Source organism: Falco punctatus (assembly GCF_963210335.1).
Source record: "Falco punctatus genome assembly, chromosome: Z".
Lineage (NCBI taxonomy): Eukaryota > Metazoa > Chordata > Aves > Falconiformes > Falconidae > Falco > Falco punctatus.
Genome location: NC_137586.1, coordinates 71,391,572 through 71,679,929, shown reverse-complemented (window position 1 = coordinate 71,679,929; position 288,358 = coordinate 71,391,572). Strand labels below are relative to the sequence as shown.

At 39.7% G+C, this 288,358-nt stretch overlaps 5 protein-coding genes and 1 long non-coding RNA gene across 9 annotated transcripts; 2 read left to right on the top strand and 4 right to left on the bottom strand.

Annotated features, from left to right (window-relative positions):
• Positions 1-109,231: 109,231 nt before the first annotated feature.
• On the bottom strand, positions 109,232-136,971 carry CAAP1 (caspase activity and apoptosis inhibitor 1). Its single transcript, XM_080372711.1, has 6 exons — positions 136,707-136,971; positions 135,471-135,671; positions 133,837-133,921; positions 132,798-132,873; positions 122,635-122,705; positions 109,232-116,586 (listed from the first exon to the last, which is right to left on the bottom strand). The coding sequence occupies exons 1-6, from the start codon at positions 136,836-136,838 to the stop codon at positions 116,243-116,245; spliced, it is 909 nt and encodes a 302-aa protein (XP_080228837.1). The 5' UTR covers positions 136,839-136,971; the 3' UTR covers positions 109,232-116,242.
• Positions 136,972-142,149: 5,178 nt separating this feature from the next.
• PLAA (phospholipase A2 activating protein) lies at positions 142,150-160,590 on the bottom strand (the record flags this gene model as incomplete). Its single annotated transcript, XM_080372686.1, has 14 exons — positions 142,150-142,869; positions 144,392-144,556; positions 147,390-147,491; positions 148,336-148,398; positions 149,959-150,027; positions 151,024-151,243; positions 152,165-152,322; positions 153,784-153,953; positions 154,312-154,447; positions 155,506-155,673; positions 156,002-156,122; positions 156,203-156,303; positions 157,994-158,187; positions 159,989-160,590. 14 exons carry the CDS (start codon positions 160,588-160,590, stop codon positions 142,304-142,306), a joined length of 2,835 nt encoding a protein of 944 aa, XP_080228812.1. The 3' UTR covers positions 142,150-142,303.
• On the top strand, positions 160,305-198,654 carry IFT74 (intraflagellar transport 74). 4 transcript variants are annotated; one of them, XM_080372690.1, is made up of 20 exons: positions 160,305-160,430; positions 161,110-161,250; positions 161,710-161,842; positions 162,364-162,412; positions 164,118-164,216; positions 164,381-164,441; positions 164,914-164,973; positions 166,027-166,088; positions 175,696-175,834; positions 176,792-176,854; positions 177,467-177,610; positions 178,263-178,303; positions 179,520-179,599; positions 182,701-182,754; positions 187,543-187,640; positions 188,618-188,744; positions 192,722-192,885; positions 193,531-193,656; positions 196,030-196,090; positions 197,832-198,654. In XM_080372690.1, the coding sequence occupies exons 2-20, from the start codon at positions 161,134-161,136 to the stop codon at positions 197,945-197,947; spliced, it is 1,794 nt and encodes a 597-aa protein (XP_080228816.1). In that variant the 5' UTR covers positions 160,305-160,430; positions 161,110-161,133; the 3' UTR covers positions 197,948-198,654. The 4 variants fall into 4 exon arrangements, with proteins under 4 accessions (XP_080228816.1, XP_080228819.1, XP_080228818.1 ...); XM_080372693.1 differs by having other exon boundaries at positions 197,745-197,866; XM_080372692.1 differs by lacking the exon at positions 160,305-160,430 and adding an exon at positions 160,661-160,765.
• On the bottom strand, positions 166,096-170,924 carry LRRC19 (leucine rich repeat containing 19). Its single transcript, XM_080372715.1, has 4 exons — positions 170,838-170,924; positions 169,396-169,906; positions 168,982-169,191; positions 166,096-167,756 (listed from the first exon to the last, which is right to left on the bottom strand). Exons 1-4 carry the CDS (start codon positions 170,919-170,921, stop codon positions 167,419-167,421), a joined length of 1,143 nt encoding a protein of 380 aa, XP_080228841.1. The 5' UTR covers positions 170,922-170,924; the 3' UTR covers positions 166,096-167,418.
• Positions 198,655-201,687: 3,033 nt separating the features above from the next.
• LOC308056849 lies at positions 201,688-205,731 on the bottom strand. The gene is made up of 2 exons (XR_013924999.1): positions 203,359-205,731; positions 201,688-202,631 (listed from the first exon to the last, which is right to left on the bottom strand). It is a non-coding gene; the product is annotated as an uncharacterized lncRNA (long non-coding RNA).
• Positions 205,732-209,351: 3,620 nt separating this feature from the next.
• Positions 209,352-253,209, top strand: TEK (TEK receptor tyrosine kinase). The gene is made up of 23 exons (XM_080372684.1): positions 209,352-209,809; positions 221,752-222,063; positions 227,299-227,409; positions 231,013-231,165; positions 233,344-233,475; positions 234,645-234,785; positions 235,512-235,640; positions 236,699-236,853; positions 237,141-237,282; positions 237,665-237,826; positions 238,665-238,799; positions 239,576-239,869; positions 241,177-241,476; positions 241,976-242,133; positions 243,366-243,576; positions 244,536-244,646; positions 244,971-245,161; positions 245,538-245,651; positions 246,506-246,576; positions 250,606-250,646; positions 251,767-251,863; positions 252,346-252,445; positions 252,564-253,209. The coding sequence occupies exons 1-23, from the start codon at positions 209,758-209,760 to the stop codon at positions 252,636-252,638; spliced, it is 3,387 nt and encodes a 1,128-aa protein (XP_080228810.1). The 5' UTR covers positions 209,352-209,757; the 3' UTR covers positions 252,639-253,209.
• Positions 253,210-288,358: the final 35,149 nt, after the last annotated feature.

The following is a 288,358-nucleotide window of genomic DNA, read 5'->3' as shown; positions in this document are numbered from 1 at the left end:
TTGAAGCATGAATGCAACTTTACTCACCCACTGATTTTTCTAAAGAGGGAAAGAACAAGAATGTAAGAATTCCTCTTCAATGAAGAATTTTGAAGGGGGAATTCCTGAAAGCCTCACAGACACATTCAAATGAGTTGTGTAGTGTCACACTACTACAACTTCTTTGTGGGTACACCTCCAGAATTACCACTAGCCTTCCTAATCTTCATAATTTTAAATAACCCATCTCTCAGCTTCCCACCCCAAATCTGATCATTAGCTGGATTCAGTCACCAGCCAGAAACTTCTGCTATTCTATAACTAGATTAGCATGCTATGAACTTTTTAATGTCAGACTAAAACATCAACATTGTTTTATTGTTGTGGGTTGAATGTCATTAGAGAGAAGTGGAAAGCTTGCTATATATATTGGTATGAAATCAAATGCTGTGCCAGCTCTGGAATACAAATTAGAACACATACTGAGTCAAATTCACTCCAACTAAAATCCCATTGGCATCAATATACTTCTGCCCAAGTAAAACAGCAAGAAGGGCAGGGCCTAGATATTCTTATTTTTCCAATTTACCTATTAAAAAAAAAAAAAAAAAAAGAAAAAGAAAATAAACTGTAGTAGGTCTGGAGCGACAATCTATGTACTGGATCATATGGGTCCAGTATGAGTAAGTGTTCAAGGTCATCTGTGGCTAATGAAAGTGCAAGACTCAACACAGCATAATTGCCTGTCATGTTACTCACTCACCTGCAAGGAAATCAGTCTGACAAAAGAAGAAGCAGCTGTCTCACTTAACTGCTGAAGTCACACCACAGTAAGAGATGCAGTTTGTCTCCAGGGGCTCTATTTCACACTCAAATCAGAGAAAAGGAAACATCAAATTAATGTACAAACTATATAAACAGTCCTGCACTTTCTGTTAGTAGCACATTCAGGTAGCACGCTTTCATTCATGCATGAGGTTTCCAGGGTTAAGGATGCAGTGGGAGTGTTGTGGTTTAACCTTGCTGGCCACTAATCCCCACACAGCTGCTCACTCACTCCCCAGTAGGATGGAGGAGAATATCAGCAGGGTAAAAGTGAGAAAATTCGTGGGCTGAGATAGTGACAGTTTAATAGGCAAAGCAAAAGCCGCACACGCAAGCAAAGCAGAATGAGGAATCCATTCACCACTCCCCATGGGCAGGCGGGTGCTCAGCCATCCCCAGGGAAGCCGGGCTGCATCATGTGTAATGGTTACTCGGGAAGACAAAAGTCATTACTCCAAACATCCCCTACTTCCTTCTTTTTCCTCCAGATGTTTATAGCTCAGCCTCATATGGTCTGGAATATCCCTCTGGTCAGTCGGGGTCAGCTGTCCCGGCTGTGTCTCCTCCCAGCTCCTTGTGCTCCCCGCAGCCTCCACACTGGTGGGGTGGGGTGAGAAGCAGGAAAGCCCTTGGCTCTGTGTAAGCACTGCTTAGCAGCAACTAAACCACCAGTGCGTTATCAACACTATTTTTAGCATGAATCCAAAACATAGCCCCATACTACCTAATATGAAGAAATTTAACTCTATCCCAGCCAAAACCAGTGCATTCTCCATGACTGATTCAATACCATTTACATCATGTTCAGGTCCCACCCTGTCACAATACATCCTCATTAACTACCCCTTCTGCTACAAAATGTTTGTGAAATATCCATAAACATCCATAAAATGTTCATTGAGTTCATTTGGTCTATGAGTTTGGGCTTCATCTATTATGGTATTCACTCAATACAGGAAAGGTGGTGTGTTGCACGGAATTATGGGGCGCCAAATCAGCTAAAGTTGGATCACTGCTGCACCTGCTTCTTCTTGTGAGGTTCATCCTTTATTGGTTCAGGTGGTTTCTGTTGTAGTACATCCTAGAACATGCAACTCACATCATGGTTTACAACACAACAATTTAAAGGTTTACCCCTTACATTCGCCACCCCTGGCCCCTTTGGACTAGGCCATAAAGTTCAACATTGCAATGAATTCCTCCTCTTGCCTCTATCTTGGCTAGCAATGAGAGGTCCCTGCTACAATACCTTAGATATATGGTGGCCACAACAGTAGTGACATACAGCATCATGTAACACTGTCATCATACAACTGAAATTATGGATTATTTTCACTCAGGATTAAATCACCTTGAGGTACATTAGCCTCCCTCATCCTTCCAGAAAGTGCACCCAAGTACTTGAATAAAAACAATCTCATAAATAGATGTGTCCTAACAAAATAATAATTTCATACTCAGATTTTATTAATAATCTAAAAGAAAGAGCAGAGCATATGCCCTTTCTTGTGGTGATGATTTCCCAGGCAAGCTGTCTATATTCGAGCCTAACTGAAGTTAAATCTTCTGTGACATTCTAGAAAATTCAGAAAGCAGGACCTGAATGGTTTCCAGATCAGTTTTGCTATGTAAGACAAGCAGGTGATGTAAGTTGTCTAGGTATTCATGTTGAATGCAACGTGATCAAACCTGAATAGGTTTCTAAATGCTTCAGTGCAAAAGACTAGAAAAAGGGGGTTGTTGCTGTTGAATTCCAGACTCTGCTGCCTACTTAATCTGAGCATAACAGTTGCTGCATATGCATCAGTTTCTCCATCTGTTAAAAGAAGAAGGGATAGCACTCATTTATTCTAAATGGGCGCGCTGGTCATGACTAAGATCTACGTGTTTTGAGCTCCTCTGCCTTGACTGAGAGCCAAGTCTATGTCCTGAGCTGAAACTTCTTGCTTGATGTACATAAGTTGCATAGTTCAGCCTAATGCATACTACCCATCTTTTTCTAGCACTGCAGGTATGGGGTAAATTGAACGAGTGTAGTTTCTTTTCTTCAGGAGCACAAGAATAAAGCAGGGTGGCACCAGATGAAGGTTCCAAAATCTTTGTGCCTTGCATGAGGTTACAGTTCAGGAAGAAATAAAAATAAACTCTGTTGTTCTGCCTTCAACAGCCATACATGACAGGGATGTACAAATCGGTCCATTAGTGAAAATAAATCCATAGTTTTTTTAGTAAAAGACGGGTTTATGAGCTCAGTCATGAGTGTTCCTACACCAATTATTTCTACACAAACAGAACTGTGTATTCTCATTACCTCTGCACATAGGTAGTCTTTATGGAAAAACCCCAAGTCTTCTGTCCCATAAGTTAGCAATCAACTGCATGAAAACATTTCCTTTTGTGTTTTAAAATTCTGTGCTTTCAATGAATTTCAATGAATTTTTTTTCAGAAATGATGAAGTAAAATAAATCAGAAACAAAGATATCATCCCTGGAGTACTGAATACCACCTCATGGGATATTCTTATTTCCATTCTTTGCTTAACTTCAAGCAATGCACAGGTCAACATCACACTTTTTTATAACTCTAGTCTGTATCATCTCATTTTCTTCTTGTCATTTTCTGCTCCTCAAAAACATCATTCTAACAGCCTTTTTTTCATGTTTTATGAGCTACACAGACCATTTAACAGTCAAAGTTACATAGGGCCACATCTTTTCCTCTTCTTTACAGTGTAGGGCAGAGAAAATGTCTTGCCCTTGGGGAGTAGTCAGCCATGAAGAAGGGATGAAAAACATCAAGAATAAGCATTAAAATAATCTTAAAACCAGACAGTGCTGTGTATGTTGCTGTCCTATTAAGGTCTGACTTTAGAAGGTCATAATCATTTTCAATGGCGGACCTCCAGCCCCCAAAACAGCCATAGTATCTCTTTCATACAAGCTGTGTTCTGTATGAAAGAGTATCAGAAAGCAGTGAGAGGTCACTGAGAGAAGAATTATGGTGGAAATCAGTAAGGAACTTGAAGGTGTTTGGTTTTATAACAAGTTATCTACAACAGTAAAAATTAATAAAACTGCACAACACCCTCAGAGAATAAAATTGCTTAAGAAGCGGCTTGTGCTACAATCTGCCTTTTGCACAGGTAAAAATATGTGCTGATTTTGGCTGGGGTAGAGTTAAATTTCTTCATAGTAGTTAATATAAGCTATGTTTTGGATTTATGTTGAAAATATTGCTGATAATACATTGATGGTTTAATTACTGTTAAGCAGTGCTTACGCAGAGCCAAGGGCTTTTCTGCTTCTCCCCCCACCCCACCAGCGAGGAGGCTGGGGGGGCACAAGGAGCTGGGAGGGGACACAGCCGGGACAGCTGACCCCAGCTGACCCAGGGGATATTCCAGACCATATGACATCATGCTTAGCAATAAAATCTGGAGGAAGAAGGGCAGCGGGCAGACATGTTCGGAGTAATGGTGTTTGTCTTCCCAAGCAATCATTACACTTGACGGAGCCCTGCTTCCCTGGAGATGGCTGAACACCCACCTGCCAACAGGAAGCAGTGAATGAACCCCTTGTTTTCCTTGTCGCTTTGCTTGCATGTGTGGCTTTTCCTTTGCCTATTAAACTGTCATTATGTCAGCCCACAAGTTTTCTCACTTTTACCCTTCTGATCCTCTCCCCTAACCCACCAGGGGGAAGAAAGCGAGTTGCTGTGTGAGGCTCAGTTGCTGGCCAGGGTTAAACCACAGTAAACTGTGACAAGCAAATCTGTATATTCTGTTGGAAAGACTTTTTTTTACACAGGTTAAAGAACTCATTCACCGTGTAAAACATATTTTTATATTTAAAACAAACCACAACTGGTATTTGAGCAACCTGGTCTAATGGAAGGTATCTGTGCCCATGGCAGGGGGGTTGGAACTAGATGATCTTTAAGGTCCCTTCCAACCCAAACCATTCTATGAGTCTATGATTCTATAATTCCATATTCACCTTAGGGAATGGTTGCAATAAACCAAATACTCTTTTGGAATAGATTATAATTCATTTAAAAACTGAGAGTCAAGTGAGACTCAGAAATCAAAATGAGTTGTGAAAAAGAAGGAAACAGTTAAACATTTATGACATCCATAAAACTAACCCTTGTATCCTAGCTAGGTACTTTATTGTTTTCCAATTTACTTTTTAATTGAATTTTTAAATGTATGTTAAAGGAAGGCTGGATGCTTTTCAAGAAAGAAGTCTTAACAGTGCAGGATCAGGCCATCCCCATGTACTGAATTACAACCCAGCAGGGAAGAAGACCAGCCTGACTGAACAGAGAGCTTTGGTTGGAACTCAGGGGAAAAAGGAGAGGGTTTTTTTGGAAGAAGGGGCAGGCAACACTGGAGGACTATAAGGAAGTTGTGAGGTTATGCAGGCAACGATTAGAGAGGCAAAAGCCCAGCTAGAGCTCAAAAAGACAACAAAAGATGTTGCAAATACATGAGAAATAGAAGAAGGGCCAAGGAAAATCTACGTCCTTTGTTAGATGCAGGGGTGGGACACTGCCACAAAGCACAACAAAAAGGCTGAGGTACTTGATGCTTTCTTTGTCTCAGTCTCTAATAGCAAGACCAGCTTCCCTCTGGGCACTCAGCCCCTTGAGCTGGAAGACAGGGATGAGGAGGAGCAGCATGAAGTCCCCACAGCCCAGGAGGAAACAGTCAATGACCTGCTGCTCCACTTAGACACACACAGGTCTATGGCGCTGGGTGGGATCCACCAGAGGGCACTGAGGGAGGCGGAGGAGGAGCTCACCAAACCACTCACCATCATTTATCAGCAGCCCTGGCTAACTGGGAGGTCCCAGAGGGATGGAGGTTAGCCAGTGTGACACCCATCTACAAGAAGGCCTGTCAGCCTGACCTCAGTGCTAGGGAAGGTTATGGAGCAGATCATCCTGAGTGCCATCACACAACACATGCAGGACAACTGGGGGATCCGGACAAGCAGCATGGGGTTATGAAAGGCAGGTCCTGCTTGACAAACCTGATCTCCTTCTATGACAATATGACCTACCTAGTGGTTAAAGGAAATGCTGTGGATGTTGTCTACCTGGACCTTGGTAAAGCATTTGACATCTCCCATGGAATTCTCCTGGCGACATTGGTTGCTCAGGGCTTGGACAGCTGTGGTCTGTGCTCGGTTAGAAGCTGATGGGTGGCTGAACCCAAAGGGTGGTGATGAATGGAGTTACATATCACTGGTTGATGGTCACAGGTGGTGTTCCCAGGACTCAGTACTGGGTCCAGTTCTGTTTAGTATCTTTATTGATAATCTGGATGAGGGGATCGAGTGCACCCTCAGTCAGTTTGCAGATGACACCAAGCTGGGGGGAGTGCTGACCTGCCTGAGGGCAGGAGGCTCTGCAGAGGGACCTGGGCAGGCTGGAGCGATGGGCCCAGGCCAGTGGTGTGAGGGTCAGCAGGGCTCAGTGCCGGGTCCTGCCCTTGGGTCACACCAGCCCCACGCAGCGCTACAGGCTGGGGCAGAGCGGCTGGAAAGGGCCTGGTGGGAAAGGGCCTGGGGGTGCTGGGTGACGGCCGGCTGGGCAGGAGCCAGCAGTGTGCCCAGGGGGCCCAGGCGGCCAGCAGCACCCTGGCTGGTGTCCCCAGCAGGGTGGCCAGCAGGACCAGGGCAGTGACCGTCCCCCTGCACTGGGCACTGCTGAGGCCGCCCCTCGAACCCTGTGTTCAGGTCTGGGCCCCTCACTGCAAGAGGGACGCTGAGGTGCTGGATCGTGTCCAGAGATGGGCAACAAAGCTGGTAAAGGGTTTAGGGAACAAATCTTGTGAGGAGCAGCTGAGGGAGCTTGTATTTAGTCTGGAGAAAAGGAGGCTGAGAGGAGACCTTATTGCTCTCTACAACTACTTGAAGGGTGGTTGTTGCAAAGTGGGTGTCGGTTTCTTCTCCCAAAAGAAGCAATAGGACAAGAGGAAATGGCCTTATATAGTGCCAGGGGAGGTGTATATTGAATATTAGGAAAAATTTCTTCACGGAAATGGCTATCAAGTATTGGAACAGGCTGCCCAGGGAGGTGGTTGGATCACCATCCATGGAGGTATTTAAAAGACGTGTAGATGTTGCACTGTGAGAGACCATATCTTAAACTGACTGTATCAAAGCTTGTTTAGATTTCTGATGAGCTCTGCAAGACTTAACAGTTGTGAACAGATAAGGAGCCAACAGCTGCCCAACATCAGTTTTCAGCTAGGGTCAAGGAACAGCCACACCGCTTTGAGGGATGAGCCTAGACATGGATGGTTACCCCTACCTGCCGAGGCATGCGCAGGAATCGCATGTACTCCATGGAGGAATGTGGTATGTGCTGTTGTCCGGAAAGGACCCCCTGAACACCCTACAAAAGACTGTGCAATCAAACAATAAGTGATGATCTGGAGATCCCCCCTCCAATGTGAACAGAGACTACAGATCAACGGGATTCTGCTGGATCCATGGTGGTGACTATCTCTTGTAACCCTCTCTGAACTGCTTGCTAGATTTCCTTTTATCCTATCTTTCCCTCTTTTTCCTATTCCTATTTTCTTACTGCAACATGTGAATGTTGTTTATGTAAGTGCTTAATAAATTTCCTTAATTAGCATCATTTGACCTCATTTATGTCTTAATCTCACTCTGGGTATAGCAAAGAATCTCCCCGGCTCAGGTTTTCCTGGACCAGAACAGGCATTTATGGACATGGTTTACTGGTGGACTTGTCATTATTAGGTTTATGGTGTGACTCGATGATTTTAAGGGTCTTTTCCAACCTAAATGATTCTATGGTTCTATGATTCTTTGATGCCAGAATGGGCCTCTGGAATCATATAGGGTAAAGATAAAAGAAATCAACCATGTCTCCTTTCTGAATTGTCCTCGTAGAGCAAAGTAAACTGACCAGCCTGAAATACGAGCCTCTTGAACCTACTAAGTCCTCATACCTGTCTTCTAAAGAGAGCATTTTAATCAAGTATTGTGGCTTGTCCACTAAATTAAGAAAAGTTTGTCAGCATATACCACAAATGAAACATTCATACCCTGGTAATTTTCTGGATGCTTTTTTAAACTAAAAAGAACAAAAAAATCCTCCATAATGAGCATGATTTGCCTAGACAGATTTGTCATTCTGCCCTTTAAATCCTCAGTAAGAAGCCATCTGGCCCTAAAATCCATATTGTTTTGACTTTAAACTTCCTTAATTTCTAAATAAATCTGTCTTGCTCCTGCTGAACTTATCTATAGTGACAGATCAAGTCACACCTTTTGTCTTCTGTCCAGAATAGACTTAAAAGTGTAAATCTGATGATGATAAGGCTTCAAAGTAGGATACAAATCCCATTATATATCCAACACTAACATATTTTCTCATGATTGCAGGGAGCTCCAAAGTCCATCCGTTCAGATGAATATATGATTTTCCCATTATACCCATTCCCTCAACCTCCTTCCTCAAAATCATGAGAACTTCAAATGAAAAGCAAACAATTAGAAAGTAATGCTGCTGGGTTTTTCTTAGTTTTGTGAAGAGAAGAAAAGGTGACTGTTTCAGTTAGGTCCTCTTTGAAAAGTAATCTAACTATTCATTAGGAATTTCATTTTCTTCCTGCCCTGATATTCAGTCCCATAATAAAATGAAAAAATTACCATATCTGATCAGGACAATTATTTAGTTAAGGTAACATCACATGTCAATTTGTCACCAAAATCTCTTAAACATTTAATGAGAAAGTCAAAAATATTAGAGTTATGCCATTACTCAAAGTAAATGAAAACACTCAGTTGTTTTCTTTAAACTTACTCCTTCTCCCAATTCTATAATTGGACAATGAATAAAAAATGTAGAAAGCAATCCATTTATCAATCAGATAACGTAACAGTTTGGGCCACCTTGTCACAAACTTATTAGATTTATGAATAGCTTGTCATGATGAAACATATGTCAGTAAAATCCAGCCAAATTCAGCAATAATATCAAAGCTGTAATTCCACATATCAAGTTATTAAACATATGTGCCAACAGTAAGAATTGTTTCCTGAAGCTTAATGGTTCTATTGCCATAAGCTCCTTTCCAGATATTTTTTTTACCTAACTAGCTATGCTTTTTAGAGCTACAGATCATATTATTTTTTTTCAGAATTTCTCATGCTTCTTTTCTAGGTATGGTAAAATAACAGGCAAAAGGTGACTTCTAAGAAGGAATTTGTTTTTAAAAAACATCTGAAACATAAGACTGTATACTGATTTCTTTGCAGCTTTTTGATGACAATGTAAGTTCCTAATCTAAATTTTAAAAATAAATAAACAGTGAGTAAAGTAAATAAGCATGCACAACTCTTTTTTTCCTAGCTGTCTAGACACATTTTACAAGGAAGTAAATAAACCAATGTTACTGAAATAAAGTGGTAGTTGTATTTATAGTGAACTGCACCCTGCAAAAAAGGAGAGAAAAAAAAATGAAAAAAAGTAAACTATTATTAATTATTTTTTAATATCTGGTGGCCAGGTTTTCAAGGTATCCAGACACTTAAAAACATGCAAAATGGCACATGCAGGATTTTAATTGTATTGGAGAGGAGACACACAGATTCTTTTGGAAACGTGGGCTTAAATACCACTCCAAATTGGTGCTGCATTACTATTATGACAGCTGAAAGACAGCTCTAAGTTTGAAATTAGTGAGAATTTTCTTTAGCAGGAATAATTTCAATAATAAAATTCAAAAATTTTCAATAATTATCACTCAGATGATCATTAACATTCTCCTCTTTGTGTTTTAACACCCGAAGCTAATTTGCAGCAGTTTCCCAGTCATCCCCTGCTCTGTTGCAATTTCTGGGGTCACTGTCCCTCCACAAAACTGGGAGGCACTGGACCTCCCTGACACGCAGCCTCCAGGAAATAGAAGACAAAACATGGGCAGAAACAACAAGCACAAACTGACAACTTTGCTATTGCTGTTGAAGAGAAAGCACTGCAGGTGATTTGGTGCCATTTCTCCAAGGGTGTAACATTTAGCTAAGATTCCTGAGACCTCCCCCTGACCATGCATTTATGAGGGGGAACAACTGCTAGGGGAGAACACTAACATCAGAGTAAAGCCTGCGGTGGAGGGAGGGTCACTATAAGCATCTCCACTGGGTCTGTTCAGGAGCTGTTGGATAGGCAGACACAAAAGGAAGAGTGATTTGGAGGGCTGAGAAAGCTCTGAAATAGGAGTTCATGTAAATTATGAGTTAGAGGTATGGAACAAACTAGAGGAAATAAAATTGCACTACCACAGAAAAATTAGTGGCAGCCAATAGGAAAAGAGGCACAGCATAAAAGAACTACTTCTTTGACCCAGAACACAGGCCAGTGACAGCAGACAGGGTTGACATACAAAGCAGCACAGTACAAGGACAATGGAGATGCTGGAGAATGAACCAGAAGATTCAGACCCACCTTTACTGCCACAGGAGGCATAATCAAGGCTGCAGCCACTAACAGGGCACATGAGAGGCAGCAAGGAAGAGGAAATGCAGTTCAAAGCTGGTGCCTTGCAGCACTGCACTGGAGAAGGGTGAGAGAGAAAACAGCATTAATTTTATTAGTCATGAAAAACAAGCAGTGAGAGTGTAAAACCTGGAGACAGCAGCAAGGGAAACCACAGCTACTTGCTGTAGGCACTCCACAATCAGAGTGATTGATCACATCAGGACTAACACCAAATCAGATGAATTGCAAGTTTCAAGCAGGCAAGCGAAGTGCTGGAGATACTCCTTTCTTACTCTGGGGTCACAAGAAGATTTGGCTGATTGATAGGGTCGGTTCCAGCACTGAATTCTTGCAAGAACAGCAGTGGAGTGGCATGATGAGCAGTGCTTTAGACAGCTTTAGTTCCATTGTTTCCATTGGTAGTTTTAATAAACTAGTCTGAATTCCAATTAATGGGTCAGATCAACTGTTCTGTGAATGGAGCAATTGTATCCTAGAATCAAGAAAGAGAATAGTTTGGGTTGGAAGGGACCTTAAAGATCATCCAGTTCCAACCCCCTGCCATGTTCAGGTTCACCTTCCACTAGACCAGGTTGCTCAAAGCCCCATCCAGCCTGGCCTTGAACACTGCCAGGGATGGGGCATCCACAGCTTCTTTGGGCTCCAGTGTTTCACCACCCTCACAGTAAAGAACGTAAATCAGCCTCTTTGAGCTTAAAGACATTACCTGTTCTATCACTACATGTCCATGCAAAAAGTCCCTCTCTGGCTTTCCTGTAGGCCCCCTTTAGGCATTGAAAGCCTGCTATAAGGTCTCCCTGGAGCCTTCTCCAGGCCGAACAACCCCAACTCTTTCAGCCTGTCTTCATAGCAGAGGTGCTCCAGCCCTCTGATTGTCTTTGTGGTCCTCCTCTGGACTCATTCCAACAGGTCTTATACTGGGGGTCCCAGAGCTGAACACAGTACTCCGGGTGAGGTTTCATGAGAGCCAAGTAGAGGGGGAGAATCACCTCCCTTGAGCTGCTGGCCATTCTTCTTTTGAAGCAGCCCCAGATACAGTTGGCTTTCTGGGCTGCAATCACACATTGTCAGGCCTTGTTGAGCTTACTGTCCACCAGCACCTCCAGGTCCTTCTCCTGAAGTCTGCTCTCAATCCATTCTCCACACAGCCTATATTGATTCTGGGATTGCCTTGACCCATGTGCAGGACCTCGCACTTGGCCTTCATGAGGTTCACCTCTCAAGCCTGTAATCCAAGGATGGTATCCCTTCCCTCCAGTGTGTTGACTGCACCACTCAGTGTTATCAGCAAACCTGCTGAGGGTGTACTCGATCTCACTGTTCATGTCACCAGCAAAGACATTGAACAGCTCTGGTCCCAGTACAGACACCTGAGGAACGTCACTCATCACCAGACATCAAGATGCTGACCACAACTTTTTGACTGCAATCATCCAGCCAATTCCTTATCCAGCCAGAGCTCCACCCATCAAATCCATCTCTCTCCAGTTTAGACACAAGGATGTTGCACAGGACAGCATCAGAAGCTTTGCATAAGTCCAGGTAGATTACATCAGTTGCTCTTCCCTCATCTGTGAATGCTGTAACCTGTCACAGAAGGCCACCAAATCTGTCAGGCACAATCTTCCCTTAGTGAAGCCACGTTTGCTGTCACCAATCACCTCCTTATTTTCCATGTGCCTTACCATAGCTTCCAGGAGGGTCTGCTTCATGATCTTGCTGGGCTCAAAGGTGGGACTGACCAGCCTGTAGTTTCCGAAGTCTTCCTTATTTCTCTTTTTAAAAATGGGGGTTACATTTCCCCTTTTCCAGTCCATGAGAACTTCACTGTACTGCCATGACTTCTCAAATATGATGGATAGGGCCTTAGCCAATTCATCCACTAATTCCCGAGGACCTGCAGATGTATCTCATCAGGTCCTATGGACTTATGTACCTTCAGGTTCCTTAGATGGTCTAGGACCTGATCTTCTCCTATGGTGGGCAGTTCTTCATTCTTGCAGTCCCTGCATTTGCTTCTACAGCTTGGGCAGTGTGGCTGGAGCACTTGCTGGTGAAGACCGAGGCAAAAAAGTCATTGAGTACCTCAGGCTTCTCCATGTCCTCGGTAACTGGGTCTCCCATTCCCTTCCAGAAAAGACCTACTTTTTCCCTAGTCTTACTTTTGTCACTGATGTACCTATAGAAACTTTTCTTGTTGCCCTTGATGTCTCTGCCCAGATTTAATTCTATCAGGGCTTTAGCTTTCCTAACCTGATCCCTGGCTGCTCAGACAGTTTCTCTTTATTCTTCTCAGGCTACTTGTCCTTGTTCCTAGCCCCTGCAGCCTTCCTTTTTGTGTTTTATTTTGTCCAAGAGCTCCTTGTTCATCCCTGCAGGCCTCCCAGAGTTTTTGCCCAACTTCATCTTTGTTGGGACGCATCGCTGCTGAGCTTGGAGGCAGTGATACCTGAATATCAACCAGCTTTCTTGGGTTCCTTTTGACTCCAGGGCTCTATCCCATAGGTACTCTACTAGGAAGATCCTTGAAAATGCTAAAGTCATCTCTCCTGAAGCCCAGGGTAGCAAGCTTACTGTACACCCTCCTCACTGCCCTAAGGATCTTGAATGCCACCATTTCATGGTCACTGCAGCCAAGGCTGCCCTTGAGCTTCACATTCCCCACCAGCCCCTCCTTGTCGGTGAGAACAAGGTCCAGCACGGCACCTCTCTTCTATCACTTGGAGTAGGATGTTATCATCAATGCATTTCAAGAGCCTCCTGGACTGCTTATGCCCTGCTGTATTGTCCTCCAACAGATACTGGGGTGGTTGAATTCCCCCATGAAGAGCTTGTGAACATGAGGTGGCTTGTATCTGCCTGTAGAGGTCTTCATCCGCTTGGTCTTCCTGGTTGGGCGGCCCAGAGCAGAACGCCACTAATAATGTCACCTGTACCTGCCCCTGCCCTCCCTTTAATCCTGACCCATAAGCTCTCACTTGGCTCCTCATCTATCCCCAGATGACGCACTATGCACTCCAGCTGTTTTGCTGACATAGAGGACAACATCCTCTCCTCTTCTCCCCTGCTTGTCCTTCCTAAAGAGTTTGTATTTTTCCATTCCAACAGTCCAGTCATAAAGAACACCTCACCATGTCTCTGTGATGCAAATAAGACCATAGCCCCACAGGCATGCACACATGTCTCTAACTCCTCTTGTTTACTCCCCATACTATGTGCGCTTGCATAGAGACTTGTAAATTGGTCCCCAAATGAATCTGAGTTACTGGCTGGAGCAGCTGGAATTTCCTTGTGCTGCTCTTCAGGTGCTTTCCTGATGACCTGCTTTCTAAGCTCTGGGCATCTCTTTCTGGCATTGGTGCTAAACTGGTAGGAGTGCAACCGATTAAGGTTTCCTTCCCCTGGCAACTTCATTTGCAACTTGTATTGCTTTATACAATATAGAGGTTGTGTTGGTCAGGATAATTACTGTTCCTGATGAAACTGACCAAGTTAATGGACTTCTGGCTACTTTTAGTTGTTTGACAGCCCCATTAACTTTTGTCAATACTGGTCTTCTGCCTAAATTTCAACAGAAGTAACAAGGGCCTGTTTTCCCAATTCAATTTCTCCTGTTAATAATGGATTCCCCCTCCCAACCTGCCATGCAGCATTGGTTAGAGTCTTACAGCAGGTTTCACACTTAACCCCAGCCTGGACAACTTCTTTCCCTCTTGATCCTTCATAACAGCCTTACAGGGTCAGTGCTTGCCCAGCTGTCCGCTTGAGCCAAGAATAGTCACTGAGCAGCATGGCAGCATGATGGCTTGGTGCCCCTGCCTAGTAAGGAAACGTGTTCTGCAAAGTACTGAGATCTTAGGGTGACCAGCAGATTTTGGGCCACAGAAGTATGGGATGGTGGCAGGTCCTGCAGCCTCTTTTCCCCCATTTGACTTGCCGTGCACCTGACTTGACACCAGCATGCAGGAAATACCTGTTGCTCTGTCACTGTGACAAAGGTGGCTTCCATCTGTGTATCTTCCTTGGCTTTAGAGATTCCCAGTGTGTTCCAGGAACATTGATCTTATGAAAGACTAAACATGCAGCTGTACCACCTAAATCTCCAAATCCCAGTTCAGTAACTTCTCTTTCCATAAATTGTCCCACTGATCTTAGTAACCAGTCAACACAGAGTGAGGTGCAGTGCTTGAAATTTACAGTGTCCCAGTCAAAGAAAAAATAATAACTCTCATAAAATATATGCAGTAAATATGTGATTATATTTGAATAGAGATATATATTTTGCATTTGCTAATGTTACTGTTTGCCTAAGAATCATGTGGAAATCAGTATGGTTTCAAAAATTCCATTTAAAAACTTGCCTAAATTTTCACACACCAGAATTGCTTGCTTCATCAATCTGTAGTAGAAATTTCATGAAGCATAGTTTAAAAATTAAAAATTAGATTAGAATTTTAATATGATATTGAGACAAGTTGATCCAGATATATCATTCAAAATAATTCATCTACCCTTCATTTCTATCAACAGACAACCCAGGTGCTCCCTTTTTAACATAAATTTACAAAGACATTGATATAACTCGAAAAATATCACCATATACAGCAAGACTCACCACTGTGCCTTTGCAATCCACCACAGCAGATACCTGAATGCTGGAAAGTGTAAGGTGTTCTGCCACTGCTCAGTTCTGTCCACATGGGCAGTCAGGCAGTCAGACAGTCAGACCAGAGTTGACTTTCTTAACCTTTAAAATAATTCCTGCTAACAGTGAAGAAAAAGACAAGTAAATTCTTATTTTATTACATTACTATGTTCTTAGGAGCCAGCAAATAGTCAAATGGACTTGTGAGGAAGCTCACTGTATTAATGACCTTAAGATGATTGGGATTGTGGTCATGCAAGGTACAGCTACAGCTTTATAAAAAGAGGGGAGAAGGAAGAGATCAGCTTTAACTCCTGAAAAGGTTTTATATACTTTGAAGGGTTTCTACAAAGTTGCACAGAGAAATTTACATAAGCTGAGGGTCTGTTCCAATTTTCTACTGAAACTACCATGCTAGTTTTACATCAGAAAGGATCGACTTACAGCAGACCACTGACAAATAAGCCAAACAAGCATGTTCATATCATATGTACAGTGAATCTTGTGGGGGGAAAAAACAGCCATCTACAATACACACGCAAGCTACCACTGACTCAGATCCTACATATTCCTTACTATCTACTGCCTTCTTTGCTCAAGCAAGCTTTCTCAAATGTTTGCAGGAAAATTTAAAACCTTGGGCAATACATGGACACTGAACACATCAGGAAAGCAAAGAAATTCCTATCTTCAGGTTTCAATGATGGGTAAGCAAAAGACTCTTTTCCAGGATCTTTTGTCCCATACTTACTGTACCAAAGAAGTACTGTCCCTATTAAGAAAGCCTGATAGAAATTCAATATGCAGAAATTCAACACGAGCTTATCAGAATTTCATTTTCATTCTTTGGTCTTCCAGGGAGAAATAACCTAAATTTTTTGTTCAAATTACAATAGCTGGACATGGACTGCTCCTGTTAATTATATAAATCTTGGAATAGTCTTTCTACCAAAATGCTAAGTGTTGCCATTCTTACAGCATACTGTAATGAGAAAGACTAATCTAAATATCTTGCAAAATTTTGGGCCAGACAGAAGGACAATTTTCAGGTAGTTTAGGTGTTGGGTATGGCACAATTGCAATTTTGTAAGCATCTAGAAACTTCTAGAAAGGCTATAACAATGGGATAAAATAAACTTATGCATAATTTATGTGTGTGTTACCTATTAACACCAAGTTCTGACCCCAAAAACAACACAAAATTCCCCTGAGAGATTTCTTCTGGGAAACGATATTTTGCATTTATTTCCAAAGGCATTTTGGCTTACATTTTACATTATTTTGTGGCATTTCTTTCTGACTCTGAGAAATGTTTCCTTCCTTATTGAAAATTATTCAAATTAACAAAGAATCCAAAGTATGGAGCTTATACAAATGCATGTATTTATGTAAAGTTGGGTTTAATCATTTAGTGATTCATCCAGGTTCCTCTAAACTGCCTTCCAAAGCAGCTTTAATACCAAAAAGGAAAGAAATAGCAATGCTATGGTCCTAATGGCAAAGTCATTTGCAGTGATCAACTACCATTCATAGGGATTTGATGAAAAATGACTTGTAAATGGTGATTTAATCAAGAAGATAAAGTACTCATAGTTACATTTTGACATGCAGAAAAAATTGCAATATGATTATGGTTTCCATAATGCTTACCCAAGTTTCTGAAGCAGACTTCTAGATTCCTGTTCTGCACAATTTCCTCCACATACTAGATACATTTTGCACATTTAGAAATACATTATCTGTATATTCTTTGCTATCAAACAAAACAAGTGTGTCAAGCCAAACACTGAAACTACATGTAATGTAGCTTATCCTTCTTTACTAGCAAAAAGCTAAATAAATAATAATAAAAAAAATATCACCAAAGTCATGGGCAGTCACATGCATTTAAATGTTGAGGGAAGAGGTAAATTGGGCTGACTGGTACATGAGAGACTAAGTTCTTAGCAATTCAACTATCAAAGTTACGCTAGAAGTGAGCCTGCTTTGTGATTTCCTGAAACACCAAGTAGTTAAAGGATTAACCATCCTTGATGCTGTGTATTCTACAGTCAGGAAGAGATGTATGAATGCAGCACACTACAGTATCAGATCCTTAGCTTCTCAGTCAGCCTATAGAAAAAGGCTGTGGGTGTGAAGGAAAGGAAAATAATCAAAAAATAATCTTGAAATGAATGTTTTTCAAACATAAAAAACGACTATTGCTTGCAGTATATCTGAAATCAGAAACAGAATATAACTTTTTCCCCATCTAATAAACTCCCTGAAAAAGATCTGGTTACTTGTTAAACCCTGTTAGTTATCACCTTACTGTATGATAAATATATATGATCCTGTAAGCTGTGATGAAGGTAAACAAAAGGGACAAAGGAAAAGGAGAGAGGTACCAAAGAGATCAATGATGTGATGGTTCTGTGCAGCATACTAGATTTTTTGAAAAATTTTATTACTGCAGGCAAAGTCAGTTCAAACACTTCAAATATTTTGCACATAAGGAAAGGTCAGTCTGCACCCAAACAAAAAAAAAAATATTAAGACATTATCTTCACTCATCAACTGCTCCGAAGAAAGTAAGCATATCAACAGAAACTTGACATTTCATGGATTTTACAGTGGGTTTAAGACGTTGTCAAGGAATGGCAGCTGGATGAAACTAACTCAGTGCAACTTTGTTTTTCTTCATTTCTATCCATAGTGACTTAGAAGAGAATGATTTTTCTTCAAGAATACACCACAGGGAAATTTGACATCAAGTCCCAGTTTCGTGACAGGCTTTCTGAGTGAACTTTAAACAATTAAATCTCTTCACAGTTTATTCCTTAATTAGTAGGATCATTAGTACTTCCATTGTCTACATTATTTAAACACCATCAAGAGAATTGAATCTGAAATGGCTATCATTTTGTTTGGTGTAACCACGGCATAAACAAGCCACCTCTGTCAAGTAGCCTGCATGTGGGCTAAGTCCTTTGAAGAAGGTCTAGGATGAGCACACAAAAATGGGCTTTATTTGTTCTTACACATGCATGCCTACTTTTTTGCTAACTTCGAAGCAGAGAGAAAGCACTTTTCAGTCATAGTGATTGATTGGCGTTGCCCTTCAGCTAGGCTCTGAACAGGACATTTTTTGTGGGTGTGTGAGTGGCATCACTAGCCTGATCAGACTTGCATTAAAAAGAGTGAGAAACAGTGAGAGGAAAAGGAGAGAGAAAGTAGAAAAGAGTAAAATATTTGTTGACTGCATTATGAAATTGATCTATCAGGTAGTAAGTTTTCGTTCACAAAAAAAAAAAAAAAAAAAAAAGGAAAAAAAAAAACACAAAAAACTTTGCCAGTGTAGTACCTGGCCCTCAGAACATAGGAAATCTGCTGCTGCCTGACTTCAAAAGCAACAGATAATTCACAAATGTGCCAGTGTTGACAGTAATTTAGTGGACACCATCTGGCATAGGCGTCACAGCTCAGTCTTGCAGAAACTGGGTTGTAAATCTTAAAGCTGTGAGGTACCATAGGGAGCCATCGCTGTTCTGTCATGTAAGAAAGAAAACAAAAACCATGGTCAGATGAAACTACCACAGATGCTGTTTTGTCTTCTCCAAGTCTGGGGAAAGAAATGTTCTTTCTTTCTCCGAGGGATTTTTGCTTATAAAAATGGTCTTTTTAACAGCACTCTAATACAATTGTGGGAGCTGTATGCTCCCTTCTTCATAACTAGCAGCAGAAGGGAGGAACAGCAAGTTTTTGGTGTGAACTAGACTTACTGAGTTCATGCACAGATGTGCTCAGTGCGTTGATGTACATGAAGGCACAACACCTTCATGATATCCTGCAATAGATATAATTTCCATGGATCTGAAGCAATTAAACCTAGTGCATTTAGAAAAGGGAGCACTAGTACATAGATTTAGCTTTTCTACTCCTCTTCAGGGCACATAATTATTTATTATGAAGTTACTAATATGTGGTACAATTTATGCAAATTCACACATAGTAACAATACTTAGACTACTATGCCAAAGATGCATGACAACACAGCCTTGCACTGCTACAGAACTGCCCTTTTGACCCATGGTCTAGCACCATAAACTCTAAAGACACAGCTAGAAATTAACCTTTGGTTCTTTGTAGTACTCCAATCCCACCTTCCTACAGGATTTAAAAGGCAACTGTCTTTCCATATGCATCTTCTGAAATTCGTCACTTTCTCATAGTGGGGCATCGGAAGCCAAAACTGCATAAAGACATATCCTAATATGGTAGCCAGAAGTCCACTTCAGAGAAGCTGGATTTTAAAGAAATTTTATCTTCACAATCTTCAGCTGAAGTTGCAGATTTAATTATTAACACTTTGAAAAAAGCCCCAGACTGTAATATAATTGCACAAGGAAATTACAACCAACAGTAGGTCTCAGTGTATCTACTGCAACTGTTGCTATTTAAGCACAGAATGAAGTTTCAGGCATATCACAAGCTCTCATTACCTATTGGTTAACATTCAAGATGAGGAAAGATGATAATATTTCAGATTATTTGAAGAATATATTCATGAATTGAACACCTGCACAAAAACTGAGGAAACACATCCATGCTCCTGATGGGATGGACCCTCAGCCACTTTAAGCAGAAAGGGAACCCACACTAGAAGAAAAGATTTCATGCTTAAGCCAGTTTTCCAGCTTCCTGAAGACTTGCTTGGAAAAATTATCATCTTGCTCTGAGCATCTTTGCTGCACCTGTCAAATGCATAAATCTTCCTTGCTGCCACTACTTGTCTGCTGTCTGCCTTCAGATTGTAAGCTTTTCAGGGCACAGCCTAGCACCTTCTGTGTATTTATAGCCCGAGGAGACTCCAGCCATTGCGTTCTGCCTCTCTGTCACACTACTGTTGGAACAAGTGCTGTTCTTTTGATAAATAATACATCAGGACTTTCTGCAGGTCTTCATCACAGCAGGGGAAGGTACCTGGTGGACACTTCAAGGACATAGCAAAGCAGTTCCTGAGCAGTGGCTGGTCTAGAAAACAATAAACACAGGTTAGATGTAAGAATCCCAGTGTGGTAGAGGAGAGCATTGCAGGTTATTACAAGAGTTATTAAACCCCCCCAATGGTATACTACAAGCTAAAGTCCGTTGTGAACTAAAAATCCATCCAAATTATACAGACCAAAATCAGAATTTAAATGAAAACAAATAGCTCGTCCTCATTGTATTAAGAGCCAGCAAAAACGATGCTCTGCTCAGAGCACTGTATCTCCATGCTTTACCTTAATCCACACTCATTAGGCTACCCACTTGTCAGTGGCTTGTTACCTGGATACTGTAGGAAAATAGGGTCTTCGTAACCATAGGTTTTGTGGGCTTTTGTGGAGTGACTAAAGTACATTGTATAAACAAATAAAGTAGCATTCTATTGTCTACTTATGGATAAACAGTGTTTGTTTACAGCACACAGACTTTAATTCAGACAGTCACACAGATGGCATACTTTGGCCACTCATATTTGTTTCTTTCTACTTTTTACCCCCGCTCCATGTTACAAAATTGACACCACTTCTGTGAAAGCAAAAAATCCCTAAACCTATCATCTATATTACAAGAGGTGGGGCCTGAGGGCTGGCTTGTTTTACTAGAGCAGTACTAGAGAAGCTAGAAGGAATATAAGAAAGGCCAGTGCTAGCAAGTTTGGTACTGACCATAGTCCACAATAAATGTCACTAGCCATATTCAACCTTTGAGCAACATGCAACAGTACACAAGCACTTTTGATCCTTTACTTTTTTTTAAATATTCTGGCTTCATGCTAACAGTCTAACCCTGTTAACTTCTGGGTTTTCTTAATGGTCTTACTTATGTGGAAATTACTAAGCACCTCCTGGAGCTATATCTTCAGGCTAATGAATTCTCCAGGGCTGCTGAGGTTTTTCTCTCTACAAAGAATTCAGAAAAAAAAGGTTGTTTAAACTGCAAAGTACTACTGCCACTTTGGTTTATGTCAGCTGGCTTCATATTCACATTAGGCTCATACAAACCAGAGGACAGCACTAGGACTCAGGCATGATTGCGCTTGCAGGACACGGACATTTACCCACAGTTTACCCAATGTTCAACAACCTGAGACCTTCTTCCTGGATGGCTCCTAGTCAATAAGGTAACAAAGATAACCACCATAAATCAGCAATGATTTCCAATGCCAACACAACTATTATGCAGAGATATACAAAAGAATAACCCATATTAAAACTGAAGAACAGACCATTGTTTGCAAGCTAGAATAAATCCTTCCTGCTACAAACCATCTGTTCCACACATGAATATTTTTAGAAGCTTCTTAAAGTATTCCTGCTGTACTGATAGTGACAAATTTTACAGCTGCTTCATGGGACTAAGGTAGAGTTTTTCCTTCTCTCTGCTTTGAAAAGAGAGTAATGCCTGTACACTGATGTGGATGAGAACTGAAGCCTGAGGTGATAAATGGGGAAACCTGCTTTAGCACAAAGCTATGGGATGCAGAGCTGCTTCCTCAAGAGCAGGGGTCCTCAAACTTTTTAGCCAGGGGGCTGTCACGCAGATGCAGTGGCAGGCAGTCATCTGCGGCTGCTTGGTTTCCCCCCCAGCCCCGAGCGGGGGGGGCGGGGTGGTCTGTAAATACCGGGGGCCAGATTGAGGACCCTCGGGGGTCATATCTGGCCCACGGGCCATAGTCTGAGGACCCCTGCTCAAGAGGATTCCTCCTCCAGCAACTTGACAACTTCTACACCAACATGATCAATGCAAAGACATGGGAAATTTACCATGAAATAGATAGAAAAAATGACATCTTTCGGAAATGTACCAAGTACAGAAATCACACAATAAGGGAGGACTTGAAACAGGAAACAGCCAGTAAATGCAAACATATTTCAGCTGTAGAAGGAGGACACATATTCATCACCTGATTCAATGTCACACATAGGGAAGTAGTGCTGCCTTTAGTAGTGGCAATTTATTCAGGGATCTGGGAGCTCATTCCACCATGAAAGCTCATTTTGGACATTTCTCCTACAGCAGGTGGCCATATCTCAAGCTTTGCTATGCAGGAAAGGTCATCTTTACATAGGGAAGGTGGGATATGCTATCATGACTTCTGCTGTTTCAGTGCTAAACATCAGTAGCAACAATATTAGAAGGCAAAGCAGCTCTTCCACAGCACAGACATAACAGCCACAGGACCAAGTGGCATGAGACCCGAGATGCTTTTTATCAAAGATACAGGTTGGGGAAGAAACTAAATGAGTATCAAAGAACTAACTACTTTAGCACTGATACCTGCAAATGACCAAACTCTACAAAGACAATGGGACCACCAGCAAATGGAGTTCTTTCAGGCCTTAAAACGGCCTGAAACTGGAAGTGATATTATGTCTTTTATTAGGGAAAGAACCATGTGCCTCCCATGAGAGAAGCCACAAACTGCAGGAAGAAATTTAGTCCTTGTCCACAGCAATAACAAAGACTTTTGAGTAATGGAAATTAATTTTCCTTGACTGCACAAAAATCATTGAAAGGAAGACAGCAGACATACATACATGTGAAATCCTATGCAAAAAAGCCCTTTTAGTAAAACAATGTCTTTATAGATCCAGGTCTGCCAAGTACAAAGAGCTTAATTTCTCTAAGTTGATAAAAACATGAACCTATAATTAGAAGAAGCTCTTTTCTTTCTCTTCACCAAACTTCATAAGTTAGGCCATGAATCATAAAGGACTCATTCACACAAACAAATATAACGTGTCCAAGCTGCTTGCCAGCAGCTGCTTACCACCAACTCCAAACAATGCTTGAGAGGACCCCCTGCATGGTGGTAGAAGATGCAGGGAGAATCTTACTCAGGAAGGGGGGAAAGAGAAGCAGATCTGGATATGTTAGGAAACAAACCATTGTGTGAATGTGAAGTCTTATGACAAAGCCCTTATCCATATCTACCCCTGTGACTGAGGGTGCACATGTAGCAGACTGACTTAGGAAAGAAGACCACAAAATAGCAGTTATGGAAAGTCATGTTCAACCTACAGGTGTGGACACTCCAAAGGACAAATTATGATACAATAGACTCAGCTACTAACCACTTTTCAAAACCCATCTCAGTGCTGGCAGAAAACCCAGTAAGATTTGAAATTGTAATGCTGCTGACGGCTTGTCTGGACTATCAACTGCTTTTAAAGTCTGAATGTGCAACTGAATATGCAACTAATGTATAATTAATTGTGGAATACTTAAGCTTAGTTTTAGTTAAGAGAAGATAAAGCACTAGGCACCACATAGGGGCTTGTATATCAGACTGGGAGCCCAGGACCCACAAATTCTAATCCTTCATCACTCTTAGTAAATCACTCAACTTGCCTGGTTCTTTCTCCTGAGCTATTCTGGACACAGTTATTTACCTCTCTCCTTCAATTTCATTCTTATTAGTAACTTAAAATCTTATTACTAAGTTGTACTTACATATTGCACACCTAATCACATCTGAGATCACTAGTAAACTCATACTTCAGAAAAATGTGGGTTCTTTAGTCAAGCATATAAGACTGAAACTGCACATAGCACATAGCACTCTCTGTGGACTATAAAAACACTGCAACATGGCCAGAAATATTGCTTTTGATGTAAAAGTTCAACATAGGCAGATATTTCTTTCTCTGAAGGCCTGAGATAGATTTATATGTTAGAGGCAGTACGTTCTTAGCATTTAATGGTAAACTATGTTGTAGCTGCAAAACTGTTTATACTAGGTTGTAGTAAATTAAAGCCACTCATAAGATGGAAAAATAATATTCCAGACTTCCTTCTGAAATTGGCCACAAGGAACACAAAAGACAATGCAAGAATTAAAGTACACTACACTGTGTTGATAAAACCTAATTGGATGAACAATCCAGAGTGAAAATAAACATTACTAAAAATTACAAGTACAATGTGTACCTGAAGTTTTTGAAGGATGGAAGGTCTGTTGACATTTTTAACAAATATTGTGTAATCCCGGAATGAAAGATGTGCTACAATGAACAAGTATAGAAGGGAACAATCAAGGCTGTAGAATCAGCCTTCTACATTTCTGAACTTCTGAATGCAGAACCAGGAAACCTTGGCAATTCCTTAATACACTTTTTCATCAGAGATGCACAATATATGAACTAAAATAGGGTGACAACAGGGGTTTCTGCTGCCAAGCATTAGCATACAGTATGCTTTCCAGTTCAAATTTCTCTCTTAATAGTCCTATCTAGCCATGATTGGTATATTTTCCAATGTAAACTCTTTTTGCTGTATGAATATTTCACTGGCAACTTGCCATACTATTTTGATGAGGAGAAGAAAGGCTTTATTATATAAGAAAGTTGGGTTACCTGAAAAAATAATTTTCTTCAGACTGGAAAAGGCAAAGTCCTGGTGACATCCAAAATGCCCATATGTTTTTTCCATAAGATATAGTATGGATTAGACATCACAACCTGTTTAGATGGTGCAAAACAGAAACTATACTTTTATGATTCCTGAGAGGTACTGAACAGATCTGTTTTCCCTTGTTTGGGTGTTGAGGGATTGTTTCCTTGTTTCTCTGACAAACTGATTCCAAGTTGCACAGAGCCATCACGTATAAACTATTATTTAGCACATATAAATAGAGTATTACCCAAATGAGATACAGGTGTTTGGTAAACCTCTTTCTATTTGGAATTTGTAAAAATCATCCCTTATGACTATCAAAGGATAAAAACACATCTACTCCAAATTTACAGTCTGTTTTAACCAATATGATACTGGAGCACACGGAACCTTCACTCACCAGGTATACACAACTGCTTCAAAGAGTGAATTACAGCATCACTGTAGTATGCTGTGGGATTCAGGGGAAAAAATGTTTCATAAGTAATTCCAAATATCAATTTTCATTAGGTTAAATGTAAGGATTCACCAAAAGCACACCTGTAATTTCATATCTAAGCTGGAATCCACCATACATGATAACTGAGGAATAAGAAATAATGATAATATTGTTAAGAATTATTTCATAATACCTAAATTTCTTTTCTTCATATCAAGCTGTTAAGATGCCCCTAGATCATATTTTCATACTTTTCTTGTTCACAGCCATTGTGACTAGACACTTGTTTTAAAAGCTACAGCTGAGTTCTCCATGAAATTGCATGAGTTTAGAAGCTATGGGCTTCAGCAAAACTCCAAACACAGCAAGAGCTACTTTTAAGTATGCTTGTTTCATAATTTCCTTTTTGCAGCTCAGCCAGATTGCTTTGTTGACCAACACTGTCAACATACGCTAAATTCCTGGAGAGTTAACTGTTGATTTACTGGTTAGAGAAAAGTTAATTTAATCAGAAGATGAATGACAATAACCACAGAAAGTGTAGTCTAGTCAAAGGGATCAGTTTTAAGAAAACAGTAGAACATAGTATAACCAAGTTATAACTCCCATTAGGCACTGTAGAACCTTAGACAGTTGCAGCTTCTTAATAAGTTGGTTGGAAATTACAAGTTAAACATAATAATGTTTTGTCCTGATTGCTCAAAAAATGTCAAGTCTTGATGACATCAAACTTTTCTTCCTAAACCACATTTTACATTGGAAAAAGCAAGAATCTATGGGAAATTCCCGGCCAATATTAACAGCAAATTGGGTTAGTATTAATGATTTGGTTTTACTTTCCTTTTTTTTTTTTTTTTAGAAAAATAGAATATGATTACATTGCTTCTGATACAACATGATTATCTAATTTTTCAGTCAACTACAGTGTTCACTTCCACCTCATACTCTACAAGTCCCTTTATCTCACTTCCCTGTATCCCCTGAAACCACAACCACCTTCCTCTGCAGGACTGAAGTATCAGCACTGCTAAAGAAATTAATTCAGTTTCTGAAATTGTTTTAAAGATGCTCTAGTATGGCATTTAGCCAAGTTACATTGCTTGATTAGGTTATTATCAGAATTTCCATCAAATCCTTTTGCACCAGGATTTCCTGACAATATCAGTTTTCAAGACCAATCTAAATGAAATGAAATAAAATAACATAACAAAATAAAATAAATTAAAAAAATAGAATAAAATAAGTGGAATATGAAAGAGGAGGATAAGGTATATACAATAGAACAAAGTGATTAACAGAACTAGAGTTTCAGGTTACTATGTGGTTTTACTGTGTTAAAGGAAAACATAATTACATTAGCAGGAAATTAAAAATATTCGAGAATCTTTCAGGACTGCAATATTCAAGTGCTAAGAATAGGTAACACTGTTTAGCTTAAAGCACTTCTCAATACAGGGTGAGAAGAAAGATCCAGAGGCTACAAAAGGTGTCAGGTATCCTTCGTCAGAACAAGCTGATACCTCTACACAGTAACCAAGACTGCCATGGGACAACAAGCAGTCACAAAAACACAGGACCCCCCCCAAAACCACAGCTCTGTCGGACTGTGCTGTGAAGTTATGCACTGTTAAGAAGCAATTATGATTTCCAAAGAGTAACACCCCTATTGTTACCCTTATTTCAGCACCCTTCCATGCCTCCTCAAGCACTGTGCTTTAAGAACTGCTATCATGCCTGCTAGCTTCATGCTTGTACCAAACTGCTTACAGGCATATGAACTTAGAAATCCTGACGTTACCTGCCACCAGGGTTACTAGGAATAGGCACAATTAAACCAAAAATATATAGTTATTAATGCTCAAAAGCAGAAAGAAAAAGTAATTAAAAAATATAAGATACTACTGTGGAACAGGTAAGGTTCATCCTGCAGATGATTTTATCTCTCTAAGCCTCAGGTGTCATCCATTGCTAGAGACAGTACAGCAAGCTCACAGGAAAATGAAGAGATCCAGTTTGTCAGGAGTGATGTTCCCTTTCAGGTCTACCCCTGGGTATTGGTGACATTATCAAATTACTTGGTCTGTGTGCCTGATCTCATGACACTAAAACATCCCAACTGAATTACATCTTTACAATGTACAGCTGGATGAACAGAATTCTAAATATAACAGATACATTCTTACTACTTAATTGTTAAGCCTTTCAGAAACTGATGCTTAATTAACATTCAAGTAACCGGCTAACTTAATAAAAATTTAAATTTTATTTCAAAAGTTTTAAACCTTTTCCTTGATTCTTCTCTATTTTTGATTCAATGGCAATAGTTTATTTTCATATTGATTTTATTCCCCATTAATCCCCCACCTTCTTCTCCTACCTGGCATAGCGAATCTGTAACAATAGCAAATTTTGTCTCTTCAGCTAATCCATTGTTTATTACCTTGTTTTCCAATAAAAGAGAAAACATCTGGAGTGTTAGAAGCCAATGACAATGAAAAGCCATTTAAAAGGTGTCACTCCTTTATCTACCCACACTAACCTCTGCAATGTTACTAGCCTGCACCCTGACATAGCAGAAGTGATGTCAGCCCTCATTTCCCTTGCAAGGACAGCACACACCTGAACCCAAGGCCGTCAAAAGCTTTGCACCTTTCCTTTTTTCAGACGGTAAAAGCTCATCCTGAGGGTGAACACACCTCTTAACAGGTCTATGTTCCCTCAGAGCAGAGCTACCAGGCTGAAACATAGTTCTTCTGCAGAGCTTAAAGACATCTCTAGATCATGGGGCAACGAGGTGCATCCAGCCAAGCTTTCAGTAACGATACACCAGGATGACTGCCTAGGCCACAGCCTCCACCTGGCTTCTTGTACAGACAGTCATCCAACACACCCCTAAATCATGATAATGGAATCTCCCATGCACACCTTCTTTGAGGGGTTTGTGACAGGAGCCTTGCCACACAGGGGCTCAGAGGTAGCTTTAAAAAAGGCCAAAAGGTTTTATTACTCAAAGAAGCTATGTATTATTCTACTGAAAACTAGGGAAATTTACTTTTCAAAAAGCAAAACTCTGAGCAACTTAATCAGGGCAGAAACAAAGTACTGGTGTACAGGCAACTCTACCAACCATGCCAGGCGGATTCTTGCTCCAAGCATTGCTCCCAGGCAGCCCAGTGGCACGTAACCCAGCAAGCGCTGCACCTTTGCTGATTAGTCCTGGGACATTCTCCTTGCTTTACCCTTCAAGCTTGACTGCTGCTTCCTCCCTGCAGTGTCTCTGCAGAAGCAACAGGCTTCTACCTCCTCGCTGTAAATTCCCCTGCTCTGCCTCTCAATGCAATGATCTTCCAGCTGATCACGATAGCTCTCCTGCTGAGTTTGCTCAACAGAAAGTTCCCCTTCCTCTGAAGGGGCTTGACCCAGCCACTCTCTTTGTAAAGGCACACAACATGTCGCAGAGGATAAGCAAATAAAACAGAAAATGAGCTATCCCAGAGATACCCAGGTACCACAGAGGCAGCCACCTCATTTACCTGAGGTGGTAATGAGCCTGGCAGCTCCCTGTAGAGTAACCTGGCCAATGTAAGTGCTTCACACCCTCAGCAAGTTTGCAGATGACACCAAGCTAAGTGGTGTGGTTGTAATGCCTGAGGGACAGGATGCCATCCAAAGGGATCTGGACAAGCTCGAGAAGCGGACCCATGTGAACATCATGAGATTCAACAAAGCCAAGTGCAAGGTCCTGTACCTGGGTTAGGGCAAGGCCAGGTACTAATACAGGCTGTGGAAGAAGGGACTGAGAACACTCTGAGGAGGATGAAAAGCTGGACATGAGCTGGCATTGTGCACTCGCAGCCCATAAATCAGATGATATCCTGGGCTGCATCAAAACAAGCATAGACAGCACATCTAGAGAGTTGATCCTGCCCCTCTACTCAGGTCTGGTGAGACTCCACCTGGAGTATTATGCCCAGCTCTGGAGTCTTCAGCACAGGAAAGACAGGGACCTGCTGGAGTGGTTCTAGATGAGGGTCACAAAAACGATCAGAGGAATGGAACACCTGTCCTTTGGGGAAAGGCTGAGAGGGCTGGAGTTGTTTAGCCTGGACAAGGCTCTGAGGAGACCTTGTTGTAACTTTCAGTACTTGAAGAAGGCTTTTGAGAAAGATGGGGACACACTCTTTAGTAGGGCCCATAGCAATTACACAAGGACTAATGGTGTTAAACTGAAGGAGGGTAGGTTTAGGTTAGATATTAGGAAGAAATTCTTTACTGTGAGGGTGATGAGACACTGGAACAGGTTACCCAGAGAGGTGGCAGATGCCCCATCCCCAGAAACATTCAAGGTCATGTTGAACAGGGCTCTGAGCAACCTGGTCTAGTTGAAGATGTCCCTACCTGACCTTTAAAGGTCCCTTCCAACCCAAACCATTCTATAATTCTGTGAAATTAGGCTCCGAATCATCCACTAGAGGGGATAATTTTTTTCAATGTCTGTCAGAAATCTGAAGGAGCTCACCCTGTAACTGTGATGTGGAGGCATATTTTAACTGTGGAAGAGAGCAGCAGCACATGCTAGCCTGTTGTTTGTGGCATTTGAGTTGAATGTGTAGAGTTCAAACCTGAATTCTGTATCACAATGCCATATTCCCTTTGGAATACAGACTTAAAATTTGCATAGACAAAATCATAGTAGGCAAAGTTACAGCTCCCATCAATGGCAACACTTGCATGTGAACCCTTCATGCCTTTCAAGGCCTTCCTTTGCAGTTATGTAGAAATAGGCTCTGTTCTCCTATTGAGGTACATTTTCTGTTAAAAAAACTTAGACGTTACACAAAACCTCTCAAAATTATCATTAAAATACAGAACATTTCAAATGTGTTGGAAGGTTAAACAGAGGTTCATTAATAGTTTGGGTAAAATAGAAATATTTTAATAGTGGCAGATAAATTCACTGATTTTAAAATGAGTTTATAAGGACATGATTTTTGTGACTAAGCAAAGGAAACAATTTTTGTGCTTGATAGTGAAGACTTCTGCAGAACAAAGTTGTAGATGAAGCCCATGTGGTTCCTTGCTACAAATACTTTGATAAATCCCAGCAATCTGGAACCACTGCAAGGCTCAGCATTTCTGTGCTGTCATTTCAGTGTCGTCTTGTGAAACACTGTTCTGTCAGTGAAGAAGAGGATAACAAATGGAAAGGATCTTTTTTAAAAAGAGGCCCGGCCAAAGTTCTTTAATCAGGAAAAACTGGAGCTTTATGCAGCTATATTTTCAAGGAAAAAAAAAAAAACAAGAAACAAGCTTTGTACCACTTCTCATGGTCCATATGCCCACTAGCTTCAGCAGGGTTCATATGTTTCTTCCACGACCTTATTGTTGTCCAGCCTTTCAACCTTCTCTTTCTGCTTTACGGCCCTCTAGCTCATCTAGTGTGCAGTTTCACAAGTCCAATCTTTGTTTTCTCATTCCTGTTCATCCAGATGAAGCAACACGGTGCTGTGTTACCTTTCCCCTGGGGGTTCAGCTGCCTGCATCTTGGAGACCAACAGCTGAATGCAGACATGGCCATGCTGTGCAGAGGAGAGGTAACAGTGCAGAGGAAAGCCAATTTAGTCCTTGCATATGCAGCACCCTTTTATTTTCTCTCCACTGCCTTTGCTGCTTTTGACTGAAACAAAAGGGAGCAGCTGTGCAGCTCAGACACATAAAAGACAATGACCATTTTGGTCTTGCTTTCCAAGGTAATAAAATAAGCAGTAGTCCTAATGAAAAATTCCTTCCCTAAAGCTTATCAGAGTCAAGAATAATCTTTTCTGCTGACCTGGACAGATTTTGAGACAAAGCTGTAGTGCCCAGTGCAGAATGTAAGGGACCTACAAAGCAATTTGATTATAGGCATGCAGCTACTTAGAGCAATTGCACGATCTAGAGCAAAGGAATGATCCAATTTTTCAGATACAGCAGTATCTAGAGTGAAAGGAGGGGAGAAAACAAAATTACAGTTAGATAGAGCTTTTTTGTTTCTGAATTAATTTTATTGACTTTTTCAAATTTTATACTCTCCCCTTTGCAACTTTTTTGTCCTCTATGTCCTTTACCATTAAATGGTTCCTTTTGATATTATGGCATTGATTTACAGTTGATAATTATCTTGGTTTAATGGTTTTAAGGTATTTCTTGTTTTAGTGTTTTTCATCAACAGGGTCTGTCTGTACAACATGCCTTCGGCTGAAAAGGAGTTTATTACCCCATAAAAATGTCCTCGGCTAAATAATAAATGAATTCACCCCACCCCACCCCACCCCATTCTTTTATGTTTCTGGTTTTATAAATTTGGGGTGAATATTTATGTTCCAGAAGGAAGAGGGGCTGCTGTCATAAAACCTATAGGTCTCCCTGTGGATACAATATAGTCATTTATAAAATGCATTTGGCCACAGTGACCCACTAGCGACCTAGTACTACTAATGGTTAAAGCCAAGATTACTAACTGAGTTTGTCTTCTGAGAAGAAAATAAGGTGCATTTTGTACATTCTTGTCAAGGTTATCTAAAATAACAGAATAAACCTAACATTCATACCCAAAGAGAAGATGGATATATACTAATGCGTGTATGTATGTGTGTGTGGGTGTGTTCGGGCCTCCATATGGGTGTGTGTGGGAAGGAAAACGTTTACACATTACAAAAAGCTCTGTTTGGGATTTTTTTTCTTATACAAAATCACTAATAAAGCAAATCTAAATTTATATTGGAAGATGGCACAGCCTGGCCTAAAATGAATGTTAATAAAAGAAATAATTTGAGCCAGATACTCAGCTCAGTCTAGACTCCATCCTACCTATACATTCAGGACATTGTACTGACTTGGGTGAGCTGCAGATATGGTCAAATTGGCTACTGCAGGACTGAAAGCCAACTTCTGCAAGAATCTGCAAGAAGACAGTTCTCACAGGCATGCCATAAAAGCAAGACTTATGCTCTTCTCTATCTAATTTTCATGATTTTTGGCTTTTTTAACTCACAAAATTGTGCTGTACTTCTGGTACATATACCAGGAGCACCCAGGATCATGCCAGTCATTGTGGGCCTGGACCATCAGGTCAAATTAAGTATAGCAAGTCAGTTAGTATATCACTACACATAGGGTTATGGCTTATGTGCTCTGATTAATGCAGCTGCTGTAGCACATAAGCTACTTAATGCATCAGTTTTTCCCTCTCTTTATTCCAGGTATTTTTGTCCACAGAGGTCTGAACACCTGGGGAAATTTCTATGTCAGAATTGAGAGATGTCTACATCAAACCAAAACTTGTCCAGCTGCTAACTCCTCCACTGAAAGGTTACTCCAGTTTTTCTCCTTTATGCTTAAATATTATGATTACTTCCTCAAGCCCAATGTCAATGATGTCATCATTTTGAAATGCTTGTCTTCTAAAGTTAGGATTTTCCCTCTATGTACAAAAATAAACGTAAAAGCACAGCTAAACTCCTGTATTAACAGTAACATTGCCTAATGTATCACTGTACCTTATACATGCAGAGCCAGGCCAAATATGACTTGCCTTATCCCAGAAAAAAAGACACATGACCTTGTGTAAGAGTCGATCCAATGAGAATGATATTGTCTCAACATTGCCAGCAGAGACCTGGAGATGGAATGTGGTCCTCATGGACACAAGACACCAAGACCCTGGGAAGGAGAACTGCATGGTACGAGGAGTACTACGCCGCTCCCTGCTACCTGGGACTGAAAGGAACAATACGATAAGGCCGCATAACCGCTGTCCAGAAGATGGATCACAACCACTGTCATAGCAACGAACCAGAAAACTTGAACTTCAGGTGAACTTTCTTCACTCTAATATCATTATAATACAAAACCACACCCACTGGTCTGAAGCCACCCGCCTCTAAGGCAAACCACACCTCAGGCACTCACTCCTCTTTGGACATGCTGGTAACCTGGCTCGAGAAGGCGGAGACTGGCAACAATCCATGGGCCAGAGGAGGAGCGAGGTGTGTTGCTTGGCATAAGAGACGGCTCCTTAGCGACTGAACTTTGGAGATCTTCCCCACCAAGGATCACAACGATCGGAAGTACCAGTGGGATGCTGCCTGGACCTGGGACCATAGGGATGCCTTGGACCCGTGGTGGTAGCTATAATCCTCTTTCCTTTTTTACTTTACTTTTTCTTCCCTTCCTGTCACTCTATCTATTGCACGTCGCTTCATGGGCAAACAGTAAAGTGCTGTTTGATCAAAGCATAACCCCTTGGTGTGGTCGCCTTGATTTTTTGCGCTTTGAGATCATAGTAAACGAACCATCACAAGTCCACTGAGTTGACCATGCAACCTTGACAGCAATAAACTGACAGTCATATTTTTAATCAAAGTTTTGTAACATTTTTCTGTTGCCCTTATGCAATTTTCCTCGCAGAAAAGTGTACTGGCTGGATCATTTGCTGAAATGTTACATTTCAAATAAAGATTGCTGAGGGAAAGTTAAAATCAGCTACTTATGAAGAAAATATCTTCTGTGATATCCATCCCCTACAAAACACACAGAAAAAAAAGTCTAGAACTGACTCCCTAGATCGGGACTGTACTGAGTGAATCAAATGTGTTTCAGTCAAGAAAAGTCTTCGTCTCCACAGGTATCTAGGAAAAATAATTTGTAAGGCAGTCTCTGGAGTATTTACACAAAAATCAGCATAAATATGGACTACCAGATATTTCCTCTGGGCTTATCAGAAAAAAAAGCTACAGTAGATGAAGTATTTGCAGGAATTCTTTTGTAAGTAATAAGTACATTAAATAAAATAAGGGCTTATCTGTGGAAAATTCACAAACAGGAAAATGTAATAGAATTAATTTTCTTTTCCCCAGGATCTATTTGCTTAACAGTTGTTCTAGTTCACTACAGGAAATGCAGGACACAGTACTGCATTAAAAAAATCTAGTTTCAATCATCCCAGCCTGTGTAACACAAGAGAGATAAAGCTTAGTCAAAATACTATCCAGCTTGCATAGTTTAGTTCCCACCTTCTGATAGTTTTACAGAATTCTCTTACAGACTGTAACTGGTACTGGCACAAACTTCCTCATTTGGACAGCTAGACCAAAATACTTGCCCCCTTCATTTAAAAGTCACTCAACTTCCATGTTATTTAAAAGCAAAAGTATTTTTACAGATAGAGAGAGCAAAACCAGTCAAATTATCTCTTTCTAATTCAGAAAATATTAAATATTCTTGAGTTCATACAGCAAAAACATTTCAGCAACGTATGTGCTCAGCTGGGCTTGTGCTTGGTTTGGGGAGTATTTCCATCATAACTTGGATCAAAGTTTCTGTTAAATAAATTGCCCCTATAAAAGTATGTTTCCTTCAAAATTCCATCTTATAACATGCAATGGGAGAAAGTTTGGCAGAACACGAAGTTCTTGTTCATTGAAAACTTCCCTACAGGCCAGACTGGGAAAATTAAGGATGGATAGAAAGAATATTGATAAACCAATCAAGCATAGTTTATGCCAGCTCCTAATATAAGGTAGAGATGTTGTATGATTAACTGTTTCAACACAAACAACAGTATGTGAGGAAATGAAACCAAATATGAGTTGCCTACATAGAGAAGAAGGAACAGCAGCGTTTCACAGCATGCAGTACACCTTCCACTGCAAAGAAGTTTCTCAGATACTGCATTGCCCAGTAGAGGGGGCATAAAGGGGCACATCTTGAACAGCCTGGTCACAGCACCCTTTTCAGTTCCACAGTATGTCAAGGCAAACAAATCTTTTCTTGCTATGAGGAAGTAAATTCTTACTCAAAGCTCTACAATTAGGCATCAAGTACTCAAGGGAGCCATATAGCACTTCTTACCACTATTCAAAGGGCTTTCTTCAATACGGAGCCCTAGGACAACAGAGATTTTGTTGTAATTTCTATTTTTAGCAATATAGTGATCATGTAGAAGTCACTAATGCCTTTGATTTACTTAAATAAGTGTGTGCATCATTTTGTGCTACAGTCTAGTTCATGTGCATGTTTTGATCTTGCATCCCCTAAAGCCAGTAAATTCCCATATGCAGCCTTTTCTCCTTTGTTTCCCAACAATTCTACCAGTCTTAAACTTTATATGAACAGACAGAGGTAGGAGGTGGATCTAAAATATAGCAAAGATTATTTTGTAAAGTTGTTGAAATGTCTGTATATAAAAATGCATTTCACCAAAGGCTGTCCAAGCTCACTATGGAATTCCAGTTGTACCTTGGGACAGCTTTGATCAGATGTGATATCTACTTTATACTGATACGCTGATATCTGCTTGCTTTCTTCTCAGACATTTCCCATCTGAAATATGACCATCTTCCCACCTGCCATCCACTTGTATTTCAACAAACTTTATTCCCAGATTCAGTTATAAAGCATGTTTACACTGGATAAAACTCCATTTTCTGTCAAAACACCTAATCTAAGCACTCTGTTAGCTTTCATTCTCATGCCCTTCCATTAACAGTTTTGAAAAGTTTCCTTATAATAACTGAGTAATAATTATATTAGCAGAACACATTGTTCAAGGCTTTTTTTTCTAGGATATGCAGACTAGATATACTAGCTGAATCTTCTTAGGAGAATGTACTGACATTTCAGATTATATTATATGACTGTAGAGACAAAGCCTTGTAAGAGGCTTTGCAATAGCTACAAGATTTGGAGGTAAGCTGTTTTGTTTGTTTTATTTGGCCTGTATTAATACTCTGTACTCATATGTACACTTTATGCACATAAGCACTCACACTTTTTTGCAAAATTTACCTGTGCTGTATTCCTTTTCCAATTGTTCTTATTTCCCATAATGAAATCATTCTCTTACTGCATTCATTTCATCAGAGAAGAAGGACGACTAAGCATTGCACTGGAACTCAGAAAACACATTTTCAGCCGGGTGTTTCAGCAGTTGCTTTACACCTTTGGATAAGTTACAGTCTTCACATATCACTCACGTACATGTATAAAATGACAGAATTCTACCTCTTACCCCCTCTTGTGATTTTATGATTTTTGGTCCAGTTTTGACTCTTGTTATTTGAACTAGACTTACAGGGCAAGGTTTTAGTAATGGCAGGGGGACTGCAGGGATGGCCTATGTCAGAAACTGTCACATTAGAAACTGTCCCCATGTCAGATGGAGCCAATACCAGTCAGCTACAAGATGGATCCAGTGCTGGCCAAACCTGAGCCCATCAGCAACATTGGTAGCACCTCTGTGATAATATCTTTAGGAAAGGGGAGAAACTGCTGTGCGACAGTAGCTGGGAAAGAAGAGTGAGAAGATGTGAGAGAAACAGCCCTGCAGACACCAGGTTTGGTGAAGAAGGAGGAGGAGGAAGTGCTCCAGGCACTGGAGCGGAGATTCAGTCCCTGAAGAAGACCACAGTGATGAACCCTGTTCTCCTGCAGCCTGTGAAGCACCATGGTGGAGCGTTGCAGCCCATGGAAGACTCCACACTGCATTAGGCAGACATACCCTTGGACACTGCAGCCTCTGGAGAGAAAACTACACTGGAGCAGGCTCCTGGCAGGACCTGTGGCCCAGTGGAGAAGAACTCATGCAGGAGCAGGTTTGCTGACAAGGACCTGTGGCCCCACAGAGGACCCATGCTGAACTGGTCTATTCCCAAAATATAGCAACCTGTGGAAGGGCCTCACACTGGAGCAGTTACTGAAGAACTGCAGCCTGTCAGAAGGACCCATGTTAGAGAAGTTCCTGAAGGACTGTCTCCCAGTGACAGGAAGTCCATGCTGGAGCAGTAGAGGTGTACAAGGAGGAAGAAAAGGCAGAGACAACACGTGATGAACTGTCTGCAACCCCCATTCCCTGTCCCCCTGCACCACTTGGGGACAGGAGGTGGATAAATTGGGAGTGAAGTTGAGCCCTGGAAGAAGGGAAGAAGGAAAGTGGGTTTTGTTTTCATTTCTCATTATTCTACTCCATTTAGTTGGCAATAAATTAAATTACTTTCCCCAAGCTGAGTCTGTTTTTCCCATGACAGTAACCAGTGAGTGGTCTCCCTGTACTTATTTCAGTCCATGAGGATTTTTTGTTTTGTTTTGTTCCCCTGTCCTGTTGAGGAGCAGGAGTGAGAGAACAGCTGGGTGGGCACCTGGCAGCCAGCAAAGGTTAATCCACTGCATCATTATCCAATGCTTAGAAGCTCCCAGAGCAATTGTAATATTAGAAAATATCTGCAATAGTAAGAGTATTTTAAAGCTATAACCTTACAAACAGCATCTCTTTATTTCCTTGCAAGCCAATTTATAAATAAGGCTTCAGCACTATCTCCAAATGTTCATGTTCAGATGTCCTCAGCAGCCTCAGATTAGTATCTTCACAAAGAAATTGCTTACTGGAAAAATGGTACTTAGCTATGTAAGCAGAAATTTTCTGTGCTTGGCAATTGACACCCTGAATTCCCAAAATATATCCAGTTGACTAAATTTAAGTGTCTGCTTAAGTGTTATATTGAATTGGGGACAGTATACAGTTTTGAAAGAAGTCTTTGTTTCCCATTTCAGTTGCTGGTGAATGGATGGAGATCCTGGGATCACCACTTTCAAAAGACTGAGGAAGAGAAAAGGGGAGAGAAATGGTCACTGACAAATGTGTGCTCACCAGATAAAAGGGAAGAGGATGGAAGTGTCAGAGCTAAGATGACAAGTTAGGAGAGGAGGACTGGTTATTGAATAAATTCTTACTGTTAGAAGATAGCAACTTTGACCTGCACCTGAACTCCTCAACATGTAAAATAGACTGAAAAATTATTTTCTAACCTTTATGAATGTTGTAAAGTTATGTGATTGTGAAGTACATGACTCACATTACTCTGGTAGAGCACAATCCTATTGCCATTCATATGTGTACTCACCAGTTTTAATTCAAAGAGTTACATTGTAGTTTAATGATGTTCAAAGTATACCAGAAAGTGTCAGAAAACTAAGCAAGCATGGTCCAGATGATATTTTGATTTTAAAAGAGTCAGAAAAAAAATGAAAAATTCATTTAAAAGTCAGCTTATTAATTTTTATTTTGCAGCCTATTATGGTTTTGCAATAGTACAGGTACATGTCACAGAAGGCACAGGGACTAAGAAGCCTATTATTGCCACGCAATGACCCCATGTTTAAAGAAGATGACAAACTTAACAACTGTTCACATTAAAACGTTATCAAAATGCTCCGTATCCTACAACTTGCCCTAGATCAATAAAGCCTTGGCCTGCATGCACCAGCTTTCAAGAAAGAGAACCTGAGATTTGTATGTTTTCCTGAATCACAGCCAAGGGAAATCACTACCTCCCTTCCCTTCTGCTTGTTATTAGAGAAACACAATTGCAGTAATCCACAACAGTATGCTCTACTTGCTTTGTGGTACCGTGGCAAATTGGCTGTTTTGGATTTGTTTGAAGATCCTTTTACAGATTCCTTCACCCTAACCTGCCCAAATTCTTTCAAAGCTAAATGGCTTTTAAATCTGCAACACATGAAGATGCACAGTATTTATACTCACCTGACAGAACTGTGCTTGGCTGCATTATATAAACTCTAGAGAAAAAAAAATACCAAAGTAAGGAATATTGCTATAGTGATGACAGAAAAAAACACTAATGGAGTTGAAAGCCAATGCAGAGCTGTCTAAATTGTTTATACATGGGTTAATTTGCCTAAACTCCTTGCTCAGCTTAAAATAAAATAATTTTTTAAAAATTAAAAAATTAAAAAGGCAACCTTCATCTGAAACAAATATTAACCATGATTCATTGGCATGGCAAACACAAAATCGTGATCTTCTCCATCTCCATGAACAAAGTTACTGGGTGAATTTTCTTTTTCATTCATTGTGTCTGGTCCACGATGATGGCAAAGAGTGAAGAGGCTGCCTTATTCCTGCAAAGACCCAAAATTCAAACATCTGGAGAATAGAAGGGCAATTACCCTCCGTATATTTAACCCTCAAAAGAACAAACTTCATGAATTACTACTCAAATGAATAATTTCTTCCAAAATTATTTGAAAGACAGAAAACAGTGGAATAATCCTTTATAATGTTTTGGGGAGTTCTTTTCTCAGTACTGCTTTGCCTAGTGTGTTATCCTGTGCAGCTCAGCACCTGTATGCCCATCAGTGCTTCTAGACTGTATATAGAATAATAGAATCATAGAATCATTTAGGCTGAAAAACACCTTTGTGATCAAGTCCAGGTGTTAACCCAGGACTGCCAAGTCCACCACTAAACCATGTCCCTAAGCACTGCATCTACACTTTTCTTAAAACTGCCAGGGGTGGTGATTACACCACCTCCCTGGGCAGCCTGTTCCAATGCTTGATAACTCTTTCAGTAAGAAAGTTTTCCTAATATCCAATCTAAACCTCCTCTGGCACAACACAAGGCCATTTCCTCTTGTCCTGTCACTTGTTATCTGGGAGAAGAGACAAGACGCCCACCTGCCTACAGCCTCCTTTTGAGTAGTTGTAGAGAGCAATAAACTCTTCCCTGAGTCTCCTCCTCTCCAAAATAAATGACCCCAGTCCCCTCAGCTGCTCCTCACAAGACCTGTGCCCCAGCCCCTTCCCCAGCCCCGCTGCCCGTCTCTGGACACGCTGCAGCCCCTCTACGTCCCTCTTGCAGTGAGGGGCCCAGACCTGAACACAGGGTTCGAGGGGCGGCCTCAGCAGTGCCCAGTGCAGGGGGACGGTCACTGCCCTGGTCCTGCTGGCCACCCTGCTGGGGACACCAGCCAGGGTGCTGCTGGCCGCCTGGGCCCCCTGGGCACACTGCTGGCTCCTGCCCAGCCGGCCGTCACCCAGCACCCCCAGGCCCTTTCCCACCAGGCCCTTTCCAGCCGCTCTGCCCCAGCCTGTAGCGCTGCGTGGGGCTGGTGTGACCCAAGGGCAGGACCCGGCACTGAGCCCTGCTGACCCTCACACCACTGGCCTGGGCCCATCGCTCCAGCCTGCCCAGGTCCCTCTGCAGAGCCTCCTGCCCTCAGGCAGATCAACACTGCCCCCGCAACTTGGTGTTGTCTCCAAACTTACAGAGGGTGCACTCAATCCCCCAGCCCAGATCATTGGTAAAGTTATTAAACAGGACTGGCCCCGGGGAACACCACTTGTGACTGAACACCATCCAGATGTAACTCTATTTACTACCCAAAGACAGCCCACTCCCTTTGGGCTCAGCCGTCCATCCATCCAGCTTTTAACCCAGTGTATTGTACACCCATTGAATGCCCAAGCAGCCAGTTTCTCCACCACAATGCTGTCAAGCATGGTGTGAAAGGCTTTACTGAGGTCCAGGTAGTCAACATCCACAGGTTTTCCCTTAACCACTAGGTGGGTCATCTTGTTGTAGAAGATCAGATTTGTCAAGCAGGACCTGCCTTACATAACCCCATGCTGGCTCAGCCAGATCCCCCAGCTGTCCTGTACATGCTACATGATGGCGCTTAGGATGATGGTGCTCCATAGTCTTCCCCAGCACCGAGGTCAGGCTGACAGGCCTGTAGTTCCCTGGATCCTCCTTCCCTCCTGTCTTGTAGATGGGTGTCACACTGGGTAACCTCCAGCATGCTGGGATCTCCCCAGTTAGCCAGGACTGCTGATAAATGATGGAGAGAGTCTTGGCGAGCTCCATCAACAGCTCCCTCAGTACCCTCAGGTGGATCCCACCCAGCCCCACAGACCTGTGTGTGTCTAAGTGGAGCAGCAGGTCACTGACTGTTTCCTCCTGCTGCTTCTCATCCCTATCCTCCAGCTCAGGTCAGGGGGCTGAATGCCTAGAGAGGAGCTCGTCTTGCTATTAAAGACTGAGGCAAAGAAAGCATTAAAGTACCTCAGCCTTTTCCTCATTCTTTGTGGCAATGTTGCCTCCTCCCCACATCCAATAAAGGATGAAGATTTTCCTCAGCCCTCCTTTTGTTTCTAATTCAACTGTAACAATGTTTTTGGTTATCTTTTACAACAGTGGCCAGCCTGAGCTCTAGCTGGGCTTTTGTCTCTCTAATCTTTGCCCTGCACAATCTCATGACAACATTATAGTCCTCCAGAGCTACCTGCCCCTTCTTCCAAAAGTATTAAATTCTCCTTTTTTCTTGAGTTCCAGCCAAAGCTCAATATTCAGCCAGGCCGGTCTTCTTCCCCATCGGCTCATTTTTTGGCACATGGGGACAGCCTGCTCCTACTGCTTTAAGACCTCCTTCCTGAAGAATGTCCAGCCTTTCTGGGCCCCTTGGCCCTTCACAGCTATCTCCCAAGGGACTCTGTCTGTTAACAGCCAGTTAACCAGGCTGTTAAATGGGCAAAAGTCAGCCCTCTGAACATCCAAGGCAGTGATTCTACTTACCCCTTCCCTCACTTCTCTGATAATGAAAAACTCTGTCATCTCATGATCACTGTGCCCAAGACATCCTTCAATCACCACGTCACCCACCAGTCCTTCCCTGTGTGTAAACAGCAGGTCCAGCGGGGTATCTCCCTGGCTGGCTCCCTGACCAGCTGTGCCAGTAAGTTGTCTTCCACACACTCCAGGAACATATGATATATGCCAGCATTTTTCAACAGGTCATTTAAAAAATAAAAAGTCACATAATATATCTATTATATTATTATATAGTCTAGGGAAATTATGTTCAAAAGATGTAGGTTTTGATTTGGGAAGGAGGCATTTTGACTTTCCAAAAATTGGATTGTCACTGTTGAATACAGCCAGAAAAAAAGCAAACAGTGTTGCCAGTTTATTTGCAGTCCTATCAAAATCATGGAGATTCTGTTTAAAAAGAAAAAAGAAAAAGAAAAAGGACAAACATTTTTTCTTTGCTGACAGTCTCCCACCAAATCACTGTGGTCACAGCAACAGTAAAGCAATGTGAGATAAGAACTTCACAGAAGAAATATAAATTGTAATGTGAGGTCCACTCTGCTGAGTCTTTTCATTAGAGCACTAAACTGGACGGCAGGAGACCCTGATTTCACTTCAAGTTCTGCTATGAGTGCAGAGCAACCCTGATTATATCTGGTTTTACATTTACATCAAGGAGGAAGCAATATAATTATATAGAATTATAAAAATTGTTCTTTAAAAACTATGCAAATAAGTAATAACTTTTAGTATTTTATACAACAACAATATGATTCCTTTGGGTACCACAGACATATCAAAATGCTTTCTCATTATATATTCATGGCATAGAAATATGCCTTTCAAATATTTACTTAGCGAAACCTCTCATTTTAATCACCAAGCTATAGCTATTTGTGGTGGAGTTTGGTTTCACTACATTTTGATTACTGTTTCCAATACAAGACAGTAAATAGGATGCTTTTAACCTCTTTCTCCTAGACTTTTAAACGCAACATTGTGGTCAAGGATTAACAAGATTCTTTGCATTGACTTCTTTTGGATCATTTCTCTGGGCTTGAAACAGAAGTTGGAAATTCTGCCATTAACTTAACTTAGTAAGCCCATTGTTATGTAAGAGCAAAGAAATCTGTATTTAGAAAGTCATACCTTTTGGCAAGATATCCCAATTTAGCATCGTGAGCATATATCACTTTTACATTTTCAGAACTATGATCACAGATCATGTCACCCCAAATTAGATCTCACCATGAGCTCTGACAGCTTACCCCACAACAGTGCTCCTGAGTGAACATTTTGTCTCAGTCTCTCACACTGTGCACTATACCCATTGCATATGCTAGGGTGACTTCGATGCCATGAAGTGTTGTGTTTTTCAGTGACACGTCGGTGGAAACACTGACAGACTTAAATATAGCAGATGCCACTATCATGCAATCTCATTCATTATGTTGTCTCCCTATCTCATACTGCATCCACCGTGATGGGTTCTAAGCATCTAATGTGACCAAAAGAATATAACAGATACACTTGAGACATGTTCCTGAAAGGCCTGGAAGGACTTCCAGAGAACACGGGCAGTTTCTGGATGAGCCAGGAGAACATTTCTAATGAGGTAAACTTTTTGTCCTTGCTTGATATACACATCTTCTGCATAAAATACTTTTCCTTAGACTGAGGAAACTCTGTACTTCAGGTAATGAAGTGCAGTTCTAAAGGGGCAAGAGGATACCTATTACAGGATTCTGCTCAGCTGGAAAGTCTATATATATTAAAGGTAAGATTATACCTCAAAGCCATACGCTGAATGTAACTGTACTAAATAAATGGTTTCCCATAAAAAAATGATATTTTGTTTTAGTTTATTCTTAGATTCTAAATACAGATTTGTTGAGTGTTTATGTGATGGCAGAAGATTCATATTTTCTGCATAAATCATTCAAAATATAGTTATTTGTGTGATAACAAACTATTTACCCCTTTTGTTTGAGTTTATCCAAGCCATAAGACATAATCCATCCTTCAGTTAAGTGAGGTAAATCATGATTCAGAGAATATGATTCTCTTACAGATGTCCAGACCTCTTTCGTAACTATTCATATTTACAATAACATAATATGAATCATCAGCTGAGTTACATATCGGCGAAAATGAAATTGGCAGATACCACAAGTTGAAAATAGTAAGGAAGTATTTATGTAAGGGAATCATTTTTATGTTTTAATAATCCTGTACAACTAAATATAAAAATATGCCCAGGTTTCTAGTTCTTTTTTAATGGAATCTTTGACTGTTACAAACAACAAGCTGTAGTTAGTCTTTCATTTTTAATTCCTGTTCTCTTGACCTGCTATACTGCTGGAAGGATGGCTAGTGCAAGACTGGTTTCTAAAGTAAAGCAGATGACCTGTATCAAATTTTTTTGTTCAATAAACCTGAACTCTTTTTTCCATGGTGGAGATCTCTACAAATGGCTGATGCTTCCCCCCACCTCAACCCCATACACACATGCCTTGCAATTGTTGTGTCAAGTTAAGTTGTGAAAAATTCCTGCAACTAATTTTTGGAATGTGACTCACTGAAACCAAGGAATCAGTGACTGCACTTCTGTGTTGAGTATTTCATACCCAAACAGGTCATGGAAAGACTCCCACCTCCCCCTGTGAAGTCCCTCTAATAAGGAATTCTCTTGTACAGCCTTTCTAATTGCCTTAGAGGCTTGAGGCAGGGACTTCTACATAAAATAATTTTTTCTCACTCGTTTCATTTTTAGTAGTATTCTCTTTTCCATTCAGTGGGTTGTTCCTGTGTTGATCATTCTGGGAATTTAGACCCTTTTATAAAAAGCACCGTTTAAAGCACCACACACAGCATGCCAGACAATTTTGTAAGGGGATTATTTTACAAATTACTAACTGCAAGTTCATCCACAGAAATTGTAATAACAACAGAAAATGCCTGAATGCAGATATTCAGGACTCCCTGAAAAGTAAGCCTGTTCTGGGTGTGTCCGTCTAGGTATTCAAAGATTTACAAGACTTTCAATTTTTCTCTTACGTATGAAAATTGAGAGAAATTCATCCTGCCCATTATCTATTCTGCCAAACCATAGAGTAGAATGACCCACGTGGTGTCTGAAGAAGCTAACATAGCAAGAATCAAGCAGTATTTTACCATGGTCAGAGGATCTTACTCCATTGATTTCCTTTTGCATATTAAGCAATTTTTTCTTGCACATCTGTCCATCAGCAGGAGCTAGATACATTTTCAGATAGCTCTCAAATTTCTAAGTAATAGGGGACTTTCTCCTTCAGCCACTACTACATGGGGGTCAAAGAAGAAGTTCAGCCATCTCATCTCTTTCTTCAGAAGCAAGAGCTGAGGAGTAAACCACATCATCATAATCAGCAGATTCAAAGAATGAACAGCTTGAATGGGACACAGTTATTTTACTTTATCTTTTGTACCTTGTCATTTCTTCAGCTTATCTTTTTACAGACCTATTTGGTCCTTGGGCGTTTGGTTCTGCAGCTACCAACAATTAAAGATTTCACTTTTCAACAAGCACAAAACAAGATTTCTCTTATCACCTCTTAGTAAAGGAAACAAAAGCTTAAGTATGTTTTATCAGACAGCTATTCGTTATCGAAACAAGGCAAGGTTGAGAGGGAAATGCAGGATCTTTGTAATCACATGTTGCTAATGGCTCTGCTGAGATCTGGTTCTGGTAGAATAACTGTGAATTAACTTTTCTCCCCTACTTCCATTTTACTTCTACTGATCTTTCGCACATCTTTTCTGTTACTCTGTTCTGACTGTGTATTCTCCCCATAATGTCATCCACTTATTCCTTCATTTATATCTCCCTTTTCCCTGTTTATTCTCCAGACCTGATGTGTATGAGTCGCTTGTTAAAGAAACTTGACTGGAACAATGTTCTGTGCACTGGAAGACTGGACAATGACTTTGAGATCAAATGTAGATTCTTACCAAATGTTACAAAGCTCTAAACTGTGCATAATAATTTGTAAAACCATATCCACAGAAACAAGAATACCTGAGCAAAAGTTTTCCATGGATTTAGTACTTTAAAGTCTTGGATACTCAGTGCTTTCCACTACTGCATTTTTTCTAAATACAGTGGGGGGGGGGGGGTCCCAACTGGACCATAACACTAAGCTATCATCTCCAGCTTTTCACTATCTTTTCTTCTGATGTCTGTATCACCTACACACCAGACACACTTCATGGTGTCTGTATTACTCAGTTCCCCAAGTAACTTGATCTCATTCTATCATTCTCATTGGCTTTTAGCAATGTTGTTTCTAAATTCTGCTTATATTGCAGATTTTTGTGCATCTTACAGTCTAACACAGAAATCTGTCAGTTGTTTTAAGAAGGCATATGGCCTTGACACAAGAACTGAGAAAAATAAAGAAGGCAGAGCATTCCCCTTTATTGCCTTTCCTAAAAAGACAACAGTCCATTTCACCTTCAGCAAAAACGTGTCTTTGTCAAATACAACATATTTTGTGTTCTTATCAACACTTACACACTTATCAACACAACAACATTGAATAAAATGATGAAAATATATTTTTGGTCCTAACTTCAGAACCCAGTTCTCTTTTGGCCTCCGAGTGTCTCCCAGCATTAATACTTTGGTCATTCATTAATATGCCCTTCCAAAAGCTTGGTATAGCATATCTGCACATGCTGCCTCAAGGCAAATTTGCTTCACCTTCCCTGGAATTTGCTAGAAAGGTGCAAAGTTCTACTCTAGACCATTTGCCCAAGTGAGACTTTGAGGTGAAAACTGAAATGCCTGAGACATTTAAACACATCCCACTTCTGCATTTTTCTGCAAAACTTCACAAAGTCAGAGTGTCTGACAACCAGTACCCAAGGCTTTAAGTCCATTCTGTACCATATATCCAGAAGATCAAATAAAGCAAGAACATTTGCCCAACTAATATTTCAAGTCTGCATAAAATGCACTTTGTCATCAAGTGAGGAAATCTGATAACTCGTTGTCAGTTGCAACTTTCACATGTGTCAGACTTCATGGCAGTATACATTAAAAGATACAGTCCTGAGGAGAAAATCAGCTTTCATGTGAGAGTCTGTAATTGCTTCATTGCATTCATCTTTGTTGTTCTCTTGACTGGCCAGTATGATAAATATATACTTTGAATGGTCAGCCTGCGTATTAAGGGGAAAAAAAATCACCCTGGGATTTTGAGCAATGTCATAGCTTAAATTGGAAGGAACTCTGGAGCTTCATAATATTTCAAAAAACTTAAGGGCTTAACCAAGACTCTAAGAAGTCATTAGATGTGTATGTGGGCAGCTGAGTGTCCTTAGGGCTGTGCTCAAAGGATCACAGAATAATTTAGAAAGGACCTCTGAGAGCAGATGCTCAGAGACTTGTCTAGCTGAGCCCTGTGAAAGTCCAGTCTCCCTGTGAATCTCCAATAACCCAAACTATTCAGTATTCATTAATACAAATGGAAAAGAGAAAAATCTGAATAGCTGCTGAATGGGTTTGGACTTCAAAAAAAGGCAGAAATTTCACAGGTACAGTGTCTGACTGACAAGAGTCAGAAGAAATAAAATAATAAACCATGAACATTGCGAAGCTTCTGCTAGCTTTCTAATGCAGCTACACGTAGTGACAGAGCATTTTAAGTAAAAACCGAGATATGATCATGCTTGGAATTTTTCTGTTCATTTCCATTCATGTATTTTTGGGGGCTTCACAAAATCTAAGTTTGACAACCCATTTAAAATTTCAAAATTGTGTTTTCTTTCTGCTTACTCTGGCTTGGCGAAAGACCATTTTCAGAGTAACACTCTGAATCCTAAATAATTCTATTCCTTTGACATGGCAAAATTAAAAATCTCTTAACAGATTATCTTGAAAGGATTAACCCTTCTGTGTCTACCCCACAGGTTATATCATATGAATTTGGAGTTAAAGCTGTATGTTAAACTGGTTTTAGTTAATGTAGAAAAGCTGTGTTAATGTGTATCCTAAAGAATTGCAAGACAATTCTCTGCAGGAGAATGAAAAAAAAAGTTCTCCTGTGACCATCCATTAGTGTTCTGAAATCTAGTAAATTTGTGGCAAACACACCAAGCCCTAACAGTTCTGAAAGAATCTGCTTCAACAGGGTTGGCAAGATAATCATCTTGAGGAATGCATACTCCCCGTAAGGCAAAGGGTATAACTGGTGATGTTAAAATTACAGTTATTATTGCAACAGCTATTAGGAATAAATTGTAAATATTATTAAGCCATATAATTGGCTGCCCTAACATCTTACTAACTAATATGGATTTTCCTTAGCTATATATAAGCTACATATTGCATTCCTATTTTGTCTTGAACTTAATCAACTTTTTATCTTAATATCTTGTCTGAAGACACAGCTAACTCAGAAAAACCAAAGACTTTCCATTCTTACAAGAACAGTGATGACTGTACTGGTACAACAGAAAATGCATTGCCAACATAACAATAGTTCCAAACTCTTCCAGTGATTCAAAAGTAATACTTTTTTCTATCATTGAAGTCTTATGGGCTCCTTGAAACCTGTGGACACAAAGACTTAAAAGAAAGTAACCCCTCCTATTGGCTTATGCCAGCTGGAAAAGCTTTCTTGTGTTGACCAAGGCAATGAAAAGCATTTCTAAACTTGGATTGTAACACATGGGCATCAGGATGTAAGACAATGAATGTGAGATTGAAGGTTAAGTTACTCCATACTTTAAATCTCCTTTGGCTGTACATAACATATTTCACTTATGCAGATCAAGGATATTGACGGAATATCTAAGGGTTCTCATCACGCTGTTTTTGCTCAATTCCAAGGTCTCCCAAGTACTACAAGTACATAAACCTCTTTCCATTCTGAGTATGGTGCCAAACAATTTAATAAAACTTATTTCACAAGGTTACCTAACCTTGGAATTTCAAAGAAACTGCTACAAAGAATCAAAAAAGTTTGGAGCAACTTACAAGCAGGAAACTAATTTGCTTTATCAATTCTTTCCCACTGTTCCTGGTCTTCAGGATAATTTAGGAGTCATTGTAGCAGCCTCACATGTATTGTCTTTCTTTATCATATGAATGGGAGGTATATTTCATGCTGTCAAATTTAATGAAAGAAAGTAAAAAAAAAACAAAGAAACTTATTTACTTACAAAGACACTACAGAAAAAGCATTTTCTTTCTTAGGCAGGGAATAATTAGGATATTTCAGTGTTGCTTGTCTGCATTTTAACTGGCTGTGTCTCTTCATCTGTCTAACAGATCTGACTGAAATGTTTGTCATAAAAATTAATGAGTCAAAAACCAATAGGAATTGATATTGTATCATTAACAATCTAAACCAAAACATAAAGATTTCCAGTATGAAATAATAGAAATACCCAAGCACTATAATCATATTTGGTAAACAGAAAAGAAAATATATGTAGAACTTTAAAGCTACAGAGGAAAAAAAAGCAGCATAGAGGGATGATGTCAAGGAAGTTGCAAAACACAGATGATCTGACTGAAGTTTGAGGGATACCAGGGGAGAAGACAATGTTTAATTTTAATGTCCCCAAAGGCTGGCTTTGCCAGTAACATTTATGAAATATTGAAAGAGAAGAAAGAAGGTGATACATATATGAATTCTGTGGCTGGTTTTAGTTGCCCCTGAAAGCAGCTGCCATAGATCTTGAGTGATGCCAAATAAGGCTGATGATTTTGATCTTCAATTCATTCTTCCGTATCCTTCAAAATGTGAATGATCCTGTTAGAGCTAAGCAGAACGGCTTTCTTCTGTGTTCTGCATATTCAATGATCTGCACATTTACATCAGCAAAGTTAAGTCAGTTCTCCCCTCCTGTTTTGGAGAGCCCGTCTGTGTGCACACATGTATGCATGTGCCCTTGCGTGTGTTCACTCTTATGCTTGAACAGCCACTTAAACAATAAACAAAACTGACACTTACTCATAAGATTCTTCAAAGATCTCCAACATAGCTTTCAAATTCTAATTAGAACAAGTACCTGGGACTGGAAATTAAAATTACTGCTTCTCAGTGAAAATTTTCCCATCCAGTAGGGTTTCAGTATAAGCATATTGTTAAGCACTGTCCCTTTTCAGAAAATCAGCATTGGTATCACAAGAGTCATATGTAAGATGTTATACTTTAACACCGAGGGACTATCATAAACAAAATATTGTGGTTATATAACTTCATCTCCACTTCACAAGGCAAATCTTGTTGTATGACAGTATACATTTCCATTCATCAGGTATCAGGTATTCATTAACTTACCAACATAAATAAAACCAGTGCTTGTGAGCCACCTGGTCTGGTAAGAAGCAAACCCAGAGCTTTTCCACATGTGAAAATGAAAAACCTGGATGATTTTGGCTCCTAAATTATGAGTTTCACAACACTCTTAACTGACAAAAAATATTCTCCAAATCATACTTACATTAGTATAACCTGTGGCAGAGAAATATAAGTATCTGGAAGGGAGCAACAAAAAAAGAGAAAAGCAAAAAGAGAGTCCTGGGAATGGATGGCACAATCATGCCTGGTATTTGCAAAGAATTACTTCAGAAACTTTCCAGGTGACACATCTCAGGAAAGGAATACTGGGGCTTCTTCTGAAACCTTGCAAGGAAAGAAAAAAACATGGACAGCAAACTGCAGCCAGATGAAAAGCAGAGGAGTGCAGTCTGAACAATTTTCTTTTTCACGATAACAGCCTTGCAGAGGTTCTTAGTCCACTAAATAGGCAAATTGAGGAAACTCTTTTGGGGTGGTTCTTGATTATTTCTTGATGGATGCTGTTGTATCACAAAATTAATCAAACTACACACAACTATCCTGAAAATGCTTGGACCTGAAAAAAGCCTGACTAACGAAAAACAGGTAGCAGATACTGCTGTGGAACTGCATGTAATGCTGAGCAACTGTGAACAAGATGACAAAACACTAAATCTGTTAGCCGATTTACCTACTTTGTAAGGAAAAGAGGTTAAAATCATTGGAGAATTTTCAAAGCAACACTTTGCCAACAGAAAACAGTATACTATAAATTTGTTATTTTGTCATTGAAAAACTTTGATTGCATCAAGATCAAAGAAAAATGTTTTAATTAATTCAAGACAAAGCATATTGCAGCTAATTTCTTTTGAAGTTTCATTGCAATGTGCTACCTTAATATATCTCATTAAACATCATTAATGTTTCATATTAAAGTGACAATATATAGAAAACAAAAATACATAAAATTAGATATTTTATTGAAATCACAGCTATTCCACTCTTTCTGTAATTTCTGTTTTGTTCCCTCTTTCTTCTTAGCTTTTAGATCCAGTTGACAATGATACTAATTTTTTAAATGCTCAAATTTAATGTAGGCGTGAAAGTCCATTTGAATACCAGGTTTAGTAAGGAAATATTTTTGAAAATGGATTCACTCAATACCTCTATAATTGTTCTCTAATAATTTATATTGTCGACAAATGTCTCTAAATACTCAGAATTCAAAAACCATGCTGAGTTTGTTTTCATTGACTTGAGATATTACATAGCAGACTTTTCGCTCCCTGAATGTAATGGGTATATATCTTACAGTTACGTCTACAGATTCAAAATTGCACCCTTATAAATACTTCTTAATTTTTTTCATTATTTTCATTGTAAATGCTACCATTGATTTCTAAAATCAATATCCATGACAAAATTAGTATTCTTCTAACAAAAACATTGAGAAATTAATTTTGAGAACTATTACATAATTTTTCACAGGTTTTCCTCAAATTCCTGTCAACGCTGTGCTTATTATAATTACTTTTATAGAGTTATCTTTAAAAATTATTAATTAGAACATAAAAATTTAAAAGGTATTCTGCCTCATGAGAAGCAACATTTTTAAACTAACTATAAAAGTTTCCTATATATTTTTTTCTGGTTTACTCCAAAACAATTTTTAAATAATCTTCCTGAGGGATGGGGACAGTGACTCTTATGTGGCCTCTACACCACCTAGGAATGGAAGCCACCTGTGTCAGCAAACCTAGCCCATCTGAAGTCAGTGCAGCCACAGCAGTTTATTCCAATCAGTAATCTGCTTTGTGAGTTGAATATAAATCACATCCATCTGGACTAGGTCATATGACCCAAGATAGTCTGACAAAGAAAATAAAGTCCTGCACTCTGAACCCTTGCCTTCCTGACAAGGCTAAATCTTAGCACCATGCCCTTAGGGAATATAACCTTGAGAACCTAAATATTTGCCCTGGCCAGTTTGAAATATGTCACCCTGTAGTAAATATGGCAGTAATACTTGCTATACTTCGAGCATTAATGTGCAGCCACACAGTGATTCAAACTTTCTGAAGCTGCAAAAAACTGATTCCTCTGGCACATAATATGTCAGTGACTTACTGTTCAGTTCTCCCAGCAAACATCAGAAATACTTTCAGTAAAATTTCCATTAAAAAAGACACTAATTTGCAAGCCAGTGTCTTTACAGGATTTGCAGCTTTTATTTAAAGCCATCAGCTCCCCAGGTCATCCCTTTTCTCCCATTCCCATGATCTGCAATAAAAGAAGAAAACTCAACCAGAGCAAAACACTGCTGAAACCAAGAGTACACAACATCTCTGTATCTTCCTGTCACTGGCAGGACAGGATTACCAACCAGTTTCACCAAAACAGACTACAAATCCCAAAGTTCAAAATTCCTGTAATTGCCTCCTCCTCAGAAGAGCAGCATTACCCCAGCTGGTTTGTTCTACAGCAGCTCCTGCAAAAAAGAGACCAGCATGCCCTGAGGAAGCAGGCTCCAATCATCATGGACTGTTTCTGTGTTTCTCTACTTCACGGCCACAGTAATAAAGGCCAGAAGATTAGCATTTAAAAGCCCCTACAGCATATACATATTGTTCCTTCTGTTTGTTCCCTATAGAAATCTATTGTATGAGAAGACACATTTGAAATCATGCCAATAGATGCAATGTATAGCCCTATGCCCAGACATAGCTCTACATCCAGTAAATATAAGAACTTTCTGTCTTGTGTCTCTTCCTTGAATCTGTTTTCCAGAAATCATTATGTTCAAGTCTTCGTAACCTTCAGTGACAAGTGATTGATTTGATTCAAGGTGCTTTATTTCAGGCTAGAATAAGTCATCTGTCTCCCCCTATCCTACTCCTTATATTTTTTTATTTTTTAAGCCTTGCTGGGAAGAAAAAGAAAATGCTTTAATTCTCCTGTGATCTTTAAATGAAATGTTCAGAGATCTCTGGCAAACCATAAGTCATAAAGCAGGCACAGTAATTCAAACAGTAATCTATGGGCATATATATCATCCTACAATGGTACATTAATCATTACCCTTAAAGACAGCACAAGAGTGATGAAGTTTTTCCGATTGTGTCTATTGCAACTCAGCTACATTCAAGTGGTTTTAATCTGTGCCATTACATCAAAAGGTAAGAACTGTACTTTAATCTAGAAACCTTTTGTATCCCCCTCTCAAGTATGATTGCAAAAGAATCATAAGCAAAGGAGTAGTGACTTTTGAATTCAGCATGCATGTGAATGCACAGGTACTGGCATACACACAGAAAAGTTATCTACAGAATGTAAAATTAACGTTACTTCTAAAGGAGAAAATCATTCAGGTCACTGAAGATAAAACCTCTTATAAAAAAGAAAGTGGGCAGGAGGTAAGGATATGGTTTTAGGCCAGCTGCAATCCTGAAATTTATTGCATCTTGTGTCACCAGACTGCAACTGCTTCAATATACTTCAGCAAGAAAAGGTCAGAGAAAGAAGCGAGAATTTAACTGTTTGGTAAGGAGAGATATTAAAAAACAAACAAGATAATAGCTGGGCTGACAAAGCACCTTTCATATTCAGCCGCACTCAAAATAGTTTCAAAGATTAAACTATTGTATTAATGCAAACAAATGTAAAACATATCAGCTTTTCCATATTCATGACAACTTCTATATTGCTTTGAAAGCGGGATTCATATTAACCAAAAAATATCAGCCCTAACAAAACAGGTTTTCCCAAAATTCCTTCAAGAATTTTACAGTTGAAAACAGAATCTGTATTAAGGTTTCGCTGGACACCATGTCTAACTGGAGTTACATCGGAACATTTGATATTATTTTTGTAGTGTCTCATTAGTTGTGGTCATGAGCCAGCCCAAGTCTACAAGACACATAGTTATATAATTTTATAGTCCAAAGAAAGAAAAAAATATAATCACTAAAGCACGTGATGAAGGAACCAGAGATGTTCTTTGAAGTCTGTTTTTTTTTTCAATGCAACTCTTCTAATTCAGACACACAACTGGCTCTCAGTTACTCTACACAGCACAATATGGACAACTTCTGCTGAGGTTTGCTGCCTAAACCAGATGAGAATCTAATAAGATGTCCTGCAAGGAAATCTCCAAGCCAAATTTGGCCCTGATAAAAAGCAAGCTTCTGGAGCCAGATGTAGTCTGAGCAATTGGAACTGAATAGCTGCTGGAGGACATGCATTCAATTCAAGACAGTCCTAATTTGGGGCAGAAAAGCAGCAACAAGGTCACAGGACTCATAAATTTCTAATTAAAACCATACCTGAGTGACAAGTACACAAGTCTCATGATGTGTGAGTAAAAGGGTGTTATGTTTAGCTGGGTCTTCATATATTTTGGGGCTGAGAATTGAGTGTTATAGTGCCCAGTGGAGAAAGGTTGCTGAACTACAGCCAGAAAGCAGCATGCACTACTGAACATTCATATTTCCACAAGGATTAGACTGTGTTCCTTCTCAAATTACTCTTTTCTTGGAAATTGGCTTTTTATTTTCTACCTAACAAACATCATGTTCATGGAAATTATACCTCTACACCAAATTTCCTTCTATTCTAAGAACTTGAGACCTTATAACTCTCTACAACTACCTGAAAGAAGGTTGTAGCAAGGTCAGTGTCAGTCTCTTCTCCCAAGTAACAAGTGATAGGACAAGAGGAAATGGCCTCAAGTTGTGCCAGGGGAGATTAATATTGGATATTAGGAAAATTTCTTAATGGAAAGGGTTGTCAAGCATTGGAACAGGCTGCCCAAGGAAGTGGTTGACTCACCACCCCTGAAGGCATTTAAAAGACATGTAGATTGGACATGGTTTAGTGATGGACTTGGTAGTGTTCGATTTACGAGTACACTCAATGATCTGAAAGGTCTTTTCCAATCTAAACGATTCTGTGATTCTGTTCTATTTTGTGACCAAGACCAACATTATTTGATAGCCAAATAGACCCTTCTTTAGAAGCATTTATACTCAGAAATTTTTAAAAAAGATCAAATACGTGTCCCATGCAATCTGGTCTTACAGCAACCCTTAGGTCCTCACATTATTTCTTTTATAAAAGCCTCTAAATGTCACAACTGTGTTATACCAATGTTTGATCTTTTTCCTCATTTTTATTTACCTGCTCTTTTTTGGTTAATGAAATTATTGATGTTTTTACTAAAAATTAAAATTTATTCTGTTGTTTTGATTGCAATGTGGTGAAGAGAACTGTCTATGTAGAGTAAAATTTGAAATACAGCTTACTAAAACACACCATGCAATTATATGCAGTGCTCATTATAAAGGCAAGAACCCTTGATCTTTAAACATATCCTTTCAGGCATACAGCTAGCGACAGGGATGGGAGTTAAAGTTTATTACGTGCATATCAGCTCAAACCAACAAGCTGAAAAGAGGGTAAGTATAGCTTCTTCTCAAGCAATGTGAGCAATCGTATTTTGTGGGTCAAGAAGTCCTTTCTGAAATCAAGCTTGTTAAATCAATTTTACCTTCAGTGCTCTGACAATGACAATGACAATAAACTAACAGCATGGGTCATTCTGAAAATAAACACTTCAATATGTAAAATTACTTAGAGAGAAAGATAATCAAGGTATGGCATAGAATGAAGAAACAAAAGGAAAGAAAGATGATTAGAAGGGGAAAGTGGACTTCAGGTAGGGGAAGTCAGTCTCTATTTTGCTTTGTCCTTTGCTTCATCAGAGAACTCTTGAAGATATATAGGCCATTTCTTTACCTATTTGTGCATCCTAAAGTCAAGTCGGCCAGTGCATTTGCACAGTGGCTAAACTATGACATCCACCTCATCAGTTTCTCAAGACTGAAATCCCTGTCATTCAAAACAGTTAAAACAGAAGATAGAAAATTAATTCTTTCTGTTCAGTCAGCACAACCTTGCACCAGTTCCCTTCCAAGCTCTCCCCAGCTAGAGATACCCTGGCCCTTCCCAAAGGCTAAGCTGGAGCTGCAGCCTGAACTGGTGAGAACAAGATGGTGGTGGCTTTAACACAGGACTGATGCTCCAGGAAACAAAATATCTGATAGGTGATTGCATCCCTAAGGCCTTCTGAACCTTCACACTCCTCCTTCCCAACTCCATGAACAGGCAGATGCCCATGCTGATGGCAACCATGGCCAAACACCATGGGGAAAAAGCATTCTTTGAAGTAGGGATGACCCAGACCTTTAGTAGAGCACAGCTTTATGGTGCTCGGTGAAAGCAGTCCTGTTTAAGGATCATGGGTCCAGCTTGTAGCTGCCTGACATTGGCTTTGTTGGACATGGAGGCAGCTTCTAGCAGATTCTTACAGAAGCCACCCCATAGCCCTCCTACTACCAAAACCTTGCCACACAAGCCCAATACAAAGGTGCAGCTCCATGTAGAGCTGCCTGCTGTTGGTGGACCTGAAGACTGTCAGGTCTTCACATGAACTGATTTGTTTGGATGGTTCACTTGCTATCCAATAGCTACAATACATGGAACCATCTCACGTTGAACCTGTAGCTTATTTCCAGCTTCTTAAATTATGTCATTTGCTATTTCACACTCTTTCTATCAACTTTTTCTAGCCCTCAGCAATACTCAGGCATTGCTGAAGCCACTGGAGAGTGCTGCCTTGTCAAGTCAGAAAACAAATCCTTTTTATAACCTGTCTTCAGAGCAAAGGCTCTTACAACCTTATAAGCATATCTATAAGCTTTCTTCACACTCTTTTCAACCTAAAGCCATCTTCCCTCCTATGAGACAGCCTGTGCTCCATATGGCACTAGATTAGGTCTAGTTATTCTGGTGGTACAGGGACAGAATACTAAAAGCCTGAAAGTGCTCTCAGCCTGGAGGCATTTAAAGGTATTTGTAGCAAACCCAGTACCTACAAAAACCTTACAGGGCTTTGGATTTTGTCACAAACACTGAGGTCCTACAAAGTCGTGATCCTTCAAAAGGTAAAAACATCTTCTGAGCTACCTCTGGCTTTGTCTTCATAGAGAAATTCACAACTTTCTGTTGAAACTGGCAGAAATTCATTTACATAGGGGAAGCATTGGGTTTCACTGCTTTGATGTTTGGAGTACAAAGCCGATGTTCTAAGGATAATTCAGGTATATTCAGCTACAGAGGACACTCACAACACCTACTTAGAAGCAAAGCACTCAACCTGGCATCATCCCAGTGGAAACGTTTCAGAGCCATACGGGTGCTGGAGCTGGACAAAATACATTAGAGGCTGGGTTTTTCTTTTACTGGCATGGAATTGCTTTTTGTGAACCTGAAGTCTGTTCTCAAAAAGTTCAATTTAAGAAAACCATTTTAAGGTTTCTCTTCCTTTTTAACAAAATAAAAAACCAAACCAACAAAAGCACAAAACACACAATGAAAACTAGCCAGATCAGAAATGTTTCCTTTTGAAGAACTCACATTATTTGAGTCTTCAAAAATAGATGAAAGGAAAGTGGAATGGGAAAAAAAGGAAAAAAAAAAAAAAAAGAAAAAAAAAAAGAAAAAGAAAAGAAAGAAAACATCTCAGGATTATTTGGTTGGGGTTTTATTTTTGGTTTTTTTTGTTTGGGGTTTGGCTGGGGTTTTTTGCCACTGCAAGTAGGAAATAATTTGCAAAAACATTTCATGTTCTCAGTTTCTTAATATTTCTTCTTAGAAAGCCTTCATAATTTACCAGAGAATTTTGGTTGGTAATTTCTGGGTCATTTTCTATGTTCAAATCATGTAAAGTTTTATTGACTATGATCTTCTCATTTGAATAATGATTCAAATAATCACTCCTGCTAGCACAAGGCAAATGTAAAAATGCACCCAAACCAAGATATCAGAGTAGAAACCTGAAACTATACTACTGTATATTGCTATATTTGGCAGTGTAAGAGATGGAAAAAGCAGAAAAGTGGAAAAGACCCAAATTGGGGTCGTGTAATTTATCTTCCCATTTGACTTCTGCATTTGTTTTTTTATAAAGGAAAGAGAGTTACGTAGAGCTTTATTATGATATTCCACCTGGAGTCATTCAATTGACAGTGTCCACAAACTTTCCCTGCCCCTGCTCTTCTGCTTCATAATTTACACTACTGCATTAAAAGCCCAGATGGAAGAATGGCATTGTAATAAATCAGCTCCCACAATTACATCTTTAATCTTTTTCCTGTACTGTGATTATTTTTTATCTCCTCTAAATCATTGGCTGAGTCTCTATTATACTTCGTGAGTTTTAGATAAAATACCTAATGCCCCTTTCAGGGCAGTGTTCTACTTCATGTCATCCACACAAACACAGGTAGATGACAGAAAAGGTGAGCTTGTATTCTTTAAATATTTACTCACTAGTGTTCTCTTAGCAGTATGAGTTGTAGGGCTAAATGCAGTTCCTTCCTCCCATGGCCTGCAGGCAAGCTGGACACTTGTGGGGAGGAATTCAGAGACACCTGGCATCCGCCTGCCAGGATGTGCCTGGTGAAAGCAAAGGGAAGTCTGGATCCTGTATGAACCATGCATGAGTCTCATCTGTCAAGAGCCAAAAGAAGACAGACAGTGGGTTTCCTTTTGTTACTTTTGTCAGTAGTCATTTACTGAATAAACTGAATATTCATGGTCTCTCTGACACTTTAGTCAAATTAGTCCTTTTGGCCTATCCAGCAGAAAAGGAGAGCAAAGACAGTCTGGGGTTAAAGCCAAAGTCAGACTATTATTAAACAAAAATACCTTTTTTCCCCCTGAAATGAGTAAAATTCATATAGTTGTGAAAGTGTCCCTACTTACCACAGTAAGGTGAAAAGCCCATTTTAATTCTTATAATGAAATTAAGGAGTCAGTTAAGCAAGCTACCCAAAGGTTTACTTATCTAAATTTATTACCTGTAAAGAAAGCTAAGGATGTGGTTCTAGTAAGCTCAAAACTATGCCTAACTACAAGAAAACTATTTTGTTTTAAACTTAGTGCTAAGGAATGTCAAAATGTGACAATTTTATCCTGTTTGGACAGGAAAATGACTGCTGTATTCCCATAAAAACATGGCTTGTCCACAAGCTGACTACAATTAAAGCTGCTGTCAGAACCAAAATTTATTTCAGCTTTTTTGTTTTGTTTTTCGAACATAACTACTTCACTATGAAGTCATTGAGCAGAAATTCAACATTAAAATAGGATACATTTTTTCTGGTGAAATATTTCTCAAGTGGAGAAAAAGCCCCCAACGATTATTTAACAACTACTAATCAATGTAGACAATATGTAGCTTTGAAAAACTCAGAAATAAGGTTTTTTATATGGCTAAGTTGAAAAATCTTAGTTCATTTTTTTAAGCTACTTTTCATGTTTATTTCATGTACAGGATATGATATAAAAACAAAGTATGCTTTTGTTCCAAAAGGAACCTTCTGGTTTTTTGAAATAAATAAAAATACCACTACCAAATAAATGCTCAGCAACTTCAGTGTTGTGAAATTTTTATATGTGATTGCTCTGTTCTGATCCAGAACATTGTTTTCAAAAGTTTGGGTTAACATTATTACATACCACATCATGCCAACAATCAATTTGGATTAGTAATTTTGCTGTGACTTTGGCCAGCAGCTGAAGACAAGGTAAGAAATTTGTACTGGGGCAAGCACAACACTGTTGGCAGACTGGTATACTCTACCAGCACCGTTGATCTATGACTAAGGAGAGGAATAGAAGAGGAACAGAACTCTTCAAGGTAAGGTTTTCCTGAGTACATTCATTTTCTACAGCCCGATGCAAGAAAAGAGATTTCCTTAACAAGAGTCAGGTACATGGATAAACCCATGTGTTTTGAATCACCGAGCTTCATGTCACCTCCAAAGCAACACAAAAAAGTCAAAAAATACTGGTTGTGCTTATTTTAGTAATGGTCCCTGAGGTCATGCACCAGTTTTCACAGCTAACTTGCAGCACAGCCACTGAATACTTAGCAAATTTCACCAGTTTTACCCATAGAAAGGAATATTTGTTAATTTTTTGTAAAGCTTACTAAATAGTAATCCAGAATTCAGATGATAAACTGCCAGACCCAGCCCAGTACAGATTTTAGAGAAGGAACTAAGGTCAGAAAGGAACATGATTTATTATGTTTCATTATCCACAGCAACTATCAAAAGCACTTCTAAACATAGTATAGGAAAAGGAGATGGGCTTCAGCCCTTACAGCCTGCAGCAGTATGGAAAGAATAGGTTTGGGAGGGACTTTTTGAGCAGTGGACAAATTCCCTGCTCACACTGAAGGGGATGGCTGGTGCTTGGGTTGCATTGACAGGTCCCTTTAGCTGCACCTCATTAGGAATATGCCTCTTCTTACAAAGCAGGATTTTCTGTGGACCAGACTACACCTGGGGGTTTTCCCTGGTTGCTTGTAAATTTGAGGGACCCACTGCAGGACATAATGTTATAGTTATACCTACTGTGGGAATTTTGGTCCAGGCCATCCAGACTCCACCTTATCTATAGCAAACCCTGCCTTGTCACATAGTTTAATGTAATTTGAGCAAATTTTAAACCACAATAATTACAGGTGAGGTCCAGAACAGAGCATGTAAAAGTTGCTTAAAGACAGCTTTACACCTCCCTTGTCTCTTTTTAATCAAAACTAGAGCAAAAAATCTGTATTGCTTGGTGTAATAACGGCTGTGGGGGGCCATGCTCCTAATCTTGAAAGTATCACTAATAGGGTGGCAAAGAAAGATGCTTGTTAAATTCACAGAGTACAAGGGAACCAGGGAGATGAGGAAGTGTTTAGAATGACAAGCACATCCAGCATTTCCTAGAGGCATGGTGCTGGCATCAAAGACTGATTAGCTTCTGTTCATAATGTATTCAATCAGGACTTAAGGGAAAGTGTGTTTTCCAAAATAATACAGCAGAGGAATAATACTATGGTAGTCTGCCACTACAGACAATTCAAAATACACTGAGGTACTCTACCACTTCAAAAAAAAAGTCTGAGCAAAAGGCTGTAACACACAAAACATTTCTTTCTGGAGGGATGCATGGCTGTTTTGACTGGAAGAAGTAAACCCTCCCCTGCAAATATGATTGTTGATTTCCTGCTTTTGAACAAGTCAGTTCTACAAAAACCACAGACTCTTCCTCATCTAAGGTCACCAAGAGATCAAAGAGCCCACAAGCCATGTCCAGTATTCAGTAGCTGGAGCTACAGATCATGTCATACAATCACAGCAGGTGAGGTTGCCACAGGCCAAGACACTCTTTTCCCCAAAGCACAATCTGACTGACCTATTAATGCAGCAGCTGGGTGCCACTGTTTGTCATTGACAGGCTTATTGTTCTTCAATTCTAAGAAGGGAAGACGAAACTGTAAAAAAACTTCCATACCTCCACACTTTTAATTCTTATGCTGAAACTGCCAAAGTAATAGTGACTTCCAAAATATGGACATAAGAGATCGCTAGGGAGCAAACTAGGAACCCTTCCCTTCAGCTAAGCAATCACGTAGCAAACACAGTATTTGTTCTGTGCAACAGCAGCACGCCAGGGACAAAAACATACTTGTGATCCAAATAATGCAACCCCAGTCTCACAACAGTCAGCAGGGTTTTGACGTTGTGTACAAGATTTTACTCAGGGGACACAGGACCCTCTATCACAGTTCTCTCCTGCCAAGTCTGTCGTACTCCCTGTGCACACCAACAACTTTTATTTCTGTTATCAATCCAGTACAAAGTTATTCTTTTAATATAATCAGCATCAGGGAAATAAGAAAAGACCCTGTGCCACACAGCCAGTGCTGAAAGGATACACCTGTTCCATTTGGTGGGAAATTATATGATCTCACATTTCAGTTTTTAGCAAGAACAGAGCTTTGTCAGCGCAAGAGCAGCAACGCACAAAGTACTGAGAGGAAAATAAGGAAGAAAGCTCAGAGATTAATAGAATGGAGATGAGAACAGCCTCACAGTTAAACAGTTTACTTTTCAAAGGCAACACAAGGACAAATTGCTTTGTGCAAAGAGAAAATTAGTTTCCAAGGTGTGTGCTTTCTACAAAGAGTCAAGTTAATTATTCAAAGCAGAAGACCATGAATTCTCACAATTTAGTCATTCTGTTCTGACACATTCAGGCCCAGTGAGCTGCTTCTTATCACCAAGACCTTGATAATTAGCTTAGACATATCAAATAAACTTTCTGGAGAATTCAGTAGTAAGCAGGTATGACATCCTAATAGGGGTTTTATTAGGCATTTCTCTGTGTGGCAACGTATTAGCAATCACTGTGACATTTTCTGCTCTGAGGGGTTTTGGCCTTGCTCATTTTTTACACTTGCCGGGAAATAAATTTATTCATGGCAGAGATTTAATGCAATACATGACTCTGTTTACCCTGGTTTCTAAAGTAGCAGGTCCCTCAGAATTAATGAGAAGTGACATATACATCATAGAAGAAAATGCAGTGGCTTCAGCCTGGCATGACTGAATAGCAATGATGTCTTCTGAGCCTGCAGACAGTGGGAATTCAGTCCTAATAGCCCTGGCCTTCGCATCACAGCTGACAACAGCATGAGAGTGAAAAGATTTCAGCTACCTCCTTCCTGGCCAAGCCAGAGCTATGAAATACAGAACAACCAACTAATAACTCTTTTAAATATAACTTCCAAACTTCAGAAGAGCACTCAATACATCCCCAGCAAATAAAGACTCAACAGTAAGAACAAAATGTGAATTTCAGTGCTTTTCTTGCTTTTCAGGATGTAAACTACCACATGGTTAATCCTGTACTGGTTACAGGGAAACTTGTGCTGAAGAACCTAAAGTGTTTTTTAGGTGATCCACAACCTAGCAGTGGCCTGATGCAGTTTTATTTCAACATTTCGAAAAACCTCTCTCACAACCGCACGTAAGACTGAACACATCCCACAGTTTTTGTAATGACAGTTTTCTCTCTGGGATAGGATTTTTCAATGGAGACACAAGAGCAATACCTCATTATCTTCTCATACACAAAGGAGAGATTGTCATCAAAAACCCTAGTTGACTTAACACAATAATGCCCTACAGGGTTTTAGACTTGCAGGTTACCAATGGGCAGTCAGGAAGGTATCAGGCATTGTTGTCCTGTGTTGTTCACACATTGTAGTTCATGTGAAGTGAAACAAACTCACGGTTGTAGACCTGCCAGACAGGTAATCTACTGCTTTATCAGTTTCAGAAATATTTTATTGGCAGCAGGACATCCAGCAATGGCTGTAACTACACAGTATGCAGCTGAACATATTTCTAGTGTGCGTGTAAAGTGCAATCATCTGCACATGTTCTGTAGGTCTCAGACAAGATCTTTTCAACTATTGCTTTATGGTGCTCTTAAACTTGGACTTACACTTCTGGGACTTCCTATGCTTATGTTAAGATTCTACTGTGTTTTTTACTGCACCAAGTTTGTCTATGTTTGAAAAAATCTTTGCCATTATTCCTCTAGTAAATGAGGAAAACCAAGCTGATAGCTCACTTCCATAAAAGATTGCCAGGTCAGGGCTAAGGCAGAAAGTAGGAGAGTTTGTATTGTGTTTCCACAGGTTAATCTGATATCTCAAGCAAGTCATTGAAACTTAAGACAGGACCAAAAGAACAAAACACACAGTCATAAATATTGTGAAAATCCTCCCCACAAGCTAAACAAACACTTCAATGTCCCTTATACATAAAGCTGAATATGCCTACAGAGAATTGCACAGACTGAAACTTTTTGTCTAACCAGACCTAGATGGAGTTCACCTTTTGTGTTGCATTCAGAGAGGGAAAGCAATTCACACCACCAGTAAGGATAACAGTAATACAGCGCTGTAATAGGGTCAAAGTGGCTTTAGCACTGCCTTTAATAGCATTTTGCCATTCAGATAACAGTGCTCCTACTGAAGATTTTCAGATGTACTTTGCTGCATTTTTGACTGAGATTCTGTAATAAAATTGTACCATGGTGACTCTATCAAAGACATTATAAAGTTTTTAGCATATTGCAATGATATGCTTTCCTAGATTTGCAACAGCGACAGTATCTCTGAAGCCACTTTCAAACTAACTTTACAAAAACTCTCCAACCCGGATGCCCTATGTATTCATGGGCCTGTTCTCATCAATAATAGCGATTAAGTTAATTGTATTCACCACTCATGATAATCGCTCTTGTGAACAGACCCATTCTAGGGCACTTTGCATCACTGTACTGGCAAAACCTACCATCCCATGTGTGAATCCATTGATTTCCATTTCAGCTATTTGTTATGTCTTCCCCAGCTTCTTTCCTGGTTGCTCCATTTATTTGGTAGCTTTCTCTTACAGCTGAAGGGTAAGCAATGAATGCTACCCAGAATCAGCTGGACCAGAATTAGCAATCAGGAGATATTTGTAAATCTCACTGTGGAGAGATTGTCAGAGAAAATGCTTTTTCTCCAGTGCCTTGCAGAATGGAAACACTCAGATACAGGTTCTCATCCTGGAGTCTTTGTATTCAGTAACACCCTGAAAAACCTTGGAATTTTTTTCCTCCAGCATTTTGATCCATACCAAATACAAACAATATTTAGAATATAATTCATTATCCACCAGTTACTATTGTCAACACATTGTATTGTAGACTAAATAAGCTCTTAATCCACCCACGTCTCTGGAGGCTCAGTAATTGTTCCAAACAGATATTCTGGAACGTCAGACTCTTGGACATTGTAGGACTTGTATTCATTTCTTTCTGATTCAAGCCTGATCCACACACAAAGGAATCACTCGCTAGTGCTGGCTTTGAACCTGTGCAAAAATGTACTTTGAAAGTTATCATGTACGGGGAACTAGATCACACTTGATGTTTTTGAAACAATTAACACAAGCAGAGTGCCCACTTCTAATGTATTTGATTTACAGACAAGCTAATATCTTGGCATGGATTTGAAGGCTGGGATCTAGGGACCTACTTTAATGCAATGTACGTAGACAAGCAGTAATTATTCAGTAATACTTTCTGACTTTGTATGTAAGGCAAATATGGGCCTGGTAATCAAAAAAACCTGCTACATTGTAACATATTGAGATCACTTCATTTGCTTTACTGATACTGTACAAAGGCCATTTTCCCAACTTTTAAGACAGGAAATAGCAGATTTCTCATATGTTCAAGAAATGGGGATGGTTAACTCAATAGAACTATAGCTGACAAAAATCAGGCTGAAAGTGTCAACCATCTACTATGCTAACTGATACAGCATTGCTCTTTTGGAAACTAGTAGTTAGGGAATACATCTTTCTTGCTTCTGGCTTTCTATCTAGTCTGAAAGTTCCCTAGGACAAGGGCCATCCTTTTGGTGTGAGTATACACATCAGTCTGGGCGCAATGGTGTCCTGCTTACAGCTGGGAGTTAATTTCTTCCTAGTACTTGGTACAGTGCTGTGTTTTGGATTTAGGATGAGAATAATGTTGGTAACGCAGTAATGGTTTTAGCTGTTGCTAGGTAATTTTTATACTAAGTCAAGGACTTTTCGGCTTCTTGGGCCCTGCCAGTGAGAGGGATGGAGGGACACAAGAAGTTCAAGGGGACACAACCAGGATGGCTGACCCAAACTGGCCAAAGGGATATTCCATACCATATGATGTCATGCTTAGTATGTAAATGGTGGAGTGGGCCAAGGAGGCCGATTACTGCTGGGGGACTGTCTGGGCTTCAGTCAGGTGGTGAGCACTTACCTTGTGCATCACGGTGTTTGGAGGGGTTTTTTCCCTCTCTCTCTTTTTCTCTCTCTTTTTCACTACAGTTGTTGTTATTATTTTATTTTATTTCAATTATTAAATTGTTCTTATCTCAGCCCACGAGTTTTACCATTTTCCTAATGCTCCTCCCCATCCTGCTGCAGGGGAGAGGGAAGCAAGCACGTGGCTGCATGGTACTTAGTTGCTGGCTGGGGTTAAACCATGACAAATGGACGCATAACTACAAAAGTAATAGCAAACATAAATAACAGCAGTGCACAATCAGTCAATCAAGTGCACAGTGCATTATTTCCCTTTGGCAAAAGCAGAAAATATTTAATTCTATATACATTCTTTGGTCATATGAGGCTATGAAATCTTTTTATAATCTCATCTATAGGCTCCCCTGCTCAGTACAGCTAGGTTGCTAAGCACAAGTTTTTCAAACTTCCAGTCCAAGCAGTTAAGGATCACTTCAGGGCACATTGTGCTTACCACTGATACAGAATCATGCTGTGATTAGGCTTTTCTTCATTTTATATAGGACTACCTGGAACCTCCATCATATTATCTGAATATTAGGCACTGAACTCACCTGGGTTCTTAGAAGAGAACTAGCTTCTAGTGTTAAGTGAGCAGTCACATACCATGCAGGTTAAAAAGAGGAAAGCTGAAGCTATAACTGTATTTGAGAAGTGAGTGGTAGAAAGTCTAAAATGCTCATTTACTTGGCAATTTCTGCTGCTGCTTAGAGAAATGGCTTTTTAAATAGCTTTGTAAATAGTGATGCTTTCCAGCTGAAAATCAGCTCTCACATGGGTTGCGTTGTGTGGGAACAGTGAGGTTTATACAAAAACTAAAATTCCTACTGATTACCACCAAATACTATTTATTAGATAACTTCATGCCTGAATTTGAAAATGGTAGTAGCAGTGCATTTTGGCACAGTGTGAAGTTAATATCTGCAATTAAGCAGAGCTGAATAAGCCTTTGTAAAGTACTTAGTCTGACCATTCTCTACAAAAGTCAATGCATTGACTTGATTATTTGTTTCTATACATTTATTTATTTACTTATTGCCCCACTTTAAAGGTTATAGAGTGCCCTTCCCTCTCTTTAACTTGTATGGAGCTTGAGAAATTTTACACGTTGTTTACATGAAGCAGCAGCAGAAGTAGGTAAATAAAATCCCCCTGTCTGTCCTTGCTTCTTCGTATGGTTGTGAGGGATTGAATTAATGAATAATGGCTCAATTCCTTTCTGTCCTGAAATCTGCAGAAGTTTCAGCACTTCCTGGATGCTGCTTCCAGCTGGGATCCCAGGTCATTTTTAATGCAGAGCATTATTTCACTGTGTGGAGGGTTTGCCAGGTGTTTGCTATGAAAAGCCCTGACACTGATACATGTTAGCACATCTATTTTTAGATAAATACCATCAAAAGTTTATAAAGGATGAAAGAAGCATGCTTCTCACAAGAAGTGAGGCAAGGCATATTTGTGACAACTATGGTATGTCAAGGGAGTAATTGTATTGTCAAAAGGGAGTATTGTCAAAAACTGCAATAGAGCTGCAGGGACATTCTAGGGGCAGGAATGGGCCTCAGATAAATCTTTGCAGCCAGAATATTACTAGCTGTTTAATAATTCCTTCACTCTCAGCCTGTAGCAAATGCGTAGAGCCAAAATGTGTGCTTCAGTCCCTGCCCTGCTTTGGGTACTGTGCAAGCTGGGGAGATTTTCCAGCTAGCCAAATGCCTTAAAAGGCATTCACCATCAAAAGTTTATAAAGGATGAAAGAAGCATGCTTCTCACAAGAAGTGAGGCAAGGCATATTTGTGACAACTATGGTATGTCAAGGGAGTAATTCCCTAGTCCTTATCTGTCCTCATTAGAAATACATAAGAAAATCTGTGTCCTCACTTCAGATGCTCTGAGTCTCACCTAAGCCTGTTAGAGACCATATGTTCATATGCTGTGTGATGTGGGACACCCACCAGCATTTGGATCCTGTCATGGAGCTGGAAGTGCCCTTGAAAAAAACAGAGTCCACAGGCAGATCAACCCAGCCTAGGAGGGGTGATAAAAACATCTGTCGTTTCATCCTGCCTGGCCTCATGCCTTTTCTGAAAAGGGTGGTCATTTCCTTAGCTCCTTGCTGCTATGTCCAGCAACAGTGTGTGTTAAAGTACAATATCTGTGAATACCTGCCAGTCTCCATTTCTAAAGAAAAAAGGGTCATTTGGGAGAATGTACAGTGTTTGTAGGCGTACAACAGTGGAGTCCAAGAAGCAAAGAAGTGAAGGATCAGATCTCCATAAATCTTACCCTATGCTACTATCCCAAGGTAACACAGGAAGTTTGTAGCAGAGGAAGAACTGAATTTTGATTTCCCAAGTCCTGAATTATCACCTAGCCACTGAATTGTAATGATTATTAAATGATCCTTAGACAGACTAGATTCAAACTACTGACCTAAAAGCAAAAATTTCTTCATCCATTACCACAGGGTTATCTCATTACTGGTCTCCTGAGCCATCCAGTATCTACAAACCTATTCAGGAAAAATAAACTATCTGTGGATGTTGTATAACAAAAGCTCTCTCATCTGCACCTACAAAACTACATAGTAAAATCTGTGTACTGTAACCCCATAAGGGGAAGTTTCTCTTGACCAATATATTTCCTGCTTCAGATGACACAAGAAAGCTTTCTCATTGGAATGTTTCTTCCTCACTGCAGCAACATTTATCTATGGAAATGCGACAATCTGCTAAACACATTCTGGTTTAGCAGAATCCAAGCAAAGGCAGAAGCTTCCCTGAAACTGTATAAAAATAAGTTCAAAGAAAGAGCAGGATATGAGAGAATAAACAAAACAATAACAACAACAAAACTAAGAAAGTTCTTATTTGAGCATTTACAGTTCAAAGTAAATTACTCTGACTTATTCATAGCACAGCCAGATTGCAATATTATAAAACACTTGACTGTAATCAAAGGCCAACAGGATTAGCAGTTGTTTGTAATAATTTTATTTTACACTATAATAGTTATGACAAGTCTAGAATGTTTTTTATTCCAAGCATAAAATGAGATCTTATTACATTCTGCTGCATCCTGCAAACACAGAAGAAGAATACATTATGGATCTTAAAAAGTACTAGTAAAAATATTCTTTATATTACACAGTCTGGTAAAAAGAAAAAAGATAGTCTAATCCTGTACAATTAATGTGTGCAAAACCTCTGTTAAAATTGATTGGAGTTCAGCCCAAGAAAGTTTTCATAGTATCATAGAATCATAGACTACCAGGTTGGAAGAGACCCCAAGGATCATCTGGCCCAACCTTTCCTGGGAAAAGCATGGTCTAGACAAGGGTGGCCCAGCACCCTGTCCAGCTGAATCTTAAAAGTGTCCAATGCTGGGGAATTTGCCACTTCTCTGGGGAGGTTATTCCAATGGCTGATTTCTTCATTGTGAAAAATTTTCCTTGTGTGTCCAATTACAATCTTCCCAGGAGTAACTTGTACCCATTACCCCTCATCTTTTCCATACGACTCCTTGTAAAAATGGAGTCTTCATCTTCTTTGTAGCCACTCTTTAAATACTGGAACATGGTGATGAGTCTCCTGTAAGCCGTCTTTTCTCAAGGCTGAACAAATCTTGTTCTCTCAGCTTTCCTTATGTGGCAGATTTCCCAGTCCTCTGATCATCTTTGTGACCCTTCTCTGGGCCCTCTCCAGACTGTCCACATTTTTTTTCTATAGCAGGGACCAAAACTGAACACAACATTCCAGCTGTGGCCTGACAAGCACAGAGCAGAGTGGGATAATGGCTTCTTTATTTGTACTGATGATGTGCTTGTTGAGTGCAGCACTCTGATCACTCATATTGAGCTTGTTGTCCGCCAGGACCCCCAGGTCCTTTTCCACAGAGCTGCTCTCCAGCCGGGTAGATCTGAGCCTGTGCTGTGCTCCTGGATTGTGTTTCCCAGGTGCAAGACCTTACATTCTCTTCTGTCGAGCTTCGTAAGTTAGCCCACTCTTCCCAGCCTACCCAGGTCTTCCTGCAGGGTGGCTCTCCCTTCCCCACTCAGTTTGTTACCATCAGCAAACTTCATCAGGGTGCACTTACTCTCATCATCCAGATCACTTACGAAGCTATTAAACAGCCTTGGACCCAGTATCAATCCCTGGAGGACCCCAGTTGTGACAGGTTGCCAGTTTGAAAAGGAGCTACTTACCACCAGCCTCTGGGTGTGGCCTGCGAGCCAGTTCCCCACCCACTGCATGGACCACTTGCCTAGACCATAACGCATCCCTTTCTCCAGGAGAAGGCTGTGGGAAACCATATTGAAAGGCTTGGAGAGACCCAGGTAGACAGTGTCCACTGCTCGCCCCACATCAACCGAGCAGCACTGAAGGAGCAACAGTCACAGTTTGGACATTTCAAGCATCTGAGAAGTTCTATGGTTGCAGAAAATATTCACCTTTCACCTGGAAGAGACTAAGAGGTAATTTATTCTCATGTGACTACCAAATATCTACCAAATACCTTATGTGCACCTTTTCTGTCAACAGGTAAACTGGGAAAATACCTGGAATTTTCAAACACCTTCATGAGTATTTACTTGTCACTACATTTTTAGGAAATATGTAATCTCTCCTTAAGCTCAAATTCAGTTCAAGGAACTGTTCAAGAAAGCTCAGAAGCAGTCATGATGAATCACCTTGGAAAAATAGCAGAAGCCAGATATTTTGCACTATCCTTGCACAGATTCAAGCAGAAAGACCTGTCTCCATCTTGGGGATCCATACCTTCAGTGAGGTTCTGCAATAAGCAATTTGTCTTATTAACAGGCTCAGCTTACAAGACTTGGTAGAAATCACACAAATAATGGTGCAGCTTCTACTGGCCTCCTCTGCTCTGAGTGACCACTGAGCAGCATATGCAGGCATAAGGCAAATTTAAAAGAGTACAACCAAAGAAGCTAAAAGTCTTCTGGAGCTGAAACATCTGGGGAATGCAGAGGACAAAGTAGGTAAGATAAGCAGGACTTGCCCAAGTTAATGAACCAAGCACCATTCAGGCAAAGTGGAAAGTAATCAGTGCAACAGAACTGAAGTGTCTGAAGCTCTTGATGCTCTTGCTATTCGTGAGTAAATTTGGGAAGACACTACCTTTGAAACTTTTGTAATACAGAAGGGTGTGGTGTACAGCATTCCACCTAAAAGCACAGCAAGCACAGGGATGTATTTAAAGACAGCACACACAACATGTTGGCAAGTGATCTACAGCAGAAAAGCCAGTCTTGCTCTCCAGTGGAGCTGAATGTATGAAAGCAAGCTGGCCTTAAATTGTGCTTTGCAACAAAAATCACTCAGAGATGCAGGCTCCTGGAAGGTACAGAACAGCAGCTAACAAAGAGATCCAAAATTGTAAGGCAAAGGGAGATTCCTGGTCCAGAAACATCTTACAAGTTTCACTAAGCAGAGCCTAAGTATATTGTGAACCAGAGTCAAAGACCTATGCACTTTTGAAGTATAGCAGAATAATAACATTTGGAGTAAATACTTTCTTGTCAGTAGTGTAAATATCGTAAATACAGAAAAAAAGTGTGCAGTGCATGGTGTTACTCATATGCATAATACATGCCTAACCATTGCAATCATTTGTGCATGAAAAAAGCTGCAAAATCTTCATGGGGTTTTTCTTGCAGGAATACGTGCTATACTTGCATATTTAATTTCACACTCCAAAGAAGACACGATATTTATGGAAAATCAGTAATAAATGTGCAGTACATTTGTGGATTATGTTTTGGTGTCCATAAATACTTGTCTTTTCTCCTTCCAGCATTCTTTAGTTCAACTCTTTTAACTTTACAGGGTTATGGAGATATGAAAAAGACTGACTGTGTTGCAGGAAAACATGTTGAATGAGTGTATTACCAAAATGAATCCCAACAGCAAAGAAGTAGTATTTTTACAGGCTTTTTGTAGCTGCTGTAGTTAAAGCAGTGGGAGCAGGCAAACAGTTATAATTCAGCAGGTAAAATCCATAAAAGGACACTTTTATTGGTCTAAAGGTTGTAATAGTGGACAAAAGCTGCAAGGATTATAGCCCATCTGATGGATGAAAGTTTTGACAGTATCACAGGACGTCTGGGAGGGAGAACAATTTAGACAACAGGGAACATTTCCCACTAAAATAAACAGTTCTGTTTAGTTAGAAACAACTAAAATTACAATGTGCAGCAAGTATGTTGTAGTACACTATGTCACCAACATTTTTCAGTGTTCAGATAAGGGATAAAGGTTACATTCCTTATATTTTGAGTTGCATTTTTGTTGCCAAATGTAAAGTATTTAACCATTAAGGCCATCATTATTTTCCTGCAGGTCTGGTCTGATTAATTCTTTATAATATTAAACAGCAATTCATTTTATCCCTCCATATCACAAGTCCAGCTGAAGGAGGTAAGTGACTGATAAAAGACGCCTGAGAACTGTTATAAATTATTCACTTTAAAAGAATAATAAAACAGCTATGCAGGGCTGAGTAAATCTTCCATACACTACACATAACTTACTTAGAAACCTTTAGCAAATTACATTCAATAATCTTCACTGTCAACCTGCTGTTCCCAAAACTTTTGCACAGAAACTTACCTCTGAAATGCAACTGTTTAATTAGTTCTTAATGGTGAGGTATATTTTTATTAATCTGGTTATCTGTCTCGATTACTTTCTCCAATTTTTCTAGTTAACAAGTAATTGTCATTTCAAGAGCTTTCTGTCGCCTTCCTTCTGTTTTTTATTTGCTTCTTTAAAAATGCAAATTTCAGTAAAAATGGTCAGTACACACCACCTGAATAGGGGCCCACTGTACAGACCCACCTTTGGTCATTTCCTCTTGGGACAGATATTCCAAGTTTGAGAGCTCATGTATGAGGGAGGAAGCCAGTACTAACCTGGTCTGTGGGGTTTAAATATATGGATGAGTGAAAAGAAATGTATCTTGTTTTATTTTGATGTAAATAACTGATGGCAGGGAATAGGAACCATTGGCATAGTACGAATTCAGACATTTTGTGGCTTTTAGATCTGAGTTGCGATGCACATGTTGCCATGCACAACCCAACTTTGGTAACTCTGAATAGCAATAGTGCCTGCATTTGATTCTTATGCTGTGCTGAAAATATCTTTCAAATTTAATAATAATACTACAGACACTTTTTCATACTATGCATATTTGCCTCCTTTGAGTATCCAAGGACAGTGCTACCTGTGAAAAAAGCACAAAAGTTTATTAAATAATTTGTTTCTTTTTCCCTAGGCCAGCAAATAACTCAAAAAGTTTGAAGCAATGTAATTTCTTTCTCCCATTAAATTTGGTCTAAATAGTAAAGATATTGTAGTATTACTTATTAAATTGTTTTTTAACATACCATAGTTCATCATCAGGTAGGTATAATGCCATGGCCTATGTTTCAGTAATCATACTTATAAAATTTAATTTTTGATTATGCAAACATTATGTGTGGTACACAGCACTACCTCTTATACGCCGGATCTCAGAGCAGAGCGCTACAGAGTTTTCTCTGATCTCCACATCACCTTCTTGTTACATGACTGAGCGCATTTGTTTTTAATCCACTGGCAACAGTAGCCTGGGCGGGCTAATAGGAGAGCTCTCTGCCATTAGGACTACTCACGTGCTTCTGGGGCTAGCAGGAGAGGCACGTATTTTGGAGGATTGTGATTCATTTGAAAGCCTCTGGTTCTTCTGGACATGTGCAGTCATTTTCACCTGTTGCTGCCAACTTGAAGGACCTTGCGGTCTTTATAACACATGAAACCTTGTCAGATATCATGGCAACCAGGATGAACAGGTAGACTGTAGAAGTAGAGTGTTGTTAAAGGGGAAGTGTGGGAGGTTAGCAGGCTACATCACACCAAAACTCTTGGCCCTACTATTTATGCCCTTTCTGAGTAATAAATTTGTACTGTATGAACCCTCCTTCTGAAAGAAAAACAAAAGTTCTGATGATGAAACTTAGGTGGGTGAGCATACAAGCATTAGTTTCTGAACCAAATAACAAAAGGTTGCAAGGTTCTGTCAGGTAAATTGGGCCATTTAATTTATTAATTCTAAACTACCAAATTTTCTTCCAAGCCTGACAAAGAAATGACAAAGAAACTAGATCCTCCATTTCACCACACTTCTGAATTACTTCAGTATACAGCCAGTAAGAGTCTGTGGCAATGGCGAGTAATTGGACTCCACATCTTCCACAACGACTGCAACCATCTAATAACTACCAAACATTGCACTCTGGAGCCTGGGTAAGGAAAGCACGTGTCCCTCATCGAACAGCAGTCCTGTTCGGATCAGCTGCCATGTGGGCAAATGATCACCGGAGGAGCAGGCTGTGATAGAGGAACTATTAAACATGGGAAATCAGTGCTATACATTAATGACAGTGGGACAGTTCTCATTCTGTCACCAGCTTCAATCATAGCTATGGCCACAGAGGCCAACTTACTTATGATGGCAAAGAGTTCAAAGACAGCAAATGCAAGACCAAGCATTTGACTCTCTATGATTAAGTGGTCTCATTCTTTAAGAGAACAGTATTACAGTGTCGCTCTCAGTAACAGATCTGGCTTAGTCCCTCAGCACACAATTAACATTTGCTGAAAATAGGAGAAAAACAACTGTTAAGAGGGAAACACACTGTAATTAGCAATTGCTTGCAAAGGTTGTAATTTAGATACCGAGCTGGCACCATGGAAAATCTGTAACGGAGCAATGATCTGGCACAGTATAGCACATCTTATTTTGTCTATTTTGTGCTTTAGGAAGGAAGAATTACTGCACCATTTGTTGTAAACAAGAACCAAATAGAAGATCACCTCCCTTTCACATCAAGCTTGGTCAAAAGATGTTCAACATTTAGCTATCAGCAGATAGATGTGAACCTCAGCACAATAGTCAGTTGCCATGGGGATGGGTTGTATGGGAAAGAAATTACTTGTAAAAATGAGTTGGTATCCCATCTCGTTAGAAAGATGTCCTGCATTTGACACTTACTGTCAATCTCACTGGACAAGCTGACAAGGTTTGTGTCCCTAATAGCAGCGGTATGCATGCGCTGGGCAGCAGGGCTTTATTATTCATAATTTCAAGAAGTTAAAAGCCTAACATCTGTTAAAGTCAGCAAAGTCCAACACACAAGAACCCAAGCAGATGCTGAGGAGGAGACAGTGTCATGGTTTAACCCCAGCTCACAACCCAGCACCACGCAGCTGCTCGCTCACTGCCCCTCACCCAGAGGGATGGGGAGGAGAATCAGAAAGGAATGTAAAACTCAAGGGCTGAGATAAGAACAATTTAATAGGTAAAGCAAAAGCCATGCATGCAAACAAAGCAAAGCAAGGAATCCATTCACCACTCCCCATGGGCAGGCAGGTGTTCGGCCATCCCCAGGGAAACAGGGCTCTGTCACACGTAACGGTTACTTGGGAAGACACATGCCATAATGCTGGCTGTCCCCACTTTCCATCTTCTTCCACCAGTTTATGTACTCAGTATGATGTCATACAGTATGGAATATCCCTTTGGCCAGTTCAGGTCACCTGCCCTGGCTGTGTCCCCTCCCAGTTTCCCGTGCCCCTCCAGCCCTCTCGCTGGCAGGGCCCAAGAAACCAAAAATCCTTGATTTAGTATAAACATCCCCCAGCAACAACTCAAACCATCAGTGTGCTGTCAGCATTGTTCTCACACCAAATCCAAACCACAGCACTGCACCAGCTACTAAGAAAATTAACTCTATCCCAGCTGAAACCAGGGTAGACAGTCTCCATCCTGCCCCTCTTGGTGACAAAGCATATGGACCACATCAGATCACCAGGGGTCTCTGGCTTGAGACTCACACAAGCAGAATTGTAAGATAAACTTGAAGATTTGCTCTTAAACACAAGTTAAAACATCACCCTGCTGATGACGATTTCTTGACTTCTATACTTCATTGACTGACTGGTACTCCTACACTACAGCCAATTAATTATTAACCTTGAGGACCAACCATGTAGAAGATATTTTTAATGGATAATCTTGATTGCAAAGAATGCAAGGGTGATGACGCTGGACTTGCTGCTTTAAACAGTGTTTGTTCAAATGGAAAACTTGAAGTTCAGTAAAACTGTGAGGAAACTGACTTAAAAGATGTTTTGAAACAAGTTCTTTAATGTCAGTATTTCTGAACTGGTGACACTTTTAAGGGGTCTTGCTGTCAGAGAGTTGTTTCCCACCTCCAACTTTTCCATCTTTCTCAAACTGAGCACTCCAAAAAGATTGGAAGTAAATTTAATCCAACCATCATAGTAAACGGAATGGGTCTGTTAAATAATGGTCTTACAAAAGGATGTCTGAGAAGACATTCATTGTCCTTGTGTTCTGTACAGTGTTGCGTGGATTGCAGAATAGATTTTGCTCCTTGTCCATTCCATCACTTCTCTTTTAATGCAAAAATCATCATAAACATGGAGAACATTTTATGAGAGTTCCTCATACATAACATTTAATATCCCACAAACATGTTATTATCACACAGTATTTTATGGAGTAATGCATTATGTTGTTGAAGTGCACTGATTTGCAAGTACACGTCTGCCCTATTGTGAAAAGAGCAAGGCTATCATGCATTCTTATTCTACTGGCATTTAAACTGCAGTGATTTACTGATTGAAGCTGTATTAGTCAGGGCACTGAGCCCATGCTCCTTTCCGTAGTTGAGTTGTCTCACGGGACCTTTCAAATCCTTTATATGAACATATCAATAAGGAAGGAGCAAGGACATTACACATCTGCTTTTACATTTTTTCCTCTCAGGTATTCTGTTTCCAGAGAAGGCAAAAATAAAAATTCCATACAGTAAATACTTTGCAAAGGGATAGTAAGATAAGGGAATTCAAATGTCACAAGAGGAAAAAAGTACTAGTTTTCTTATACTGCTAAATATCCCAGATGTTCTTCAGTTAACTGAGTAGCAACAATCCCCAGTGCCCTGCAGAAATGGGCTCTTCGTAAGTTTCACAGAGAAGCAATAGGACATGGAAACAAGATTAAATTTTTTCCAATGCAAATGATGAATCAAAGCATGACCCTTTACAGAGCACTACACCTCAATTTCTGCCATACTGTATGGTAATGTGAAGAATTCAAGTTTAAGTTGTGATTTTGGAGCTAATCTTTGTATGCATGAACAGAAATAAAAGAAAATGAGGTTCTTGGCAATCTCTCAGATAAAGAAAATTAAGTAACACTAGTTATGTGAATTTTGCTCCATAGAACAAGATTTGTTCTACAAAATAGCCCTACCCACCTTCCTCCATTTCCTGCAAATACTCTCCACCAGACTAATACTCCTTCCTCAATGTTAGCAGTAGGGGAAAACTTATGTGATGTTGGCTGCATGTGAAGAGACACTGAAAGAGAGGAAGAGCATAGCTGGATAGGAATCACGTAAAGAAATACAGGGAAACAAGCAAAATATCCCAGACTAGAGTTGAGGTCTCAGGGATTAGATTTCAGTTCCTAAACTCTGTTTATAGATCTAACACTAAAACTATTATCTAGACTCACTGAAGTTCAACAGTGACAGGCTATGCAAATCGTAGAGAAAAAATAACTTTTCTTCAGTGTTTAAACATAAAATTGTGGAATCATAGAATTATTAAGGTTGGAAAAGACCTTAGAGATCATCAAGTCCAACTGTTAACCCAGGACTGCCAAGTCCACCGCTAAACCACGTCCCTAAGCACCACATCTACGCAATTTCTTAAACATCTCCAGGGATGGTGATTCCACCACTTCCTTGAAAGGCCTTTTCCAATGCTTCAGCACCCTTTCAGTGAAGAAATTTTCCTAATATCCAATGTCAACCTCCCCTGATGCAACTTGAGGCAACACAAGGCCATTTCCTCTTGCCCTGTCACTTGTTATCTGGGAGAAGAGACTGACCCCCACCTGCCTACAGCCTCCTTTTGGGTAGTTGTAGAGAGCAACAAGGTCTCCTCTGAGCATCCTTTTCTCCAGACTAAACAACGCCAGTTCCCTCAGCTGTTCCTTGTAAAACTTGTTCCCTAAACCTTTTACCAACTCCATGGCTCTTCTCTGGGCATACTCCAGCTCCTCTACACCCCTCTTGAAGTGAGGTGCCCAAAACTGAACACAGGATTCAAGGTGCCAAATGCAGGGGGACCATCACTGCCTTGGTCCTGCTGGCCACACTTTTTCAGACACAAGCCAGGATGCTGTTGGCCTTCTTGGCCACCTGGGCACACTACTGGCTCATGTTCAGCTAGATGCCAATCAGCATCTCCAGGTCCTTTCCCACTGGGCAGCTTTCCAGCCACTCTGCCCCAAGCCCGTAGTGTTTTGTGGGGTGATTATGACCCAAGTGTAGGATCTGGAACTTCTCTTTGTTGAACCTCATACAATTGGCTTCGGCCCACTGGTCCAGTCTGCCCAGATCCCTCTGCAGGGCATTCCTACCTCAAGCAGATTAACAACACTCCCTCCCAACCTGGTGTCACCTGCAAATTTACTGAGGGTGCACTCAATTGCCCCATCCAGATCATTGATGAAGATACTAAACAAGACTGGCCCCAGTAGTGAGCCCTGGGGAACACCACTTGTGACTGATCACCATTGGGGTGTAACTCCATTTAGTACCACTCTTTGGGCTCAGCCATCCAGAAAAACATGAACCTAACAAGAAGAACCTTTTGGCTAGAAGAACATGAACCTAACAACAGAGCTGCAAACAGGTCCCTCAGTTGTAAGAGCAAATTCCAAGTACAAATTCCAAGGTGGAAACAACATTGTTCAGCCTCAGGGAATTTGTATATTCCCAGTTCATGACCACATTTTGTGACCTGTGTCTGTGTTCATGACTGGCCAACATGGTGAAGATATGGAATGCAAACGTGCTGAATTTGGCCTTTAATGATAATGACTTCTGCTGATAAGCACCCTGCTTCTTTTCTCTCATTATTTCCAAAGGCTATGAACAGGTTCAAAGCCTTACACTATTGAACTTTAATTAGGAGACTAGTTTGCATACATTTTAAATGTTAATCACTGTTCAGTGAGCTGGTGAACTTTGATGGGTCACAACCTGCTCACCACTGGAACAGTTTGTAGCTCTTACTGCCTGTTCTTGATGCCAGAAGCAAAACAGGGTAGGACACATTTGGACAGCATAACATCCTCTTCAGAAATGTAGGTTCATTACAGAGGTAAAGGTGTTAAGCACAGAATTTGAGCTGATTCAAAACCAACTTCTTTCTGAACTGCGCCTTCATGTCTATGCTTCTTCAGGCATTATTTACTGGCTATAATTTTAGATACTATTTTATAATGGTAAATTGCAGCAGATAAACTGCACAGAAATTATATTTAATTTGCCATGCTTACAATGAGTAGCAATGTGCTGAACAGATACTGCAACTCAAATTATGGAGTAAAAACTGAAGAAACTCATCATCAGAATAATAACAGTTCATTTGCAGCTTTGGTTGTTCTCACCTGGGTTTATATGAAACAAATAAAATACCATACTGAAGGACATGTTCCTACATTTCAGTGCAGTCAGGTTGATGAGGAAGGACAAACACTTTAAAAGTGCAGTTACACAGGGTGCTTGATGATAGAAATTATTTCCTTAAAGTGTTTAATCATGGTTTCCAAAACCACTTCCTCTGGTGACCTAGTCACATAAATCATAGTAAAAGGTTAAAGACGAAGTTCAGTTGCACAGAATTATATGTGATAGTTTCTCTGAAATGGATTACTTTCCATTAAAGAGTGAACTCATTCCACTAAATAACCATATTCTTTGCATGGCCTCTGGACTGAATGCTGATACTGTGTCACATGCTTGTAGGGATGGACTTTTTGCCTCTTTAAAACTCTGCTATATGGGAGAATAACAACCAATCCTACAGCCACTTTGTTCTAGAAAGTAATCATTTAAGTACTGCCTTACTCTATGGAATTTAAATGTTATGAATGAGTTATGATTCCTGCAGAAATTCTTTGAAACTCTCTTTTGCATGGTAACCAAAGCATAAAGCTACAATGGGAGAGCATGGGGCTGGGAGATGTCCCATTTCTGGACCTATGCACTGCACTATATTCTTCCTCCTGCACCCCAAAGAGCTGCTTCTATTGCAAACTTGTTACTTTCATGTATTTATTTTGGGTGACATCAGTGTGCTTAGTGGGTTACAGTTTGGAGAGCGAAGGTCACCATTCTCCCAAGGAACTGGTGAACTGTAGAGGACACTAAATAAGCATCAGTTCAGCTGCCTTCTCTGAAAGCCAAAAAATTGCCCTGATGGGGGGGTAATCAGAAAAGAGAAAGATGCCATTCATTTAAAGGTTGATAATGCAATAAGAAGCGAGGGGAAACACTAAGACAAAGCTAGCAAATGCATTATACTGCTTCTACATTTAATAGCAGCAACAACATAAGCCTGAAGAAGCTTTCACTGCATACATCTTAGAAGATACTGGATACTAGCCAAGGGTTCTGGCACTGCAGAGCAGATGGCAGACACAAAAAAGGTGGCAGGAACTGTGTGATGTTATAGCAGAAATATATTAAGCTAGGTGGATCTTCTAGAAAATCATCTGCAAGAATGACTTAACAATCTCAATATTCAAAATATAAAATTTAGATTTAAGGGTCAGCATTCAGTCCAGGAAAACTGGACAGGGCTTATATCTCTGATAAATGCTTTAATTTCAGGTTGTCCTCTCATGAGGTGAAGAGCATTCTATCAGTTCAGATAACGGTGTAGACTTTAAAAAAGGTATCCTTTAAATGTATGCCTTAGGGAAGTCCCCATACCTTAATGTATACTTTAAAAAACAAGACCAGTTTAAGACATAAGTGAGGCACTTGAAGTAATATACTCTTATAACAAACTTCCCTAAATTTCCACAGCATAAATTACTATGTAAAAAGATCCTAAACCAAACTTTCTGAAAAATCAATACTGGATAACTGCAATATGTAGGAAAAAAGTTACACACAACAGCAATTTTTTCAGGCCAAACGGCAGCTGAAATTTTTGTCATCCAAACAACACAGAGGAGCTCCAGTACCTATGAAAATCAAGCCAACACACTGGCAGGCAACCAGTTCTCTGCTGGAAGCCTACTAATTACAAAGTAATTTCAGTAGAATACTGTAATTCCTAACAGTTAACTAGAACTTCATAATGTAGCTTTGATAGCACTACTTGGACTTAATTTTGAAAGAGGTAACAAGCTTGTCCCCACAGTAGAGTAAATACAACATTACAAAGGAAATCATATTAAGAAATAAATCTAATTTAATTGTCATGCAAGTAGTGACATTAATACAAAGTCAACAATGGCCATACCAAATTAATAATAATTTTAAAAGGCATACATCTAGTAAGATATTTGAGATGTCCACAGCTGGAAATATGCTAGCCTTATTACAAAAAAACACCCAACAAACAGCTGAGCAGTACAAAAGAGGATTGTGTACCACCCATCAGAATTTCAGGTTTTGTGTGAATTTGCACATGTGTGTGTATATGAGTAGGTGCAGGCACAGTAGGGCTTATCAACACCCTGAGCCAGTACTGGAGACTACGCCTCTTGAACTTGCCTGAGAAAGGTGGTCACAAAATGTGCAACTCTTCCATCTTTTCAGCTCTGATTCTGGCTTTGCTGATTCTTCAGGGGAAACTAGATCCAGCTATGGGGGTTGCATTGAATTATTCAAGATGACTGTGACTACGTATTTGCTGGAAGCCTAAGCACTTCGTGGGGACATAGTTATTTGGACCAGGTTTTCCTCACACAGAGGAAGAAATCTGGCAGCATGAAAGGCAGTTGCATATTAAGGAAAGGGAAGGAAAACTGGAAAATGGCTATTTTGGTAAAATTTCCGTATGTTTGAAAGATTTTAAAATCTTAGGGTTTGACTAGCGCGGGCAAGGGGAGGGGGATTCAAATGCCTGGAACAGACTTTTCTTGTTTTTAAAAGTTGACTCTTCCCCATTCTGCTGTCAGAGCTAATGTATTTACCAGTCCTTTTATGCTAGTAAAAGTCAGGATTTATTTCACCTTTGATGCACATCAGCCATTCCAAAGAAATGCCAATATAAGCATGCTTCTAGCTAAGATCTTTCCCTTCTCTGTTCAACATCTTGCAGCATAACTACAACAGGCAGAGTTAATAAGAATTACAAGGCCCATTTTTCCTTAATACAGATTTCCCCTTTGAGTTCTTTCTGCTTCATTCTTGGCATTTTCAGGAGCATTATCATACAGTGTTTATTAAACGCATGCACATAAAAGTTCTACTGTTGTGCCTGTCTGGGGAGCTACCTTTGTATGTACTGTTGGTTGCCTACAGACAGATCCACCTTCTTTCAGACACTATAATACGTCCAGTGATCCACATCATTTTCCAAGAGGGTCTCCAGTTATAGCAAGCACATTTGCCGTTACTTCTGCATGGGCCTGTTTTGGCTATAGAGGTATTACTGTATGTGTGAAGAGGTGTATTTGAGTATAAGAAAGCATAAGGGAACTGGTGGTAGCATCACTAAAAGGTTGATTCTGGAAATTAGTTTCCTGCAGCACTATATGAACTGTACATATAAGTCATGTTTATGCTTTATAGCATGAACTGGACCCGCTTGAAAGTGGGAACATGACATTTAAATAGATGCCTGCAATTGTGGGTAGCCAAGAGATCATGAACAAGTAGATTCACCATAAGAAGTTAAAAGTACAATTTGCATGCATTAATATCTCAGCAGCTGAACATCCTGATCTTTATGGTCCCTAAAAGATGGCCATCCTGCAAGTGTTTAAGCTGGGATACATGTTCTTAAAAAACCAAAAAAAACCCAAAAAAAAAACCAAAAAAAAAAACAAAACAAAAAACAAAAAACAAAAAACAAAAAACAAAAAAAAAAAACAACAACAACAACAACAACAAAAAAAAACTTTTCTGTACTTAAGCAAAAGTTTATCCAGCTTCAGTCAGGAAAAGCAAGTGGAACACAAGCTCCTGTCCTAACATTTCCGTACATACTAACAAAATCAAATCATTGTACCTTCTCAGTTTAGTGGAGCAGGCTCCCGAGCACCTAACTAGGTTTGTGGATCAGCACACAGAGAAGTGGGCAAGGTTTATTCAGAGAACTGTGGTGGTTTTACCTTTGCTGAACACCCGTTGCCCACCAAGGCCACTCTGTCACTCCCCTCCTCAGCCATACAGGAGAGAAAATATAATAAAAAACTTAATGAAAAGAACAGGGAGGTTGCTCAGCAATTACGGTCAAGGACAAAACAGATTTGACTTGGGGGAGTTAATTTAATTTATTATCATTCAAATCTGAGTAGGATAATGAGAACTAAAACCCAAAACTTAAAAACACCTTCCCCCCACCCCTCCCTTCTTCCCTAGCTCAGCTTCACTCCTGATTTCTCTACCTCCTCCCCCCATGCGGTGCAGGGAGTCAGGGAACGGGGGCTGTGGCCAGTTCGTCACACGCTGTCCCTGCTGCTCCTTCCTCCTCACAGGCTTCCCCTGCTCCGGCGTGGGTCCCTCCCATGGCCGGCAGTCCTTCACAACCTTCTCTCACGCCAGTTCTTCCCCCCCGCGGGGCGCAGCCCCCCCGGCCCAGCCGGCTGCAGCCCGGGTCCCCGCGGGGCCACAGGCCCTGCCCGGAGCTGCCCCAGCGCGGGCTGCCCGCGGGTCACAGCCCCCTCGGGGCGTCCCCCTGCCCCGGCGTGGGGCCCTGCCCGGGCTGCGGGGGGGGGGCTGCTCCCCGTGGGCTCCAGGGGCTGGGGGCACAGCCCGTCTCACCGGGGGCTTCACCACGGGCTGGGGGGGAACCTCTGCTCCGGCGCCCGGAGCCCCCCCTGCCCTGCCCCTGCCCTGCCCTGCCCCGGGTGCCTGCAGGGCGGCTGCGCTCACGTAGTCTCGCTCCTTTCTTGTGCTGCAGTTTTGTTGTGCACATTTTGCTTTTTTCCCCCTCTTCTTAAGTACGCCAGCCCAGAGGCGCTGCCACCACCGGCTGACGGGCTCAGCCTTGGCCTGTGGCAGGCCCATCCTGGAGCCATCTGGCACTGGCTGCATCAGACACGGGGCAGCTTCTAGCAGCTTCTCACAGAATCCGCCCCTGCAGCCCCCCTGCTAACAAAACCTTGCCATGCAAACCCGCTACAAGAGAACTCTTGGTTGGCTGTTGGCATTAAATTTAAGTATAGTGTCAACGATAACTTAAGATATGAAAGAGAACATTTCCAGTTCTGCTAGCCAAGTGTCTTGGACCCAAACTAGCCAGCTGCAACCAAGCCTCTATAGCAAAGTACATCATGGTCAGGCCCACAGAATCCTGGCCATAATAAACCAGTATGATACTTTGGTCATTTCAGTGAGCACTGAACTCAGCTGAGTTCAGATGTTTTAAGGTTGTGTTTGAATCTGGAATTTCCCATATACACAGCCATTCAGGTACAGCTGAGCAGAGCAGAGATCACTTTTCAGAGAGACCTTTTCCTCCCTGTGTGATGAGACAGTTTTTCAGTGGCAGTATTACAGTGAAGAGCCTTGGACAGAAGGTCACTCTGATCAGGTTGGCAACTGGTACTTTAAAACAAGTAATAATACGAAAGCTGTAAATATTGCATTTGATCCAACTATAGCTGCCTTCGCATAAGGGTTACAGCCCTGATTTTGCCCTTCATTTCAAGTAGAAAAATTGCACAGTGAGCAGCCAGGCTTCCCAATTGACACTGTACATCTGATATACTTGCTTGGTTTTTGCAGACTAACCTACGCCCACGTTTTTTTGCAGACAAATATGCACTCATTATGCTCCAACATTGTTAGGCCCTGAAAACACCACGTTTAAAGTAATGTGGAACACCATGTCAGGCTAAGTGGCATGGATTTGTCTGCTGTTTGCTGCTATTGGCTTTGAATGAAACTACAGAGAGAGCAAGAGAGACTGCAGCTTCCAGCAAGGAAGATTGGCGGCAGCTCCCAAGCATGACTAATGGGCCCACCTTCATTTTTGAAACAGACCTTAAACAAGCCAACTGGATAGGCACTGGCTTTCCGCACTGTGCGCACTCCCATGACTACCAGTGAGAGTCTCTTCATTGCATTCAGAGCCTCCCTTCACCAGTAAAAGCTTTTGAGCTTCCAGAACATCAGAGACAACCTGAAAAGTTGGCTAAACATCTTTTCCAAAGAGCCTCAGGTTCCTCCACCCCTAATTCAAAGTGAAGCAAGCAGACAGTGACAAGTACAGTATGCACTCTGAACACTTCTCTTAAGGCAATTATAATGTCAAGAAGGGACAAAACAAATGATTGAATCTCAGAAAAGGGGATTCAGAAGAAAATTAATCATGATCAGTTAGCTACCTAACACATCTGCCATATTATGCTGCCTGTTTGTTTTGGTTTTTTTTTTTCTGCTTTCAGTGTAGTTTCTCTCTAGATGTGGCTCGGGCAGTAGTTTAAAAATGAGGGTTCTGGCCCTGCTACTAGAAGCTTTTTCACTGCAATTCCCTCTGCTACATTTACATGTGAGTAAGCTTCTCTGAATATTTGAGAAGTACTTCGCAGCCTCACAAGATCTGCAGAAAGGGCTCAAGGATTCAAAACTCACATGCACTCAGGCTGAGAGACCTGTGCACTCATATATCCAAGTCATGCAAGAGGAGAATGCAATTCCTCCACCTGTACTACTCTATTCCTATATCTTTAGATCCTTCGTTCTAATCTTCCTGTGTAAACACAACTTTCAGCCATTTCAGTGACATCATATCCATGTGGAGCAGGAAAGTCGACTCTAAATGAGTCATGTTCCCTTCAAAAAGAAAGGAAGGAGAGGTCTGTGCTTTGCTCACCTGTCTGCCAAGTCTTTTTTTTTTCAGTTTTGCCTAAAGGGGTAATTCTCTGGACCCTCCAACCTCCACAGCACAGGCAGCAAAATGTAACTTTTGACTGTTGGTTCATTGCTGTGTTGCCACTTTGCGGTGAGGGATGGACCCTACCAGGCTTCTGTATGACAGGCAGTGCCCAGAAATGGCCACTGCACACATAAGAGCTCTTCTGTACATGTGACATTCTGCCCCAGCTTACTGCTGCTCCATACACAGTATGATATACCCATAAAAGGTCCAGGATGCTCTGGGTTCATTAGACCAAACTGGATTCTTAAAAGGATTCACACATGTACACTGATACTAGTCTACCAGTCATACATGTGCACGTTCAGTAGGTCTAGTGATGGGAATGTATGAAGCCTATTGCTTTCAGGTAGCTGGGACTGGTCTTTACACTTTGTGTACAAAACTGTGATGCACTCAAAATCTAAAACCACAAAAGCCACAAAAGTAGTATAAAAAATGTGGCACAACAGGAAAAAAAGAGTTCTTGAGAGAATTGTTTGTGGGAATAACTGCTTGAGGAAGCATGTAGTATAACATTTCCAAGTTCTGCCAATGCCGGTTTTATAACCCAGTGAGCTTTTTTGTACTACATCCTTTCTGCTGCTGTCTGATCTTGTGCTTGGCTTGCAAACCTTTCACCACAGAATTTTTTTCTTTTTCTTCTGGGTCATCATAACACCTAACACAACAAGTACAGATGTTTACTAAGCTGGCAAGATACTATTTGTTGTAACACTAAGTGATGATTTGTTGTTAGGTCTAATACCCGCTGAGACTCAAAACAAAGTGCATCCCTATGTGTTGCTCCAGTTCTCCGCTGATTTATAGCAGCATAAAACTACAGTCAGCTTGAAAACACTGGACCCATTCATATCACGTCAGGAAATGAGGTCTAAGACAATACTTTGCACCTCCCCCAGTGCCGTCTGACTTGGCAGTTCAGTGTGCTGTGTAAGATTATTATTCCTATATCTCTGATCTGGTTACATTTGAAACACTTTTTTCCTCCATGTGTCTGTCAGCTCTAGTTCTAATGCTACAATGCAGCTGAGAGGGTATTCGCTATAATGCAGGAGAGCAGGAAAAAATTCTGTATATTCTTTAAATCACCACAATAGGTCTTAATAGGTCATTATTAAATCGAGCAAATACTTATCTTTAATTCTGATTGACTGTAATGGATGGTAAGGCCACTTAGCACTAATTTGAAGTACTTGATAGATGGAAGGACTATACACTACAGGCTTCATCCTACTGCAGAAGTCAAGGAGAGATAATGCCATTAAATAGAGTGGGAGCTGAACCGAACTCCAAACAACCCCTCCAAGGTCATCTTGAACTGGAAAGCACTTCTTTCACATTTCCACCTCAAACTGTAACCAACTTTAACATACAAGTTTGCAATCCAGTGAAAAGATCCCTACATAACTGAACTTAAGTCAAAGAATGGTAACAACTAAAATGTATGGGGATAAAGTGGGTCAAAAAATAACCCAAATAACACAGTTTCTACTATCCAGAGGATTTCAAGAATATGTTTGTCCTTTGGAGATATGCAGTTGCTAATATTTGAGCGGGTGTGACAAGTATGAACATCATTTTTTAAATCATTACATGCTGCTTCAGAAACTAACACTTTCTACTCAGTTGAGGGTAACAATTCTATTACAAAAGAGGTGTGTGCTTTTCTTATTCCAAAACGTTACATTCTACTACATTTTAAAAAGAAAAAAAAGGTAACAGATTACCCCATAGGTATACCGTAGTCTCCAAAGAAGAATGTCAGGCCAACTCATTCTTCCTGGTGCTATTAGGTTAGAAGATAGCTTCTGGGTGAATGACATCCACCTATAATGATCACATTAAGGCAGAACTCATTAATTAAAGATGAGGTCTGGTTCTATTCACTTCTGGTGTTAGTTGAATAACCCGTGGCATTTCTTTAACACGAAAATGGTATTTCTTGCCTTTTCTTGTACAAGAGGAAAAAAAGGTACATGTCATATTCCTATATGAGCATAAATCAGAATAGTTCTACTGGTATCCAATAGAGTATAACTATATTTAAATAAGAACAATATGCACCAAAACATAGAATATCCTTGTATGAGCAGAGAATTTCTACTTGCTGCATTGAAAAGCTAAAGTAGGGGTGGTTTTTTTCTGTGGAAAACTTGTGATGTTGATTTTCGGTGGAAAACTTGTGATGTTGATTTTCTGTGGAAAACTTGTGATGTTGATTTTCAACTTGTGATGTTGGAAAAGACTTCCCCTAGACTATTTTGTTTACAGGCAGGGACCAATGTGCCAATTTGCACAAGAATTCAGACTTTCAGTTCTATGCAAGACAGGTCTTGTAAATGTTGCCCCTAGTTTTCTTCAATAAATATTAGTAACTTAAACATATTTTCATACTCATTTTAAACTGTAACATTTTGTCCCACAGAGGTACTGACTTTAAAATCTCTATTAGTTCTATAGAGAAATAATACTCACAGACAAATTCAAATCCGATTTCATGTTTAGTTAGTTTCTCTGGAGGAAAAGTGCATTTGATAGAATTGACAGGTTAGATTCCACTTGATGTCAATTCAGAATAATGCAATGAAACCAATAGCATTTTCTAAATTTATAGCTGCATTCATGGAATTAATGTGTGGCTCAAAGGGTTTTACTGCTGCTCTTTAAGCAATACAAAGTACAAATATAAAACCAGATCAAAAATCTCATTGACTGTATCTTCTAATCCAATTAAATAATCTATGTGTCTTAATAGAGGAAAGCCCACCTCTACAATACAATCTCTGCCCCCTGAATCGCAGAGAAGTTTTGTAATTTTGGTTTGATCTCTGTGACCTTATCTGTCATTTTAAACACAGACTTCCTAACAGTCTCATTTTTCCATGGGCAATGGGTTCATTACTAAATCTGCTCACCATTTACTCTATTTTACAACAGCACACTGCTCCCTAGCTGCCTTCTCCAGTAATACTCAGCTTAAGTAAAACAGTTATAATTGATATTGCAATGAGATGCGTAAATTAAATGGAGCATTACCTTTAGCTGGCTTTGGTAAAATATGATTCAGAACCAAATGGAAGGGATTTTTATAACTGCCTTCCCAGTCTTGCAAAGAGATTACCCTGTTGTAGGTTTTTGTTTCCTAATACTTCAGTCATCATACCACTAACTGATCATCAATTAAATAAAATCAAACAAAAAACAACCTTTCAAAAATTTGCAGACCTCTGCAAAAAAATCAATAGAGGGTGCGTTAGAAATTCCACTATTTGACATACCTATATCATCTATGTTAAGTGCATTATTTTATATATATGCACATAGGTGGGAATGCAGATAGATGGGTAGGTATATAGATAGATTGACAGATAAGTAGATAAATGTGTATATTAATGCAGCACTTCTATTTTGCAGCAAATCAGCTGGGAATTGTCTGTATTTAAGAGTTTAATGCATCTTGTAGTTACTCATGTAGAGAAATTAATGTAAATGAAACTAAATTGCTTATTATACCCAGTAGAAAAAGCACCTCAGATTATATATCTCATCTAATTCACTACCCCAAGCCAAGTGCAACATCAGTGTTCAAAAATGACAGCCACTTTGGTGAGGGGATATGAGCTTTTTACTTTGGTCCTTCACAGCCAGTGTCCTCCAATTATTTTTTGAGTAGAACGTCATTACCTTAGAGGGTTTCAGAGAAAGTGTTTGAGAAACTACATGCTACATTGCAATATTCAGGATATCGTTTTCTATTAGCTTTCATTCAGGCCCATCACATCTTTCCTTTCTCTGCTGTTTTAGTTTGTTAAAAGGCTGCCACTACTGAGGGAGATGGTAACTATAGTTGTTCACTAGATGAGAAGATGGAGTTTTCTAACCTTGAAATTGGGATGCAGCTGAAATGGACCTGACTTTTACATTCTCTCTTTTTCTTTAAATCAGTGGTGCTCTCTTGTCTAAAAGGACAAGTTCAATTTCCCCTCAATTCAGCCCTGTTAGCATGGCCCTGAGCAGAAATAATTAAATCCACCTATAATTTATTAAAGTCTTTCACAGTTCTCCACTCAACCAGCTCATATGGCATGTACTTTTAAAAAATTATTCTGTCACCTGGAATGAGAGAATACAAATAACGGACAAAACAGGATCAGAGTGACTGCGTTTAATGACTAAACTCTCCAGAAGCTTCACAGCAGGCATCACAAATACCCTTTTGTTTCACAGCAGCTGAAATAAAGCAATGATGGACATGTGACTGCTGATCATTACCTTAATTAATAGCATTTTAAATCAGAAAAGCTTCGTGAAATAACAGGTCTGCATCTTGCTGAACTATAGGGCATAGCTTTTGAGAAAAATCCATGGATCAGTTTTAAAACCATACTTCTTATAGGGGCCAGGAAAGGAGAAGAAATACAAACAATATCATGTTACTACCTAAGGTTGTGTCAGAAGTCTATTCATCATCTTCGTGGCCACCTCTGGAGTCACTCCAGTATGCATGGTCTTTCTCACATTGAGGAGCACAGAACTCGACCCAGAACTCCAGAGCAAAGGGCTTCCTTGACCTGCTGATACCAGTCCTCCCAGTGCAGTCCTGGATGTTGTTGGTCACCTTTGCCTCAAGAGCACATTGCTGGCTCGTGTTAACTTGGTGTCCACCATGACCCAATAGAACCCAAGAATATTTCATAGAATCATAGGATCATGGAATAGTTTGGGTTGGAAGGCATCTTAAAGATCACCTAGTTCCAACCCCCTGCCATGGGCAGGGACACCTTCCACTAGACCAGGTTGCTCCCAGCCCCATCCAGCCTGGCCTTGAACACTGCCAGGGATGGGGCATCCACAGCTGCTCTGGGCAACCTGTGCCAGCGCCTCACCACTCTCACAGTAAAGAGTTTCTTCCTAGTAGCTAATCTAAATCTACCCTTTTTGATGTGTTTTTAATTTTACTCCCAAACTCCTCTCTGTTAAAACCATTTTCTACCCCATGCCCCTTGTACTTTGAAAAACATATCGAAAGCAAAAAAGTTAAGTGTTCTAAAAGGAATAATTTTTATGAAATAAAGGGGCTTTTATGAATGCAGACTGATGCAATTAGCCCCTTCACTGTCACTACAAACAAGAGTTTATACTTAATTTTCTTCACCTGTTACTGCAGGTCTCCAAGATTAACTAAAATACTTTCACCTTCCTAAACATTCTTGCTAAGTTTTGAGGCGAACAGTTTGGAGAAGGCAGATACACACAGGCATTATGAAAGCTAAATAAATATGCTCACTATTTCTAGAAAGTATGTGATTTTATTTTATTTTTTTTCCCATAAGCACATACTTTACTGTGACATCACAATACACATCTTGAATTAGAGATACAAAAATATTCAGGAACTTCTAAATTTTGAACATCTAAGGCTCAATTCACAATAGAAAATTCAAGAAACTTAGTTTTATAGTCCTATAACGTGGGGTTTGGAGTTGACTTAGCATTCTTTTTTAGAAGAAAACTAGGGAATTATTTTGGAATTTGATTCCAATGTCCCTAGGGTTTGGAAGAAAGAAAACAGAATGTTGAGATATAGCACTTTGACTTGGACCTGCGTCTTCTCTCTTACTGCATCTTGCTCTGTGCTACGTCATTCCCAATAAGGTTTGCAGGTTTATAAACCCAAGTACTAATTTATGTTATTCTTTGCTGCATGCTCGGCTGTGCCTATCAGCCTGTTAAGAAATTAATGGGGTCTTGGTATCTCTCTTTGCTAATTTTAAACAGGAAAAGGACATGTCAAGCCATAATAGTAATGCATTTGAAGATATGTTAATTGTCTTTCCCATTATTTAATCTACTTAGCTACTTGCCAATGCTACTTTCCTAAATACAGTGAGAGATATTTTAATGTTTTAAAAAACAGACCTGAGTTATTTTGAAATGCCAGAGTTTTCCTACTAATCGAAAAACAGGCTTCATGAGGATTTTGGTAGAGAAATCACCAATCAGTGATAGAAGTTAATGTACGTTTGGTACACACTATCGACTACTTTTCAACCTCAATTACTAATGAAATTTAGCTATCTGAACTCAGCAGAAATGCTGACTAGCTTTCAGTATCAGCAGTTCCCAACCTGCATTCAGAACAGCTGCAAAGAGTTCAGTCACACTTCTGTTGCAAAATACCTGTGGTAGCTGTAAAATGGGAAGTAAGCAAGGGAGTATATTTTTCTCCCCAGCAAGTCTGAGTGATTCCTACTAATGCTAATATAGGCATGTCTGTGCAATAATAACTCCATGTTCCCCTCAGACTGAAGATTGACAGACTTAAAGCCTATCAGCGTGTATAAGGAAGCATAATGAATATTAACTGTGATTTAATGCATCATTTTCCAGTTTCTCTATGGAAACCTGGAATACTGGAGGGTCCTACTCCATTTTGGCTTTTGGGAGGACAGTGAGTGTGTTGGTGGGGTTTTTTATGTGTATGGAGTAACAATTCTTTTGACAATTAGATGTCAAGTTCCCCATTCTGATATTTCATTCATGGACTGCAGTATCTTTTGGACTGCCTGAGATCAGCAAACAGGTTCCCTTTCAAATAATGAAGAAAACCTTTCAAGTAATAAATGAGGAAATGTCTCCCTGATAGTGAATGAAAGCAAGAGAGGGGCAGAGGGTATGTGGACAGGTGTGGCGGTGTGGATGTGTGCACATGCACACATGCAAAAGCTGATCATTTTCACTACTTGTACTCTCTAAAATTAGTGACAATCATCTTATGGGCTATAACTCCTTTGTCTCTACTCCTTGCCAAGTTTCTGTACCTCTGTCCTGATACTGGAGGACATTCTTTACCCAAGAGATGCAGATAAAGCTTAGCAGACCAAACCACATTCATTTTGCACATATTCACGTACATAATACTCCAGATCACAAGCCAAAGACAAAGAATTAAAAAACCCCCATCATCTGAGGAAGAGACAAGGGAGGAGGATATGGGTTCAGAATTTCAAGAAGGGGGGATTTTACTACTGCAAGTTGTTCTCAAAGGAAATCAGTATCTGTAACCTACAAATTGCCTGCAACTTAAGCAACTAGGCTTGGATTTTCAAAGAAACTTTTGGGTGATCTGGCACTCAAATCCTACCGAGCTGCATGTAAGATATTCAATAGGTTCTCAACAACTTTCCATGCTATGAGAGACAAGGGATATTCTGCATGTTTCTAAAAATAATCCTGGAGTTCAACATTAATTTTTAGCAGAAAACAGTCAGTAAATCCACATGCATAAATAACTACAGTCCACATAGAGGTATACATCTTCACAGCATTATATGGTACTGCTCTGAAAGAAGAAGAAATTACTAGAATGCAGGAGAAAAAAGAGGGAATCAGCCATCTTACCTGTAGTCTTAGAATACAGCAATCCCAGCAGACTGAGATGGTTCAATCTCAGGCAATGACAGAGCTAATGGATTAATTTACAGCTGCTGGACAGCAAGTGTTTGGGGCACTCCCAAGCCCAACCAGACTGTGCTGATGACTTGTATCTGCAAAGCTGTAGCATGTTTCTGCTGGTTACTACTTGTTTATGCCTTAATTTGGGAAAGAAAATGTGTTAGATGTTCTTATAAAGCTGATCTGAAATTAAGTTTAAATTGCTTCTTGGCCTCTGTTGAGAAGGACCATTCATACTCCATGTGCAGTTCAGAAGGGACTTCTGCCTGACTGTGTAGTGACAGCAAGCATCCAACACTGGGTGAAGGATAAGGTTTGTATCAGATGCTGCAAGAAGATCTCCCATGTCCCATGCCTTTGGAAAGCCTATACCCAGATTCCTGCCCCACTGAGGGACTTTCATCCATGAGTGGTCCTGCTGAACCTCTCAATCAACCCTGATTCATGACCTAAAGCTATGTCTTTACACACATGAACTGTGTGTAGAATGAAACACATACATCATTTTCTCAATTTATAAATGAGAGGCAAAAAAAGAAATTCTGCTGAAAGGGGAGAAATTCCCCATGTATGCCTCAGAAATAGAAAAAATGTTGCTGGTATGTGACTGAGTTTGACTTCCTTTCCATCCTTCAGACAAAAAAATATAGAGTGAAAATCAGGACTTCCCACTTGTTAGAGATCAAAATGTTTCTCCTTTCATTCCCCCGGTGCAGACATGACATAACTCTAGAGGCAAGGTCCCCGGGATACTCATTGGTCCACCTTTCTAAAGCTACATTACACTGACAGACATGTATTTTGCATGAAGTTTTGTCTCCAGTGAGAAAGTGAAAGATTTGTCCCTTATTTCCGTGCAGCCAGGGCTTCATACTCTTAATTTTGGTAGCCCCTGGCAAACACATTTAGTGTTCTGGGTGGTACATTACTTAGCCAATTTTTAAGTGGCAATAGCATATACTTACACCAAAGAAGCAGCTGTGGCCAGTAACAGCAGTAACTTTATCTTGGGTCCCCCAAAACTGATTCAGCAGCAGTCCAGGCCAGTTGCAATGCAATCAACAGCACTGACCTGTGAAAGACAAGTCATTATAGCAGAACACTGCAAACCAAAGGAGCCTAATAAAGATGTGAGGGTAATGAAACAGGAATCAGAAGCATTACGTGATGGAAAACAAAACATAGATCATATCTCAACTTTGTGCCACATATGTTATTAATATAAAGGAAGAACTTATGACAAATCACCCCTTATTTATTTATTAATATATTTGGTAACTGATCACCTGCAATAATGAAGCAGTACAAGAATATAGACTAGTAACAATTAATATAATGTCAGGAACACTTTGGAGTCTCCTTCTCCAAATTGAATAAACCTGTGTTACTTGACAAAGAAAAAAAAAATATCTATATTTGTGTTTCACAAAGTTTAAACATATGACAGGAAGCATGTACATTCTAATGTTTTTTCCTTGCCCTGCTCCTCACTTGCTATGACATTTTGGTCATGCCTTCCATACATTTTTTTACCCATGGAAAAAGTGAGTTTGCATACGATACACCAATTTTTGTGAGTATCAGTTTCTTGAACTGTCTGGATCGTGTGTTAGTTCTGATATTCCCTCCTCTCTAGCTGATACCACAGGCGCACCCCAGCAGCTGAGGGAGAGGATAGAACCTCATCCCTACTCACCATTTGTTCACTCTCCAGGAGGCAGCAGAGAACAAAATGCAGCCTTTCAAAGAGGTGAGGTAACCACAGGGCAGAATTTTACAGGAAGAGCTACATTGGGTCTAAGCTGTATGTGCCATTCTAAAATCTGCTTTTTCCACCCTTAACACCCAGAAAGTAGGAGAGGAAACAAAGGCAGGAAAGTAATTTTCTAGTTCCACAGTTACTGGTGAGGACCGATGTGTTCTTAGTTCACATGACCCAGTTCATGGGAGCCAAAATTATGCCCAGACAGTTCCTCATAAAAAGAAGGCTTAATGTAATAATAAAACTTGTTACTATTTATTGAGGACTGGTGAGTTAAAATGAGCACTTAACTTGTGCTGATATTAAAAGTGCTTTGTCTTTACTAGGAAAATATCTTCCACAGGTTCTTCTGCAAGTTGCACACCCCTTTTTTGACATGATTTCTTCCAAGGCTGGTGTAGCTTACTATTAACCATGTATGTGGGGATGAATGGTACAATTTAGCTTTCAAATTTTACATTTATAAAGCATGCTGATATCGTCTGATTTTAGAAACTCTCTCATAGTGAATAATGGGCCATATACGATTTATTTAAAGAACGATGTGCTCGTGTTTGTCTGAGGAGACCTTTATTGTTAACTTGAAGATGAATCCTTGAATGGGTGACATAGGGAATGCTGTGCTAATTGTCCAGGTGCGAGATACGTTAATGAGTTCCCAGAAAGTTAATGAAGAGACATGAGTGACTTGTATAAAGAGGGGGCTGAAAGGTTCCCTCGCTGTGCATGACTTTGGTGGAGCGATCCCCCATGCACCCAGCGCTGCCGAATAAAGGTAACCTCCGCTCACTTATATGTTGGTAAAGTGATTCTTTAAATCAATAGTTACATGAAAGATATCTGAGATATTTAATCTCAAGTGTTATTGAATGGGGAAAAACATGGCTATAGGATGTCCCCTTCCTCAGATGCTCTATTATTGCATGTTTTTAGCTATAATAAATTTTTGTGGTGCTATAGTAAGCACAGAATCCTGTGATGTGATGCCAAAACGGCACAGAGTAACTGCTCAGAGACCAATTTTGTCTTTAAGCAGCAAAGGTATTTATTTCGTGCAACATTGGGGAGCTAGCTGAGTCGCACCGGACAAACTAGCTCCAAAGTTTTCAGTGAAAAGTCAGGTATTTTATGCAGTTTTTCCGTGAGAGGTTACACAACATCTTTACATACATATTCATTTGACACCCAATCATTCCACTTATAATAGGTGGGATCTAGGTGGAGTAGACCTTTCAATTTTCTTTGTTCAACGATTTCCTGACTTGATGGTCTCCTTATCTCCTTCAGGTGCCCACCTTATCTTTTCCAATTATTCAGAGCACATTCCTTTCTCAACACAAAGCATCACCCAGAGCATTGTACCAAACTCATCTTGACTAATCTTCTTTTTTTTTTAGAACCTTGTCCTGTTTCAGATGTAAAAGAAGAAAAAAAACCAAACCCCAAAACAAAACCAAAAAGGCTTGCATAGCATGTAGTTCAAGTGCAAGCGTGTAGCCCCCATTACACTCGGAAAGGCAGTGTTTGAATTTGTAGCGTGTGAAGTCCAATCACGAACTCGGTAGTCAGGCTCATGATGTCCCCATGACCTAGATATGAGGTAAAGGACATGCTTTTTAGGGAGTATATTGCGTGGACACCAAATCAGAAAGAAGAAATTAGAGCAGCTCCTCCCTACCAATGCTTGCATTAAACCAAGCTGTACAAGAGAGAGCTTGCAGCTATATTTTATTGCACATAATCAGCAGTCCTGACAGGACCAGAAATGTTTGTCCAAATGAGAGAAGAATATACCACAAAAGGTCAGGGACAAGGTAAGGGAGAGGGGAAGCACTGAGGAACAAGCTTCTAACGTAATTTTGGGGTGTTACTCCAGCACCTGCATTAACAAGCAAGACTTGCTATTGACAGAGACATAGAAATAACTAGAGGATGGGCAATGTCCCACCTTCACAGAGCACCAGATCTGCTGTGGTGTTGCTTGATTCATACTGTTTGTGTTACAGTAACTGCAGGACACCCCAAAGGGAACCAGGGTCCAACTAAGTGCAGTGGGATGCACAAACCAAGTCTTCCACAGGGCATTTGTCCAGAGGTTGCCAGATACTAAAAAAAAAACAAACTCTTTCAGCTTCCAGTGATTCTCCAGTAGCCAGGACAGATCCCAAAGCCCTGGCAGCAGCTGCAGAGACAGAGGACACAGACTGATGTGCAACTGCACACACTGCAAAAGGGCTATTTTGTTCAGTTTATTACAGCTGTTGAGTGGAGCTGGGCTCCTTCTTCTACTGTGTAATTTGTTGTTGCTTTCTTACTCTGGGAGAAAAACGTAAAAGCTAGTGATTTTCCACTTAGAGAGACACAGCACAGGAAGAGTTAAAATAAGAAAGCCTGAATGTTTAATCTGCCAGAAACATATAAGAAGAGCAATCAAATCTGGGATAAGTAGCTGCGAATGAGGTATGCCTGATTGCTTTAGGCCATGCTGTTTGTCAGTCTTTTAAAATTCAAGTCATTACCAGATGCTGATCTGCTATAATATTGTGATATTTTATCTGATTACACTTATGTGATTGTGCCATATCTGCTATTTGCCTTCCCATTTTTCCATGTATATTAAATGCAGGTGGTTTTATTATTCAGAGAGCTAGAAAGTGTTGACTGCTCTGAATATAAATGGGGATATTATATCATTACCTTGCTCTGAAAGCAGAGTCGTTCAGTGTGTAAATCATATGCAAGGTACCTAGTGGAGACACAATAAACCATAATGTCTTGAGAGAGAAAGCAATGAGGAAGGGATAAGAAGATAAAAATTTAAGGCATTGTTAAAGAAGGATAATCTTCATAATCCTATTTAGTTCTTTCAAGCCACCATTTGTTGATAATATAACCTTTATATTCAAAACTTCTTTCAAGTTCATTATCAATAATGGAAGTGAACAAAAACACAAAATCAGCAACCAACCAAGCATTTTAGCTGCTTGCAAAAGGATGCAGAAGGGACTCACACATTTCTGCAAAAGCTCTGTGGACCCTTCTTCTCACCACAAGGCTTACTGTCAATATGGGGCTTCAGAATTCCCTGGAGAAATGTGCAGGAATCACTTACAGCATAGCTGAACAGCAGATAAGTGTAGCAGGGCAAAGGGACTTCATCTGAGATCAATATGTAGATATAATAAAGTTAATCTGGGAACTCCCTTTTGCTTGCAAGCATTTCCTTGGTGATTTCACTATGATAAATTGAGAGCATGATAAATACCACTGTGAGGAGGCTTAGAAATGCTACTAAATCACAGAAAGGCTGAGGCTGGGGTCAACTGTGGAGATCACTTAGCCCAGCTTCCTTGCTGAGCTACAGCAGGTTGCTCAAGACAGTGTGCAGCTGAGTTTTGGATACCTCCAGGGATGGGACTCCACAACCTTTCTGGGAAATCTGTTCCTGTGCTCAAAATACACTCAGTAAAAAAGTGTTTTCTTATGTTTAAATGGTCTTTCCTATCTTTCATTTTGTGTTTATCACCTCTTATTCTGTCCCTGGCCACCTCTGAGGAGAGGCTGGCTCCATTTTCTTTAAATCTCCTATGAGGTATTTATACACATCACTAAGTCACCCCCGAGCCTTCTCCTCTCCTGGCCGAACAGTCCCAGCTCTCTCCTCCTGCCCTCACAGGAAAGATGCTTCAGTCTTTGCATCGTCATTGTGGCTCTGCTCTGTACTCATTTGGGTATGCCCATGCCTCTTTTTTACTGGGAAGCCCAGGACTGGGCACAGTAGTCCAGATGTGGTCATGCCTACATGGCATTCCTCTCCTTTGGCTATTTTAGTGTAACCTGTTGTGATCCTGCTGAACCTCCAACAGCCCTGACTTGACAGATGCAGGTAAATGCTCAATAAACAGGTAAAAGCACAAAATAGCTAATGCCTCCCCATCCCTTCCCCTGTCGGTTTTGCTTATAACATTCAGGGGGACACAAAGGGTGTCAAGTCCCCAAAGAGGTGTCCTGGATTCAGCTGGGATAGAGTTAATTTTCTTCTTAGTAGCTGGTGCAATGCTGTGCTTTGGATTTGGTGTGACAATGCTGACAGAACAGTTTTCAGTTGTTGCTGGGTGATGATTATACTAAGCCAAGGGCTTTTCTGTTGCTCAGGCCCTGCCAGTGAGAGGGCTGGGGGGGCACGGGAAACTGGGAGGGGACACAGCCAGGGCAGCTGACCCCAACAGGCCAGAGAAATATTCCAGACCATTGAACATCGGGCTGAGTGTGTAACTTGGGGGGAGAAGAGGGAAGGGGGGGGGACATCTGGTGTTACGGCGTTTATCTTCCCAAATAACTGTTACACGTGACAGACCCCAGCTGTCCTGGGGATGGCCGAACACCTGCCTGCCCATGGGAAGCAGTGAATGGATTCCTTGCTCTGCTTTGCTTGTGTGCATGGCTTTTCCTTTGCCTGTCTTTATCTCAACCCACATGTTTTCTCACTTTTACTCTTCTGTTTCTCTCCACCATCCCACCAGTGAGAGTGAGCGAGTGGCTGCATGGGCCTTGGTTGTGAGCTGGAGTTAAGCCACAACAACAGGCTACAGCACAAGCGACCCCACTGCACCCCTGTTTACACAAATTATTTCAGACAGCAGGACTAGGAGTCCTGAGGGAGATGACATTGGTCAGGTAGACAACATTCTTCAAGTGAAGGAAGATAACTTTACGTAGACACCGGCAGGAGGTAGAGAGGAGCAGGGTATGCAGAAGGCATCTGGGGGAAACCTCTATAATTAAAGCATAGCAGACACCAACTTCTTGAAAAAGAAGAATGCAAGAAGAAAGGGAAATAAAGGAGGGTAAGGGGCAGTCAACACAAAAGCCATGGATGAATTGCTCAGAAACCCAGAAGTTCAAGAAGAAAAACAAGAAAAAAAACCACCTGAACATGGGAGAAAGCCACAATTATTGAAGGTTAGTTTAAGCTTGCAGATGAAAGCACAAGGGTAACAAAACAAAAGCAAAGATTAGTATAAGGTGACAGAATTAAGAGTAAAGGTGGCTTGAAATCTGAACTGAGGAAGAGGTACGTTATTGTCCTTGGGACTACAAGCATCCACTGTCACGAGCTCAAGTGTGTCTTTCATACAAGTGCACGGGTAGTCCAACTAATCTGGAGACAAAATTAGCAGAAATGCTCTGTTCTCTTGAAATGCACCTTCAGCAGGCAGAAACAAAGAAAACTCTGAGGAGGAAGAAGTTAGACATAAACCTCAAAGTAGTGGTAAGAGTCAAATAAACCATTGCCTTAAATGCCTCCCTCCTGAATCTTCACTGATGTTATCTGCCCAGATGAGTTTCAGCACAGCTAACAGCCTAATGACATTGACTCACAAGTCTGGGCATTAACAGAATTAACTGCCAAGCTTGCTGGAATATGTGTGATTTTATCATGATAATCACAAAATGTGTTGTCCATAATGCCTCTGCTCCCAAAGCCATATGACAGAGGGAAATTCTTGTTTTCTCTTCAAAAGTAAGCTCTTAGTCTTCCCATCTGTGGAGAAAAGACTGAAGGCATCAACTCAAGTTTAAAAGAGCAGGAAACCAATAAAAAGTATTTCATGTTTAGAAAAAGTATCTTTAAATGGTTCAAAGAGTGTCACTTTCAAGAATTTGGAAATCTTGATTCATCATGCTTCATATTGGTTTCATTCCTTTTTCAAATCTCCTGGACAGAAAAGCTAGTAAGTGCCATACTGCTTTTCCAGGATAGAAAGCCATCTTCCTAAATACTATCTCATACATGTAAATCTGATCAATGGAAAAAAAACACCTGAGAAAAAAAGCCAACCCTATGCAGGAAGTTCCATAACTTCAAGAATTAATGGTTAAAAAACAGGGTTCACAGTATAGAGACTTCCGTGTGCAAAAGACCTGTCAGTAGTGCTGAACTAGGGGATTTCTACAACTTTTTATTTCCTTGAATTAGTGGCTCATCAGAGAAGGGACACTGGTTTTGCTCTGCTTTCAGAAAGCAACGAGTTGCACTGGCACAGAGGTTCATATCTGTCTCCTTGTTTCTAGCACCAGACAGAGGATTTAAAGATCAAATGTGATTCCACATAACTGTTTTTTTTCCTGTTATTCCACTTCTACGATTAGCAAATAAAGGGAATATGGAACTAAATGAACTGTATTTGGATGCTGGTACATATTTCAGCATTTAAAAAAAAAATACATCAAAACTCCTTCAAATTTGTTTGGATAAAACCGTTTTACAGAGACTGAATGTCAGTCAGAAGTAAAGAACAGTGGTGTAAAATTTCAGAGGCACACAGATATTCAGGGAAAAGGAACTGTGTCAGGCTTTGTTTTATTTAAAGTCTCTCTTGTATAGTTTTTTAGAGGCAATAAATATTATGTTTGTGAAAGCTGCAAATTACACTAAATGTAGAGAAACTGCAAACACCAGTTAAAGCAGAATAAAGTCAAGTTTCTCCAAGAAATTGGAAAGATAGAGTGATAAAAATAAAAGAATGTCACCATTTTCCCAAGAGACCCAAAGCTCCTTATGTGCCATACTTCTGTGTATGAAGTACCCAGGGTCACAGGCTTTCCTGGGCTACAAATGCACTAACACAAAGACCTGAGAAGCCACATCAATTACTCTAGTCAAAGGTGGACTGATATCAGAGTTATTGGTAGGAAGAAGACATTTGACTTCTGTGGTTTTCAGATCCTGCTGTCAACAATTTTTTTCTCTTGGTGTACAATGAGATGGGGAGAGGAAGCTGGATGTTTCTCAAATGTTCATAATGAGCACAGAAGACTTTGTTGGTTCTTATTCACATTAATATGTAATCATTTGCTTTCCCCTAGCACCAATGTGCTTCTCAAGCATGGGGATGAATAAAAAGCCATGTGATTATACAGTCCAGCCAGAAGTCATTGGAGAAGGAAAAGAAAGAAAAAGGAAAAGAAAGAAAAAGGGAGAGAAAGAAAAAGTAAAAAAATCACCCTTGCCAGGGTACAGGGGCAGGGGGCTGCGAGCATTGAGGGGGCACCCGGGAGTGGCAGGGGAGGACTGTCCCACTGCTCCACCAGGGAGCAGGGCAGCTTGGGGGCAGCTGGGGCAGTCCCCACCCTGGGCAGATGGCACCATCCTGGAGATAGGGATGTGGGGAGCTGGGCTGGGACATAGGCCTGTGGGTAGGGGTCAGAATCAGGGATGGTGAGGGGACCCAGGGTCAGACACAGCCCCAGGGCTGGAGCTTGATATCAATTCCTTGGAGAAAATTATATCAGAATCAAAACATCTCGCACAGTTTTTGTCTTTCTCCTGCATTTGTTTATATGCTAATTCCTGTAATACTTCTGCTAAAAATACAACTTCGTTTTGATTGTTAATGCTTAAGGAGCATCACTGGAAATAAAGCTTGCAAAGCTGTTCATTGCATCCTGCAATGGTCCAATGAAGCCCCTCAGGCACAGCATCACAAGGTGCGGATGGGCTCCCAGTCAAGGTACGCACAAGTTTTCCAGCTACACACCAAGAATTGCATAAATCCTGTGTTCCACTGCCCTTGCCAGGAACGATTCAGACCTGCCCAACGTGCAGCCTGCGCTTGCAGCCACCTTGCACCGCCACCGGCCACCTGCTGCTGCCGGGGATGAAAGCTGCCCGTTCCTGCCGCAGGGCTGCATGGCCAGCAAGGTTGTAACACCTCCGTATGCAGTTCCACATCTGTGACTCCCGGCCTCCTGCCTGCTTTTCTCCTCATTTTTCTCTTCCCATTTTTACTTCCATTTCCACTGCTGCCATTTTTTGGTGCATGAGAAAGCTTGGGCAGTTCCTTCAGGAGACACGTTCTGACTGCTATGCGAATTTCACAATACTTCACCTGGTTAATGCATGACCAGGAGTATCATTTTCCAAAGACTTCAATGACCTCAGAGTTTTCAGAAAAGTGACTTTGTGGCTTTTATCACTCAGGTCACCCTAGCAAAGAATTATTTCAGGAACTTTACTCATACTTTAGCAACTTGGTATGTTACAGAAATTGTAAGTGCAAGAAATGGACTAACAATTCCTCCATTAAAAGTTGTCACCAGGCAAGACAGATGCACATGCATGCTCCATGAAGTACACATGTATTAATAGAGCTTTGCAGATGTTAAGACACAGTGTCATGGCCTTTTGTTCCAGAGGAAATGTCAGTTTAAGGAGTTTTTGCCCCAGATGTTGCGTCTTATTCTTCCCCCTGTGCTGCCCCTCAGCTACACTGACACAACTGTTCAGTAAGGCTGTACAGAAGGCAGCACCTGGGTTAAAAGCAACTCTGTCAAAAAATAAAATCTTGCACATCTCAAAACCCCCTTAGCTCACTGACCAATTTAACATGCCTGCTCCAACAGGCTGAGCCTGGCTTTTCAGCTAGGAGGTGCTTCAGAGCAGCAGAAGGCCTCAGCCGCTGCTGCGCCCAGGGAGAGGCTACCTGGAGCTCTGCTGCAGGATTATGCTAACCTAGGTTTCCACTCCAGGGGTGAAATTCATCTTCACAGAAAGGCTTCAGCACTGTTTTAGTCTTTCATTAGCTCTGAAAAAGTTAGGCATGAGTTTGTGTGACATTAAATTATTTTGTTACTGAAGAAATACATTCTGCTTTGCCCATGTTCTCCCATCAAGGATACACAAACAAACCTCGTTTCTGCTCTTACTTAGGGTTTTTTCCACTTATAAATGGAGAAATTAAAATGTCCACTAAGTGCCTTGTAATGCCTTGTCTCTTCTTCCCTCTCAACCCTCTACTACAACTATAGAGAGATTCGTATTAAGCAGCTAGGAAAACCCAAAATTTGGCATGGATTCTACAATGCCCACTGACTCCCTGACCAAAAGGCAAGGTTTCAGAAAAGAATCCTATTTCCTAAAAAGCCTTTAGTTCAGGCACACTCACTGAATGAGTCCTTCATGTACACTAGTAGTGTTCTTTCATGGAATGAAAACATTTAGTTGAGGAAAACACTGACAGCCGCTGACTTCATCAATACTTGCCATGATTTATCTCTGGGTTTTTCTTACAAAAATGTCTGTGCAGAGACTTCATCTACTCAGTCTCCCATATTGTTTTCCATTTATTCCTTTCCCAAGGATGGCCTTTGTTGCTTCCCCCTGCTGGTAAAAAAAGAAAGAGAGGCTTCTTATTTATGTACATACATACATGCGTCTTGTGCATATACGCACACACAAGAAATAGTAGCAGGGTGCTTTTACTTCTCTTTATTCACATGGAAACAGCCTGTTACACATGGTAAAACCTTCACAAGCCAACAGTTTTACTGCATTTCTGAGTCAGAAAAACTTGCAGCCCTGCAATTAACAGCAGGCCTAAAACTTGACAATAGAAATCATCCCTCAATTAAATTTTTTATTATGACTAGCAGTCTATTAGACTGTTGAGAGAGCTGCTCCTCATTCTTTGCAGATGGTGCCTGCAAATAATATCCAGATATGACAGCAGTGCATTCATTAGCAGTGTTAGCAAAATAAATATTTCCAATAACAAAAATATATCAACTGAAAAGGAAATATTGAATCAGAGCATCATACGATATAAACAGGCACAACTCTGCAGGCAATTATTTTATTTTTATTTAATAACCTATAAATGCATGTTATACATACAGGATGGAAAATGATAGGCTAGCCATTTGGAAATATTTGGTCTCATGCAATAAAAGGACATGCCACAGTGGGGTGACATAATTAACTGATGTGGAGCATGCAGTTCTTCAAAAAGAAGAGTGCTGAGCTGCTGTAAGCACTCTCCCTCACTCTTCCATTCTTTACTAGTAGCAGTGTAGACCCTTCAATAATGAAGAGATTTTTGATGTTATTCATTACCTATGCACTTCCTGACCAGGTTTTCTCTTAGCTTGGAACTTTGCACCGTCTGGGTACTGAAACATGTTTTGAACACTGTCAAGGCAGGTATCTACAGCAGAAAAATTTTCTATACTCGATTTTCAGAAAAGCTCCATTGCCCTATGAACTTATGAAAGTAATTTTTCCAAAGGTAAATGCATATTGGATTTCACCAGTTTTGTTTTAAGCACAATGTTATATCAAAACACCAAGAAACTGGATTACCGACTCAATTGGATTTAATAATTTAGGTCACAAAACCAACCAATTCTCTGTATAAAAAAACTATCCTCCCTCTTTCTTTTTGTAATATATTTAAAGCAACAGTTCAACACTTTTGTCTCCATAGACCTTTCTCAACTGGAATCCACTCTAGCTGCTGCCAGTAAAGCAGTTGTTGGCTGTGAACAACACAAATCCTTTCTGTTCTCAGTAACTGAGGGAATGGTTTGACTATTAAAACTAGGCTGTGCTTCACAAGCAGAGAAAGAAGAGAAAAAGGGTATGAAATGGACAGGGTCAGGGAAAGTGTCTGACGGGTAAGGTTGTTATTTGTACTTGTTTTCCTCCATATAAGCCTCAGGATTACCCAAAGTACTGGCTGTACTTTTAAACACAAAAGAGACATCTCTAGTTTTCTGGGAAGGCATATAGGGTGGTCCAAGAGAGCAAAACACTGCTAGCAGAAACCTTCACAGGGAGAGTGAGCCACTACCTAAAAAAAGCAAGGAGGCATGATAAATGGGTGCAGGAAAAGTAAAAAAAAGGAAAGCTAATGTGATCACAAGTGCAGAGACAACCATCCTGTGAAGGCACACAAGTTGTATCTTTATCAAAACCTCATTAGTATTCACTGTAACTGCACAACAGCTCTATCCTTGGAGGCAAGTCTGCAGGACCAAAATTAATGTGCTGAACCGGGAAGTTTTAGAGATTAACAGTATGTCCATAAGAGAGTGCCAGTTTTGTCCCATAGGTATGAAAAAAGTACCTCTACCACCACCAAAAAATAGACTGAGAGCAGAGCAAGACATCACACAAGGAGCAGTGAGGAGGATACCTGATGCCCATTTTGTTGGGAAAGTAATCAGATTGGAACCTTAAGCCTAACTCAGAGCAGCAGCTAAAAAAGGTAGTGAGTGTAACACTCACCATGACAATGCCTGAGTAGCTTTGTGGGCTGAACTTCAGACCTCTACGCCTCTGTGCCCACCTCAGTGAAGAAGAGCATATGATTACCCTGCTCCACAGGGCAGTTTGATAGCATTCTCATTCACTCTAAATGAACAGGCTGAAATTAGGTAGAGTGATTTTTCCACTATGAGCACCCACCCAAAAGTTAAGATCAAAGAGGTGCTAAAAAATTATGGGGATCCCACGTCCAGGACAGCTGCAATTCAGAATGTGAGACACTGCTGCAGGAGGAGGTACATCAGTAGTAAAATCAAGAAATTATCGAGGAGTGGAGAAAGATGTACTCTTTAGCTGGCATGAGTGTTAAATAATAATAAATAATAAAACAATCCTTCTAGTCCTGATGTCCCTCCCAGAGGGATGGGTATTGTTGTGAGGAAGGGGCTGGCAGGATCCCCATGTGCTTGGGCAGGAGCACCGTGAGCCACATCCCAGGCAGCAATGCTGGTGGGGCCAGGTGCAGCTCTGGGGAGAAGGTCCTGGCTCCTGGTGGGCAGCCAGCTGAGCAGGGCCAGAGAGTCTGGAGGTAAGGAAAAGCTTCCCTGCCTCCCCCTGCTGAGGACAGCTGACCAGTGCGGCCAGGATTCAGGGACATGGTGCCACCTCCCTCCTTGGAGGGCTTCCAGTCCCCACAGGGTAATGCCCAGAGCCCTGGTCTGACCCCGGAGTGGAGACTGCCTGAGGTCCCTGCTGGCCTGAATGATGATCCAACGTTCTCAATTCAAGGAGGACACCTGAATGCTGGAGAGGATTCCTGGAAGACCTAATTAAGGATGAATTGGGTAACTGGAAAAGCTGCAGTGCAGAGCAAGATTTTAAGGATCTCAATCTTTACCTCATTAGCAGCAGGTTAGTGCGTGCATTGATCACTGTCCCTAAGTACCACTTAGGAAGCACAGACCTGGTAACAGAGGGCTTTTCAGCCTGCCAGAAGGTATAACAGGATTCAGCGACTGAGACAAAGAAAGTCTCGGAAAGAAAAAACATGGCAATTTTAAAAATGAACATAATTAAGTATTTAATTTGTGGAAATCTTCTAGTCTCAGCACAATGTAAGTAGGCTCAATTATAGCTGGCACTTGGCCCTTCTATTCTGGGAAACCTGAGTACTGAATAACATTTCTTTTTCAAAAAAGATCAACATAGGATAGAGTTTTTTCTAACCAAACAAATGAAAGACACATATCAGCCACTGACTGAGAAGGTGTAAAGATAGAGTGTAGGAAGAGAGCCTGTGGAGGGAAAGAAACCTGAGCCCAAAGGAAACAAAGGTATGGAGTTGCACCGGTGACAACTATAAAGTGACATTACAGGGAAGACAAAAAGAAGAGAGATTTGAACTAACTCAATTCATTCTGGCTTTCTTGTGATAGCTCTACAGGGTTAACAAGAACATATTTTGTCAGCAAATCAGGCCTGAGGTCTCTGACTTTGCAGCACATTAACACAGAGGAGATTTATGTGGGGCAGGAATCACCTTTCTGTGTTGAGAAGGTGTTATGCCACTTGTATTGCCTCTGGCCAGTACCATTAGGGGAGTACGATTTATGGTTGTTGTCAGGGTGTAAGAGCAGCATACCCGACTCTGGATGCACATGCAGAGCAGTCCTTCATCGTGTCCCAGACCTTAACCAATGTTGCACAGTGTGGAACTGTGCTTCGCAGTTCCATTACAACTGGATGAAAAGGTGAATCAGAAAGTTAGATAAATGAGACAGATAACAGCATGCACATGATTAATATTTATCTCTAAGTAGTACAAACGTAACAGAAGAGAGCAATAGTTAGCTGAAAATGCACTAGTAACACTTGTAAGTGTAAAGCACAGGCGTTTGGAAGAAATGGCATAATTAACAAGGAATTTCAATACTTCCTGCAGGTCTGGTGCTGAGCTAGACTTAGAAGCAACAGTCAGCACCTGCCTAATACCGTAGCAGCATTAAAAATATATTAAAAATAGCAAGTTTTCAGTGTGGTCAGGAGTGTACTTCCAGATCAAATCAGATTCTTTTAAAAGACATAGAAAATAACTAGCAAATTTTTCTCCTTGTGTTATAGTCTGTGTTGGATGTTGCTTTAGTTACATTAGGGGGTGTTAGTAATGTGAGTGGAGAAGAGCTCTGACTAAGGAAACTGTAGAGCTGATAAAAAAAAAAATTAATTCCTAGTAGGCGTGGTTGCTGGTGTGAAAAAGTTTGAGGATGCCTTCTGGGCATTGAAAATGCCTTTCATTAACACTTAAGCAGTCAAGTGGCAAGATTCATTACAAAAAGCCTAGTACATTTAATTCCCTCCTTTTCATTAGTGTTTCCTGTTTACTAAGTGCTGCATGGATACCTAGCCGGCCAGAGGCTGAGCTGTTGCAGATACCATACAGTACCATGTCAGTCACATACCGTGCTGTGCAGTCAGGGTGAGGTTCCTAACAGAGCACCGTGCGCCAAGAAGCCTGTTGTTTGAGCAACTCTTGAACTGCCACCATCTCCTCTACAGGCATTTCCTCCCAGCTGTCCCAATCATCTTCAATGGAAAATGGCGTTTTGACCAGCTAGGCTCTTCAGACCCAAAAAACTGAAAGGAATCCATTCAAAGAAATGAGCAGAGCATCGGTACAATGAATGCAGTGACTTCTTCAGTGTAAATTATACGTGCAAGTTACAGTAGCCCCATAAATTTCACTCTGGCAGCACCATTCCAAGGCTACTCTATCATCCTGCTGTTAGAGTATGTGATCAGGTCAGAAAAGCTGATTTTTAGTTTTTTCTGTTTATTTTCTTCTTTTCCAGTCTCTGTACCAATGACTCCATGTAAGGCTAGTAAAACGATACATCAAGCTAGAATTAGAAAATACTCCAAATAGCGCACACTTAAAGTACCAAATAATTTGTTTCATAAGTGGGTAAAGTTCTGACAGCAAAGAATTCTTGCGAGAGCATGGTCTGTATTTATCCTGTTCTTGAATGATGAGTGCTTAGCAGAAGCCTGCTAAGATCAAGAACTTTATCCATTATTCAATACCAACAATCCTGCTTTTTGTAAAAGTACGAAACCTTGCCTATCAGCAGTGTTTCCTTTCTGCAAAGATGCTTTCTTTGTAACTGGTGCTGCAGGGTTTTTTTTTCTGCAAGTCAGTGAACAGCCCAAGTTTTGTTTAATTGCTGCATTTTTATTTTTATTCATTCTATGCATTTAAAAGACTGCTGTGGCTGGAACGGAAAGGAGGTTGTTACACTGTCAAATATTTCTCCTGTAAGCTGACAAAAAGAAGCTGTTTCTTAACCTGATGGCAATGAAAGACAGCAAATGAATCATTGCTTGAGGAAACCAATTTATTTAGTCACTGTGTGTCACTTATTTATTACTTACCAGCACATGCTGTTCGTTCAATTAAATATAAAAACCTGAAGTTCTCTTCCAGCCCTCCACCACCACAATTTTTAAAAACATACAACAAACAAGAAAAATTACATAAATCTGCAGTGCTAAAGCAGAATCCTTTGGGTTTATTGTGCTTCTCTTGTTTTAATTAAGCCTTGTTTATTAAACTTCTGCAGATAAGGTATGGGGATTATTAATCTTACTCATTAGCAAAAGATAAAAGTTACCAGGGAGAGAGGACATTATAAAAGCAGAGTTTAAAGTTCCCCACTGAGATACACATTAAAAAAAATGAAATGAAGTAGTGAGATCAAGTGTTGATTACAGTATTTTATCAATAAAAATACAAGGAGCTGCAAACAGCAAACATTTTTCTCCCTTTTACATTCAGAGGAATAAGGAATAAAACTCCTATATGTACATCATTTATAACACTAGCAGTACATGTACACAGCATCTCACAATATAATCAGATGTACAAAGAACTCACACACATTCCAGTACTGCCTTTCTTGCTGCATACATGTCCTTTTTTTCAAGACATGTTATGCGCTGGTAACAGAATTCTTGTTCCTGAGACAATTCACTCTTCTTTGCTTAACAGTGCAATTAATATGGAAAGCCTTCCTTATAAACATAAAACATAAAATAACACAAACATAAAATCTACTGGTCCATAGATAATTTGGCATTTGGAGATTTTCTTAATATGTATAATTGCTAAAGTAACAACAAATTACAGTTACTTTACCCAAGACCCTTTTCCAATGTTAAATGGATAGTCTGAATTGCAATTCTAACCAGAATTCAACTCTAATGTATCAACCGTGTCAAAACACCCCCCACTGATTCCTGACTTTGATTGTAGTTTTCAACGATAAGTATATATTACACCCCAACAGGTTTATGAGCTGCCATTCTCTGCTGACCACAGCTCTCACTTCAGTTAAGCTCACTCCCTTTGGCCTGTTGATATTTAGTGAACAATACTGGCAACATTCCTTCTTCTGCAGCAAGTGGAGGTAAAATCTGGGGTCCTGTAGCTCCCTGTTCTCTCCCTCTGTTGCTTATGGCTTGGCTTCCCGATACAAATTTCAGTGTTAATTTAGGGCTGTGGCAGTAAAGCAACACGTTTTCAAAGGTCCACTAAAAAGCAATTGAGTCATTCCTAGGTTTGACATGTCATACTTTTTGCAAGACAATAAAAATCTTTAGTAAAATTAATTTCTCCATTCTCACACAATCAATGTTTTCATTAAAACATCCCAATGGAGCAAAAGTGCAAGGAAGAGGATTCACCAGACTGGAATGACCCTAGCCTGCAAAGAGACATAGATGCCTGCAGAGACTCATTATTCTTGCTTCAGGACCAAGACTGACCCACTGGAGTTTTAGCAAAACCATGATCTACCAATTCCTCTATCAGTTTATTTCAGCAAATGAGTAATTTACTGATGATAAACATCATCATGCCAAAGACATAAACATACTCTTAAAATGACAAAAGCAGAGAAACTGTTGCATTGGTCTCTCCTGCAAAGCAGATACAACTCTTGTCCTTTTGAAAAGAATATGCAGATTAGCTAATGAAAAAACTGATGAAGCTCTAGTGTTATGCGACCTAACACCAGTATTTGGCAAGAGACATATCTGAAGGGCTTAAATTCTGCCTAAATCCTGATATTGAACTCTCTCTACCATTGGATTCCAGCTCTTGAGAGGTGCCCACACAGTATGGAAGAGTAGGCTCAGGAATTTAAAGGGAACTTCCAACTGTCTAAATAGGGCCCAACTATGGTAGATGCTACCTGTTTTGCATTCCTGGGAATAATACTAATAGCTCTATGGCATTTTAGTACAAAGACCAATTCCATAAGAAACCTATTTCTTTAAACCACCCTTTTTTACATAGTTAAACAAGAAGGCAATCCATTAATAGAGTGGCTTAGATCCACTGAGTATGTAAAAGGCTTAGCAAAAAGCTAAGATGGAAAAAGATGAAGATGGAAAAGACATTGCCTGCCTTTACAATGGCAGGAGGTCCCTTCAGTTAATTTTCCAGTACTGCATCCACTGAAGTTTCAGCGTGCCTCTACGTTGATGCCCTGATGAGGCCTGATAAGCAAGCTGGAAAAGATATCAAACAATTAATCTTAATTTTTCTTGGAATACAGAGCAGACAGCTTCATAAAAAGATAATCTATGGACTGCCATTATTTGTAACAAAGCAATCCTACAGCCAAATGACCTGTACAGCCAAAGTAACAGGACACTACAGCAGGAGCACTAGGATGTGCAGTGCATAGAAACTCCCCTTTAGGGAGAAAATGCTACAGCTGCTAAATCTTGATGAAGAACAACCTACCTGTCCCCAGGTGCAGCAAACTGGGTTATGTATCATCAGCCTGAAGTGTCACATTAGAACTGAATTAACCAGGGTCCTGGTCTCAGCCTTCCCACTCATCTCAAGACAACGAGAGCACTGCTTCATCCTTACACTTCAACATTCCATCTAAGTATACATATAACAAAATTTCCTTGCTCCTACCTTGTATTTGTCTAAATTGCAAGTCATTCCCCTTTACTATTCTGTTCCCATCACCTTTTCTTGTAGGGAAAAGTAATGCTTACAACTTGTTCATACAGCTTGTGTTCTGTTCTTAGTATATAAGGGCTTTGAAGCAGACGTTGGTAGAGCAAGTCAGCCCCCTAGTGTGGATGCAATTCAAAAGTTTAATTTCCATACAATTATGGAAATTTACTTTAACCAGACTACACATGGTAACAATTACAGTCAGCTTGCTTAAAAAAAACATACCAATAATCAGATGTAGATTGGCAACTTTAACAGCTAGTTTACATTTGGATCAGTTCAGCTACCATTTTTGAGTGAAGATCTACATCACTTCAACTACATGGAATAAAATTGTGGACCTTCATTCTGCTGCCTCGTATCTCAAGGACAGGAATAACCTGGGATATCACTTGTGCAAGATAATCCAGCACCATTTTCAGCAGTTGGATTTTCACTGCTCATTCTATTGGGCCAACGCAGCATTCAATGAGGATGCTGATCCAGGTTAGAAGGAACAAATGGAGAGGACTCTCTGCTCCCATGAGCTTCCTGACATGGTTCTCTACGTACCCACATAAACACTAGCTGCACAAGAGTGGTACAGGAAGGAAGAGACAAGGAGGCAGCCTGGGAACAAATAACCTAACTGGTCCGTCACCAGTATTCATGTTCAGCTTGAATGCCTTTGCCAGTACTGTATTTCTCCCTGTCTTTACAGGCAAGTTTCAACATGTTTAGAGTAAACAAGCTTTTGTAGTCATGTCTCTTGTCATGACTACTCTCTCTGGTGACCTTAGAGATTTTGTCTCATTTGTTCTGCTCTCAATAGATACATCTTTGATACAGACACACAGTATTGCAGGGAAGTAAAGCTGAGGTTTTGTAAGTAAAGTAAGATCGACTGGAGTCTGAAAATGGAAGATGGGATGCAAGATCATAGATTTGACAATTCACAGTGTAAGATACTCATCTAAAACAACTTTGCAGAACCATTAGATACAAAAGATGAAAATTCAGTTTTGGGTCCAACAATAACCAAGACAAATCCCATGGAAAAAGATTACATTTTCCCCATGTGCTTAAGAAAGGGATGGTGTACTGAATTTTGTTACTGTTGTTGCTGTTGTAATGGAGGTGATTACTTGTGCTCTACAATGTAACTGCTATGCACTATTTACATTTACGTTTTTGGGGCCTGACTAATCAGTCAGTTTCATTACCTGGTATGTGGCTAAACCTTCTTACAAGCTTCAGATTCTTCTTCAGCTTTTATGTATTCTGTTTACAGATTCTAATATTAATGCCAAGAAAGGCCCATGACACATGAGACTTGACAAAAAAAACCCCAGTATTTTAACATTTGAATTTGGCTATAAATAAGGTGAAGAAGCGTTTTTTTCTTTATATATATTGCAGAGTGACTTAGCAATAAACGTGAAGCTTTACAGTACTTGGACTAAATTGCAGGACTTCATGACCTGTTTTTAACTTGGTGTCTATGCTCCTAAATTTCCTTAAGTTTCCTGCATCAATTAACCACCTCATCTCCCCTCCTGACTAAAAGGCCTATTTAACAATTAATCTTCAATTATATTCTGTGAAAAGGGCATGTTTACCAGCATCAATGATCTCATAAAGCTAAACCAGAGCTTATAATTTTGAGATGGGCATTGTAAAATGCCATATAACAACTTACTATGCATTCATGTGTACAAAACATTTTCACTTGCTTTTTTTTAGAAAACCCTTGATGTGCTTTATCCACAGATGAAAAAAAAAAAGTAGTTGTAGCAACTAACTGCTTTTTTAGACTAATATTTAAAAAAATAATAGTAATAAGCAAGAAACCATTTATGATCCTTAAAGTTCTGACCATGTAAGGAATCTGACCATGTAAGGTGAAGAGACATTTTGTCCCACTACAGTGTTCACCCACGGTGGCTGCTGTTTGCAAAGCCACGCTCCCTCAAATACACACAACTGCAGGAACATGCTATCCAGCTGCCTTGCTAGGTGAGATCCAAAATGCAGTGCCACACTGCTCAAGTTTAATGTGGCATTTCAACAGCATCCGGTTAGAACAGCAGCATTATAAATCATCTACACAGTTGATTTGTTTCCCTACATGCTAGGTTTGTATCTTACTTGGAAATGACCTGAAGTCTGTGGTCAAAACTTTCATTCACTGCAAGTGATAATTATAATAATTTTAAACAGCAAAGCACATGTTTTATAACATAGCTTAAAAAAAAAGTGACTCAAGGCACTAAATCTCTCAGGCAAAACGTTTTTGAGAGCAAATACTGTAATGGAAAAACGTTACAAACAGAACTAATTCTTTTCTAAGGAAATGCCTGTGATTTGCCTCTCAAAAGTGGCATCATGAAGTCTAATTATTATTCTCTATGAAATCACCATAAAAATAACATCAAAGCCTCTAAACAGAAATAATAGTTTGGGCTCTCTGGGGAGTCACGCCTTTTTACTTACCTAATGCAAACACAATCAACTCTCCTCCTCAAAAAAGCACTGTGCTTTATCTATGACAGCCAAAATTCATTAGAAAATGCTTCTGCTGCAGTCTGGAATATAATCACAATCTTTTTCCTCACGCTGACCAACACTCTGTGTATAATATTTTCTCCCAACGAAGTGGTTGATCAAAACCCAGTAAAATTATTTTGTTTCATAAATAATTCATGACTGCATTTTACACACAAATTGCCTCTTCCTCCGTGTGAAATATTAAATTTATTTTGCAAGAAAAAAATCAAAGGAATATTTAAAAGTGAACAACAAGAGTTGTATAATAAACACTTCAAATACACTCAATTTTTTAAACTGTGCAGTGATATAAATCAATGCAGGAACCCATACAATTTAGCTGATTTGCTTTAACCTAAGCAGCAATAGTACAATACCCTAAAAATGAAATAGCACTTGTGTAATCAAAGTCTCTCCTATGCTATATATATATAAAAAATATTTTTGTAAACAGCTTTTTTTCTTCTCCTCTTTTAATCTCAAATTTAATTAGGCTGCAATTACAAATCTTCTGTCCTATGCATAGTAAATCTGTTGCATCTTTGTCACACTACATATTAAAGTTAGCATATGCAACTTCTTGATACAGACCATGAAATAATAACCTTTGACAGTTCAACACACTACAAAATGAACTTTTAAAGGTGACCTGGAAAGCCAATAGGAAAATTAAGCTCAGTGTAGAAACCAATGCCGTAAACCTCCAGCAAGGAGTCAGTAGAAAAGAATTACATTCTAGTTTATCCTGACGTCTAGCAGGATTTCCTTGTTGTCAAACAAGCCCAAATGTATCACTCTGCAACATCGGTGAGTGAACTTTGTACATTTGACTGTATCAGTTCTTCTGGTGGCACAGGAAACGTATTTCTGAATTAAATCCGATTTACATTCAGTGTTCCTAAGACATCTTAAGTTATTTCCTATATCAAGGCATGGCTTCTGCATGAATTAACCTTTCACTGTTCAGTAGTTGGCATAAATATATGGGATCCACGCAGGAGTATGCAGCCAGCAAGGAATCACCACTGTGGGTGATAAAACCTCAGGTGTTGAGAGTTCCAGTAAAAAAGGAAAGATACAGGCCTATAAACATTTCTCTTAACAGTCAATTGTTACTGTATTGTACATTTTTCTTCAATGTAAAGGACTGATTTTTGTTTCTTCATATTGCTTGGGATTTTATAAGCCTCATTAACAATATGGCAATTGTAGAACTTGCAAATGAACCTTGATATGAGAGAGAGGCAAACAATAACGAACAAGTTTTCCTACTAGTTGACATATACAGGGTTGCACAGTAGGACTAGGAAGTAAATGCCCTTTGCAGGTGAGCTTTTTCATTTCCACAACAGGCAAAGCTGAGGTATTCAGTGCCTTAAGGATCTAAGTATAGCAGCAGCAAAACTTGTTTTTACAGTCTAACATAATTCCACTAGCGTATAACTACAAATAACAAGACAGCACATCTAGGTTTTGCCAGCAGTCTTTGTCTCGTTACCTGCTTCTATTTCTCTGAACTCAAATCACCAGTTTACCAAACAGCTAAATGAAATTAATGAAGATAACACACATATTCTGAGACAGTTACCTTTTGATGGGATATATATACACTAACTTAGATCCTCCATTTGCTAAAAAATAATACAAAAATGTTGTTGCCATGGATAACTGATTACAGGTCAGGTGAAATTTACTCGGGTCACTGCCATCATTTAGTGAACGCACACCGTAATTTTCTCACCTGTATTTATGGAAAGTTTTAGTTTATAATCGAATTCATAATGCACTATTTTGCAATCATTTTACTCACAATCCTCTTTAATCTAGAAGAAATCAATCATACCTCAAGAACTATGTAAGAAGCTTGCCACTAAAGATGATACGCCTGACTATCAATAAAGAAAAGAAAAAAGGGTAGAAAAGGGGTTAACAGGAAAGGGGGATAAAAGAAAGGGAAAAAAGGGAACAAGAAAAAGAAAATTATAAATCTCAGGGCTGTTTTTTTACATCACCAGCTTTCATCAGAGCCTTAATAGCTCTGGCCCTCATCTCAAGCTCCAGAAGCTCCAGCTGCTGTGCTGATGGCTGAACATCTTCTGATGAAGGAACAGCTAAGGTTGTTGCTTTAGGCTCCTTTGGGCTGGACTCTGCCAACCCCAGTATCTCATTCACACTTTTCTCAATGTCCTTCTGAAGGTCATCTATCTGACTGGCTCCACTTTTGACAGCGTTTTCTTGCACATCTGGGCCATCTTCTTCATTGCATGGGCCTTCTATGTCACTATCATATGCATCTGCATTTATGCTCAGGACATCACTGTCTTCTCCCTTGCCTGTAACACAAATATAACAATCACATAGTTGCCTAACAGTACCATTTTTTCTTTCAACTTGCAAAATTACTTCTGTTTAAAGTGTTTCTGTGCAGATTAAGAGAGTGGCAAAAAGATCTAAGAATTTAAGACAATTAATTCCTCTTCTTTTTCTCCTCCAGCTTTTAAGGCTGATCTAATTTAGACAAGTATTAATGCATTTTTATGCCAATTTAGAAGAACATGCAGAATAGCAAAGCAGCAGCACCAGGAAAATGTATCCCATACTATGAAGTTACATGATCTGTTTTCCTAATTAAAATGTCATAAGGTTTTATATCACAAGGAAGCCTCTGCAGTGCAAAATCAATTACTGTTTTTTATCTTTAAAGTAAACTTTTAAAACTCAATTTTAAAAATGACACCTCAAAACTATTCTATGTATTTTAAAAGGAATGGGACACTATAGTCAGGTACAGTACTAAAAATTAATAGAAGCGCCACTTACAGTGCAACTATTGAGAATTATTCAGAAGCATTTCAGATGTATTTAACTCAGTAAAAACATGGGGAAAGTTAATACATTGGTTTTTAATGCTAGCTGAAAGTTGGAATTTATTTAAAAAAAATTAGAAGAGCCAGGACAATAAAATAAAAGCAAAACTCCAACAGAACTTGAGTAACTGCTCTCACAATTTGGTTACAAACTGTTGCTTTTTACACATTTGCCTTAGAAATTATTAGTCCTTCATCAACCGTTGTATCTGCGCAAACTTACAGTAGGAGTGGTTCCTGCTTAAAATGAGTAATTTATAGCCAGATGATCGTAATTACTGATTCTAAAGGTTTTATAATTACTTTTGGTAGTACCGCTATCCAAAGGTATGGCTGTGTTCCCTCTTAATAATGAGGGGTTAGAGCTAAAGATCTGTGGTTTTTAAAAACATATAATTTCTTACCATGATGATTCAAATAAGGTTTACATTCCTATGCAAGCTCCTTTAGTCTATAATGATTCTCTATATAGCAAAAATATACTTTTTAATATTCAGACAGTATTGCAAGCCTGTTTAATTTTTTTTTCTAATTATCTTTTAAAAATATGGGAAAGCATGAAGACAAAGGAGCCAAACTCTTCAGTACTGCTCACTGACAGGACTAGTGGCAATGGGCAAAAACTGAAACACAGGAAATTCCATGTAAACTCAAGTAAAACCTTTTTACTGTGGGGGTGGGCCAAACACTGGAGCAGGTTTCCCAGAGAGGCCACAGAGTGCCAACCTCGCACATATTTAGAACTCGACAGCATGTGGTACTGAGCCACCTGCTCTAGCTGACCGGCTTGAGCACAGGCATTGGGTTCGATGATCGCAAAACAGTCCTTCTAATATAAACTCACCGAACTGTTATTGCCAGTTTCACCCATCCATATCTCAGATGTCCAGGGGTAGACATACTGATGTGCAAGGATTGCTCATCAACAACAAAATCACTGGAAACCCAAGGAAGTACTTCCACTGTGAATTGCTCTTTTTTTACTATCAGGCAATCAGAACCTTACTGATGTTCAAAATATATTAACAAACCCCCACTGATAATGCAGTCTAACACATCAAGGACCTATGACTTTAAGACCTTTAACCAATTACCTTCCAATCACTGTATTTTTTGCTTGAGATGCTCACATGTAATGTCTTACTGTTGGAAAACCTTGGATATTTCTTTTAATAATTCTTCTCAGTAAGAATTTTCCTTTGAGATGGGTTTTGTATCCAATACAAACAATTCTCTCCCCTTTCACAAAGGGTAAAACATCTTTGAAATGACATTTTTTAGAAATCAGAAATCTCTGGTTTATGCTATTAATGTTTCAATTTCTTTTATTATACAGGAAATATTTAAAAATCCAACAAAAAGAATGTGACTTTTCTTGAAAACACAAGTGAAAAGTGAAAACACTCTCCATCCACAGAGTGATTTTGCAGGACAAGGCCTCAAGGACAAGAGTTCAAGTACTGATAGCCTGATGAATAGAGACAGTTAGAACTCGTAGGGCACAAGCCCTGGGAACAAAGGAACAAGATAACTGCAGACTCTTGAGTGTTGCAGTTGAGATGGCAACCAGATGGACAAAGAGGAACAAGCAGCCAGATAAGGGAACGGATAGTGCCGATAAGGAATTAAAGTCACATAGGAAGAAACCCCTTAATCTTAGAATAGAAATTGTTGCTATGACAAGGTAAACTAATCAGTTCCTATTGCTTTAACGGTGTGCCTTAAATGTCAACCAATCAGTGTTTTTTACGCTTTTTACGATTTAACCAATCAGCGTGTAATATGTAGAAGGTAGAAACGTATATAATTGTAAGAAAATCACTAATAAACGGACAACTTGCTTGCATCAAGCTGCGTCCCGTCTCTTCATTTGCCGCATGATTTCTATTTCCTTCTTGAGTTTTTGCGCAAACCCATCATGCTAGGTGAATATTCTGTACAAAGATTAGTAAAGCAATCACTTTTCCTCTTAAATGAAAAACAAATACAGCTTCGGAAAAATACTATTTTTTTTTTTTACATATTTTAAAACACTTTTTGGAACATGTATGCATTTGGTTTTGATTCATGAGCAGCGCATTAAAACTTGGGAAATATCCGTTTTCCTTGGGGTTTACAACATTCCTGTTACCCTGAGGGTATGAAAAAAAAGCTATAAATACACTTTCTCTACAGAAGGGAGGGAGGAAATATTTTTTTTTCCATTAAAAAACATATTTCAAATTGGTTTTATAAACAATAGTAACATTTAAACACATAACTTTAAGGGTTTTATTGATTCAGGATTTTTTACTATATATACTTCAAAAAAGATATTCAGATATTCACTCCTGATACAGCCTATGATTTGTCATAGCACTTAATTCCCAGTTTAGGAATACTGCACATTACCCTGACTGAGAATGCACACCCGATTTAGGATCTTAAAGAGTTTTCAATCCACTACCTCATAACACTGGTTCACCAGCTTGCAAAAACTGGCCATCATACTGGTAAATACAGCATATATGAGAACATATACAGCTAACATATATGGCACATCCAACGTACTAATCAAAGCTGACAAGAAAGCAAATTCAACTCTGGAAAATGTATGATAAGCCATACAGAGAAGTTTACAGAGGCCTTTTGGTCTTTGTTTTTTGTAAGATAAATCACAATTCTTAAGCAATAAAAACTGAAAGCCCAAAATATAAATGATTCTGAAGCTATAAAAAATTCTTTTCACAGCAGCACTTATAACAGATGAACACACCAGGGCTTTCTTCAATCCAAAGTAGTTTTGCCCTGTTCTTACTGTGACAGTAACTTCAAGATTAATACTCAAGTTTCAGATGGAGTTTCACCTATTTCCCATACTATCAATTCAACTTTGAATACTATCTTTTCAACTTCACATTGCAAGACACAAATTATGTGAAAGAACAAAAGAAATGGAAATTCTTCTGTCTTGCTGCATGCCATCAGTCAGCATTTACCTAACACCTGCTCAACCAAGCAGCATTTCCACAGAACAGAAAAAATAGGTGCATCAATGGACTGTGGTTCAAAGCCTGAAAGTTAACTTCCGAGCATACTCATCCTAATTCACTGCCAAAGAAAAACTGCTAGTGCAGAACAACGCTTGCACAGCCTAAGGGCTTTCTCTGTTTCTCACTCCATAAGGAATAGGTTGGAGGTGGGCAAGATGTTGGGAGGGATACACAGCCAGGACAGCTAAGCCCAATTGACCAAAGGGATATTCTATACCATATGACATTGTGCTCAGCAATAAAAGCTTGAGCAAAGAAGGAGGAAACGGGGATGCTCATGGTTATGGCATCTGTCTTCCCAAGTAACTGTTATGTGTGCTGAGAATTTGCTTTCTAGGAACGGGAAAAAAATCTGGCTGCCAACGGAAAGTAGTGACTAAATCACTATTTTGCTTTGTTTCAGTGCATAGCTTTTACTTCTCTTGCTGAAGTCTCTTTATCTTGACTTGTAAGGTTTTCTTGCTTTTGCTCTGATGGTCTACCCCACCGCACTGAAGGAGAAGTAACTGAGCAAAAGGTGGGTGCATACTGCTGGTTGGTGTCAACTCACCATAGGACTCCTTTTGGTACTGGTCACATATTAAGCAGAAACAAAATACTAACATTCATTTATCTCTGTCCTAGACTCAGTATGAACTAGGAAGCTAGAATGAGCTAGAAAGCTGCCTCAAGTTCCACTCAGAATCTGAAGCCTCCAAAAATGTCTAAACAGTGTTTATACAAGCTCACTGGCCTACAGATGTTTAATTAGCTGATGGGCTTTATTTTCCTCTTTTGCAGTTGTAATTTTATCCAGTAATAATAAAGACCATGGTTGGCATTTCTCATATTTTTTCTCATTCTGATTACTTCTTCATCTACAGATGCAAAATTCATTTTAGTACACTTAATTCCATTTTTCAATTTTATTTTAGCCACTTTTGCTTACTCTCTCATTCTTTTTTTTTTGTTTTGGGTTTTTTTTTTCCCATAGCATCGCAGGCTGCACCTCAGCAGAATGATTAGAGTCATATTTTTGACTTTATATTGATATTCTCAAAAGCTCTTTAAAAGTAACATCTTGAGTGCAGCCACTGTTATAGCCCAAAGTCATCATGATACTCCGGTTGATTAAGTCATAAAAAACAAGAATGAAGCAGTCACCTGCAACAGTCATCAATTCCCTTTGATAATACAGAAGTGGAAGAGAAGTGCAGGAAATCTGTCAGTTCTAAGGTCACTCCATACAGTACAAGCAACATTTAAAGCATTCCTCACAAAGCCGTAGCAACCTGCTACTAAAAGATTTGTTCCTTTTATTGTGACTCTTTCCTTCTCAATGTTTAATTCCCCTAATTACTCCAGAAAGAAACATGTTCCACAAAGCTATTCTAAGAGCTATCTTTTAGACAACATTCTGAATGGTGACACAGGAGTTGCAAGAAGCAAATAATGTTAGATCTTTGCAGAAGATATATAGTTTATAAGAATTTGCAACATTCTTTGATTGCAGAAGCTATTTCTGATGTTACTGCATACAGTTAGTCCAAATGAAAATAAACAGACAGAGAGAAACACCTACAATTCTGGCAGTTGTTATATGGCACTGATTTAATGATTGGAATAAAACAAATACTGCTGCAGGTTTAAGAAAACTGTTTCTTTACACAGCAGGTACTCAAATGTGTACTTCCCCTGCTTTTGCATTTTTTATTCTGCCAATCACTGTAGTACCTGAATGTCTCACCCACTATGTTTTTGCATTGAAAAAGAGAAAATATACAAGACAAAACGTTTTTTCTCAGAGCTTCAAATATTTTGAGTGCATACTTGCACTGGCACTGACTTCCAAGTAAAATATGCCAGTTATCAGGCATGGTGGGTGTTAAGCACTGTTCTGTTAGATAGACCTCAGCTCTGCACAATCAAACAAAGCAAGGTAATCATATATCAAGACTGAAGAAAATGATTACACACAGTCCTTTGGCAAACGATTATAACGGATTTCTAGAAATGTCAAAACAGAGTACTGTAGACACCTGTGATCATATCAACAGAAAGTAAAACTGCCTCTCAAAGAATTCAGCAAATGGTAATAGCAGTATTAGCAATCGCCAATATACCAAGAAATTGAAATGACTGAAGTTCATCGTCAGCTGAAAAACTAGATACAAAGAGCCAAATGAGCCTTGCAAGAGCTTCAGTTATGTTCCAGAACTTAAACTAGCAAACTTCAAAGAGCTGCAGATTGATTTTAGTTACAAAACACTCTCCAGTCTCACAGAATTAAGCAGCCAAAGTTCCTGCAATTTCTTCTTCAATGTTCCTCTCCCCTTTTCTGGAATTGGGCCCAAGGGATAGGTTGTAGCCCTATGCCAGCTGATTTCTAAAAGGATGTTTCTCTGTGATTGCAGCTACTGTTCAAAAGAGAGCTATCAGTTATCTGGAATTAGTCACCGCCCAACATCAAGAAAGCAAAATTTCAGCTTTCTCCACTACATACCTTGTTTTGAATCATGACCTTCCAGCTTGTCTTCTGTGAGAGAAGAAGTAGAGTCTACACTGTTGTCCTGTCTGGAAATGAATAAGAAGACATTATAATCTACATCTTTTACAATTTAAGAGAGCTTTCCTAAGAAACGTTTACTTTAACTAAAGAAATTATGTGGTGGTAGGCCAACAGGCAAGCTACAGTACAAATAAAGGCAAAAAGAACATAGTCTTATCTAAGCACTTGAGAACACACTACTTTGCCTAGCAATACACAAGGATAATTATTTCTACTATACTCTAAACTTTCAGATAATCCCTACAGGTAGCCCCTCCCTAATACCAGGAACTTTTCTCTAGAACTCTAGTAAGTTATCACACAGTTAAGTGATTTGAAAAAGTATTATTTCAGTTGCATTCAAATACTATTTACTGTTTTCTTTTGAAACTAACAAGCTGTTTTCATGAAGTTACCATCAACATCCACCCCTCTTACATGCCAATCTCAGTTTCACAAAGGGACACTTTTTAAAATGAAACACAACTCAACTGTTAAATTGTATTCAGTATCTGCATTTCTCTGTTTTTTCTATTTAAAGATTTCTACCCTTATCCTGTAAGGTTTCAACTGATTTATACAAGCGATAAAGAAGAGATACTTTTGTGAAATGTTCACGTCCTTCACATATTTCACACATACTGGTTATACAAACTGTGAAAATACTGCGAAATACACAGGAAGAAGGAAGGCAGAAGGACCCAGAATCACAGGAAGAGTTCAACTGCCATGGTTAGTGAGCATTTCAACAGCAGAACTGACAATTTCCTACCCTGCGTGTCAGCATGGCACTGGTTTCATACATATTAAAATGGGATCAATGCAACTACCCTGCCTGTTGGAGCTAAACAGCACTATAAAAAGGACAGCAGTATTCTGGTATCACTGACGTAAATATGACTTTAATTACTTGTTTTTCAGTAATAGCCTGAAGGCTTTTCCTAAAATTAAGTACAGATCTATCTTCCACATGCTTTCAAAGATATTTTTTTTTCAGGTGTCCAACGGCTATGTCAGGAGGGAGCACATCATAATACTTGTAGCCATCTTGGGTCTGAAAGACAAAGTTGTTTTGATTGCTATTTCCTTTTCTGCAGGAGCAAAGGTTACAAATCAGTAATTCTTCTGTTTCTCTCACTTTTTGTGGCCATTGTAACAAATGTGTATGGTAGCATGTGATAATTAAGAACACGTAGCTGTTTTCATATGCACACAGAACCTGAAAAGATATTTAAATGTTCTGCACCTTAAGTAAGGAAAGAGAAAGGTACTGTCCAATGCAATTATAATAAACTGGGAAGAGACTATTTACTATGATGCATTTTTCTCAGAACTCGGGTATGTATGCTCTCACTTTGCTTGTCAACTCAAGTAGTATTCTCCCAGTCTTTTAATTTCTGATGGACTTTTATTCCCAGGCAGGGCTGAAAAACAAGGGAAAGACAGAAACTAGGCATTCAGATAGCTATGCTGAGTGGGAAGTTCTGTATATATGGCTAACCCCTTCAGAAAATTATTTAAACTTTGCCTCTCCATAAACAGAGTTTGCTTATTTATTTTCTATTCCAGTCATCAGTCTTGTACTACAAAGGCCAGAGGTGTTGCAAGATGGATTACAGTCCTCACCTGTTAGATGTAAAATAAGCCCAGGAATTCAACAAATAAAAAAGGTCTGCTGTATGTGGTGGTTTAGACGTGTTAACCAGTCTCAATCTTCCTGCTGTCATGGGGGAGAAAAGAACAGCAGACAACAGAACATTACCATGTTCAATTTGTAAGTGGATAGAGCAGAGGAAATTGAGGAAATGTTTTGCACTCCTACACACACCTATATAGTCAGAGTTAGCTGAGAGCCACCCCAGTTACCACTCCCATGAGCCTACACAGCGCAGCCCAGGGGAAACATCCTCTCAGCACTCTCAGTGCCAAGCTCCAGGACACAGCTTAGGACCAAATGCTAAATGGTCGTCTATTCTGAGACAGTGCTAGACTCCTGGGTAGCAGCATTTTCCCACCCACCTCCATTACTGGGTGGAGTTAGTCCAGATGCCAGAACAGACGACCAGCTAAATCTGTCCACGATGCTGCCACCGCACACCTTCCCTGAAATTCGAGGTTTTCCTCTCCTGTCACTTGCCAAGGCTTATCACACTCAGTTCTCCATTGCGCTGCCCTGTCTATAGGTTATGCATTCAATGATATGTTATAAGCATATAAGAACAAAGACCCAGCGAGAAGAGAAAAATGGCAAGCAGAGGAATCCTAGTAACTTCATCAGTGCAGAGCGATCACCCTGCCCGAGTTGCTCCTACATTTGTGAAAGGAAAGCCATCAACCCATTTTCTGGGAATGAGATCTAGTAAAAGCAGTCAGCTTATAAGATGAAGGGTATTACTGTCTACATGAGCAAGGGGATCTGTAGAGGAGGCTGGGGAAGACCATTTCAAGACCGCCTAAAACATACTAGCAGATGCTTTTAGGCTGAGCACAGGAATGTGTAAGGCAGCACGGGATTTTACAGGAAGAACCAAATGTGGGAAAAGGGAGAGACCAAGGCAGATCGAGAAAGAACAAGCATGGGAAAAAAAGAAAAAATAAAGTAGATAAAGGCCAGCACAAACAGGTTGCTGGTCAGTACAGTTGTCTGGCCAGCCCCTGGACCTGATCACCACAGCCCATCCTGCCTTCTTACTGAACTCAATTGCTATACTAACTATTTTTCCAAATGAAAGGACACCGATTTCTGTATATATGCACGTGTGCGTGTGTGTCTAAGTGCCAGCAACTGCAAAGGGGACCATAGGTCATAGGGAACCGCAGGACTGTGCTGCCAGAAAGTAGACAGAATAAAAAATGTGCATACTTCCTCAGGAAACTTCAATGTCATGCACCACTGTGTAAGCAGATGCTTGTAGTTCACCAGCAAACCTCAGGCTAGTCTAGTCAGCAAATAACATGGGAGGTCTGGGAGTCAGGCACCACACAGACTGCAAGAGCACAGGCCAAATTCCTGAAAGAGACCAGGGTCTACAAGTAGGCAAATAGAGGGACCATGGCTCCGCCAGATACCCAAGAGATCAACAGCCTGAGTGTCAGCTACTGGGGAGGATCAGAGATCTGCACCAGCTGTCAGAGAGGCCCACAGCCGCAAGGAGGTCTGACCAGCAAATTGGAGCAGGGATGCAAACCCTGCAGGCTTGTATATCCAAGTATGTATGCATGTGTGTATGTCCAAGTACCAGCAACTGGGGTAAGCAGCAGATCTGGGACCAGCTACTGGTCAACAGATCTGGAATAATCCACTTTTTATTATTTTTTTTTTTTAAAGCAACTCCTAACAATTTGTTATACTTAGCTACTCAACTCTCGACCAAATAAAGTTGTGATATACCCTGCTCACCACTAAGAGCAAAAGCTGCTTAGGCTGCCGCTGCCCCTGCCCCATCCTCCCTCACACATGCTTCATCATTTTGAATTGTGTACTCATCTCTGCACTGGACAGCAATGTGTCACTTGGGGAAAGCCTGATGTTGCACTAATAATATCCAGGCAAGAAATGTCACATCTCTGGTATCACTGTGAGCTCCAACATCAAATTTCACTACGGAGTTATAATCACCCCTTTGACAGAAAACTCAAGAGTGACCTCTATGGTTCAAACACTGGCTGTGAAATTACCTACAGCTATTTTAATAGTTATGTAAAAAGAAATGACCAACTGAAAAAAAACACCCACCACACATCAAAACTTGTTGTAAAGTTTCCTCCCCTTGCCTTGACACTAGCACTGATTACAGCAAAACCACATTCCTTTAAAGACTACCTACCCTCAGCATAAGACTTTTTAGAACCCAGAAGTATTTTTACAGTACGTTTTACTCTTTCAGCATTGATAGGATTGGACTGTACTGCGGGTCAAGCTTCACTACTTCATTTAATAGTGGGCATTTTACACCATCTTGTGGCCAAGCAGAAGCAGTTCACAATTCACTTTGTCTCGACTTGTTAATCTCACTTAATTTGTTTGTTAGTAAGAAATACTTGTTTCCTCATTATCTATACTGTGATATAGGTTTAAGAAAGAGTAGCACAACATCAGGTCTCCAAACAATGGGAGCAGAAGATAGGCTAATCTAAAATTATGGCACAGCATACAAATTTAACACCCTCTTCTTTTATGCCATGCTAGTTAAGTGACCACAGTAATTTGGAGCTTTTTATCAGTCTTTGAAGATAATTCTCCCTCAGGATGACAGTTAAGTTCAAAATCACTATTCCAAGGGATAAACTCTGCATTATATTTTTTTTTAAATAAAACAACATTTGCACAGTATGTTCTTACCAACAGAAAGAAGCTAACGATTACAGTTTGTTGGTGACAAATGCTGTAAATTTTAATTTTCCTTATGCTAGCTTTTCATGTTGGCATTCTCCACGCTAGTGCAATGCTTACCTGAGCTAATGCACATGGATTCTGCACAGAACCTATTACTTTCAGGAATCTGCACAGCTGTCAAAGAAACCTGAGCTTGAGGGTGCTTTGGTGCCACAGCTCCAGCAGATTATGCTGAGTGAGATAAAACAGCAGCACAGGTTAGGAAAAGGGGTACTGATATGGAGAAATAGTGTGAAATGGGGACAATGGACATCGATTGTGATTGTGTATGTCTGCTCAAGGAATGTGGGTATGGTGGCTGGTCATGGGTGCGGTGTCTGGTCACATAGGCACACAGCTCTGAGGAGACAACTACAGTTTTTGAGGAGACACCTGCTCCTCTTCCTCTAACAAAGGGGAGACAGGGAGACGCCTGCCCTTCTTTCTCTAACAAAGGGGCTATTTAAAAGAGAATGAGAGAAGATGAGAGACATTCAAATGCTATCTAGAGGGAGGGAGTGCTAACTCTCCTTGCTGGAGAAGATTGGATGGTCACAAGAACATGAATCACCTACAAACCTGCAAGACCACCACATTCCAGGAAACGGACTGATAAGCTAATTAACATACGAAGCGGGTTTAGGTAACGAATATGTATAGGCGTTAATTGAATATTCGTTTGTTTCATTGTATAAATGTGGGATGGTTCGTCACTTCGGGCATGCACGCTTGTGGAGGAGCGATCCCCCGTGCATCTGCGCGCAATAAACATACCTACTTTGTAACTTTCGAGTTATAGAGTCTAATTCCGCGCCTCAGTTTTGGCGAGCCAGGCAGGAGGATTTCTGCTCGGCCGAGGGACCAGCTGCGGAGCGGACGCTCCTAGGCGCGCCCCGGGAGATTTCCTCGGAGGAGCCTCCTCTTCTCAGCTGTTCCCCCGGGAGCAGAAGAGAACCCCTGGATCCGCGGATAAACGGTATGTTTAGTAACGGGGCGGCTGGTGAGACGCACGGAGACGTCCGGCGCGCAGCGTAGTCCCCAGGAGGAAAGGTACCTTGGGAGGGGGTTTGCTGACCGAGGGGTGGCCGCTAGCGATCTTGAGGGCAGATCGAGCAAACCCGAGGTTGCTGCCATTCCTAAAAGCCCGGAGGCCTCGTGACGGAAAGCGGGGGGCGGGACGGAATAAGGCGGAATCTCACAGGAACAAGAGGGACCTCTTAGCAAAGTAAAAAGGAAACTTTTGCGTAGGAAAAAAGGAAGCTAAAAACTTCCTTTAAGTTGTCTTAAGAATTGGGGAATTCCTAGAATGTAACAACTGAAATAGCGCTCTGTGTCTTGTTTGTTCTCTGTGTTGTCTTGTTACATGTTCAAAACTTGGAGTTATGAAATGTATGTTGAAAAATATTAATATTCTGGTAATTCGTGGCAAATAGCGGAAAACTTAACACTCTGCTTAAGACCAGGAAAAATTGGTTTTTGTTTGTTGGCAATTGTTCATTGAAATGCATACTTTGTGAACTGTCAGTGTTCCTAAAAGTTGTACGTAGGTGCACGGTACCGTATAACATACTGCTTGTGTGACTGAGGGCTGCCCGGAGAGTGTGAATGGTGTGATTGAGATGCGCATTTTGATTTTCCGTGTATAGCTTAATTATTTTGACTGAGAGTGAGTGCAAGAGTGCTTGAGACACGCGTTTGAGTGCAATACGAGTAAGGAGCTCTATCCGCGTTTCCGACCTTGGGTGGCTAAGGCGGCCGGAGAAAAACAAAGTAATTAAAATTGTAAAATGGGAAATGGAAGGAGTAAGCCCTGTGAAAAATCGCCCTTGGGTTGTATATTAAAACATTGGAGTGACATCGTAGGACATGGTGGTACCGAAAATAGAAGGAAATGGATTAAATATTGTAATCAGTGGTGGCCTTTGTATAAATTGGAGTGATGCGAAATGGCCTCAGGAGGGAGGAACGTTAGATTATAACACTCTCCTGCAATTAATGTTGTTTCTGAGGAGAGAGGGAAAATGGGACGAAGTATCGTATACAGACATGTTCTTCGTCCTCCAGGACAAACCTGAGTGGCAAAAGGACTGTGGATTAGTACCCCCTCGGGATCCTATGGTACTAACACTAGAAAGAGTGCGGGATTAACATCACCTGATCTTTGATTATGGCTCTAGAAAAGGATAGAAAAAAAAAAAAACAAAAAAAAAACCCCAACAACTGAGACCTAAACTAGAAAGATGTTCTTGTTGAAATTTTTGTGTTTAAAAGCTCAGGTTGCGGTTCCTTCTGTGGAGCAACCAGAATGAAACACGTTGTAAGATAAAAACTTGTACTGATGTATGTAAAACCTGAGGCAGGTGTGTGTGTGGAGAATCAAAGACCTTGTGAAAGTGTTAGGGTATTGGGGTGAGTTTGTACAAAGCCCCGTAGCCCCTCGAAGGTGCGGCTGAGTCACGCTGGATGCATGGCAGGGTGTTTGCTGTTTACCTGTGAAGGCATGATATGTAATAACACAGACTTAAAGCAACAAGGAGCAGATTTGCATTCAGGGTAAGAAAGAGTTAAAGCAGAAGTGCTGCTGCAGAGGCAGGCTTGTGTAACCTGCCGAGCAGGAACAGCATCTTCTGCCCTGAATCCTCCTGATGGTGGGGAGGAGGGGGTTGCTATTGCTGACAATTGAGCAGAAGGACCTGACAATGTCACCCCAGTTGCTGCAGCATTTGCAGTACAACAGGACCCATAACTGCCCTTTAGGGCAGGGAATGGGTATGAGGTGGAATTTTAGTGAATACAAAACCAACTTATTTGTTAAACTTCAGTAAAAAAATAATTAAAAAATTGTTACAGTTGTGGGAGCTGCTGGCCACCAGGAAAACATCCTGAAACCTTTAAAGTACAAACTAAGAAAACAAATAAGAATGCCAAATTCACCGAAATCTTTGTTGGGGTGAGATTTATTAGAACATCTAGACGTTTAAAGAAGGAGAAATGAAACTAAAAGTTAAAAATGATCAAGTAATTGAAACATTAAGCTTATCTTTAATTCAACAGAAAAGAGGAAAAGAGGACCTCCCTGAAGTAAAATAATTTTTAAACCAGGTGTATCCGAAAATAAAAGGTGAAAAATGCTTTACCTGTTACAGTAAAAATGATAAGGGGGAGGCTTGCCCAGTTCAGATAAAAACAATATCCCTTGGTCAGCAAGGCTGTGGGTATATTGGCAGAAAACCTGAAATAAAATACACTCTGTAGTAGTTCTACTAATGTAAATCTGTGTGTTTTGCCATGACAGTGACTTGTTATGGGATGCGCAGATGAAACTGCATTGACAACAAAGTACAAGGAATAAGGTTGGTCAGGTGCCTCCTACCATAGTCAAGGGCAAGACTGGGTTGGCCTCTGTGTTTGCCACCAAGAAGAATCTTGAGCTCCGCTGTTGGCTGCAACCCAGTAGGCGTTGAGCGGTGGGAACATATGCCATGCCAGACCTTGGTGTGAGGAATGGCCCCCTCTGTTATAAGAGTATCATCCAGGAAGGAAGAACATAAAATGGCCCATTGAGGCACTGATTTGGAAACTGGAAACCACCTGGCCGACCATGAGGCCAGATGAGTAACAGAGGAGGTAGGAAAGGAGGAATTATCCTTTAATACCAGACAATAAAATCTAAACTGTAAGTACAGATCAAGAGCCAAACTATTCTAAAGAAAACTTAAAGGTAATTCAGGACATGAATGATAAAATAAAAATAAGTAAGTGGACTTATTTAAGGGATGGTCGTATAGTGGTACCATCCAATTTAATATGGACCACAGCCCTAACAGAACATAATAAGACTCACTGGGGAGCCCTCTGGGCACTCAGCCCCCTGAGCTGGAAGACAGGGATGAGGAGGAGCAGCATGAAGTCCCCACAGCCCAGGAGGAAACACTCAGTGACCTGCTGCTCCACTTAGACACACACAGGTCTATGGGGCTGGGTGGGATCCATGAAAGGGTGTTGAGGGAGCTGGCAGAAAAGCTCACCAAGCCTCTCTCCATCGTTTATCAGCAGCCCTGGCTAACTGGGGAGGTCCCAGAGGGATGGAGGTTAGCCAGTGTGACACCCATCTACAAGAAGGGAGGGAAGGAGGATCTGGGGAACCACAGGCCTGTCAGCCTGACCTCAGTGCTGGGGAAGGTTATGGAGCAGATCATCCTGAGTGCCATCATGTGGCAAATATAGGTCAACCAAGCAATTTAAACTGAGATGAAAATTAAAGACATTATATAAACAACCAAAGTTTAGCTTGCCAATGCACTTTTCACTATTTCTTCACTGTTGCATCTTCAGTCTCCCTGTTTACTGACTGACTTGCTGCTGTTCTGGCTGAAACAGTGTCTTCTTAAGTTTTGCAAAACTTGCATTTATACTTACTTACACACGTGTTGCTAAAAAGTTAACTGAAACGCCCATAGATTAGACTTATTCAGTAAAGTGGGCTTGTGACATTTGTAAAAGCATAATACTGCTCCACTTACTGAGCACTGGTCTTAACGATTGATACAAAACCTTAATTTTTGTCATTTCACCTATTTCTTCTTATCCTTTCATTTGTCTACCACCCAAACAGCTTTCTCTCTTTGTTAAAGCCAGCACACAGCTGAACCTATGAGCCAAGGGCCTGAGATAGCACCCATGTGTGTAGCATGCTATTTGTTAACCCACTACACTAAAATGAGAAAAAAACCCCACAACTTCTACACTGACATAGCTTGCCTAGACAGTCTGGAGGGGTCTGAAATATTAAACAATAAGGATGTAGACAGAGATACAAGAACCAGAGGCAGCTCAACCATTCTGTTCAAAGGAAGCATGATCAACATCTCTCAGTTTCCCTTACTTTTTTTAAACACAGTTTCTTCTTGATTTTGCTGTCAGTTACTGCTCATATCTCTCTCACCAGTGACACAAGGTGACCTAGCTTGGTCAGGTTTTGGCAACTGCAGCAATGGTTAAAGAACTTTGTCAGTTTCAATTCTGCTGTACTTCAGAGCTATGAGAACAGGTAGACCACACTAACTCACTTTTGTTTACTAACAGCTTATGCCTGGAATATTATCTGTGCAGTGCAAAACCAGTACATTTCCAAACTGCAATTTGATCCTATAGATGTTGTTTTCCTGAAACTTTCCTACTTGCCATGGACAAATGGGTTGTTAAGTGTCTTCGGATACCCGCTAGTTAAAAAATGGTAAATCCTACCTGCTGACTTTGTTCCTTTATACATTAATTGACAATAACGGTTTACTCTTTTTATGTTTTACCAGCTCAAGTACCTACTTTATTTGCATATAAGCAAGACTTTACTCAGTCTGCTGTAGCTGAGGGTCATAAATACAGCTCAACAAAAGCTTTGAAATACCCTTCAGCCACAGAACTACCTTCTGGAAGTCTAGCAGCCCTAAGACAGCCATACCTCTTTAAGATGAAGAACATTTAATATATTCTGCAACAGTAACAAGCTCATGAAGTAGGCCTTAAAAACAAACATATAATTTCTCCAAACATCAAAATCCTGGAGCATTTATCATGGTTTCCTTAGTCAACAAATTTGCCTTCTCATTCTCATTCAACTAAAGTGACCACAATTAAGTATACAGCGACTGGGTCTTTCAATATTACATTTGATCATTTCTCATGAGAAATCATTGTATTGCTCAGTATTCTTAAGTTTTTATATGTTTTGTCTTTTACTCACTGACTGACAGGTTCACCTCCAGTCTTGTCTCCTCCATCTGCCTCTTCGTCAGTATCTGAATCAGCTCCAGTCTTGCCTAGATGCACAGTTTCAAACATGAAAATTTAGGCACATAATATAATTAACGCTAGGTAGTTAGGCTTACTCTTAATGATTAACTCTACTGCAATCAACAGAGGAGTTTTTTCCCCCCCAATTAAAGCAGATGTTCTAAAATTAGGCCTGGTCAAAACCAAAAACCTTATTTGTGAGTTTTCTGCTAGTCACATTGTTGGCATTTTTCAGTTATACTGTATTACTATGAATAAAACTGAATAGCTATTGATAGTACAATACCACAGGCACTAAAAATGAAGCACAGGAGACAGAATTAATAGAAGGCACTCTGCACCATTCGAGATTTGAAGAGTTCCACTTCATTGAGAAGACAGCAACATGTTTACAAATAAATTCTACAGCCCCTAAATACCGAATGAAAGTTCAGTAAAATACTGAAAAGCTGGAATGTCAGATCCTTAATCAAAACACATGAACTGTGTATCTCAGCAGAGCAGAGGGATCCACCAAGAATCATCCAACTACACCAAATACCCCAATTCAGTTGCTAACAATTGAATTGGTATTGCAGTATGTCAGATTTCCCCTGCAAAGAATCAGGAGGCAACTTAATGTCAGTTTATCTAAAATAATGGATTTCAAACAATACTCCTAGCTGTGTTTTTTTCAAGTCAAAAGCTTTGTTCTTAGTTTGGGTACCAAGGAAAAGAAGCTTATATTACTGTTTTCTGAATGTGTCCTTAACAGCTTCTAAATCAATGGACAATTTCATTCAAGCTTAAAAGATCAAAACCAGCATACATACATACACACTATGTATATATATATACACACACACAATTACCATGCGTATATATGCAATAATAATACACACCAATATATACTTCTTAGTGTGTGTATACATATATATATTAGTAGCTAGAAACTTTCAGAAGCAAACTTTTCTCTGTTGTACAATGGTGCCTAAAAGCTTTATTCATACCTTCAAGTATCTTCAACAGTTTTTTTTCAGATAACAGCTCCAACTGCTCCAAGCAAAGCCTTTTGATTTCATCTATGGAACAGTCCTAAGACGACAGATAAGACAGACCGTGAGCTACTAAAAATTTCTGAGGACAGAATAATTATGAACAGTTGGTAGTACTCCAAGTGTACTGAATGAAGAGTTAACTCAGATTGCAAGTCCCTTCACTGTTCTAACCTGCATTGATGCAACTGCTGAAGAACACCAGGTAGCTGTTCCAGTTTTGACAATTACCAGAAATAGAGTGTGTGTGTGTTTCTGAAAATTTAAGCAATATGCCCTATCGGTCATTTGACCTAGGGCTTGGAGTTTTCACTGCAGCTGCAGCACTGAGCAGTAGATATACCAGGTCACATGTGTAAAGCACAGAAGAGCAGACTGTAGCCCTAATTGCTCCTAATTCTCCATCACTCAGGAGCAGGTGGATTACATAATCAGACCTGCAAAGGCCAGAACCAACTGCTGAAAACAAGTTCATGAACTGAAGCAAATAATGCTATTATTAACAACACACCAACAGTTGTGTATCATAATAAAGAAAACCTAAGATACACATAAATTGTGATCTATTCCTCATGCTTGATATGCACCACAGGCTGCCACAGATTTATGGGTATTCCAGTTACCTTCATATATTTGTAGCGCTTTGTGTCCTCTTGGCAAACTATAGTGATAATTTCACACTTTCAAATGTATTTATTTTGCATGTATACAACAATACTTGTATGTATACAACATACAAGTACCAAATTAGGAAGTGCTGAGCATAGTGTAACATTCATAACAAAATGTTAAGTTTGGTCCTAGACCACCAGGCAACTTCCTTTCAAACTCAGTCATGCCTTTGCCTCCAGTTGCTGCAGACCTCTTTTCTTGTCCCAGAGATGAGATATGGATGCAATTCACTATGTGTTTAAAATTGAGAAGTCCTGCCTTGTTTATATTAGTAACATGACTCAAAGATAAAAATTAAAGACAAAAATTTTAAAAGACATTAACAAGCATCACGCAAATGGCATTTCACCTGTAGGCTCTTCTGTACAGGCTGCTAACCTAATTTGTTTTTACCCAGTCCTGCAGTTCACAAGACTCAAAAAGCCTATATTCTAACCCAGTAAAAACTCTAGCAATACTATCGCTGAAGTCCACAGAAGTTACAGCTTCAGAAGACGTTTATCAAAAGGTTTTATCACCTTATCACAGACTAATTTAATACCATACAAAGAAATCCAGCTGACAAAAAGAACTTTTATTATCAAATCAGTCTATTTATTAGTGAACAACACTCCTGAATTTACTCCATGCATTTACAAGAACTCCTTCTGCATTTAACTGACCAGTGCAGGCAGACAGTATAAAAATAAGCAGTGTGCAGTTCAGCAAGCTGAGCAGTGCAAAAAGGAGTAACTGGAACAACTACATAAAAATCTTCAGAAAGTCTAACTTTCAAAGACTTGATATAATCTTCATTTAAGAAACATACAAGCAGCTTTTAAGCTCGAAGACCACTAGACTTGAAAAATAAGTGTGCTTTGTTACACAACCGTTCATGCTTGTAAAAAGTAATACAAACAGGAAGTGTATTTCAGTACCTTTAAAATATCAGGCAGCATCTTCTGTAGTTTTTTCTCTCCTATGACACAGAAACACTGTTGAAGCATTTCTTTTTTGTCCGTGATGTAGAAACTGACAGGTTTGAGTGACACACTGAGATCTAACCCTCCTTCTTCTATATCACTTGGTTGTTCAGCCTCTTCCACTTTTTCTCCAGATGGTGCACTGCATTTTGCTTCCTAAAATCAAGGAAGGCAAATACAATTTTCACATTTTCTAGTGAACTACAGAAGAAAACTTACAGCTTCCTTTGTGCTTGCAGTAGTTTCACCTTCATAATTGCACGGTACATCTTAAGGTGGACTTCTGAGCTTCCAAATAGTGTTTTAGTTTGCAAGGTATGTTGCATTACATTGCTGCTGAAACTATTCTTATGATAGGGGAAATTTTAAAAGCTTCAAGAGGCAAAAACTACTTTTAAATATTAATGGGAAAATATTACCTGCAAATCCCTAGCTGCTGCTGAAAAAAAAACCAAAAACCACACCATGAAAAAACCTCTAAAGCATGCTTTAAGGCAGAAGAAACCCATCTCTCTGTGCTGTGCGATTAAATCACTAACCTCATAATTTACAGCTGCCTGCTAAAAAGAAAACTGGCATACTATTCACTGCGTGGCACAGTCCGAGATTAAACGTGGGCTTCGTACCAGGAAAATGTGCCTTCCATACGTCAGTGGAAGACCTCTGCAGTTAAAGAACCCCAAACCAAAACGGCTAGACATACATTTTGCCAGCCCCACGATTCACCCAGGAGCGCACGTCACACCGGTTTTCGTCCACCTCCCACACGGGCTCACAGTACTGCAAGCACAAGCGCCACGACCGGGGTCACCTCTGAGCTTGAGCCCCACACCTGTGACACCCGAGAACGAGACCGGCCTGCCCCGGCCGTGCGGGGAGCGGCACAGCACGGCACTGCCCGCCCGCGCCGCGGCCGCCCCTGCCGCACGGCTCCCCGCGCCGGCCGCCGGCCCCTCGCCGCCGCACGCCGACAAGTTTCTGCTGCCGGTAACCGGCCCCGCGCCCGTGCCGCCCCGCAGCAGCCACCCGCAACGGGCCGGCCGAGAGCCAGCCCAGCACCCGGCAGCCGGGCCGAGGGTCAGAAAGCGCGCCGGGGCCGAGCCCCGCACCCCCGCGGGCGGCAGGGGGAGAGCAGCGGCCAGAGCCGCGAAGCCACCGGGCGGCCGGCCCACCCCTGTACCCCCGCGCTACCTCCAGGGCGCCGTGGCTGGACTCGGTGCTGCGCCACTTCCTCTCGCCACCGGCCGCCCCCGCGGCCCCCTCCGGGCAGCAGGAATGCGAGCGGCGCCGCTTCTTCTCCTTGGAGCCCTTCCTGCCCGGCATGGCCCGCGGGGCCGCCGCTCCCCGCGCTCACATCCGCGCGCGGCCGAGCCGTGCTTCCGGCAGGCCCCTAAGAGCCGCCTCGGCGGGGCGCGTCAACGCCCGTTCCGGCGGGGCGGGGCGGGACGGGGCGGGGCGGGCGGGGCCGGGCGCCCCCGGCGGGCCCTTTCGAGGTCCCCGCCGCCCAGGTGGCGCGGGCGGTGGCGGTGGGTCCTCCGGCCCCCGGGCGCCCCCGCGGGGAGCGCTGCGTGGCGCCCCTGCTGGCGGCTGCCTGCCCGCAGCCGGCCGCGCCGCTGGGTGCCGTGGCGTGCGGCCCGCCTGGGTCCGCCGGGGCTGCGGCGCTTTGGTAATTGTGTTGCGGTTTTGGTTTTGGGGGTTTTCTTTGCGGGTAGCGAGGTGGAAGTAAAACTGTCCCCAAGCATAGGCAGGACACCCTGCCTGCCTACCACCCTGCCACCCACCACACAATATCTCTGGTCCTCCGTAATGACACTTCAATCCTGACCATTTTTTCCCTGGCTTTCAACCTGTTTCAACAGTGTGAGGACCTTAATGTATCTCTTTCCTTGGCACCTCGTTCCAACCAAAGATGCTGTCCAAAGCTTCTGGGGAGCCCAGGTAGATGACACAAAATCCAAGCAAACCACAGTGTGCAGGTAACTCTGTCTTTGTGCTCAGCAGCACCTGCGGAACACCTGAATAGGTTTGTAAGGTTTTGCTGGGGGTGGGGTCAGGAATCATCTGCACCATCTTTCTTCTGGGTCTGTGGGGTTTTTTTCCTAGGTTCAAACATGTTGCCTTCCAGTTTGATAAGTTCCACGTCACATTGGACCTTCAAACGGCACTGGTGGTATTGTCCCGTTGAGGTAGAAGTCTACTGCATGCTAGCAGTGATCAAAAGCGCCACGGCCAGATGATGGGTAACACAGTGGTTGACACTGTGTTTTCAGAAGGGTTAAAAGAAAGTATAAAGTATCATCTGTTCTTTCTCCAGTAAGCATGAGTCCCTGCGGGGGCAGATAATGTTCAGTCACCGGGTTGATCGTAGTTAGTCTGTGTTCTTCGATGACCTGGGTGGGTGAGAATAGATCTTTATATTTATCATCACAAAATGACCACCTTGATGGTGTAATCTGTAAAGTATCTGTACTTTACTGTACAGATAAAAAGATCTGTAAAGATGACAGAGGTAAAGTTGATGAGGTGTATATGAGTTTGAGTTGAAAATGGGATCCCTTAAGCAACTATATGGAAAATAAAAGGAGTATATGCACAACCAAGTGTTAAAGATGGATCAGGAATTATAAAACACCTAATAACTGCCTGAGCTTCTGGTTTTGCACAAAACTTGCACCTTTATTTGTGTGGACTGTTTTCAACAAATGCAGCACCTGTTCACAAAGAGTACAGATGCTGAGTGTGTTGATAAAATTATTTCTAGCAATATTGGCATTTATGTGGTTAAAGTTAGGCTTCAAAATTTACTGTCAGAAAGGGGTAGTTCACACTTAACACTTATTTCTTCCATGTGTTTGATACAGATCAACAGTGACTTAAACCACATTTGCAACTTCATCTTTGCAATTGGAAAGTCTAGAAGACAAAAAACACCAAAATGGAAAGCTCAGTGAATAAGCACCAAAAATCCACTGGAAAAAAGAGGAAATCTGAAAATGCCCAGACATTCCTTTAGGCTTTCAATAGTTGCATATGGCATCTTGTTGCTGAACATTTAATTTCACAGTCTATTCAGTACACATTTTGAAAACGTGGGAAATAGTCACTGTTACTACACTCCAGATTTGTTGATCGTTTAAAGGGCCAGTGGGGGAAAGAACGTGATCACAGTATATAGTATTGGATCTAATTCTGCGAAGACAGCTGAAATGAGTATTTTGAAACAAAAAACTTCACACAGTTGGAACCAGGAGGTTATGACATTTCCTAAAGCATTTACAGTTACTTCCTTAGTACTGATCTACGGTACTACTCTTCTACAGATTACTTGAACATACTACACTATAGCGAAGGGACTGCATCCAACGATTCATTAGTGTGTAGTTCAACGTACAGTGCTTTTAAGGAAATAAAGGTTTGAAGACTCAAGTTCATCTGTTTCTGTCTACAACCTGATCATGACTCCAGTAGTTTTCAAAAGTCTGCTTGAGATTAGGCCCTGATGAGAGCAAGGTGCATCATAATAATAAACATTAAAGAAATTTTGTGATTCATCTATCCCAGGTTATGTGACTACAGTGTCCATTTGTCTTGGCAAGTACAGCAGTTGGTGCTGAGCTACATCAGTTTTGATTCCCTTCAGTTCCCTAGTAACACATTTTATGTTGTATGCCAAGTTCTGGTCTAGGTAGGTCCATTTTTGCTTCATAAAACCAATGACAGGCCTAAGAACAAAGTGTGAAGTGCTACTTCAGGCCTGTTCGCTGTTCCTTTCGAGAGCTTCCTTCTAGCTGAGAAAAAGATGCCAAAAGAATTGTATCATCTACTGAGAACTTCTGAATTCTTCGCAGAAGACACAATTTCTCTTCAAGGGGCTCTTGAAATCTCTGAAAAATACTTTTACTATTCCCCTGATGAATCAAGTCAGGAGCACTGGGCACACAGATCAACTTACTTGATGTTTATTGCTGTAGATAGCAAGCCAGCTCTGAGTTCCATGCTAAGCATATGCTTGTTTTCAGTGTCCTCTGGTCTCAAAAGATTGGACACAATGGACCTCCTGTCTGGCATATTTTCTAGACACAGATTTAACATACTTTCAGCTGAAATGGAAACTTCATTCTGGTGACATCCTTAAGGTTTCCTAGTTGTTGATCTCAGCAGCAGATTTTGTAGTACGCTTACATATATTTGTGTGCTTATGTACACGCTTGCTTACGTGTACCACCATGGAGTTTTAGAAGTGTCACTTGAAACAAGAGCCATAGTGATTATTCATTCTCAATAAAATAGGCTACTTAGTTGTTAGATGTTGGAAGACATAAAAAAAAGTCCACTGCTTTGTAAAAGATAGGAGTTTATTCCCCCTTTTTGCACTCAGCCTGTGTAAGCACATACACAGTTTTGCTAGCTTAGGAAAATCCTCACTGAAAGCTGCACAAATGTATGAAAGCATATAGCGCCAACATGCTTGTGTCAAAAAAACCCCAACCAAACCACAAAAGAACAAACAAGTATTGTAAGATGTTACAGTGTACTGTGAGATCTTGCTGTGTGTTGTAACTTTTTTTTTTCATTACCTCCATTGCCTATGCTACCACTGCCTCTCTCTATGGGGACAGACACTCCGAGGACAATTCCTGCAGGGATGGAATCCAGTGTCCCCTACTCCCTTTGTTCCCTCAGACAATGCTAAATCATGGAATGGTCAGGTATCACAGTATCCTGTAGGAGCAGCTGTCCTTCTATCCAAATATTCCTGGCCTGCTTTGTATATCGTACGTAACACGTAGTGCTGCAGTCCCCAGATGAATTTTTTGCTGCATCCCATCACTTCCCTGCAAATTTAAATGAATTTAGTAGTATTGCTTAATGTACTGTTTCTTGAAGTTGCCAGAGTATGTTTATTAATGTAAACATTAATTTTTGGTCTGGGAAATTCATGACAATTTTCATGTAAAGAGGTAATCTGTAACAGAGCAATCCCACAACAACAAACCCTAAATGTTAGATAAGCATAATTTTCAAAGTAGCACATGTACAAACACAGTTAAAAAGCACAACATTAAAAAGCTGAAGCTTCAAGAATGATTGTATAGTAGGCAACCAAAATTCAACAGACAGGCACGCTATTTCAGACATGTTTCCTAAAGGTAGCTTCTTACACGTTTTCCCAGGAAGGGGCTGATCTATTGTTAAGCACTGTAAATCCTGAATAACCTCTTGGCCTGCCTTATACATGAAGCTGCAATAGAGCAGATGAAAAAAACCTTTGACTAAAGCTGTGATCAAGCCTGTAAGGATATGTATCTGGAAATTCATCAGGAGTGTAGCAATAAAACTGTTCCAAGTGTGCAACCAAGGCCCTGGGAAACAAGGTTTGCTGGAAGTAATGTAGCAATTCAGACAGTTCAGTTAGACGAAGCAAAAAAAGTTAAAAGCTCTTGGTCACAAAATCTTTCACATCTAGCACAGATGAAGCAGACAGGTATCACATAACAAAGAACTCATGTGCCAGAAAATCTTGGACACCCCCCCCCCCCCTTTTTTTTCCCCCATATTTTTCATTCTGTTAGTCTAATCAAAAAAGTAACTTGAATATTGACCATCTTCATCTTAATTCTGAACCAAAGCGTAACATTTGCATGACTAATAGGAAATAGCATTCCCCTTTTGAGCTGAACATCTTGGATCTCTTGTAAGTACTGTGAAAAGGAAAGTAAGATCTTACAGCTACCACAGCTTTTACGTTAAAGCTACTTCATAAAACTTACACTTGTACAGTTCAGAGTATTTAAATTGTAAGGTTAAGGGACCTGTAATGATCATCTAGTCAACTGCCAGACTAGTTCAAGACTGACGAAAAGCTAAAGCAAATTAAGGACATGGTCCAAAAGCCTCTTACACACTGAGACGTGTGGGTCATCCACTACCTGTAGGAAGCCTCTTCTAGTTTCTGCTGCTGTCTGTTCTGTACACCTGAATTTATCTCCTACTGTTCAATATGACTTTTTCTTTTAAAAATCATTTAATATTTTACAACATAAAGACACTTGCTATCAACTGGTGGAGTATTCCTGTCATTAAAAGTTAAGTCATGTAAAAGCTTTTGTTCAAGCCATTTTGCAAGATAAAAGGTATTCACTTATCAGCGAAACACAACATCTATATGGCAGTTAAGTATTCTACCCCTTGAAAAGTCACCTACTTTTAGAGTAAGACAGTAGAAGTCATAAAACAGCTAGGTTTCAGAAAGGAAATGGAAAAAAGCTGATGGAAAATGAGGTTAATGCCATTTTCTTACCAGGATATTTCACAAGGGTTAATATTAACCAATGCTAACTAGTAAGCTTGTGAAAAGCACTATTGAACTTAACAGTTCTCAGGGCCCCTCTCTGCTGACAAAAACCATGGTCAAGAAACAGACTAATTGTGTTGAAACACAGAAACGGTGGTGGTGTGGATGTCAGTGTTGACAGTCACTGAATCACAGCCATATCCTACATTTCCATCTAGATGACCTTAAGTGCTGATATGGTTTGACTTCTTGGTGATCTGTTTTGATCTCAGCTACGTCAGAAGGGCTTCCTGCAAAGATCCTGTGCACTATAGACTTCAGAAAAGCAGTCAAATGACAAACAGTGTAAAAAGTTTTATTTGCTGTGTATCTTGCAACAATTCAAGTGTTACTCATCCTCAGCAATTTCTCAATTATAGTCTGTCACAAAATATGAATAAAAGCACTTTTTTTTCTGCATGTGCTGTGCCTCTCAATGTGCCAATAAAAACAATTACAGCAGATTAAGAACAAACTTACAGCATTCCTTTACTTTAGCTGGTTCTGAAACAGAGGCATACTTTTTTATTTGAGAGTCAACTCCAAGGGACTTAGCTAACTGCACGGCATTTTTATCATCACTGATTAGAGTCCCAAGAGCTACAAGCAACCTGAAAATGGCTTCAAGATCTTTAACAACTTCCATAACTGTGCCAATTACTGATAAACATTGAGCTTTGCCCTCAACGTTGTTGACTTTATGTAAGCATACAGCATAGTTCAATGTCAGCGTAGCAAGCGCAATGTGGATGTTCTTATTATTGCTTGATTTCATTTCTATTGCTTGTGTGATTATTTCATCCCTCTGTTCCATCATGAGCTTCTGGCCTGCCTGGCTGACAAAACAATTGCAGAGAGCTCGAAGTGCCAACAGCTGGTTTGCTTCCTTTCCTTTAGGGTTCAGAAATTTAAGGAGAAGGATGATAAATTGTACATGATCCTTTTCACTGCAGAAGTTCTCATTCACAGTGGGATGCCTGACAGACAATCTAAGAATGTCTAGGGCTGGAAAAACAATATCTAAGAAACAAAACAAAACAATTTAGTATTAATATTGCATTATATGCAAGTGTGCTGGCAAGTTTCAGACACAGAACTTCTTAAAGCCCTAGCTTTGGGAACAGAAAGTAACAACTTTCATGCAGAAAGATTCACATAAAGCACAAGTTGTCTGAAATTCATAAAGACAAGTATTGACAAACCCATTCTAGTTACACTTTAATTACTCACAAAAGATATGCTCCTTAATTTAGATTTGCAAAAAAATCTTTAAAATATTTCCTAAAAACTCTTAAGTGATAACACTAAAGGCAAGCACAAAATACGGTAACTAATCCAAAATGTTTCTGAAAGCTGCTCAGTGACTGTATACCCCTACACAGGCAGCATCTCCCTTTGTCCTCATTCCATATCCCATAGTTTAGTAAAACTCCTTACAGAAAGAAAAATGAGGGGGGGGGGGAAAATTAGACTACCTTAAACTCTGCCAGAATTTGCAAAAGGGGGAGTGGGGAGAGATGTCCTCAACTGAGCTGGAAATCCTTGTTTTCTTACAAGGAAACTGAGCGTTTGTTCAGTAGTTCCCCCCCAACTTTCTCAAATTTCAAATATATCTGGCTCCTTGGGTCTACTATCAGTATTCCATACTTATAACCTGCTTAGCTACTTATTGAGCAGTTTTTCCTGCAGATATACAGAATCTTTATAATTAATGTTTTGTACAATGCCAAGTCTGAAAGGTATGAAGACATCGGCCATCACCAGCTCCCTGCTGTGCAAAACAGCCTAAGCGATGGTACATAATGAAGATGAATTTTCAATAGCAAAATATTCTTCCCCTTAATAAATCTTTGACTGCATTTTCAAGAAACCAGTTCATTTAAACAGCATGTTTAAACATTTAAACTGCATGTTTAAATATTTCTATATGCAATGTATACTTTTTTCCCCAAATGTGCAGTAACCAAAACAGCCTTTCCAATCCATCAATATTGACATTATCAAATGAAAATATATCAGCTCTGCTTGCATTCATTCAGAATGTCATTTCACTAATGCAGTTCTGACCACATAACCTAGCTTCAGTAAGAACTTCTTTTCTACCATATTAAGCAGGAGCTACTTTTGAGATATTTCTAATAATTGATCTCCATAATTATTTTCATCTTCTATTTGATAACAACTTAGGACTCCAGCCTCACGCTTCTTTGCTCACGCTTCTTTGCTCTATTTCCAAACAAGCCGCACACTGGAGGATGCTCCTGCTAGTGAGATAACCATGACTCTTTCCATCAGTTTTCTCCTTTACATTTCATACTGTGCTAACAACAAAACTTGACAACCAATTACCAATTTCACAATTCATGCCTCTGCCCCTGCTACTGACTGGTGCTACCAGCATCTGTTTATCATCTTCTGGTTTCTACTTGGGTTATAAACTCTTTTGGGACAGACTCTGAGTAACAGCCAGCATAGTAAGACTTTTGGTTTGTGGTGAAGTATTGATGAGGTGACAGTTCAAAAAATAATTGCAAGTGTCTACCTTCTGGCCAGTTAACTGCTCTCCACAAAGTCTGAATTTGCTGTGCCGTAGGTGTTTCTGCAGAGGTGTTGCATGTTGCAGACAATAACTTTTCTAGGATTATCAGGTCATCCTCTGTAAGCTTATGTTCTTCACTTGCATTTCCATTAAGCTCCTTTAATTTGCCTGTAAGACCAACAGAAAAGGCATGGCTTTCTGACATTAGAACTTCACAAATCCAGATCTTGAATGGAGTACTACAAAAGCACTTTACAAACAAGTTACAAGTATCGTACTTGTTTTGGACAGCTTTAGATTTTAAACATTACTTTTCTCAGTTTCATCATTTTCTAATTTTAAGTTTTTAACCATCACAATGATTGCTACTACCGAGTTTCCTCTAATACTGCAAAACAAAGACTCAGAATTCACATCTTAGCCTACATGCAGGCAAAAATGCACTAAAGAATCATAAGGCCATTAGTTTTCATGACTGAAATATAACTCCTTTTTTGCTCTTTTCTATTATTAGGTAGTAGAAACAATAAAGAAACAGTATGTTCTTGGTGTGATCACAGGTTTTGTATTTTTACCTAAAGTAAATGCTTACCATATGCAAAATATGATTGTACCATGTCCTATATTCAAATGTCAATGTAATTTAAAAATCAAAGTATTGGAAATATTTTTATGTACGTCATGCTACACTAAATGCATCTAGCATTAAGCACCTGCCAATCATGGTCTGTCCACAGTCGATGAAAAGATGTCAACAAACACACAAGAAGGCAGCATTACATTAGTCCACCCTTACAGAGTTTTATAGTATGCACAAAAATCAACTGTGGGCCCTTTATGAAAAACAGCCATACAGCTCTTAAATCTATCCCAGTCCAGCCATAATATTTACAAGTGTATTTAACCATGCACTATTACAAAACTGCAGGAAACTCAGTAAACCTAATTTTCAGATTCTAAGCTTAACAAAACAACAAAAAAAAATCACAAGCCACTAAGCCTGTAACCAATACAGTTACCCTTCAAGACTACTGGACAAAACTAAACTGATGCACTATGTTTTTAAGACTAAGTAAAAATTCTGCTTTGCTATAACATAGGAGAATGAAAGTCAGATACTCTTGCTCTTCTCCCTCTACAAAGCTCTGTGCAAATCTAAGAGGAGGCTAAATTATTTACTAGCAGCAACCTGCAGAAAAGTTTTCTGGTTTGTGAATCTCTTATCTTCTCCCTTAACAAACACCAGAGTGCAAGAAAATTCAGGGAAACAGGACAAGGCTGACTGAATATTCTTGACTGATATTTTTCAACAGAAAAGGAAACCTGAACAATAGGTAGATGAGCAATACTGCAACAGAAGGCCCCAGAGGGTCCCAGAGAGACCTTGACAGGTTTGAGAAGTGGGCCCACGTGAACCTCCCTCAGGAGGTTCAAAAAGGCCAAATACAAGGTCCTGCACCTGGGTCCAGGCAATCCCCAGCATCATACAGGCTGGGGGATGAACGGATTGAGAGTAGCCCTGAGAAGGACAACTTGGGGACACCAGTGGATTAAAAATGGGACATGAGCTGGCAATGTGCGCTTGCAGCCCAGGAAGGCAGCCGTACCCTGGTTGCATAAGAAGCATGGCCAACAGGTTGAGGAAGGTGATTCTCCACTCATGAGACCCCACCTGAAGTACTGCATCCAGCTCCCGGGTCCCCAGCACAAGACAGACATGTACTTGTCACAACAAGTCTACAGTAGGGCCACAATGATCAAAGGGCTGGAACACCTTTCCTATGAAGAAAGGCTGGAATAGTTGGGGTTGTTTAGCCTGGAGAAGAAAAGGTTCTGGGGAGACCTTGTTGCAGCCTTTCAATACTTAAAAAGGGGCTTGTAAGAAAAAATGGAGGGAGACTTTTCATCAGGGCCTGTAGTAACAGGACAAGGAGTAATGGGTTTTAAACCAAAAATGACAGTGGAGCAGGTTGTCTAGAGAGGCTGTGGATGCCCTATCCCTGGAAGTGTTTGACGTCAGGTGGGATGGGGCCTCGAGCAAGCTAACCTAATGAAAAATGTCCCTGCCTATGGCAGGGGGGTTGGACTAGATGATTTTTAAAAGGTCCCTTCTAACCCAGATCATTCTATCCATTCTATGATTCCATGACTGTAAGGCCAGGAGCTTTCCCTCTCCAAGAAGCTAGACAAAGGTGAATAGTTTTTCTAAAAATCAGAATTTCTTGTTTTAAGTTTCCTCACCAGACTATATAGATAACTACAATATTTTCAAGCTCTATAAATAAAGGGGAGAGAAGGAAGAAAGAGATTTTTAAATTTGGTGATCTTCAAGACAGGTGCATTGTGAATACAAACTAGTTCTGTAAAACCCTTAAATGTACTAAAGTACTCTACAGAAACATACTGAAATAAACTGGTGATTAACCGGTAGAGATTCTGTGGAAATTTTGCAGGAAATACAGAGGAAGAGAGAGAATAAGAATGAAGCATGGGAAAAGACAAGGTAAAACAAGCCAATAGTAACTTTTACCAAAAGTGTGTCTAATTACTAAATTTTGTACACTGCCTTCTCTTCTTGTTACACAGAATGTTCCTTTTAAATAGAAATAAAACTCAAAAGATTACATTGTATGGCTATCTGGTGAGCTAAAATTTTCACGAGCAAAACCAGAAAGGGAGTGCACATGACCTGTATACCCAGCAGACAGTTCAGATGTCCTAGCTTGATAAAAAAAAGATGTCAGACAATAGCAGATAAGCAGAGAGGGGAGGGGGAAAAAAAAGATAACCTGTATTAGATAAGGGTTCTTGTGAAATTTACTTATACTTCTAAGCATTCAAATACATGCACCATTAAAAAGCAATTAATGCAATTTTAAAAGGTCAGAACCAACAAGCAGCAGGAAAGCTTTAGGAAATCACTTAGCTTTTAAAAAGATCTAACGTGAAGTTACTTAAAACAGATGAAAAACAAAACCAGCACTGAAATTAAAATGCTGACCCAGTATCTGTGTAGGATTGGCCTTGTCAAAGGTGAAAGTATCCTTCTTCGGAAAATAAATATTTTCAGCTTGAGCTGCAGCTAATTGGTAGACGCCCGTTCCTACATAAAGGAAATACGAAAAAGTTCAGCAGTGTACCAAAGTGTCTGACATAGAACAGTATCCTACCAGTAAGTCTCTCCTGCTGGACATGTCTCAGAAAAATATATTTTAAAAAAACTAAATGTTTATGCAAGTAAGTGTCATTCCTTATGTTATTTTTACATTCAAGGGTTAAAGCAATACCTTCAGAAACAGTTTTCCCTCCATGTAAAAATGTATTACACAAGTGTAAATTATTAATAGTGATTTCTGAATTACATGAACTAAATACAGGTATTCATAGGAATGGGTACTGCAGTTACACATGAAAATGGCAACAATTATTTTAGAACAAAGATCCCTTCTGCCCCTGAAATCTTATCTTTTCATTACTTTCATAATGAATATGTGAAGTATTTATATACTGGAAAATTTGCAGGTATGACAAAGTTAAATCACATGCAATAGTAGCCTGAAATCTCTTCAGAAATAGAGTAATAAAAAGCTTTAAGCATGACCTATAATGATTTCCTAGTATCACAAGTGAATTAGTGGCTGATACTGTGTAATTTCCATTAAGTACACATATCAGTTTCTTTGATCAACAATGTAATGCAGTAGGAAACTAAAAAGTCCTCTCAAAAAGCTTACTATTGTATATATTAAAGCTTCTGCGCATGATTCCTGCATGTAAAAGAAGGCTCTGTTATCCTATTTTGTGAATAATTTGCAGAGTATAAGCAGCTTCAATCCGCTCGTTTTTTTTAATTAAATATAGATTTGCATCAATATATAATCCATGTCAAAGTTAAAGTCAAAGCAAAAGATCAGGGATGATTTTCATTGGCAGGCATCATTACTTACCTGTATATGGATCAGCTGGAGCTACTGCATTTGATGCTGAACTAGGAACATAGCGACCAGCACCTGAATAGAGACATAAGGCTTTTTAAACATCATCACTGGTAAATAGGTAATGTATACCTGTATTTAATAACTAGTTTTCAAACATCACTATTACAGGCGTTATTCTGCACTAAAGGAATTCAAAAGAAGTCTTCAACACTTCCTAAAATTTCAGGATTAAATCTGTGCCTATGTGTGAGGGTGGTGGTGATAATGGCATTTGCAAGCTAAGTGACCCACAGCTGGGAGACATTTTGGCATGGTCTCTGGTACCCACTGGCGGCACAGAGGCCCTCACCAGATACCTTATCTGTGACAGGCTCCAGGGGGAGGGCACTGCTGCCCAGGCCTGGCCTCCCTCTGTGCCTGGGGCCAGCAGCTGCTTTTTCTGTGGGAGGTGGACTTGGACTCTGTGGCACCGAGGCCTCTGGTGAAGGAACTGTAGGGTCTTGCATCTGCAGACACCACAGCCTGAGCCACACAAATCAAGAGAGGAGAGATAGCTGGAGACCACAGTAGAAGATGAACAGAGAAAGACTGACACAATGGGGAAGGCCAAAGGCTGCAGGTTTTGGCAACAGTACAGAGGCTTCACTCCACCTGTAGTTCTGCAACTGCAGAACAGGCACAGTGCCCTGGCACAAGTGAGGACTCTCAAGAGGGGATGCATCAGAGCCAGGTGAGACTGTATATCATGTCTGCAAAACGGGGAAAGGTAAGCAGCAGTGATGGGAGGCTTCCTCCTGTAGGGTATGGAGGCACCCATCTACTGACCTGACCTGATCTGATATCTTGACAGGTTGGTGTCTGCTGGGGGCCAGGATGCTGCAGGGAGACTGACAAGACTTGCCTGGCCTTCAAACTACTACCCTGCTACTCTTCCACAAGTCCTGGAGTCCTGCCAAGAAGTCCTGGAGAGTATCAAGAGTGATTAGAGAGCTCTATAGGCAATGGTAAACGGCCCAAGTGGTGTTTTTTTTGATGCTGCCAGCAAAGCAAAAAATATTTGAGTAGAAACGGACTCATGAAATGGGTCAGAAATTTGCTGCGTGGCTGGTTTTGCAGGCAGGACTTTGGCATCAGTGACTACAGGACCCTCTTTGAGGAGCAAGAGCTACTAAGCATGGATGGGAGAAGTCTGACAAAGCAAGGCTGGAACGTCTTTGTAAACAGGCTTTCTAAACTAGAAGATGGACTTTAAACTAGCTATGTCAGGGAGAGTTAGAATCTAAGATTTAGGGTGGAAGGAAAGGAATAATAAAGAAAAAAAAAAAGCTACTTCTGTGAACATACCCATTCCCGCGTGGCCATGACTATGACAGTTTGACAAAACATAAGGTTTAAAACCTTACTCCTCTACCAGAAAAGACAGTGGCAGGATGCAGACCAGACAGCAGAGGGCTCTCCTCTGCTAAACATACTTTGACAGTGGCAGAGTCCACCTTACCAGTCTGGCCCACACTACAGCCTCAGATGGAGAACTACAAGCAACAGCGGTCTGGAGCCAAACACTGAATGCAACTGAACCTGAAAAAATACACATCTTAAATGCTATCAAGACAGATTATGAATTTACATTACCTGTGAATGGATCTTCTACAGGCAGTGTGCTTGACCCAGTTGAAGAGCCTGGGACATAACGTCCAGCACCTAGTGAAATAGCAAGACAAGGCATGACTACTATACACAGCTTAATGTTTTTAAATGTCAATACTTTTCACACAGAAGTAGCTCAAAAATAAGGCCAAACAAGAGGTCTTACAGTTTATTGTAACATTACAATAAATCTAATCCTACGCAGGCAAATGCCCCCTGATGCAGAACAAGTTCTGCCTAATTTGAGTGTCAGAAGTTTTCTTTTCTGTGGCATACGCATTACACATTTGAACACAGCCAAAGGATGACCGCAGCTCCCCAAATTACATATGAACCTGATTAGCCTTATGTTTACATTTCTATTTCATTGCAAGAAAAAGATTTAGCTCAATTATTTTAATGACATTTTATTCCTAACTTCATCTTTGTGAAACTAGTTGAAATAAGTGGTTTATGTTGTAACTGTGATAAGCAGGATGTAATTGATTAATGTGGTTCACCTTGTAAGTAACTTGTTCCATTTCCTGCCCAAAAAAGGGTCATTTATGTATTTTGCTCAGTTTCAGTTAATTCTCTAGCTAATTTTTTTTATTTATTCATTGCCTTAACAGCACTCTTAAGACTAGTATGAAAAGTGCAAGGTTTTTCCACCAGAAAAAAAAAAAGACTGAAAAATACAACTGGCTTGATTAAAATTTTGTTGAAGATTTGTTCCAACAAATACTTCAGAAGTTTGTCAAGTTTGCATATTTTTCTTGTCAGATTCATCTGTGCCTTGCCCTCAATCATTTGTGGACATGAAAGTCCTGTACAAAAAGTGCAAGACCTACAACACTGAAGTGTGCCTGAACAGTGAGGTGGATTGAAAACTTGACTGCACAACCAGTCTTGGAGGGTAGTGATCAGTGGCACATCTAGTTGGGAGGCCAGCCACTGGTGGTGTACCCCAGGGGTTGGGAAGCTGGGCCAGAGTGCACCCTCAGTGAGTTTGCTGATGACACAGAACTGGCAGGAGGGACTGAAGTAATCATTTAAGTTTCAGTTCTTTACCTGTATATGGATCTGAAAATTGAGCACTTGTACTCAACAGTGTTTGCCCCTTAGTGTTGTCCATAATAAACTTGGCCACCTGATCCAGAAACATAGGATTTAGGTCATTCTTTTGCAGGAAGTTGTATGCAGTCAGCCAAGGATCATCAGTGATACTATATGGTAGTTTGTAGGAAGGCCCACTTTCATTTACATCAATTGTGAAAACATAGTCATACTCCTTTAAGCAGAATAAAAATAAAAATAAATTAGAATTTGTCAGCACTTTTTCCATAAGATGTATCAAATGAAGACTAATAATGACCAGGGCTAAGCCTAGAAACTTTAATACTGCTGCTTGCAGCCTGTATTAATAATAGTATCCTACACAGCCTGCAAGTAAAAAAATACTTAAACCATACTCTGTGTTTTCCAGAATTCTTTGTCTCATGAAAAGCAGGGTAGAATAACATATCATGATAATGTCTGTGCAGAATACAAAACAACAGATACATCAGACAACTCTTATGGCCAGCTGTGGCTGCCTGCAAGGGTATAAGGAAGTGAGATGCCTCAAAATACTTTCATCTTAAAAACACACTTGCAAAACTAGAAAACAATAAACTCCTAAGGTTTCATTAAACCATGTGAGACATAAAATCAGTATTTCAAGACATTCCTTTTGTAGTGGCAAAAACCAGAGACTTTTCTGTGTATATTTCAGTAAAGGAAATATTTCTCAGCTTATCTGTCTTCAGATTCAGAAGTTAATATAGAAAAGGAGCACAGAAAGCCTGGTACCTAGTATTTTAGGTAACCCTTGCATTTTAAGTTTTACTGTTCACTTATTTTGGAAAGGAAGTTAAAACTAACTTTTCAAGATAGTAACACTAGAGAACTTTCTCATTTCTCTACTAATAGTTTCTTTCCAAAATAATTTGTTTCCATTGACTTGCTTGTTTTACAAAATGTGTTTCTAAAGTAGTAAAGCGAGTAGTACTTATTTATACTTCTGAGTTTTTTGTCATCTTTGATCTATTACAAGTACCAAGTACATATTTTCTATATTTATTTTATCTATGCAAAGACTGGACTAAATTTTTAATGGGAAGTGAAGCACTTTACTTAGGAAGCAATAAAACCAATTAAAGTTGGCATATACCTTTCCTTCAAATAAAACCTTTCCAGATGTTTGCTGCGTGGCTCCAGAAGAACCAACAACATCGCCAATCTTTATCCACCTTCGTTCACTAACACTCCACTGATACGCTTCTACTTTCCCATTATCTTTAATAAGCCGTGTCTGTCCATCTCTCGTTCCTGTAGACAGGAGTGTTAAGAGTTTGAACAAACTCAACAATACAATTTACTTTGAAAGAAAAAAAAGAAGTATTCAAATAGTGCTCAAACTTAAAGATTAAAAGATAGTTCACCAACATTTAAAGTCACAGCACAGGAAGTAGCTAGATACTTGTGGTTTAACCCCAGCTGGCAACTAAGCCCCACACAGTTGCCCTGGTGGGACGGGTGAGAAAATCCAAAGGGTAACAGTGAGAAAATTTGTGGGTTGAGATAAAGGCAGTTTAATGGGGAAAACAGAAGCTGCTCACACAAGCAAAGCAAGACAAGGAATTCATTCAGCAATTCCTACCAGCAGGCAGGTGATCAGCCATCTCCAGGAAAGCAGGCTCTGTCACGTGTTAACGGTTACTTGGAAAAACAAAATGCCACGACTCTGAACATCCCCCCTCTTCTTTCTTCTTCCTCCAGCTTTATATGCTGGGCATGACATCACACAGTGTGGAACTCACCTCTAGTCAGCTGGGGTCAGCTGTCCCAGCTGTGTCCCCTCACAACTCCTTGTGCCCCACCCCACCCCCCCCAGCCAACTTGCTGGTGGGGTGGCGTAACGAAGATATCCCTGAATTATTAGCAGTTTCCAGCACAAACAAAAAACATAGCCCCATACCAGCTACTATGAATAAAATTAACTCTAGCCCTGCCAAAATCAGCACAATACTATATGCTGCAACAAGAACAGCAGAAATCTTGACAACAAGATTTTATAATTGTGGTGATGATATCTGACACCAGACTAGAGTTGCAAAAGCAGTCCTTAAGTATTCCAGAAGTTTACCATTTTCCCAGGGAGATGACCATCAAGAAAGGTGATATTCTCCCATGGTCTAACAAGCTGGAAAGCTTCATATGATTGCAAGATTTATGCCACTTGCTGATCAGGGCCAAGGGCTGAGGTTACTGGTTACTTCACCTTGGGATAAAGTATTTGTCTATTTAAGAGTAATCTTAACTGCGACTGCTTCCACTGTATTGTCAGTAATCTCCTGAGTACCTGGAAAGTGCGAACTGAGCCAAGATTTAACTATTTTTCAAGCCAAAAGCTAAAGAAAAAAATTTGCAACTACTGTTCTTTTAGGAAAAAAATTCCACATCCAGCACTACTTTTGGAATTTGCTGTCTCATATACTAATGGCAGCTGGCATAGTGGAACCAAAACATCTCAAACACACTGCAGCATCCTGAATTCAACCTTTATCTAAATTATAGGAGAAGTATTATTTACCGTTTTAGTTTAATTATTTTTTTTTAGACTCGCCTTCAAAAGAATCAATGAAAAGATATTAGAGCAAAATTAGGCATTTTTTCTTCAGCAACTCTACTGAAAGAGATCAAAGCCTTGATTTTTGAAACTACAGGAAGTCTCAATACCTCAGAACCAAGATCTGGAGGCACCTCTAACATGACAAAAGAACAACTTACCAGGTTCCTCAAGATGTTCTCTTCCAGGAAGGTCATTAGCATCAATGTCTCCTAAATCACCAGTTTTAGGGTCAATGGATGCTTGGGAAAGCTCATTTTCAAAGGCCTGAATCTCCTCAGCACTTGCTGTACGTTCCAAAGACTCTGTAAACACTCTTATAATTCCATCACTGAATGGAGAGAAAACATTGAAACAGAAATAGTAATACCCTATCTATAGTATCATTTTAAAATCAAGGTAGGATATGCCTATCAAAAGGGCTCTTTATACAGACAGCACTTGTGAGTCCATTCTCAGTCTGTTCATGGTTTACCACATTCTTGAAGAACTCTACCTCTGCTATTAACATAACAAGAGGATGACTTCGTGGATGAAGTACAGCACATGTTTAAATTTAATCCCCACACATACTGTGATGGCTGTATTTTTAAATGTAGATGAAACTGAAATCCAAAGTGAAGCCTGCAATTTCATCCAGGGTTTGCAGAGTTATATCCAAAAATACACTGACAGTGAAACCTCAATACCTTGCACCAACCACGATGTCACCATTGTCTAACACACAGCAGCACCATACAGACTGAGCTGGGAGTCTGATTGTTTGAGCACATTCCCCTTGTTTCCAGATTCTAAGAGATCTATCCTCTCCAGTAGTTACAAAATCTGAAAAGGAAAAAAATATTAAAACTTCTAAAATTTATTTTTAGTGCACTGTGATACTAGATACCATTCTAGAACAGGGTACCTAAGTCAGAACTGTCAAAGAACCTTTCTACAATTTAATACTTATCTCAATTGCAAGAATACCACATAGTTGTGGTGCATAAAGTGCATAACTGCAGACTGAGCAGCCAGATAGGAATTCAATCATGCTTGAGACAAACAAAATAGATTCCTTCCTCTTTTTTTAAGAGTTTAAACAAAGAACTTTGAACAATTTTGTAACCGTCAGTATTTTATCTTACACTGTATTTCCATACTTTCACATTTGCTTTAAATTCAGATTTTTGCAAGGTAGGTCTGCTTTTTCAGGAAGCACACATAAAGCACTCTCTATAATATACTCTATACAAAGGAGTCTGTAAACTCCTCAGTGAGTTTTGAAGCATAGGACATTTATGACATTTCACATCCACTAACATACATGCACTTTACCTGCTGAACAAACGCCCGTGTCCCATACGCCACACAAAGGTCACTGACTTGAGAGCTTCTTCTGCAACTGTCTGCAACAGTTAGTTCTGAACCTCTAAACTTCTAACTCTGAAACCAATGCAACTAAGCCCCACACATAGAATTCTTAACCTAATCTATTTATAATGTATTTCGAAAACTTTCTGTGGAACTATCTAGATTTCCATTACTTCAAACTGGTAAGCCATGCATTATCATTTTAGTACGCTGCAACAGTGCTGAAATACAGGTGTCAACCTAGATGATAATTTTGCCTATCACTTTGCCCAAGTTTCACTTAAGCCTTACGATTAGGCCTAACCCAGGACCTTTCATCTCATCTACTGCCAAAACAATTCTGCCAGAGGTGTGAAGGTACGATTTGGAGTCCATTAGAGAAATTGTTTTAATTATTTACGCTAAAGGAAAGAAGTAAATTAAACACTACTGAGTTCTTCAGTTGTGGCAGCTCCACAAAACTAAAGAATGCCTACCTTGACACTTCATTTTGGAAGAATGTTGGGTAACAGTCGCAATAATAATCCTACCTTTACACTGAGGGATGACAGAGATGCTGTATATATAATTTGTATGTCCGTAATACACCTGCAGACACTCGCCAGCGATCTGCCATCTTCGAACACTAGCATCATTAGCACAGGAAAGGAATTCCACTTCACTGAGAATAGCTAAACCTCTCACGCAATCTTCATGTCCTTTATAAAAGAAAGGAAAACTTTTAATGCGGCTCTTCTTTATATTAGCCGCAATAGACCATTTCTATTTAGTTCACATCTAAGTCCTGCCAAACAACTTTCATTATAGGAGCCGTTAAAAAAAGAAAAGCAATTCATTGCTCACTACTTTCTGGGGAAAAAAATCTAGTTCTTTTAAAAGTGATGTGATTTCTGAGCATATAACATAAGAGACTTTTAAAATCCTAGGAATTTTTCAATTTATCTACAGTTTTGTGGTGCTTTGTGGTTTTCTCTTCTTAAAAGAGCACATGACCCAGATGAAATTATCATCTTCAGGAATATTTACCAGTGAATGTTCTTTCACATCTGCCTGCCTTCCACAGTTTAATAGTTTTGTCAGCTGAACCAGTCAACATTAAACCCTGTTCAGGTAGTATTTTCACTGCCCATATTGCAGCTGTGTGACCCTGCAAAAAACAACACTGTTAGACTCGTCAAAATCAAATTCAGAGTACCTATTTTACAGTCATGTAGAGGAACTCCATACCTTTAATGTCATCATACATCTGTCATTCAACCAGACCTTGGCTGTTGCATCCCATGATCCACTTAATAGTGTGCCAAATTTCCCAGATGAAAGGCTGCAAACTGGAATGAATGTTCAAATCAGCACTGACAAGTGTCCTGCATTGCCACCAGTCTTATGCCAGCAATTTAAAGAGATTTACATGGTATTAGTAGCATATTTGGCGTTAAGAAATTTGAGGAAGAGTTAAGTGGAACTGCAGTTGCACTGAACCACAGAAAGGAACTTAAAAATCTCTTCACTTTAGATTACAAAGTTTCACATCTTTTTGCCATTCACATTTTAAAATTTCTCTTAGTACTAGATCTCTTCTCCTCAGGCTAGAATATGTTGACAAACAGGTTAGACAACTAGTCAAGACACAGGATTAATGCAAAGGTTTAGTTTTGATAATACAGAGAAGGCTGAAATGTCATCAATGTACACTAACTTATGTCCTCAAGAAGCAAGATTTTGCACAAATAATACTTAGCTCATCTTCTTAGAATGCAGCTTACCAAGAAATTGTAGTGCATTAAAAATTTTAGCAAGAAGGTAATCTGAAAATGCTCCAGTAATACACAGGTATATAACTGAAGACACAGAGTGCTGATAACGTTTACTAAAAAGTTTTAAAAAAGAGCTACAGCATAAATGGAGTACCCTGTCCATCTGATTGTTCATAAAAGTATGGTCTTACGTTTCTTGCTTCTGTTGCTCCCCAATAAGTACTCTACACCACCACTTGTCATGTCCTACTTTTTCCCCTGCTTTAAAACAGATTTTACAACTAATGTAATTTTACATTTTTTACTTTTTTACTTACTGTAAAAATGGCTACTAATACTTTTTTTTGTACGGGAATCTACAATTTGTCTAGAACACCTCATTCCTTTTCACACCTCTGAGGGGAGGATGTCACATGTCCATCCCAGGTTTCTGATAAAATAGATAAGCTATTCCATGCCTCTTTAAACAGTGACATTATTTTCTTTCTTTCTCAGATAAATCCAAGATGTTTATAAGATAAAAATACATTTTAGGCGCTGCTTAGCAGTCAGGGTACTTTCAATCTGGTCTCCACAACCATTCTTTAACACAGTTTAAAGATCCCCAGAATCTCCATGACTTGAAATGTTTATTCTTGACAGCCTATAATTACATGATCAGACAGTTCAAAGGTCTATTAAATAGTACATCAGCTCACAAAAATAAAACTTGGTATGCTAATATGAGAACTGCTGAATCTTTTATATCTGGAGAAAAGGTATACAAAAAGTTGGTTTAATATGTCACATGTTGCAGTGACCTGACTGAAGAGAGATGAAATTTCTGCAGTGAGCTTTTAGTGTTTACTATGTATTTAAAGTTCTGATTAGTATTAGATCCTCATCTAAGTAATACAATGGGCAGTGAAAACTTGTTTATTTAGGAAGCTGACTTTTTCTACTTCTATCAATTTTGACATAAAAATTAAGCTTGATACATGGAGAAATAAATTAACTTCTTAAAAATGCAACTCTTGGCAACACAAACTGCCATGTGTTCACACATATAGTAAAAGCTCAAGCATTCATCATTATAAACTTGAAAATTTTGCCATGAACTGTCACTACACAAACTGAGATTATAAAATCCTATTTGCAGAGACCATAATGAAATAGCTTGCTACATTAAATACCAAAGAAAAAAAAAAAAACAAGTTTTGTAACTTCAACAAACAAATCATGTTAACTTTTATGCAACACACTCCAAAATAAAATGACTACATACCTGTGTTCTTATGACCCTTAAGGATGTAAAGGGGAGCTGTGCTGTCAACTGTGAAAATGCAAATATTGTGATCATTGCCACCAGTTGCAATCAGCCCACGAGGATAGAGGTCACTTGGAGGTATGATGCACACACAAGATACAAAATTTGAGTGGCCACTCATACAGTGCATTTCAGTAAAACCCCTGTTAAAACTAAACATACATGGTAATCAGTTCAGAGTCATGACAAAAACAGTACTTATTTGAGGCACTGAATTACAATAGGTTTTTTTACACTCCACCTCTTGAATTAGTAACTGTGCTTGCATTTTGCTCAATAAATACTGTGGATGACCTAGAAGGACTGAAAAACTTAAGAGAGAAGTTCTATCCTAGCATCCCAACCCAGTAAGCAGTATTTAAAGCCTTTCACTTATTTTTCAGTAATAGTAGGCCTAGGAGGACTTAGTTTTGGTTTTCCTTGCTCACTGGCAAACACTATGCCCAATTCGATCAGAAGTAGTTACAGATTGCCTTCCTGAAATCTTTTGCTACCTCAATATTCAAGTATGTATCCTAATACACCCTAAAATAACAGAACACATAAACAAAGAAATTCTACTTCCTGCCAGATCTATTCACTGGCTCTTAATTAGGAGCACTGTAGGGAATGGTTAAATAGATTATAACTGAGTCAAGCAGCACCCTTATTTCTTATGAGTAAGTTACTCATGTCTTCCTCACACAGTCCTCCAAAATGATGGGTTAGAATTAGACCTCCTTTCCTGCAGTAAATTTCTAGGCAATTTAACAAATTCTTCCCCTTGTGATGACAGATTCAACAAGACACAATTCGATTAGTTAGTCTTATAGCTAGACCAGAGGGGGTCAACTAGAAAGTGACAGTGATCAATTTAAACACCTGTATGTATTCAGGTAAATTTGCCAATTACCTCTTTCACCGAAAGGCAGCAGAAAGTGTATTGGGTTTGTGTGGCAAAATTTGGAGGGTAGGGCATGAGGCTACGGGAGCAGCTTCTGTAAGAAGCTGCCCCCATGTCATATAGAGTCATGGCCAGCTAGCTCCAAGAAGCCAATGTACCCACTGCTAGCCAAGCCCGAGCCCATCGGTGATAGCGGTAGTGCCTCTGTGATAACATAGTTAAGAAGGGATAAAACAAGTCTGCAAAACAACCTGGCTGCACAAGAAAGGAGTGAGAATATGTGAAAGAAACAACTCTACAGACATCCAGGTGAGTGAAAGAAGGGGAAGAGGTGCTGCAGGTGCCAGAGCAGAGGTTCCCCCCCAGCCCGTGGGGAAGCCCCCGGTGAGACGGGCTGTGCCCCCAGCCCCTGGAGCCCACGGGGAGCAGCCCCCCCCCCCCGCAGCCCGGGCAGGGCCCCACGCCGGGGCAGGGGGACGCCCCGAGGGGGCTGTGACCCGCGGGCAGCCCGCGCTGGGGCAGCTCCGGGCAGGGCCTGTGGCCCCGCGGGGACCCGGGCTGGAGCCGGCTGGGCCGGGGGGGCTGCGCCCCGCGGGGGGGCTCACGCTGGGGCAGCTCACGGAGAGCTGCGGCCCCTGGGAAGGCCCCGTGCTGGAGAAGCTCACGGAGGGACCCCGGAGTGGAGCAGGGGCGGTGTGAGGAGCCTCCCCCGGGGCGGCAGCAGCGGCGGGGACAGCGTGTGAGGGACTGACCGCAGCCCCGCTCCCGGCCCCGGCGCCGCTCGCGGGGGGAGGAGAAAACTGGGAGCGCAGCTGAGCCTGGGCAGAAGGGAGGGGTGGGGGGAGGGTGTTCAAGATTCTGTTTTAGTTCTCATTATCCTACTCTGATTTGACTGGTAATAAATTAAATTAATTTCCCCATTCGAGCCTGTCTTGCCCACGATAACATCAAGGGCGCGGCCGCGGGGACCGGCCCGGCGCGGCCCGGCTGCCCCTCCGCGCCCTCCCTCCCGCACGGCGCCATCCGCAGCGGTCGCCCCGGCCCGGCCGGCACCGTGGCCCGGCACTCACCCGTCAGGAGCCCACAGCCGCGCAGTTCGGTCCCGGGAGACGGACACGAAACCGCCCTGGGGGAAGAGGCCGCGGGTCAGACCCCGCACGTCCTGCCCATGCCCCACCAGGGAGCAGCGAAGCCGGTAGCCGCCGCCCTCGTCCGCCATGGCGGGAGGCCGCCGAGGTGTCCTGACACAGCAGCTAAACCCTCCGATGTGGCCGCCGCCGCTGCCACCGGAAACCGCCAAGCGCCGCGCCGGAACCGGTGTCAGCGGGCGCGCCGGCCGGGGCGGCGGGCCTCCACGTCCCGGCAGGCGCCGCGGCGCAGAGCGGGCCGCCGTCCCTCGGCGGGCGGAACCAAGCCTGCGCATCTCGCGATAGCCGAGCGCTGCTCGGCGCGGTGGTTGCTGCGATACCGGCTCCGTTGTCGGCGGAGGGTTAATGGCTGCTGGCGAGTCCGGTGAGAGGGAGAGGCTGCCGCGGCCCTGCGGGCCTTCCCGTGCTATAGCGGTGGCCGTCGGCGCTGGGTGCCCCTCAGCCTGCCTGCGGCGAGTTTCCGTAGCCCCGGGGGAACGGCGGTGCTGCCTGCCGGTTCGGGTGGCGGCCGGCGGCACCGCCATCTCACAGGCCCCTCCGAGCGGCTGCCTGACGGCTTCGGCGATCGAAAAACCGCCTCTGTACGCGGCGGCTGGGGGGAGCTCCTCGAGGGGCTGGTGACCGCCGCCGGGCTGTGCCAGCGGTCGCACAGCCGGGGGTTGCGTTGGTGAACGGTGGTGCGTGAAGGGCTGTACCCAGGTAACCCCGGTGGGTTTGACGGCAGTTGCTCGCTTCGAGTGTGTGTCACAGGCTTGAATTCCGCGGGGAGACGCTGCAACAGTAAAACCCACAAGAATTAGCTTAACACCACAAAGTGAGGGCTGACTAGGCCGTGCCTTGCCTGGCTGAGGGACCCGCTGTGGTCCTCAGAGCCCTCACCCTGAACAGGAGCCTCTGCCTCCTACTGTGCTCGTCCAGTAAGCAGGAGCTTTGCAGATTTCTAAAGAGTAAACTCCTTTTAACAGGTGAAACAACTAAGCTTTAAAGAGTTGGTTTCTGGTAAAGACCTTGTGCAAATTAAAGGGCAATTTTCTTCTTCCCAGAGAGAAAATCAAAAAGCAACAAATATGGCCAGTAGTCACAGACCTCCAATAGCTCGTCCTTCTTCCAGAGCGGGAATAGGGCTGACGGCGAGGCCTGCCTCTTCATCAAGGACTCCATCAGCAACCAGAATAGGAACAGGGGTATGTTTAAAAACAAACAAACAAACACATAAACCCAACTTCGATACATTTATATTTCTATCCATTATTTTACAACTTTTTTAGTACCAAGACTAAAGCAATAGTTTCTCATGAAAAAAATAAAAATTTTAATTTTGTGGAGAATTTTACTTCCTAATTTTGATTGAAAGGGGGTCAAGGAGGTCTTGCATCAAAGAGATAACCTGGGAGATCTTAAGAGCTGTAATGTTGCAGACAGAGGGAGCAATGAAAAGCTGCTCAAAGGTAATCTCTTAATGCTTCTGCAACAGACATTTGACTGAAGCTTTGTTTCCTTTAAGAGATGTAAATGCTAAAAATTCTTACAGGAACAGTATAGAGACTAACTTTTAAATTGTTTTAGCAATTGCGTAAGGATAATAAATTCATACTTCAGAGTTGGGAGGTTTGTGGTTTGGTGTTTGGGTTTTTTTTTAATAGATGCCTCCTAGTACATCAAGACCCAGTTCTCGTGGTGGTTCAACTACTGGAGGAGTTTTACCATCTCAGATTAAAGTTGCAGACCGTCCAGTGACTCAACAGGGATTAAGTGGAATGAAAACTGCAATGAAAGGTATTTTTTACTAAGAATAGCTATCAAACATGTCTGCAGACATTTTAAAGGAGTATTTAGGGGTTTAAAGAAAAAAACTGTAATTGCTTTATAAATTGCAGAGTGAACAGCTATGATTAATAGGAGTTGGAGAAAGGAAAGGAAGATTAAAGCATCCCTCTTCTTTTCTTTGGTCTTGGCAGTCGGTGAACAAAAAGGCTTTTCTATGCCTGAGCTGTCTTTAAAAATTATTCAAAAGAGTAAAGATAAATTGTGTCTTCCATCACTGCAGAATAATTAAAATACTATCACATAGTAACTATTCAAGTTACTATTCAGTAACTGGAAAAAGTAATGTTTATCTTCACAACAATCTAAAATTAATTTCTGCCCTCATTTGTCTTAATGAGGTAAAATCTATTTAAGAACGCTGAGAAGATGGCAATTCTCTGTCTGAAAATCCTACAGATTGTTTTCATAATTTACAGTTCATTGAAATTAGTTGTTTTCTAACAAAATGTTATCTTTCTCGCATTTTTCAGGTCCTCAGAGACAGATAATGGATAAAACATATTACCTGGGACTACTGAGGTATGTCTTAACAACACATGCAAACTGCAGAAGGTTTAATGCTGTGTTCCCTTGCTGACAGGAAGTTTGTTGTGCTTAACGATAATGTGGAATAAGTGGTGTTCGCTTATAATGAAGTCTGTCCTGTTGTAAGAGTTAAGGTCATTTTGTATATAGTTCGTAGGAACAAAGGAATTTTATGCTTATGTCTAAGTACAGGTAGATTCCTTTTGACATTTTATTAGGCTTGCAAAGTTAAATGCACTCCTACAACGTTAGTAAACGAAGGGTCAGTGATTTTGAGCTTCCACCTGTAATGCTTAATAGGTCTGATAGCACCGTTTCTATGAAGCACCATCACAAACTAAGCACTTTTTAGTGTACATTTCAGGCAGTTTACTTGGATTATACATTGAGCTAACACTGAAAAACGCAAGGCCTTGCAGAAACTGTATTGCATACACTACTTTGTCAGTTGACCATATTGCAGTATTGAGTAATCAGTCCTAAAAGATGTCATTTTAAATATGAATGATATCCACATTCTATGAAATCATAGAATCATTTAGGTTGGAAAAGACCTTTGAGATCATCAAGTCCAGCCATTAACTCAGGACTGCCAAGTCCATCACTAAACCGTGTTGCCAAGCACCACATCTATTTACATGTTTCTTAATGTGCCCTCCCTGGGCAGTCTGTTCCAATGCTTGACTGCCCTTTCAGTGAAAGAAGTTTTCCTAATAGCCAACCTAAACTTCCCCTAGAACAACATAAGGCTGCTTCTTCTTGCCCTGTCGCTTGTTATCTGGGAAAAGAGACCAACCCCCACCTGCCTACAACCTTCTTTCAGGCAGTTGGAGAGAGCAAGAAGAGCCCCCCTAGAGTCCCTTCTTCTCCAGACTAAACAACCACAGTTCCCTCAGCCACTCCTTGTAAGACTTGTTCTCTAGACCCTTCACCAGCTTTGTTGCCTGTCTGTGGACACACTCCAGCATGTCTACATCCCTCTTGAAGTGAGGAGGCCAAAACTGGACACAGTAGTGGAGGTGCGGCCTCACTAGTGCCAAGTATAGGGGGACCAAAACAATGGCAGTCTGCCCCATGCAGTGTTTCACTTGGATGTGCCTGCAATCTTACAAGCTTGACTACCCTACAGTCTTCTACAAATGGACCTTGAGCTTGTTTGGAGGTTCTAGCAGGGGACTGCAGCTATCATACGCCCTTGACTGATGAACAGTACATCTTTTATCAGGGAAGGTTGTCCTCTTTGACCGAGCTTGCAGCTTCATGAGGGACATGCATGGAGCAGTGAGGGAGGAAGGGGCCATCTGCCTAGCCAGCCGGATTGGCCAAATCAACCCTGATGATCAGTGAGGTGACAGATATCACAGCGAGATAGCCCTCACATCTGATACTGTGATTTTTTTTTCTTGTCCATTTGGGAATAATTCACATCTATTTCATCAGCAGGGACAAAAAGCAATTAAAACATTTTATTTCATATCCAGCTTTTCTAACAATTACTTAAGATTTTATCTGATAGAACCACTCTGCTTTTTTCCTCACTTCTGCAACTCTTCTTTGAAATACTGATGTGAAACACGGTGCCATGTGAGAAAGAGCTACTGATTGCACATCTCCTATAGTAAAATATAATTTCTGTTCTATCTGTGTTTTAATTGTACATTCAAATTTTAAAGATTCTTTTTTGTTTATTTTTTTGTAGAAGCAAAACAAACGAACTCACAACAGAAATTCACAAGCTGCAGGAAGAAGTAGAAATGTACAAGCAAGAGAAATCTGTCTATTTGTCATATGAAAAAAGGTGAGATGTATTGCAGCTAATGCAGCACTTTCTCAGTCGCAAGACTATTCTCAGATATTGAGCAGGCTTCAAGGAACCATTAAATAGTTCTTTTTTATTATTTTATTTTTACAGGAATGAATCTTCCCATCTTAAGTTTGACCTTTTTTTTTTCTTTTATTTAGGGCAGAGGCTTTAGCTGGTGAAATCAAAGAATTTCAAGGTCAGCTAGCAGACTACAACATGGTATGCTGCTGTCAACTTTTGATACTCAATGCTTTCTCTTCTGTCATTTACTTTGTATTGCTTTTGCTTTATTGCAGCATCTTTTATTATTAGCACATCTCTGTGAAAATGTACTAGTTAGTACTGCTTTTTATTCAGTTACTGGAAGGGAAAAAGATGGAAATGAGCAAAAGCAAAAAAGAAAAAAAGGACGTGTACTATACATTAGGAGAAGCAGTTGCATATGGATTTAAGAATTTACTGCTGCGTAATATTTGTGGGTTTGTACATCTACATGTAATGATAATTACTTCTGAAAACTGCATGTAGTCTGTTCAGATTCCCAAATCATGTTTTTTTCCATTTGCAATAACAAAAAATTGCTGTGTTTTCATGAGTGCTTTGTCAATTGCTACCTAGTTGTCTGATATTTTTTGTATGTAATTAAAAAAAAATGCAAGTAATAACAGGTTGGAGTTATGTCTCATTTCAGGTTGTGGATATACTCAACACCAATATGGATACAACAGAGGTGATTCGGGATTACAATATGGTAAGAATTAAGAGTACTTGCTATGTTTGAACTGTAAAGTGGGGTGTGTTACGTTCTTGGTGCTTTGAACATATAACATCTCTAAAAAAAGCATAGCACTAATTTAAAACTTAGCCATTTTTTTCCAGTTAAATTAACCATAATATTGGCAATATATTTGCAGTAAGAAAATGGTTTGAAGTGCTGGATTAACAGCCCCATGATGGTTTTCTGTGTTTTAGCTTTCTAAAGGCTGTCATCCCAACCCAAATTGCAAGTGTTAAAATATATTCTTTATTTGATTTGGGAGCATCTAGTCTTATGGAAGGCAAACTCACTAGACTGTACTGCCTTGTAAAGCTGCCTGGTCTTCTGGAAATTTAGTTCTTTTTTATCTTCTGCCTTTTGAAAGACTCCAGTGTAATACATAAGTTACTGACATGGCCAACCACAAAATCAATGAGCTTTTTTCTTCCTTTACTTTCATTATTTTCTAACACAGATAGAGTGTTCCCCTAAATATTAAGGTGTCAGTGGCATAAAGCATGTTCCATTTCTTACAGTCACTTTATTCATAAGGAAAAGAAACCAGGCTTAGAAAAGTTTATTTTGGTAGCTTGAAAAACCACCTAAGTGTTTTTTTGGTTAAAACAATTCTTTTTTTCCCTGTATTTGATTGAAAAATAAAGTTGCAATGTCTGTCAGAATGAGAAGAATGCTTTGCAAGTGTTAGATTTTTCATTCTGTTGGTAGGCTTAAACTTAGTATTTTACTAAGTGTTCCAGGTATAGATCCCACAGTAGTAGTAAGTGAATTGATTTGTTGAAAACTTGATTATATTTCTTCTTCAAACATAGAGATGCCTTCTTACTTCCTTTGGTTTCCAGTGGAAGACTGCGATTTCAGAGGGTCTTCTGTATCAACTGTGAAAAACCTTTGCAGCAGGCAGCCTCTACTGCTGCTTCCTTTTCAGTGTTCTGAGCAGCTTCTTGCTCATTTGAAGGAAACTTTGAATTTGTGTACAAAATCTGTGTTGTTAATGTATTGTATCAAAATACTTTTTTTCTTTTTAAGTTAAAGGTCCAGAATGACCGTGATACTCAGAGTGTGGATAAAATTTTCACAGAAAGACAAGCGTAAGTACATTAAGTGTATCCTCCTCCAGAGCTGTTAAAACCATAATTGAAATTGGCAAAATTGAGATGTTAACTAATTCAGAAGTCCCTCAAGTGGGATGCATGCCCCAAGTGGTACCTGATATATCAGTGACGGGCTTCAGCTGGAGTTCCTAGTTTTAAACTCTTCTGAGTAACTCCTGTGGAGATACTTTCCACACCATCCAGGAGGAGTTAGGTGGCAATGGAGACTCCTGTCTTTTGGCAGGCTGCTGTCAAGGTCCTGAGTTCTAGAGGTTGTGTTGTGGAGTAGCAGAATGGAGAAAGCAAACAGAAGTGTGAACTAGAATTGACATTCCCGTTTGGTAAGGTAGAGGTGTGTGGAGGTGAAGATGAGGGCAGTGAGATGTTTACAGTAAGAATTTGTAAGCCATGAGAACAGCTTGTATAGTGATAGGTTGAGAGGATGTGTTTCTGAAATGTTTAATTTCGGAACAGGTATGTGCAGGAGAAAGAGATACGATCCTTGTTGCCCATAAGAGCAATCTCAATGATGAGATTTTAAAGTATAAATAAAAACTTTTTTTAAAAAAATTACCATTTAATAAGAAGGCACTTTTCAGTAATGCTGTGGTTTTCAACAGCTCAAAACCACATCTGTTTTACCCCTGAATGCGTTTTTAAGTGTTAAGAAAACATGAAGAGAAAAAACTTGGTTCCGTAGCAAACTAAGACAAAAAGACATTAGATATGCAGTAATAATAATTGATTGTTGTACTGTATGTAGACACATTTAAGGGAGTAGAGCAGTTGATCTTTTTTGTTCTGCTAATTTGGTTAAAAAAAACCCAACAAATACTCTGTTCTCTGATTGTGTTGGTTTTGCCTAATAGACTACTACTAAGCTGTGACACCATTGATTTAGATTCAGTCCCGCGTCTGGCTGTGGTCTGCTTCAACGTTTTAGAGAAATTATTTTTCTTTTCTGGACTTATTCACAATTAAAGCAGTTAAATTTTTCACAATTAAATTATGCCAGCTTCACAAGCTACTCTGTAGAGACTTGTTCATGTTAATATACAAGTAAGCTCTCCCCCAGCCCCCACCATAAGTAAGCAAATAAATTTTTATAAAAGATGGATTATGGGTGGTTTTTTGCATGTTTTGAAATATTTGTTATGATACTAATTCACGCACGTTACATTTTTAGCTTCATGATTCATGCAGCAATGTTATGGATTTGATGAGATGAAAGGAGATAGACTGCTTAGCTTCATTTTGTATTGCACATAAGTAGAGTAATATGGAAGTACAAGTGTACTATGGTTTTGAAAAGTCAGTTCATCACCTATTATTTAAGACTTGAACTCTTCTCAGTACTATAAGAATCTATGTCTTTGTCCTCAGTACAGCCATCTTCCCCAGACACTAATGCATGACTTTTCTCAAATATTACTATGGGATCTTCATTGTTTGTACCCAATTCTGTAGGAAAAGAACTCATATCAGCAGCAAACTCCTGTTCAGACATCTCTGAGTCACTTTCTTCCAGACGACGGTGGCTGTAGCTGATCAAATAGTGATACCATGTTGGGCATTTTATAGCGGTAAAAATCAGGAGTGTAGTGCTTAAGACAAACCCTAGGACACCCACTAGGAAGGTCCAACTTTTGCCAACAAGTGGTAACCCTTTAAAACAAATAGGAAAAAAAGGAAGAGTCATCTTCATGAGGAATACCAGCAAGAACACTAGTATGATCTTTTTCATAGTTAAATTGAGGACTCACAAAATAAGCGATAGGGGAATTACTGAGTATCTCCAAAGCTTTAGTAGAATGTTCTTGCTATGTTATTAGGGAATCAGTAGCATCACTCAGACCAAAAATGCATGTACATCTCATGTTTTCTAGCAACATAAATCCACCATGCACATTTATCAAAAAGAATAGTTTCAAAGTCAGATGAAGTTCTAGGGACATATAAAATAATAATTTTTTTCAAAATTTGAATTCCAAGATCAGGCTTTGGAAAAAAAAATATCAGTAATTGACTCAAATTCTGTTTCCCAGGCTTAAATTTCTGTCTGGTGATGATGTCTGCACCCTAAAATACTTCATCTTTTGTTTGGCATATCCTTTCAATTGTATTTCTTTTATAATAAAATTTCAATAGACTGTAGTTGCCAGTAGTCTTTATTTAGAAGCTAGTTTTCTGTGCAGGCTATAGTCCTAAAATAGATTATAGCTGTTACAGCAAAAGGAGTGTGTGGCAGTGGTGGCTTCTTCTGCTTTAGCCAGAAGCAACAACTAAAACATTTCAGTATGGAAGAGTGGAGAACAACATTAATTTGCATGTCAGAAAAAAATTGCTTCACTGAAAGAAAAGCTAGATTATTACAGAGTGATGATGGAATTAACATCAAAAGGTGAAGAAAAGTAAGGAGACTATCACTGAAATTTTCAAAGATTATGGTATGTGCACATCTGTGTCCTTTACACCGAACACAGTTTAGGGCAGGAGTAAAATTAATAGGCTCACTCTTTAACATTTTAAGACAACAGCTACACTTAGAAAGTAGTTAGTTTGGAAGAAGTAATTATTACTTTTTTTTTAATGATGCTTCCCTGGTTCTTTTAGGGAGAGATCTGGGCAATTGTCTGAATTTCAAGCCTTTGAAATTTCATCATCAGTTTGTAGTATCGTTTGAGAATTCAGGTGTATGTTTTGAATGCTTACCTATTACAGCTTAGCACTCACTAGAATGTGTGTACAGTCTACCAAAACCTGGAAATACATTTATTCCATAGCCCTGGCTTTTATGGAAGAATTGCAGTGCACTGGGAATACAAACCAGTTGAAATCATGGAACAGTCAGTCAGCTTGTTAGCAGTAAAGCAAAACACCAGTATATTACCTGCATGTGTTCCATTGATTCCAGTGATGTTGCTTGGAGTCAGAGCTGTTAGTAAGGCATTGCTTTTAAGTTTTATGGCAGAAGTGGAAGTTACAGTGTTTTCTAAAGAATCTTTTCCAGTTTTGCAGTCAGCTGGTTGAATAGCTGCCATCTTGATGGAGAATTTTTCCTTGGTGTTTGGGAGTGTACATGTAGTGTTGTTTTCATTTTCTGTGAATGTGAGCAGTGGAAAGGCTATAAGATATTGTTAGTTCATTGGCAGTCCAATTAAAAAAAAAATAATAATCAATGATTGCTAATGTATAAGTAATGTTTACAGATAACTTGATGGTTGATGTTATCCAGATCACGAAACACCAAGATAAGGCTATTTGATATAAATGATCATGAAGTGCTGCTCTTACCAAAACTTACCCATTGTCACGTTGGAGGCCATTAGCCATATGTGTAAATTAAGGAGGTCACAGGAGCAGGTCCATGGGTTTCCAGCTAAAACAATTCTAATCAATTTAAAAGATGATTTTATATGAAGAGATTTCAGTAAGTTATGTTGTAGATTTAAAACTGTCAGACTTATTAGAGAAGTAAATACATCTGAATCTAATTGAGTAATTGCATTATAGGATAGATTCAGCACTGACAGTTGATTTAATCCTGCAAATGCTGCTTTATGAACTGTGCTAATATGATTGTTGCTGATATCCAGAATTACAAGTTTTGTCAGGTTGCAGAAGCTGTGATTATACAGTACAGTAATCATATTTTCATTCAGATAAAGTTCAGTGAGGCTAATAAAACTTCCAAGAATCTCTTTGTCACTATTTTTTAAACTGATTTTATTATTTCTGAGGCTTAATTTAGTAACGTTTTGGAAAAGATTAGTGCAGATCTTAGAAAAGTTTTTTCCAGACTCCTCACAAGTGACCTGTTGAAAAAAAGAGAATGACTACAATTAAATACTGTAGGAAAATACGGTGATGAAGGTGTCTCAGTGATGGCTGTCAAGGGCATGAAAAGTCTTTCCTATATATTTTAATTTATATGTATATGTATGCATCGCTGCAGATTATAGTTTGTAGTGTCAAGATACTTGAACTAGCTTTAAAGGAGATGGTAAGTACTGGAAACAGGTTGGTTGATTATCCCTCATCCTAAATAAGTAACCTATGTTCAGCTTGTTAGTGATGTAACCAGACTGAGTCTAGATAGTTTATTTAAAAACAAACGTAGGTGGCGTGCCTTTTCTTTACTGTATATACCCATTATGTAAGTGGTTTTGTTCTTGTTTGTCCCAAAGATGAACAAGCATGAGGTATACTACTGGACTTGTAGGCACTGAGTTCAAAGCAAATACTGCAATACAGTTTATCATTTGACTGTTAATCGAGACTCCTTCCTTCCCCTCCACTACCCAATAAATACAAAATCCATTAAATTAATCTGTGAAGAAAAATTTTAAAATTTCTTATATATGTTTGGACCTGACTTGGGCAAGTGCTAACTCAACAGATCTCGCTAACTTGAGCAGTAATTTGCCTTGTCAAAATAACTGTTTTTAAAAACTGTTGCATTTTAGTTCTATTCCAAAATGATGCAAAGATAAAGAAGACACTCCTGTTGTCTGCAGAGAGATTTGACTGAGATATAAATCCATGTCAAATATGTTTTGGTGTTATTCACCCACTTAAAATGACTACCAGCAGCTGTCCATTTCACAGAAAACCATGTCGTCTTATTTGTCTCTATGTGCTTCTTACTTCAGGAATTTTATATTTACAAGGGAGTTTTAAAAATGTCTTTAGCTTCTAGTGTATTTTTAAAAAATAAAGAGTAATTTACATACATATAAAACTTACAGTTTGAGAAGTAATGTTGCAGTCAGCAGTGACTGGATTCAGAAATAGTATTCCGGTCCAGATCGCAAACCAAGAAAGTTTCATGGTTAGAGCCTAGTAGAAAACAAACACTTTTGTATACCAAGGCCAGAATACCCGTGCCTTCTATAGTGGTAGTTTAACAAACTAATAGATACAGTTATTTCAGTGCTAATTTATTCAACATAAATAATTTGTTCAACATAAATATTTTTAAATGTAAAGGAAAATGTAAGGAAAACCATATGTTATTAGAATTAACGTGTTCAGTTTTTGCTTAATTGAGACAAACTTAAAATCCAGTGAGCAGACTGTATCAGCAAATAGACTGATTAGACAAGTTAATAGACAACAGTGTCATAAATGGATAAAACAAAGAGGCAGGGAATACTCATTAATATCCCCGTTAAAGTGGTTATGAGTACTGGAAGACTATGATAGGAGTAAACGGCAGAAAGTATTCAGGCTTGCATGTTCTCCCTAAATAATTTCTTTCGTGGCCACTGACAGAGGCAGAACACTACCAGATTGATTGTTGGTTTATCCAGTCAGATTTCTCTCATGTTCTTATGTAACTTATTAAGCAGGTTTTTGTGAATTTTCAATTAATAGATTGATCTTCTAATCTCTTTATTATCCATAATATAACATATGTCATATAACATAAACCTGGACCTCTATGTTATGAAGGTGAGGTTGTTGCTCTGATCTTTGGAACTAAGTAAACATGGTTCAGTCTCTTGTGCTGGAGTTTTTGTACAGGTTTAAACCTTATTTTCTGAGAGTGAGGAAAGCCTTTCTGACAAATGGTATTCACTGTGACATAACACCTGTCAGAAGGTGTCACTCATTCATCCCCTTTGAATCAGGCATTATTTGCAAGATCTACTAATTTTGAATAGGAATGTTAAACTATCTCTGTCAGATGTTAAATCAGTCCCTGTTTGTGCTGGACTTGAGTTCAAATGTTATGTAAAAGGTAAATTATTCCTTCATTTTCACACTTCTTCTCCAGCATCTGAAGAAAAGATAGTGAGCTAAGTGTCAGTATCTCCTTCCCAGATTTCTGTATTCCAGATTTAAAAAGATCCAAAAGATAAGGTGTAAGATATGTTTATAAAGTGCCTGAAGTGCCTGTGCTGTAGAGTATTCACTGAATTTAACAGAGAAGAGTGGGGGAAATTGCATAAGGAAGCTCAATTGCAGAAACAATGCTAAATATTGACAGCCAGTCAGATTAAGAAAAAAACTCCACCAACCCTTAAAAAGAGTGCCAGGACACCTTTGCTGATCGATATGGAGTAGGTGAAGTCACAGAACAAATTGGTCAAATCTGATTGATTGCTTCTATATGTTTACGTGTCTAAGAACTGACCTCATTCACCTAACTGAATCAGCCTGGAAACTTAATAGCTTCTTGGAAAGAAGATAAGTACCACATATAATCCTGTGATACATTTCGTATTTTTACTGCTGTTAGAAACTTCCGTTAAATACAAAAAAAGACTTCATAAACCTTTTTGTTAGACATCATCAGTGGCATGGACAAGGGGTACTAGTAGCAGCAGCCACTGTGGTATTATGTTCTGTGTTACGTGTTGTTCTTGTCAGTGATGGTACTGGTGACCTGCATACATTTTTTGAAGGCAGTTCGTGTATTGCTAGTGGAAAATGGGATGTCGTTTGAGAACTCCTGATGTAGACTATGTTAACTGCTGGATCTTGTGGCATACTTGGACCTTAAAGGTACTGCTTCCAAAATGCTCAGAAATAAAACAGGCCTTAACCAGGCAATCTAGAAATACAGGTTAATAGTATTATTGTAGTTTTCAGATTTCAAGAAAAATACTTTATTTAATAGAATGGGGAAAAAAAAGAAGTCTGTAAGTTAATAACAATCAAGTTGCAAATGAAAGTTAAAGTTTTTCAAAATTTCAAGAAAAAGTTAAAATGTCTGGATGAAGGGGATGCCATTAACTTGAAAAATCCTTTTCCTGTCTAAAATTCAGTCTACAAAAGTTGAAATCATAGTTCATAGTTTTTACTCTAGTTTCTACTGAAAAGTTAGGGGGTTTCTTACAGACTCGATTTCTTACATTGTTTATGTGTGAACCTATATAATCGATAGAACAGGAAAACATCTGTAATTTTAATTGCAGTTTAGCTTTTTTGCTAGAACCAGATTTTTAAAATTGCTTTTTAAAGTAATTTCTTTGGAAAGAAACTGAGGGTGGGAATACATTGGTAGTAGCTTGATATTTCCTTGTAGTTAGAAGAGTTCTCTTGTTTGCCTCAGAGAACTTTTTACGATGTTATCATTTAATAGTATGTAATTCATATTGTTTTTCATATATTTGTAAAGAAAAAGACTGGTTTGGGGAGGAAATGGAGTTCACATGATCAGGTAGTCTGGTTTTTGGAGAAGAAACGGGCTGTTCCTGTGCTGAAGTACAGTTTACTTAACAACTTGCACGTCCAAGGTTCATAGTAATTCCTGAACTTTTAATGTATTTCAAGCTCTATTTGTTTCCAGTCTAGCAACAAAGTCATACTAAAAATCTTTGCCTACATTTTGAAAAAGATGTACCAAATATCTTACCTTTTCTGTTGCTTCTTAGAGGCAGTGTATGTACACATGTGTAGATTTTTTCGATGTACTGACAAGAAATAATATGGTGCAATAGCACTTTGGTTTTGTTCAACCTTTGTACCTGATGAATAAGCAGGCGGTGTAAGAAAAAAAAAAAAAAAAAACCAACCTAGAAAATCCTTAGCAAAAGATTGACTAGGTTGAGCAACTTCTTACAATCATCTTGGATTTAAATGGATCTACAGCCAATAGGGAAGTCTAGTAGTAGTAAGCTCAAGTGTCACATTCCAGTTCATATAGGAAACACTGAGTTAAAATGCCACAAGGAATTTACAAGCAAGTTGGGTCATAATCAATTAAAGAAATGCTGGAGATGGAAAAAGACTTGCATTTTTTATATCATCAGTTATCACAAGAGGAAAATTTCAAGATATTTGCATAGTGAAGTAGAGATCTCTGGTAGTTAAATGTATTAATTCTTGTTTTTTGGAAACATCAGAGGAGCTGTGGGGTATGATACGTAAAGCTCTTTTTAAAAAAGAATTACAAGCAGTTAAGGACATCTGTTATATGGACTATATTTCGGAAAGAGATTCTAAAACCAGATGATACTTGCTGTGATTTGAGAGCATGTCTATATGCAGGCTGAAAAGAGAATTGTGTTGATACACAGATACTACTTCAGTGAATTTTCTTCTTGAGTTGGTGCTCATTCTGTCCAATGTACAGCATCAAACTACAAAATGGTTTCATCTCCTCTCATTCTCCATTCCTATCAAATATGTGGCTGTAGAAACCACTTCGTTTCGCTGTCTCACTTTGACGTTATTTGCCACTTTGTTTTTTTGCTTACTGTCTCAGAAAAAACTGTGCAACTTTTCCAAGCCTCATCACTGATTCAGCTTCATCAGTTGTCTTCAAATTACTTACGGTAATGAATTGTCTTCCTGTGACAGCCATTGCTGATATTGTTATTGCCTCTTAGAAAATCACTGAGTTTTAACCTTCTGTCAAAAGGCTTCTACCAGAGAAGATACTTCACAGCTGAGTCAGGCGTTTCTAGTGACAAGGACATACTGGATCATCTTGAAGTATTTAGCCAGGAGTCCACATCACATAAGAAAAATAAATTTGCCTCAGGTTAAGAGGCCTGCCATGTGTTCACACACACTTTACATTGGAGGGGCTGGAAGAGTAGGCTTTCTTTCCTTACTCGGTCATACAGACTTGCAGTGTCAGGCATAGACGAGAAAAATCCAGTAGAGCTTGGAGATACCACTGTCCTCAACAGTGACAGCTGCTTCCATATGGTGCTTTGGAGCACAGGAGAAATGTAGCAAGCGGTATTCTTTTCACCCTCCCTAAATGCCCCAGTGATCTCCAGGAAAAGGCACCTTGTTTGTACTTAAATGACAAGTTCCCTATGAAGTAACAACAGTCCCTCCTGGTGAATTACATCTAGTGCGGAGATTTATTCTGGAAATCAGCAACTTTAATATTTTCTTGAATTCTTCATTGCAATTTTTCTGTTTCCATTCTGTGACATCTTCAGTTGGGCTTGATTTGAGAGTCACTGCTGAGGTTTTGCAACAGCTTTCAGAGGCCCACCAGACTGAGGGACAGGGAGCCTCCAATAAAGAAGTAACATGGAACCTCTCTGCCAGCTAACTTTGTTCTGTGCTTTCCAGAGGGTCTTAAATCAAACTACTCTCATAGCTTAAGAGCATGCTTCTCTTAAAAAGCTACTCCTTTCCACTACCAAGTGTAACATAATTATCTGTTCATAAACCCATGTTACTTATGATGAGGCAGATAATTATACATTATCTGTGTAATGTTTACTGTATGTACCTTCACAAATCAGATACCAGCTTCTTTATTTCAAACTGCCTGGTTTTATTCCAGGAATTCACTGATTGAGACCAACTGAGAGGGGCTAGTATACTTTTGCCAGTGTTTGGCACTGTGCAGACAGACAGGGTGAGAGTGTTGGAAAAAACTGTGTGTGTACTGTAAGGGCAAAGAATTCTTCATCTTCTGCATTCCATACTGTGAATGTTTATATAGCTAATCCGGTTTCAAGAAGATTAGATGCAAGTAGGTAGGTAACTCCTTTTTTTTTTTAAGAGTTTGTGGAGTTCTTGTGTTACAGGATCATTTCAGTCAGTGTGAACTAATATCAGAGTTTGAAATGGGTGCTTAAAATAAACATCAGCTACTAAAAGTTACAAAAACGTTCTATTTTTACAGCACAGAAAAGTTAATTCAAGGTGTAGAAGAAGATATCGAACGTGAAAAGGTTGTAGCAGATGACATAATAAAAGACATGTCACAGGAAAATCAAGCTAAATATATGGAGATGAAGGCTGCAAATGAAAAACTTTCCCAGGTTGGTTTGTTTCGTTGCACTTACCTAAAATATTTCTCAATCTGACTCCATTGGTTCCAGATACAATTTAAGTATTAAAGAGCTCGAGAATGGAGTAATACAATAAAAAAGCTTACTGGTATCTTAATCAATTGTAGAAATGCCTAAAAAGCAGAGCAGTTGACTAAAATAAAATACATTGTCTTTTTGTATTTCTTATTTTAAGAACAAATTATGTTCATAATTTTACTTTTAAATTTGGGACTGACATGCAAATATTAAAAGCCGCTGTGGTGCTTAGATGTTTCATCATGTGTAAAAAGCAAGCGAAGGGGAAAAACAAACCCAGAAATTTTTGTAGTTCAGTTGAGTAGAAAGTTTTCTTCCTGCATACAAAAGTGAATCAGGTGGGTGTTTTTGTTGTTGTTCTTGTACATTTCAATGTATCAGAAAAATGAATTGGGCTTTGTAAAATCTTTGTGACTTTGCTAACAAAAGCAGTAAGATTTCTAGGTTCTGGGGTCTGGGATAGTCACAGCAAGATAGGCATCTTTTGAGGCAAGTGCTTCCCAGCTGTCTTAAGATGAGCAAAATCACTTGTCAGAGCCTACCTTTCTCTTTCTCTTTCTGGACTGTGAAGAAACTGTGGTGACTAGTTCAGATTTTAAATCTGATTTTAAACTTCCGAAGTAGAAATGATAAATTCCGCCCTCTTTACTGATTTTAAGGAAAGCAATGTAGTTATATCCCAACTGGAAGTGACTGTGAAAAGAGTTTATTGGAAAGATTGGATTCTGAAAGTAAATGGGTATTATATCTGAGTTACTTGAAGAAGCTGGATACAGTCTTGTCTTTTAAGTGTTTAAGAGCAGCAATGAGATTTTTTACAGCATTTTATAAATACTGAGTTGCAGAACAAATAAGTAAACTCATCAAGTAGTATTTTTTATCTGAATTTTGCATTTTTTTCCTCTTTAGGAATTGGTTGTTCAACAGCAGGAATTGGATGCACTAAATGTAAAGGAGGAGTCTTTAAGAGCTGTATGTATGATAACAAGCGGTCTCCATACCAGTCTTCACTGGACTCTAGTGTAAAAAACAATACAGTGGAAAAATACCTATAATCTTGCTCCTTCAATTTTCAGATACTGTAGGATCATGTCCTAGAGGCAAACTGTCTCTCTGTTTTACACCAGTAATTTCTAATCAGTTTTGGCTAAAATTTGCGTTTGCTAGATGCCAAGTACAAAATTTTGGTAGCGTTAGTGAGGTTTCTTAGGATAAAAGGATTTATGAGCTGAAACATAGTTGTGTATATTTTCAGCAAGTCTACTTTCCAAATACTACCAGAAATTTTTCCTGTCCTTTTGAATACTCTATATAGTTTGTGATCCCCTGGAAATGATGAAGTAGTAAACCTACTCAGAAAATTAGCCTGAGGATGAACTCATAAAGCAAGAGATATTCCATTCCAGAAAGGGAAATATTGAAAATATGATTATAAAGTTTATTGTTTATACTGTCTCTGTACTGTTTGTAACAAATAAGCTTCACTTTGAATATACGCATAAGTGTTGCTTAACTAAAGCATAATTTCTGCAATGCTGTCTTGCAATCTGAAAATAGCTAGTAGGTTTTTGCTTTTCCCAATAGGAAATAACACACTCACAGGTGAAACAGGAGGCTGTACAGCTGTATGAAAAGCTCCATGAGCTTGAGGAACGTCGAGATCAAATGGTTGCTGAGGATAAGAACATGGAATCTCCACAGGAGGAAAGAGAGAGATTACTAAAGCAGGCAAGAACATAATATTTTATCATGTAAAAGATTCTCTGAGTCACTATTTTAAGGGATGATAATATTTGACAATACTTGAGTTTGAATCTTGCCTTTATTTGCTCTTTGAGCAGCACAAATCATCTGAAATTTAGGACAGTTATTAAAGTGGCTGGATCAGATATTTCAGGTTCAGCCAAAACAAAATTTGCACAATCAGCTTTTCAGCTGGTTGATTGTTCCTATTCATCAGTCCTGTTGGTATGGCAAAAATGGTCTTATTGAACAATTCTGTAACATAACTCCAGATAGTGTCCTTGCGGGATACTGAGCAGATGTACTAATCCACAAACAATTTTAGCTACTTTACAAGGGTATATACTGTATTATGTAACTATCCATAGATACTGTATGGATTATTGAACTGAACAACACTGATGAGTGTGTCTGATTTTAAAATGTGTATTGAGAAAGTAGGACATTTTGATGACTTAACACTTAAATCATACCACTTTTCACTGAAGAGCTGTTTTTGGACAACGTGACAGCAAGTTTGTGATTTCATACGCTGAGTTTCTATTCCCTGTATACTGAATTAAGAAATCTTTTTTTATTTTCCTTTTTCATTTGTAGATTTTATTTCCTGTCTTGAAGTTGTTATACTTTTTTATAGGTTAAGGATGATAGTCAAGAAATAGCAAGCATGGAGAGACAGTGAGTAATCCTATTGTACTGTTGCTAAAAATTACATTTACACCCTGAAGACACATAGTTTAATTCTATCACGTATTGCTGTGGTCTTTTAGAACATCGCCACATTTTCAAGCCTCTGCTAGTGTTAACCTTCCACAGAGAATAGAATAAATTTTTCTGTTTCAGCTAAATAATTTTTATAGTGATAGGACATTGCAATCTGCATAATAAGGTGCTTCCTGTCCTTATGAACATGCCATGAGAATATAAACTGGTAATTGCACAGATGTAAACTACTTTATGGCTGAAGAAGACACTCATCCCTAAGAGCCACTCATCTGGGACATGAAGCTGAGCCTGTATTTGCTGCAGTCACATTTTGAAGAGTTTGTTATGCCTTCTTAAAACATAAGAGTTACAAAGTTGCTTACAGAAAGTTCAATTCTAAAGAGTAAGAGGGCATTGCTTGGTTCTTGGGTAGTGGTCCTTTCTGAAGATGTGCTAGAGACTCTGGTAAACGTTACAATAATAGTAAGAAGTGGGGGAGGGGGAGCAGAATAAAACACTACAGTATTTTTGTGATTTTGAGCCTTTTGATTTCTCTCTCTTTACAGAAGAATTGAGCTAATTCCTGAAATCTCCTAGAAACCATTTTAATTTTTTTTTAAACTGTATTCCCAACTGTAATAATTTTTTTAATTTTTACTGCATTTTTGATTGGATAGTAAGTTGCTTAACATAATTTTTGGAAAGAAACAGTAACAGTGAATTATATTTGAGAATTTACGTAGCAGTGTTTTTAAGGTAATTTCCTTCCTCACTTTGATTGATTATGTAACACAGTGGTTTTTTTCTTGACAATTTCTTAATGGATTTTAGTGAACATGTAGGCAATTTTTAAGGAATACCATTCCTTTTTGTAGTTTACCAATTATGTTGTAGCTCTGCAAAGCTGTATAGCAACCAGCAGAGGAACCTGTTGAGTAAGGTAAGAACTACTGATGACTCAACGAAAAATGCTTTTATTGAAAAAGAGCAGCAGTACTTTTGTTTAATAGATATAGGGAGTAAAGTGACAGGTAGTTTACATATAACTTTTATAATAACAGCAATCGTCTTGATACTCTTTTGGTTTTGATAAACTTAGGTTTGCCATTTTTATTTTTGATTTTGCTCTCCATTTTTGTCTAAAACCAAAGCACATTTTTAACCCTGGATTTCATTATCTGTTTGTCAGGCTGACAGAAATAAAAGAAAGAACAAACCATTTTAAAAAGGTCATTCAACGACTTGATCTGGATCTGGAGAATCATCAAGGTAATACGACTGTGGTTGTAAAAGACTATGCAGAGCTGTATCTGTTCATACTATAACACATATTGTTACTGACATTAGTTGCTTGAAAATTTTAGGCTTATGCAAATGTCCATTATTCACCATCAGAAGAAGGTTTTGTGTCTGGGGTACAGGCTCCTCTGTTCAGTTATGAGAAATGGGGAGTATCCTCCTTTAGCAGCATGTTCATCAGGTTCATATTGATTAGTAAATATACCATATAAAATAATATTACATCTGTCTGGTTTTCTGTCCAAAATTTATCTTTAGGACTACTTGAGAAATAGAAGTTTCTTTTACTGGCAGCATTGCAGAACCAGCTCAGCTTTAGAAAAGCTTTTATTTATTTTACCTTTTGCATGATCTGATACACTGTTAGTGAATGTCGAATTGAGAATGTTTAATGATAATGTGTAAAGCAGACAGAATTCAGTATGCCTTTTTTTAATGTGTCTTTGAAACTTCTTGGGTTGATCTTTGCAAAAAGAGTTTGGGAGCTGCCTAGAAATGGCATTAGCTTAGAAACTTACCTCCAGCAAACACCTGCTGTAGTACGTTAGGCTGTTAGTTTGGGATTTGTCCTCGCACTGAGGAAGTAACTTGGTTTGAGCATAGGCCCTCAACAGCTGCAGAAGAGTCTCCTAAAAATGGAAATTCATCCCACAGAAGGCATTCTTCTAAACAAGGAATCTTGTTTACATAGGAGTTACAGAAATATGTGCATACATTCTGGAAAACTTTGTAACAAGTTCTTTAGATTCTACAGGACTGATGAATTAATGTGTTGTGTCCTTTTTACTTTATAACTTCTCTCATACGATCAGTGCAGAATTTAGTTGTAGATTTCTTCAAGATGAACATATATTTCTAAAATTGACCTTAAACAAATGTTTGATATATGTTTCTTATCTTTTGTATTACAAAATATTTCATACTTCTCTGGATATGTAATTATTTTTGTGCAAATTTATTAAGAATGTTTTATTAGCTTTCTTGCTTCCAGATAATATAATTACCAACTTTACTATTCTGCTTTAATTTTTCCTGTTTGTTTGGTTTGCAACTCTTTTTTTGTATCTTTGGACAAATGCAGAAGGTAAGAAGTGAGTCACTTTTCACACTTCATAGTTAATTTACACATGCAGTCAGTCATTGCTGGACTGTTATGTCTTTCACTGTTTTAGAAGACCTCTGTTGAAGAAGAGGATTTAAAGCGTATTTAGGAGAAAGCACATGTTCTCTGACAACACATCAGGAACAGTCAGGATAATAAAGTTACATCGTGGTATAATACAGAAGGAATTATATGTGTTGGTATAACATAGAGGGAATAAAGAAGATATTCATAAGGAGTAGCTTTAAGACACAGAAATATAAACTCCTAATGCCCTCTTCTCTAGTGAATGGAGAGAGAATCCCAGGGGGCCATTCATACTTCTGCTCTGAATCTGCATCTTGGTTTGTCCTTGAAATTCCCGTCCTCCCTTCCTACCCAGTCAGCTTACTTTTGGCTTAGTATTTAAAGTGTTTATTACAAAGCATTCCCAAAACTTCAGTTCCCAAAGTTTTTTAGTGAAATTTAAGGTAAAATAGTTGGGGGAACGGTGATGGGACTACAACTAAGGATTTTTTTAATATTTCAGATAAATATTTCAGTGCTAGGAACATTTTTGAGCAGGAAAAACAAAATAAACAGACCATAAATGGAAATAGCTATTTTTAGTTTTCACTTAAGAAAATCTAAATAAGTAAAGAACTCACCCACTTATTATATATTCCATATATTAGCAGTTACTTTTAACTGATTAGTCAAAATCAATGTTAACTCATAATGGAGTAGGTTTAACGCTTCACAAATTGCTTGAGATGGTGAAATATTGATGTAACAATACTATATTTTACAGAAAACATCTGTAAAGACATTTTAACGGTTCTGGTCTTTGTTTTAAGTGGTTGTTTTTTTTTTTCTTTAAACACTTGGCGGATCATGTAGCTTTCTGTTTCATGACTCACTGTAACTAGACTTTTTAAGAGTAGAACAGGCTGAGTTATTAAGTATCGGAGACTTAAATGAAAGAGAGAGTCCATCAAGGAACAAAGCCACAGCTGCAAGGAAGCTGAAGCAGAATCACAGTCCCTTAGGGGCCCACAAGTGTTATTGTTTGTATATACTAGATAAAAAGGAAAGCATGAGGGTATACAAGTAAAAAGACCTGGAGAAATTTTTTTACTCAGTTATATCTGTATCTACTCCATTCTTTTTCTTTGTATTCTTTACAGTTACAACATTATGCTGAAAATTTATCAATGACCAGGACTCAAACAATTAAAAATTCAGGTGCTTGAAACTTAAAATTATTCTTAGGAGCTGAATTGTCTCACCTTCTCAAAACTTGTGACAAATATATCAGGTCTCCCTCTTGACTAGTACATTTTATTTAAGAGCTATTTATAATCCGTAGCTGGATTTAAAGATGGAGTGTATTATGTATTGTATATTATTCATTACTCCTAGTACCACTATAAAGAATGTGTATGGAAATGTTCTTTTAAACTTAATTGTAGAAAGCTTTCTGTGCATTTTATTTTCCTACACCATTGCTTGTACAGTTTTCCTGTTTATTTCCCTGAGATTGTCACACTGCATACAAGCTGCTGCATAACGTTATGAAAGTCCTTTCTAATAGGTGAAAGTGACATTGAAATGGCCCATACGTTAGAGAGAGCCATAGAAACTTTTAACTAACCATCGTGCCGAAATATACAAAAGCATTTGTTCTCTATTATTGAAGTTCACTGAAAGTTTTTGTGAGCTTCCTTTGTTCAAACTGATTTTTATCCCACTCATATTTAAAATTCTAACCTCTAAAAGGATCTAAAAATTGCATTGAGACTGATTTATTAACCTAATTATATCTCTTTTTTTTTAATATGAAATTGTGTATGGCGTAGTGGAAGTGACACTTTAAATGACATGGGATGAGTCCTGTAGTTTCTAGGCATGTTAAAACTGATATTTTGCCTACCTAAAGGAATCCAGAACTGAGCTATTATAAATTTAAATCACTGTACATCTCTTGCAGGAGAAGAAAATTGGAAATACAAGGAGCTGAAGAAGAGGGAAGAAAGCATGGACTGTAAGTTTTTTAATAGACTTTAATCTAATTCCACAAAAATACAGATTTTCTTGTATTGTTAACACTCGGTTTATTTAGACCTGAAAAGAACTGATGTCCTGATACTTGCATAAAGTTTCTGCAGTGTACCTCAAGATAATTGATATCTTAGGACTTAGAGGACAATCACAAATATTTGGAGCTTCTTTCAAGGCTGTTCATAAAACATCAGAAGTCTTAGGAACACAGCTTTATTTTATGAAAGCAAGACAGAAATTAATTTTGACATAATTTAAATAGAAGGTATATAAAACCATCTGTTCAGGTCTAATTAAAAGCAGGAGTTCAAAATGGACAACTGTAGACATCACATAATTCATTAAAATTACGGCTTCTTGTATCTGTTTATTCAAGATGAATGCTACTGAAGCTTTCTTCCATATTACAAGGTTCTAATGTTTTAGAGACTTCATCAGCAACTAAAAGAGGATGAAAACAGAACTGTTTTTATAATATACCCTATTCCTAGTATACCACAGTCGGCAGCTTACAAAAAAAGTTGGTCTGTTACTCAGTGAAACGGGAAAATGATCAATAAATATGCTATGAATGCCAAAGTGTATATTATGTTTTTGTAACAGTGTTTTCTAAAATTGTTCCATATAACTTAGGGCTACCATGATACTGAAAGAAAGGTCTCAGCTGGCAGTAAAGGAAGATGGATAAGAATGTACTTCAAGAGTTTCTGCATTTTCAAATGAGCTGATTTCCTGAGAAGTAGAAGGGCTTGGTCTTGATTTTCAGTACAAATACCAACCATGAAAATGGGGCTTCGTGATCCTGACTATTTGGGTTTTGACTCTGCTTTTGCCTTTCATCAGAGGGTATTGATGGAGTAGCAAGAGCTGTTTGAGATTACCTGAGAGATTTGGGGGAACATGCAGGAGTGTTAAAGCTGGGAAAAGAGCAAATATGTTACCTGTCTTAAAAAAGAGGAGCCAGGGAATTATAGACCAGTCAGCTTAGTATTGATTTCCGAGAAGATTGTGGAAAAAGTAAGCAAGCAAATAATTTTGTAAGCATTACAAAAACAGGAATATGAGTTACACCCGTATTGATTTGTCAAGAACAAACAGCTAATTTCCTTCTTTGACAGAACAATATTGCAGAATAAAGGAGGAGCAACAGGTGACATAATTTAACTTCAACACATCTTCTACTGCTGTCTCATGTTTTTAGAAGCAAGCTAGGGAAATATTGTCTGTTATTAACTGTGCATTTGATGAAAAAAATATTGATTGTGAAGGATTCACTGCCAGGATGAGAGGATGTATTGAGTAGAGTTTTGCTGTGTGTTGCATGTTCAGGTCAGTCAATATTTTCATTAGTCAGTTGGATGACAGGAGAGAGTTTCACAGAAAATACTACATTGGAAGAACTGAAATCATGTTGGAGGACAGGGTTAGAGTTCAAAATACTTATGGGAGATTAGAAAAGAAGTACAAGAAGTTCAAAAAGGATTAAGTGTAAGTTTGTACGCTTGGACAGAGTAATCAACAGTAAGAATGCAGAGTAGGGACCAATTCTGTGGTATGGCTCAGAGTTACAGTGGAAGACAGGGTGAACATGGCTTAGCAGTATCAGACTAACATGGAAGAGAAAATACCACAGCAGTAGGTATACATAGAGGTATAATTTGTCACACACATGAAGTAATCTTGTTCCCAGTGCATTGAGGAAGGCTTCAGTTGGAGTATTGTCTCTAGTTCTGCTCATAAAGAGGTTGGCAGTCCTGAAGAGAGACTGATGAGGGATGTGGAAAGCCTGACCTGCAAAGAAATATTAAAGAACGAGTCTCTTATTTTAGAGAATTTATGACAGTTCGTCAAATGAGTAAAAAGACTTTCAAATAACAAGTGAATAATCTATCTCTGCATATACATGGAGGATAGAAAAGGAGTAATACACCAATAGTTGCAGAAAGAATTTGGGGAGAAAACCTTCCTAACATTAAAACTCACCAAGCACAGGAACAGAATGCTCAGGAGGATTGTAGCCTATCTAGCATGAGCTGTATGTAAAAAGAGTATAGACAGACATCTGAATTACTGACATACAGTTGTTTTTGTCCTGGAGCAAGAGAATTAATTAGATGACCTCTTGCAGTCTCTTCCATTCAATTTTTTATGAATCTCTGAAACACATAGCACTCAAATGAAACAAGGTCAGTCAGACAGGTGTGAAGAAGAGGAGAGTTGTCTGCAGGAAAACAATGAGATAAGATGTAAATATGGACCTTGTTTAATGTTTTCAAATAAATGCAAAGAAGGTTTGAAAAAATAAAAATACCTTAAAAGCTCCAGAATACCAAAGGAAAGGAGAAAAACACTAGTCAAGTCATACAGGTAGGATTCTTAGGTCCTAATTTCACAGTATCAGGCTCAGTTTTATAAAGCTATGTAAAGTACTTTAGTTTTGTTCTCGGTTTATGTTTATGAATTTGTGAGAATGCTTTTATTTTATGAAGGTGCTTTTATTTCACTCCTCTGCCTTCCCTACGTATATCCTTTGGAAGATTCAGTATCCTCATTGCCTACAGCTTCCTTGAAAGCAAATGAATAGGTTTATCAAGATACTGCAATCAACAGTTAAGGCCTCTTGCTAAGTTGCATGAAAATAAATGGCATCATCTGTTATATCAAAAATAAGTGGCTCAGACTGCAAGAGGTTGATGAAGCATTTGATCACCACTAGAGCACTGAACAGCTAAATGTGGTTGTGAGTTTTGTCTTAGGTTATCTGAGTGATTCTCTTTGTAAGAATTACCAACTTAATTTTTCTAAACAAAAAAGGAAAAAATGTCTCAAATGTTTTAAACACGAAACTGTAAGCAAAAATTTCAGTACTAATACTTTCCTTACTGTCTTTCCCTTAGTTCTATTATACTCAGATACTTTTTTAGTGTAGAAAATTCCTGTTTGTATTTCACAGCAACATATAGTATGAAATATTCAGTAAGCCCTTCGAGGATAGAGCTCTTTTCATTGTTGTTCCTCTTACTAAAGTAAACTTGTGCTATCTTTAAGGTAGCACAAGTTCATTCTGAAGGAAAAGAATATCACAAAGAGAAAATAAATCTTCCCTTTCTAAGGATAGCTTCATTTGCAGCCTGGAGACTTGAGAAAAACAGGCCTGGAAATTACATTATTCAGGACTTGTACTTGAGTGGCTTTTTTTCCAATTGCAGGCTGTTTAAGCTTTGGTTTTCACTGTGTTTCTGGTTACTAGTTCTGGTTACTAGTTCACAGCAATGTTGGCAAAAGGTAAACCTTCCTATATTCTTGCCAGAATATATACAATATGTATATATTGTATATATATATATATTCTATACATTCTATATGTATATGTTCTATACAGTTACTAGTCGGTGTCAAGTGGACCAAAACTTTATTTCAACTTGTAGAGCCAGCTGAATCTGCATCAAAACTAGTCATTGTTTTCAGCAATCAGCTGTGCACATTACAAGTGTGCTGTCTAATGCCATTTGTTGACCTCTAAGAATTCCGAGTGTCTTTCATCCTAAAACCTCTGCCTCACAGATGGTCTTTGCAGTATCTTAGTATTGTCCCCTGCCTCCCAATAATGCCTGTTTTGCACTCTAAAAGTTTTAGAAGCTGTACTCTGTGAAGCACCTCTGTTAAGTCTCATGGACAGCGTTGCAGATGATATCAGATATTACAGTAGGTTTATTATCCATAAATGTTTTATTAGTAAAGAATTATAAAATCAGGTATTTTTTTAAAATCCTGGATAGTCTGGGATCCACAGTTCTCTAGTCGGTCCCCATCCCTTCAGGATTTGCCAGTATTTTCATTAAGTAGTCTTCTGTCTTCTTTCTGTCTTCCCAAATAATCCATCTTGAATTTACTATTATTTAATTCTTGTTGCTCACACAAGCACTTCTCCCCTTTTTCATCCAGCTAGAAAGTCTGCAAATACATTTCCTAGGTGCTCCTGTTTCAGGAGTTTTTCAAAAAGCTGTGTTTCAGGAGGAGACCCAATAGGAGGGGGATGATCATAATTTATGGCCCTGAGTGGCATCTGGATGGACCTCTGACTGTCATGTGCTGTGCCCGGCACCCTTTTTCAGTATGTCTGTCATCAGAAATACCATGTAGTATGCCTAGGACACAAATAGAGAGTTCATACTACCATTGCAACTGTCTTGTCAGATTCAGCTGGACACTTAATAGAGTGGACATAAATTAGAGGTGAAGCAAAGGGGCATCATTCAGAAAGAAAGAGATGGTACCAGGTGAATATTGGTCTCAGGTCCTTAGCAGTGTTTGGCATTTAGTCTAGGCCATTACAGATAGTTAAGGCACCTTTTTCCTTTCTTTAGTAGCCCATTTTGATAGCTTTCAGAAAAACGAAGATCAACAGCTTCTGGGACAAGCATTCAGAAAGGTGTCAGAAATGATGATGGAACTCCTTTCTCCTTGCGTGGCAGCCCTCACCTAAACAGCACCCAGGAAAGTGGTGACCTCATGTCATTAATCAGTCAAATATGTGTCTCTGGAAAAATTTCTCTTTTTGTCCTCTTATTCATTCCAACCCTTAAGCTGACAAGTTTCAAGGACTCTACCACCTGTCACTGAAATGAATCTTAATTTATTAATCTTAGAGTAACCTGTGTGAAATTGTACGATTTATCAATTTAATACAGAGTTTTGACTGGAAGCAATGAGGATGTGTGCTGTAGCCAAGAAAATAGAAGCCTGCTTTATCATGTTTATTCATCTCTAGATTTTCTTGAGACTTTTGAAGAGGTGAAGAACCAAGAATTGGAACGAAAGGCCCAAATAGAAGCCAACATTGTTGCACTTCTGGAGCACTCAAGCAGGGTAAGTGCATTTCCCTCCTCCTGTGGCAAGCTAGTTGTTCAGAAGGACAGAACAGGAGAGTGAATGGATAAAAAGGGTGGTGAGTTTTTATATATTAGTCAGTATCTGCATAATAATCTCTTCAGGGGATTAAACATTAAACCATATACAGCTGTAGTTAACAACAGGAAAAAAAGAAAGATTTGTTTAATTTCTCTTTCTGGGGAAAGGGCTCTGAGTATTAGGTAATACTTGTGACCAGAATAAAAGAAATGTTTGCATAATTGCTGCAACTTGTCATCACTGAACTTGTCATTATGGCTATAATGAACATTATTTCATTTCTGATAAATGTTTCAGAATACTGCAAATAAAACTGCTTCAATATTTTGTTTACCTAAAGTCTGCAAATCTCAGTCCATGGGTAGGCTGTCTCTGCTGTTATGTAACTATTCAGATCGTCTCTCTGATCTACTAAAATTATGTCCAGAATACAATTGTATTACTGTGTAATATTTAATGTAACCACTTTAGGAATTGTTCCCATTTGCAATCTGCCATCTTTTCACACTTTCAGAAAATTTTTTCTTTTAACATTTTTTGTTTCCATGGGTTTTTTTATCTTGCAGAAATCTTTCAGCTGAGTAATTCTTTGATTATGTCATCACTTTGTGTTCTAACTCTTTCAGTATGGTATACCATAAGGTATATTTTAGGCAATGACAGTTACTTTAGAAGAGATTAATGTGTGACAGTTTATACTTGCTGCATTTTTGTTTCATCTTCACTGGCACAGTACATCTTTTATCAAAAGTTGGTAGAATGAAAACTGTTTACATTTAAATCACTTCAGATTATTTTCAGAAATTTCAGTCTTTGTAGTATGAAAGGCAAATAAAAGACAGTATAATAGGACAGGGAGTTTTCTACTTGTCCAGTGACCATTTGTTGTTTCAAAGATACAGCATGTTCTTATTATTGTTATTGGTAACACACAGAACGTGAATCATATGAAACAAATTTCATCTGTTACCAGTCAAGAGCTGAAGATTATGCAGGAAGACCTCACTTTCAAGTCAAATGAAATGCAGAAATCACAAAGCACTGCTAAAAATCTGATTACAGGTGAGTTCAGCAATGTATTTTCAAATTAATTCCTTTAAAAAATTTAAATTACCTGAGTTACTACACTATAATAACTACAAGATCAGTGATCTCCAAATATTAAAATACAGTGGCAAGTTGGCTAATTGAAACTCTTGTGCGTAACAAGTTATAGGAGTATTTCATGTATTATTAGTAGTAAATCATCAGCTTCCTCGCACAGGTATACATTAAACAGATGTATTTTAATACTGGGCTACAAAGTTCTCTGAGCTGGAAGTTTGACTTTACTAATACTCACCTTGAAATAAATGTTTAATTTAAAAAGTGTTTAATAAATTGAGGTAGAGACTTCCACAGTTATCTAACTGTATATAATTTGTAAATCTAGTTCTTAGTATCGCTTACGATTTGTGCTTTTCTAAAGGGGTATGTACCATGGGAGAATAACTGGCAACCACAGTGAGTAGCTCTGAAATTCTCAGGCTTTGATTCTGCAAAATGAATATTCATTTTGACTTCATTTTGGAAATGCTCAAATAATAAAATTAAGTGTAATAATGTGCAGGATCTGGCCTGTATTTTCAAAAAGCAGACAGTATTTTTCTTTCATTTCTGTAACAAGTTTCTATTTAATTCCTTATTTGCACTGCTTATAGTGGAATTGTTCTCATAATTCTAAGCCTTTACCAATATCATTATTGATCAGCAAGCCTTTCCTTGTTTGTTTCAGTGAAAGGAGGGGACAGGAATTAAGAATCATAAATCCTTCTGTTAGAAGGCTATTACATCCTATACTTGGTAGTAATTTTCAAAATATGAGCCTGTGTTGTAACTTCAAAGTAGTTATGTGCAAATAAGTTATTATGTACAAAATGTTACAGAAAGTGATTGTTCTGTTGCATTTGAACATTTAATGTTCAATCATTTGCCAATACTCATTTTGCACTTCTGGTGCAGTTTAAAAAACTGGGCCATACATTACAGCTTCAAATATGATTTTTGCTTCTTTCACGTAAACATCAATTCTTACTACTTTACAATATAAGGATGTTCTGAAGCACATAGTGCTATAGAGACATTATTGCAGGACATATTTCCTTCTTTACAAGGGGGAAGAAGGAAGTTGCAGTACATAATTTGTAGTAGATCACGTTAAGTGACTCGTAGGTAAACTTACGAAAGCAAGGAGTCACAGATACTGGAATAAATAATTTTCTTCCAGAAATACAGGGTATGTTCAGTTTGCACAGTTAAAGCTCTTCATAACCCTTGAATTATAGCACAGTCATCTTCAGGATTCTTTTATTTTGATTAAAATCTGGATTTCCGTATTTTCTTGATGTAACAAAGATACAAAAAGTCCACCAGTGGAACCCTTAAAAAAAATGAAGAGAAAAAAAAAAAAAAAAAAAGAAAAAAGAAAAGGAAACCATGAAGAGTAAACAAAAGTGCTGATGGCACAGTTTCCCAGAAACATTTCCCTGGGTCACTGTAGTTTGGTCTGAGACTTTGCTACTGTGTACACAGCGCCTGCTAGACACTGCAACTTCATGGCCTATCAGAAGGAACTGGGCTGCATCCTCTTCCTGTCTCTTCCCCTAGAGAAGTGTTGAGGTTTTTTAGTTGTAAGGGTTTTTTTCATTGAGGCTGTTGCTGTATAAGGATAGAATTCACCCCTTCCAGTTTCTTCCATTTTATCCAGAAATTGTGGATGGATAGGAGTAGCCCATGGAGCTCTCACTGTAGCTTGTATCAGTGTATGGATAGAACAGTCTTAAGAATCCTTTCTGGCTTTTTGGCTTTTATGTTACATGATATTTTATGTTCCATTTATGATACATGTAAAATAAATCCCTATTAGTCAGCTATGTATTATTTAAAAAAACCCCACCAAAATATAAATACTAAAACAGCTATTTAAAATTGAAAATGCTGATTAGGCCTAAATAAATCCTTAGGAAAATCTAAAGTTGTTTTCTGCTATTTCTTTCCAATTTGAATTATTATTATTTTATAATTATATTTTTTACTGGTTTTGATGTTAAAGCCCTGATTTATTGAGATTTATTTTAAGCATACTTAGCATTTATCTTTCTTTAAAACACAGTGCCATAGGAACAAGGGAAGTAGAGCTGTGGTCTGTTCAGTTGTATTTTAGGATCTGACATTGACCAGTACCAGGAACCTCAAAGTGAAACTATGGGCAGTTATGAAATATTCTAGATACAGGGACATTGTTTTCTTAAGCCATTTAGGGTGGAAGGCAGCAAAAACATTGAATCACAAACATGCGGTGCAGTTCCAAACCTTTTATTTTTAAACTCATCTCACCGGTATGATAAATTTTCCTATTTATATAAATGTTCTTTGGATATACCAGACCCTTTCAGTCTTACCTTATGGAATTATGTTCCTCAGAATAATTACAAACTGTACACAAAAATTTTGTAATTTTTTTATTTTGAGGTTCCTAAAGAAATCATCAAAGCACTGTATAATAAGCCAGAAATGTTGATTAAAGCAAATATTTCACTCTAAAAAATCAGTATTTGACGTAAATACACAAGAGGATCTTGTCCTGACAGGGTTTTGATCGAGTGAGATTTTCCCAAATAATTCCACTAAGGAAGCCATACCCACAGGTTCTGAAAAGGTGACATCTCCTTCTGTCACATATGTACGTCCGCTCCCTTCTGCCGTGAAGATCTATACTGCCTTGGTTAAGTTGGGGGAAAATTTCCTACCCTTTTTCCTAGTGATCAGCACAAATCTGAGTGTGTGGACAAAATACAGTCTATGCTGAGAGAAGTTTTTTGGTGCTGGCTCATCCCTCCTGGCAGCCCACTTTGGCTGGTATTTTAGAAGGTAGAAAAAAACCCTGCATGATTTGTATCATTCTTCCAAGTTAGGCACAGCTCTGAAACATAAGGTTATGTAGCCACGTGTTTAAATGTTCAGGAATACGAGGAAAACGATGACGAGGCAGCAGGTCAGAGAGCTGTCCAAAACAAGTCTAGCCATATCTAGTCCTTCCACACTTAGGGTGGATAACTTACCCCCAAAACTGGATCAAAATGTATTTTTTATTTTGTTTACCTTTATTTTGTCCTTTCTTAAGCATCTCATGTCTGAACAGTTTAGGTCTTTATATCTATCTTCATATAAGAATCTATCCATATTTCTAACTCCTTTAATTACCTGTATCTGTTGTTTCATTGTAATGGATTGTCCAAAGTAAATGCTGTATATTATAGCACCTGCTCATTTTGTAAACTATGATAGCTCTTACTCAGTGGAGATACGGAACTGTTTTCCCTGCACAGAGCGAATACTTAAAGCGAGTTTGGCTATTTACTGTCATAAGACTAAGTCTAACCATATTACCAGGGGTCCTCAAACTACGGCCCGCAGGCTGGATAAGGCCCCCCAGGGTCCTCAGTCCGCCCCCGGTATTTACAGACCCCCCCGCCCCCCCCCCCTCCCTGCCGGGGGCTGGGGGGTAAACCAAGCAGCCGCAGATGGCTGCCTGCCACTGCATCCGCGCCGGCCCCTGGTTAAACAGTTTGAGGACCCCTGCCATATACACTCAACATAAATAAAAACAACATGATGCTAAAAACCTGATTTTTTTGTCTGCATTATTGCAGTCAACATTTTGTAAGATACAACCACTGCTTTGAGACTTGAAATTGACTGATGCTATAAACAACTTTAACAAATACGAATACCTCACTGTGTTACAGAAAATCACCACATTTTCATTACTCTTGACTTGAATATAATATAGTAATTGTAATATAGGAGTCTGACTTACAGGATGATTATGAAGATCAATTTTTTTTCTTTCATTCACATTAACATTCCCATTAATATCAAAATCAGAAAGATAAGGAGTTGTTTGTATTGTTTAAGTATAGTATAATTCTTCTATACTGGGCAGTGTATTATGAAATAAAAAGTACAGTTAATTAGAGATTGTGTATCTGGTGATCTAGAGAGTCAAAAACTGCAGATGGACCTACAAAAGATGGAACTCTTGGAGGGCAAGATGGTTGATGAACTGGCTTCTCTTAAAGACAAAACTCAACAAACTAAAATGGAGTTGGAGGTCTATAATAATTTGCCAGCTCTGAAAGCATCAGGAGAAGAGAAGAAAAAGGTAATGAAAGGAATAAAACCTTGGATTACACAAAATTTGTGTGCTTTTGAGCATCTAGTAGGGGGAAATCCAAGTCTATGACTGGGAACCCTGACTGGTAGGTGAAAACTGGGCTTGCACATCTGTGCAATGCTTCTCTAGTTATATATGTCACTTATTAAGTGTATACATGTAGCAGGCTATCAACTGCTATTCTTTTTGGTAACTTCTACAAAATTTCCCATTTATTTTAGTGATTCATCTGAACTTTTCTGCTGTAACTTACAACTACCCATAAGTCGGAACACAAAATCTAACACAGAACCCAAACAAAAAAGAAAAATCTGTCCTGAACGTATTTACTGTAAGACAGACTCCATCTAGAGCCCTTCCCATTTCGCATGTGATAAATTTCCTACAAATTCTTAAGATCAGTATTACCATTTCTGGTGATGGTAAGCCTACAATCTGGTCATAACTGTTGAATATTGTCTTTAGGATAGAGCATACCTTACTAGAGAAAAGCTATATGAATCCTTTATGCATGTGATGCTCTGAAAGGAAGAATCAGTAGCATTTAGAAAGCTGAATTAATATAATTTGTCTGTAGCCCACAGCAAGTGAATTCATCCATTAATCAGTTTGTGTTGGGTTTTTTCCAACTAGAGACTCCAGGATGACAAGGAAAAATTAACAAAACATAGCCATGCTTTCAAGAAAATAGTGGAACACTTGAATACAGAGTATGAGACACTAAAGAGAGAGCTGCAAGAGAATGAGACTCATTGTCAGGTATAGCTCAAGCTAAATACAGTTGTTTCTGTCGTAGTTTCAGTTTTCTCATACACAGGAAGCATTGTATGAACAGAATCTGTTTATTTCTTCTCAGAGTTTTAAAAGTTATGTGTTGTAAATGCATAGCCATATTTTCTGTTTTCAAACAAATACGATGCTGATAAATTGCTTGTAAGCTTTGGATTTTAAAGTTACTAGGCAGAAGTCTTTCTGAGCTTAAAAACTGTGTGAATCCTTTGCTGAAATATTTGTTTTAATCTTGCTCAGAGCTCTGCCCCTTTTGCCCTTCCTTTGCTTGACAAGTTTTGAGGACCAACTTAGAAAGAAACTACAGGGGAAAAAAGTCACTACTAATTAGATAAATCTCTTTTGGTTTTAAAGCTATGGTGGTAAGTTTTTTCTTGCAACTGGTACTATTAATTCCATTTCCCTTTTTCCAGTCCTTCTGCTCCTTGGAGACCACTGAGCTTTTAGGGTTTGTTCAGACTTCTTTAAACCCAACGAACTTTGGTATATGAGTATATTTACATTTCAAAAGTGAAACAGGAAAGAAGATGTTTTTAAACTCTTGAGCAGCTTTTATTCTTCCATTATAAACACCCATAAATTGCTGTCATTTTGGCAACAGAACTTCACTGCAATGTAAGTCTCAATGCACAGAAGGAAAATGGATAACTTCAAAATAATTAATTCCCATTTTTCAGCTTATTTTCTCTGCATATCGCTGATTTTTATTGTTTCTGGTTATTGAGATCTTTGTCCTTTAGAACTGTTACTTTTTTCTAATTCGGTTAAAAGCTGAAGATGGTATTTATACATGTTTAATTTAACATTCTTCTGGAGTGAACTTTATGGACTGGATGAGAGTGCATAGCTCTAAATGGGAAGGTGTACATATACATTTGTAGCATATGGTTATTGTAGGATAACTCTAGGGTGATGTTATAAATCCCCAAAGCTGCATGCCAAAGTTTGCAAGACTTCAGATACTGTATAATTTTTTGTGCCAAGATCAGATTCCTAGAGATTACATAAATCAGAAATGGATACCCAGTGTTAATTACTTGCATAATGGTGCTAAAAGGTTTGTAAAAAATAGTAATTGTACAGCGTTACTTCAGTTCATTAAGCTGTGGCTGTTCTATTTCAATGTGTGCAAAAAGGGTTTGTTTCTTTGATTTTTACCTCATGAGTGTAACTGTCATAAGGATGAGTAAAGGTGTATCTCAAAATAAATGGCTGAGAAGTTGACATGCATCAAGCATTTTGAAATACAAATAGCCTTTACATATTTTGAGGGTATGGGCGATTTTGCAGGCAGTTGATTGTATGAGTTGTGGCCTTGAAGGAATTGCTATAAAAATGCACTGCATATTTCCTTTGATATATATCAGACAGTATTTTAAGCATAGACTCCTTTACTGGCTGTATTGCATGTAGCAACAGAAATACCATATTTTGGAAATAAATGACTGCCATGTGTGCTGTGAACCGGTACACTAGATAACTGATTCTTCACTGTAAGATTTGCAACTGATCTGATATCTTCTAGCTGAAGAATAAGCTTTTAAATAAAAAGTTGAAATATTTTCCTGATTTATTACCTTAGCTTCCACTGGAAGTTTAGTCTCAGAATGATTTTCAGGTTTTGCATTTAAAAATAACATCTGCATATCTTGAAATGCAGAACCTTGAACAGCAGCATCAGAAAAACAAATACAAAATTGTATTGTAAGGAAGCAGCCATCAATATAATGTCCACATTAGTTTCCTGTTGATGTTGAAAGTATTGAAGAAGTGCCAGCACTTAGCCCACACTCCTACAATCTTCTCGCTGCAGCTCTGTTCTTATCACAGTTTCTGGCATCAGACAGGAAACTTAACTATGGAAGTAAGGAAGTTTCTTCTGTGTAGCTCAAAGTCCAAGACAGTGTCAGGAAGTATTGTATCTTTGGTGATTTTAGATCTTATTGATTTTAAAAAGAGATCATTTACATGATATGAAGTATTATGAGAATTAGTATCTCCCTGCAGTGTTCACGTCTTTATTTCTGATTTGCTTACACATTTCCCTATATGAAAAATCTTGAATTCTCATCTGTTTTTTTTCCTTCTATCATTGCAGTTGCATGCAGTGGTTTTATATCAATAGATCTGTGAAGTGCTAAATTATGTACAGGTTAATCACTGAGAGCTTTACAAACAATTTTGCTATTGTTTCTCATTTCTGTGGGGTTTTTTGTAAGAAAACTTTGATCTTATCAGGTGATAGAGTACAAGGTATTGATACAACATTTTGGGGAAATTCTTTGTGTAATGTACATCTGTAATAATGATCGGTTTCATTTTTGCCTCTTTTTATGTTTTCAGCTTACAAATTTGGAGAGGAAGTGGCAGCACCATGAGCAAAATAACTTTATGATGAAGGAATGTATCCTTTTCTTTCAGAAATACAGTAAAATTCATGCACTGTATTAATTGAGGAAGAAGTCTGTTTCCTCCAGCAGCATAAGACAGGACGGAGTGGGGAGAAGGAGATGGGAGGAGGGGAAAGGCGATGCTTTGCAAATGTCTGGTTAGGCGATAGATACTACATACAGCAAAACTTGTATGTGTTGCCTGAAACAATTTTACAGCAGTCTGAAGTTTTCCCTGTTGGGTCAGTTTTGCCATTGGGTTTCATATGAAGATGATCTTCACGTCCATCCAGTCTTACCTGAAATTATCCAACAAGCGTAGCATTGCTTGAAAGTCTGTATAGTATGGTGACTTTGCATGGCATTTTGCAGTTTTGAAACACCAAAATATCAATGATGAAAAAGTAAACATCAAATTGTATGCAGTTAATGTATTTCTTATCAAATAAAGAGGAATTGGATTTTAGAGGGGAGAAATTTAGATAAATGTGGTAAGATATGACAAGGAGATGCTTTAGCTGCAAAATGGGCTGGAATAGGGGAACTCTCTTGTAGCTCTCTCATTATGTGATGCTAATTAAAGAGTTACATTCCACTAATCATATAAGACCTTCCAAAATATCAGTAAAATCTTATTTGGTGCAAGTGACTTTCGTAAGGCAGTTTTTGAAAGTAGCAAAAGCACTGAGGTTTTTTTAATTAGAACTGATTGTTCTTCTTATCTCGTACTGTTCTCCATATTTATTACAGAGATCTGAGTAGAGCATAGATGCACTTTTATTTTACATTCCAGGGACTTTGAATTCACTGCAACAAATTCACCTTTTTACAATTATTTAAGAAGCAAAAAATCTGAAATCTCAAAGAGGCATAGAATCACTGTTATATGTTTATAGTACAAATGTAATTGGCAAAAGTACTATCAAAACTAGAGTGTACCATCCAGCATTGTGTGTTGGATAATAGACATTGCTACATGTCTCAGAAAATGTCACGAGAATATATTTCAGGCAATTCTATAATAGCCTAGCCATCACAGGGGAAAAAATACAGGATCTGCATATCATTACCTTTTTCATATACCAAATACTCCATTTTTCATATCTGGTAAGTGCTCAAATTCTTAGAAAAAAATCTGAGAAATTGGACAACATAATGTAATTGGAGTCACCTCTATAAAAAAGTCTCTACAGGAATATTTTATTAAGACAGGAATCTCAGAATCTTATTTTTTCTAACAGAAAAAAACTCTTAAAGCAATCCAAGAGAAAAAGTTGATCAGGATATTAAAAGTGCCTCCTAACTTGCTGCAAGGAATTACCTATCCAAATGCAAACCCTTATACAGAGCTTTATGTCTGCTTGAGCTAGTGGAAAGAAAGGTCCTGCTTTCTCACTGGGACTTCCGTAGCCGGAGTTCTGAAGTGCCAAACTGTGTGTCAGTAAATAGCGAGTGCCTTGAAATGGTTTTGTTTGCAGTGTGACAATGGGCAGAGTCTTCCACAAGGGACTTATTGCCTATATACATAAAACCAAAACTGACTCAGGCATGTAATCTTTGGAGGGTTGCTATGCTTGGCATGAGATGGGAGCTAGTAAATTCATGTACATCTTTTAGACCCAGTTATGATTTTTTTCCATTATTTGCAAACCTTGACAGTTTTCACAGAAGGAAACTTACTGTAGTTCCCTTATGATCTCTAATTATGCTAATATTTGTACTGGCATATTTGTTTCCTTAATTCTTTTTAATCAGTCATAGCAACAAAAAGTCAGGAGAGTGACTACCAGCCAATAATGAAGAATGTGAGAAAGCTGGTCACAGAATACAACAAAGCTCTCATAGATGCCTTACAAAACACCAAGAACTGAACCCAGGCACTTCCTTCCTGCCCCAGTGGACCAACAATGAGAGATGTGCACAGGCCACATGGAAAGCTGGATTACTGAGCTCATTCGCTCATTGCTACAGTGACAGTTATTCCTAAAAGTATTTTTCCAGATTTTTAGAACTGAAGGGTTTTAATAGTATCCCTCCTTTTGCAACATTCAAAAATTTTAGAAATAAATTTCTGAATTTTTAGAAACTTGTAGAAATATAAAGGAAGTGCTGCACCTAAAAGCCCATTGCTGGATTGCATCTTAAATGTGAAATGTCAGTCTGCTTTACACAATGAATCTCTAATTGTCTTGTAGTCCTATCCCTGCCTGACAGGCTGTCATACATGTTGCATTAACTGGAGTATATAATAAACTAAATTCTAATATCAGTAAACCATCCCTATTTAAATAGCAATTTATAACCAGTAAGGAACACATACAAGGATGGCAAGCATCCTTTTAAGTTGGAACTGCTTCATAGTGTAAAGTCTTATAATAAAAGCAAATGTACTTCAGATCTGTCAACAAATTTTCATTTCCTAATGGAGAACTGATCAACTTCCTTATTTTATATTTTGTAATGTAATTACAAGGAGAGAACTGTGATAAAAAGTACTGAAACACAGCTAATACTGACCTTGTGCAGAGCATTTTATTTTTATAATATTCAACAATAAAGGAAATAACAGAGAAAAGTATATTTTCTGCATTTTTTTCTCTTCCGTTTTCAAGCTGCAGTGCCATACGCAACCTCTACTTTCACAAAATACACAGAAACAGATTCAACATAGAAAAAAAACAGTATACTGATACAGAAATAACAATGTGCTTTATGATGCATAATTTTCACATTTACATAAAACAATTTCCATGTATATATTTCCCTTACATTCTACATATAATGTAATTATAAACTACCTATCCAAAATTTCCTCCACCTGGTATGTTTTAAGCAAGTCCTGATCAAAGAGAAAAAAGCTCAATTGACTATAGGTAGGAATCTTAGCCAGACGGTAATCTCACCTTTTACAGAAACTAATAAAAACCAGAAGGGCCTGGATTTATAGTTGTTATGCTTTCTTAGAAAAGTTTTCTGAAAAGAAGTAGACTATATGCTTCACCTGGTAGAACTAGAGTAGACAAAGCACTAGAAAATGCACCGAATCCATTACTGTATTTTTGTTGCTAAATTTCTCCAAATCTCTAATTATTTTGAGTGTAAAGGGGTATACTAAACAAAAATATTGAAGATTATTGCAGAAAGCACTGTGTTTCCAAATTCAGCACAGTAAATGCTGCTGTTGTGTATATTTATGTCTGTATAATATTTAGAGATAATGGAACAGGATTTCTATAAACCAAGGTCTGTTATCTAGGGGAAATTCCCACTAATGTCTCTTCCTTCCTGTCAAAGTTTCAGCTATTCCAGAGAGAGCCCGTTATTTATTGAGATAAGGTTGAAGTCTAATATTCTCACCAATGAAACTATTAGCCAAAGAGATCACCTCCTGATTTCCACATGTGCTACAATAACATATTTTAATGAACAATGGAAAAAAGCTGCAGACTGCATAAATAGGCTGCTTTAAGTCTGCTTTCACTCAGGGCAGGGGATGGTTTTATTCCTTGGTAACCATTCTGTAAGACAGCATGGTAAAGTTTACAGGTTTTTGTTCTGTTCCCTGTGAGGTGCCTGTCATAAACCCCTCTGTCCAGCATGCTTTTCTTTTCCTTGTTTTATTGAAGAATCTCTGGATTAACTGTTTCTGCCTGAGAATCTCATCAGTCATTCCCTCTTTTAACAGTTCACCATTATGGTCCTGGATCATGGTCGTAGTACCCATGGCTGAGGAGAGCTGTATGGATTCTAAATGGTGAGCTACACAGCAGGTGTTTAATGTCTGTGTAGGAGATTTAGTAACTTACTCCCAGTAGTCAGCTGAGTCACTTATATCCATATCTAGTGTCTGAAGTCTCAGTGAAAGTAATCTTTTCTTTAACTCTTTTTATTTTTTTTTTTTTTTTTAACACAAGTGTAAGTACCAGCCATGTGGCATTTTTTCACTAAGTTCCTGTGTGTATATCAAGACTAATTCAGTCACACAGGTTTGTCTACCCTGGCAATGTTTTATCTGTGTTAGGACTTGAAACTGAGAGAACATCAATTAAGTGGCAGCATCCATGGGGTGGAGAGATCTAAAACCTTTTCTGCTCACCTATCTCACCGTGGCTGAGTAGAGGTAAGGATCACTTTCCTCAGCCTGCTGGCAGTACTCTTCCTAGCACAACCCAGCATACTGTTGGCCTTTTTTGCTGTGCATTGTTCGCTCTTGGTCAGCTTGGCATCCACCGGGAAGGATCCCAAGGTCCTCAGTAAAGCTGCTTTCCAGCCAATTAGCCCCAGTGTGTATGGGTGCCTGGGCTGTTCCTCCCCGGGGGCAGGACTGTACATTTGTCTTTATGGAACTTCATGAGGTTCCTGTCTGACCATTTCTTTAGCATGTTGAGGCCCCTCTGAACAGCAGTGCACCCGTCTCATACGTCAGCCACTCCCTCCCAGCTTTGTATCATCTGGAAACTTGTTGAGAGTGCGCTCTGACCTATCATCCAGGTCATTAGTGAAAGGTTAAACAGTATTGGCACAAATAGGCAGTGCTACTGATTGGCCTCCAGCTGGACTTTGGGCCACTGATCACACAGTGAGCCCTGAGCCAGTTTTCAGTCCACCTCACTGTCTGCTTATCTAACCCATACTTTGTAAGCTGATCCATGAGGTTTTTATGGGAAACGGTGTCAAACACCTTGCTAATGTTGAGGTAAACCCACACCTCTCTCCTCGCTGGCTGAGTTACCTACCTCCTTGTGTAAGGCTATCAGGTTGGTTAAGCTTAATTCCTGCTTCATAAATCCATGCTATGTATTCACGGCCAGCTTTCCATCCTTCATGTGCCTGGAAATGGTTTCCAGAGTAAGTTGCTCCATCACTTTCTCAGGGACTGAGGTGAGGCTGACTGGCCTGTAGTTCCCTGGCTCGCTTTTCTTGCTTTTCCTGAAGATAAGACTGACATTTGCTTTCTTTAAGTTGTCAGGAGCCTCCCCCTATCATAATGGGGGAAAAAAGGTAATGGAGAATGGCCTCAAGATGCCATCAGCCATCTCCCTCTGCACATGTGGGTGCATACAAACAAGCCCCATGGACTTGGGTATGTCCAGTTTAAAAGTTACCTAACCCTGTCCTCCTCCAGGAAGATGCCACTGAGACATTAGGATACCGTCTTTGACAGTGTCGTGTCACTCCAAATCTGTTCACCAGCACACTGCATGGAAATAGGCATTTCAATTTCAAAGTCTTCAACCAAAGGGTCAGTTATCTTCTGCTATGTTTGTGCTTTGCATGAGGATGAGCATAGGAATGACTGTCATTATTTCCAGCTCATGACGGGATGACACTGCACCAACCTTGTTCCCATATTCAGGGATATCATCATCTCTCCAGGAAAACTGTATTTTTGCTGCAGGCAAGAGCTAATCCTCTTCCTGTTGGTCTTTGTGCTTCATCTTACCTTCACTGCTTTTCATTGTGAAAAAAACCCACATTTTTCTTTCAAAAGGAGTTGACTTTTTTCTTACATTAATGAGCTTAGAATACAACATGCAGCATCCCTGTGAGCAATTCCATACAGGCAGAACACTGAGATTCCTTTTTAGTTCTTTCTGCCTGACAACATTAGTTAATATTAATGCATCTTTGTGCTGGTACGTCCTGTTTCACAACTGGAGGGATATGTTACCAAAGTGAAATTGTTTTAAAGTCTTTCAGTAGACTTACATTTTTCTGCCGCAAATATAAAACAAAAATACAAGGCATAAGGCAGGCCTCATGATGAGGCATTAGCCAACAGAGTATCTTGGTTTGAGGAGAAAGATATTAAAATGCTTTCTTTATTCTGCTTTGAGTGAGCTCCTTGGAAACATCTCACAGTGATAAAGCATCTGGGTGGGGTGGACATCATACAATTGGAGGAACATGTGCATAATGTGAATACTAGTTGAAGGCAGAACGCTATATACATTGCAGGTGACAACTCCAGCCAAAGCAATGCTGCAAAATGCAGGTTGATCACTGAGAAGGGGAATTGAATTGGTCCCAAACAAAACAGTTACCATCTTTTTCTTCTTCGGTAAAGAAGAAGGAAGCCTTTAAGCATTTCATAACTGCAGAGGTGATCTGAATTCAAATCCCAGCTTTGATCAATCATTCGTTGGGACTGACAAAAGTTTGGGAGGAGAGGAAGAAATGTTTCTTGCCCTGACTTGCAGTCCACAGTTGCAGGTTCTCCTTTCAGGAAGAAGGGCTAACTGGACAATATGCCAAATGTGTGAAATGGAGGAAGCCTCCCACATTAAAAAAAAAAAAAAAAAAAAGACAGACAAAGAAATGTGAAATGAACTGCTCTTGTTTCCTCTTGTAAAGCTAATTCCTTGAAAGCTACATTCATTCAAAGTGACTGAGCTTGATTTGCTAAGCACTGACATCTTTGGATTAGGCCCAAGATTTCTGCTGTGCAGCAAAGGGTAGGTATGGTGCAAGACTTGAAAAACTTCGGTCTCTAACATGCAACATGAGTTTGCCCACAAATACTACTTCAAGTGAGGTGAAAGGGACTCAGAATCTCTGAAAATTAGAAAAAGAAAATTATTATTGTACCAGAAATTATCAGTAGTATCAGTCACCCCAACAGTTATGCATGAGAGACAAAATTCCAAATAAAGCCTTCAAAATTTCAGTATCCTTCCTGTTCCTTCTTTTTCTACCAAATTAAATGAAGAAAGGGTGTTTAAGGGCTTGGACTTGAACAAGTTTGCTGTATTTAGTATTTTTTTTAGGATTATTGAGCTGAAAGTTACTGAAGTTCTTTACCTATATGCAAATCTACATTTTAACTTCTTACCTTAAGATGAGACGTGCATGTTGTTCACACTTCCATATTTCAAGAATTGCTAAAGTTACGTTGTTCAAACTCCAAAACAACTTACTATTCAGAAATCTTTATGTCATACAGAGGACTGAAGGTAAAGCTGGAGCATTCAAGAGAGGGAACCGTTACACTGCAGCTCACCAACAGTGTGCGTGTGGGGTCTCCTATATCAGTACGAGATTTTAGCCAGTCCCAGTTTGGCACAAATTGGAAGCAGAGCCAGGTGGATAGCAAATTTATCCATAAGTTGCACTTACTAAATGCTTGTTAAAGTTAAATAAAGTTAAATGATGCAGTCATCAAATAAAAATTACCCTTAGAATTGCATTATCAGTGTGAGATTAATTCAGTGGAAGATAGTGGGTCCTGCAAACAGGTTTTTAAGAATGAATTTTTGTAACCTTAATGGATGAAAGCACTAACCTTGAAATTTAATTAACATGGCACATTTCCTGGTCCTTGGAAGCAACAGTCAGGTCTGCAAACTTCAGGCACATTAAGTGGCTTACGCAATTAGTCATTATCTCTCCACAGGAATGAAATTTACCTCATTTGGGACGGGCTACTTTAGGCACTCATATTTTTATTGCTGTGCATCATTGGGGTGATGAACACACAGACTCGTTAGTCCTTCAAAATGTATTGTAGAAAAATTAAGTAGAAACAGAGGAGAAAAATGGTGAATGTGAATGCTAGCTTCTGTGCGAGCTCTGCTTACCTCCTGTTAGATGACGCCTTTCAGGCTGAAGAATCTCTCCAGACTTGACTCTGAGGCAGCAGGAGTATTGGCATTGCTTACCTTTGTGCTCCCAGAATCTGATCTAATCTTGGCAGAGAAACAAAAGCTTGACTTGGGGTTAATTTAGCACATGTTCAAAATTACCTGTTTTAGCAGATCTTTTAAAAAAGCAGACGTGCTTTAAAACAATAGGCTCAAAAAGCAATGACAAAGATGAAGGTTTGTCCTTTTCATACAAACCAAGTGGGATATAACTAGCTTGTCTTTTCTCACTCATGTGACTTAATATGGATGTTGAACATCAGTGGCCATCACCACTGCTGGATCTTAACTTCCTTTCTCACACTTTCTGCAAGGTATATAAATAATATAATATAAATATTATTTATATAATATATTAAAATATTATATATAATACAATAATATATAACTATCTAATGTATAAATATGAATTTATATAAAAATATAAATATACAATCTATATATCTGCAAAAATAAAAAACTATTTTTTAAAATAGTTTCAGTCCCTTTTGTCAACAAAGAATTGGGAAACAAAAATTCTTTTTTTGTCCTGCTGACATCTACATGATTTTTGTCCTGCTAAAATCTACATGAAGCCTATTTCAGCAAAACACAAGTGACTCACAAAGTAAGTTTACACAGTACAGACCTTAGCCAAACAGCCCGACGGCCTTCGCAATGACTTTGCTGACTTAGAGGACCTAAGTTACTCTTGTGTTGTTTCATCAGCTGAACTTTCCCTGTGAAAGAAACCTAAGATTCCCATAAGACCCTGTGTTTTAATTCTGTTGTAGTAAATTCCCTTCCATTTCACCAGCAAGGAAGACAGGAAAGCAACCTGTTTGGCTAAGGCTGTTCTGTAGGCTGCTCAGTACTCTGACATTTTCCAGGCTATGGTCCCCTGAAAATCTAAGAGAAGCTCTTTTTTGAGAAGAAAACAAAAGCACTGAGCAAAAAAACCTTATCATAGCTGTGTTTGCAATCCTGAGCTACATTTTGAATGTGTACATGCAGGAGAGGCTCTAGAAAAAGAAGTAACTACACCTCCTCAGCATGGGCTGCCAAGTCAGGAGAATGAGATGCAACAGAAACCAGACTGTTACCTTTCCTGCCCCACCTTAAAGTTTCTCACAATCACCTACTACAATATCAGCACTTCTCCACACCGTCCCTTTGACATTAGTATCTTTGACTATATACCGCAGAAACCCTGATCTCCCTGCAGTTCCTGCACTGCCACTGCATTGAACAGGAATAGCCCTTGTCCTGACTGCTTAGACCAGCAACCACACATGTCCTCTGGCTGGCCACCCAGCTGCTGCCTCTCACTTCCAGGTGATCTGAAAGAGGTGGCTTAGGGGCTGTCGTTGTCCTCAGTGGCATAGGCTGTTCTGGAGGGGAGAACAGGATCTGTTTAAGAAAAACGTAAACAACTCATTTATGAGCTTCTGCTTCACATTAGCTGATTGTAGTGAGTAATAAATAATTCCTCAAGTTCCTTTACTGCCTCCTACTAACACACATTAATATCTTGTCAAGGCCAAAGTACTGGCTTGTTTCCAAAAAGCATAATACAGCCAGACACTGCAAGAGGATATGTGCTTTCTGCTAACACATCTACCTGATTAAAGAAGTGCAGAGTGGCATTGTTTCTTTTTCCTCCTCACATAATTCCATGCGTTACAGCATGTATGAATGGATTGTCCTTGAGAAAAGTGTGCTGCTTATCTAAAGAGGAAAGCCTGGTGTCAGGAGTTCAGGGCACTTGACAAATCATAAAATTAGACTTCAGCAAAAAGAGTTATGAAAAGCCATCTTTAATGCTAGGGTTATATTTACATGTTGAAAGACAATTAGTTTCCCTGCTGTATTCAATTTAAAAACTCATGCAGGCCATTGTGATGGGTGTTAAGTCAGATGTGAATTCTGATAGGTATTAATCAGCAGTTAACCACCAACAGAACTGATGTTCCTGAGGGGGCTGCTTTAGACATCACGTGGGGTTGAGCAGCCTTTCTAGGTCTTTCCAAGTACCTTTAGAACCAGCTACGTGCCCACCTGAGGACATGCCATAGGCATGCTCATCGTCCAGCCCTGTCGTCAACAGCCTCTCTTAGCCCTGCATGCAACAAAAGCTAAAGTAACTTGCTATCATATGTTACTCTTTCTGCCATCCTCACTTTTAGCCCATTTTCTTTCACTGGCATTTTGGTTTTTGCAGTAGGCTATTTCCAATTTTTCTGGTCTTTAACAATGAATACAGGCTAAGATTTAGGATCCTCTTGTCTGTAGATACACCAGCATAAACTGAGGACTAGCACAGCAAGAAATGGGCTTGTGCAGAGGACCCTGCTATGATAGCGTTGCTGCTTGGTGGAGGGGAGCAACAATTCTACTGCACTTCTCTGTTGTTCAGTAATCCGAGGGGTGATCACATCATGCAGTTCTTAGTTCACAGGACAGAAAATTGGTATGACCTAGGAATACTCATTGTTGTGGTTTGACCCCAGCTGGTAATTAAGCACCACACAGTGCCTCACTCACTCCTCCCTCACCTAGAGAGATGGGGAAGAGTTGGAAAGGAATGTAAAACTCAAGGTTTTGGCTAAGAACAATTCCATAATTGAAACAGAATAAAAATGAAAGAAAAACAGTAACAATGACAACAATAACACTTATAATGAAAAAGGGAAGGGAAAGAATGAAAACCAGAAAGAAAGGAAGAAAGAAACACGTGGTACACAATGCAACTGCTCACCACCGCCAGCTGATGCCCAGCCAGTCCCTGAGCAGGACCTGCCTGCCCTGGCCAGCTCTCCAAATATATATACCAGACATGAAATCCCATGGTATGGAATACCTCTTTGGCTGGTTCAAATCAGCTGGCCTGGCTGTGTCCCCTTCCCAACTCCTTGTGCCCCTCCAGTTTTTTTTGCTAACAAAGCCTGAGGAACTGAAAAGTTTCATGTCAAAGCCAAAACACAGCACCATACTAGCTCCTAAGAAGATAATTAACTCCAACTCAGCTGAAACCAGGACACTAGTATTCTAATAGCATGAAATAAAAATATGAAAATATGGAAAGAAAGAAAATATGTGGCAGACACATAATTATGAGTAAGAATAAACCAGAATACTGAAATCGTTTGAATTCCACAGTCTAGCAAAAGCTTATCATGTGATTAATTTTGACATCAGTGGGAGCAATAATCAAACTGTGGCACTTGAAAGCCTTCCAAACAGAAACAGATCTAAGCTTAAACACTTACTACACATAAACAAGTAGTTAAGTGTTTGCTGAATCATAGATGTTATTCTTCGGTTCTTCAAAAATGAAATTGTGTAATAAAAGACAAACCAAATATATAAGCCTGCTGAGGCTCATATTCCATCCAAATTCTGACTTTCCTAAGTATATATTTCCTCTCTTCTGGCTTCAACAAGTCTTTGCAACTTTTTTTTTTTTTTCTGTGTGTGGAGTATTGCATATTTAGGCTATCTGCTCTCATCCTGAAGATAGCTACCTTGTCATGATCAGTAGGCACTGATTCTTCAGAAAATAGTGAATAGCTGACTTGGACAATTAGGCATACTGCAAAATCAGTATGAGCAGCAGCCCATATGCACTGCTTTGCATTTAGGTGCATTAAAGATGGAGACATGATGCATTTCTCCTCAGTGACCTGTTTATGCTCTGAGAAGCAAGATTTAAGTGAAAAGTTTAAAAACCTCACAATAACTATCTGGAGGGCTACAGACTTTACTGAAGTTGTTTAACCTCCCCCACCCCTCAGAAAATCAAGACACTGAAAAAAAATTAAGCGTAGACCGTATTAGAAGTAGGTTAAATGAGCAAAAGTACCAAAAGTTATCCACTACATAGGGATTATGACAATGCTTTGTAACTGGTAATATGCTAAGTATTCTGATGTTAAAGTGGCCTATGCCACCAGGCTTATAAAGGCTAATGTGCAATTGGAGTGTGGATAAGCATCAAAACATAGAATCATAGAATGGTTTGGGTTAGAAAGGATCTTAAAAATCACGTAATTCCAGCCCCACTGCCATGGACCACTTCCACAAGACCAGGTTGCTCCAAACCCCATCCAACCTGGCCTTGAACACTGCCAGGGATGGGGCATCCACAGCTGCTCTGGGCAACTGGTGCCAGTGCCTCACCACCCTCACAGTGAAGAATTTCTTCCTAATAACTAATCTAAATCTACCTTCTTTCAGCTTACAGCCATTACCCCCTGTCCTTTCACTACATACCCTTGTAAAAAGGCCCTTCCAGCTTTCTTGTAGGACCCTTTTAGGTATTGAAAAGCTGCTGTAAGGTCTCCCCAGAGCCTCCTCTTCTCCCCTGACTCTCTCAGCCTGTCCTCATAGGAGAGGTGCTCCAGCTCTCTGATCCTCTTCATGGCCCTCCCTCCTCTGGACTTGCTCCAAAAGGTCCATGTGCTCCTTATGCTGGGGTCCCCAGAGCTGGGTGCAGCACTCCAGGTGGGGTCTTACCAGAGCAGAGCAGTGAGGAGAATCACCTCCCTTGTCCTGCTGGCCAGGCTTCTTTTGATGCAGCCCAGGATACAGTTGGCTTTCTCGGCTGCCTTTTAATGTCTAAGAGTAGAAGAAAATGTTCTCAAAAACCAAAGGTGGACAAAATACATGTGTGTATTTTGGTCTGGAACCAGACCAGGTAAATACCTAATACTCTGCCTCCTTTAAACCTCAACATGAAATTTCAGTAGCGTTTGGACCTCACACTGTGTCTTTTCACCCTGAGGGTATTTTCAGTTTAAGTACTTTCTTGCTTTGGTTTCCAGTTATATTTTCTGGGGGGAATGGGCATCACGTCGGGAGCTTCTCTGGGTTAATGCATTGAAATCTGCTGTAGGTGACATCTTTTCTGTTCACATGGCAATAGATCTTCCATGTAAAGGACTTCCTCTGTGAAATCTACAGCAATCAAAGGCTAAAAGGTCTTCCTAAGGAAATTAATCAAAGTAGGATCATCCCATATCTGTTTCCAAAACGATGTTAACATAAGCTTTTCCATACGTCTGTAAAAGTCATTCTGGGTGTTAGCATCTTGGCACAACTACAGGATTTTTAAATGCTACATTGTCATGGGTTATATTTAGCCAAGTGGTAAATAAGATTGGCCTTTATTTGCAATTCTGTTTATATAGCTGACTGCTGCCTTTCCATTTATTTCAGTAAATTTTTTTTTGTGATTTTCTTTTTATTTCTTCCTCAAGTTCTGTTTCAGTTTCTGAGTCTTGAGACCGCCCTGAGTGTTTTGGCATTTTGTTCCCACTGATGTCATAATAACTCTGGGTGTGATCTATTATTGCAACAAGTTTTCAGCCTGTTTCCAATTGTCAAACGTAGAGAAAAATTGTTTCCAGTAAAGCACATGAACTAATGCAGTGTTTTATTGGATTGTAGCTGGCTCTGGTCTATACTGGATTCAGCTTGTTGTTTTGTTACTGTGTTTTCATATTTTTATTACTGTGTGCTGAGATGCATTGCAGCCAGCAGCTTGCACGTGGATTAAATCAATAAGAGAAAAGATGCTAGCACCCTGAGAAATTAGCAGATCTGTACTTTGAGAAGGGAAATGACACTTTCCACCTACTGTACCTAGGTGGAGGACATTTCACTTGCACTCTCCCGCCTGCTGGAGGATGCCATCGTTGCTCCTATTCTGCTGACTGCGACTGACAACAGTGCCCTGCTTCTCTGGCCGATCCAGATAACCGTTTTGATGTATTGCTGGATGGATGGGATTTGCACTGCGCAGCAGTCCCGCTGATACAAAAATGCCTTTAAGATCCTGCCTTTCCCATCCTAATCTACAAAGGAAACAGGAAAAAGGAACTTAAACTCCCTGTACTCAGACAGCACCGAGACTGTTCCAGCCTGCGCCAGCGCTATGATTTCTTGCCTGTGACCTGTAAACACTGTACCATGCTAGAGAAGCATCACCAGTAAATATCTGCCCCAAGGAAAGGATACTCCATGAGCGACTGTAAGAACTGGATGGATATATTTTGGAAAGCATGGACCCTTTAGCACATCTGGTTCTCTATGGATTCAGCCTGATGATTTCAGGTAAGCCTTTGCTTTAATATCTGTAGTTGACCTGTCGTGCTTTGCTTGTTTCTCATGCAATGTGCAGACAGAACACATGACTCCCTGTTCCTTACTCCTACACTTACCTTTACTGATTTAAGTACCTGTGTGTGTTTCAGTGAGTCCATTGATCGCTGTGCAGTGCTCTTACAGCGAGTGAGGGCAGGGCTGTGGCCAAGCTATTGGGGAAGATTTAGCTACATGTAGAATACACTCTACCCCTTTTTAATTGTTGAAGCCTTTTGCTGGCACATACGCACATTGCAACAGGGTTTCTCTTCCATCTGATGGTACTAACTTCTTTGTAAATCTCATAACTTTGATACCACTGGTGTCTTTCCCCAAGAATATCTGCTCTAAGTACAGATTAAATGTTGACCTTTTCTGTGACTGACTTTATGAACTGGATGTGTGGTAGGAAATAATGATGTTTCTAGGTATTCCAGTATTTTTAGGCAAGTTTTTAGACAAGATTTCACAACTGGAATCTAGATAAAAGTCAGTGGACAAAAAGGGCAGAAAGATGCACATCAGCTCTATTAACATTTCAAATACAGCTAAATAGTGGTGCCATATTATCAGCAAATGTCATTAGTTCAGCAGGTCAGAAGTTAGTCATAAGAGAAATCTTCAGAAAGGTATAGAGTAAGATTACAGTAATGTAAATTTAGTTTCTAGCTTTGGGAGCATTAATGTTTGAGATGTTTTGCTGAAGCTAGGCAAGCAGAGCCCTGAAGGAAGCCTGTGCTCTTGCCATCAGATTCTTGGTTGTTCAGCATTTGAGTATTGCTTTCAACATCCATATTTTGATTTTCTAGACAGTTTCTTCTGGGTAACATACCAGGCAAAATCTGTACAGGAGCAATACACTTCACACAATTAGCCTAGACTTTTAACTCTCTCCTAACAATTTCAATGAGATATACACACGTGTTCCAGTCCATCTCACAGCAAAAAGGCAACATGTGCTGTAAAACTTCAGATTGCGCTTCAATGAAAACCAGAAAGTAGCACAAAAAGGCAGAAGTCCTTATTGTTGGCAGAAGATCCAAATGCATCTTGCTTTAAAATTTCCAAATCTTCTTGATTAGCAGCATGTTAATAACTAAGTGAAATCATGACCAAATGAGTTTGAAATGTTAATTTTGGCATCTGTAAGAGGCTAGAGATTCATACAGGCAAAAAAATGTGTTTAAAATCTGTTGAATGCATGTTTGGAAGTATTCTTATTCAGCCATTGCTGTAATAGGCTGCATTTTGTTTACCAGTTCCTCTTTCCTGGCTTAAATGTCTTGATTGCTTAGCTGCACTTCGATTCAACCTGTTTAGCCCTCAGATCACTTCCAGCCTTTACCTTTAAGGAGATACCTGGTGCTGCAAGCATTACAGGTGGAGAAGGGAAGAAAGTCCAGTTACCCTCACTCTTTTTCGTTGTCTCTCCTGTTTCTTTACATAGTAACGTATACCTAATTGACACAGAAGGAAAGCGACGTTCATGTAAGTCACAAGCACGGGAAGAACGGCGGTTGGCTGCAGAGATGGGCTGTAAACACGGGGAGGGCAGAGAGCTCGGTGCTGCGAGCGGCCGGCCACGGCCTGTTCCACAGGGGCTGACCAGCGAGGTGTGTGCTGAAGTCACACCCATCCCAACAGATCTGTCAGCTTTCCCGCTTTTGTTTGAGAATGATATCATGCTTCCTGGGGCGAGCAGCGAAAGACAATGCGAGCCCGCTTTCCTCTAGATACTGCAGGCGGAGTTCAGGAAAGCGGGAATGACATTCCCTGAGCAGGGGAGGCTTTACACTCAGTGCAGACAGTGAACTGGCTTAACCTTGTCCCTGATGATCGTGGGCCTCCCTGGGTGTGTTGCTGGGTAGGCACAAAATACACTCCACCCTTTCCCAAGGTGAAGACCGCCAGCTTGACCTCCATTACGAGACATGGCCTTTGATTTCATGTCCTTTTTTTTTTTTTTTTTGAGTAACAGTAGCCCATTCTCAGCTAGAGGCCTGATTTGGGAGGTGTCGTTCAAAACATACAGAAAGGCTCAGTTTTGTACTGTATGGTCACTGCTTGCCATAGCAAATGTTCAACTAAATTGACAAGGGGCTGAACTTCATCCTATCGACATTCTTGAAATCAGACTGAGCATCACCGCATGTTTGTCTTTTGGTTGATTCTACTCAGTCAACATTTTGTAGGATCAAAATGATCCTGGCATCCATTCTGAAGTATGAATGCAAAACCCAAGGCAAGGCTGTGGCTAGGAATTATCTGTTAAGTCCTGGTCAAAGAAGAGCCACAAACTCACCTGTTCCCATGGAAGGCTAAGGACAAAGCAAGGAATGACTGTCTGAACTTGCCTTTTGCCTCTTAACATCTTCAGATAGCCTGGAAATTTGCTTACGGCTTCTCACAGTGGGCTAAGTCTCAGAAATGTTCATGTGTGAGCCTTATTTTAGCAAGATGGCCACAATCAGTAAGAGATTTTGGAAAGCAGCAACAATTAAAATGAGTTTCAAGTACATTTCTTTGACTGTTTCTGGCAGGAAACAAATACATTGTCAAATGTCGCCATTCTCCAAGACAGGCAGGGTCTTCTGTGCTATAGCTTTGCTCTATCAATAACCTTAGATCCAGTGGTTTTCTAAAAATACTGAATTTATTTTTTTTTTAATTTAGCTGTTGGATCCATATATGGTAAAAGACTCAAAAGGTTATATTAGCCTTTTAAGAAAGGGTTACAGTGGAGCTAACAGTGTAGCGGCATCCACCTATCATCCCTGTCGATGTCTGCTTTTTCTTTTGGATCAGTAGGTGTTATGAAAAAAACATGAATTGTAAATACTATCATTATTATGTGACTCATTTACATAGTCATAAAATGAAACAGCTTTTAACATTTATTATATATAGAGATATAAGCATTATTATAATGCTGCAGGCTCTTCAAAATTACAAAACTCCAAAATTACAAAAAGTCATAATTTTTAGTTAGACTGGGAAGCTCTAATGAATACTTCTGTTGCAAGACTTTTGTTTCTTTTGTGAAGATTAACTTAATCTAAAGAAAACTTGTATTAACCTTTAGTTAATACACGCCTCTGACAGTGCACATGAATGTCATTCTTCCCATAATTAAAGGGACTAGTCCTTTTACAACAAATGTGTTGTTGTCAGACCAAAATGGCACCTGAACTTCAAACAGCTTGTCTTATGGCTGCAGTTTTTGAGGGTTTTGGTGTTTTGAGCCTGACATAGCCAAAGCAGTGAACACAAATCATGTTTGAGCTTTTAATCACAGTTGTTTGAAAACTATGCTGGCTAGACATTACGCTCACACACGACCTTCCCGTAACCTAAATTATCAAACTAGTAATGAGAATTGCAAAAGGAATTTAAAAAAGGATTTCATTTGTTCTTCCTCAAGTGTATTTGATTTGTAAGACCCAGCAACTGCATCTGCCTGCAACACTCAGGTTATTTACCCAGAGAGAACAGTACCCTGGTAGGTTTGCAATTTACATGGAACTCAGACCATTCTTGAGATGTAGCCTTCATGTAATCCAGAAATGATGGGCCTACCACAGGAATCACTTGTGGAATCTCTGACCTGCTGAATGTTGGTATTTCTGCACAGTTCTGTTATGACAATCATGCCTGCAGAATCAATGGATCTGTCTTGTGGGAGAAAGAGAGCTGTTTTGTTTTATTTGCATTGATGGCTATATGGTTTTTTTTAAAAGAAGTTCCAGCTGTGATCTAATTCATCGCTTTCTGACCCTGCAGTTGGAAGCCAAAAGCAACAGCTTCAGCCTTATGCAGGCACCTACCCTAACTGGAATTACAGAAGTGGTTTGATTCTCTCCAGTTCTTTTACTTTTTAGAGTTTGCTTTTGGTGTGTGCCTCATTCAGACCTAGTGAGAGGTAGAGTAGCTCCCAGGAAGACTGTGTTCCTGAAGGCCATTTCAGCAGCTGGGAATAGTCTGGAATGAAAAGGCATTGCATCAAATGGAGAGGAATCAAATCTAAAAGATGAAATGAAATCACTCTACATTCACAAGTGTTAACATATGCTATTGTTTTAGAAATAGATTTCATATATAGATACACGCATACACAAATTTGGGTATTTATTCATAATTAAGCTGGTTGGATGGATTACTTTTTTGCTGAAATTTCATTTCAGGGAAAAAAATGAAGTTGTAGTGTTTTGCAGAGATGGTCTCACACCCACAAGAATTTTATCTGGAAGGCTTTAGGTGGATAAGAGGGAACATAGAAGTCAGAGACTGACTGCAGCTGAGCAGCTGGCTTTAGGGCAGGGAAGATGTGGAGTTGGTCCTCCATGTGCCCACAATGAGAACTACCTGGGTTGGAAATCTGCTCTCTATTGGTCATGTAGACTTGACCCTGCTTGGCCCAGACCTGTCTCCTGTCTCTTAAACACGCAAAAACCCTGTTCAGCTTTCCAAGGAAGACCAAGAAGTCATTGTGGTGTTGGGGGTGTTGGGTAGGCTCAGAAGAAATGAACCACAAATGGATGCATCTACCACTTGTGTGAGACAGATGTATAGTTTCACGGTCAGCTTCCACTGTGACACAAGACCTATCTGGGACCAGGGTGATGAAAATCTTAGATAAATTGCCATGAAGAACTGTCCTCCAAAGACAGTATCTATCCTGCGCTAGTTGCAAGGTTGTATTTAGCGTGCTGCTCCACTGCAGTTTCAGAGGAGACACACAGCAAAAAAACAGCCCATGTCTGAACTGGAGACTTTCCTGTAAGGAATTTAAAGTGCTGATTGTTTCTTAGGGTACAGGTTTTATAACTATTCTCCAAGTAACACTCAAACTTAGAACATGTACTAATAATGTTAAACAATGGTTAAATATAAAGAAGTTAAAAAAACATCAAAATTCATTTTGTAATTCATCACTAGGAGAAGCAAATACTTTCAGGGTGTGAAGGTTATTAGGCATTTACTAAGTTCTGAAAGCATTTTTGAAAGACAGGTTCACAAATGACATTTCTATATTCAAGAGTCATTAATTTATGTACATTTTTTCAAGGCTGATGTTTTGCTTTCCTGGTATTTATTTTAATTTTTTGCATTGTGTCAGCCTATCTAATGAAGTGGCTTGGTTAGTTTCCTCTCTGGAGTGTAACAAGTTTCTCTTGATAATGTAGTTCCATCCGCACTTCTGATTGTGCTCATGATTTTCTTTTGTCTTATTTTCTGGCTGTTCATCCCTGACATGCCACTGCTTAGTGACATCAGCCTCATTTGTCACAATGTGTGCTTAGCACAAGGAACACCTCCCACTACTCTGCTCAGAAAAATCAGTGAGTGGCAAAGTGAGGGTACACTGCAGGTAAGAACGCATTAGAGTGTGTCTGCCCTGCAACAAACACTCCACAGACACTCCCAGACAACCTTATGCATGTTGTATGCACTGATAAATCCTGTGAGGTCTAATTGATTATGTTATTTTGCATACTTCAGCTTGGCATGTGTGCACAAACAGCATACAATAGATATATGCAGCATACGTAGTAGGTTCATAATGCAACTTACAAAGACTACCCTTTATGTCTTTGTACCTTATGTACATAAGTACCCTTGTTATGGACGTACTTATTCTTGCTTGTGAGTACTTTCTTGACAGCAGTACCCATATTTGGCTAGCTGCAAATCCAGCCAGATGTAGCTGAACTACAAGCATGCCCTACTTGAGCTTTCATACATTCCTCATCCTTTTTCAGTGTTACCTAGCACATCGTCAGCTGGTTGTTCAACAAGCAATTTCTGCTGATATGTTGTTTTCTGCTTTACTTGCTTATGGTCAACCAGGCCTAAGGAGAAGACATGAGAAAGCATCTTTCTGCATTTTGGTTACTTAGACTCACACATTTAGGCACCCTCACTGGGAAACCCCCAACCAGGTTGCACCAGTGTTTCTTTCCTAGATCTTTCATCTTAAAAGGTTGTTTTCATAGGTTATGAAACAAGTGAAATGTAGAGAAAACAATTACACCCTATTTTACAAGAAGGCAGTTGCATTTCCTTTCACTGCCTCAGATGTACCCAAGGACCCATAAGAAAGCATTAGCCCTAGTAGTTTTGACAGGCTATTTCATTTTTTACACTTGTGCTGTGGTCTTCCCGCTGCTACTAAGTAGCAAACTGATGTTCTGTCACTATCTTGTTTATTATTAGTTTCACAGTACCTTCCCTCCACAAATACCAACATATTTCTAAGGGCAAGAGCTGTGAGCTGTTGCACAGCTGCCCAGTAACATCACATAAGATACAATCATAAAATTTTTTCCATGGATAACAAGAAAGCTTTCATTGGAAAACTTGACTTTTTGCTCATTTATAAGGTGTTTTTCAGCAGCATTTCTGTCCCTCTTTCTTTGGTCCTGCTGCAGCTGCTGTGCAGCAAAGAACGTTAATCTGTTTGAGTAACAATCACTTCAGCCTTGTTTTCTTGTGGACTGAGCTGTTAGAGGAGAATTTGACTCACTGGATGAAGCTACCTGAGCTGCTGCTATCTTTGCATCCCAGATGAAGTTTCCAGCACACTAAGAGACTAGTGAGCCCATAAAATGAATATGTGATTTCAAAGCCCCCCCACCCCCAAGATTATTGATTTTCTTTTTTAGAATATGAACAAAAAATAACCAAGATTGATAAAAGAAGTATTGAGTGCACAGAAAAAGAGGAAATAAAGTTTGCCAAATTCTGGTGTGGTAAATGTTCCACTCTCCATATGGAAAACTATCCCCACACAACTAATATTTTGGGTTAGTTTCTCACTAGCTTTAATAGTAAGTAAAGAGTACTCTTTTTTTTTTTTTCTTTTTTTTTCTTTTTTTTTTTTTTTTAAGAGAGAGGAGACATGGGGCTTGGATGTCTTATTTTGTTAACGTCTTCATATTTGACTTTCATTATTTCCATCCTGATTATGTTTAGTATTGCATAATTGGTTAATAAATAAATAAATACTAAATCAATGTAATTTATAGCTATATTTTTAAAGTAAAATTATTTAAATGACTGCCATTTGTATTTATAAATAGATTAGTTAAATTCCTTTAAACTGGTATGTGGTTTTATACAGAAAAATACAATTCAGGAGGTGAACTTGTAACTACAAAACAAGATACAAATGAGAAATACCGAGGTGCAGATATTTAGCAAGTTCATTTTGTTCTAAATCAAAATCTTATTTTTTCAAGGAGAGAGAGTGCTTGGTGCTGTTTTTTTAAGAGACCTGAAGAAAGAGGGGTTGATAACTTGGCAGTCTGGGATGTACGTTTCCATCAGTCTCAAAATGATTTTTAAATCCTGCAGTGACTGTCATATGGAACTAACTGGTTTACTTTCAGCATAACACCGAGCCTGAACTAAGCACAAATTCTATTTTCTCTCTAATAGTATCATATTTATATGTTTTAGATTCACATCCCCTAACAGAAATAACTTTGCCTCAAAGTAAAAAAAATACCAAAACAAAACAAAACCAAAACAGCTTAAGTATTTCAAATTGCATCACTTTTTATTTCCTTTGCTTCACTTGATGAAAAAAGGGGTAGAATTTACTGGAATTTTCTGCCCTTCCCTCTTATCTTAAGCAATTAGTACTTGGAAAGTATTTATCTTTCCACTTACCTCTTACTGCAGTTCTCTGTTTCCTCTGTTACGCTCAAAATGCCAGGGGAAGGACTTCCATCTTATATTCACATCAAGCAGTTAATAATAAAGCTCTACAAATGCAAGGAAAATAAAGGCATCATTACATGTGTAATGTCAAATAATTTCTTCCCTTCTGCTACTACTCAGTATTAATTAATAGCTAAATAAAACATGTACTCAGAAATTTGCATTCTCAGTAGGCCTTGCAAATATGGGCTAGTGATCCAGTATTTGTTTGGGGGGCAGTGGCGTACAGTTACTCTTTACCGTGATGGCCACTGTCTGATACAGAGTTACAAAGTTATGAAGTGGGTATGTTTGCTGCTCCACAGTATTGAGCACTTTTCCAGTTAACAGACAAGTTTGCAAAGGCCTCATATTAGGTAGAAATTTTCTTGAATATTTCCATGTTTTCCTGGGGATGAAACAAGGGTTAACAGCGTAAATCTGGAATTATTTGGGCAGGGACTTTCTGAGACAAAAGGACAATTCATAACGCTTTTCTGTTCTCGTAAGACTTTGCGTGTACCCATCTATGGCATTAAACCACCTCAGTTTGAGGTTGCCACATTGCTTTATTCCCAAACCAGTGTCTAGCAGCAATTCTGATCTAGGGAAGTGATATTTTAAACTTTATTGGAGACTTTCTTGCTCATTGAGCAGACCTGTGTCTGGGATGTGTTCCAGGGAGTTTCTGAGAGCTGTTGCTTCCAGCTGGCCCTGGCTGAGTTTTGCTGGTGCGACACAGTACAGAAAATATGACGACTGTGTGCCTGTATGAATGGCACTGTGGTAGGGAATGAGAACACACGGGGCTGCAGAGGCAGCGTGATACACAATTATTCTCTGTCCAGTACGGTTTCCCCAGGCAAGTATGTGCTAGAGAAGCTGTGAAAGATACAGCCAGGTATCACCTAGCAAGAAGGAGCACAATCCTGTCGTTATGAGTGGACCAAGAGGAACTGCATGCCTTCCTGCATTCATCGTGCCATCTGGGTTATAGTGCATGTGCTATCATATAAATTTACTGGTTTAGGGCATGCCATTTCCTCTGTGCTAGAAGGGCTCAAACCACTGCACCACAATGAGTGTGTGTCAAAAACACTGGGCAATGAACCCTCTCTGCACGGTGTCACCCATTTCCAGCATTAGCCTTCTGCAAGTGCCTCTCTTCTCAAAATCTATTTGTAGACACAGCAAACTGCCTTCCTGATAGCGTCAGTTCTTTGAGGACCAGGGAAGGAACCAAAGGACCTTTTCAAGGAAGCACAGAGGATTGTCACTGGTACAGACGTGACGTTTCCTGTCTGTATGTTTTTTTGTGTTTTTCTCAGAACACCAGATCCTGTTGTCCTTATTTGGTCCTTACATACTCAAAGTCTTCATTAACATCAAGGGTAGAATTTGCCTACGTTTTGCCAGGCTAGGTAGATTCCTTTCTCGAAAAGACAGTTGGGCAAGTTCAAGTTGCATTATCAGAAAGAGATGGTGTAGGTATCCCTATGCATAAAGCATATGTGCATTTTATACTTTTCTGAGGATTTGGGTTTTTTTCCACAGTCTAAGGGCAGCAGCTCCCAGTGGAGTCAAAGAAAGCCTACCTATCACCTCAGAGCCTTAGGCTAATTTAAAACTAGATTCAGTCTTGAACGAGTGAGTTGCCTTCAAGTCAATGTGCTGTTAGGGTGCTTTTTTTCCCCAAAAAAAATATACCTAAAGCATAGTTTTTCTTAGTGTAAAACCTTCACTTGGATGTATTTTAATTTCTGTTTGCGATATATTCCAGCTGTGAAATATTAGCTGCCAAATCATGCTGGCATATGGTTCCATGCTTATGCATAGATATTACTCCCTTTCAGATGCAGAAAGGCCTTCTAGTGGTGTCTTCAGGAAGACAAGAAACTCCATCTGTGCTTCATCTACTTCACAGAGGTGTCTCGCTTGTCTGCAGTGTTTAATATGACAAAAAAACACCTATATTTAGACAATCAATCAAAACACTATCCATCCACCAATAGCTAAATTTTGATTAATTTGGAATAATTGCAAGTGTAAATGAGTAATATGCCTGAGCTATGGTAGGGTTACACCTTGATTATGTGATTTGTATTACTACAAAGAAACAAAAAAGCATGCAGCAAATGCCTTAAGTATGATATAACTTTGCTTTGCTATTCCTTGCATAGTAATCAAAGGCAACATGAAAATTAGTCCTCAAAACTTGGACTTCTACTACTTATTTTCAGTGTATTGAAAGATTGAGATGCAGAGAGGGAAAGAGGGAATTCAACTTTCAATCTGTGTTGGAAGTCAGAGGAACAGAGAAATTCCAGAGATATGGAACTGCAGCCCTGGATGAGCAGCCACCTTCTGAAGGACCCCAGCAGCCTGGGCCCATACCTCTGTACCGGAAGGACAGATGCAGCTCTGTGCCTGTGGATGCTAGGCAGAAACACCAAAATACTTCAGTTCTGATCTGCAGCACCCTGCCTGACTTCCACATAGATAATCACGTCAACTTGCAGAGTTTGGATGCAGATTTGTTTCTGATTTTTACAGAAGTTGGCAGAAATCATGATCCTGGGGTTTAAGAATATCTCTACCTGGTGTGTGATCCTTGCTGATACAAACTGAAGCCGTCTGCTCTCAGAGTTGATGACTGTTGAATTATATCTGCCTTCAGCTGATGCATCAGACCCATAGTAGGAGCACAAATGTTCCCCATATAAAAATGAAAATGTTGAGATAAATGCCCTATAAGATGAATTCACAAATCTGGCCTCATTTCTATCACATTCTTCTTTAACTTTTTTTGAAGTATTTATTTATGTAATATGCAACAGGGTGAACTGACTTTGCTGACCTGCTCCTTTATGCAATATTTACTGTAACAGCTGTCGCAACTTTTCGGGAAGGTTTCATTTCTCCATTATGTAGCTGCAGATTATCAGGGCTGGCACGCTGGAGGGTGGTAATGGCGGCAGGCTGCCCAGGCGCGGTGCGTGTCAGTGTGCTGTCAAGATACTTCAGTCCCCAGAGGGGCTGCTGGCACTGAAAGCAGAGGACCTCCTCCCTTGGCCCTGAGCACTGGAGAGACACACGCAAAGGCTGCAGCCAGCACCCAGACCTTTTGACCTCCCTTATCTGAGACTATAGCCCTTCCTTCCAATCAGAGAAACATTTGGAAGCTGAATGACCCTAAATATTTGGTCTCTCTCTGTATAAATACAAAATACACTTGTATCCAAACCAGGAAAATAGATGTGATGGATAAAAGAAATCAATTCTTCTTCCTGTTTCAGCTGGAAAAAATGTTACTGTTTCCCTTCTCCTTGCCCTGAATTTCAGAAGTAAAGGCAAACGCTTGTCATTTGCAAACTGTTGATTACAGAAGAGCTGTATTTCCGTCCTGCTATGTGCATTTGAACAACTAGATCTGTAGCATTCTGCCAGAAATTGTTTTAATTAAGCTTGTATCTATCATTTCCAAAGAACTTCCACCTCCATGTATTTCTGGCACTTTGATTGTTCAAAGGGAGACATTTTGATTGACTTAAACCTGACCTCATAAAAAATGGCTTTATTAGTGCTGCTGACTTGTTCTTTGTTTTTGATAAAGTTTCATTGTGCCCTGGTTCTTGCTACTGTCTGTTAGGGCTTCAAGTGGTTAATGTGAATGATGATGAAATCATTAAATCAAATTCATAAAACAGCTGAAAAAACCCATACCCCAAGTGCTCAAAGTACTACCAATTCCTATAACTGAAAGTATAAAATATAAAAACATCTGCTTTACATTAATTTAAACATATTAAATCCATGTAAATGACATAAAAGAAACACTATTAGCTGACAACCTTATGATCTACTGACCCTGTTACCAGCAAAGCACCATACTTGGGGCGTTTTTGTACATGTCTAACTATCTAAGGATCTACCTGGTTCTGCAACATCTTTTAAAATAAATTCCACAGATCTGAAGAGCTTATTTCCTCTTTCGAGAAGAACAAATTCTGTCTGTTCATGACATACAAAGTAAATCCCAAAGTCCATGTAGCAGAATACTTAATCTGCAGTCTTCCTATTTTGCACAAAAGCTGTGCAAGACACAAAACAGCGAAAACCTGAGTACTCAGTGAAACAGCTTATCTTGTGGTTTGATCAGTCATACTCAAACTCTGCAGTAAAACTTTTCCATTTGTTGCTTTTTTCCTTAGGTAAAGTGGAAGCGACACTGGACCTCATACTGATCAATTCATTGCCTCTGGTGGGCAACTCAGAGACATCACTTATCTGTATCACTTCCAAATGGCGCTCCCGTGAGTCTATCACAATAGACCGAGACCAGGAGGATGTGACAAACCAGCACCGGGAACCACTGGAAGTTAATGAAGATTCCAAGAGACCAACAGCCAAAACAGTGGTGTGGAAGAGGGAACAGGCCAGTGAAACTATTGGAGCATATTACTGTGAAGGGAAACTCAAGGATGAGGTGACAAGGATACATACCATGAAGATGCCGCTGGGAGGTACTGTATGGTGGTCGCATCTTAATTTTGCATGTCACTGCCTGCAGACTGGCAGCTATCCCTGGTTAACACAAGTGGGCACAAACACGGATCCAGAGCAGGCAAGGCAGTCTGGAGTCAACAAAAATAGACTTGTCCCAAGCCCATGTTTCTTTTCTAAGGTTCACAGGCAAGTGATTGATACTAGCTGCTGGTCATTTCCTCATGGAAGTTAGTTAGACATCTGTAGGTACTCTGCCTGTACCTGGCTACTACCAGGAACACAAAGTCAGGTGGCAAATAAGGTAAGTACTGGCCTCACTCACACCATGAAATGACATGTGATAACTTCTGCCATGGGTTCTTCACATCCCAGACCCTTGATTTCTGAACATGCTTCCACTTTAAAGTCTTGACAGGTATGAGATGTAGACAGCTAAACGTCACTATCCTTTTTTTTTTTAATACATGGGCAACCTGAGGCTAGAAAATCCCTTGCATTGCCTAGGTTTCAGTAATACTACAGATCAGCAATATTGGATCTGCACAGTCTGTGTCAGTATGAAAAAAAAATCCAGCTCAACAGTGGAAAGAAACTCCAGCGAAGTTTCCCAAAATCAAATAAGGCTATTCACAAAAAATTCACTATGGATTTCACTATTGACTTGGTTTTTCTTTTAAGGCTATGCACAGTAAAAAAAGTAAATATGGCGACGAGATGGTGGGATGAGAAGGTGGGATTTCCAAGGTCCAGCACTCTAGCCGTTAAATTGCATTTTGTTATGTGCAAAATTTTGCTTGTCTCTGCACCTCATTACACTCCTGGGACAAGTTCCAAAGCAGAGATCACCATAAACTACAAAAAAGTGCAAGAAATACTAGTTGATTTACTGCAGCAAATCAAGTTTTCAAAACTTCCACTGATTTTTAGCAGACTTCACTGTACTGCTAATGTTTTGTACCATGGCAGCTTGTCTTTGAGGAGACTTGATACTTTTAATCTTTCTTTATAAGGTTTTATTAGGAGCTATTATCCTTGTTCGTATCCACTGAAATTGCAAATTTAGAAAAAGGTATTTTTCATTTGTCCAAGCTACAGCTAGTGTTTATTTATTTCTTTTAGTGTGGGAACATCAGAAACAAGGTGGGCAGAACAAGTGCAATTTAATTTGGCTTATGTATTTTCTGACCAAATGTGGTGTTTGAAGGGTTGGACTGGTCACTACGAAAGCTCTGCAGATGGAGGCTGACAACTCCATTGTTTCAAAGGAGGCTGCAATGAGGAGGAGATAAGATAATAGTCCATGGAAAGTCAATGTGACCCTGTCTGTGGCAGAATGCCAGTGAGTTGACCACATCTCTGGCAGTTGTGTACAGCAACCTTCATGGGTGGAAGAGTGTCTTCTCAACCAATCAGTTTTTTGCACTTGGTATCTGTGGACCTAGAAGCAGAGAATTTAAAGTAATCAACCTTTGAGAGCTTCCTATGCGACAGAAGTTGTTCTAACCAGAAATAACACAACATTCACACCAGCAGTAGGTAGGTTTCTTTGAATAATTTCTGGGTTTGAACCAATTTCTTGGATTTTCTCTGCAAAAGCTTTCACTGACAAAACCTGAGCTAGTGACTTGTCAGTGAAAGCATATAATCTAATCAGGCTAGACCGGTGAGAAAGAGGCACAACAGAAATTCTCAAAGCTATTAAAGTGCACAGAAAGAGGAAGAAGAGGTCAGTGAAGGACTGTGAGGTTTGGCAAAGACTCTGTAGTTGGAAAACAAGCCTTTTTCCCCTTCACTGTTGTTGTCTGATTAATTTTTAAAGGCAGAATGTGTTTTTCAACACCAAAAATTGAGCAAGAGTTGAAACTTGCAGTTTCCCATTGAGGACACAAAAACATGGGAGGGAGCAGCACTTCTGAAAATCCAGCCACTGTTTTGCAGTCTCAGGGCAAGAAGCTGCTGAAGCACTCACTACTCGTTAACCATTTGGCTAGCCCCACTGACTTTAGCGGGAACTCTCATCTGCCTGATTACGTACCTATTGTCAGATATGCAGACACCGTGAAGATTTTTGCTGTATAACACAGGAAGATAACAGGTTCATTTTCCTGTTTTACTGTACATGTGTGCCATTCTGAAAGTAATGAGCCTGTTCTGAATTCTTTATATTGTAGCATTATGGTTACATATGTAATTTGCATACATGCAGTGAGAGAGAACAGATTATGTTTTATGTATGTATGGAGAGTAATGCTTATACTGTATACAGCACACTATCTAGAATAGAACACTATATAAACTGTTCTGCATCTAGTCAAATATAATTTATGTCATTTCTCTACACAATAAATCCAAGTTTCCCCCACAGAAACTCTCTAAAGCAGGCAAAGGGACAATAATGGAAATGCTAGCGACACGTTATGGCACTTGTACTGCAATATAGTTCATTATGTCTCTATAAGGAATTGGCACACTCAAGTTATGAAATCATGAAATACAAGTAACAATCTAAAAATATGTTGGAACAGAGCCCACCAGGGAGTGTGTGTTGCTTTCCATTGCAACAGTACTCTGAAGAAAAAGTCCTGCGGTTAAGCTAAACAACATACAAAGAAGAGAAAATGGGAATACAAAAGTTTAATATCTTATTAAAACAATTAGCAGTGCCTCACTAAATTTAGTCCAAACTCCACTACAAATAAAACACTTAAGATCATTTATAACTTGCAATTAATTTTTGCGAAAGTTGTTGAATTTTCTTTTTCTAAATAGATTAGGATTTTCACCACACATTTGTTATATTCATAAATAACTTCTGAATCAGGATCTGACAGTAAGTTGGGACTGCTTTCAGTTTTTGTTTGCCTGTTCCTAATGAGATCTTACATATCATTCTGTACTAGAATTCCCTGTTTCTCAAAGATGTACGTTCAGATGCCAGTGCCTCAGTGACTTGGTAAATGCTCAGTAGATTTCCATGCACGTGCAGGAAGAGTCCTGCTGAAATCGGTTGAAATCAATTAGATAGCACTTACAAAGGAATGAAAACATGTGGCAGAAGCTCAGAACATAAACATTAGAACTACACAGGGGACAAAAATTCCATTCTGCAAAGAATTAGGAGAAGTCAACTGTTGTCTTACTTCCAATCAGAAACAAATCATTAAAATGTCAAAATCCTCAAGGAAGTAAAATTCTGGGAGAGAGATTGGCTTGAGTTGATAGAAATGTCTCCATTTTTACTCAAATTTTCCTTAATTTTACATCATATAACACAAACATCCTGATTTTTAATTAAAATGCTATTCTGAAATGAAAGTATTAAAAAGTTCTCTCCTCAAATATTGCAAGAATACCACCCTTTTTACCCACTTAGATTTTACAAAATAATATTGTGGACATACTAACACAGTTTCAGCCTCATAAAAACTTTGACTTAGCATCCACCTGCTCACTTTTTACAGCTTTATTACATATTTAATATAACAGAAAGATAGTTCATAATTTTCTCTCTGCTTTCTGATCTTATCTCTGTGTATTTCTTTGCCACCAAATTTCAGCCACAGGCTCCAGATTAATTTTCTGCAACCATTGATATGAGCCAAAGTATACTTCATTGACAGTTTTCTAAAAATGAACTGAAAAAAAGAGGTATGACTACAGATACATGGCATTTTTATGAATAAGCTACCAGTTCATATAACAGTTCATACTAACTTGTGTATGTGTTCCTTAAAATATTCCTTGTGAAATAAATGTGACTTTAATAAAAATGGAACCTATGCTAGCATGAATGGCTTTTCAAAGATTTCTTCCAGATGAGGCTCAGGTAGGTCTTTCTGTCAGAAAGGTCACACTCACCTTGCTGGGGAGGCAGGTGGCAGCAGAATCAGGCTCTCAGGATCTGAACAGAAACAAGATGCAGGATAGACTTATCCAAGAGGAATTTACACATGCGGAACCCTAAGGCTAAAGAGCCTCAAAACCAGAAAAAGACAAAGGGCTGGTTAAAATCAATGCCTCACTCTCCTGGGTGCTCTAAAAGGGAAAGCACAAAGGTGTAACATTCCCACTCAGATAAAGAGCTGAACAGTTTGGAAGTTAACATTGACTTATTTTAGAAGAGTTCTTGTAATTTTTTTGCCATGCAACATATCAATGACAGTATGGCATAAAAACTCGGAGCTAAAAATGGTCAGAAAACCTGAAGTTGCCCTCAAAAAACTTCACAGCTTTCTCTTGGAATTTTCCAAATAAATGAAAGAGAGCATCCTTCTAACTTGTTTCAAAGTAATGTTGCAATAATAATTACGATTTCACTGGTTTCAAAAAGTACTATTTCTTGAGATTTTTCTGTCCCTTCCCCAACTGCCCTCAGATCTTTTTTTCCACTAGTAGTGGTAAGGAAAAAGCAAAAATTTTGTGAAAATCCCTATATCTACTACCTTCTTTTTTTTTCTTGAATCAAGAACTATGAACAAATGTATAAAAGTACCTTTCTGTTTAAGCAGGAAAATTAATTTCAGTTTCCCAACTGGCAAATTTAAAGATGTCACCAATGTAGACAGTTATCTCATATATTTTTTTATTTTAATTAAGCTATATTTTCAATTCAGACTATTTTGGTAAAAGTATAACTGGCTGTGAATATTTTTTTTCTTTTGTTCTCAGTGCAAGCCAGCACTCTCAGTATTTATAAAAAGCACGGTGAACTAACACAAGCACAGACCTTCTCTATCTTACATCTTCCCCAGACCCTGTGTGACTGTGATCTCCTGAATATCTTGACTGTTTTGCATCATAAAACTTAAACAGAAAAAAACCTGAGTCACTCAGGGTATTTGTTTGCCAGTGCAGCTTGTTGCCTATGATACATGTTCCAGTACTTTATCCAGTCTGTTTTAAAAATGTCTCAAGGGATGAAGAAACTTGGGAAAGTGTTTCACAGCCAATCGGGGCTCCTAGTTAGGAAGTGTTTCCAGTTACTCAGCCAAAATCCTGTTTTTCTTGTTTATTTCATGCCCCAGGTTCTAGGGGTAGTGTGTTGTTTCAGGGTGTAGGTGAGTCCTCTGTCTTTGTCAAAACATAGAGTTGAGGTTGCTGGTGGTGAGTCAGAGTGTGCTCTAAAGAAATTCAAATGTCAGAATCTGAGTCAGGGTCACGCTGTAAACCATTCTCAACGTTCGTCCCAGAGATCAGGTAGAGAAAATAACTGCTGCTATTTATCCCACACTTCTGTCCTGTTCTGTTTTCAGCTTCATTCCACCCAGTGGCATTAACTGTTACAGCAAATAAGGGAGAGCACGTCAATATTTCCTTCATCAGAATGGCAGCAAAAGAGGAAGATGCAGTGATCTACAAAAATGGTAATCAACCTTTCTCTCTTGTCTTTTCTTTTCCTGCTATCCTTGTCTTAATCAGTGCCACATAACTGTTTTAAAGCCATTGTTGATAATGCCTACACTGTGCAACTGGAGCAGCACAGCAGACATAATTCCATACACATTCAGTGTTTTCTAAAGGAGACATTTGTCGTACCCAATATATTGAGTTGATCTGGTTCTCCTCCACCAGAATGCCAAATCGTCTGTTCATACCTTTGCTTTTGTTTCTCACTTTCTTTTGTTTTCCTTCTTTATCTCCTCATGTATTTACCTGGTTGATTTTAGCATCCTTTTTTTTTTTTTTTTTTTGGTCTGTGACACCATGAAGGCCTAGCTACTGCACCTTTCTTTGCATTTCTACTGCTTTTCAAGTGCGTAGCTTTCCTTCTTCAAATGTCTTTTAAAGGCCATTTAGCTTCTAGAATGCTCTTCAGTCTAAGAAATTCAGCACTAGTAATCTGTTATTAGAAAGACAAAACTGTCAGCAAAATCTAATCCTTATTTCATTCAACTACAAAGATTAGTCAGGTTGCAAAATTTTGTACATCAGCTTTTCTAACATGGCACCTAAATCACATGTAACTCACTATTCAGCTGTGTGTTGCTACTACTTGACACTTGGATAGATGTGCAGTTTGCTATCTACCTCCTGTAGAAATGTCGTAAGATACTGGTCACTAGAAGTGACAGTGCTTTCATACTTAATCAGAATGTTAGACCAAAAAAAAATTGTAGCTGTGGAAAGCACTGGTCCATCTTTATCTACTGATAATCTGGTTTACAGTGAGCTACTGAAAGAGTAAGTAAATAGAGCAGGATGAGGTAAGGAAGAGCGAGCACACTGCAAAAGAATCAATGCCTCAAACCCAGCTGCTGTGCACTTCTGCTGGAAAAGAAAAATAACCAGAAGGTGTCTTTTAAAAAGGCAATATGCAAAGCAGAGTTTCTTAAAGACCTATTTCTTTGCTCTTCAGAGATTCATCTATGGCAGTGCACAATGGAGAAAGTTTGCCATCACTTGTCTTTTCAGGGTCCCCAAGGACATTTTGTGATCTCCTGTTAGCATTTTCTCATACAAGAACCAGCTGATATGTTGGAGCAGGAGTGCTTGCATCATGGTGCTGCTTTAGCTGGGATTTCAGCTGGAAATTTGGCAAAAAGCCTCAGACTGGCTATAAGTCTGGACAGTAGGTCAAGCTCTCCACCTGAAATTGCAGCTGATATAGCATCTCTGAGGATTCCTGATGCAGCAGCTGGCAAAGAAGAGAAAATACTTGTCCTGTTGTATTTAACTGTTGCAGTCTTTCACTTCAGTCATTTAAAATACCACTTGCAGACCCTCACAAAGGCTATCTAGAGAATGAGACTACCCTGCTAAACAAGATTGCTTTAAGACATTGGCATAACACGTGCCATCTTGGAAAACAAGCCACAAAACCTGAACCTTGTTAACAGACTGTAAGCATAAGGCTTTCTTAATACTTTGCTGCCAAGTTTGTTTTGCAGCTTGTAACTCAAAAGACATGCAAAAAATGGTCCCATAGTTTCAAAATTAATCCCTTTCATTCTTTGTTCTTTTTCTTTGACCCTGTTTTCTTGAAGAACTGTTATGTGTTTTAACGGACTAAACTGACTCAAGACACTTTTGCTGTTTTTGCAGCCAAGTTTTACATTTCTAGGCTGCCTGAAATTTTACTATAGTCAGATTGATGGTATGATCACAGGCAGTGATCTGATGCTGTTTACCTTCCAAATTATTTCAGCAAAGTGAAAAAAAGTTGTTTTGTTATCAGTGTGACTATAAGGGGATGTAGTAGTTAAGGATATTTGATTTGTGGGAGTATCATTTGGTTAATGGTCATTCCACATAAAAGACTAAGACAAGAAACAGGAGAAATAATAAATAAACAGACACACAAGCCCTAAGGAGTAGCAGATGACAGATGAAACATCAAAGGGCAGAGCTCTCCAGTTTCTGAAGGCCACTAAGGGAACAACACAAAGCCCTGAGCAGCTTCAGCCAGAGCTTTGTAAGTGTAGGAAAAAGGAAGCAGGATTACCACGGGTCTCAGGGGGAAAGAGTAAACTTGTTATGGCATGATTGAGGGGGACTGTGAGCACGTGTGAAATCATGGGATATTTAGAGAAAGGGCCAAACAGGAGAAAAGGAGGGTTCAAAGCGAAAACTTTGGAAAGAAAGCAGCATAAGAAAATGGGGCAAGAGGCAGATAAAAGGTGCCACAGGTCTGGCCAAGCTCTGCACTACAGTTGGTCTAGTCTTATTAAACTCTATTCTTAATTATTCTTCAACATAAGTGTGCCCTTTACCTGTTCACATACGTGTAATCTGCTAGTGACCTTCAAGCCAGGCTACAAGGCACAACAAGTATGACTGGAAACATATGCCAGGGGTCAAAGGGGCTCAACGTGTCTGGGGCCAGCAACTGCAGAGATAAGGGTCTAAGGACAGTTATACCAGAGACCCATTTGCATGTGCATGTGACGCTCATGAACTTCAAGCCAGGCTAATCGGCGAGTAGGATAAGTGGGCTGAGAGCCAGCTATTAGAGAGGCTATAGGTCCAGCTAAGACCCAGTTTTGGGTGTGTGGGTGTATGAGATCGGCCAGCAAGCTTGACTAGCTGCAAGCAAGAATAGGATCAGGCTGTCTGGGTTGTTCACGTGTACATGAGTCCCATGTGCACACGCAGTACCTGCACAGGCACAGTTCTGCTGTGTGGGTCTGTTGGTGCTTGGCTTTGTTAGTACACCATATGTGAGCATGTGCACGTATGTTTTGGCAATAGCTGGCTGGACCTGGCATTAGCCAACTCCAGTAGCTTTGCTTTAACAGACTGCAGTGGAAGGACTCCCAGGGGTCCTGACATCCACTGAATGCAGCTTCTTTTTGACAGCAACCAGTGTTCAAACATTGTTACTTGTTAGTCCAGAGGGACAGGAGAAAACAATGCTATTGCCTTACTTAGCAGGCATGCATAACCAACTGCAGCAAACCTAGAATAACAGAGATAAGGTCCCTTGGTTAAAAAAAAAAAAAAAAAAAAAAAACCAAACAAAAAAAACCCCAAAAAACTAGAAAAGACAGAAACATGTTAAGTCTTGGAAGAAAAGATGTGCTGTGTTCTTCCTGCTTTGGTCTTTTAAGCAAATCTTTGTGCTACTTAAAGTAAATAGGCCCTGGCTGGCATTTACTTTTGACTCCTTCCAGCCACACCAGAGTCCTTACAGATTGTCAACCCTCACTTCAGGAAAGGCCAGGAAACAAAATGAACACTTTTAACCACTAGACTCTTAGGAACATTCCTGTAAAGCAATGCTGAACACAAAGTTGTTTGTCCCATTCATCTACTAAATCTCCTCAAGATCTAGCTTCCTTTGTACTTGCACCTCTCCAATTATCAAAAACTAGTCTACCTAAAGAGCCATCAGCATATTCATAATTAATAGATAGATTCTGCTGCTTAGCTCATCCCAGCTGTCCTTCCTCAGTAACCAATGCAAACTCACTTCTGTCTGTAGATGGTCAATGACTTCTGTCTGTTGTATCTGTATGCTTCTTCCCCAGGTTCCTTCATTCACTCTGTGCCCAGGCATGAAGTGCCAGGGGAACTGGAAGTCTCCTATCCTCAGGTTCAACCACAGGATGCAGGGGTTTACTCTGCCAGATATATAGGAGGAAACCTCTTTACTTCTGCTTACACAAGGCTTATTGTAAGACGTAAGTTCCATTAATATGTGCTGATGATTAATTGTTTAAAGTCATAATGAATCTGCAAGGAAACTTACACTGTGCCCAAATAAGGACCAAAATCTTTCTTGACACAAGATGCCATCAGGTTATGTCAGAAGAAATTTTTTTCCCAAGGATCTCTTGTACAATCTGACAGTGATTTAAGCAGCTGAGAGAGAAAAGAAAATCAGATTTTTGTTCAATTCATCTTAGTTCTTGCCAGAACAGCTATCTGTTTTCTCAGCATCTCAGCTTTGCAAACACCAAGTATGAATGAGGCAGGTCTCTCATGAATGAGAGATGTGAGTCTGAGCTCAAAACAGGAATTTTCAAGTGACTTTGCTCTCTATGGTGGGCTATGTACAAGCTCCATTTATCCTAAATCCTATCATCTTTAGCATACATTATTGTAATTTCAGAAACTACTCCAGCCTTAATTAGCTCTTAAAGTTCACTTCCCAGTGGACAACAGGACCAGTTTACAATGCAGGCAGGTATTTTCCATTAAGTATTCTATATGTCTTGTAGCTCATGCTGCTATGTCCATTTTCATCAAATATAAAGAAAATAATATTCTAGTAACTTGGATAGAAATAGAAAACCAATAAGTAAAAATAAATAGCTGTTCAAATATCTTACATTATAAAGAAAATGTTTCTGATGGTAAAGTGTATTTTACTTGCTAACATCCACAGAATACTTCCAGAATACTTCCATTACAAATGAATAAATCTAATGCCCCAAATTGGGATTTTGAGCTATTGCCACCTTACTAAACAAAATGATCCAAGATCTGTTCTCTACTCTAGTGCCAAGCGGCACAGCAGAAGACTTACCCATAAATTCTTCCCCGTCTTGAAATAGGCTTTTGCCTTGACCATCTTGCCTACTGCAAAAACTCCTGCACGCTGTCTGGGAGAGTGGTAGGGAGCACACTGACAATAAAGAGAATGGATGATCACATGCCACTGCACAAGCACATGCTCTGTCTTTCTTTGAATTAGCATTATAGACACAGGCTGATGATTATTAGCAAAGCTTTTTTTTTTTTTAAAGTATCCACATGTAAGAATGTTACTCTGGGAGAAGGAGAAGACAGAGCTCAAGCACCATGTTGATTGACTAAATGTTTGCTGAAATCTGGAAAAGCTGATCCAAGTCTAGATTACCCAGTTTCCATAAGCTGCCTTGGGACTTTCCAGTTTATTATCTTCTCAGTCCTAGCTTTACACTAGAGGAAGGTGTGAAAGTCAGTTTCTGTGATCTAAGAAACGTTACAAACCAAATACTGAAAATTATTGCGCCTCTTCAGGTCCCACTGATTTCAAAAGCAGCTTAAAGAATTTTGCATTTTGTAACTATAGATTAAGCATTTACATAATGAAGTCATAATACTTATTTAAAGCTTGAGCTCTGCTTCTATTAAATTAAGTGTCAAATTAAAATATCTATTAAATCAGTATCTCTCACTGGCAGGATTAATGGCACTATCTTTTTAAATTATGAAGTAGGAAAGAAAATCATGGCAGGCATTAGAACAAACAATTGCTCTTAGTCCACTAATTCCAGAAAAAACAGGTCACCAGTTGATTGATCTTTGTTACAAAGACACAGTGAAGACAATAAAGTCACAACAGATGTGAACTAATGTGTCTAATGACTTTCAAGAACAATATATTGTTACAGAAAAAAATTATGAATTGCCAAATGCTGGTACGATGCCAGTGATGCCAGGCTTGGTCCTGCTGGCTTACTACCAGTACAGTCAGCTCCAGGTGAAGCCTGGACCTTTTGTAGGTCTTGGATCCCTGTTGCAAGAATAGAAATCTTAAATATAACATCTTTCTCCACTTACTTTTTCCAAAAACTCTGACAAAATAATCTGTCTCTGGTTTCAAAGAAAGGAAGACTTTCCTAGTTCCTTCTTTGAAGATTTTGTGTAGCATTACTGCATACTATGCAGCGTTTCTGATCCAGAGAGAGAGGCACTTTCACAATCAAAAAAGTGATTTCTTACATTAGGTCAGTTGGCTGGGGTTTTGGGAGCTCCATGTGGATCATATTTTTACGTATTTTACTGTTTGTCTTAATTAAAAACAAATTTAGTACTTGATTGGTTACTGAATAAGAAGACCACAAATATGTCATTAAATTTTTCCATAAAAGGATGTGAAGCCCAGAAATGGGGCCCTTCCTGTAGCTCCCATTGCCCTTCCTGCATGAACAATGGCATTTGTCATGAAGATACTGGGGAATGCATCTGTCCTCCAGGTTTTATGGGAAAAACATGTGAGAAAGGTAAGCAAATATTATTTTCACAGATTGACTGTTAATTTGTTCTCAGTAGCATAAATTGGCAGATTATTGATGGAAGCAGAAAGTGGAGAAGCCTCGTTTCACCCTTTGTACATACATCATTTACAGCTGGTGCTGGAGACAGGACAGTGTTAGGTGAAATAAACCCTGAATTAGTAAGGATGCTCTTGTGTTTTAACTTCTCCCCCTCTTCTGCTAGTAGAATTTGTGTTGCTAAGGGAGATGAATGTTTTCAGCTCTTCTTGGTCAATATGCACTTGGACAGTGTGCTGGATAACCTCACCTAGGCTCCTTTTCCCATGAGAAGCTGAACCAGATGATCTTTTGAGGTCACTTCCAACCTGGGCTGTGCTATGGTTCCCCTGAAATCAGTATGCTCGAAGCTACTGACTGACTTTAAATGCATGGTAAAATAGGAGATCCTAAGGATACACTGGCACTGGGAAATGCAGCCCTGTGTTAGAGACTCCCTGGCTACTTCTGAACAAGCTGCTAATTTGCTCACAAGGGAATTTCCCTCTGTAGAAGCATATCAACAGCATATATCTGTTAGTGCATATCTATGTCTGTAAATTAGTTTGAATTCTGGAAGAATTACAGCAGGCACCACATTGCTCTTATCTCTCCAAGTAACTTTTGGGTTCAGTGCTAAATATGTATCCTAATATTCTGACTGGATTGTAGTGCTGCAAATACTAGAGCTAAGCTATTGGAATAGTTGACATCTGAACCACTCCAGCATAGCATTGATCTTACCAGAAAAGCAAAAACCTGAGCTTGGCATTTCCACGAAGTTCTAAGAAGACTATTTGGTCTTCCTGGCATTATTTGCCCATTTTATATTTTAAAGGCTTATAAAAAGGATTTACTGCTGAAGCTCTGTCCACACATACCCAAAGCAATGGGTGCTTTGCTGATGAATCTGCACATGGCAGAAAGTTATGTTTGTTTCTGCTGCCTGAACTTAACCACTAGAGCAGCCATGGCTTAAGTTATTATGGATGTTAATGTATCTGGTATCTGCATGGTAAAAATGCTGATTTTTAAATTTTCATTCATGTTTTCTGTTGTCTAAAGCTGTATCATTAGAAGCATTAGCTCTTCTGTGGACTTAATGCTGTTAGACTATTCTTTCCCTCTTCATTCAATAGCTTGTGGAGCCAATACATTTGGCAAAACATGTGAAGAGAGCTGTAAGGAAAACTATGGCTGCAGAAACTATATGTTCTGTCTACCGGATCCATATGGTTGTTCTTGTGCCACAGGATGGATGGGGCTGGAATGTGATAAAGGTATAGTAAAAAACAGGAGGAATGGTGGAGTCCTTAGTGTGCTGCACGTAGGAAATACAGAAGAGAACTAATGGAGGAGAATAAAAGACAGGATTTTTTACATTCTGTAAAAGAGGAAAAATAATATTCACCCATGTCAGAGGACCATGTCAGATTCTCAGAAAAAGGACATAGTAAACTTGAAAACTATTCAAATTATTCTGCAAAATTAATTGATGTTCTAAATTGATGCCAAAAATCCTCTAGCATCTCCAGTCTTGCCATATTTCTACAAGTCGAACTGAGCAATTTGATGCCAAACAGATATTCATTGCTGAGCAATACTAAGCATAATCAGCTATTTCAATTAGACTGCAATGTCTTTGGGACATGAAGCACAAGTTCCTTTATGGATAGGTGTCATCTTGTTCAATGGCCACATACCTGATGAAGCCTTTGGACACTACTATCACAGTGTAAGTGAAAAAACAGCAGAGACTGAAGAAACTTCTACATTGTCATCTAGTCCACAAATGACAGGCATGGATACAAATGTGCTCTACATTTTTTACATTAGTGTGCTCTCAGGATGCTCTGTGGATGATCAAGCACTAATACCTATATAGTTTCAAACTCAAGCCAGCTGAGGGAACTAAAGCCTACTGGAGAATTGATTCATGAGATTGAAAATTGATAGAAAATATTTTCTAGTACCCTTACACTAACTGGAAACATATGTACTTGCAGAATGCAACCCTGGTTTTTATGGGTCGGATTGCAAACTCAAATGTAATTGTCACAATCGAGGGACATGTGACAGATTTAAGGGCTGCATCTGCTCCCTTGGATGGCATGGTCTGCAGTGTGAAAAAGAAGGTAAAGCAAGGTAACACGGTAGTAAACGGCTTTTCCCAGTGTAACTGAAACAGATCTTTATGCTGGTACAGCATTACCACTGCAGCCTTCCAGCCTGGTATCTTTGCTGTGTTGATTATCTTCCAGGGGGACAGACACTTCTGTACCTCCTTATTGCAATACAGTGTTTTTAAGCCTCTGCCCCATATTCTGCAATTAGCAGGTTTGTACGCTGCCATTTCATCTGATCTTGCTTTCATTAGAGGTAGATTTTCAAACCTGGCTCCACAGAATTTGACAATGACCTTAATATCAATTACTGGCTAAAGCTGCATGTACTACCTGCACAATCAGATTTTGGATAGGCTTATGGTGCTTTACCATTACCTACCTCTTATTCATCTTCATACAATCATTTCTATACCATGTGCCTCATGATCTGAAATTAATGACTGAGACACAAACACAACCCCAGAGTTTAAAACAGCTCGGTCTCTCTGAAAATGTTAAACTTGAAGAGCTGGGTACACCTCATTTAGAATCTCATTGGTTTCAGACAAGGTTCACACACAGTATTTTACAATATGCACGCAGCATCTATAATTTCTGCTTAATAAACAAACTGACAAATCCAGTGTTAACTTGTAAAAGCTTTCAAGTGCAAAAACAAGCAGAGAAATAAGACTGTGATCCACCAGCCAAACTATGCTGTTGTGATCTGACTGCTCTTATAAACAAACAAAATGGAGAGTAAATAGGTAGTGTACATTCAGCACAAAAAGTGTGTATGACTTCGACAGCTACACTGTCTGTGCTTGGAGTGTCAGTGAGAAAGAGAGGAGAAGGGAGAGCAAAACAAAGGAGAGTGGGCACAGGGCTTGTTCTTTCTGACATGACATTTACACTGCTGTAGCAGGGCTGACTTTGATAAGTGTGATCCTTGCAGTTGTTGACATGAATGAAGGGAGACCCAGACACCTATGCTACTGGTGCTCATTGTACACCTAAACTTGTTTTGGTGCTGCCTTTTTAAAGTCCTGCTTAAAGACTGACATTAAAATACTATATATCTTCTGTAGGTTCAGCAGATCTTTCACCTCAGATAGAAAACTTACTAGATCCTGTAGAACTCAATTCTGGTGTTGAGTTCAGGCCTTTTTGTATAGCGACTGGGATGCCACTTCCTAAATCTGAAGAATTTAAACTTTTGAAGCAAGACGGAACTGTCCTAAGGGTAGGCTCCTGATTTAATTGCTTCCTATTATTTCTGATGTTTATTTTTTACTTGATCTGTAGTCAGTGCACACTATGGTTTTCAAGCATAATGTAACATTTCGATATTCTGAGGTACCTCATGAACTCATAAGCACATACGAAACTATGGAATTGACCAGACCATTGCAGACCATTTCTATTGAAATCACTGAACGCTGGATGAGTTCCTAAACTGTGAGAAAGTCTCATGGGAATCTTCCTATATGCCCACATTTTTCAGGTCCTGTACATCTTTTGTCATTTCAGCCTGCCCTAATTGTTACCAGTAATCGCTCTGAAGCCATGTTTACAATTAATCGAATCCAGCCCCGTGACACAGGAACCTGGGTCTGCAGTGTGCAGACAGTAGCAGGAATGGCAGAGAAACCATTTCAAGTTACAGTCAAAGGTAAAAGCACAAATCTTGTTAAATGTCTTTGCCTCTCTACTTTTAAGGGCAGCTTTATAGTCAAACATGGCAGAGCTTTCGGTTATCTGCATTGCAAGAAAATGTCTGAACAAGTGTCTACGGTCAGAATATGAACAGAAAACCTTTGTAAGCAACATACTATTGTGTATTAAAAAATAAGCATGGTGGTAGGAATTAGAAATAAATACAAGTTGGTTTTTTTTATAAAGATCTAAACCGTCAGCTTTAGGGTGTAAAGCCCTGTCTACTTCATAAGAGTTTTGAAGAGTATCTCCCATTTTCCTGTTGATCTAGGAAGATACCAGAGTTTTACTGATACAGGGAATTAAAAGGCTGGTTTAATACTTGCATTCTTGCTCAGTTCCTCCTGTGCCACAGTATGCCCCAAGGCTGACAGACAGTGGACATAATTTTCTCATAATTGATATCAATGCTGAGTTACATCTTGGAGATGGACCTGTTGTGTCAACAAAACTCCTGTACAAGCCGGCAAAACGTTACCAGTCCTGGATGTCTGTGGAAGGTAAGAAGGCATTCTTAAATTCCCTTAAGCACAAACTTCAGCTGCATGCTGAAACATAATGTGGTGTCTGCTCTTGACTAGATCCAAAAGATTCTAAAATGCATATAAGTTAAATCTTTTATGACTGGATGCATGACTTTTTGCATACCACTACGTATAATGTTATTGTGGATGTGGTACACTGACAGTAGTCAAAAGTGCATGTTCAGTTTTCAGTAACCAAGGACTTCTCCCCTCCTTCCTTAAGATAAACTGTACTCGATGTTGGGCCCAACTGTTGAAATCTCCTGTGTAAATAGCAGATTTTCAAAAGTAGTGAGCAGGATGGGGGCATCCTGGAGGATCTACAGTCTCTTTTTGTGTCTGTTACACACTCTGGTGAGACAAACATCTTACCTAAGTATTTATCAGGAATGGCACGGGTAAAACGAAGACTTCTTGTGAGTTAGATGACCTCTTACAGCCCTGTTTTACCATTTTATGCAAAGCCTAAAATATTATAGGAAACATTAACAAGCTTTAACAAGTAGCAAACAACTTTTATTACTAATTTGAGAAAACCCAAGATCTGCATACACAATGCATACTGCCTAAGCAACCAGTCTTGCTCTGTCCTAAAGCAAGGGCAGATGGAAACATCTCTTAGGCTAGGTTGAAGCTCAACTTAAATATAAAGATTTTATACTTGTAAATAGTTTATCTTGGTGAATAAGAAACAAAAGAAGAGTCTAAGTATCTTATCTTCCATGGTTAGTGGTTCAGGAGTATTTTCCAAACCTTTTCTTCCTTAACATTTTTCAGCATGGACTATGGCTTTACTTTCTCCTTTTGTTGTCAGTAAAAGGCACAACTAAAAGACTGGACAATCTGGAGCCAAAAACGGAGTATCAGTTTTGTGTTCAGCTGAGTCGTCAAGGGGAAGGAGGGGAAGGCCATCCTGGGCCACAAGCTAGCTTCACGACAGCTGCGCTTGGTAAGTCATTGCATTGGCTTTTCACAAAAGGGCTGTTTCAGCTGCTTTTCTCTTTAATCGGTTCCCTGATCTCTGCCAGAACACTTTCATTTGAACAAAGAAGGCTGGACGTGAATTCTATGTAGAATCTTTGAAAATAACCTCACACAAAGAAGAAGAAAAAAAGAAGGGAAAACCCCAACCAATCCAGAAGTGAATAAAACCAGAAAGAGACAGAGCTATTATTCTCCCTGATTTGGAGGTGAGGGATCTGGGAAAGGAAAATTTATGTAATTTGAATGGCTATGCAGCAGAGTCGGAGATACAATTCACTTCTTTTGCTTGCCAGTCCTTCCTCCTAATACTGGATCAGTCCTTCCTCTTAGTATTAGATCAGTTTACTTTAAAAACGGAGATGTCTGAACAAGCAGAAAAGCTTTTAGTCCACCGAGGGTACAGTCCAAACTGAATACAGGCATAGAAAATAAATTAGGATTACACCAGGAACTGTTTAACAAGAGAGCAAAATAGCTGGTTTCTCACATCTAAAAAGCTCATCTGCACCACCAGCTCAGTGAAGAGACCTTTTTCTTGACACAGCAGCTGTTGATAAGATACTTTGGGACTATCAGTACCTCTTAGATGTAATTTCTGCAATTTGGGTTTGGTGGCAGGGAGAATTACCCTTTGTCACCCCAATCTAGGGCAAGTGGTTGGGATCAACTGGTACCCCTATTTTAACTTGCATACCCGACACACATGAAATGTTGTTCCCTGTCTTATTTGGCTTTTCCAAGGTCTTCCTCCACCAGAAGGTCTCACTCTCTTTCCAAAAAGTATGACATCCCTGAATCTGTCATGGCATCCTTTAACACTGAGGACAGAGGATGATATTCGTGTTGAAGTGGAAAGGAAAAGCGTGAATGACAACGGTGATGAGAGCAGTGTCATTACTCAAGTGCCAGGAAATATGTCAACACTGATCATTAAAGATCTTGAGCCTAGACAGCAATATATGTGCAGGGTACGGGTGAACACCAGATCCCAAGGAGAATGGAGCAACTATCTGTATGCATGGACTTTCAGTGACAGTAAGTAGCTGATTCACATCCTTCTGTTTAATTCTTCCTCTTTCCTCCAGTTATCAGACTGATTGTCACTTGATGACTAAGTTAAATGCAATCCTTTGTTCTGGTAGCACTCAGTTCCTGGTGATCACTTGTGTTTGTTATTATGAAGATAGCTCAGTGTCCAAGGAAATTCTTATGCTGGAAATTATCAGGAACTAATGATTAGTTTAAAAGAAAAAAAAAGGGGGGGGGGGGGGGAACAAATTAAAAGCTTGGGACTCTGCATCTTCATTTCAGTGCAATTCATGCTTCTAACACATGAAGCATCTTTTTCCTCCTTATAATGGTGAACCCTCAGAGTTCACTACTCCAGGCTCTTTTGTTACTCCAGAAAAACACTCAGACCCTGCAATTCAGCTATGTCAATTCAGAAATAGTCATAGTTAAAGACTGAAGACAAGATACAATGCAAGGTAAAAACTGTATGAGCAAAGAGTAGTTGTGTGCTGCACTGAAGACTAATGACTGCCTTTGAATTCCCCGAGTGTGAGTGGTGTCCTTTCATAATGCCCCAGCAAATGCCCTGTCTGAATGGAGTCTCATCTGAACAGGTGTCCCTCGGAATGGCTGATGGGTGCCACTGCCCATACCACACACTAGAAAGGTGGGCTTCTTCCTCCCTACAGGCCATGTGAGGAGGCCCTCACTGAGATCCTACATGTATTAACAGAAGTGACAATGACTGTCATGGAACACTCCAGCTTTCTGAGCTCTGATGCCAAACTGCACTAAGAAAAATATAAGGGTACTGTTTTCCAGAAGATACTTAGCTTAGTAGTCATGGGCATGTCCACAAATCTAGTACTCACCCCTGCTGGTGGTTTTCTGATGCAATTTGTGGAAATGTTGGTATCAGTTTCCCCTCTTTCTAACAGCCTGTATCCTGACAGGGAATTGTTCCCTGAAGCAGTGAAAGTATGAGACGTGGGAGTCATATGGGAATGATGATTCAGTATAGAAGGAAATTAACCCTTTCTGCATTAATCGGAATGCAATTGTGTTGCGTACAGCTCAGATAATCTGATCTTCATTCAAGGACAGGAGTATACTGAATGCTGTTCCAACCTCTCTTGGAAGTATAGAGTACTGCAATGTGGGTGACAGCACATCAGGTTCATAAAAAATACTGCATTCAGTCACCATAGCTTGTCAACAAAATTTTGCCTCTGTTTAGTGCAGCAAAAGCACTGAGGAAAGTGTTTGGCTCCCTGTGGGGAAGAGAAAGATGTACACTTCAATGCTTTGTGTGTATTTGTGTTTGTTCTCAGGAATCCCTCCTGCACCATACAACATCAGGTTTTCTAACACCACAGACACATCCTCAGTCATCTCTTGGACAACTGCTGAGGGTCATTCCATCTCTTCCATCATCATCAGCTACAAAATTTATGGGAAGGCTGAGTACAACCACATCGACATTATCATAAAGAACACCAGCATTACTCAATACCATCTCAAGGGCCTTGAGCCAAACACTGTGTACCAGGTTCAGATTAATGCTCAGAATAATATTGGCCTGAGCAACCCAAACACATCGTTTGAACTGAAGACTCTTCCGGAAACTAAAGGTTAGTCATTCCATCATGCTCAGCTTGCACAAGCCATGGCTGGCAGTGCAAACTAGTTAGCTAAGACAAAGTCATAATGTTATTTTTTAATTTTAGGTTTTTTTCACTTTTAATTTTGAGGCACAACAAAGCATCACCAAAATTTGATTCTCAGTTTACTCAGTTCCCAGTCATTGGTGAAGTGACAACACGTAATATTTTTGTGTGTCCACTAGAAAGTGCCCTACAGTTCATAAATTAAAGGAGCTACATATAATAGGATTATTAAATCACTGAATGTGACCTGAGCTCTGCTCTGCCTGAATTCAGCAGGATCTACAGTGCTCATACATGTGCAAATCAGAACATCTAATGTCTGTGACATTTTTGGAAAACAAAAGGATGTATCTCTATGCCTGTATACAGCTTACAAGACAAGAGTATTTAGCTATACGCTGTTCATATTTTTTTCAGAATTACCTGGAAATAATAATGAACTCTTTATGTGCTTCCTCAACAGCTCCGTATGAATCTAAAGGAGGCAAAATGCTGCTTATTGCTATCCTTGGCTCTGCAGGGATGACCTGTGTAACAATCCTCCTGGCCTTTCTCATTATGCTGCAGTTAAAGCGAGCCAACTTCCAGCGTCGAATGGCTCAGGCTTTCCAAAATGTGGTGGTGGGTTTCTAGCTTTCCTGTGTCAGTGTGGTTGTTAATTTTGGCACCACCTTTTCCTGTTTTTTCCAATTTATTTTCCTTGGCCTTCCCACTGTCTTCTCTTCACCCGTGCAATTAGTACAGATGTAAAGCTTCTCTGCTACTGACTCCAGAGCTAAAGCAATCACAGTTATAGGTTATGAGGTATAAAACCTGACTTGGAAAAAGTTGCACACCAGTTATCCTTCTCCCTTTTCTGCCTTGTCACACTTGTGTACAAGTATAAAGCCAGGCAGAACAGAGGAGCCTGTTCTCCCTCTATGAAGTTGTACCTGATTTTGAAAGCTACCATATTATTTAATGTTGCTTTTGAGCGTCAGCAACTGCTCCACTGGGGACAGCACACCAAGGATCAGTCAATGGCAACATCAAGAGTTCTGGCTATAAGGAAATTGCTGAAGGTCGTAACATCACATAGAGACATCTATATATAAATATACATGTATATATTTGTATCCTGCTGTAGTGTCTTTATCACTCTGCTTTCCAGTGCTGTTCTCTCTCTTCAAAGGGGAACCTGTGAAACAGAATGAAGCTGGACCAAAGAGTTCCTACATATGGATCTGCATAGGTTGTTTGATAAATAGGGGGGCAGGGGGCTCTTCCAAAAAGGTGATCAGTCCCCATGCCACACAGAATTGCTCCTGCTCCTTGTCCTGAAACTTTTCCGACAGAAGTATTTTATGGGAATGTGTAACTGAAGTAGAGATGTCTCCCCAAGTATGGAGGAAGATCATTTCCTCTCTTTTTTGTTTCCTTGCTTCTTCTTTCCTCAGTCTTCCTACTGAGCCTAATCAGCACAGGATTTAGCCAAGCTTAATATGAGATAAATCTCAAACCTAAGACTTAAAACTGGTTTTGAGATCAGTTTTACCAAATGATTTTTGTTCATCTGCTTCATCTTCAAGGTGATTGTAAAATGTTCAGGAGGCCTAGGTCTACAAAGGTACACATGCATAAATTAGGAGCCTGAGTAATTTAGTGTATCTGGTCAGAAGTGCTTGACGAAGTCAGTGTCTACACTAGGTATAACTGTCTACTGCACTCCCTCTTGCATAAACAAGGGATGGATCAGGCTCTGTGTGTGTGTGTGTGTACATGAGTGAGCACACATATATTTGGGGAGTGTAATCAGAGCATTGCTCAGTAAAGTAGAAATCACCGTTCATGTCATTTGCTTAACTCTGTTACAGAGGGAAGAGCCAGCTGTACAGTTTAACTCAGGTACTCTCACCCTGAGCAGGAAAGCCAAAAACAGCCCAGATCCCACTATTTATCCAGTCCTTGAGTGGAATGACATAAAATTTCAAGATGTGATTGGGGAAGGTAACTTTGGGCAAGTCCTGAAAGCACGCATTAAGAAAGATGGCTTACGCATGGATGCTGCGATTAAAAGGATGAAAGGTAGTAAAGATCGGAGACGCTGAGACTAAAGACTTTTCTTGGTTGTTTGTTCCAAGTGTTTCCCTGTCATAAGAAATGCTTAGTAGCCCTCTCCTAAAGATAAAATGAATACTCAAAGTTGCTAGTGAAATCATATCAGCTGTCACTAGGCTAAGATTTGTGTCCTGGCAAAGACTGTATTTCTGCATGGTCCAGTTGGTTTATATTTATCTTTACTTGTTGATATCATTAACTATTCTGTATTTTTCAATTCATAGATCAGTATGAACTTCAGTGTGAGTTCATCTGCAAAATGGGAGCCATTAAAAGATTCATTTAATAGAGAAGAGCGCAGAGCTACCCTTGGGGCACAACATTTGCTCATCTTGCTTTACCTTAGCTATTCAGAGACAATGTACCTGTGCATCTACAGGATCTACATCTACATCTATGACAATCACTCATTTTCATTGTACTCTTCAGATGTGACTGCCACATTCTAGAGAGAACTGTAATGCATAGCATACGCCAGGAATGTATATATTTTCTTGCATTTCACGAGGTCATTATCTAGGCAAACCGGCAGACACTCAAGTATGATGATCATTTAAAAAACGCGAAGTCTGCATACAGGCAGTTATAGTCAACAGCACACATAAGGAAATATTTTAGACAGCTAGTTTTCATATCTGCTATGACATTCTTACATTCTCAAATAATAAGGGAAGTGACATGGTATATTAAGATGATTTCTTTCTCTGCAGATGGCTGCTACAGACATTAGGTTCTCTCTTTATTTCCTTTGATTGAAAAATCTTACTCTTTTTCAGCACATACTAATGTGTCTTAAGAGTTTTTCTTTTTCTGTTGGGGCTGAAGAAGTAGTCCCTCAAAGAACCCAGAGTCCTCACATTTAACAACAATATGATCATGAATTCAGTTCGAAGGAAAACATAAATACATGTTTATTTGATTTTCAGACTACGCCTCAAAAGATGACCACAGAGACTTTGCTGGAGAACTTGAAGTTCTTTGTAAACTTGGTCATCATCCCAACATCATAAATCTTTTGGGAGCATGTGAACATCGAGGTAAGATGCTCTTGAGTATATGGACTTCAAAAATTACTTTTAAAAATCCCAGACAGTGCAGCCCATAGAAACACTAGCTTATAAGTAGATCTTCCTAAAACATTTGTAAAAAAATGAAATTAACTTGTTTATCTACAAACCCACATTAATCCTTCAGAAAAAATGCTCATCAACAGCTCTGCACCTCAGAATTATGATGTTTGATATTTCTGTCTAGTCTCTTCTATGTTTATTTCTTTTTCCCTCAGAGCAGTGCAAACATCCAAATACTATTACTGACTATCTTTCACTCTGTGATATACTCACCATCTGATGTTTCATTAGGATATCTTTATCTTGCTATTGAATATGCCCCCCATGGAAATCTACTGGACTTCCTTCGGAAAAGCAGAGTTCTGGAGACAGACCCAGCATTTGCTATTGCCAACAGTACTGCCTCTACACTTTCCTCTCAGCAACTTCTCCATTTTGCAGCAGACGTCGCTAGAGGAATGGACTACTTGAGCCAGAAACAGGTCAGTCTTAAACTCTCTACCCACTGAAGGCACAGCAATTAATTTTTCAGGGACTGTGCCTTTTAGTAAAATCAAAGTAAAATTTTAGTTTGAGCTTCTATAGCACCCACTGGATTAGTTTTATCATCACTATCAAACACTAGGTCACGGGGAATCAAGGAAGAGACATTAAAACTTAGAAACAACACGGTAACTAACTGCTTTCATCTGCAGATAAAGTTTAAAATGTTTTTGGTATTGACATACCAAAGCAGTTTTGGTTTTTGTTCTTATTCTGACTGTTTATAATTTTCAGTATAGCACTAAAATAATACATATAAAGCTTACAGATACTGTGGTGATTCCCTTTTTTTTTTTTTTTTTTTTTTTTTTTAAGTTTATTCATCGAGATTTGGCAGCAAGAAACATCTTGGTTGGAGAAAATTATGTTGCAAAAATAGCTGACTTTGGCTTATCAAGAGGTCAAGAAGTTTATGTTAAGAAGACCATGGTAAGGATTAAAACAAACTAATATAGTCTATTTTCCTCATATTTTGTTTTCTTGTTTCTTACTATTGTTTTCAAATGAAGAAAAATACAGACTTATTAGATACTACAAAAACTGATTATTTAAATATTCTATATTAACATGTATTTATATTAATATTCTGTTTATTAATATGTATACATTACTTGTAAATCAATTCTATACCATGGTCATAATATAAGATATAATTGAAAGTTACTTATATGAATCCGGATGGTGGTTAAATAACAATTTTGTGGCCAGTTATGAGATTCAATAAAAGTGTGCTATAAAAAAACCCCATATAATATGTATTTGACATACGAAGAGGATATATACGTGTGTGTACATCTGCACAGGTATGAAAATAATATTTTCATCCCAGAATTTGTCCAGCTGAGACAAGCTGGTCCAAGTCTATTGAATGGGGCCAAAGTTAGTATGATGATAACCAGAGGTATGTCAGGATCTCTGGGCTGAAAAAAGAGCTTTCCAGGGCAAATGCTTAGAAAGGTCTGAAAGAGGAAGATGTGTGATAAGCATCATGTAGTCATAGACCAGGAATATCACCAGGTAGTCAAAGGCACAGGTTTGGTCAGAAGTCCCTCAGGAATTATTTCCATTTCCTCTTTACGCTGGCTGGATAAATTTTCTATTATCTTTCATGTGTACTGTACCTTGGGCAAGTAAATGCACAACTTAAGTTTGTTTAATTGATAAAGCTTGCTTTCATGAAGTCAGTTTTCATTAGGCTAACACACAGAACAATTGTTGGGGTATAAATTGCAATATTGCTATTCCAACCACCAACAAATAAACTTTCATGAAATAATTTTCAGGGACGGCTTCCAGTGCGATGGATGGCAATTGAGTCTTTGAATTACAGTGTTTACACCACAAACAGTGATGTGTAAGTATGTGTTTAAATGGTCTTTTTTTAAATAAAGAAATATTTTTCAATATCAAGGGAAGTCTTACAGCCAGGATGAGACATTCACTCTTGACTCAAAACACCCAGTAGCTATGTCAGCATAAGTGAGCAGCAGAAGCAAAAATAAAACCCACAACAAAAAGTTACTTTCATTTCATCATCAGTGTCTGAATAAGTGCTATTTTCACAAGCTAATTGGATTTGAACCACTGCTGTAGTTATAGTTCTCATTTGAAATCAGAAAGCTGATGGATACTAGGGAAATCTAGAGAAACTCAGTACCTTAGGAAATTTAAAGAGATATTTGGCAAACCAAATCTGTAATAGCAGCATTTACTGAGAGCTCACCGTCTAGTAAAGGTCTCTTGTTGGTGGACTGACAGTCAATTGATTTTGCTAAAGATCTCAGTCCTGCTTTCTGATTCTACAAACACTGTCACGGAATCACAAAATGGTCAGGGTTGGAAGGGACCTCTGGAGATCATATAGTCCAGGGGTCCTCAAACTACAGCCTGCAGGCTGGATACAGCCCCCCAGAGTCCTCTGTCTGCCCCCAGTATTTACAGAACCCACCACCAGGGGTCAGGGGTTGGGGGTGGGGGGGGTGGGGGGGGGGGTGGGGGGGTGGTGACACCAAGCAGCTGCAGATGACTACCTGCCACTGCATCCACACCAGCCCCCTGGTTAAACAGTTTGAGGACCCCTGATATAGTCCAACCCCCTGCTAAAGCAGGTTCACCTGGAGCAGGTTGCACAGAATTGAATCCAGGTGGGTTTTGAATGTCTCCAGAGAAGGAGACTCCACAGCCTGTCTGGGCAGCCTATCCCAGCTCTCTCTCACCCTCAAGGTAAAGAAGTTCTTCCTCATACTCAGATGGAACTCCCTGTGCTGCAGTTTCTGCCTGTTACCCCTTGTCCTGTCACTGGGCACCACTGAAAGGAGCCTGGCCCCATCCTCTTGACACTCGCCCTTGAGATATTTGTATGGATGGATAAGATCCCCTCTCAGCCTTCCCTTCTCCTGGGGAAACAGGCCCAGCTCTCTCAGCCTGTCCTCACAAGGGAGATGCTCCAGTCACCTCATCATCTTCATAGCCCTCCGCTGGACCCTCTCCAGCAGTTCCCTGTCTCTCTCGAACTGGGGAGCCCAGCACTGGGCACAGCACTCCAGATGGGGCTTCACCAGGACAGGGCAGAGGGGAGGATCACCTCCCTCCACCTGCTGGCCATGCTCCTCCCAATGCCCCCCAGGATCCCACTGGCTCTATTGGCCACCAGGGCACACTGCTGGCCCATGGGCACCTCGCTGTCCACCTGCACTCCCGGGTCCTGCTCCACAGAGCTGCCTTCCAGCAGGTCACATCCCAGCCTCTGCTGGTGCACGGGGTTGTTCCTCTCAAGGTGCAGGACCCTCCACTTGCCTTTGTTGGACTTCATCAGGTTCCTCCCCACCCAACTCCCCAGCCTGTCCAGGTCTCGCTGGATGGCAGCGCAGCCTTCTGGTCTGTCAGCCACTCCTCCCAGCTTTGTATCATCTACAGACCTGCTGGGGGTGCGCTCTGCCCCTTCATCCAGGCCATGCATGAATAAGTTGAACAACCCTGGACCCAGCACTGACCCCTGGGAACACTGCGAGCTACTGGCCTCCAGCCAGACTCTGTGCCATGGATCACAACCCTCTGAGCTCTGCCATTCATCCAGTTCTCAATGCTCCTCACTGTCCCCTCATCTAACTCACACTGCCTGAGCTTGCCTATGAGGATGTTGTGGGAGACAGTGTCAACAGGTTTTCTGAAGTCAAGGTAGACAACATCCACTGCTCTCCCCTTATCTACCCAGACAGTCTTTCTCACAGAAGGTTATCAGGTTGGCCAGGCATGACTTCCCCTTGGTGAATCCATGTGACTGTTCCTGATAACCTTCTTTTCCTTCCCATACTTGAAGATGACATCTAGGATGAACTATTCCATCACCTTTCCAGGGATGGAGGTGGAGCTGACTGACCTGTAGCTTCCTGGGTCCTCATTCTTGCCATTTTTGATGACTGGAGTGACATCAGCTTTCCTCCAGTCCTCAGGCACTTCTCCTGTCCTATCTGATGTTCCAAAGATGATGGTGAGTGGCTTGGCAATAACATCTGCCAGCTTCTTCAGCACTTGGGGGTGAATCTCACTGGAGCCAGTGGATTTGTGGCTGTCAGGTTTGCCTAAATCACACCATTATCCTCCTCAACCAAGGGAAAATCTTCCTTTTCCTAGACCTTCTCTCATGCCTTCAGGGTCTGGGATTTCTGAGAGGTGATTTTGGCAATAAAGACTGAAGCAAAGAAGGCACTCAGTAACTCCACCTTCTCTGTGTCCTTTGTCACCAGGGCACTAACCTCATTCAACCTCCCTAGTCATGCTTTTGCTACTGAAGTACTTGCAGAAGCTCTTCTTGTTGCCCTTGACATCCATCACCAAATTTAGTTCCAAATGGCCCTTAGCCTTCCTCATTGCAACCCCTGCATATTCTGACAGCATTCCTGTATTCCTCTCCAGTGGCCTGACCCTTTTTACACATTCTGTAAACTTCCTTCTTCTGTTTGAGTTTTGCCAGAATCTCTTTGCTCCTCCATGCAGGCCTCCTGCCCCTTTTGCTTGACTTCTTACTCATGGGGATGCACTGATCTTGAAACTGGAGGAAGTGATGCTTGAATATTAGCCAGCTCTCTCGGACACCCCTCTATCTTCTAGGGCCCTAACCCATGGAATTCCTCCAAGGAAGTCCTTGAAGAGCCAAAGTTAGCTTTCCTGAAGCCCAGGGTTGCAGTCCTATTTAGTGTCCTACTACCTCTGCACAGGATCCTGAACTCCACCACCCTGTGGTCACTGCAGCCAGGGCTGCCCTCAGCCTTCACGTCCCCAGCCAGCCTTTCTTTCTTTGTGAGTACAAGGTCCAGCAGCGCACCTCGCCTCATTGGCTCCTCCACTACCTGCAGCAAAAACTTATCATCAACGCTCTGCAGGAATCTCCTGGACTGTGTGAGCCCAGCTGTGCTGTCTTTCCAGCAGGTATTGGCGTGGCTGAAGGCCCCCATGAGAGCCAGGGCCTGTGATGGTGAGGGTACCTCCAGCTGTCTGTAGGAGGCCTCATCGATTCCCTCTTCTGATCGGGCGGCCTGTAGTGAGGACCCCCAACAGCGTCACCCATGTTGGCTTGCCCCTGAATCCCTACCCGTAAGCTCTCAGCGGGCTCTGCACCCACCCCTAGGCAGAGCTCCATACATTCCTCCTACACACAGAGCTACTCCGCCACCTCGCCTTGCTGGCCTGGCTTTGCTGGAAAGCACACAGCCATCCATGCCAGCATTCCAGCCACACGAGCTACCCCACCGTGTCTCTGTAACTGCAGTGAGATCGTGGCCCTGCGACCGCACACAGATCTCTGATCCTTCCTGTTTATCCCCACGCTGCCGGCCTTGGGGTACCGGCATTTCAGAGAGCTGGTCGAGCCCATGGATTTCCCAGGAGGGGTGCAAGAGGTTCCACCACAGCCATGCACACCCTCGAGGTGGTTGGTCTTCTGGTTCTCATCTTGGGAGGCAGCTAAGGGACATGTATCGCTGCTGTAGTTGGCCTGGATTATCCCCCTTTTGGATGTGATAGTGTGAGCGTGGATACTTTGGACCTCTCCCTGCATTATCCTTCAGTTTAAAGCTCCCTCCACCAAGCTGGCCAGCCCAGAGATTCCCTTGCCTCTTCTAGGCAGCAGGATCCCATCCCTCACCAACAGGCTATAGTTAAAGAATGTCCCACTGCCACAGAAGCCAAAACCCTCATGACGACACCCGTTGCAAAGCCAGAAGCTAAAGTTCTTATCATTATGCAAATCTAATAAAAAAGATAGAAAAGAATGACTCACACTAAGGGTCTGTGTTCTTCGAATACTAGCAAAAAATATAATTGAAATTAAAATATGAAATCTTGTTGCATTTTTGTTGCACTCCACAATATCCCTCTGTTGCAGATGGTCATACGGTGTCCTATTATGGGAAATTGTTAGTTTAGGTAAGTACCTGAATTTTTTACTGCACAACTAAACCAATCTGAGCCAAGCCAGCTCATTCACTCAGTCTGTTAAAAAATTATTGCTTTGCAGCATATTTCAATTGTTTCTGTTTCATCCTATTGAATTTTATTTAGCTTCAGTATGCTTGGAAATGCAGTCATCACATTTTCAGGTACAATCCTAAATGAGAAAATCATAATGACCATGTTTCTATTGCAATATAAAAACCTAAGCCATATCTAAATATAAAATCCATCATATCACATGATTTATAGCCTAAGCCAATATGTTATGTTTGGTGGCTTTTCCTCAGCCTTCCTAGATTTTAAATGAAGACTTACATTTTAATGCCCTTTTTTTTTTTTTCTTTTTTTTTGGTGGCACAGAGTGGTGGTGGGAGGTTAACAACTCCTACTCCAACTATTATCAAAGAAAATTTTTGAACAGTAATCTTCAAACAAAATTTAGATTTCATTTCTGCATACACTACTATTCATCATGTATATGATACAGCCTCACACCGTTCATACCCTTTGTGATTTGCCTCAGCATGCCCACAGTCTGCTGGCGAAGACGCATACTGACGGAGATGTATATTGCATACCGGACTAATTGTGAACTCTTGCTTTCTAAATTGTTCCCATCTTTCCTTACTAAATGGGTTTGCACTAGATATGGATGGGAACTAACAGATTGCAGCATGGAAAATCAAGATTCTAAGCAACCAAATATTTGCAAAAAGGGGCAAAATCAGCTGGACAGTAATACTGGATCTTACCAATGCCATGCTAACAAAGGAATGACCTGCCTATTGCTGTCAAAGGCATTGCAAAAGCAGTTTAAGTACAATCAGATGCAGGCCCTCAGAGCTGTAGAGAAATGTAGGCCAGCCTCACAGATGGTAAAAGTTTATGCTTGGTTTTATTTTTCTCTTCAATACTGTGCACTAAACAGTGTGGAAACATTAACAACAAAAACGTAGCTGCAAAAGATTCCCTAAAGTTAGACTAATTTACCTGTTATTAAGTCAGTAATTTTTTTTTCATTTCTGCTATGAAATTAAACTTTGTTTTATTAAAAACGCCTTGTATTCATGACAATGGTTAAACACTGCTTTAGGTGGAACACCATATTGTGGAATGACATGTGCAGAACTCTATGAAAAACTGCCTCAAGGGTACAGACTGGAAAAGCCTCTCAACTGTGATGACGAAGTGTAAGTAACTGCCTCGGCCAAAAAAACTGAAACAGCGTAACACAACGTCTGCTATTGGAAATATATGATGTCTACAAGAGACAAATAAAATAAACAGTTTTTCAGGAAAACATAAAAATTACATTTTAAAAAGCCCCAACATTTTAAAAAGGGTGCACAAGTGGAAATAATTACTTCAGTCCTTTTGTACACAGCATGCACTGTTATTTGCCATGAACTCTTTCCCAGGCTCTTTGCCTCTGCCAGATACCCTGTTCTTTACACAACATGGCTGAGCTTTAGCTGAAAGAGACCTTTTCAATTATTCCAGAGAAAAACAAAATTCTTTTCAGGCAGCGACCAGCTGTGGAAAATGTAACTCCAGCTATGCATAAATCCCTTTTCCTTTGAAAAATATATGTACACAGTCTTCGAATAAACATGAATTTGTAGCTTTAACCTATGTATCTAAACTGTCAAATGTTGGTGTTCGACTTTTAAAGGTATGACTTAATGAGACAGTGCTGGAGAGAGAAACCATATGAAAGACCATCATTTGCTCAGATATTGGTGTCACTGAACAGGATGTTAGAAGAAAGGAAGGTAAGAAAGGATCCCTAGAAAAGATGTAGGCCATGAATAACATAATAACCTAATATCTCTTAGGACTCCTGAAGTAATACACCTTGCATCACACTCTTTCTGTTTATTTCCTTTCCAGACCTATGTGAATACTACCTTATACGAGAAGTTTACTTATGCAGGCATTGATTGCTCCGCTGAAGAAGCTGCTTAAGACAGGAGAAATCTTCATTCATCAATTATGTATTGAAAAAACACAGAGCTCTATCTGCTGGAGCCCAAAATATCATGTGCTGTGTAGAACTGTGTATAGCTTTAACTGTATATAATACAGTAATACTGTCTTACTACAGATATGTATGTGTACATCACCCTGTAACCTCTGCCTCCACAGGCTGTAGAAGTGTATATACTGTGCAGAGTAGGAATAGACTGAAGTCATGACATCTGCTGTTTCATATGCAGGGCTTTCTTTTTTTCTTAGTCATGTAGATATGGTGTATACATACATATTGTAATGCATTAGGTTTTGCCATCTTAAATATTTTTGATACTTTCCAAGAGCTACTTATAGCAAAGTGGGGATCTTATAGCAGTATTTCCAAGAGCTACTGATAGCAAAGTGGGGATATTATAGCAGTATTTCATAGACATTTCATTGTGCTTCAAACAAAAATGCTGAGCTCAATGCAACAGTTGGAGTTGCAAGCAGATGTCAATCCAGTATGTTTACCAAGGATAATTAAGATTCTTATTTGAATATTAAAGTGAGCTAGTCGAAACAAGCTGGTCAAAAATTCTATTTCTCTTTCATTGTCCGCTTTAAAAATCAGTGTTTGCCTGTATGCAAAATAATAATATATTTTGAAGTGTTTAGTGCTATCAAAGGCTGCCATACAGCAATTAGCATGAAGCATAGGGTTGAGGAATATACTACATATTGTAAAACACATTTTTACAATTAACCTGGATATACATGAGGCTTATTTGATTTGTATTTCTATTAATAATTTCACTGCATAATTATAAATTACTGCCTATAATATACAATCAGGGTTTACTTACTTCTGCTTATTTTATCACTCAGGAGTCTGTAGTGTGGTATGGCTTTTTAAAAATGCTGTACTGAAATGCTTCAAAACAATGATATTTGGCCTGCCAGAAAGATCTTCTAGTCCTTAGATAGACAAACAGGGGCAGATTGACCTGAGCATTGGGTATCTTCAACCATATGGGATCCTGTGGATTTACCCTATTCAGACTTCACATACCAGCTAACCTCGTGCTTCACATATACGTTCCCTGTCATCTTTCCACAATTCACTAGCTCATAACTGACCATCAGACCACAGTGACTTTCTAGCTGGGTGGATCATGTCACCCCACAAGACCTGCAGGAAGATGCTAGACAAAGAAAGAGGAAGAGGTTTCCCCTTCTGACACTTAGTTTGCAGGTGTGTATATGGTTGGTTACAAGGTAAGGATAGCACAGCAGAGTATAGAGTAACATTACTGACAGCACCAGGCTGACTTAAATAGGAGAAGCACCAAGTCTTATTAAAAGGCAGTAAGTCAACAAGCAGAAATTTGTGCATTCATGCTTTCTCCTTGCTGTACATTTTAAGCTTCAGAAGCAGACACAGTGAAATTTTCCCATTAGATTTTCCTTTAGGTATCACTAGCAGGAATTGTCACTGCATTTTATGCATTTGCTGGTGTGCATTCAAGATCAGAAAACATAAAATTCTAAGCTTCTGTGAACCCAGATATAACAATATTATTCAGTGGTGGTGTACGGTTCCATAGTTAGAAGTACAGAACAGCAAAGTAGGAAGTTGAAATGTCAGAAACTTTACCATACTCTGTTGGTACACACACCTCCTCCTTCTCTGAATATAATATTTTATTTAATACAGCTGTCATTTAACTATCAAGTAAATTTCATTCTTTTTTGCCATACATGTTAATCTGCCAAAACGTAACACTCTTTTCCTTTTTGAAATTCATTAGAACACAGTAAAGGCAAGTAGTCACATCTTTAAAACAGTTACAAAAAACAGTTAAAACCCAGCTAAAACCAGGCTTCAAACAGTTCATTTTCTGAGAGCAAATAAGTCACTTTCTAAGCTGTGTCCAGTCAAAATTGTGCTTGCACTGAAGAAGTTTAGCAGTGTTGCCTGTACACGCTGAAGAGGTGTTGTATTCTTCAGATGATCCTGTTACTCCAGAGAGTCTAAAGACAGATTTAGAAGAAGTTCATGGTCAGAGACACTAAGAAATATCTAGAAGAACTAGGTTTATAGTGGCCATTCTCCCAGAAACTGAAGTTAAAACTATCCAGCTTTGAAATCACACAATGCTGAAGTCAACATAAGGCATTTTTAAATTCTCTTTCTTTTCACCTAGGTAGTGTAAGATAAATTAAGCTAAGTGACAATAACTCAGCTCTACCACAAGTGACTCAGCCTGGGTTTTAAGCATTGACCAAAGACAGAGCTCTGAGCAAACAGGTATTTCTGTTGAAGAAGTAGGGAGACATCATGTTGGCTCTCCTCCAACTTTTTTTACAGTAAGTTTTAAACCCTGTGTTTCTTAGAGCAGTTGCAGGACTTGAAAGAACTAATAGGAATCAAAAACGTGTCTTCCAGGTCTCAATGACAAAAGCCAATAGAAAGACCAAATACACGTGATCTGCACTAAATACAGCCAAATCCTGTTAAGCTGTACAGGCTGATGGCCTCAATACACGGCTTATGACTGTACTGTTTTTCTGCAGAACAGAATTTATAGATGAAATTTGCATTTGCTTCTATTTATTCCCCTTTAGGGAATTTAGCAAATTCTGGGGTTTAACTTAATTAACTTGTTTTTTTAAGGAAGGGGGGGAAAGTCCTCAAATGTGGAAAAAACCCAAATTGAGGTGGGCAAGAAGAAAAAACTTTCTAACTGGACCTTTAAGAACAAAAGCTTTATTCCTGATTGAGAGTCTTTGATTTATATTGCTACAAATAGACATCTAAAGAGGTATGTTTCTTCTTATATAGTTATCTGCCAATTTATTAATTCTAATCCTGAAGTATTATAAACTAATTTACACACCTTATATCATAGTCCACAGCTTTACCATCTGGGTTAACAAACATATCACAGAAAACCTGTAGGTTAGCATCAGCCACTGTCACTCTGTTAGTTCCAAGCTGTGGGTTGTGCAACACTGAAGAAAAAAAGTAAATTTAAAGAGCATTTACACAGCAACGATGTTTCCTTACATTATGTAAGTACAGAAAGCAGGACTGGATACCAGGTCAACAGATCCAAACAATTTTGCTCACTGCATATTCAACGCTAAAGGTCTAGCGTGCCACTAGAGTGACTAGTCAAACTGAAGGTCTGGTCATGTGGGGTGACTAGTCACAGCTTTGCAGACCCCTCAGGGACACGAGTTCCAAACTACTACAGGTAGGAAGCCATAAACAGCAATATAGTTTCCTATTAACTGAACCAAACTTTTTATGTTGCTTATACTGTCTTGCAGTCCAGAGTATATGCACCATAGCATCCATCAAAAGGCAGTTATTTAATTAATGTCTTCATGAAGCCTTTCAGTTTCTCCATTCTCCCATCTTGAACATGAAGCTGCAAAGTTTCTGTTACTATTTCAATGCAAGTTTGCCAGATATGTTTTACCTAAATTTCCAGACAGTTTCTCTAACAGACTCAGGAACATATAACTAATACTCCGTGTTGATATTTGCCACATAATTTACCAGACATTAGTAAGTAAACCTAAGAGGTTTATACCAAGCCATTTGCAGAAAGCTATGACTCTACATTAAGCCAAAAGGACTCAGAAAGCACAACCGAGATACTGCATTATGTAAAACTTCTGAGAACGTCATTCCTACATTTGCAATCTGACATCTAGCAGACCCAACTATTCTCTCACAACAGCTGCAGTGTTTTTCCATGCTACCAGGAACTGTCAAAAAGAGAAGCTGAAAACTGAGCAGTTTTTGCAGCAACTAGCAATGGCAAAATCAAATCAGTACCCTCATTCCTTCTCTCAATTTTATTTTTCCATTTTCTTTTGGGACTTTAGTATGGAAAGAAGCAGATCCCACCTACAGGTCCCACCTATGCAGAGATGACAAACTGTACATCATTCCCTCCTAAGACAAGGTTTTAATTTAAAAAAAATAAAACAGTGAATGGGAGACAGAAAGTTGTAGTATACTCTAGTATGTTCTCCCTGAGGGAAATATTTAATGTAGCTTCTGAGTATTTAAGGTGTCTCTCAGAAAAGAATAAGGTTCACTTGGAAGTCAGTGCAAGGCCACAAAATGAACATTTTTCTACAGTCTTCCCATATGATTTTATTGACACCAGCTTTGCTCAACTTATGGCTTATTCAGAGAAAACAGACTTTACTAACCAGCCACATTCCCAAAAGAACAGCTGACTGTATCTCAGCTGAACCTTGTGCAAAAAAAGTTTTGTACTCTGATCTTGTTCACTTTTGATGTGATTTAACAGATTCCACAAGATTGAATGCCAAGATTACCCACCTTTTTGTTCCAATACTCTACCAGAATGATGCATTCCTCATTACCTCTGTGTTCATTACCTGAAGCAGCAACAGTGTATACTTCACCACACCTAAGGCAGACTCTTTTGAAAGCTAAAAAAAACAATAAACAGAGCATCATTCCTAGCTGACTTGCTATAAAGCTAAAAAATGCTGAATTGAAGTATAAAAAGTTACATAAACAGTACTTGTGAGAGCAGAGTATCGATACATAAGCAGCCTCCCAAAATTAGCGATGTATTAAAAAAAAAGGTTCTTCTATAGCACAGTAAGAAAGTTAAGTTTACCTTCAACTTTTCATTTCAACAAACATTTTCATAGAATCCTAGAATGGTTTAGGTTGGAAAAGACTTTTAAATCACCAAGTCCAGCTGTTAACCATGTCCTTAAGTGCCACACTTACATGTCTGTTAAACAGCTCCAGGGATGGTGACTCAACCCCTTCCCTGGGCAGCCTGTTCCAATGCTCGACCACCCTTTTGGTGAAGAAATTTTCCTAATATCCAACCTAAACTTCCCCTGGTGCAACTTGAGGCTACTTCCTCTTGTGCTGTCGCTTGTTACTTGGGAGAAAAGACAGACCCCCAGGTGCCTACAGCCTCCTTTTGGGGAGTTGCAGAGAGCAAGAAGGTTCCTCTCATGGCTGAAATAAGCCCATTTATAAGCTAAAGTGGACAACTGACATCTCCTTTCCCCCTTTTTTACTGCTTTCTTCCTTTGACTTTATGGATCCAGTGTCACTGGAAAATCTGATGTTACTAAGTCACCCTGAAGTCAGGAAAACATATTTTTTAGCATTTCTTCTCAATTTTACATTTCCAGTTAATATTTTAAGCCAGTATTTATAAATTAAAATATCATTTTATTTCATTATAAGTTTCTACAAAGAGTAGCTATAGAGGTTTTCCTTGGTTGAATAAAAAAAGTGGTCTTCTGCTCAAAGTTATGTGAGATATCAAGACTATTTTTTTAACTTCTTTTTTCTTAGAAAAGGTTCAGTCCTTCAGCAAGCACTAGCAATGCAGTCATGATTTAAGTCACACTCTCCATCTGGCATTTGTTTCAGGCAGTACTTCACTCAGAGCATAAACTAAGGACCCAATGAATTAGTCTGATAAAAATGAGGTTATTTTTAGGAACTTATAGCCTTCATTAACAATGCATGTGGAAGTTTTGCTTATCACAATATGCTTATTTTTAAATCAAGCATAGAATTTTAAATCATCACATTCAAAAATCCGTCAATAAGTTAAGTTAACCATAGCACTGTCGCACCCAAATAGATCCAGTTACAAAGATGCATAGAGTGTATCAAACAAGAAATGATAAGTCTATACCACATTTTTTCCCCAAGGAAGATCCTTTAAGAGCAGCATTTAAATGTGTGCTACTACCAAGAGAAAGGTAATTTTGCACAAAGGGAACAAAGGCTGTGTGTGTAGTTATCACAGCCTAGTCTCACCGTTATTGGGGCATGCATTATACCATTTAGGAAGCAAGAAGGTACATAATGGAGATAGGAAGCGTGAGGTAATCCAGATGTAATACTACAGAAAAATATTAATAATCAAACTGAGAGAAGCCATACTATTTGACATTCTTAATTAGAAAGCAAAACTCAGATCATGTAGTTTGTCCGACTCCAGGGAGCTTCAGTGAACTCTGCTTTCTCAAAAACAACCAAAAACCCAAAACAAACAAAAAACCCCACCAAAACCCCAACAAACAAAAAAACACCAAAACCAACCCAAAACCAAAAAAGGCAAGGATAGAGTAAATTTTCTGAGAAGAGAACCTTGTGATATTTGGCCATTCAATACTGCAAAGCAAAGCTGGCATTAACAAACCAAAGTATGCCTCTGTTAACCTTGTGACAAGTTCCTTGACAGCCCTTTGACTTGTAAGGGTACCTTCCTTGATGCCAAATAAAGCCTGTCATCACATATCCTCTGCCAGTACACATGGTAGGAAGTTTTAAGGGAAAATAACCAATGCACAAGCATGTGTTGACTGAAAAACTAGTACTTAATTCTCCCATCAAAACTCCTTTGATTAACAATTTATATGTTCAATTGCTTATATTTGTGTAGTGGCTGCTAGAATAATCAAGGAAAACGAAAATACATTATGAGTAACAACTTGAGTAAAGCATGACAGAAACAAAATAATTTTTAAAAAAAAGTTATCCTGGTGTATCACATTACCAAAATACTATTTGAAATTAATTGCTATTAAAAAATACTTCTGTTCACAATCATATATCCAAGTTCTGTTGCAGTAACTCTGCAGCACCTTGCATGGCAAAGGGTAGTCCTTTTGAATGAACCAACAGAAAGTCAACAAAGAATTGTTGTTGCAACATTTCCCTTCAGCATTATGTGCTGTTGACCACTGCTGGTTTCAATGGCCTGAACTTCAAGCAAATTTAGAGGCTGAAACACACAGAAGATACAGACTGAATCTAAACTCTAATAGTAAGATTTATTATTAAATTATATTAATCTGAAACATGGGTATTTCACAGCTTCTTTGTTAAACTAGGGTAAAAGTAAACTAATGCGCTGAAGCAAATCTGGAATATCAAGAAACACATTAAGTTTTCACTCCTTCCAATAGAGTTTATGCAAAGTGTTCTCTGGTATTTTTGAGATCATACATCAGTTTGAAGACACTAGAATAAAGCAGCTACACGAGTCAAGTGAAAAGCCGTTTTCAGATTGTAGTGACTATGATTTTGAAACACCTATTTGCCTGCCTTCCCTGTTCCCTTTCCCCTTCCCCACAAAAAATCATGGTAGCAAGAAGAAAAATCAAGGAAATCCACCATTCTAACTTCATCTGTCAATGCAATCAGTAAGTATCTTGAAGTATTGCTTTGCATTTTTAAAGGCAGGAAAGCTACAGATCTTAGAAATAAATTTTTTTTCATGAGGTTCTGGAGCCATCCTTGCAGTCATCCTGCTTACCTTTCCTTGTATCAGTATCTATTATACAGGAGGACACATTTGTACAGCATGAAGTACACTAATTCATTTTACTGTTATTTAGAAAGAATGCATACAGTGGCAGAATAACTCAATTTTATGTGAAGATGTTTTATAGCATCTGTAATGAAAACACATGAATGAAACTAGGAAGCAGTGTTTTATTAACTGCTTGGTAGGTTAATTTGTAAGCATACCTCCAAAGCGATAGTAGAACAACTGGAAGCGAAACACTGTTTAACTAGTATCAAATGCTGTAAATAACTTCTACTCCAGGATCTTTCACATATAAAGGAGAATTTAAAGGGAGAAGAGCACACAATTATCAAATCCCAAGATTTAACAAATTGTTTTAGAGGGTCTGAATGTTTCAGACTAGAAACTTAACAGTGGATACGGTACTAAAAGGAAACTCACCATATTTTTTTATTATTATTTTAATTTTTATTTTGATTTTTTCAACTTGTTTATCAAAAGACTTTCCACAAAACAAATGTTTTTCACAGTTTTGGTCAAAACTGTACATGTTCAAATAACTTGACACCAAGTACTTGTCCCCTTTCCACTACAGCTACCAAGACTTCACATATAACCTTGTATACGTGCACAAGCTAAGTGCTCACCATTAGTTAACTCACAGCTAACATTCACAACAAAACAGACACATTCAAGCGATGTCTATCTGAAGCAAAAAGAAACTTTGTTTGTCAAAGCTAAAGATCAAGCTGTCATAACCCTTGGTCCAATGCTTTGAAATCGGGTAGCTGACAATGCAGACATAGTTGATTTCTGTTAAGGAGTTGTAGCAATAAAAGCTTGTACCTTTTTAACGGCAGTTGCAAACTCCATTGCCTCCCAGTGTGCCTGCTGAACTTTTGCATTATGACCCTGCTGTCAAGGTATGCTCTGAAAGGCACCATTTCATTTTTGTTATGTACCTGATACACACATAGGAAAAAACAGAGTTAACATTCAAGCAGTTTCAAATCACAGAGAGATGGTGATGAAGTTAACACACTGCTTCTTAAAACTGAATTTTGCTATGGCATTCAGAGCTCAGCATGCTGTCCCTGGAAGGAAAACACGAAGCTGAAAGAGCTCAGGAGTGGTGGAGGGGGCTTAAAGAGTTGTGCCTACTATTAACATTGACACCTAAAGCACTGTAAAAGCAGAGAAAGCAACAGCCGCTTTGGGTTTCCAAGCACCGTATCTGTCGTCTCTCGGTACGAGCCTGCAGTCCAAACTGACTTTTCAATACTCATTGACCTCAGCTGCCCTGGGCAGCAGCTTACTTCTGCATCAAAACCTACTCTTAAGTACTAAAATATTTGCTACAACTTTTAACAGAAGAGTTGATGAGACATTTGTTCTAATTAATTTCAAAATATTTTGAAAGTTAGATTAAAAGATTCAGCCAGCCTGAAGTTCAACATAAGTCTCCAGATATTAAGTAAAGCTATGCTGATTTTCACTTTATTACAAAGATTATAGCTCATATCCAATTTTGCAGTTTATGCAATTCTTTTCTTCTGTCCAGGAACTTTTGCTTTGGATTCTAATAAACTGAGAACTACATTTCCTCCATGAAGCTATTAAAAACAAGAACAAACTATTTAGACCAACTCTTATAAAGCTATAGACTTCAGTAATATTGTTGTGATCCATTCACTCCAATGTTTCAGGATATTCTGTCAAAAAAAATCACCAGAAAAATTACAATTCCATCAGTATTAAACTGTTGTTTTATATTCACAACAATGAAGCCACAGTGCTTTGAAGCTGAGGCAGTGGTACTCAAAGTTCCTACCTTTTTTGTAAGAAGAACAGGAGACTACTGAAACACATTACTGCCTTTAAAACTTAATTCAGTAAAAGTAAAAAAGGCTACCCCAAGGCACAGAGACATTCAAAGAAATTGTCTGCTTCAGGTACCACACAGATCACCTGTTGTCAAACTAGACCAAAGAATTGTAAATGTTCCTTTATGACTGTCTACTGGTGTTGAAGGCTCAAATATATAACCTTTTACTTACATTTTGGAAAGAGTATTTTAACTCAACTGTATATCACATCCCACCCTCACAGGCTCAGAAAAAAGATCCCTAGCACTGAAAAGGAAGCAAATACCTGCTTATCACTGTCCTTTTGTGCTCCTCTTTCAAATTCACCAAAAATTCTCCAACCTTTCTGTAATGGAGCATCTGATCAGTGCCCCCACTGCGTTTCACTTCCTCAGCGGATGAACTCATCAGAGTTTTTTCACTTTCGCATTTAAGTAAGAAGTTGGACATGGTTACGCATCTTCTGGGTAATCATTGCCTCATTGTCTTATATGCTCTGGCTTTCCTCTGCATTTATTATTACTTCTGTGTAAGATCCTTCGGTTGTAGTTTCATCTTTTGACAAGTGACCAGTACACAAAACAGGCTGTGTTACTCTTCCATTGCTCACAGTCTTCATTAGTAGTGTACTCCTGAACAAATGCTTCCACCAATATATGGGTTTCTGCATTACCTTGCTTCAGAATTCCCTTCTGCATGTCTGCGGTAATAGAAGCAGCTAAAGATGTGTTTCTCCTTACTATAGACAAGGGCATCTTTTTCCTCCAAAACTTTCAATGTATTGGTGTTTGCATTAGCCAAATAAATCTCATTTGCTTTTGGAGAAACATTGCCTAGTTTTTCAGACTTTTTTCAAACCTTTGCTGTTCTGCAAAGTGATCATTTTCTCTGATTTTTCTTCTGTACACCCAAGAATGGCTGCTATAGCATTATCATGTAATTTTTCTGCATATATTACAGCAGCCAGTTCTTCATCCCTGTTCTTGTTTGTACGGTCCCTACTTATTCTTGAAGTTTTGTTAACGCTTGTGATGGCACATCTGTGACAAGATCACATTCATCGTCAGATTCTTGAAGTTTTATTTCAGGTTTCATAGGGGAAGTTTCTTGACCTGTTTATGAATATGCATCTACTCCTAAACAGAGATATCTTTGCATTCCTGTCCTGATTTTCACATGGAAATACTTCTGTTGGCTTACACTGCTGCTTAGCATTTTCATCCTTAAGTGTTACAGAAGAGAGAAAGACTTGCATAACAGTTTTGTAGATTATTATCTTCAAGGACAGTTTCTGGAGATCTGTAATGAGCAATGTATCATTCTAATTAAAAGGCAACAGCCATTATTTGCAGGAAAATGAAACTACATGACAAGTATGTGCCAAAAATGCACTACATTTGTTTTCTTATAAAGCTATAGACTTCAGTAATATTGTTGTGATCCATTCACTCCAATGTTTCAGGATATTCTGTCAAAAAAAATCACCAGAAAAATTACAATTCCATCAGTATTAAACTGTTGTTTTATATTCACAACAATGAAGCCACAGTGCTTTGAAGCTGAGGCAGTGGTACTCAAAGTTCCTACCTTTTTTGTAAGAAGAACAGGAGACTACTGAAACACATTACTGCCTTTAAAACTTAATTCAGTAAAAGTAAAAAAGGCTACCCCAAGGAGAAAGTATCTTACTTTAAGATCATTTTCAAGGGTTAAAGTGTTTGTAATCCTTTCACAGGGATGACAGTACTGTGAGAGTTCCTTCCGTTCCTTGATTTTGTTCTTGACTGAATCTACTACTATTTTAATTCCTTTGGGGGTTTTGTAAATCATCTGCATCTCTTCGAGGAAAGACAGATATTAATTAATTATTAAAAAAATTATTAAAAAAATAAGACATCTTATACTGCAATCTACAGATTTCAGCAGAGGAAAAAGAAATAATCTATTTCAGCATAGGAAGAAGAAATAATCTATTTTATTAATTATGCACAAGACTACAAGTCTTATTGTCCCAAATACCCAATAACATTTCAAGGCAGGCATATTTATAATTGTGCACAAACTTTAAGCAGCCTTGAAAGTCAAATTATCCAGCTGCATATTTAAGCCACTAACCACTGTCTTTTTAACTTTTATAGTCTGCAGACTGCTTACCAAAATTCAGCCTGACCCTTTCTCAGGTCTTAATTACACATCCGAATGTATTACCAGAATGAAAAGGTTATTCTGTCCTGCCATGAAATTTCAAATTACAAATTTAGTGAATCACAAGTGTTGTTGGTATAAGCACAGCTGTGCATATACCAGCATCTGAGAGAGCTTGTTAGTTACTGTCAATGAGATTCTATTTAGTTGTGGTTTCCATTTAAGTCTTAATATGAATTAATACTGTTGAGACTTGATGCTTGAGAAGTTGATGGTGTAACAACTACGAAATTTATGACAGGTGATGTTTCTGATTTTGTGCTTTCCCATTACTCTGTGTGTCTAGTGCTGTTTTCTCACCCCACAGGTTGCTTTCTGCAGTTCTGGAAACTGAAGAATCAGGAATCCCCTTCAGAGAGTCGAAGTAAGATGCAGAAGCTGGTCTGTGTTGTTCATATGAGCATTTAAATGTGTGACAAGATTTCCTAAAACACAGAACAAAAATCATTATGTTATTCTAACCAGAGGAACCCAATAGAAACTTAACAAGTTCCATTGAAGATTGATAACAAATTGCTGAGCTTTCTGGTTTTTTTCCCAAGTTTTGAACTGACAGAGAGAAGCATCTCAACTTATAAGGAAATGTTTAGTACATACACCTAGGTAATAATACAACTTTCTGGTTGTGCAGGGGGAAAAGTAAGCAAATTGACTATATATGTGTACAGCCTTTCCAAGCTTTTATCACATTTTTGCATACTCTTTAATCCTATGTCTGGAGTAGCACCTTATTTTACTATCTAAATAATAAAGCACAGCACATGACTGGAAATCTTACTGTTTTTCCATCCAGTGCTTAAAGAAAGCCATACAGCAGCATATCATAAATACCAAGGAGCAGACAGGAGTCATACATGGCACAGCAAGCATTATGTTTAAAATCTTCTTGGCTTGTTTCTTGAGCTGTGTTTCTTTGAAGCAAATCAGCATTGCCTGACACTACAACAGTAAAGCACACTGCACCACTAGTATGCACTAGTAATGTCCTCGATAAATTGATGTATACAGCAATGGATTATATCTGTGTGATTTGCAAATAAAAATAAGCACTTCTTAATAAAAGGACTAGTTCTGTGAAACCCCAAATTCATTTAGTCGTCGATCAATTGGACAAAAGCAAATCTTCCAGTCTTTCTAGACATCATTTGTATCCATCAGAAAGGGTAATTCTGATAGAAGTTTCATAGGCCCCAGGGACTGTGGAGATGCTACTACTGTGAGTTTATTAGAACCCATTTTTTCACATCTGAGGGGGTTGGGTGGTCTTGAGTATCTATGGAACCATTGATACTACATATTACTAATTTACTGTGTGCAAAACCCATCAAGACTGCTATACTGTATTCTTATTTGATATTTTTTCGAAAAATGCATTGCTTGGATGGTATCTGGTGTCACTGAGATCAGGAACCTGATTATGTGCTCTTGTTGATGACAAAAATGTCTTTGAAGTGATTAAAGATTCCATTGCTTTTTTACATTTCATCTGTTATTAAATACGTCACTAATTCTATTGTTTCAAGAGAAACAAGTGGCATAAAACCAATTTGCAGTTGGCTGTTCTAGAACAATTTAAAATTATTTTTGTGTGACTGCTACAACACACTTGATTGCAGCATTTTACTTCTTTCGCCTGTATAAAGCAATGAAACTCAGAGCTGCCTTCAGTGAGCTAGTCACTCTGTCTTCTATTTTTTTTTAATTTTTACTGCTTTTTACAGCTATCTGTGTATCCTAGTTTTGCTGTAGTTTGTATAGATCTAAACCCTGCCCACTTTCTCCTAGATCTTAACTTTAGTAAGTGTAATTTCTTCTAATATGCAGTACTGATCAGATCTTTTGTTTTTAGCAATGTGTCATTTTTAAATAGTGACTAATTCTCAGTCATTTGGAACTTACGATAGTTCCAAACCACATAAAAAGCTACTTCTATCTATAAAGGTGAAACTCCATTTGTGTACTTCTATTATTTTCAGACACATCCTCATAAACATTCATAAATTTGGCTCTTGAATCTGAAAACTGTAAGAAGTAGTAACAATCCAGTATTACACAAGGAAAACCTTATATTTAAGCAATAACTTTTTATTTCACCTTTTATGATCCTATATACAAATTCACAATAAACAGGTAAACCTTTTAGGAAAATTTCTTTCCTTACAGTTTGGTTTATAGGAAGGCGTTTTCTTATTAGCCTTTTGTTAGAAAATGAAATGAGATTGGTATATTTTTCTAGCTGTTCAGAAATAGAAGCAAGCTAATTTATTCACCAGAGGTACAGAAAGCATATACTTCTGTTTCATTCATGAATCAGTATGGATAGAAAACATACAATCTCAGAGGCCAAATTTTACACACAAATGCATGTCTCTCATTCAGATCAATAGAAACTTAACTTCATATATTTGTGAATATATTTAACATTTTGCAGCAGTTATAAAGTAGTAATGAAATGTACCTGGTGGTAGGAAACCAAGAAATACACAAACTAAACCATTCTTAAATGTTTTGGTATAGAAGCATGTTTTCAGATTCAAAGTACTTATTTGCATTACTATTTGTGCTTTAACTGATCTGTGGCTCATTAAATGCAGTCATTGTTATAGAGAAAGCAACTATTCTCTCCTTTGAAAATTTGGATTGCACTATTCTGTAACTGCCTAAAGTACAATTGAAATTAATGTTTTGAAGGCCACATATAACAGCTTCTTCCTCTATTTTTTTTTTTTACTAATATCCCTTTTTTTTTCCCCCAGTCCACAACATGTTTATCAATTAATAATAAAAATTTTGAACTTTCTTAGTTCAAGGACTGAATAGTACAGCACAGTTCCTCTCTCTTCCACCTTCCTCTTCCTGGTACATTAGAGCAAGAAGCAGTTAACTAAAATCTCCTGCTTACAGGGGTATTTCATAATTCCAGTTTTTAATGTTACAATGCTCTGGTATTTCAAATCTATGTAATTCAAATGTTGCTGGAAAAAGAACCAAGCTAACTTTGTCCATGAGATTTTCTGCAGTCTGATCTTCCCTCTGCTCCATCACAGACAGGCTTTTCACTTCTGTGCTGTCTATAAGCACGCAGCTTTGCCAATGCATGATCAAAGAACAGGGCTCTGTTTCAAGGACATAGCTAACAGGGTCCTAGATGCATTTATCCAATCCTGTTACTGGAAACTCGCCACTGAATTAGCGCGAATGTGTAAGCAATGCAGTCGGTTTAGGTGGAGATGGTGACTCCATAAAACAGTGATTTATGACTCCATAAAGCAGGGATTGCGAACATTAAGTTCACATTATATAAAAAGGAGAATTCCACTTCACCTAAAACACCTGATCCTGAAGTGACAGAATATCTATACTTTTTCAACTTGATTTCATGTCTAACTTCTTTAATCTTCTTACCAGGACTTTGTTCAACATTAGTGTTGTTTTCATCATCATCATCTTCTTCCTTTCCTCTTCCAAATAGTCTCCAGGTAGTGCTGCTTTGGAAAATTTAGAAAATGCTTAGTCAATAGCTTCTTAGTCAAATATATGTTGTTGGGGTTTAGTGTAACAGTATTTGCTGATGATTTGACAGGCTGCAAATTACATTTGCTGCAACAAGTGACTTAGAACAGTTTAATAAATTATAAAGCAATGCTGCTCACTTTTTTAAAAAATGCTGTTACTGTTTAATTAAGATCTCCATAGTCATATGACACTGTATTTCTAAGTATGGCCTGTTTCCAACAGCTATGTGCATACACTGATGTTCAGGAACTATCTCCTGAGTCAGGCTCTCACTTCACTTTAATCTGCAGCGTTCATGGTACAGCATGCCAATCAGAGTATTTCTCAGTCAGGACAAAAAATTATATATGCTAAGAAAATATTCCAGTCTTGGGTCTGGAGTGTAAGATAACAGCTGCAATTGTCAGGAAAGCAACAGTTCTTCTTTTACCTTGTGAAACAAAGTTGGTTTTCCTTTCCCTTGTGAACCAATGAATCTGAAAGGGAGGCAGCTGGAAAAACAGTTGTGAGTGTCCTAGCATTTCATAGTTCCAGATGACTGAACCCTGTCATCTATCTGCAGGATTGACTGTGCCTGAATGGTGAGAAAGCTCAGGAGCAAACCTTGTGCAATTCTCATTTCAGCTTGTTGTTTGGTTCACAGAGTTGTGAGCAGATGCTCTTCTCTCTGGCGTTACAAGCTCCAGTGGTTATGTGTGTTTGGATGGGGTGTGGTTGTTGGAGATGCTGGACAAGCTCTATGCACTTTTGCCTCCTGTGTGCTTTTGTACCTGCACACAGGTAGAACAAGTGAAACTGTAGAATGTTTCTAAACCAACAGTGCTACTACATTGGAAGGGAAAGATCTTATTAAGCTCTCTCAGGAAAAGCTTCATGTAAAAGAAAAATAATGAAAAGAAGAAATACCTTCTGCTTTTTTTTTTTTTTTTCCTAAAAAAATGTAAGCTCCATAATAATTTTTGCCAGAATAAAATTTTGATTAGAACATACCATCAAGCCAAATAAATTTTGTAGTAGTCCTGGCAGAAGCTGTAAGGGATAAAAAGAAAAGTAAAATTACTTTCGTAGTGGAAATGATGCTACTTCTCCAAAGATTATCCTGGTCTCTATGACTGCTCTTCTTAGTCATGAGAAATGTGATACTCTTCTAAGGTGGGGTACCGTGACATCTTCACCACGCTGACAGATGTCATAAGGCATCAGAGAAGAAGGTAAGCCTGCCCTGGAAAGATCCCACAAATCACACTGGAGCAAAAAGGACACTTACTTAAGATAATATAATTATTCTTTAGTCTTACAAATGGAGCTGCAGAGGGCCCTGTGGATGCAGAAGGATTGAATAGCTCCTCTCCAAGTAACCACACACTGTTAAACCGTGCTGTGGGTTGTTCAGGGGAGGAGGTGCATTTGGCACTGTAACTTGTAATAGATCCTAGCTTAAAAAAAAATAAAAATACTTCTGCTGCAGGGAGTTTTATTGCAACACATCCTGCAACTCAAACTACAAGTGTAAGATTAATAAAACTTTTAGTTCTCACCTTTTATTGTTGCTTGGCCATAAGCTACAGCTGTTTCAAACATGTTTCTGGTTACAAGGTTTTTGTGTAAACTTTAAGAACTTCATTGCTTCAAAATACAATGTTCTTTGTTTAAATAATGCAGAACATAGGCTTCTAGTATTATTTGGCATGCTTGATTTTAAATAAAAAAACTAGAAAAGGTATCCTACCCCTAATCTGTACCAATTTGTCAAACTACCCATGTAACTACCTCTGTGCCAGAGTCTAGATTATGTGAACATTCTAGCTATGTGAACTGAAAAATGGGCAACAAAAGAAAGATTCAAAGCACAAACTGCTAAGCTCTTACATAAGTAACTGACATATTTCCCCTTGCTGACTACAGAAAGAAAAGTCAGGCATTTAAAAAGTAAGTGGAGAAATATGTGCTGAGAGGAAAGTGTTGCAGAAAAAAATATGAAGAAAAACTGAAGGCTGAGAACAATATAACTATACTAGGAGAATAGAGGTTCATAGTCTGAAAATATTTATTTAATCAACACTCACATAAGCTTACTTACTGTTGACACTGTTACTCACATAAGCAAGAATTTTAAAGTTGATAGAATAAAGAAAAGATGAGAAGGAAGACACATACAGATCCAGTCTGTAGCTTTTGGTACTTCAGTAAGAATGTCATTTGGCTAAGTAAAATGAACTGTGACATTAAAGACATTGCCCTTCCCAGAGGCATTCTGGTTTGGTTGTAAGAGTTCCTACTTTTTCAAACTTGCATTACAACATGAGCACTTGAACCCTTTTTGGTGTAAAAGATGACATGTTGTCCTAGCCTCAGCTGAGATAGAGTTAATTGTCTTTCTGGTAGCTGGTGCAGTGCTGTGTTTTGGATTTGGTGTGAGAACAATGTTGACAGCACACTGATGGTTTTGGCTGTTGCTGGGTAATGTTTGTACTAAGTCAAGAACTTTTTACTTTCTCAGGCCCTGCCAGCGAGAGGGCTGGAGGGGCATGGGAAACTGGGAGGGGACACAGCCAGGGCAGGTGACCTGAGCTGGCCAAGAGGTGTTCCATACATGGGACATCACGCTCAGTATATAAACGGGGGGGGGGCTAGCTGGTTCCTGGGATCGCTGCTGGGGGCCTGGCTGGGCATGGATCAGCGGGTGGTGAGCAGTTGGGTTGTGCATCACTTGAGGTTTATTTCTCCCTTCCCTTTTGATTTTATTCCTTTCCCTTCTTCCTTGTTGTCATTGTAATTGTTGTTATTATTATTATTTTAATTATTATTGTTGGTTTTATTTTATTTTATTTCAACTATTACATTGTTTTTATCTCAGCCCTTGAGTTTTACATTCCTTTCCGATTCTCCTCCCCATCCCTCTGGGTGAGGGGGAGCAAGCAGCTGTGTGGTGCTTGGTTATTGACCGGGGGTTAAACTGCGGCAGTCCTTTTTGGCACCCAATGTGGGGCATGAAGGGTTGCGATAACAACAGATGCGACTAGAGTGTGTTAAAACCGAATTGTTTTAACTATTCTTTGGATTGATTTAATACTCACTGGCCACAACGTTGTTACTCTCTTTGCTCTCTAGAGTTCCTACTCATGATGTAAGGACTGCGTTAAGTACTTTACTTGCAGTGTGTGCTCCCAGTAGTGCTGTTTATGGTCCGTTGGACCTGGGTCGAAGTTACCGCTGTGGTGTTTGCGGTGCCGGTTTGCGGAACGACGGGCCGCCCGGCCGCGGAACCGTTGAGGCCGCTGCGCGCCCTGCGCCGCCGACACTGTTCTTCGCGCGCCCTCTGCCGGGACTAGTGATAATTACACCGTGGGCTTTTTAACGAGCCTGTCACCCAGTCCCCTTCTCCTACACGTTCGCCTTCCCCTGCAGGCCAATTACAGAAGCGTTTAAGGCTTCTGAAAAATTAGGCTATCCTTGGTATGTTGGGACCAAAAAGTTAGTGACCCTGATTATATTGCTGGGAATGCGGAATCTGGCTTAAATATTTTTGAGAAATAAGCTACTGGCTGTGGCTGTTCTAGGCCCCACAAAAAGCACGGCAGCTACTCAAACCCCAAAATTAGGCATGGCAGCTAATCTAACCCAACCCCCACCTGCCACTACAAGCACTGCAGCCACACAAACCCAATCCACAGCGAAAAGCACTGCATCGACCCAAACCCCAACTGCCACAAAAAGCATTGCAGCCACTCAAACCACTGAACAGCAGGCAGTGCAGCTACTCAGACCAAAGTGACAGGTGTTGTGGAGATGCCAAACTCCACAATAAGCACTGAAACCACTCACACCCCAGCCACCACAAAAAGTGCTGCACCAACTCAAACACAACCCACCGTGGCAAACACTGCAGCCACACGAACACCAGCAGCAGCTCAGACCCCAGCCACCCTGACAAGAAGTGCAGGCACTCAAACCCCAGCTGTGGTAACCGGCAGTGCAGCCACCGAAACCACGGCTGCCTCGACATATAACGCAGGCACTCAGACCCCAACCACTGAGAGAAACACTGCAGCCACTTAAACCCCAACCACCAAGACAAGCATGGCAGCCACTCAAACCACAGTAATAGGTGTTCCAAAGCCTCCAACCACTGTGACACGCACTGCAGCTGCTCAAACCCCAATGACAGCCATGGCAGCTACACCAGCCACTTCAGGAAGTATTGCAGCCACTCAAACCCCAAGTGCAGTCACAGTGTACTGCAGCCACCCAAACCCCAACCACTTTGACAAGTACTGCAGCCACTCAAACTACATCAATAAGCACTGCAGAGACTCCAACTGACGTGCGGAATTAGACTCTATAACTCGAAAGTTATAAAGTAGGTATGTTTATTGCGCGCAGATGCACGGGGGATCGCTCCTCCACAAGCGTGCATACCCGAAGTGACGAACCATCTCACATTTATACAATAAAACAAATGAATATTCAATTAATGCCTATACATATTCGTTACCTAAACCCCACTTCATATGTTAATTAGCTTATCAGTCCTTTGCCTGGAATGTGGTGGTCTTGCAGGTTTGTAGGTGATTCATGTTCTTGTGACCATCCAATCTTCTCCAGCAAGGAGACTTAGCACTCCCTCCTTCTAGATAGCATTTGAATGTCTCTCATCTTTTCTCATTCTCTTTTAAATAGCCCCTTTGTTAGAGGAAGAAGGGCAGGTGTGTCCTCAAAACTGTAGTTGTCTCCTCAAGGCTGTGTGCCTATGTGACCACACACCACACCCATGACCAGTCACCATACCCACATTCCTGAGTAGACATATACAATCACAGTCGGTGTCAAGCGTCCCCATTTCACACTGTTTCTCCGTATCTATTTCTCCATATCACAACCAATGTGATAAACACTGCAGCCACTCAAACCTCAATCGCCATGACGAACACTGCAGCCACACACACCCCAACTGCAGTGACAAACACTGCAGCAGCTCAAACCCCACTGCCTCAACAAGAACTGCAGCCACTCGTACCCCAACTGCCAAAACAAGCACTGCAGTTACTGAAACACTACCTGTTGCAACCAGCACTGCAGCCACTCAAACATCAGCTACCTTGACAACTAATGCAGGCACTCAGATCCCAACCATTAAGAGAAACACTGCAGCCACTCAAACCCCAACCACAGAGACAAGCATTGCAGCCAGTAAACCCACAGCAATAGGTATTGTGGCCACTGCAACCACCCCGACAAGCCCTGCAGCCACTCAAACCCCCATCTGCCATGAAAAGCACTGCAGCCACTCAAACCCCAAGCACAGTTACAGGTACTGCAGCCACTCAGCTCTCAAGCACTGAGAGAAGAACTGCAGCCAGTCAAACTGCAGCAATACGAATTGCAGAGGCACTAAATAGTGAGATAAGCACTGCAGCCATTCAGTCCTCAAATGCCATAACAAACACTGCAGGCACTCAAACCCAAACACCAAAACAAACACTGAAGCCACTCAAACACCAACTGCCTTGACGACTAGTGCAGGCACTCAGACCCCAACCACCAAGACAAACATTGCAGCCACACAAACCACAACAGGCATTGCAGAGCCTCCACCTGCCACGACATGCTCTGCAGCCGCTCGACCCCCAACTGTCAGAACCAACACTGAAGCACAGAAGAACCACTCAAACCCCAACAACACAGAACAAGCACAGAACACAAACTTTAACCACCACGAGAAGCACTGCTACCACTCGAACCCCAACCACCACAACAAGCGCTGCAGCCACTCCAGCCCCAACCACCACGAAAAGCAGTGAAGTGCCCCATCTGCTGACCTGGCCTGCTGTGGGGGGAGTTGCTCCTTGACAAGGGCTTGGGCATTGTGGAGAGACTGTTGGTGCATGCCCAGCCCCTGGAGTAGCACCTTCCACATTCCTCCTGAAAAATGGGCCATATATGATTTATTTAAAGAACAGATGTGCTCATGTTTATCTGAGGAGCCCTTGTTGTTAACTCAAAGATATACTAAATCCTTGAATGGGAGTGTGCTAATTGTCCAGGCACAAGATATGTTAATGTTGTTAACTTGAAGATATACTAGGTCCTTGAATGGGAATGTGCTAATTGTCCAGGTGCAAGATACGTTAATGAGTTCCCAGAAAATTAATGAAGAGACATGAGTGACTTGTATGAAGAGGGGGCTGAAAGGTTCCCTCGCTGTGCATGACTTTGGTGGAGCGATCCCCCATGCACCCAGCGCTGCCGAATAAAGGTAACCTCCGCTCACTCGAATATTGGTGATAGATTCTTTGAATCAATTTGGCGACCCAGATGGGACCTCCTCTGCTCGGCTGCAGGACTCATTGAGAGCAGGGACTCCCTAGGGTACCCCCGGGGATTTTCCCGGACGGGCTCCTCGTCTTATCTGGATCACCGCAGGAGCAGACAAGGACTCCATCTTGCAGAGCAAAGGTACTATCTTTATTCAAAGATATTATTTTTAAATATTATATTAATATTATATTTAGAAGAGTACTGTTTTGTTCTGGATATTTCTGGTTCTGGGGACCTGTCTGTCTGTAAAGCTGTCCGTAAGTCGTAAGATTTCTGTGTGCTTATGCAGGGTGGCGTATGCTAGCTAGCACCGCAGGCATACAGCTGATTCTGATCTGGTAATTTATGTTTTAGTCTGAAGACTAAAACGTTGGGTAATCCAGAGTCAATCCATATACATAGGATTGATATTCGATCCTGTTCTGGTATTTGTTTCGATGTTAAAGGTAATATCGGAACTCTGATTCTGTTTTGGTATTTGTTTTAATATTAAGGTAATATTGGAAATCCATGTTTTAGTCAGAAGACTGAAACATTTGATACTTTGGAGTCAATCCGTGTATGTAAGATTAATAATTATAGGATTAATATTAAATATTATACTTATTTTATGTTGGAAATGTGAGAACATTTCTGTATAATATGAATGTTGGTGTGTGAGTACTGTCTTGAGCATCCAAGGGGCAAGTGTAAACCTCTGTATGTTTTAAAGTGCATACAGTGTAAAGAACTATTGAATATATGGTGGGGGTTGCTGTTTAAAGGCAAAATTTGTCTCTGAGTATTTACTCTGTGCCGTTTTGGCATCAATTTGGCTAGCCAGGCAGGAGAACTCTCCACCAGTGCTGGAATGCACCTTCTGTCGGCAAGACTCCCCTACCCCTCGGCTTCTCACACAGGTGGACAAGGACTTCTGCACAACATAAAAGGTATTTATATTTATTCTTTGGTTTGAATATTTGATTGTCTTAAGATTTGGGTTTACCCCATAAGACAAAAGACAGGACGCCGTCTCGCAGGGCTGAGAAAAGGGACGCCTTCTGAAAAGGGTAATAGCCCTGTTTGATTGCCTTAAGAACTGGGAAGCTGAAAACTTCCCTTAGGGTGTCTTAAGATTTGGGGAATTCCTAGAATGTAGCAACTGAAATAGCGCTCTGTGTCTTGTTTGTTCTATGTGTTGTCTTGTTACATGTTCAAAATTGGAGTTATGAAATGTATGTTGAAAAAAAATAATAATATTCTGGTAATTCTGGGCAAATAGCTGAAAACTTAACACTCTGCTTAAGGCCAGAAAAAAATCAGAATCTGTTTTTTTGGCAGTTGTTCATTGAAATGCGTACTTTGTGTGATAACGCGAACTGTCAGCGTTCCTAGAGCTGTATGTAGGTGCACGGTACCGTGTAACGCACTGCCCGTGCGGCTGAGGGCTGCCCGGAGAGTGCCCGGAGAGCGGGGTGCGTGTGAGACACGGTGTCACTGTGAAGCGAATGGGGAGTCCTGACCTGCGCGTCCGTGTTCCCCGCGAGGGGCCGGCCAGAGACGGACGGAGCGATTGAAAAATCAATTTATGAAGTGGTGGAATGCATAATTAGAAATTAGAGCAGGAGACTGTGGACAAAACCGTAGAACTAACATCACTTGGAAAAAACACGAATTAGCCTCTGCCCTTAGTGTCGTAGGTTCTGTCTGTATACTTGAACAAAGGGTGGCAAGTGTCTAAGATATATTATCTCCTCGCAAAATAATAATAATAATAAGAAAAATAATGAGATCAAGAAATAAGGCTAAATAGAGGTCTTGAACTGTGGTGTGTGTTCTGAGAGAAGTATGGTGCCTCCAGTAATAACCAACACATTGTAGACAAATACCAGACTTATTAGGAAGATGGGGGGGCAGACCGAGCCAAGAAATAAATACCAAAACACCCCTGGGATTTATTTTGAAACATTGGAAAGAATTTGGCGGAATTCCCAGTGGAAATTTGAACAAAAAGATATTTTTAAAATATTGTCAGAATTGGTGGCCTTTGTATACATTAGGTGATGGCGAAAGATGGCCACCCGAAGGAAGTCTTATATTACAACACAATTTTACAGCTTATGCTGTTTCTTCATAGGGAACAAAAGTGGGATGAAGTAATGTGTGCAGATACGTTTGTGTGGCAGAAGGAGTGTGGGATTAACATCACCTGATCCTTTGATTATGGCTCTAGAAAAGGATAGGGAAAAACTGAGACCTAAACTAGAAAGATGTTCTTGTTGAAATTTTTGTGGAAAAACGAGCTCAGGTTGTGGTTACCTCTGTGGAGCAACCAGAACGAAGCATGTTGTAAGATAAAAGCTTGTACTAATGTATGTAAGATCTGAAGCAGGAGGGTGGTGGAGAATCAAAGACCCTGTGAAAGTGTCAAAGTATTGGGGTGAGTTTGTACAAACCCCCATACCCGCTCAAAGGTGCGCCTTGAGTCATGCTGGACACATGGCAGGGTGTCTGCTGTTTCCCCCCAATCCTTCTGCTGGTGAGGAGGAGGAGGTTGCTGTTGCTGACAATTGAACAGAAGGACCTGACAATGTCACCCCAATTGCTGCAGCATTTGCAGTACAACAGGACCGGTAACGCGGCAATGGGTCTGAGGAGAATAAAGGTGAATCTTTGATGGGGGAATTTAGATGCTTGGAATTTGGTTGTGACCAAGAAGACAAATAAGAATGCCAAATTCACCAAAATATTTGTTGGGGTGAGATTTATTAGAACATCTAGACGTTTAAAGAAGGAGAAATGAAACCAAAAGTTAAAAATGATCAAGTAATTGAAATCTTGAGCTTATCTTTAATTCAACAGAAAAGTGGAAAAGAGGACCTCCCTGAAGTAAAAGAAATCTTTAACCAGGTGTATCTGAAAATAAATTCCAGGTAAGGCGAAAAATGCTTTGCCTGTTACAGTAAAAATGATAGGCGGGAGGCCTGCCTAGTTCCAGTAAAACAATATCCCTTGGTCAGTAAGGCTGTGGGGAATATTGACATAAAAACTGAGATAAAATACACTCTGTAGTAGTTCTACTAATGTAAATCTGTGTTTTACCATGACCGTGACTTGTTATGGGATGCGCAGATGAAACTCTGCATTGACAACGAAGTACAAGGAATAAGGTTGGTCAGGTGCCTCCTACCACAGTCAAGGGCAAGACTGGGTTGGCCTCTGTGTTTGCCACCAGGAGGAATCTTGAACTCTGCTGTTGGCTGCAACCCAGTAGGCGTTGAGCGGTGGGGACATATGCCATGCCAGACCTTGGTGTGAGGAATGCCCCCCTCTGTTATAAGAGGGTCATCCAGGAAGGAAGAACATAAGATGGCCCATTGAGGCACTGATTTGGAAATTGGAAACTGCCTGGCTGACCATGAGGCCAGACGAGTAACAGAGGAGGTAGGAAAGGAGGAATTATCCTTAATACCAGACGGTAAAATCCAAACTGTAAGTACAGATCAGGAGCCAAACTATTCTAAATTAAACTTAAAGCTAATTCAGGACATGAATGGTAAAATAAAATTAAATAAGTGGGCTTATTTGGCAGATGGCCGTATAGTGGTACCATCCAATTTAATATGGACCACAGCCCTAACAGAACATAATAAGACTCACTGGGGAGCTGATACATTATATAAAAGTCTGAATCAGAAACTGATAGGGTGAAACTTATATACTGTAATAAAACAGGTGACTCAGCAATGTGAAGTGTGTTTACGTAATAATTCCAATGTAGCAAATAGAATAAAACTAGGGAATATTAGTAAAGGAAATTACCCCAGACAACAGTGGGAAGTTGATTTTCCAAACTCTCAAGAAAAGGGGGGTACCGATATTTATTAGTTATGACTGATATGTTTTCAGGTTGGCCAAAAACCTTTCCTTGTCGAACAAATAAAGCAAGAGAGGTAATGAAAGGATTGTTAAATGAAATTATCCCCTGCTTTGGGGTTCTGGCAACAATCTCTTCTGATAGAGGCTCACACTTTTGTGCTAAAATAATACAACAAGTGAGTACAGTATTAAGAATAGATTGGCAATTACACACTCCTTATAGGCCTCAAGTAAGTGGGCAAGTGAAAAAAATGAACCATTTAATTAAACAACAGATAGCGAAAATAGGACAAGAGACAAATCTCACTTGGCCACAATTTCTTCCCTTGGTATTCTTAAGAATACAAACTAAACCAAGAACAAAGGAGAATTTGAGCCCTTTTGAAATATATGGGAGACTGTACCAGTTACAATTTGCCAGAGAAGATTTAAGGCAGTTAGGGGAGGGATATTTGTGTGAATATGTGAAGGCCCTCCAGAGACAATTAACAAGGGCCAGAGGATTATATCAACCAGTCCATTCCTTTAAATCTGGTGATAAGGACTTTTCCAGGGAAACCTTTGGAAGAAAAGTGGGAAGGACCCTATCTGGTCCTGCTGACAACCTTCACTGCCCTCAAGATAAAAGAACAACCAGCCTGGATTCACTACTCTGGATAAAGAAAGCTCCTGAGAAATCATGGGCCATCACCCCGGCAGGACCCATGGGACTACGGTTCTTTAGATCATAATTATAATGGGGTGATCCTCTACAAGAGAAGTGGAATGGACCCTATTGAGTATTGTTGGCCATCTTTACTGCAATCAAGATAAAGGAGGAACCTGATATTGACAGGTAAAGAAATCTCTGGAGACACAATGGACTGTCAAAAGGATCAGGGGATATTTGTGTGAAGTTATTCTGATCTTGTTTGTAACAGTTGTCAGTATTTTAGAAACTGAAGCATGGGTAAACAATACCCATCTTAAACATTACAAATAATTGTTAATGCTATGAAAACTAAGGAATGCTGGATATGTACCTCTCTTCCTAAAGGAGGCCTGGTAACACCCCTGCATGGGGTGGCCTCTCAAAACTGGAGTTATCTTGATGACAAATGGCCTACCTGGCCAGACTTTTGGAAAAAGCCAGGCGATGGTGGAGGATATTGCCTATTTGATGATGAAACATATGAGTTGGGTCCCAGATTTGATTTACAAATATTAAGCCTAACAACCACAATATTCATGAAAAGTGATAATAACTGTCGTTGGAAAGCTCGAAGCAAGGCAGGGGGAGCATGTCCTGGAAACCCAGGGCAAAACACTTGTTCCCAGTCTGAGGGGTGGAATGATTACTGGATGTATACATAGACCAAAGTAATAGAATTGAAACAGATATCCATAAGATATGGAACAGGTTTCAGATTTTACATGAAATTACTAAATATTATTTATCATGGAATTTTAAGGCTATATGGGACAAATTAACTTTGTGGTTATCTAATCTGGAATGGTTAAAGCATGCTTTTGTTATAATACTCATTGTAATAGTTTTAGGAATACCAATATGTGTATTACTTCAATGTTTTGTTTGGTGCTGTCAAAGAATGATCATAAGGCATAGTGATTTTTTATAGTTGTAAAAGATTTTACAATAGTTGTTAGAAAAGGGGGGGAATGAAAAATGGGCCATATATGATTTAAAGAACGGATGTGCTCATGTTTATCTGAGGAGACCCTTGTTGTTAACTCAAAGATATACTAAATCCTTGAATGGGAGTGTGCTAATTGTCCAGGCACAAGATATGTCAATGTGGTTAACTTGAAGATATACTAGGTCCTTGAATGGGAGTGTGCTAATTGTCCAGGTGCAAGATACGTTAATGAGTTCCCGTTAATGAGTTCCCAGAAAGTTAATGAAGAGACATGAGTGACTTGTATAAAGAGGGGGCTGAAAGGTTCCCTCGCTGTGCATGACTTTGGTGGAGCGATCCCCCATGCACCCAGCGCTGCCGAATAAAGGTAACCTCCGCTCACTCGAATATTGGTGATAGATTCTTTGTATCACTCCTCATGGACACTTAGTGATGCTGTCAGGGAGGCCTGGAGTGCACCATCTCCTGGAAATGCATGGTAAATATCTGTGTAAACATCTTCACTGCTGTTTAAATTACTGACTTGCTGGAGAACACACATGGGCAATATTGCTGTGTATTTGTGTATTTGATCTGCCATAAGCTAAAGCAATATTAGATTGTACTTCTTTAGTATAGCGTGTACTGATGATTACAGTAATCTGTTGGAGTATTCAGTCCAGCCAAGTCAAAGTACCAGGCAAAAAATAAATGACAACATAGTAGTCACTAAGTGGATTCTGAGGTGCCTTTTATTTTCTTGCAGAAGTTACTGATACCAAAAGTAGCAGACACATGATTTAGGTCTCTGCTTGAGGCAGCAAAACAACAAATTTAAATTGTCCCTTAATAAGGGATATCTAACATTATTTCCAAAACTGACAAGTGTTTATTTACATGGCCTAAACCACCTTCCAACCTTAACAACAGGATGCTGAAATTATCCAGATTGGTTATGTATGTGTTTTGCTTCCATACAGAGAAAAGTAAGATATGTGCAAAAGAAAAGTAAGATATGTGTACCTCTCTGCATTATGCAGATAATCTATAACAGGCTTAATTTCAGGATACTAATTCATAGCTGTCTTGCAATTGATCTACAACAACCTAATTGTCTTATTACTTGCTTTTGTCCTTTTAATGATAGATCACAGAAGCTCTTCCATTTTAATTTTTCAAGAAATAATTATACTACCTGCTATCTTAATGAATAAGCATTGCTACAGCATCAAAGCTAATGAGATGTATCTCATTAGTATCCTGTCATGGCCTTTGAAAATGCCTTATTTTCCACACATAGATATATATTCTATTCAGAACTATCTCTTCCTCTCTTCACCCTCATTGAGTGCTCCAGAAGGGGACCAGCTGCATGTTCACCAGAGCTAATAGTACCTCCTGCCTGTGGATGATTTTCTTGGGCCAAATGATGTAATTTTCTGATTTCCTCACCTGATTTTTCCCAAAACAAGTACTAGAAGAGGAACTAGCAAAAAAACCCAAACCCCACCATCCCCCCCCGCCCGCAAAGCAGCCCAACTGCTTTGATACAAGAATTACTTACTTCAAAAAAGAAAGAAAAACAACCCCAGATATGTAAATATCTATAATGAAAAACAAAGAATTTGAGAAACAGAGGATGTTAGTTAATCCTCAATAATATTTAACAAGACATGGCCTTGAGAGAAGGAACAGACACCATAAATACCTCGTTAGGAAATACCAAGATAAGCTCAAGGGGAATCAAATGACTAATAAGACCAAATGGAAAAAAAAATAAACAAACCCATAACCAACCAAACCAAAACCCTATGTGTGAACTATCCCAATTAGTATACTAGAAGACCCACACTGGAGCAAAGAGAGCCCCCTACTAACAAAGCCCCCTCCCCACAGAACATGTGCAGTGGAAAAAAAAGAGTTCTGTACCTTTAAACGGAGACCAGACTCCTAAGAACCGGTGAGAATTTAGTGTGACTAAACGTAATTGTAAACCACAGTTCGAAGGGTATAGGAAGCTCTGCCATGCGTTAAGAGGTGCTGGCTTTGCAGATTTACCACCCAGTGCCCATCTCTGTGCAGACACACAACAAACGGGTATCTCGACCCTGTGTGTGGGTCAGCTCTTGCACACTGGGTGAAGAGCCCAGATTTGGAATAACACAACCAAAAACCAAAACACCAAAGAAGGAATGAAAAATGCAGAACAGAATATAAAGTGACTTCATACTAATCCATGGCCTAGTTTCTTCTTCAGAAAACTCTGAAATCTATTTCATTCTGCCCATCAATCACAGAATTATGTTTTTAGTTAAAATTGCAAACACAGTGTATGTTATATTTCACTTTAAAAGAAAATACAGCTTTTTCCATCTCAAAACTAAAAAGCTGTAGAGTGATTACACAGCAGCCTTAATCAGTGGCAGCTCCAGTGCCATTTCTAGCATGCTGGTTCCTTGCCATGGCTTTACCCTGATCAGGATTTCAGGATTTCACTTGTATTGTCATCTCAAAAACAAATTTGTTACCCAGTGTGCAATGTCAAAGAAAAAGTCTAAGAATACAATTACCTCTATACAAAGTTGTGCAAGTTTGGGTGTTAGGTGGATTTAGCACACCTTGGTGCTTTCCACAATCATATTTATACACAATCACATGAATATTAATTTGTTAGCTTCCAACTCTCTAACACCGGTTGGATGGTAATCCACATAATGGCTACATAACCTTACTGGCCAACTACACACGCCCATTGAGGAAGGGTCTCTTTGTGGGTCTGGGTAGCTGGTGTAAGGGGTGTGATTTTTAGTATTATAATGGAGGCAGTTTGCTTAAGGACACAACTTTGGCTAGATGTCCAGCAAGTATCAGATCCAGAGTCTTGTGTTTCCAGCTTCCAAGGACATTCATTGTTCTTCACAGTCACCTTGTCCTAAGCAGCAATTACTTCAGTTAATCACACTTGGTAGTTCTTTGCATGGAACATCCTGAGCTGAAATAATGTCTGCATTCTGTTTCCTCAAGAATATGTGCATGTTGCTAAACAAAACCATATGCCCATACAGTCTGGTTACAAAATCTGGTAACAGTATGAACTTGGGTTTGAAGACCAAGTAAAAGGCTTCATGACTTTAGCCTACAGAAAGAACAAGATTAAAGGATTTGGACATTTTGCCATGCTTTTTCACAACACCCTAGGCTCAGAACAGAAGACCAGAGGCAGTACAGCACAGACACTTAAAAAACAACAAACCCCCACAAACAAACCCAAGAAAACTCAACCTGAAATGCTTGGTGTCTGTGGACAGTCAAAACAGCTACAGAAGAGACATTCTGATTTCATTTTATTTAAATATAAAAGTACATGGGCAACAGCTGAAACTTGTACATTCACATAGGAATTTGAAGAATAGAAAATAACATTATTTCGGAGTTTCCACTTGAAAAAAAGTAATAGGTAACAGTTTCCAGCTGTTTAACTAGGAAAAGCTGGATACCATACTTAGCTCTCTATGATCTTTTACCCTTTTAATGGTTCAAACAAAAAGCTTCCTCCTTTATTCACTCCTGCTGCTGGTTGATGTGCTTTGTACTTCTCTCATTCTTTTTTAGAAAAGCAGAAGCTGTTTTCATCCTTCTGAACACGACACTTAAGAAGTCCTAGCTGGATCTAGTAATGAGCCTCTGGCTGGGCCACAGACCTTCAGGAAACAGCCAACCTGTTAGAAAAATTAAGTGTTTTGATGAGTACATCAGGTCCACTTTGAATCCTGCAAAACCATCTCCAAACTAAGAACAGGTACTGACAACAAAGTTTAGTTTCATTTGTTATTCCAGTCTGTTAATGAGTGAGCTGCTGCTTTTATACCACTTGCTTTGCAGAAGTCAAATTTACAGACACTTGTTTGAAAACAAGTGCAAGTTCTGAGTTGTGCTATGCCTCTGTCCCAGTAGTTTGGTCACTTTTCAGTGACCATTTTGCATCACGGCAACTTGTGGAAATGTAAGAGCCCAAAAATCAGAAGTAGCAAACTGTTACTTCTTGTGTTTCACAGTACCTGAAGCGGCAGTGTCAAAAACAGCGGTGCAGGTGGACCTTGGACATCACTCTCCAAGCCTGCAGAGCAAATCTACTAGGATATTTTGTTAGGGTTTTGGGGTTTTGTCTTTGGGGTGCTTTTTCCCTCCTTTGTTAAGATACGTTTCTTCTCTACTGTGTTTTGTATTTTGGAATTGTTTTTTCCAATGGCCTGGCATAAAGAATGATTTGTGTAGGTCCATCCAATGAAATCAGCTTGTGAAATGTCAGCTAACAGCAACAACATGCTGTGTTAGACTAAGGTAGCATCTGTACCACAGTTCCTGTTCATCTGCAGAAGCGTTCAGGTTGCTTGAGATGGGAACCCTGGCAGGCATTCAGGCATTCATCTATCAGTAAAATTCAATTCTCCATGTGTGATTTGGAACAGACATTTTGAGGGTCAGTCACACATCACGGAGCTCAGGATTGTGCACTGGTGACACCTTAAGTGCCACTAATAAGCTGAGTCTTCTAAGTCTTCTTCAGCTTTTTCCTTTAGCCTAACTTTCCTCTCATTTTTATAACTGTGTGTCATGTCCAAGTAACTCAGAGCTAGCTGGAAACATAGGCTAGGCAAGTCTGATTTCACTGCCATGGATGATCAGCTCAGAAGCACATTACCAGCAGGTTGGCTGATTGATGGGCTCCAAACACCACCACTAAAACAGAACAATAGAGTGTAATTTTCTTATACTGATTTTTTCCACCCCCTGCTAGGAAAATCTAGCACAGGAATGCTTAATGAAGGATGTTCTGTCAGTGAAACCTGCTTGCTAAGGAAAACAGCTCTGCTTCTCAGGCTACATTTACCAGCTCAGAAACTGATTGTGTGCCACCCAGTTTGAGGATAAACGCAATGTATTAGATTATTAGGATTTTGCGGGGGTTTATCCCTGAGGAGTTTGCCAACTAGTATATACTATTTCCCTCCTCGTGCTTGATCATGTCATAGCTACTTAGAAGTTAAGCAAGTATGCAGATGAATTTGTCTTAGTATTAATATTGTTATTATGGTGGCAGCTAGGAGGGCAGTTGACTCAACACTTGGGCTTAACTGCACAGGTCTTATGTACATGTGTCACTGAAACTGCTACGGAGTGTGAGAGTTACTAGAGTGCACTTCTGATCATTTACTAAAAAAAGTTTCAGAAAGTCAAAACAGGTGGTGTTTTGGGTTTTTTTTCTGTATAAAGTACACATGCATTTAATTTGCTCAGCACTTGTCTGTTGGCAGCAGAAAAGAACAATTTGTGGAGATATCTGATGATTTTTACAGCTTGAGCCCAGGAAACCCTGAAAGACTCAGGGCATGCCAGCACACCAGCACAAACCTTGAGTAATCACACACAGCTGACTTTAGATCTGTTTGCAGACTGAGAAGGTCTTCCACACCTGTGCCTGAATTCTGCTACTGTCACTGCATCTGCTGACTCTCTTTTTCCTCATGAATATGGATGCCAGTGGGTAGAAAATAAATTGTTTGATGATTTGCCTAAAATGACAGCACCACTGAGCTAGTGGTTACCAGCAATAAAGGATGCATTTTCATTAATTACAATTAATTAACATTAATTACAACTAACAATTAAGTTCAGTGCATTCCCAGCCACTCTGCTGTTTTGCTGCTCCATCCACATGAAGGTAGGTGTGTTCAGCAAACTGCTTCGTTCCGTGGTGAGAGTGATACCAATTCTTAGAATTCAGCCTCTTGCTATCAACAGCAATGACACCTACGAGTACTGCCAGCTGATAGAAGTTGGCCCTTTTAGGGCAGAAAGTAACATGACAGGTGTTTAAGACTGACCTAGAAAAAAAAAAAAAAAAAAGAAAAAAGAAAAAAAAAAGTCCTGATTTGCAGAGGTGACCAGCCTGACAACCTGGCAAGGTTTTGTGGTGCTCTGGGACTCTGTGACACAACTTCTGCCGATGCAATATAAATGCCAAATTTTAGAATCATCTATGTTTGGGTTTGCGATGGTGGTGTGTTTTTTTTTTCTGTTCAGCTGCTATAGTGTGATACAATTTGGCTTACAGCAAGAGAGGAGCTTGATTTACTGTTTACGCAACGAGATGCCGCCTGCCCTCCTAACTACTCCTGTGCTGTGTTAGTGAAAAGTTAAAGATTACCTGCAGTATGGCTTTTAGGGGTGTGAGTAATGTGTGGCTTTTACTCTGCAACTAATGGTGCCAAAGCAGCTCCACTTACCAAAAAACATGCACAAAGTGGGTGTCACCTTCAGATGACCAGTCAATTTACTTAATTCCTCTAATTGCTGTGACATATTAAGTACAATCCATGGGCTCAGATCATGAAGTTTCTCTGATGTATGTCATAACTATTTTTTTAATCAGGCAGATCTGTTTGATTTTCACCATGTGACCTGCTGGGTTTGCCTCACTTCTATTTTATGCCAGCTCTGAGAACTGTGAAGAGCAGTATGGAACAGAGAAGAGACATTAAATCCTGCTTTGTCGCTGTGGCTTTACTAAGGGCAAATCATGGCCGAGAAATCTGGTGATCTTCTACAGTGGGTTACAGCATTGACAGATGAAGGAAGAGCAACTGACATAATGTACCTGGACTTGTGTAAAGCTTTTGACACTGTCCCACACAACATACTTTTCTCAAAACTGGAAAGACACGGATTTGATGGGTGGACCAGTTGGTGGATAAGAAATTGGCTGGATGGTTGCACACACTGGTGATGAGTGGCTTTCCTCGGGGGTCCATATTGGGACCAGTGCTGTAATGACATGGACAGTGGGATGGAGCATACCCTCAGCAAGTTTGCCGGTGACAGCAAGCTGAGTGGTGTGGTTAACATGCTGTAAGGGAAAGGATGCCATCCAGAGGGACCTTGACAGGCCTGGCAAGGAGCCCTGTGTGAACTTCATGAAGTTCAGAAAGGCCAAGTGCAAGGTCCTGCACCTGGGCTGGGGCAGCCCCCAGAATCGATACAGGCTGGGCTGAGAATGGATTGAGGGCAGCCCTGAGGAGAAGGACTTGCGGGTGCTGGTGGACAAAAAGCTCAATATGGCCCAACAATGTACACTTGCAGCCCAGAAAGTCAACCAAATCCTGGGCTGCATCAACATAAGCGTGGCCAGCAAGTAGGTTGAGGGAGGTGATTCTCCCCCTCTACTTGGCTTTTGGTAGACCCCACCTGGAATACTGTGTGCAGCTCTGGGGACGCCAACATAAGAAGGACATGGACCTGTTGGAGCGAGTCCAGAGGAGGTCAGTGAGGATGGTCCGAGGGCTGGAGCACCTCTCCTGTGAGGACAGGCTGAGAGAGCTGGGATTGTTCAGCCTGGGAAAGTGAAAGCTCTGGGGAGACCTTATAGCAGCCTCCCAGTACCTAAAGGGGGCCTGCAAGAAAGCTGGAGAGGGACTTTTTACTAGGGCCTGTAGTGACGGGCTGAGGGGTAACGGTTCTAAACTAGATGACAGTAGATTTAATTAGGTATTAGGAAGAAATTATTTACTGTAAGGGTGGTGAAGCACTGGCACTGGTTGCCCAGAGCAGCTGTGGATGCCCCATCCCTGGCAGTGTCCAAGGCCAGGCTGGATGGGGCTGGGAGCAACCTGGTCTAGTGGAAAGTGTCCCTGCCTGTGGCAGGGTGTTGAAACTGGAAGATCTTCTGGGTTACTTCCACCCCAACTCATTCTATGATTCTATAATTCAATGGTCATATTGTGCAGCCGCAGACAACCACCATCCTGCTTCCAGTGGCAATGACACCGCTGAGACTTCTCCCATGTATCAGGTTGCGTGGGATGTAATTGCGTTTCACTTCTCCCCTTCTGCTTTGCTCCTTGGCTGACCAAGGAGGCGCCTTCCGCTTGCTGTTCAGCTTTCATTGCTTTATGGAGTCAAGCTAGGGAAAAAGAGGGAGGCACGCAGCAAAGCTGGAGAGAGAGGAGTTTGCTACAGCTTTTTCCTCTGACAGTATAGGTCTCTTCTGGCCTAGACAGACTAAAGACCACTGCTGTAGAACCTATATACACTGCTGTAACCACAGGGTCATCACATCAGCAGATTGGAGGCACTGCTGTAGGCTGCTAGTCCCATCCCATACTCAGAGCAGGGTCACTCTGAGCAGGTCACTCAGGGTTGTGTCCAGTTGGGTTTTTTTAATAGCTGCAAGGGTGGAGATCCCACAGCCTCTCTGGGCAAACTGCTCCAGTGTTTGCTCATCCTCACAAAGAAAATAGTTTTCCTTACATTTAACAGGAGCTTCCTGTACTTCAGTTTGTGCCCATTGCTTTGGTCAGTGGATATCACTGAGAAGAATCCGGTTGTCTTCTTCACTCACCTCATGAAATAGACATACATGTGGATAACATCCCCCATGGACCATCTCCAGGCTAAACAGAGCTATCTATTTTGGCCTCTTATTGTGTGAGAGATGCTCCACTCCATTCATTATCCCCATGACCCTTTTCTGCACTTGCTCCAGTCTGTACTGTCTCTTGTACTGGTGAGCCCAGAACTGGACCCAGCACTCCAGGTGTGTCTCACCAGAGCTGAGCACCGGAGAAGAATCAGCCCTTGACCTGCTGCTAACACTCCTCTCTATGCAGCCCAGGTTTGCCATGAGGGTGGATTGCTGGATCATGGTCATTGCTTTGTGTCCACCAGGCCCCCCAAGCCCTTCCCTGCCGAGCTGCTTTCCAGCTGGGTCACCCCCTGCACATGCTGATGCCTGGGGCTGTTCCTCCCCAAGTGCAGGACTTTGCATTTCCCTTTATTGAACAACATGAGGTTGCCATTAGCCTTTTTCTCCAACCTGTTGAGGGCCCTCTGAGTGGTGGCGCAGCCCTCTGGTGTTACTGATATGCACATGCTACCCTAAGAACCTTCCCGCTACCCTTGCCATTGGACTTCTTTCAGCTCTGCCAAATTTCTCAAATTCCTGCAGCAGTTGT

Bases quoted from the DNA above. Each gene is read 5' to 3' on its own strand.
- CAAP1 (XM_080372711.1), bottom strand. From the start codon at position 136,838: ATGCCGGGCAGGAAGGGCTCCAAGGAGAAGAAGCGGCGCCGCTCGCAT. The intron at 133,922-135,470 runs GTACTGAAATAC...CTGTCGTCTTAG, and splicing joins TGCTGCCTGATATTTTAAAG to GACTGTTCCATAGATGAAAT. The intron at 122,706-132,797 runs GTGAGTAAAAGA...ATTCATTTCCAG, and splicing joins GGAGGTGAACCTGTCAGTCA to ACAGGACAACAGTGTAGACT.
- IFT74 (XM_080372690.1), top strand. From the start codon at position 161,134: ATGGCCAGTAGTCACAGACCTCCAATAGCTCGTCCTTCTTCCAGAGCG. The intron at 176,855-177,466 runs GTATGTATGATA...TTTTCCCAATAG, and splicing joins AGGAGGAGTCTTTAAGAGCT to GAAATAACACACTCACAGGT. The intron at 196,091-197,831 runs GTATCCTTTTCT...CTTTTTAATCAG, and splicing joins TAACTTTATGATGAAGGAAT to TCATAGCAACAAAAAGTCAG.
- LRRC19 (XM_080372715.1), bottom strand. From the start codon at position 170,921: ATGAAACTTTCTTGGTTTGCGATCTGGACCGGAATACTATTTCTGAAT. The intron at 169,907-170,837 runs GTAAGTTTTATA...TTTTTTCAACAG, and splicing joins GCAACATTACTTCTCAAACT to GTCACTTGTGAGGAGTCTGG. The intron at 169,192-169,395 runs GTAAGTTTTGGT...TCACATTCACAG, and splicing joins GGCCTCCAACGTGACAATGG to AAAATGAAAACAACACTACA.
- TEK (XM_080372684.1), top strand. From the start codon at position 209,758: ATGGACCCTTTAGCACATCTGGTTCTCTATGGATTCAGCCTGATGATT. The intron at 209,810-221,751 runs GTAAGCCTTTGC...TTTTTTCCTTAG, and splicing joins ATTCAGCCTGATGATTTCAG to GTAAAGTGGAAGCGACACTG. The intron at 222,064-227,298 runs GTACTGTATGGT...TTCTGTTTTCAG, and splicing joins CATGAAGATGCCGCTGGGAG to CTTCATTCCACCCAGTGGCA.